The sequence below is a fragment of the Pelmatolapia mariae genome, linkage group LG14, assembly GCF_036321145.2.
Source record: "Pelmatolapia mariae isolate MD_Pm_ZW linkage group LG14, Pm_UMD_F_2, whole genome shotgun sequence".
Classification (NCBI taxonomy): Eukaryota; Metazoa; Chordata; class Actinopteri; order Cichliformes; family Cichlidae; genus Pelmatolapia; species Pelmatolapia mariae.
In genome coordinates, this window is record NC_086239.1 from 18,562,207 (window position 1) to 18,817,816 (window position 255,610).

Consider the following 255,610-nt stretch of genomic DNA (forward strand, 5'->3'; position numbering starts at 1 on the left):
GATTTAAGTGTATTTCAGGAACTAAAGATCTGCTGGGATTTTTCCTGCACAAACATCTTTGCAGAAGATGAACTGAAAAATGGAAATATCCAGTGAGCAGCAGGTCTCTAGGTGAAAATCATCTCTGTTTTCTTGAACACAACAGTGAGTTCACTGTAGAACTCCAGATTGCAGTCCATTAGCCGCTAATGGTTAGCACAAAGAGTTCTGAAGACAAAAAGGGGATCTAGCCCAGTATTAGCCGTATAGAATAGAATAGAATAGAATAGCTCTTTATTGTCACTGTTACAAGAACAATGAAAGGCAGTTTGACATCTCTCCGTGTGAAATACACAATAGCGTAAGTAAGTATTTACATAATAACACAGACAGATTTACACTTACACAAGAAAGATATGTACAACTTATTCATACACCTGCATACATACAGATACACCCATACATACATACATATATGTATATATACATGCATATATGCATGCCATCTGAGGAGCAGGTGCATTGTGAGGTGCAGTGTGTGATCAGTGATATTGCACATTGAGTGGGGGGTGCTGTTGCTACTATAATAAATACGGTTATAACAAATACAGTTTACAGAGGTAGGAATGTTGGTTGCATTATAGTATAAATAGAGATGTGATGTATAAATAAAATGTAATGTCCATGATTGCAGTTATCCTCCAATCAGGGTGAGGTAGGGCATGTTTGACAGCCTGTGGGTAAAAACTTCTATTGAGCCTGTTTGTCTTTGACCTGATGGACCTGTAGCGTTTACCAGAGGGAAGGGGGGGGGGGGGGGGGGGGAGTGAGTGTCCAGGGTGCGAGGGGTGTTTGATGATGATGCTGGCTTTCTTCTGAAGTCTGCCAGTATAAATGTCTCTGAGTGCCAGTTGCCCGCTCTGCTGCCATCACCACCCGCTGCAGTTTCCTCTTCAGTTTCCAAGTTAAAGGAACTCTGATTCGGTGTTCAGTAGTGTAGAGAGAAGGAAAAAATGTGTGAAGAGATGTGAAAAGAGTATCTGAACCAGATCAATGCTGTTTGTATCCAAAAGGACATAAAAATAAATATTAGTGAACCTCATACTTTTACATGCTAAAATAAAAATGTAAATGCAGTGGTTTTGGTGAAAAAACCCCCAAACAAACTTACAGAACAAAAACTCAACACACACTGGTGCTCCACCAGAAAAAAATATTGTATATTTTGAAATACAATTAAAAAAACAAAAAAACTAACAAGTTTGCAAAAGTTTGGAGAACCTTTTAAAAAACAAAAACAAAAAACAAACAAACTTTCTTAAAGCTGATGATCTAATAGAGAATTAGTCTGAATTATTAAGAAATGTTTCAATTCCTGTATCTGTACTGCTTCTTCCTATTTGTTTGAGTGAATTACTAAGGCAGACAGGGATTTCCTGAAAATGTTTCTTGTTGGAATTAAAAAAACGTTAACAAACAAAAACAATCAAACAAACTGCAAAGATCCTTTCAATCCTAAACACATTCGGATCCTGCGAGGTCATTTAAATGCATCATGCCATCACAGATAGATGGGCTGACCTCCTTTGGGTTCTTCCATCAACCTCCACCTTTGACCTGACGTGTTACGAGTGCGCCTGTAGGGGGCGCTGCAGCCAGCGTGTACTTTTCTCACAGCCTGTGAAACAGAATTCCCCTGTTGGAACAAAAGAACCTGTTAACCAGACAGCCACATGGGAAGCACCACAGAGGGGTTATTGTGCACGAGTGAAAACTTTTATCCTCCCTGCCACCACCACACCAACACCACCAGCTCCCCCCGAATGCTGACACACTAATTCACAAACACCATCACACCAAAGTTTGCTGGAGCTGTGCAGTAACTCAAACTCTTTGGCTTCCTTTGTGAATTTTTTTTTTACCCCTGATTTTTAAACGTAACACCTTGAATGCATCTCGGAAATCAGCACCTATGGTTTCATTGACATCCTTTAGGTTTCATAAAGATGTTGCCAGTCCAAATTGTAGGTATTAAATAATAAATAAATATTTTGGAGTGTCTAAAACACTTAGAATTGTGTGTGTGTGTGTGTGTGTGTGTTGGGGGCTTTTTCGCAAGGGAAAGAGCTATAATTACATCTTGTTAGTCCACAGTATATCCCCTCTCCTATCAAAAAGGGAAAAAAAAAAGCTTTTCCTCTCAATCCCCGAGGGGGGCTATGACAGCCCCTATACCCCTGGTCCCGCCCAGCCACCCCCCTCTCTGCCTCTATCTCAGGCATTTACATGCAAAAAACAACATAAGTCACGGAAAAGCAAATCATGCCAAAACAGGGAGTCCATAAACAGTTTGGGAATTATTAGGGAATGATGCGCAGGGCCCGTGCCTGGCGATGGGCACACGTTTAGAAACAGTGAGAGGAAAACAATGGAGAAGTTGTGTTTGTGAAGATTTGGGGCCAAAGAAGAAGAAAAAAAAACTTGTATCGCTTTCCCTCTTGGCACGGATACGGTTTCGGGAATCGACAACATGTAAGTTTTTGATAAGAGGGCAGCACTCACCTACTTTACTCACTGAACACTTTATTTATCACCTAACTAACCTCGTTACAGAGCAATATGAAGCTTTGCCAGCACTCATTTTCCCCCTTTTTCTTCCTGTTAGGTTAAACTGCAGATAGACCACAACTAAGAAAAGGTGCTTGGATGTGTAACAGCTACCCGTGGAGTTGCCAATGCGTGTGTGAGAGCGGTAACAAAAGACATGAACAATGGCAGAAAGCGAGGAGAAGAATGCGGCAGTGTATCGCAGCGTCTCTTTCAGAAAGCTGGGGTCCTGGGGCGCCAACAGGAGGGAAGAGCAGCCACACAAATCAGGGGATTTGGAGGCAGTTGGCGTCGCCCTTCCCCCGGAGCCCAGCAAAGCAGAGCAGCCCTTGACGACGACGACGCGTAATGTCAGTGTGTCAAGAAAAGTTTCCAAAATCTCTGCCACCACCGCCAGCCTCCTAACCGCAGAGCCAAAGAGAGGCTCTCCCACTCTTCTCTCCTTCATTTCTCCATCCATCCGCGAGCTGACTGAGAAGTTCAGCAACAGCAGCAGCAGGAGGAGTAACAGCAGCGGCTCCGCCAGGACGCACACAGCCTCGCCGGGAGACTGTGCAGCGGACAAGCGGGGGAGCAGCACTTTTCCCCGGGCCCGAGGCTCCAGGAGTGACGGGGTTCCACTTGGGAAAACTTTTCATGAGGACAGCGGCGGTGTTGGTGGTGGATATTTCCAGGATAGTGACAGCGCAACAGCAGAGCCTCTTTCAGACAGCAAAGCGCTTAAGTTTCACTCGGGCACCGACTCTGTGTCAGGCTCAGACTCGGACAAGAAAAGCGACAAGCGGATTTTTAGAAGTTTATCAAGCGACAGCGGCGGCAAGTCGGGTAAGAGAGACTATTCCCAGATTAATGCACATCCTTCTGAGCTCACAAAGACTTTGACTCCAGATGAAGAGGAGGATGTTAGCAGTAGAGGGGTTCCTCCACCCTGCAAAGCCCACAGAAGTTATCACGCCACACACTACACTGACTTTCTCCCCCTGCACTCTGACAAGTGGCCCAGTGTTACTAAAATTAGACAGCTGTTTGATGAGAGGCAAAGCAAGCCTTTGCAGCAGGGCAAAACTGTTGAAGCTTGTGAGGATTTAAAGGCAGCTGGCCGAGGCCATCTGCAGGAGCTCACCTGCAGCTCTGAGAGACACAGACTGTGTCCCTGCAGCTCAGCTAATGAAGGCTGTGACCTGCCCTTTCATGACAAGTGCCTAGCTGGAGTACAGAGCAGAGAGAGCGGTGCTGCTAAAGAGACTTTAACGTATGGTTTGTGCTTTTACTCCAAAGCCGACCACTGTCGGCACTCAAATGATGAGGAGGCAGACGTAGAGGCGCTCAGTCAAAGTAACAGAGTGTCTGGAAGAAACACTTCTGTTAGCAGTTGTGGTCGCTACCACGGGGTTAAATCATCTCCATACAGGTCTCATAGTCCCAGCGCCGAGGCGGCGGCTCAGGCCCCCAGATCGACAGGATTGACATCTGACCCTAACCCTGACCTTCAACCCTGTCCCGCTTTGTCTCAGAGTCGATCGGAGAGCTCAGACACCACCTCCTGCTCCTCCTCTCTTCACCAGCCGACAGCGAGGGAGAGAAGGGATAGACAGGGGGTCGGGCTGCCCAGGGATAGTTTACATTCCTTACATAGCTCCTCTAGAGCTCCAGCCCCCTCCGCCTCCTCTCTCTCCTCTGCTCCAGCTCCAGATAAAGCCATTACCGCCTCCTCCTTCTCCTCCTCCTCCACTGTAGCTCCCTCCACTGAGTTAACACACCCAGTGAAAGTTGCTTCTCCCCTCAGCTCCCGCTGGAGGTTTAGCTCTGGAGACGAAGAGGAGGAGCAGACCAGGAGAAAAAGAGGAGGCAGTTGGAGTGCTTCTTATAAGCCCTCTCCGTCTGTCTCCTACCGAGCAGGAGAGAGGGGTGACACAGAGCGAGCAGGCAGCTATTTATCCCGCAATAAAAATGGCTGGTGGGACACAAAGGCCATTGGCAGGTCTTCAGGCAGCGAGGAGGACAGTCCTGGTTCCTTAGGCCCCCACTGCCGAGAGGCAGTCCGCCGGCGCTCGCTGAGAAAGAAGAAGAAAGTCAGCGGGGCTGCTCTAACAACAGGCCGTGATGACTACGACGATCATGATGGCGAATCAGAAGACAGTGACAGTGATGCGGCTGTGACGATGGAGCACCTAGAGAGGCAGCACCAGCAAAACACAGGAGGGGAATTTGGGGGGGCGGTAACCCGGAGCCACTCAGCACGAGAACCCAGCAGTCACAGAGCCAGGGTGCAGCAGTGGGAGCGCATCACCTCACCTGTGACCTCAGTGACGCTCCCGGGTGTGTCCCGAGTGTCAAAGGTCAGCATACCCCCATTTCTGTCCAGCCCCGGTGACTCACGTTGCAGCAGCCGGTACTCGAGCACCGAGACACTGAAAGAGGAGGACTTGGCTGGCTGTGCCAACCGTGCAGCTAATGTGTTGTTTAATACGAGGGGAGCAGAAGGTAGCACTAGTAGAGCGGCGGCGTCTTCCGTGTTGAGTAAAACTTATCATGGGAATTTTACCATGTACCGCTCCCCGAGCTTCGGCCATGGGGACAACTTCTCCCGTGCCCCTGTGCGTGTGCGCCCCAAAATTGTGCCAACTGTAACACCGTTGCCTAGTGCACTTGCCAGAGAAAGTGGGTTATCTTCAGGGAAGAGAGGTGTTGAGAGTGTGGGATTAAGGAAAATAACAGCAGGGGGTAGGGTCATTGATAATGAGAAACACCAGATATCCACATCCAACCCTGATATCACCTCAGAAACTATGACGCTCTTAAGCTTTCTCAAATCTGACCTGCCGGGCCTGAGGGTGCATAAATCAAGTGGAGGGGATAGATCAGGGGTTGGGGAGGGGTCATCATCAGTGTATAGGATGGGTTCAGGGGCTCACGGCGGGACCCTGCTATCTTCGGGGCGTCGCCCGTCTCTCAAAGACCTGACAGCCACTTTGCGGCGTGCGAAATCCTTTACTTACTCAGACAAACCTGCTCCTGCCACCAGGTGTTACTTGACAAGTGGCCCCACAAAGAGGAGCTCCTCTGAGCAGCGGCTTGATTCGGATGGAGAGAGCAGTGGAGGGAGGGTGGTGGTGTCAGACAGGGAAGTAGAAAGTGATGGTGGAGATTTTAGGGTTGGGAGAGGGCGCAGAATGAGGGATTATGGATTTGATGGTGATTTTGATGATGATGAAGCGATGCCAGTGCAGGACATGTATGTGCAGGAAGCCAGACAGGTCATTAGAGATATCTGCCAGATGAGCACGAGGGAAGATGATGACGACGACTGTGTAGCTGTAAGAGAAAGTGACAGTATTTCTAGGGCTGAATGTTTAAAGTTTAAGAAAACAATCGAGGAGATGGAGAAGGCTGGGGAGGGCATAAAGGATGAGGCAAGGAGAGATCAAGGGGCTGAGTTTGAGAACACAAAAGACAAGGATAAACATAAGAGGGAGAGTGAGAACAAGGTGAGGGAGAGGGGTGAGAGAGATAAACAAAGTATGCAGATGGAGAAGCTAAACAGCAGGGGCACAGAGTACTGGGAGAAGTCAAAGAGACAGAGTGGAGAGCTGGAGAGAGTCACGCTGAAGGGTGATTCGGATGAAAGCATGTTCTACGACCGCTCTGTGGATGAACTTTCGGGCCCTGAGTCGAGTTTAACAGATGAAGGGATTGTGACGGAGCCTGAGACGGGACCCGGCGACCCCTCGGATAGGTCATACTTGGGCTCAGAAGGGGTCGATTTGGGGTCAAGAATAGCATGGGATGTGCTAGAGCAGCCGGTCACTGTATGGAAGCAGTCTGCGCTCCATGAGGTGGACGGGTTTAAGCAGGAGGGAGAAAAGATCACAGAGAACAGCTTGAGCTGTGCAAATCATCTGAATGAGGTGAGCGCGCCTCGCACTGTGCCTCTTCCTGCCCGTGTGGCTGAGAATGACAGCCTTGTCACAGAGCAGAACACTGCTGCTGGTATTGCCAACGTCAGTGAGGGGATCCACGGTAACAGTGACGGGGGGTCAGCAGCCACTGTGGGAGGAGGGGGAGGATCTGAAACCCCCGCAACCCCGAACGCTGTCCGTCGAAGGCGCAAATTCTCCCCCTCTGGTAACGCGGGCTCTGATTCCAGTAATGGCAGCAATGCAGAGTCAACAACAGGATCAGCTGTGGGAAATGGGGAGTCTACAGTCTACCGCTCTCTCAGTGACCCCATGCCTCAGCGGCGCTGTTCTGTGGCAGAAGAGGGGAACAGCAACTTTTCTTCTGTGGACAGCAACCTGTTAGGATCCCTGTCTGTCAAAGGTGGAGGGGGAGGTGCTCCAGAAGCCTCTGCTGTGGGCACGCTGTCAGAATATAAGGGCAGCGTGGCCAGTGACCTGTCAGTTTGCAGTGATGGCGGGCTCCGTGATGACGCCATTCGGGATTACAGTGGGGTGATCAGGAACATCGTGGCTGAGCCAGGTGCGATGGACAGACTGATGGCAGATGAGCACAACAATGGCAAAGCCCCCAAGAAGAAGTCATTCAGTGACCCCAGTCGCCGTAGTGATGCCCCTTTTATTTCTCAAAATGACCCTCAGTGCAGAGGTCAGACTGGCAGCACTCAGCCAATCAGTGAGCTGGAGCAGATTCCACCTTCCAGCAGCGAGCCAATCCTGAGCGAGCAGAGAGAGGAACTGTGGGAACCCGAAGTTAAACCTAAACATGCGCATCTGCATCAGCAGCCGAATGGCAGTAATAAAGTCACAAAGGCTCGCTCCCTGTCGGAAAGCACCCCTCCCTCCGAATACCACGATGATGAAGATGGTGATGTCATAGACCAAGGTGAAGAGGACGAGATCCAGAAGTTTAACTTTGACCTTAAACTAGCTGGAGCTCTGTCTCCCAGAATAAATCGTCGGCCCACCAGAAAACGTCCAAACAGGTTGACGTTCTCCCCTCCTGAGGATCCATTTGAGCCCGCGGAGCTGGGCTCAGAGGGGCACGAGGACCGCAGCGACCAAACCAAGCTCGCATCTCCTCTTTCCCCACTGCCACTGCAGTCCAAACCCAAAACCATACCCAAGCATGCCCGCCACACCAGCGAGCCCACCACCTTCATCCCCATCTCCCCACCTCCACAACTCCAGCCCCTCAAGGAGGTAGACTTTGCTGTCCGATCCACTACAGAACCCCCGCCCGGAAGCAGGCCTTCAGGAGATGAGGCCCCTTCGCTGGAGGATGTGACGCAGAAATACATCCTTGATCTGAGCACTTCTGAAAGGGACCCCGAGGGCCCAGGAGGGCTTTCAGCACACTGCGCAGTGTCAGCTTCAGAGGGACCCAGCGAGACCAGCCCCACTGGAGTGGCAGAAGCCGGACCACAGAAGAAGGAGGACGCTCCATCTGCGCCCACGCCACAGAGAGCCAAGCCTAAAGTGGTGAGTTACCTTTTATTCATGGATTTTCTCTTTTTTACCTGACATCTTTGAGTTTGGATGATTTAACCTCAAATGCTCATCTACTTCCTTGAACAATTATATAAATGTGCCATTGTTAGCTGCAAAAAAGAAGCCATGAACACCACACCCAGTATTACACACAGACACACACTTTCAATTTTTATGTTTCAAAATTGGAGGTTCACTGTTTCCCTGTTACTCGAGGTAGCACAGATGTAGCGTGAGAAACGTTTGGTAGAATATTGAACATTTATTTTCTAGTTCCACCAGTCTTGTAAGAGCTGCTCTTGTTGTTTTTGTTAGCATCGCATTGCTGGATTGCTCTCACAGTTGTGCAGCTGCACCCAGTCCCTGTGTGTATCTCTGCTTTTATGAAGCGCTTTCATTCGGGACCCGTATAGCTAGTTTCGGAGCACGTTTGGACGCAGGCCTTACAATACAGAAGCCATTATAGGCCGAGCTGTGTTTAAACAAACATCAGAGGATGTTATTAGTTTGATTAAACGGATTGCAGACAAAAGGCATTAAGGAATGGACTGAAGCCCGCCGAGTCTGTTTTCGTTTATTTGTTTCATCCAGTTTCGATTGTCTCCGTGCCAGAATCATAGAGAGGGGATGTAATAAACAGTTCTCCCAAACACAGACTGGGTTTATGCGTGTGGATGTTTGATGTAATGTTACATTTGCTTATTGCTGTCTAAACACTGGGAGAGACAGTCTGTCTTGTTGTATCATTGGAATATAAAGGTTACTAACTGTCAAGAGAAACTGAAGGGAACATGGGAAAGCCTTAAAGAAAAATGGTACTTATATGGAGCTTTTCAACTCAATTTGAGTAGACAATTTAAAGGTAGCTGTGTGTGTGTGTGTGTGTGTGTGTGTGTGTGTGTGTGTGTGTGTCACTGATTGCCATGCATGGCTGCTCTTGCTTAGAGCACACCTCATGGAGTCTGAGGCCTGGAAGGACAGGGAGGTGCAGACCGAACGTCCAAGACTTCAGTTTTCTTACATCATCAGCTGCTTTTGTTTATCATAGCGACTGTTCTGCAGCCCTGCGCTCGTGTCCCGGTTAGCGAGGCCAGTTGTGGTTACTTGTGATTTGTCGCTGTGTCTGTGTTTCAGGAATCTGAGCCTTGTTGTTTTTATTTGCTCAAAACAAACAATTATGTAGCTTTGCGTGCCGCTCCACAGCTTCAGCATCCAGTCCACAGGGCTGTTTTTGGTTTCACTGATAATAATATTTGCATCAGTTACGTTTGCTCTTCATTTGTTTGCAATTGATTGTCCTTGGTGACAGCAGCAGTAGCTGGCGTGTGACCCTCATCGGGCAGGAAATGGGTTTAGGGAAAAGGGAAGTTGTTGCAGTAACTGAAGGGTTTGATGACTTCCAGCAGTACTGGCTATGTGCATGTAATTGTGTCCGGTGCACTCTTATTTGTGTGTCGCCCGCATGTGTATAAAACTGGTTTCCTGTTTATCCTCTTTAGTGATACTCCTGTGTATGTGTGAGCCCATGCATGTTGTTCGTCTGGACTATATCAGTGCCTCTTTTTTGCTCCAAATCTTCAGAGCATAGACTTTTGCCAGGTGACTGTGTGTGTGTGTGTGTGTGTGTGTGAGAGAGAGAGAGATTTGGACTGAATGTAATAACAACAGTGCCAAGCAAAAATGGATCGCAGGCAAGTTCCTAAAGCGAGGGAGGGATGAAGAACGGGAGGAAGATGTTGCGGGGAGAGGGAGCGTTTTTCTTTCCTTTTCTGGAGACATGGCTTATTTCAGCCATGGTGCAGTTTCCTGACATCAAAATCTCCCATTAATTTCTGTTGTTTTTCCTCTCCTCCTCCTCCTTCCGTGCCCCTTTGCATCATTCCAGTCCCCATTTCTTCTCCCGTCCTCATCCAGATGTTGCCAATCATAGCTGTTTTCTTTTCTCCACGCTGCATTTCTACTTTATACCCTCATCCCATCTCCACTTATCTTTTTTTAATGCCAATTCTTCTATATTTCTACCTCCTGTTATTTCATCCTTCGCTGCTCTGTCTCTCCGTGTCTCTCTCTGGAACATTGCACCGAAGTGAGGTCATAACGTTTTGTCTTGGTGCACGGCAGGCAGGCGAGCCAAGTGTCAGGTAGAGAGAGACGGAGAGAGAAAGGCAGGGAGCAAAAAAAGGAGAGAGTTGGAAGGAAACTTTCTGGTTTTAAAAAAAGTTACAGGATCAAAATAGAACAGGGAGAGGGAGCTGAAATGGAGGGAAGGAAGGGAGGCGGGGGGAGTGAAGGAATGAGAGGTAATGGGAGCAGATGGTAGGAAAAGGCTGGTTTATTGTTGAACCAGAGGTGAGTAAAATGTAAAATCTTAATATAACCATTAGCTTTTTTTTTCTTCACTAAAGCGGAAACCTTTAATCTCTAAAGTTTACATGTTTGACAAACATTTGGATCCTCACACTGAAACTGCCTGGGGAAAAATCTTATTAATATTTATGCAGATGTCCAGATTTTCATGTAAGGCAGTGCTATGAGAGAATTTTGACCAACATGCTTAATATTATGTTGACAGATATTAATTTTATGGCTGAAACTGAACATGTTTGATCATGCATTGGTAAAGTCCTTCATTAAATGTTTGGAAAAAGTAACCACAGCTTACCCAATGTGGGTAAAATTCATATTTCTCTGGTATAGAGTAGCACTTTATAGGTTAGATGAGGCATAAATATTGTCTTTGCCTCCAAGAGATGCGTTGTAAGTCCTCCTGGATGTGTGTGTGTCTCTGTGTGTGTGTGTTTCCCCTACAGCTGCAGTAGTTTTCACTTTAACAGGCAGCAGGAATGTGGCCCATCTTCCCTTTGCTTCATGTTGCATAACCGTCTTTAACTTTCCCAAAAGAGCTGCACACTGGTCATGTGGGCTGGCTATTAGAAGGCTTCTGTAGTATCATTTAGGTTGTAGGTACTCGTCATTATGCGTTAAGCAATTTAAAGCCCCAAAGTCAGTTTTGGCCAGTAATTAAATGCTGTTTGGTGCGTGTAATCAGACAAATTACAGTCTGGACTCAAAAGGATGCCAACCCCAAATCGTTCATGCTTCTGTGTACTTCTTGCACATTGTGGACAGACCTTACTTGTTCAGCGATTCACTGTGGCGTGAAATACATTTCTTAACTCTTATGTTCATTCTTATCCTATTGATGAGGCCAGCCAAGTTTATAGAGGAAGTGGGTTTTTGAGGTAATGGGAGAAGCGAGCGAGGGCAGGATATATAGTAAGAGAGAAGGAAAGAGGCATAGAGATTGGTTTGTGCTCCGCTCTCCATGGATTAGGTCTAAAAGCACAGTGTTTATAACTCCAGATTTATGACCGACTTTGTTTTATCAGGCCACCCACATGGAATCTAATACTCTCCCTCTGACGGATCTTTTTCTTGCACTATTCCCACTTATAGGTTTTACTTCAGACAGCCAAAAAAACAAAACCAAAACATTTTTTTCATCTTTTTTACACCTGGAATATTATTATGAACTCACAAATAAAGGACAGGTGCCTGCATGTTATCACAAATCAGAGATGTTTTCAGTCAGCACTGAATCATAGATAAACTGGAGTAACCCAAGCCTCCTGCTGCTGTTGTCTACTGTTAGTTATCAAGCATAGTCATTGGTGAGAGGAGTGGCACCTGGTGTGGTCTTCTGCTGCTGTAGCCCATCTGTTTCTAGGTTTGATGTGTTGTGCATTCAGAGATGCTCTTCTGCATCACTGGTGGTTGTTTGACTTCATTTCCTATTAGCTCGAAGTAGTCTGGTCATTTTGACTTCCAGCATTAACCAAGCTATTTAACTCAGAGAACTGCTGCTCACAGGATATTTTCTCCTTTCTCTGTAAACTCCAGAGATGACTCTGAGGGAAATGTAGATTAACAGTTTCTTAAATACTCAGACCAACAACCATGCCACATTTAGTTTCTTAAGTTACTCCAGCAGGTCTCTTTGAGCATACTCAGATGTTGCTACGTGATTGGCTGATTAAATATTTGCGCTTACAAGCAGTTGAACAGGTGAGTGTATAATGAAGTGTTTTCTATCAACTACAAAATGTGCAATCAAAATCATTTACACTGTGATCAATGGAGAAAAAGGAGCTTATCCAATGTGCAGCTTTCTTTGAAACCATACTTAAAAGTAAAGGGAAAGGTCAGCTCCATATACACACAGAGGATATTGTGTGGGTGCGAGGGGGTTTGTTTTTTGATATGCAAAGGTCAGCAGAGGTTTAGCGAGGTCCAAAAAGTGCTGGCTGCTGAGAGAGAGGTAAAAAAGTATCAGAGAGATGAAAGGGTGAAGATATGGCGTGTCCTGCCCAAATGACCCAAAGACTCTGGAGATGAGAGGGAAGCGGTGGGATGAATCAAAAGATCAAAAGGTTGTCTGCTGATATCTGTGGCATCAGTGACACATGGGAAGCTTCCAACTTTATGTGGGTGGAGTTGGAAAACAAATCCTGAGAGGTTAAGCCTAAAAAGATAATTATGGAACCATGATAGTGACGCAAGTGTGGTTTGATTAAATAAAGGAAATATACTGGCATGTCTACTGTGTACTTTTTACTTGGTAGGTAGATCAAGTGTCACAAGTATAACCAGTAATTAAAAGGAATGTTGGGCTTGATCCTTAATGGCTCTTCTTCTTAAAGCCTCAAGACCGCAGAGAACATATCCCCAATATCTAACCAGTAATTTTAATCAATAACCAAATAAAACAATATAGATTACATTATCTCTTTGCAGTAATACTTTGGGTGGAAAACATTTAGGTGTGATACTACTTTCACATTTGCATGATAGCATTAGTATAGCGCCAGCAGCTGTTCAGCTTAATAAAAACACCCAAAAGCAATGAAAAATCTAGCCTAGTGCCGTTTGACCTGGTGAGGTTCAAACTGGGCGTCAGAATGGGAAGGTGATTTAAGTAATATTGAATGTGGCATGGTCGCTGGTGCAAAATGGGAAGGTTTGGTTATTTCAGAAACTGCTGATCTACTGGGGTTTTCCCACACAGCCATCTTTGGGGTTTACAGAGAATGGTCCAAAAAAGAGAAAATATCCAGTGAGTGGCAGTTTTCTGGGTGAAAATGCCTTATTGATGCCAGAGGTCAGAGGAGAATGTCCAGACTGTTTTGAGCTGATAGGATGTCAACAATAACCACTTGTTATAATTTTGGTATTGCAGAAGACCATCTCTAAATAGGCTTGTTGCACAACCTCGAAGCAGAAGGGCTACAGCAGCAGATGATCACGTCTGTCAGCTAAGAACGGGAAATTAAGGCTACAGTTCACAAAGGCTCACCAAAATTGGACAACAGAAGATTAAAAAAATGTTGTCTGGTATTACGAGTCTTGATTTTTGCTGGTCATAAAGGAATAAACAAGGCCAACAACAATACTCAGGTATGCTGAGGAGCTTAAACTATGCTCATTTAATAATAAGGAGTCGAAAAATATCCTCCTCACTATTACACAACCAGCAGCTTGAACTTTTGATGCAAGCCAGGATGGGGTGCAAACAACAAGAAAACATGAATCCATCCTGGGTATTGTTGCTGGCCATGTTCATAGCTTTATGACCACAGTGTACCAGTCTTCTAATGGTTGCTTCCAGCAGGATAACTCACTGTGTCACAAAGGTCAGATCATCTCAATAGGATTTCTTGAACATGACAATGGCTTCCACAGGCAACAGAAATCAATCCAACACAGCACCTTTGGGATGTTTGTGGGAGATGCACATCACAGCTGACAAATCTGCAGCAACTGTTTGATGCTGTCCCGTCAGTACGGACCAAAATATCTGCAGGATGATTCCAACACCTTGTTGAATCCATGCCGTGCTAAATTAATGCAGCTCTGAAGGCAAAAAGGGAAAAACCTGGGACTAGCGAGGTGTACCTAACAAAGTGGCGATTAATATGAAAAAACTGAAATTTAATTTGTTAAACTTGGAGCTTTAAAAGTAAGCTTAGAGGCCGATTTGGTTGCCTTTTTGTTACAGAGCTGTGCTGTTTACTGTAGCTTCTAAATGAGCCTGTATTTCCAATTCAGTTGTATTTATATGGCACTAAATCACAACAGCAGACACTTTATACTGTAAGGTAAAGACCTACAGTATTCAACGACCCCCTGTGAGGAAGGACTTTTTGAGAGTGGAAAAGAAAAACTCCCTTTTAACAGGAAGAAACCTCCAGGGAAAGGAAAGAAAAGTCTATATGGGACAAAAACAGACTAAAGGAGAGACACAGGCAAGAATACTCTTTTCTCCTTCTCAGCAAGACCGTAGTTAACTGTCCAAAATACCATTTCCTTTTGTATTTGGTCTTCTCTTGGATTAGTGATTAGTTGTCTTTTTGTTGGCGTTGTTACACAAAAAACTGCCAACATGATGTTGATTAAACTTGGTAAAAAGATGAAGAGAGAAAAAAACCCTGTAAATTTGGTCACTGGCCTCAGATGTTATCTCAGTGGAATCTTTCTTGTTTTAAAATGGATTAAAAAAGTCAGCACACACAGTCCATGCTTTGCTTGGACTGCAGTAACTAATTCTAGGTTAACGTCCATGGACTAGATAGCATGTGACTAATAAAGCTTTTCAAAAGATGCTTGTGAGCAATAAAAAATAAATAAATACATAAACCTCACTGACGTGTAGTGTCACAGCAAAGAAATCCCAACATGAGGCTCCGTCTGGGTTCTCACAGTGGGGAGAAAACATCTGTGGGAAAAATGGTTCAGATGTCTTTGCCCTCGGTTGGTGACGGTTGCAATATGCTTTGAAAATCTTCAACTTTCCCTTTTAAGGAGGGTGGCTGTCTGTTTCTTTTTCACAAAAGTCCACCATTAAAGTTCAAACTTGTGAACGGTGGCTGTCTTTTCTTTCTTATTGTTCCCACTTGCTCTCCTCTTTACTGTCTCTTTCTAACTCGCTCCTCTCTCGGTTGGTGTGGATCCACCCAGTGTAATTACAGAGCAGTTTGCTTATGTAAGGAAAGCCTCTTCTGAAACAGCACTTTCTAACAGAGTTGCTATTTCAGCTTTTTTGTGTGTGCATGGGCAGATTTCGACATACTGAAACGTGCTTTTTGTCTCAACATAAATGTCCAGATTCCAGTTTGACCCGTTTCTTATACCACTCAGAAAATGGGTCAGACTCTTTAAGATAACTGTATGAGCTATGTCTCATATCAGTTAGTCTTCTCTGTGGTTTTCTGTCTGAGTCACATACATCTGCAGACCATGTGGCCTCGAAGCTCTCTAAGATGCAAATTCAGGTTTTCAGCTTGTTGATGATTCACCTAATGTGGGGTTTACTACAGTACTAGCTCCCATGTGCCTGAGTGAAATAGCCTGAGGCTAACAAAGCTAAAAAAGGTCCTGTAAAGAATACCTGGGGGAAAAAATCCATTGTAGCTCAACAGAAATGAGTTAGTGACAACGGAGATTATGTCCTTTAGTTGTGTCTGCTTTAACTTTAGCAGTTTGGGCACCACAGTGCAGGGTGAACATTAAAGCAAGAGCTAAGGCATTAAAAATAAGGCCTCAGTCACACAGGCCTAGCGAACCAATCGGATTCTGGTTGCTGTGGGAAAAATGTATATTCCCTTTGGTTGCGCCTAATGAGAGCTGAATGAAAGCTGTTCTAATGTGACTGTATGTCTTATAACGAGTCTAATTTGCTTTCCATATGACTTTGAAATCCTCTGTGTTTTTTGTTCAGTGGAGAGTAAACCATGAAACTTGCATTGTGAGTGGTTATATTATTAAGTATGTATTCTCAAGCATTGGTTTGTGTGTGTGCATATCTCTCTAAACTTCCAGTGACCTCCTGTGTGTCTTGCCTTGTCACTCGCACAATAGTATGACTGTGCGATGTCTAACATGGCATATTTCGCAGCGTGGTTGGACACAGGCGTACACACACAGTCAGTCGTATACAGCGTCTAGTCCTCGGCCTAACTGTGGGCTGACTTGGCTGTTCATTTCCATTGTCCCACCCTGGGGAAACATGACATTCCCATTCCTCCCTTCTCTGCTTCTGTCCTTATCTTATGGCATCAGTCCGCCGGTTTGGCTCATGCTCTAGCTGTCAGTTAAGAAACACTCGTGAAAATGGGAAAGGGAGACGCTGGAAGTGTCGGAGCGCTGTTCCCGAGTGGCTGGTCGGTTCCCGGATTAAGGCGCAGGGAGAGGAGGAAGATGATTGGAAAAGAGAAAAGGGAGCGGCTACGGCCAAAGACGCCTCAAAGGCAGGTGGAGTGGGTTTTAATTTTGTTTTTTCTGCAGAGTCACATTTGTTTTTGATGTTTTCCCTGAAGCTGGAGTGGATTTAGTTATGACGATTAATGAATGTAATCAGCTAGAAAGCTTTCATGTTTTTGAGTAAAACTTTAAAAAATTAGAGTACTAAAAGTATTCCACAATTAGATTCCACTGTTTGTGGGTGTGGATCGTACACTGCTGAATCACAGGTTTTGTATCTTGTAACTTTAGCTCTGCGCTGCTGTCATTGTATTACCTCATCAGTGAAATCACCCCCTTTGAGGTGGACTCCATCACTGTGGTTCCCTCTGATGTCCCATCATCATCTGCAGCATGGGGATGGCATCGCTGTAGCATTTGTAATATAGGTCGTGTGTTTGAGGCTTTCGTGATCAGATTAATGCCACTTTCATTACAGCATCAGAGCTGATCCAGTCACCATCTGCCTGTTAGTGCACCTTCACTTCACTTCACCTCTCGCGCTGAGGTTAATAAATACTCAGATTGCCTTATTGGAGGAGCTTAAAGCACGGCTTGCAGGGCTTGGAGCCGTTCACAGCATTTTGTTTACAGTCTTTGTAACATAACATATAGTCCTGATGAATTTTTTAGGCCCCTTTCTCCTAATTAAAAGAAAGTCCTGAGGAGGTGACCTGTTTTGTTTCTTCAACCCCCCACATAGGTGAGAGGTTGGTTCTGGCCACCGGCAACCTTTGTACTTAAGTAAAACATTTAGTCCCAAGATGAGTTCTCACCAAGCTGTGAGTCATCCTGAAAATATGTTGACCTTACCTCAGCTGAACTTGTGTGTGGTAGTTTGAATGAGGGAGAGAGAGACAGAAAGAAACATAAGCATGGAGATGATGTGTGTGCATGCTTTCACGCCTGCATGTGTTTATCTCACACACTAAATTGAGTTTAGCACAACAAGCTCAGACGAACACAGAGCTATCAGTGTCCATCGAGACTTGTCAGTGATTTTTACATGTTTGTGCACCTTTTTTCTTTTATAATGAAGTGGAAACAGCAACTCCCTGCTCATGGTTCCCTTTCATAGGGAGTATATCTGTAGGTGGCATGATCCTGACCCAGTGCTGTAAGGAAAGTCTGATGTGTACAAACTCAACAGGAATGGAGACGACACAGTCCCCGGTGGAGCTCGTGTACCGTGCATCACCAAACCAGACAGAGCGCTTCCTGGTCTCGCCTGTCCGTCAGCTAGTCAGTAATCCATGAGGTGGTGGATGTGTTTCCTGTAGCTTCTTCCTCAGTAGCAGCAGCTGGATTGTGCCAAGTGCACTTAAGAAATCAAAGAGGGTGAAGAAATCATAGGAGAGTGGCCATTAAAGTGAGACACAGTCTCAGTTCCCTGCATCTTCCTGCCCCTGCTGTGCATCGTTTCAATGCCGTAAACAGAGAATCACAGTTCTTGCTTGTGCCTTGCATTTCCACCTCCATATCTTTCTTCTTGGCCTCCACTACAGTAGCTTTACATGATGCACAGTTTAAAATCATCCATTTTTATCCAATGGAAGACACCTCCTTCAAAGCCAGTCATCTGATTGGTTGCCTATCACAGACAGAAGATTTCCTGCGTTAACAGGAAAAGTTTCAGACATTGAGGTCAGTGTTTGTTTGATTGGGCCAAGAGCTCTAAATGCTGATTTGTTTTTTACACTTGGCCCTGCATGATGTCGACAGGAGCGGTGATACCTGATCTGGCGTAAAGCAAGACAATAAAGAAAGGAGGAGAGATATCTCTTCTGAGTCAGAGCTTCATTTGGGCGTGAACCCTGTTGTTTATTTAATGCACTTGAATCAAAACAAATACCATCAAATGATTCCAGAAATACCAGACACACTCAGTGCTTGTGGAACCAGCGTCCTAAAACCAAATGTCCAAACTGAAACTGGCATGCTGTTCTTGCCAAACCTTGCTTACAACCCCGCTGAATTATTAAATTTAAGTCCTGTGGTTAAGTGTGCCTGTGTGTGTGTGTGTGTGTGAGTGCTGACCTGCTGTCCCTTGGCTGTCGCTCACATTCATCCAGCCGCGTGGAAATTTTGCCAGATATAACAGCAGCAGTAATCACACGGCAGTGATGAAGGTTAATGATGATGACTGCCATTTATCTGCAGATTGAAGGAATGCGAGTGTGTGTTCGTGCGTGCATCTGTCCCCAAACGTTTGTTTGAAGGACTCACACAAAGCCCCCATCACCCAATGACAGCTAGGGGGTTGTGGGTAATCGGGTCTGTGTGTCCTGAAACAATGTAGTCCTTCTTCGCTCCTCAATAGGCTTCTTATTTCCAGCGAGGCCTCAACATTTCCCCTGTTCAAACATTTTATTCGGCAGTTGGCATTTCGGTTCTGTGGTTCTGAAATGTTATTGTGAAGGGAGGAGAGAAATTAACCATTTTTCTCATGGGGTTTAAAAGAGCTCTTATTAAACATCACTAGTAAACATAAATGTCCGGCCAGGACTAAATCTTGGTGCCTGATTTGCAGTGTGATAAAACAGCAGGATTTTGGCAACGTGGACACATTAAAAACAAGCCTATAGTAAAATTAAGGATTCAAACCCAAAGTTTAATAACCACAGTTCAAATGAGAACCACTTCATTTTACACACTCATTATTGTAGTTGTTCTGATTTTGTTGCACTTTTTCTTTTTTTTTTCTTGATCTGTTACGTCTTTGCTTTCTCATTCATCATTTTACTTCACTAAAAAGTTACAAGGTTGTAACTAAAGGCTGAAGCAGCAAAACCTTTATGATAAGAAGATGACAAGGCCCTAAAATAGCTCATAATCTGACCCTGAATTTAAAAAAAAGAAGAAGAAGAAGAAGGGAGTTATGAATCCATGTCAGCTGCTTTAAAATAAAATATGAATCTTTCAAACGTCAGGTCTGTTCACTTGTTCTGGTTATTTTCATGAAGCAATCCTCCAGCTTTCCCTTCTTTAACAACTGCTCTTTATTCATCATGTGAATTTTACATAATTTTAACAAGCCTCTTTATAGCCTGACCACTGCAGTGAACAAACACTTACCTTTACTTCATGATGACTTCATACAGCTGCTGCTGTAGAGAAGGGTGTTAGGGCTAAGTAATGAATAAATAAATGGTTGCAAAGGCTTGTGGAAGAGCTAGCAATTAGTCTCCCATATTATGCATTTTATGTGCAGGTACAGAAAAATCAGCAGAAGAAACGGGTTTACTCATCAGCAATTTAATTAAGATATAATATTTTTACAATAACTAAAAAAAAAACAAACCAAATATAATAGATAAATATGAGCTAACCCAAATCTAACATGTAGCTTAAACAGGGAAAAACTGCATCTGAAGTTTCGGTCACACAGGCCTAGACATCAGTTGGCAACTTACCAGCAACCTCCTTTCACCAAGTAAAATGTTTGGTTATATGGATGACTCCAACTTGTCTGCAAACCCTCAACAACTACTTGCCTAGTGGAAGTGAAACTGTGAAGCATGTGATCCAAGCTGGAAATGCAGTCTGTTCACCTTTAACCCTTTAAACCCAGGGGTGGGCAACTCCAGGCCTCAAGGGCCGGTGTCCTGCAGGTTTTAGATATCATCCTGGGTCAACACACCTGAATCAAATGATTAGTTCATTACATTCTGCTGGAGAACTTGTTGAGGAGATAATTTAGCCATTTAAATCAGCTGTGTTGGATCAAGGATACATCTAAAACCTGCAGGACACCAGCCCTTGAGGCCTGGAGTTGCCCTCCCCTGATTTAAAGGGTAAATTAGGTTAGGATTTAAAGGGTTAAAAGTAAAAGTTGCACCGTTTGAAACGTGTGTGTGAAGGCGAATATTCTCTGTTTCAGGAGAAGTTTTCCCACGGCTCAAGTACTAATGACGAGTGTTTGTAGACAAGTTGGCGTCTTCCCTTCAAACTGTGGATGACTAAAGCAATCACAAAGAGGTTTTTAGTACAGCACATCTTTGTGACTGGTTTCAGCAACAGCAAGCAGCCTCCAGCAACCACTCACCAACTGGTTGGGATCGCGCAGATTTCTGTAGCAACTGGAGGCTGTGAGTGTGTTGCCAGCCGTTCTCTAGGCCTGTGTGGCTGAGGCCTTAGATACACCTCAAGGTCAGAGAAGTAATGTTAGTGTGGATTAGGACCATAGTGTAGTGGTAAGACTACACACCTCTCGAGTGGGGTTTGCAAGTTCGATTCCCACCCGGGGTCCTGGCTAGATGCTAAAAACCAGCCCTGGAGTGGCGCGGCTACGTCTGCAGCTTGTCCGCAGTTCAGGACAAAAGCATTTCACTGCATGTTCACTATATGTTGTACTGTGTATGTGACAAATAAAATTTGTATTTGTAAAAGATGGAAATAAAAGGCCATCCAATATTGGTATAAGGCCTACAGCACCACCTCAAATCTCTCTGGCCAAGATCTGTGGCCTTTTTTGTGGCCCTTTGTGAAAACACCATTATTGGCTTCTTGGTTTCCCGGTTGAGGTAACCTCTTTAAAGAACACCTTTTGTTCCTTTGGTGTCAAGTACCATTGTTATTAAAAGCCACTGCCACCTGAGAAATGTGCACTAGATGTCCGGGATGCATGGGGTTAGCACAATGAGAATATGAAGCTTACCTCTAGCTGGTCATAAATGACTATTTGTTTAGCTCCAGTTTGATGTCAGTGAGAAATGTGACACGTGACGTTTGTTAAGTATCTGTGCTCTCCTGCTGAGAAACCATTGACCCATGGTGCATATGTAAGGTCGCTGGTTTGTCACTAGATTTCAGTATAAAGCATTTTTAGCTCTCAGTGACACTTGAAAAGTTCAGTGTAATCACAGTCGATGATTTAGAACTGCTCTATCATCATATCTTCATGACTTCAGGACTTACCTTCTGGTATCGAGACATCAATGCCAAAGGATCTTTTTTGTATCTATTTTATTCCAAACTGTAGCAGTTGACCTCCTTGTTCATTTAAGCCACTCTAAACCCTAAAAAGCACTCAATATGTGCTTATAGTAATCAGTTATGTCCAGTAGTGTAATATGCAGTGAAGTCATGCTACCATTTATTTTAATTTAATAGAAGTAAAGCCACTCTCAGTGTTGCAGCTTGTCATTGCGGCCACTTTCCAAAGAAGCAAAAATGCCATAAAGATTATAAATACCTTAACTTTGCTCTCCTTCAGACACAAGAAACTTCTTTTAGTCTTTATATGTCAAAAACATGCGACACTGGCTTTTAATTTGAAAAATTATGTGCAGAGGTGAAAACAACATGGATCCTTCCTTTTAAGGAGCTATTTCTTCTGTTATCCTGCTTGCAGGAGCCATAATTGTCTTCATTGAAAGGGCAGGGCAGGAAGTGGGTTTGGGGGAGGCATTTTTTTGATACACACACACACACACACACACACACACACATCGTTGTGTAGCTATAATGTATTTGTCAGAGGAAAAGCGCAGAAAAGACAGAGGGAGGACTTTTTAAACTGCCAATGCTGAGATTACGAACAGTCATGCATGGAGCTGCGGTCTAATATTTTAGGGTTTGGCAATGATGAGGGTCACCCCTGTGTGTATTCTTGGTCGCCCGTGGCAACTGTGTGTATGGGCCGGGCGTGTTTTGTCATAGGAATGCGGTGACATCAGAGGGGCTAGTGTTTTTGTTTAAGAGGGGAGAAGAAAGAGGAGGGGAGAGAAAGAAGTTGAGGACGATAAGAGGGGTTCTTGCACAGCTTTGTGTCGACGTACGCTCAGATGAGACTTTGTCCATCTTGCTTTCGCTCTGACCCCCGTCTCCGCCTTTCTCTTTCTTCCTCTCTCACCTCTCTCACTCTATTTTTATCCACTCTCCCACTGAGCTCACATCTGGATCTTATTGACGGAGTGAACAGCCCCTCAGCCAGAAAGGACTCTGTGTGCATGTACGAAGCATGGCAGACCTAAATATAAACACGGCTCCATTTAAAGAAGAGTTGCATGGCTTATGAACATTTCTCACCAATCCAATAATGCCGACATTGAACTTTTATCATAATAAACTCTAAATAAATCTCTCTTGATCATTTTACCAACTTAGCACAAACCAAAGTATGGGAGCTAGGTGTTGATGCTATATGTTTGTGCTTGTAACTGTAAATTATACACGATCAGTTGCTCAGGAGTAATTTAGATTAGGCTGAATCTCTGTTGTGGATCAGAGTTGTGGTGCAGTTATATTATCAATGTTCTCACTCTGGCGAACAGCGCCACACATCAAAAATGACGTCACATCCACTGGCGTGAGCCACACTTTGGTTTCAGTCGGTCGTGCACCTCTCAATTTTGTATCCACACCCGGGTGCCACTGATGCTATAGCCGGGTTTAAGAAACTATTCTAGTTTGTTTATGTGACGTCTAAGGAGCTTGGAAAGAAAGCGACTGGGCTTCTTTAAGTTTCCAGAAGACATTTCACCTCTCGTCTGAGAAGCTTCTTCAGTTCTAAAACCAAATGCTGGTGTGTCCCAGGTATTTAAACCCTAGGGGGGGTCATCCCTTAAGAGGGTCATTGATCCACCAATAATCACGTGACTCACCACATGAGCCGAGGTGACAAAAAAGGCGTGGGTCATTATTACCAGAGGTTTTGAGTCAAACCATTGCGAGACCTTGCCTCACCTTATCACTCTCCACTGTTTGGTTTTAGACCTGGAGAAGCTTCTCAGATGAGAGGTAAATAAGCAAGCTCTGGGCAAAAGTGGGAAGGAAAAACTCCCTTTTAACAAGAAGAAATCTCCAATGGAACCAGTCTCGGGGAGGGAAAGCCATCTGCCACAACCGGTGGTGGTGGTGGTGAGGGGGACACACTGTGAAAGAGAGCCAGACAGTACGAATATCTAATGATTAAAAGCAAAGCAGTGTATAAACATATCGTGAGTGAAAAAAGGTGACGAAGAAGGAAGACGAAACACTTAGTGTAACTAAGGGAGGTCTCGGAGTCACCTGATCGTGCCTTAACTATATGCTTTTAAGCCTAATCTTAAAAGTAGAGTTGGTGTCTGTCTCCTGATTCCAAACTGGGAGCTGGTTCTACAGAAGAAAGCTGAAGGCTCTGCCTCCCATTTTACTTTTAATATGTGTGTCAAAGGACGTATTCTGGCCGAATACAATGACCTCAGTTTTATTTTAATTAAGAAGCAGCACTATTGTATAATTGGAACACTTTTCAATGACCGTTTCAATGATGAATCAGTACAGAAGCTCAGAGAGAGGGAGATGTTGGTGTAGTTTGGAAAGATGATATTTTCTGGAAAAAAAGAACTTTGATTCCTATGCTTCTGGTTTCAGCTACTGATGCAAGTATAATGGAAGCCTTAGTGGCAAAACTCATACACAAACAAAATCAAACAAACAAAAGCTCAGGCCATTCCCTTTGGGATCTCTTGGTACGCGGCACATCACAGAGTGACCGGGACACAACACGAACAGTATGTGCATAAGTCAGTGACATCATATTAAACAGCATCATCTCTTGCTGGAGCTGAGCACGAATCCATGTGTAAATTCATTTGCAAAGTTTGACCTCTGTTGTGTAGAGAGTCTCCACAAAACTGGCGCCGAGCTGTAGCCTCCCCCGTCATTCACCTCTGGAGCTGAGCAGCCTCCGGGGTCGACACCAGACCTTTTAACCTCTGCACCACAGAGGCCGAACAGCTACGTACATGACAACCTCTTATCTTGTTTACGGTAGGCTGCTCCTCTGGTAATAAGTAAGACAGTTTTGGGGTATGTGGAGGAGGTGGGTCCTGGTTGAGGCGTGACTGACCCATTGTTTTGTTTTTGTTTTTTTCCCTTTCCTTTTTTTTGTGGTGTCATGTTAACTTTGGATTCCAGCGAGTGTGGAAATAGTTTGAATTCACTGTGTGTAGTTAACAGTATGATATGAGTGAGCCGAATGCACGGAATAAATCAGACGTCAGGCCTGAGGCTGAGTGACAGCTTTATTAGGGAGTACAAGACAAGAACATGGGCGAGGCACAGCGATAAATGATCTTAAACTCCTGTCGGCGCGCTGCCTTCGTCTGTCTCTGTTTCTGTATCACGCCGATGGTGGATCATAAGATAAATGTAACTATATTTGACTACACTGTAACACTACAACATAAAGTAATATTGGATTTTGCTTGTGTTTTCCGCAGTAGCTATAGTGATGTAGGAGCTGGTGTTTAGATAACGTGTGTGTGTGTGTGTGTGTGTGTGTGTGTGTGTGTGTGTGTGTGTGTGTGTGTGTGTGTGTGTGCTCTATTAATAGGAAGAGAAATGGTACAGGCCTGGGAATGTTGTCCTCTTGTGGAAAAACAAACTTCTCTTTCCTCCCTTCTGTCCCTCTCACTATCTCTCCCCCTCCATGCGAGACAGGAGCGATATGATGGGGATGGAAAGAGGAATTACAAGATGAAAGGGAGGAGATGAGAAAAAGGGGGAAAGGGAATCATTGTTCAGTTTCACTGTAGAGCTCCTTTTGATTCCTTTCCTTTCTGCGCTCTCCTCTTGTGTTCAGTGTTGATATTTCACTGATAAGTGATAAACATTTTCCACTTAGAGGCACCGATCACAGAAAAGTCTCACACTGACCTTTCTGCTTCATTCCTTCCAACTTAAAGGTGCTCCTAATATTAGATATTAATATATAGGTATTGTTGTTGCATTGTCACATACATTAAAATACACCGACTTTAATATTAGGTTAAACTGAGGGTTGCAGTGCCTGATTCATTGCTGTAATCTGGCTGACTGATCAGATAGAATCCATGCTGTTGGAAATATACTATACCTTGTTAGTACCAGGTTGGATCCCCCTTTTTTACCTTCAGAACTGCTTTAATTCTTTGTATTGTAGATTCAACAAAGTTGTCGAAGCATTAATCAGAGATTTTAGTCCTTATTGTTATGATAGCATTACACAGTCGTTGCAGATTTGTCGGCTGCACATCAGTGATGAGAATCTGCTGTTCCTCTACACCCCAAAGGTGCTCTTTTGGATTGAGATCTGGTGACAGTGGAGGCCACTGGAGTAGTGAACTCACTGTCATGTTTGAGAAACCCTTATGAGATGATTTGAGCTTTGTGACACGGTGCGTTATTCTTCTGGAAGCAACCATCAGAATATGGGTATGCTGATCATACTGGGATGGTTAGCAACTATACTCAGGTAAACAATGCACTTAAAACAATTACACCACCACCAGCCTGAACCGTTACTAAAAGGCAGGATGGATCCGTCCTTCCATGTTGTTTACACAAAATTATAACCACACCTTGTGGCAGCAGAACTCAAGACTTTTTTTTAGACCAGGCCATGTTTTTCCAGTCTTATCAAATCAAATCAAATCAAATCTATAGCACATTTTAAAAGACCAATGTTCATCAAAGTGCTTCGCAGTCGACCACAAGACAGAGAAAATTCGGGACAGAGCATAACAAGCAAACCGGGAACAAACAACACATTTGCACAGCGCACAGCAAACTGGATGAAAGTCAAACTAGTTGGATTCAAAAACAAGTAAACAAGTGAGTTTTTAGGTGCGATTTGAACGATTGGATAGACTCAGACGTGCGAATATCAGCTGGGAGATTATTCCAGAGTCTAGGTGCAGCAATAGCAAAGACTCGATCACCTCTGGTCTTTAACCGAGACCTTGGTTTGGTTGCACTAAGAGCAACTGACTGGAAGATCTTAGTGCTCTCTTGGGGTTGTACAAGTGGAGGAGATCAGTTAGGTAGCTAGGTGCCAGGTTATTTAAAATTTTAAAAGTAGTCAAAAGAATTTTAAAATCAATGTGGTATTTAACAGTGCAAGTTAGCTAGAACTGGAGTGATGTGGTCAAACCTTCTAGTACCAGTTAAGAGGCATGCAGCCGCATTTTGAACTAACTGCAGATGCTGAAGGAGAGAGTGTTGGAGGCCCAAGTAAAGAGAGTTGCAATAGTCCAGTCTAGAGGTAATGAAAGCATGAATACGTTTTTGAGGTCTTTTAGTGGTATGTAGGGCTTTGCTTTGGAAATTTGGCGTGGCTGACAGTCTTATGTTGTTTGTTGAGCCTGTGTGAATTGTAGCCTTGGTTTCCTGTTCTCGGCTGACAGGAGAGCTGTGGTCTTCTGCTGCTGTAGCCCGTCTGCTTCAAGGTTTAATGTGCTGTATGTTCAGAGATGCTCTTCTGCACGTCTTGGTTGTAACAAGCGGTTATTTGAGTTCCTGTTGTTATCAGCTCGAAATAGGCGACCTTTTACATCAAGGCATTTTTACCCAGAGAATTGCTGCTCACTGGATATTTTCTTTTCTTTTTCTTTTTTTGCCCATTCTCTTTAAAATCTAGAGATGGCTGTGTGGGAAAATCCCAGTAGATCAGCAGCTTCTGAAACACTCAGACCAGCCGACCGTGCCATGTTCAAAGTCACTTAAATCTTTCTTCCCATTTTTGGTGCTCTGTTTGAATTTTGGCAGGCTGTTGGCCATGTTTACATGAGTTGCTTTCATGTCATTGATAGATATTTGCATTAATGAGCACTGAACTTGTATATCTAACAAAGCAGATGATGAATGTATTTACATAAAGTAATGCTGCTGCTTTTGTCTTTTGTCAACATGTTTAAAGCAAACTTCACTAAAGCAGTGTGTTCTTCTCTTTAACAGTTTGAATGCTGTTTTCTGTAATCTCCATACTGGCAGCAAACTGATGAAACCAGACAAAGAGTTAAACCTCTTTTGCTCACGATTGCTCGATTGCTCACCTTCTAGTAGCACTAAACAAGTGCAAATGAGCTTTTCCAGTTAAGTAATTGTGACTGTAAAACGGGATTGTCCTTTTTTGTACATGTGGCTTCCATGACAAAGCGTAGAAGCTTTGGCATCATGTTATGATACTCCTATTTTTTTTATTTGTACTGACGGGGAGATGAAGGAATGTGGCACGAGTTACAAAGTGTACAGCACATTTCCAGCTGTAGGCTCCTGGTTGGTTCCACTTGTGGAACATATTTTAGTCCCAAAAGTTATAAAAGCCATTTTACTGAAGGTTTATTTCTGCGCTGAGGTGTATTTTTACACGTGAAGTGCATTCCTCCTCGTACAGTAGCCAGTGTGCGGATGGATGCATTGTTTGTGTGTCTGTGTGTGTGTTTATGCAGACGTGCTACCTGGATTCCTGCATTCCAGTCTTTTGGGCTCAAGCTAAAACATTCGGGAAGCAGAAAGGAGGGAGGGGAACATGAAATGAAAATAAAAGAGTGGAAAAAGAAAGAATGAGAGGATTGTGGCTTCTTATGATTCCTTCCATTCTGAGGCAGAGATCCCAGGGTTTATTTTTGTGCCTTATGAGGGGGTTGTACCCTTAAACAGGCTGATTGTGATGTAATCTTTTGTCCCCCACCCCCTCTTTTCCCCTTGTCTGCTTTATTTCCTCCAAATTAAACTTCTCCTGTGTTGCTTCACAAGTCGAAACCTAAACTCATTTTGTTGGCTTTTGCCTTGTTTGACCTTTTCAAAGAGTGCGTTTGATCTTTGAGTTGAGTTGAATTTTAATGTAAAAGTTTTTTGGGTTTTTTTTAATCAAGAATTTAGTGCAGTAAAGTGGGTGATGGGGTGAGTACTTTTAGAGAGTGGCAAAACTGGGCGGAAAAGTACGAATGGTTAGGAAAGGAACCTTTACTTGGATTGTAGTCAGCATGCGTTTGCTGATCTAATCGCTCCCTCTCAGAGCAACACTGGGACTGAGCCCGTATCACAAACACACACACACACACACACACACACACACACACACACACACACACACACACACACACACACACACTGACATACACACACGCAGCACTGCCATATAAGGAGAGAGCAAGAGGGAATCAGGCAGGGTTGAAACAGGGGGTCCTCTTTTCTTCTCTGCCCTTTTTTTCTCTCCATTTTTTTTCTTCCTTTCCTGCAAGTTCATTGGCAGCTCTCTCCCCCCTTCTCTATATTTATGCTGTCATTTTCACCCATTCATCCACTTCAAGTCGCTGTCCTATCCCCACTCTTTACAATCTCATACTTTGTCCTCCTTCCAAGTCAGAAAGTCTCTGTCTCTTTCTCTAGGAAGACGGTACACGCCCAGTTTTTTTGGAACTGTATCATTTAAACATTTTCTTTCCTCCTTGGCTTTACTCAGGAGTACACATTAACTAAATGCCCCACTGCTCACAAGCCACTGTTCAAATAGGCCAGTGATATTAGCACTGTTCAAACAGAGTGTAAGACCATTAGGAAATAAGTCAGTTTTCTAAGCAAACAAATGAGAACTACTACCAAAAATAAAATGAGTTTCGTGTTGATATAGCACTGGTGCAAAACTTTGATCTTCATAACATCTTTTCAGCGGCTTGGCTTTTAACAGCTGATATCAATATTTGTCAAGATGAGATATTGTGGAAAATACTTGGGCTGCAAAGTTGGATCCATGTCTTGTTTTCATGTAAACCGCCTCTTACAAAGCCTGTTGTTCTTTGCGTTATTGATCCGTCATGTTGTTTTGTTAGCAGAAACTTGTTCTTATTCAAAATCTTATTTAAAAAAGGAGAGTTTGTACTTTTTGAGCTTCTTTTGGACCTCCTGTGTGTTTTGCAAGGAGCAGCAAAGTCGAGTTTGACACTGATGGCGAATATTTCGACAGAGCAGCGGTTAATGTGTACAGTAAAGATGACATGGAGCACCCCCCGTGGCTTCTGTGTGTGTGTGTGTGTGTGTGTGTGTGCGCGCGCACGCGTGTGCACATTAAGTACTGCAGAGGAATGCGACTGTTTCATGTGAGCAGTTATAAACGGATCTACTTTCCTGGGAGTATCCGGTATCAGAGAGTGTGTGTGTGTGTGTGTGTGTGTGTTTGTGTGCGCGCCTGTAGTTGAGATAAAGAAAATGATTCCCTTTTTTAGCTCTGTCCCACTGGGAGGATAACTCGTGGGAGGGTGGTCCTCTGTCAGGTCCTCCTCTGTTCACACGGACGATGAGCACGAAGCAGCTTTTATGTTTGACATCACTCTTTCAGTGCTGAGGTTTATGTAAACTTATATGATTATTTAACAAGTGACACATTTGTTGCCATGAAAGAAATGGCAGAAAGGGAAGCCATTAGTCTGACACTCATGCTTCTTGGCTGTGTTTGCTTAAAAATCAGGTCATTAACCACCAAATAATTAGAGTCACTAGAAAAACGTACCGTACTGTTAATGGTAGTATTAATAATAATTGGTGGATGAGGATTTGCTGGCTGTCACTAGGTTAAATCGCTGGCAAAGATGTATACGGTGCTAACCAAAAACCAGCTTGAGATTCCATTGGTTGTTAGCAGATTGTCGTGAGCACTTGTAGTTTGATTTTTTTAAAAAGCGGTGAGTTGTCTGCAAACACTCGCCTCATAAAATGTGCTCCGTACCGCTGCTGCCGGTATGTTTCTGGCTTGCATTGAACTTTTTCAAGATTCACTAACACTCCGTGGGTAGTTGGCAAATGTTTGCAGACAAGTTGGCATATTTCATGAAACTTATGGTTGACACCTGCAATCTACAAATGAGCAAAGCAATCCCAACTAAACTTTAGGTGCAGCGCTGTATACCTTGTTACGACTGATTTCACCAAGCGGTTAGCAGCGACCTTCAGCAGCCACTTGCCGTGCAGACTGTAGAAGTCAGGGATCAATCCACTGGCCTTCCGATTAGTAGATGACCTGCTATGTCACCCGTCCCTTTGCTAACTTTATTCGTTCAACTCGCTGCTTACAGAGTACATAACGTGTTCAATGGACATCTTTTGCTGTAACCTTTTATTTATGTACATGTATGTATATATACATACATGTATATATATAATTAGCACCTAGACCCACTAAAATATATATTTTAGTGGGTCACAGCCAGATAACCAGCCTGGCCTCCATGTTGCTGCCAGATGTTGTTGCTAGGTGACTTGTGACGCAACTGCATTGCCTCTGTTGTGTAACACTGCAGTGTTAATGTTTGTGTGTAGGTGCTAATTATGAGGTTCTGTGTGCAGCCTGGTTTTTCATTCATGCTTTCTCTTGCATTCACATGTTTCTGTAGCAACCAGTGTAACATAGCAACTGAGCAGCCAATAGCAGAGCTCGATGTCTCTGCTTTTCTCTTGCTCCATCTTTTTCCCTCTCCCAGGCTCACCTGCCTTCCTGCCCAAACTGAAAGGGTCTCAAAAGAGTTCCTCTGCAGCCTTTTGGTTGTACTGCCAGTTGTCACTGATCCTGAAAGCTCTTTCAGAGGGAAAAGTGGCAACCGCAGCTGCTGATTGTGCGCGACAGTAGCAAGTAACAAAAGTTTCACATGGTCAAACTCCAGCAGCAGCCGAGCAGTGAAAATCTGTGCCTCTGTGGCGCGTTGACATGGGCGGTGACTCTTAAACTGAACTGAAAAGAGGCAGAAACTCGCAACGTTCCTGTCTCCAAAGGCCTTTAGGTGTTCTCAACCATTCAACACTGAGCATTTCCTCCTCTGTTGCTTAAGAATAGCAGTTATACTGAAGTACTGGGTTTGCGGCCTAATCCTGAAGACGTGAGTCCCTTCACTCATTTCACTTTCCCACAAAGTGGGTGAAGCTGTTCAGGGGTGCGTGCTGTGCTGCACAGCTTAAAGGTGTACAGGTTTATCACAGAGTGAGAGTGAAGCACAGAATTGATGAGTGAGCTCCAATTCAGACAGGCTATGGAAACAAGTGATGTGAGGCTCATGAGAGTGTGACAGAAGGAATTTGAAATGGAAATGTAGGTGAAAATGTGGAAAGATTTCAAGCTCATTGCACTCTCTATCCTGCCCACGTGCGTACAAAGACGCCAAAATGTATCCACACTCATCAAATTATTCTAATTTTTTTCTAATGTGTTTGCGTTTTCATGACTCTAACCCTTTTCTCTGAAAGGGTTAGACTACCTATAGATGTAAAAACAATACATTAATTTGAGCAGTTGTTGTACACACACAGAAAAGACACACATGTGAGGATTGTAATCCATGAGGGGTCAGGAATGTTGAGGAAAGACGGATAAGGGCAGAGGAAGAGGGGCTAGAACGGGTGAGAAAGAAAGGGGGGGGGGGGGGGGGGGGAAGTGAAGTGAATAAAGTGGAAAGAGAGACGTACTTAATCCACAGTGTGGCGTTTAGTATGGGATAAGCTGCAGTTTTATAACAGTGCAGAATCTGCTGGAAGCAATGCTCTCTAGCTTATTCCTTGTTCCTCATCCCTTCTTTTCCTCTCCTCTCGGTCTCAACACGATTTTACATACCACCAGGCTTGGGAGTCACTGTGTGAGAACATGTATAAGTGCCAGCATTTTCTCTGCATGCCTTTTGAGAGATGGCTTCCTGGGAAATCCAGCTGACGGTCTCTTCGTCATCCTTATGTTACTGGTAACATTATAAATAACGCAGTTCCTTAACAAAGACGCAGGAGGGACGTTTTATTTTTCATGCTTACTGAGGGAGGCGGCGTGAGACGAAATCTAGAGATTAGCTCAGAGAAAGAGAGGTGGCGCAGGGTGTCAGAAAGGACAAACTGGGTGGGAGACACAGACAAGGTATTTCCGGAGCGGTGTTAGGGTTAAGGCTAGTCTCTGTGGCTGATGGCTATCTGTCACAGCTCAGTGATTTGTGGGGGAGGTTGCTGGACAGGAAGTGGAGGGGATGTCAGATTAAAAGGCTGCAGTGAGACTGGAAATCAAGGACTTGGATGAAGAGTTGATCAAAAGCTGCGTGTGTCACTGTAATGCTGTCTGGTTGAACTCGGGTGTGTCGGCTGATAAAGTTCCTGTGAAGAACGTGCGCTAACTAACACGTGCATGAATCTACATGATTTTTATGACATCTTTGCAAGGTCCCTGTTTTTGTTTTTGTTTTTCTGTTCGGTTCACATTCCACACTTTAACCCTCCTATACAGCAATCACTCCTAAATGGTCAATTTACTGTCATTTAAAATACTTTATTGGGATAGATGATGTAATAAAGTAATTTCTACACTCAAATACAGTGTATTTGATGAAGAGTGAATTCTCATACCAAAATTGGTGGTCGATATAAGCTTTAGGTTTCTTTTGATTTTGATCGTAATATTAAGATGGAGATAGCTGCTGCTCCGAAGGGTCGGTGGCTCATCAATCGATATTTCCTTGGTAGAATTGAACTCTTCCAGTCGGCATTTTGAAGTGTCGTTGAGCAAGGTGCTGAACCCCAAATTCCCCTTGATGCTTCTGCTTGAGTGTGAATGTGTGCATGATAGTTAGACCACGCATAAAGATGTAGAATAAAGTGCTTTGGATGCAGAGTTAAACTACAGGAGCATTATATAACCTATAAGATTCAATATTTGGGTTTAACTGAATCTCTGAATCCATAAGTTTTGATTTTGTTGCTTCATCCAAATACCATGACTATATTATTTATTTAGGTGTTTCCATGATTGTGTCCCTGCGTGCCCTTAGCTACCTTAGCTTTAAATCAGTATGTGCATGTTGTATTGCACACGTGTATTAGCTCAGTCGTCAGTCGTGTCCTTGCCTCAGCCTCACCTCTTGGGGACAAAGGCTCTTTTCACCACACACTCTCTCTCTTTCACTCCTCTTTTTCTGTCTCTCTCTCACACACATGCACGCACACGCACGCAGACTCATAAGTGCGTATTTGGAGAGCAAGTAGATCTTGTTACATGTGATCTCTCTCTCTCCCTCACACACATGCTCACTAAGGCCTCAACAACAACATCCTCGACACGGCTCTGGTGTGATACCAGATGCTGTTTACTTTCCTTATTAAACTTTCAAAGAGTCTCATTTTTGACCCGAAGACAAGTATCAACTACCTCGGGGAAAAACAAGGGGAATTAGAATATTCTTTATTTATAGAGTATTTTGCAGGAGCTTATCTTTGGATAAGTTGGTTACATTAGTTCTGTTGTGTCTTTACAGTGGTTTTTATCTTGTGCCAGTGGCAGGATGAGAGTAAAAAACACTTACACCCTGTAATGATTGGTTTCGTTATTACTACTGCCCCCTTGTGGGTTCTGTTTATGCATGTGTGTACACTAAAATGTGCTCTCCTCTTCTTCAGCCGTTGCTCTGCGTGTGTTTTTGTTTTCATAAATACAGCTGGTTACAGTTATCGGTGTCTGCAGGAGGTTGTGGCCACAGATTCATCCAGCTCAGATATATATATATATATATATATATATATATATATATACACACACACAGATGGAGAGTGGGCGAGATGGAAAGATGTATCTGGAAACAGAAATGTGAAAAGACGACTGAGGAGTCATTAAAGTTTCCTGACTAGAGCTCCCACGTGGTAGCTAGCAAAGCCAGTGTTCTTCTCCCTGGAATAGCTTGCTGTTATCTTGTTACCCAGCATTGACACAGGGAGGTTAACAGAGCTATACTCCCTGCAGCAAGACACACAGAAACACATAAACAGAGGCTCAGATGGCAGGGGGTGTGTCCCTGTACAGGTGTGTGATGACAAATTTGTTTTGATCTGTTTGGGCAGTCATGCGTCCACCTCTCCTAATGTTACTCTCACTCTCTTTGTCTCTCACTCACACACCTGGGGACCTGGGTGACAGGTGTCATCAGCCCTCCTACATGTTTATCTATGGGCTGCCTCCAGGCTGCCTCAGTTTTGTGGGGTGATGTTGGCTCAGAGGTTGCAATACAGATGTCACATCAGCTGTCATTTAGCAGCACTTTGTGTCACTCACTGATGCAGGCAGGCAGACAGGCAGAGCCGCTGAGCAAAGTATTAAACCACACACGCATTTCTTTGCAGGGCGTGGAGGAAGTATGAGGTTTGAACCACAGCTGCAAATGCATCCCACTTATGATTACCCACATGTGTATCTGGGATGGAGCTGTGGTGTGTATTTTTTAATGCAGCTTTTGTTGTTGTTTTATGTATCAGCTGATTACTGCCTGCGTCTGTGAGTTGAAAACGGCAAAAAGGTTGTGAGAGTGAGTCAGAGTCATTTGTTCATTCCACTTATTCATCTTTTCTGACAATCAGTACCTGAATATAGTCACAACTGTGTAATTCTTCCTCTAAAGGACACAGTGATCTTAAGTCTAGTTTGTACGGCTGTGAACGCACACCTGTAGGAAATCTTGGTCAGCCTGCTACGAGCCGCTAACTCATTCAGGAAAACGCTCCTGTGTCAGACGGCCCGCTGATTGTACATGTGCACGCATCCACATATGCACCTAAACCTAGCAAGTGCGTTAGTCCCGAGCTAAACAGGAAGCCAGAGGATGTGAGCACACTGGGGTTGCTATGGAAACAAGATGCCACACAAGATGCTGATGTAACTGGTTCAAGTGAGGATTGTGACATGTGTGCACTCTTGCAGCTCAAAAGAAGAGGTGTTAAACACACATCAGTGAACCACACATCACACCTTTACCGGGACATGCTGTTAGTTCAGTGAAAAATGGTTTTGGTCTTTTAGACTTTAGCTAATTTTACTGCTCATGGCAAATGCCCTCCAACTTCAACTTAAGTATTTTGGTGATCGCCACCTTGATGTTTTGAAGCCAGACTTCGCACCTGGGCTGGGTGGATCAATCACTCCCTCAAAAATATCCAGCTTTGTTTCATGTTTTACGCTAAATGGGACCATAGAAGCAGAAGTAAACTAAAATGCACAGGAGTAAATGACAGTATTGAACCAGCCAGTCACCGTGATAATGGGCCGAGTTAGATCTCTGGGGAGCTGCATATCAGGTTATGGTGTTTTTATGCAGAATCATAAATCCTGCATAACATGTGCCCTAATGTGCTGCAGACCGTATGAATTGTCAGTGTCTTACCCTTCACCCACCATGTCTCTGGATGTCCGTTGTCCACTTCTGGCTCCAGAAAATTGTGCCCGCTATAATTAAAGGTAGTTTGCTGGAAAAGAAACAGAAACCCTGAGGCAAAACATGAATTGAATTGAATATTAAAAAATATCTGCTACACTTCAGACATCCCTGAAATCTGATCCCTGTCACTACACTTTCATAAGTGACTTATTGTTCCTATAGCAACAAGGATTAAAAGACAATTTCCAAGCCATGGGCTTGACCTTTAAATGTCTGTTTGGTGACCTTTTGTCTGATCTCTGTTGGCGAGAAAGAGCCTAAAGTCTGTTTGAGGTTATTTGTGACTAAGAAAAAAGAGACTAAAAGTCACCTCATACTGAAATTCAACAGTGTATGACCCCAGTTTACCTTGTTACGTTACGCTCTGTGTTTACCATTAGCTTCTGTCTATTACCGTCCATTACCATTAATTAGAAATATTAAAATGTGCACTTCATGTTTGTTAAGTTCTTGTAGATATGTTTTATTGTGTTGGATGATTCGAAAGCTTTCCTCACTGATGTTTTCAAGGACATTAAAACTGGACAAATTTAAGAAATATGGGCATTAAACACGCAGTCAAATAACTCTCTGATAGGATTCCAGGTTATACTAATAACCAGGAATGAGGGAGATGGCCTCCTGTACTCCTCACCCTCAAACCATCTGTCTTCTCTGTCCAAAACATGAACATGTCCATCCTCTGGTACAGCTCATTCTTTTTCTGATGAGCTAACTCTCGTGTGTTGCTCTGCGTCTTCACAAACCTAAAGGGAAGTCCAGTACTAGTCTAGTTTGGGGTGATGGGCTAATACACAGAGTCAGACACGCATCACAGTCAAATTCAGACCTATGACCAAGTTAAAATCTCCGCTCAACAAAACATGCATGTCATTGGATTGTTGGAGGACACCAGAGTACGTGGAGGGAAACCCTTTACAAGCATAAGGAGAACATATAAACTCCACACAGAAAAACTTGCTATATTCTTAAATTTTATAGACTTTGCAGTAATGTGATCAATTAATCAAAGACAAATTGGGAGATTTTTGAAAACAGCCTTCATGTTTTTAGATTTAAAACTGAAGTTTGCTTGTACAAAAATGGTAAGCAGTTTAAGTGGTCATAGTTAGAAGGAAAAAACAACAAAACTCAGGTACAGTCATTTTAAAATGACACCTTTGCTCACTGTTGTCATGGTTATGTGTGGGCTGCTATTCACTGCTCTGCTCAGCCTGACCGTGTAGAAACAGAAGAAGCAGAAACGGCTTTCCCTTTTCAAATCTGTGTTTCTCACTGTAATGGCAGGAGGGGAACTTTGTAGTGACTTCTCTTTGACGCTCAAAAGACCTTCCTCATGGCGAAGGCTTTATTTGATAAGTTAGAGAGGAGGTGGGTGGATTTTAAACACCACGCTGCTCATCCTAAGATACTTCAATCGAGTATTTGTGGGGGGGATTGGTCGAGCCTGGCTGGTGTGAAGAGGAGCTAAGCGCTGTGAGCTTCTGCCCTGTCTGCTGTCTCTTATTATACACACCCAGGGGGAGGGCCAGGACACACTCGAACACACCCACACACGCAGACGTGCGCACACACACACTTTCTATCTCTCCCCTGGGCCGCACACAGACACACCACGACATGCTCTCAGATCTTGCTTACATCATCCGTGCAGCAGAAACAGATCAGACACCCATGCATACATGCTGAAGTGCGCTCCCTTGCCTTTCACTTTGACGAGCTGCGCAGCTGAGCCTACCTGCTCTAGAGCGGGCGCGAACCGAAGACACGAGAGGCAGGCTGCAAGAAAACAGCTGCAGGGAACATGCTTTATTTAACGTGGTAAGAGGGAAAGGTGGGGGGAATCCTTCGACCCTCAGGTGTGTCTGCTTTTCTTTATCTGGCAGAGATGAAGACCGAGTTTGTGTGAGTAAACAAACGGGTAGAAACCTTCACGGGCTGCCTTGCGGGAGTGTCTTATGTGCCAAAGTGAGTGTGCGTTCGGGCACACGGACTGTTCCGTATGCTTCAGATGGTTCGAACCCTAGCGCAGTTCAGCATCGCTTTGGAGGAAATGAATGAGAATGGAGAGAATACAGGGGATGAAGGAGGAGGAGAGAGAGATGGAGGAGGAGGAGAAGCTGGCTACAGAGATGCAGTGGATCAGTTCAGAAACAACAACGGCAATAGTAACTCCAGTGGGAATCTGAATGGAAATGGACTTAATGCTGGAAGCCCCAACGGAGAGGTAGATCAGTGGTTTTTGTTTGTTTGTAGCACATAAAGGTGTGTGTTGCCCTTCTCTGCATATTAAAAGTTATCATTGGCCGATCCAACTCGGTTTAGTTTTCCACTCTGTCCAACCTGCTTTTTAAAATTCCCTTTCTTTAACTTCTTCTCCCCTTTTGGCCGCCTCAAATCCTGTTTGTCTTGTCCTAATTTCCCTGCATTTCTTTCATTTTTATAGCTCATTCCTAGTTTTATTATATCTGTCGCCACTGGATAATGTCGTTTTTCAGATCCCCCTCTGTCTCTATGTGTTGCATGTCTATAATACAATTAGAGCTGAGTGAATCACACGATTAGCTCTAACACCTACTGTCAGAGACGCTCGGACCACTCACTGAAGTCTCACTGTCCATCCATCTGTGCCCTTGTATGAATCTCACCATCCACTCTTTTAATGACATTTACTTATAGCTGATTAGGTTATTTTGAAGCATCCTCTGCAAAGTTCTTTTTGCATGCGAATCTCATCCTATTGTAGTCAACTTATGTATGCTTGACTGGGGACAGAACCAACAAACAAACATGTGTGAACACGTAAACTGTAGACATAACCCAGCCTCTGTAGAGCCGCTAACCTTAATACCCAGCCTGTTGATATGAACCAGCTGCTGAAGTGTGTTAGTATGTTATGTATAAACTAAGCCTGCTTGAATCCTACATCCTAATAAATTTTGAACCTTTTTTTCTGATTTGGGAATAAGGACCGTGCTTCTTATGGAAGTTTTTAGAAGATTACAGCTAACCGTTTACAAAGACTCATATCATTTCTAAAAATTACTAAAAATTAGTAAGTAGAGTAGTAACGAAGACCATTTTAATATTTATTAGATCAATTTATTCATCTTTTTGTCTGTAAAATATTACTGAAGAGTAAAATTAATAAATACTAAACCTAGTTAAAGGTACTGAGTCCAAATCCCGGACAAGCCCCCACTTAATGTATGTTACATAATGTGGGCACCAAGTACCTAATATGTCACCTTTCTGTAGAAATTACAGTTTCAAGCAAACAAATCACTGAATTATTTGTGACAATTAGCCACATTTATTTAAAAACTAATCATTAAAAATTCTCTACCAGAATCAGTTTATGTTTTGTGCGTCTTTAGGGTATTTGAAAACTTTCATATGATAGCTCTGATAATGCCATCAGTACAGAAGCTATCCGCACAGTTACGAAAATACAAATAAATAATTTACAAACTCCACAAAATAGACCTAAAGTCATGTTCAGGATGGTGTTTTGTTTCTGTAACTATCAGTATCATTTACATGGGAGATAGATCATGGTTTTAAGTAACAAAACTGCATAAATTTTATGTCTATGAAACATTCTGAAGCATGAAGCATGTTTTATCTATTTATGATAATTCGGCCGTGAGACAGCAATTGGATTTTTGGTTAACCTTTAGATGTCGTCCTCATCATCATTATCATCATGTGGGATCGGTGGCCGATCAAAACAAGCTAGAGCAACTGATATCTTTTAATATAGGACACAAATAAAAGTTAGGGCTCCAAAATTTCTGCAAAATTGAAATTTTATCATCTACAAATTACAAAAATCTCTCAGCCAATTAGTTCATCGACTTAGGAAGACTGTTTTTCACATTATAAATCCCCAAATCAGTAAATACTTGACAACTTAGCACAAAAATCAAAAACGCCAACAAACCAGTTATTCATTGTCTTTAGATTTTATTTTGTGTAAAATGGTGCAAGTACCAAATACACACCTCTGCACTAACTGTTTTATTCACTGTGCGAATGAGAGGTGAGACCAAGGTGAGGAGCTATTTACAGGAAGAGGCACAGAGGAAAAGTTGGGACAGGTGATGAATTTAAAGAGGTGAGGATGGCGAAGCTAGGAAGTGGGATCAATAGTTCATTTGTGTGTGTCTGAGAGAAAATACTATTGATCACTATAGAGTAGGTCAGAGCAGTCTGGGCCTGCAAATGACAATTAGAGAAGCCCATAGAGATGCACATTTATGCTTTTTATCTGCATGCCAGAATTGTACAGAAAGAAAGCTAGAACACTGTAAAAGAAGCGAAGGATGGAGGTCCCTTGCTTTCAGAGCTGCTACTTCAACAATGTGAAAATCCATCTTAATGTTTACCGCTGCGTATAAATAGAGGGAAAATGATAAAAGGAAATGATAGGCGATGAGGATGTTTTCTCTTTGGGCTAAGAGGACGCCTGTTGCTGCTTTTGCCAGGCTGTTGCCAGGGGATACAGTAGTCAGGAGGGGGGAGGTTGGGAGTGGGTGATGAGAAGTGACGAGAGCAACTGGAAGGAGCTGCAATGCTGACTCCGATGCGTTCAATGAGCAAACTTCAGCTCAGAACACATTATGTTAACATATTTTTCAACTAAATTCACTAATGAAGATATCAATGTTGTCCTAATGTTGTTGTTTTTTAAGTACAATTCATTAGAATAAACAAATTAATAAAATAAAAATGCTTATGAACTTTTTTAATTTAGGTCAAAAAGCTAATCTAGCCACCTATGCTTGCTACAAAAGCGAGTTACAAAAGTTAACTTTAGTGGATAAATAATAGAGGCCGACCAGTATGTCAGCCCTGCTGATATTATCTATCTGCTAATATTTATAGATTTATTGGTATTGCATTTATACTGGCCGATATATGAAAATTAAAAAAAGGAGAGATGGGAGAAACCCCCTTCAGCCATGTTATGGGTGTTGATGTTGCATAGTTTATCAACCGGAGGTCATTTTGCACCATTTTTCATCAGCAACACGCATTTGGAACGGGACAAATACAAAAAGTAGCTGATCAAACAATAAAACAAGAATATTTTTAAACCGCATTCTCATTGTATTTTACTAAGGAATCGGTTAACTACACATAACAAATGTTTAGTGAGATATCAGTTTCAAGTCCCCAAATATTGCTATCAGTGTGAGTCTTACAAATCCTGTATCTGCCAGGCTCTAATAAATACAAACTGCTTCACGACAACCATAAAAACCCAACAGCTCACCCATAAAAATATACCAAAGCTAAATGTTATCACTGTTAAGGTCATCCTCACTTTGAATGATAAGTGATGGCTGATATAAGCAGCTCGACTCGCTAGCATTCAACGCAGTTATCAAATTGTTTCGTTAATGCTCGCGCCAACAAGCCTGTGCTCCAGTTTTGGTGTTTTTCTACTACATAACAGCATGATGACTTAGCTGTCCACCCTCTCTTAAAAAAAAACAAAGCAAAAAAGCCCAACAACACAGACTTCAAAACAGGTCCTCAAACATCAGCCGGTAACACCAGTGTGGCTATTTCTATTTTTTTTTTATATATATACATGTTTATAGTCTATGCTTCCACCTAAGCAACTAAGAACCTCTTTTAATCCCTTTGTATGGTTTTGGGCCATTCTGTGTACTAGGAGACAGACAAAAAAGTAAACAGGACCAACACATAACCTTGTAGGGCAGTGTGCAATCTTTTGTGAAAAGCTGTATGCAGCTGCACTCTTTACAGCTGTGTCCCATAATAACATGTGCAAATCTCTTTCTTGTTGGATAAAAAGAGGCCACAGTGAGAAAGAAAAGCGAACTTACAATTTCCCAATAACACAAAACTGAACTCAATTGTGGTACTTAGAGTAATTGGGTACTTCAGTCCTTTCTGGCTAAAAATGACACTTTAAATTAAAGAGATATATTGGGAAATGGGAGTTATGTTCCTAACACCGAAACACCATGTGGCATTCTGTTTTTCTCATTTAGTGCAACACTTTTAAGCAACCGAGAAAAATACTATCTGAAAAAATAAGCAGCACAAGCGGAAACCTGGTTCGTAAATTCGCCTATCGGTAAACTTTATTGTCTAAATGCACTATAGGCTATAAACAAAATATCCATCTTATTGTGATAGTGTTGATATTTGGATCCATAGAAATCCCCCGCAAAATAACTTCAAGTCAAACAGAATGGCATCGGGCAAAGTCGGATGTGTGAGCCGTGGCTTTAATGTTGAGCTGCAGTGTTTGCTTGAGCTGTGAAGAAAAACTTGCTTTACGGACCCCCTGTACCCACACATTATTCAGGCACCAGAGCTCACAGAGGGACACAAGCGAACATATTGTACTCACAAAAACACACACATTCATCCAGACTGTTAACTGAGCATAATGTCTGACACTGAATATGCGTACGAGAGGAGAAAAATTGGGCATTTAACCTGTTAGTGCTGTGAATTTCATCCCAAATGAGCAGACTGTGACGTCTTTCTGAGCAGATCCCATTTTAGGGTGATTAAATTACACAAATTCATACCTTGTAGTTAAAGCTGCATCGTTGTTGAGATCAGTGGAAGCAGGTGACTCAGGTTTATAAAGGATTTGTAATTTAGGAGGTACTATATGTTATATGAGTAATTATTTTAATACTTTAAATTAGATAATTGAGCAGCAGCTTGTACTCCAATTCATGCATGCCAGCTTTATGTGATCACAGGAGTGTGTGTGGCATTTTGAGTCTTACATGATGGAATCTATTTATTATTAACAGTGAAGATGTTTTTCTTTCTAAAATTTTAATTCTTCTCAGATGATCTGATATGTAAGACGAAAGCAGCTTGTGCTTTGCAGGTTTTATGAGATAACAGCAGTGATAGAAGTGGTTTTCTCTTTCCCTGATGAAAAAGCTGAGAACACTGTGGTGGTGACTGTGCCATGTTTGGTCTCTCTGCGCTTAAAAAAAGCCCCCATCTCTGTGCTGACAAGGACATTATTACATATCCAGTATTTATTGCACCTGTGCTTGATGAATTTCAGAGTGGTTCAGGTGTCAGGGCTAGAGTTGTCATCACCGGTCACAAACAGCCAGAGGCTGTGAGTTCAGCGTGTGATGTAGCTAAAGCCCAAATTAGACTGTACAGACTCAGTGTGGCTGCTACAGTCTGACAGCCAGTCTGGGGTTAGTAGAAAAAGAATTGTATGGTTTTTTTTATTGTCCGTACATTTTGATTATATAGACACTCCCTGGCCACTTTTTTAGGTACACCTGTTCAGCTGCAAATTCTAAATCAACCAATCATGTGGTAGCAACTCATTTAGGCATGTAGACATGGTTAAACGTAAGAAAGGTGCTGGTCTGTGTTTAAGAAACTGCTGATCCACTGGGACTTTACCACACAGCTATCTCTAGTGTTTACAGAGGATGAGCTGCAAAAGGGAAAAACCCCCAAAAAACACCAGGTTTCATCTCTGACCTTAATGATGGCTCAAGTCCTGTAGCAGTGATAATAGAGTAGAAAGGAGTCATCCTCACTCATTAGACTGTGGCAGCTTTCCTTCTTCCATCTGCCTCTTTTAAGATTTTTTAAGGTAATTTCAGATTACTACTCCCTGGAGCGTTAATATTACAGAGCCACATTTCACTGAGAAATAATCATAGGGGGGAGAAAAACAACATAATCGGTCAAGATCATACTTACTGCAGTTATTGTCTAGTTGCGCTTTCCTGTAAAAAGATGGGTTATTACCAGCATGTTGGGTTTGCTCGCATTCGCACCTGTAATTTGAACTCAAAGTCCAGTGATTTTGATAATTAGGCTGACTGCTTATTTGATGTCCTATTTGGCTGTTTTGTTCGGATCTCGGAATGATGTCTTGTTCCCAGATCTCGGTGTTTACTTGGCTAGAACTGATAAAAAAATGGAGGTGGATCTTATTTTGGAAGTTCTAAAGTTGTATTAAATAAAAGCGCCTGTGAGGAATGTTCTAATATTCGGCTTGATGAATGAAAACAAGTCGTGTTGCAGTCGTAGGCTGTTAAACATCTCTTCCTTTTCATGTGACTGAAAGCTGTTAATCCTGGATTCAGCTTTCCGTTTTGAAGGTTGACACCGCCTGAGCCCAGAGCGTCTTGACTTCAGCTCTACTGTGCCTGCCCCGTTGACCAATCAGCCTCTCAGCTGGGGTTACTATGGTAACCCTGCTAGCAAAATGAAACTGGCATTCCTAGCATTATTTCACTGTGTTCTGATGTGTCCATGTGTGATCTAATAAAAGCGACCAGTGCCGGACAGAGAAACATTCCTGTCCTCAGGGAAGCTCCCTTCATATTTAACTTGACTGTCGCGCACAAACGCTCGTTGTTTCCCCATCTCTTTCTCGTCGGGGTCAAGTGGTCAGCAGCGTTATTCAATCGACAGCTCTTGTAAGAGTGCAGTTAATTCAGCAGCATTGCACCTGAGTGTGAGGAAATGCGTATATTTACCGGAGTGAAAACAGCCAGTCTCATGAAGAAGCCGTTTCCATGAATCTTTCGTGAGAAAGAAAGAGGATCCGCATTTGTTAAGTTGATTACTGTAAATGAGGTTTCATTTGTGCGAGACAGTCATGCAGGGACAGCTGTGCTCTTGTGTGGAGGAGCTGCAGCTGAAGTTGCTGGGTGGGGGGGAGAAACCAGTTTTTTAGTAAATGCACTGTACGCTGCATAATTTCTGCATGGCGAGTGAGAAAATATGATGCTTCTCAGTGCGTGATGCGCCTGAAGGATTTAAAAGGAAGACTCCAGCTTTTAATATCAGCCATTTAGAACGACTAAAGCTTTAATACAGTGTGTCTGTTCCCAGAGTTAACAGGTGAGCAGTGTAATAGTTCCTAATTTAACCTTTATAGCATCACACTGATATTTATTCGAAACACTGATGTTTTTCTCTCTTGGTAGCACAACAAATACTGAGTAAATGTCTTCAGCCACCTGTAATTTTTTTAAAAGTTTTCTGCTTTTAAAAAGCCCAACTTTCTTGTAATGTTTTAAAGTAGACTTGATCAATAGTCTTTCACTGTTTTTCTTTGGAAATCTTTCAAATATTTTCTGTCCAGTCCTTTTACCCGACTTTTTTTTTTAAAGGTATTTAACACTGGTCAGTCAGTTATTCTAGAATATTGTATCTTTAAACACATAATTTGTTCCCATTTCTTTAATCAAATCTACAAAAATGCCAATAATAACACAGTTCAACAGGAATAATATAGTATTTTTGCACCAACAAGTTGATTCCCAAAGATCCATTATTCAAAATCTTGGCATATCTTGGCATGCTGCCTGTGTCCTTAAAGGAAAATTGAGAAATGTGGCCAAGCAGAGGACGCAAAAAGAATCTGCAGGCTTAAAAATCTAACTACAGTAGATGAACAGTATCTGAAAGACCTGTCCTTAAGAAACAGGAAGTAAATCCAGCAAAGACCTGACGCGGTGCCTTAGAGACACATCTGGGCCTTCAGTCGATCCATCAACATTTTAACATATTCATCAGTGTGTGTTGGTCAACAGCAGGGCTTCTGTGGACCATAACAGGGGACCAAACCACAGCTACTTAGGGGGTAATTAAGGACTATAAATGGATGATTACTATGTTGTTGTTTGCGTCCCTCTTTAGCTTTGTTTAATTCTGTATCTATTCTCCCCAACTCTATTGTGTTTGTGTTTGTTTGTCAGGGGTGAGTAGATTTGGACAGAAGGAGCCGTTGAGCTGATTTACAGAGAAGTGTCACTGGCGGCTAACTTTCACTGCTGTTTCCTTATTTAAGAGGGCAAATCGTTCACTTACGATCACTCTGTTCCTCACACACACACACACACACACACACACACACACACACACACACACACAAACACACACACATTCCTCCATCCATCCACACGCCACCTTTCACTCTCCACTGGTGCCCCACAGCGCCCCTGGGGTCTCCTTAGATGCCAAACGCTAAACATAACCTTTCTGGGAAGTTATTGTTACGGTTATTTATAGGACACAGCGGTGCTGGCAGAGCGGAGCAGGGGAAGAGGGGGAAAAAGCCTCCTCTGTGTATTTTTTGTGGCCATTGTGTGTGTGTGTGTGTGTGTGAAAGAGAGAGAGAAAGAGGGGGAAAGAGCCATTGTGGTTATATATGCACCATAGGGCTATGCCTGTGGCTCTGTATGATATTTATAAGCCATGTTGGTTACCAGAATATTTTGGGAGTGTCCCCCGAGACCCTGGATAAAGCACATACTCCGTGAGCCTTAATCTCCCCGTGTTGTCCCTCCACCTGTCTATCTGTCCTTCTCCTTCACACACGAACAGCTTTTCACAAGTAATAAGAGAAACTTTGGGAATGGTAGCATGAGTCATTATAGCATGAACGAGCCGTGCTTGTGTGGACTTCCTAGCCCCGGTGACGCCTGACCATGCCTCCTGACCATGGAGATATAATATTTCACTGGAAAAGCTTAAAAAATATAGAGCTCCTGCCACTGAGTTTTCTATTTACTTCTTGAGAGTAACAGATAAGTGAAATCAGATAAACCTAGGACAACGACAGTGATTGTGATTTCAGTTTAAGTGTTGCGTCGGCGGTGTTGGAGAGAAGGCGTGCAGAGATAGAAAATGTAGATTTAAAATGCCAGAAAGACAAAAGGTCCATTATCGAAGCACAAAAAGAACCGCTGGTTGTTTTTGTTTGTGGATATTTTTGACGATGGCGCACATCAGCACTGAAAAATGATGATATTTATTACCACATGACTTACAGGCTGAGTGATATTTCTCTTGCTTGGTCATAATCCACCCTGCTGTCTTGGGATCTTTTACTTTACAGACTGCTGGGAGTCTCCTGCTTTAAATGTCAACAACATTAAATTATCATTTCCTATTAAAATGCTGTTTCTTTGCTTGACAAAACAGAGCTCACTTGCTTTCTTTGTGCCTGTGTTGTTCTGCTTTCGAGGATCATTTCGGAGTTTGAGTGCAGCAGCTCTGACCTCGCTGGTTCAGGGACTACTTTTGAAGCATTAACTTTCAGAGGATCAGAAAGAAATAAATGTGAATAAGAGGTTCATAAGAGGTTTCACAGCAGACCATAAATATATGGATTCAAATATTTCTTTAAGCTTTGATAATGTTTCGACAAGCTTAACCAATGTCGCAACAATCTAGATCTGCTCTACTGAAGCAACCCCTCAAGCTCCCCTTGAGGGGTTGCTTCAGTATGGTAGGCACTAGGCACGATGGGTGCCTTATTTCATCCACGTCTTTACTAACCCTAATGAGCCCATCACTCTGGAAGAGGGAAAATCTGAACTAATCAGACCTCATGACCTTTTTCCACTGATCCAAAGTCCAACCTTTCTTCTTCCTAGCGAATTGAAGGCTTGTTTTCCCCCCAATTATCCTCACTGATAAGTGGTTCTCTTAAGGCTGAACAGCTTTTTCAGTGATTTAATTTCACCAATTGGTGAAAGGATCAGGATTTTTTTTCTGACTACATTTCTTCCTTGAACAAGGCTCACAACTATCTGTCCAGGTTTTAATAATGCATTGGAGGGTCTTCAACCTAGTTTTAGCAGTTTCGGCAAACTTGTTGACCAGTCTGAAACTGAGCAACATTATTCCACCACTGCAGGGCATGTTTTCCGGCATGAGAAGCTTCTCACTGCATCAGTTGGGGTTGAATAACTTGTTGCCAGACAAAACATATGAATCACTCTATGATAAGCTTAGTTAAATCTAGGTGGAGTTCTTGTTTTTTTTGGCCCGGCAGTGTATGTGTTCTTTTTGCATTTGACGTTCTTTGTCATTTTCCACCTCTGTATTTACTGATTTAAAATTTAAGCCTTAACTTTCTGAAGAGTAAACATACACTATGCTCAGATTTACCCCATTTCAAATTTTGTATCCTGTGTAGAATTTCCAAGTAAAAAGAAATCATGTGAAACCGAACTTATTCAGTGTTTTTAGGCTTTACACAGCCTTTAAAAGCTCACAGTGCTTTCTGATCCTCCATATCAAGATTCAGTTGTATTTGCTGTACCTGGTACACACTTTTTACTTGACCTTTTGAATTCTAGTTTATTTTTACTTAAAAGGGACCCTGTACAAAAAAATTAGGAGAATGCATTATATTGTATTAGATTTAGCTAATAGCTATTTTCCATCTGCAATCGCATGGGCAGGTGAGCATAAAACACCACCGTGATATTTTTACAGCATTGCATGTGCTTCTGTTTGTATATTTCGTGGTTTGTTCATGACATAAAGGAGCATTAGATATGACCTAGATGACCCTACAAACATTAAGTGACCTTATATTTCTTTCTTATTCTTCTGTCTTCACAGGATATGAGGAAGCATGTCATGATGACCCTCTTAGACACAGAGCAGTCATATGTGGAGTCACTGCGTACTCTTATTCAGGTAATGTAACATACACACACACACACACACACACATAACTTCACATGCTCTCTTACGTATCCCTTGTTATAAATGAGTCGTATTCGCAGGCAGACACGCAGAATAACTAAAAAATACAGATTGCTGAGGACATGAATAACTGTGGATGTTATGTAATCCACTTATTCTCATTCATCCTGTCAGGCTAATCTGTTAACCCCGTCATATCCCACTGTCATCAGCATTATCTGCCACACACACCCACACTTCTGTATCCTACACCTGTCTGTGCTCTAATAGCTGACTAACCTTTACCCCAAATCTTAGCCACATCCCTCTGTCTGGTTAACACATTCCCAAACATGCACACACTCACTTTGGCACCCTGTGATCACCCTGTTGTGTAACCTGTCGCTGTTCGCTGTGTGTGGGTGAACAGCATGCATGTGTCTGCATTTTTACAAAATGTTCGCTCACATGTGCACACACTGACTTTGACTCTGTGTGTGTGTGTGTTTCTGTGCGTATGTGTGGCCACAAAGTGAATAAACCCAGGACGTGTTCCCATGACGACACAGGGAAAGTAAGTGTTGCCACGGTGACTGGTGTGTAAGTGCAGATCCTTGACGGAGGGTGTCAGATTTAGTTCAGCTGAGACGGCTCTTAAGCAGCGCTATCCAAAGTTGAAATCGGACTCTTTTGGGTTTCTCTTGGGGGACTTTTGGTGAAGCGCTCTGTGAATAATACAAGCTTTTGTCATGTAACTAAGACGATTTTGAATCAGAAAGTACTTTGTGTTTAGTAAAGCTGAACTAATAACAGTGGTTTTAACAGTCTAAACAGTTTACACCTAGTCCTTTAAGAGAGGGCCATTATGCTCATTTTCCTGGTTGCAAAAGTATGGGCATGGTCAGTAGCAATACTCATGTAGGCTGTTGCTTTTTAATGATGCTCAGGACACCAAAGTGTGGCAGGAAAATATCCACCACACCATTACACCATCAGCACCAGCCTGAACCTTTACAAGGCAGGACGTAGGCATCCCTTCATGTTGTTTATACCAATTTCTAACCCTACCATTGAGTGAATTCCTGTTCTCAGCTAACATCCAGTGTGGTCTTCTGCTGCTGCCCATCTGCAGATTCAGAGGTGTTATTTCAGTTACTGTGTCCTTCCTGTCATCTTGAAACAGTCTGGCCGATGTCTTCTGACATCAACAAGATTTTCAAAGACACTTTTTTGGTCTTTTTTGGACTGGCCTGTCTGTCTTGTTTCTGTCTTGTTCTTGGTGATTGTCTGCCTCAAATGCAGCTGAGCTGCACATACAATGACACACAGAACAGGTCTGTTGTACCCCAATTCACATTTACCCCAAAAAGACCCAAAACAGATTTATTCTCTGCAGTGCAGTTGTACAGTATATGCATGTGTTACCTATGTGATTAAATAATATTTGGGTTTTTATCTGGCTTCAAGATTTTAGGCCTTATTTAAAGCAAAATATACAAAAACACAGGTTTGAAATGGACATGTTGGACACACAAAGGAGAAATTAAATTAACATGGATATAGTAATGGTGTAATGGTGGCTAATGGTGTAACTGGGCCATGTCACAAAGACAAATGTTGCCGCACAGTTCATTCAAGTTGATTCTGGAGTTTTTCCATCAATGTGCATGTCTGTCTTCCCACTTCACTGCTGCCATACTGTACGTGAGACTATCTAAATACAGAGAGGAAAGAGTTCGTCGAAACTAAAGTGCTTTCCTGTGACATAACGTTCGCAATTCCAGGTAGTTACTGATTTGTTATGTAACACATTTCCAAGAAAAATGGATAAAGGAAGTCGACCAGCTTTCTTTAGTGCAGATGTTTTAACCAGGAGATTGAATTAAAAGTGAAATGTGTCATGCAGTTCGTCAGTGCAGCATTCACAGCTTAGCGGACTTTGCAAATTTGGGAGCAATAGGGTTGAATCTGTCTGAGTTCATTTAAGAGTTAATTAAGTTTCCATATTTCAAAGTTTAACGTGATCACAGTGTGAGCGTCTCTGAGTTTGAGTGCGTCTGAGTCGAGCTTGTCGAAAGCAAAACTGTTTGATCTACACAGAATAAGGACAAAGGACAAAGTGAAGACAACATGTGATGGCAAAACCCAGTTTAATCAGTTTGTTAATGTGGCGTCTGTGTCGACAGTGTTTATTCTGCGTTTACCCCGTACTGGCCACAGTGCTCATGAAATGTGTGCTCATATCAGCCTCGATCCAAGATTGAGATATCAGGGATCAGTAATGCTGTAACCAGGCATACTGTGTAGACATGTGCAGGTTTGACTTGTGTTTATTAACGCGTTTATCTTTTGTCTTCCTCTTGGTGTTTTTGCTTATTTGTGAATGCAGCTTTCATTCATCAGATAATGCGGGTGGCGTGGTGTGAGGAATGAATTGCTTTTAGAGTGCATGATTTCAGCAGCTTTAAGCATACAGCTGCAAAATTCTTGTAAACACATATTTTGTAAAAAATGAAAGAACTCTTTTAGCGCAAATCTTATCTTTTACTCAATTACTTTGGTGTGACATGAATGGCCATGGGGTGGAGATCTTTATCAGCTGTAAAATGTTTGAAAATGCAATTAAAGGTCCAAAATTTATGCCTTACTTCACACTTTCACAAAGCCAACTAGTGGGATGGGTTGTTGTCCCTGCCGGGCTGATTCTGGCCCCCGGGCCTTATGTTTGACATCCCTGACATGAACAGTTTTTGCTCTAAATCTACTGCACCCCTGAAAAATTGCAGACTATGATGAAACAGCCTGCTTGGATAGAGAGCCTGTTTTGATATTGATAGCATTTACATTTGCCACAGTTAAAAAGGGTCCCGGACAGCAGACATGCACTTGTCCCCGGTCGTATTTATGGCATCCACTGCATTTTGATAAACATATATGCAGACTAAAAGTGGAACACAGCAATAAGAAGTTGATTTTTTTAAACAAAATTATTACAAGCAGTAAGACTGCAGTCGTTTTTTATACGTGTGGCTTCTGGGAAACACCGGTCTTGGTGTTTATACTCTGGCAGGGTTCAACTAACAGGTTTACAAGGGTAAATTCTGTCACAGCAAACTTTTGCCTGTTTATAATTCAGACTTTACATATCAAAACAGGCACTCGACAGATGTTGTCTTTCTTGGAAGTTTTATACACTTCTTATTAAAAATAGAAGGGTGCTTGGAGAGTGCAGGCCTCTGTCAATTTTATAAGATCGCTCACCCGAGATTTAATGGGTTCATACGTTTACCCGCTGAGGTGAGAGGAAAGATTTATGTCATGCTTAGGCAACTGTTTAAATTTTTAATTAGTCCACTGATCACGTGTGAAAGCAGTGGCAGGTTGATATAGAACGTGACATCAGTTTGAGAAAACGCACTTACTATTGTTACTGTGCCAGTAACACTAACAGACATAAACTGAGGGATTACCACTGGATTTATTGTTCACTGGTTTTGAGAGGCAAGCTTGATATAAGCTCTCCTAAATGGATTTGATGAGTTAAACTGGCCTCCTTCGCATTGTCTCCTCTTCATTGTTTTTGGCTGATAAAGTAACTAGTGCAATGAAAAAGTCTAAAATCGATTGCAATACTTTCTTAAAAAGACAAAAACAGTTACCCAAACTTATTAGCTTATGTCAAACATATTTATATGACCTGCTTGCTCATCAGCTGGTGATTCTCTCCTCAGGGCTACATGCGTCCTCTCAAACAGCCGGACAGCGGCTCTATAGTGGACCCCCTGCTGGTGGACGAGATGTTCTACCAAATCCCAGAGATCCTGGAGCACCACGAACAGTTCCTGGAGCAGGTCTCCGGCTGCGTGAGCCAGTGGCACGACAGGCAGACCGTTGGACACCTTCTTATCCAGTCGGTAAGCAGATATGGCAATAAGTCAAAGAGCACACATGCAGCTTCTTAACAGATGAGAACATAAGATATTTGGGCCATCATCAACACACACGTGGGTCTTAAGAAAGTGTCAGATCTTTGTGGCATGAACCTCAGATGAGGTCACTTCTTCTGTTTAAAGTTTTAGCTTAAACTGCAAGCAGTGAGGAAATGGCCCTCACACCTTGGTGCACGTTGAGGTGTTGTCCTCCAGGGTTGTCCTGCAGATTAGGCGTTTCCTGCAGTCATTTCGGTGTGCTACCTTTACTTTAATTGTCTGTTGAACAAACAAGTTACTTGTCACTTCCTGTGCATTAGGTGGCATTAGAGGTCCCCACTTATGCTGTATTCCAGAATAAGTCAAAAGTCAGATTTTTGGACTTCTCGGTTGGCATTTGAATCTGGAACACCCCCTCAACTTGGATTTCCCGTTTAGGAAGTTGGAGCAGCTCCGCCTACCCTAAGTTAGCAATCTACAATGGCGTCACTGAACACGAACAGCTTTAAGACTGTAACTTTTATCTAGGAAACTGCCATTAATTAATGAACATGTTGGAGAAGACCCACTTATTATATGTCATGGTGCGTGGTGTATCATGTGTGGAACCCACAGTGAAAATTTCATGTATGTCGGATGATATTTATTGCTTAGTGGAGATGTCCTGTAGCCACTAGGTGGTGCTATGAGCATGACTAAATGCTGACACATTAGCTGTCAGATCTCAAGCATGTGACATGTTGAGACAGACTGAACAATGTACATTTGAGCTCTAACAGTTTCACACCCTGTGATGAATGATCATTCTGCCATGGACATGCCCATTAACGAAAACTTAAAAGCTTCCCAATTTACCATTGGCGAGTTCTTTTTAGTCGACTTCTACTGTTTTGGTCCTGGTACCAATACTGCCTTTGTATTGGAAGATCGTTATATTTTAGCAAATTCAAAAACTTTATCTTGAAGAAATCCCTTCACGTGTTCCAATAAAGCTGTGCATGAGAAAGACATGGAACATCCTACAGTTTTAACCATAACACTATCCCATTGAATTTTGAATTAGTTAGAATTGGTCCTCAATTTTATTCCACAACTTAGACATCCACATTCCTCACACTCTCATAACACACACATATATATAGGGCCTTGAGGGTGACCACGTTAACGGCGTCCAGTGGACGGTCTGTGTATTCAACCCTACCTCTGGCGCCGGTGCCCACCTCTCAATTTTAAATCCATGTAGACATTGAGGGTTCTCGGGAGGGGCCGTGCTAACACCTGCTGCTCTCTGGCAGCAGCACCATGCCCTCCCTTGTTTTAAATGCACTTTAGAACAACACGCAGCAACACTACACATGAGCGGGAGGAGGGAGGTATGGGGTCTTCACACACCCCCGTTCTCTACTAGCCATCGGGGCAGGGGGCTGGGAGGAGGTGTTGGCTGTCCGATGGGCCTCCCTGCTGCCGCGGAGCCTGGGGCGGTCTGCTTGCCTCCAACCCAGGGGAAAGGGTCACATCTCTTGGGTCTGGGTGCCGTTTCCCCCTCTGGGGGTGAGGGTACCTGGACCCGGGGTATAGAGTATGTTTGGGGAGTGTGATTGTGTGTACATGTCCATGTATGTCTGTCCCTACGTTGGGTGAGTGCTGAGTGTTTGTATATGTGTGCATGAGGGTGGGAATGCATGTTTGTGTCTGTGTGTGCCTGTTTGTCTGTGTTTATATGTCAGGTTGGGTCTTAGACTCCACCTCTCTGGGAACACCCAGGCCCTCCAAAGTGTGGAGGTCTATCTCCCCTCACCACACTCCCTGCCAGTGACTGATGCCCTCAGGGGTCGGTGCATTGGTGGTTCTTGGTGTCCGGGGCTGGGCGCTCAGGTATGCACCAGCTCACTCCCGGTGGCTACTTGGCGGGGCCTGGTGCCTGTCGCTCGGTCAGGCCTCTTCCAGGGCAAAGGGGACCCCCCGGGCCTCCGGCCTCGGGGTCTGCGGCTCGGTTCACTCTGGCACAGCTGGCTGCCGGCAGAGCCGGCGGGCACGCCAGTGCAGCCCCCTCTGGCTTCTGCTCCGTGGCTACTGGGTGACCCCTCGTCTGGGGATCTCCTCAGCCCTTCCCAGGAGGGTGGCACGGATGCCCCTCCGGTGGTCCACCTTGGGCTCTCGCACTCTGGGGCCTCTGGATGTCTGAAGCCTGGATCTCCTCCATGCCTGCTTCATGCCCTGGGGGACGGGGCTATGGCCCCCTACACCCTCTAGCAGACCGTTACATGGAGAAACCTTTTGTATACAAGCGCGCTGATCCACACAGGTGTGCACACGGGTGTTCACTGTTCGTAGACATAAACTACACCTTTCTTAGCTGCTACTTCAAAGCACATTGTGCGCTGTCTGTGCTGCACAACAACATTCAATATTTAGTATTTACTGCTGTTCACACTTAGCTAGATTAACGGGATGGTGTTGTGTTTAGTATGTTGCTTTGTTTTTTTTTTGCTTGTTTTCTCTTCTTTTTCTCTCAACAGGTGATCCAGGAGATTTTTCTTTCTTTTTCTCTTTGTCTTTGTAAGTGCCCTTTCTCACTGTCCCTCTTCCCTTCTGTTTTTCTTTTCCTTCCTCTCTTTCCTATCCCCCAGTCATGTCTGTCCCATCTGTAACAACCGAAAATAAAATAAATAATAACAACAAAGGTTGATCAAATGGACCAATACGGCAATGCCATGATGATCCATTTGGCAAAATAAATCCATTTGGTATCCTTGTTGGTCTTCAGACAACAATTCTGACGGCTAAAGAACCAAATGGGACAGACAAAAAAAAAAAAAAAAAAAAAAAAAAAAAAGAATTGGTCCACAACTTAAAAAAAACAAAGAAACCACTAAAAGTTACACCTCTTCATCTGTAAAGTAAAACCTTTATGTTGATGAAAAAGATACCATGTACGGTGTTTCTGTGGACGCTATTATTTGCAAAAGTAGGGGCAGAAGTGAAGCATCTGTGCAGACATGACTCATACGACATTTACTTTCCTGTAGACGTGAGCTTGAATGAATAAACAAACTTCGAGTGAGGGGAAACTGTTTTTATTGAAAGATGGTCTATAGTTGGCAACACTAGTTTCATATTTTGTTTTTCCAGTGACCGCATGTTGACCCATTTAAAACTTCCCATGACCCAAGTGTGGCTCCCAAAGAAAAAAAAAAGTGCTCAGAGTTTCAGTGCTGGGCTAAATGTCAGATTTGAGTTTTCTAAGAATAAAGATAGAGGATTTTAATTCCAGGCTAAGAGATTTTCACTAAACAAATTCATCACCGAAGGTACTCGAATGCCAACATTTGTTCCCTCAGTAGGTCACTGCAGACCATAATCAAAACCCCTAACAACAAAACTGCATGTTTAGTAGTAAAGCAGATTGAGAAATGAATCACAAAATTAAATAAACTCATTAATAAATTTTTCCTGTCTGTTTAGAGTAGATGTTCCTTCAAATGAGGGTGTAAGAAATGCAATAAAATTAATAAAAAGATAACACTGAAAATAACAGTGTGTGCCTTTCTAGCTAAAGCTGTTGCAACGCTCAGAATGAGTATCCCTCCCCCAACCTTTCCCGCCCTCTCTCCCGCTCTTAAAGCGGCAGCGGTCGCTAGTTCCACAGGCCTCGTTGGCGCAGTAGGCAGCGCGTCAGTCTCATAATCTGAAGGTCGTGAGTTCGAGCCTCACACGGGGCATGATATTTTCTGTCTCTTTGTTTGTCCAAGTTGTTTATATGTTTCATAGATTTTAGAAAAAGAGTCTTACATGAAGTGTTTTGTTTATAATATAATGATAAGTTGGGATGAATAGGATTTATTAAACAAAACGCATTAGACTGTCTGGGATAAAGCAATGAAGTGCAGGGCTTACTGCTGTCTGTTACGCAGCCATCTGGGAGCATTTGTTATGACAGACAAACTCAGCAGGGGTTCGAAGTTCATTTTGTCAGTCCATAAAATCCCGGACGTTACATTGATCCCATGCTAATCGCAAACAAACAGCGGAGACGCACAGGAAATAAATACTACAATAATAGTAAACAATGACCTTATCAGGCACAACACTGACACGACAGTTTCATAAAAAGTAGATTCATGTTTTCATAACTTATTTTTTTGTTTTTAGAATATAATATATGCACATTTAGCCAAAGGTTTTACTGAATAGTTTAATCGTCATTACATCATTATGGGTGCAAATATCAGTTGGGGTTTTTGGGGGTGGTCTAATGTTCGAAGGTTAACACATTCAGTGTATTTACAGGGTAAGGAAACAAAGTTTCACCAGATTTTATTTTTAATCTTTCTTCCATTTGTTTCTCCCCGTGTAACTAATCTTGCTCATCCTGCTCAGATTTTATTTGTCAGACTTTTGTTACTGAGAGGCGGATGATAAGGATAGGGAAACCGGAAGTCAGTCCATTTCAACAAAGGGCAGAAAGATGATGACTCAGTGACGCTAAATACAGCACCACATTGTGGTTCTCGCTCTGCTCGTGTCCCCGACTGCTGTGTCTTCTACCCTTTTATTTGTGAAAAGAAAGCAGGTCAGGGTGATTCATCTCAATCTGCGCGTTTCTGTTGTGAGACAAAGAGAGAGAGGACTGCATCCTCAGATTTCTTCTTCTTTTCTTCCTTTTTTTAGTGCCAGTTAAATCGAGTGGAAATCCACTAACGTGAAGGCTTCTTTGTGTGGCTTAGGAATTAAAATAGTAAAATAGTTTGATCTTATATGCTGTTTGTTCTGTTGTTGTCTTCCCTGATTATTTAAACCTCTTAAGTGTAGCTGGTTTATACTGGAATTTTATGTTTTGCTTTGCAAGAAATTGAACAAGACTGTGGTGTCTGTGTTTCACAACAATCACCACAATAGTCGCCTCAAGCTGCTTTATATTGTAAGAAGAAGACCCTTCAATAATAGAGATAAAACCCCAGCAATTATATGAACCTTTATTGAACCAGCAGGGCTCAGTGCATTGTGGGAAGCCCCCAGCAGCTTAGACCTATTGCAGGATTCAGGGTCACCTGATCCAGCCCTAACTATAAGCTTTATTAAAAAAGACATTTTTAAGTCTAATCTTAAAAGTAGAGAAGGTGTCTTTCTCCTGAATCCAAACTAGGAGCTGGAAGCTGAAGGCTCTGCCTCTTATTCCACTTTAAAATACTCTAGGAACCACAAGTAAGCCCTCAGTCTCAGTGCACAAGCTAACTGAAATGTCCTCTTTTTCCTCTCTCTCTAGTTCTCCAAAGAAGCACTAGCTAACATGTACTCTGCATACATTGACAACTTCCTCAATGCTAAAGATGCTGTGAGGATTGCCAAGGAGGCCAAGCCAGCGTTTCACAAGTTTCTGGAGGTGAGTGTTAGATTAGAAAAACTTATTTTATACATAGTAATGATGCAAGCTTGTCCACTACCAGCTTTTTGTTAGTGACAAAAATGTAGCTTTAAGCTTTAAGTTATGTGTTGCTTTCAGTGTTCTCATTTTTTTTTTCTATTTTATAACCATCATCCAGCTTTATGGCAGGCAGAGGCAGAGTCAGAGAGACTTTATTTATCCCCAAGGGGCAATTCAGATAGATGATACCTTGCCGACCATACATACAATAAACAAACATCACATTGGGGAGACAGGTCAGGCTAGGTAGCACTGGCCGGTTGACCGAACGAGCAGCTGCTGTGGAACCACTTCACCATCTTGTGGTAGAGATGTGAATTACAGTATTGAGCCAGCTGTAGAGCCTCTGATACTGGTGGTTCTTATATCATCCACTTTGTCTTCATTGCCCCCCTTCTTTCAATCTCACAGCAAAACATGCGTGAGAACAAGGAGAAGCAGGCTCTGGGTGATCTGATGATCAAGCCGGTGCAGAGGATTCCTCGATACGAGCTGCTAGTTAAGGTGAGTGATTTCAAAATCGAACTATGAGCCTGCTGTGAAAGTTACTCAGACTGTTTAGTGATGGAAAGCCCACTTAAACAGAGATGAATGTGCTGTTGTTTGTTCAAGGATTTGCTCAAGCACACTCCAGAGGATCACCCAGACCACCCGTACTTACTGGACGCCCAGAGGGACATTAAACGACTGGCGGAGAAGATCAATAAAGGAAGACGCTCTGCTGAGGAGGCAGAGAGGGAAGCCAGGGTCATCCAGGAGATTGAGGCACACATAGAAGGAGTTGAGCACGTGAGACATTTGCTTACCTTTGCTGATTTTAGCTTTGTTGTCTGAGCGTTATATTTTTTTCTAAAGCCGCTTTCACCCAGCATAAACAATAAAAACAATAAAATAAAACAATAACCTCCTTATATGTGTGTTTGTCTCAGATTCTAAACCCCCAGAGGAAGTTCTTGAGACAAGAAATAGTCATGGAGGCGGTAAGAAACACTCCTGGAATTATATTATAAAGCTGTATTATATTATAAGGTGTGATCCTCTTGTGAAGGTTACATTTTTCTAACCCTGTACTTGTGTTCCTGTCTCTCTGTAGAAGACAGTGGGTGGAAAGAAGGATCGTTCCCTCTTCCTCTTCAGTGATCTGATCATCTGCACCACTCTCAAGAGGAAGTCTGGCTCATTAAGACGCAGCTCCATGAGCCTGTATGTAATGCACACAGGCCATCAGAGCACAGTTTCTAAACCATACTGCCCCCTGGTGTTAAACAATATGTACATCACTCCTCAGATACTCTGCTGCCAGCGTGATTGATACTTCAAGTAAATACAAGTTTTTGTGGAAACTTCCCCTGGAGGATGTGGAGGTGGTGAAAAGTAAGACTCTGCTGCAGTTTGTGTAGAACATGGATCTTTAAGTCATATCTACCACCGAAACACACACAGAACCAAAATAATTATGTTGTTTGGTACTTTCTTATATAAAATCACCTGGAGAAGTAATGTGGAATTAGATTTTTGCTGTTTATTTTTCACCCTTCTCCAGGCTCCACGCAGGCAACAAATAAGGACAGTATCCAGAAGATGATTGGCCGGTTAGATGAGGATCTCAGCACGCTGGGTCAGATCAGCAAACTGGCTGAGACCCTCAGCCTCCCACACCAGGTGCTGTGAAAGATGCAGTGACAAAAAAACTCCATCGTTCTCTCACTTTGCCCATCTACTTTTCTTGGACACATGGAAACTTGTTTATTTTTGATCTTTCTAGTCTCTTCTTTGAAATATTCAATTATATACAGGTTGTTACAGAGACATAAAGAAAAAACTTTATTGAGCGTTTCATCTTTCACTATTTTGTCCTCTTTTGTGCGTTTGCGTTGTGTTTACAGCTGAGTGTGTGTGGACCTTTGAAACTCAATTCTACCCTTTTTTCCTTTTCTTTCAGCCCCTAGACGAGGTAATAAAGGACCTGATGGCCTCAGTGCACAGGGAGCTGTCGGATAAACAGTCGTTGGCCTTCAGTATGACCTTCCTGCCCACGAAGCTGGAGTTGACCACTGCTTCTGCAGAGACAAGCTTCATTTTTGAGTTTGCTACACCCGACGCTCGCTCCAGCTTCGAGCAGGCCTTCGAGGAGGCCAAGAAAAAATTAGGTAAGTGGAAAAAAGTTTTAGAGTGAGATACAGTATTATTTTCTCCACGAGTTCAGGAGCTGAAGCATGTGGGTGATTTCATGTCTTGCTTGACTTTCTTTAAAAAAATAATTCTTCCTACTTCGATTCATATATGGCTAATTCTTTTTGTGTCATGTGTGTTTAGCGATGAATAAGGACCAGTGGGACCCAGAGTTCCTGAAGGCCATTCCCATTATGAAGACCCGCAGTGGAATGCAGGTGAGTGCAGCGGGAAGCATTTTCTGTGAAGCCGCCCTTTTTTTTATTCCCAGAACAGAGAAACTCATTACTCTGCTGTTTGTCTCCAGTTTTCATGCGCCTCTCCCAGCCACAGCTGTCCAGACAGCGGATGTGAAGTGTGGGTGTGTAACAGTGACGGATACGTTGGACAGGTGAGAAGAGATTGGATGCAATTATTCCATGTTCTCCAATCAAAGAGGAAGAAACAAAAAAAAAACCCCAACATAATTTGGATTCTGTAGACTGATGCTGATGTTTCCTTTGCAGGTTTGTCTGCTGAACATCAAAGATGAGCCCACAGTGGAGGCGTGTATCGCTGTCTGCTCAGCCAGGATTATCTGTATTGCTGCAGTACCGGGACTTAAGGGAAGGTCAGTACACACACACACACACACACACACACACACACACGCACGCACGGATGTGACTGAGTGCACAGATAGACAGGTTGTTTCTGATTTACCGAAGGTTAAATCTGATGATGCTATGTTGAAGATCTTTAATGAAAAGTTTTTTCTGTTATCACTGATCTGTTTTTCTACAAAAAAGAAAGTTATTTTTGTTTCTTTTTAACCGTATAAACTGGGCTAAAAGTCAGCCATATAGTATTACCTTTTAATGATCATTAATAAAGTTGATCCATCCACTGTTCACTGAAGCATCATCAGAAATAGTCTCAGGGGAAGGGTGGCTGTCAAGAAACCATCCTTAAGAAAGGGAAACACGGAGGAAAGGCTGAGGTATTCTTCATGTAATTACACAAGACCTGGTCTGAAAATCAGTGGCAACAGGTCTTAAGACTTCAAATCAAGAGGGGAGACGTGCAACATTCAGTGTCTACGGCAATCTGTGAATTATGAACACAAAAGTACTGTCAAATTTGATCCACCATGCAGTACCATCTGGAAAGCTTCTCATTGGTAACAGGTTCATTTTTCTGCATGACAATGATCCCAAACACATTGCCAATATAGTATAAGCATACCTGAATAGAAAGTACACACAATGCAACACATTCGTGGGGAGGCCAGTCCACACAGTCGTGGATTGGCCTCCCCAGCACCTGGACCTTTGCATTATTGAGGCACAGAGACATAGAACAGAACAAAAAGGCAACCAACATCCAAAGAAGAGCTTTGAATGTCCTTCAAGATGCCTGGAGAAATATTCCTGAAGACTACTCAAAGACATTACAAAAAACCTTACTTGGGAGAGTTCAGGCTGTGTTAAAGAATAAATGCGGTTTAAATATGATCAAATACTGACTTTCAAGCTTATTGTACAAACTCTGTTTTTGCCTGCTATGCTGTGTTTCCATCTATCCCTTCAAGTACCTTCTATTTCCCAGGACTTTTGCACAGTAGCCTATATACTGCTCCATTAAATCTGTTGAAGAATTTAAATACCAGTCAATATTAGACCCCACAAAATCTTTAATCTCAGTAAAAACACCCCCAAACAAACAAGATCAAGTGTGCATCTAACGACAGCTACTGTCTGTTCCTGACTTTATCCAAACTAATCGCTCTTGACTTCCCAGGGAGCGTGGATCAGAGCCTCCTCTTGCACCTACCTCTGTGGCAGCTGGTCACACCCAGCAGCAGCTCCTCATATCCATTTCTCAGTCAACTCCAGAATTAACAGAGCAACCCACAGGTGAGTTAGTGGCTTTCTAAATTATATGACTTCATGTTCTTCTTGCGTAAGGTCTTTTGTGAAATTTATGAAAATGCATTAATTGTATTCAGGACCAGGGGCGGAGCTTGTTCCATTTGACAGTGACGACACAGATGACGAAGATTCCCCCAGTCCCTCTTCAACCCTACAGAGTCAGGCCAGTCACTCCACCATATCGTCCAGCTACGGCAGTGAGTAAACACTTTGGTCACACACACTTTATTTACACCCTCACGGTCTCTACCAGTCCTTCAAATCTCATCTTCACCCCAAAGATGACGAGGGTCCAGGCTCCAAGGACATGGCTACAGAGACCACCAGCAGTGAGGAGGAGCAGGAGTTCCCAGTGCCGAGCTCATATGGCTCTCAAGGGATGCTGGGGGTCGGTGGCGTAAGCCGCGTCCACGCAGAGAGTCCGATGGATGGCCGTGCCATGCGCCGATCGTCTCGAGGATCTTTTACCCGGGCGAGTCTGGAGGATCTGCTCAGTATCGACCCAGAGGCCTACCAGAGCTCTGTGTGGCTGGGAACGGAGGACGGATGGTGTGTGGAATTACTGGACCTGTGTACTCAAGCGATTTTGATAAGCTATCTTTGTTTGTTTGTTGGTGTACTGCTTTCACCTAATGTTGCTGCCTTTTGTTAGCATCCACGTGTACCAGTCCTCAGACAACATCCGAAACCGTAAAAACAGCATGAAGATGCAGCACTCGGCTTCCATCCTCTGTATACTGTGAGTCTGCCTAGCTAACTTTAAAGTAATAGAGAATTATTCAAAAACAAATTTCAAAGGTCAGGAATGCCAGATCTTATTGGATAATATCTAAATCCTGCTTTTACTTTACCTGCTTTCATTTTTCCTTTTCACACCCTTCCTTTTTTCTTACTTCAGGTATTTGGACAACAAAGTGTTTGTGTCCTTAGCAAATGGAGAGGTGATTGTTTACCAGAGAGAAGCAGGTAAGCTCAACTGTGCACGTGATTGGAGTAAGCAATGGCTGAAAAAGAAAATGCTGTAGCGTTACTTCTGGCATGCAGCACTTTTATTTGTCCCCGATCACAGCATCATTCCACTTCTGTCTTGCATCCTCACTTGACTGTCCTGGCCTGCATCGTTAGTAAACTCTGTTACTGTTGATCTGGATTTGCAGGTAGTTTCTGGGACCCTCAGTCTTCTCAAACGTTAGTTCTGGGTACACCTACAAGTCCTGTCACCAAAATGGTTCCCGTAGGAGGGAAGCTGTGGTGTGGCTCACAGAACAGAGTCCTTATCATCAACACAACTACACTAGTACAAGAGGTAGGTGGAAAGAATAGATGAGAGGGAAGCAGAGAAAGATTGACTTTGTAGGTCAGAATCTGGAGGCTTTAGATTCACATCGGAATAAAAGGCCAGGCTGACGAGACTGACAAGCAGGAGCACTGGCGCGGAAGAAAGTTTACCCCCGTCTCTTTCTTTGTTCCTCCCAGCACTGGTTCCAGGTGGGCACTGACAGCAGTCGGTGCGTGACATGCATGGTGGTGTACGGTCAGGGTGTGTGGCTGGCGTTGCAGGGCAGTGCGCAGGTCAAACTATACCACGCTCAGACCTGGGAGAGCCTGACAGAGGTCGACGTGGCACCAGCTGTGCACAAGATGCTTGCAGGTATGCTGAAAGACTTGTGCTTTAGTTGTTTGTAGTATTATAGTTCTTTTTATAACATTTTCCTTTTTCAAACTAGTGGAAAGAAAAAGTGTGTTTTTTTTAATGCAAATTGTTTGTCATTTTTAAACAGTGTCTGACCACTGTCTGTTATTAATCTGACTTTGTTTGGTCCCTGTTCAGGTGCAGATGCGATCATCAGACAGCACAAGGCTGCCTGTCTGAGAATCACAGCCCTGCTAGCATGTAAGGATCTGCTATGGATCGGCACCAGTGCAGGTAAGAAAACATGTTTAAATGGTTTAACCAGATTTTTAACTTGAATTTGCTATTAAATCAAAATTAGAGTGCGATTTGACATTGTTTTTTTATATGTTTGGTTCAAATAGCTCACTACGAACTTATGTTTTGTTCCAGGGGTGGTTCTTACGCTGGTGATCCCAGCAGTGAGCTCAGGAACTGTGGCCGGGACTTTGAAATTTCCCCTGGTGCCAATGGGCTCAGCTCACGGACACACGGGCCACGTCCGGTTCCTGACGTCAGTCGAACTACCAGAAGGGTTTGACATGAACTTCCCTCCTAATACAAGTGACCCCACAGGTTGGTGCTGCTTTTATTTGACATTTATTATTATAACTAGGTGTATATATCACAATCAATTCCTCATAGTAGGTCCAGTGTCTCTCTTCATTTGTCAGAATTTGTCTGTTTTATCTCGTAATTTCATAAGAAGCTTTTAGTTGAAGTTGCTGGTATGACATATTTTACTGTTAGGGAATTGTAAGAGAGGAAAAAAAGAATTATTAAATGGCAAACTGTAATTTTATGAGTACAAAATGACTTAGATGGGATTTAATGCCCCTGAGGTTTAATGCCATTTTGTAAAAAGCATGAAAATTTCATGAAAATTGTCACTGGTTTTACCTTCTTTATGGGTTTGTAACAGTAGACCGTTACTTACGGACCATTACTTACTTAATGACTCTTGCATGCATCTTTAAGTAAATGTATAAAAAAGATTTTTTTTAAAAACCATTATGCTATCATTTTTGTGAGCACATGAAGTCAACAAGTTACGTGATAATTTAGTTTAAATGTCTTTGTTAAATGTCTGAGTTTAAATAAGCATAAATTTTTATCTTAAGAGATCAATTTTAAGACATCTTGCAGACCCAAAATTGAACATTTGTGTAGAATGACTTTTAGGTTTGTACATAACTTTTAAATTTTGCTCCAGAAATATTCCAACTGGTTTTCAACTCCCATTTTCATTCATTCATCTTTATCTTTTAGGCAATCAGTCCCAAAACAGCAGCACAGTTGACGGAAGTCTCCAGAGGCGCGACTCCACACGCCGCCGAGCTTCTGCGCACATCCCTCCGAAAACCAACCATCTAGTCATTTCCGGTGGCGATGGTTACGAGGACTTCAGACTGACTAATAGCAGTGAAACAGTGGGACGGGATGACAGTACCAACCACCTTTTGCTTTGGAGGGTTTGAGACAATCGAACTGTTAGTTTACCGACCTGACCCAGCCTCCCTCTGGCTGAAATCAGCGCACAAGCTCCTCGTCCTTTAACCCCATCAGACTCCTCACTTTTCGGTGTTGCTGTTGCGTTCTTCTGCTCGGTCCGCTGGTCTCTATGTGCGTAACGTGGCTGTCGACTTCCTAATGAGTACGATCACTTCAAATCCAGTTTTCTTGTGTTAATGTTTCTGATGATGTGCATGTCTGTGTGTGCTTTTTCGGTTTGTGGCATCGGCCGAGTATTGTCGGCAAAAAAAGGGTGTTTAGACTGAAGGAGCCAGAAGGAGAAAGAGAAAGGGGACTTGAACTATCACAGATGGACATATGTTCAAAATGAGAATGAGAAACAAGAAAAGTCGACTTGGATTCTGCAGAGTCTCTGCACACGAGGCTGAAAGCGGAAGTTTATGAAAAACTCTGGCATGAATCAGGCGAAGCATGAGCTTGTCCTTTGAAATTGTTTTTTGGAACGAAACACTTCATCTTAACTTGAGCTTCACATAAAACGCCTCCCAGTGATCTATAAATGATTATAAAAAAAAATCAACAAAAGTGAAAGATACAGACTGTAGTTTGATGGATATTTGGAATAATGAATATGCCCTTGTTTTTTCAGCTAGATTTTAAGCATATCGGAGTTTTAAATGTCTGATCTTAGAAGGAAGTGAAGGACAAACATCAATTCCACTGCCATCGATAATACATGTTACTGCTAACATCATCTTTCCTCCTGTTTAGGGAGAGTAAGCATCATTTAAGTGCAATATGTGGCAGTAGAGGTATGTAACAAGACTGAACACATATACTCCCATACATTCATGCACGGCCTTCACTCAGTGAGTCAAGAGATTTGTGAAAAGCACGTGTGTTCTCTGTAGAAAGTCACATCAACATTTATCTTCTTTTTTTTTTCACATATTGAATTTTTGTTTAAGATGACAGAAGTGTAGATGAAGCAGTGTCCCACTACTGGTAGAGGAAAAAAAAGTAGATTGAAGACATTCCTTCTTAATGCGACTATGCCAAAGCCTTTTGTGTGTTAATGTGTTGACACTAAGGGATCTGAAAAGGTTTCTTTTGCCGTGAAATTTTCAGTGTTTGGAGCGTTCTGTCACGAGGAGAGACAGGTGATCTTTAAAAATGACGATAGGCTGTGGTAGCAGATGAAGATAGTTATGTACAGTATTTATGGTTTTGATTTTTAGCGCCGCCTTTTACAGCACTTAATTTATAGAAGATGTAGCTTCCACTTTTCTTTTCGAGTTTAATAACGAGGATGCTCGGTTAACAAAATTGATTACCAGGAGACAGATCTGCACACAAGGGGTGTAGGGATACAGTCCGGTCATGGTTCGGTACGATTCACAAGACTGGGTTCTTGCACTGTTTTGCATTATTTCCCTTTGCGCTGCATCTCAGAGCAGCTTTTAGGCAGACTGAAAACACAGCCACTCAACCTCGTGATTGTATGGAAGCTTGTTTCCGCAGCCATCTTTAAGAAAAATTTTGAGTTAGCACGTCGAAATTTTGATTTATTACCTTGAAATTTCAAGTTGCGTGGCTTGAAATTTTGACTTACTCAGAAATAACTTGAAATTTCAAAATGTATTACCTAATAATAACTAAATACCTCAAAATTTCGACGTAGCTCTGCCTGTGTCACAAACAAGCTTCCATACAATTGAGTGCCAACTTCTAGAATATGCCTACATTCTTTTCCAGCTCCACTGTGTGTATTGTGGCACTTTCTTTACAGGACATGTAGCGCTAAAATGTATGGATACACCTCAAACACACCACATCACACAGACAGGTAGCTGTAGCTGCCGGAGAACCAGATGCTTGTAATAAGGGGGATAAGGACAAATGCTGAGCAACTGCACGTGCCTTCAGAGAGATAAAGGTTAAGCCATTTCACTTACACATGCACAGTGACGGTGAAAAGTCAGCTCTGCCTCATCTTATAGCAGATGTCAGTGGAAACAAATCATGACTACAGCTTGTCCATGCACACACACACTCGCCAGCCAGGCTTTGGGGTTAATCTGAGATTGTCTTTGATCCCTCCAAACCTAGCAAACCTAACTGCATTGCACCTTACCAGCCATCTGGGCACTTCTCAGCTTTTCCCCCATCCATACATGAGGATCCACTGTGAGAGAGAGGCTAACAGCTAAGAGGATTAGCTGGCCTTTATGATAGCTGCTAACTAGCAAGTGAGCCTCTGTTAAAGTGTAAAAAAGTGCTACTTAAGCGCTCTGTTATCCAGTTGGAAAGTATTTTCAAAAAATAGCTTTTTTCTGGTTCCTCTGTTAAAGAAAAATTCCCGTAGCCTGTTAGCAAAAATTAAACAAATAGCTAAACATTTTGGGACGTATACTTATTCGGTTTCTTGTCAAGAATTAACTAAAAAAGATTTATATAAATCTTGTGTGTTTATGAGAACAAAAGTTAGGAAAAAGCTAGCTTAAAAAAACCCATCTACCAGTGTTTTTGTGGAAAGCTAATACCAAACAAAGTGTGTCGGGGTTTATGTCAGTTTATAAAAAATAAAAAATAAAGCAGCGAGCTTAGAGGTTAACTAGCTAACAGTTTTTTGTTTTTTCAGCTCATAGCTGCTTCATTATTTCCTATGATTGTGGTTTTAACTTCTCATTTACCATATAATGTGATAGTTTATGGTACACTTAAGTAACTCTCACAAGAAAAATAAAAGGTAACGGTTTAAATTTTCAGTTTCCGCTAACTTTGAGGTAGCAGACATTTATTATTTTTTTAATGTTCAACAGAACTGATTAATGTCAGTGTGTCTGTGTGAAGAACTGCCCGAGATAAAATTTTGTGTATTTTTGCTGGCTTTAGAGCGCGCCAGTGCTCCTGCAGAAAAAGGGTTAGTCAACAGTGAAAAAACGTCTGTGCGCTGTCTCTGCTGTATTTTCATGGTGTGGGGTCTAACGTAATTACTTATTTTCCTAAGCTTTAAAGTATGGAAGCCTGTTTCTGCCACTGGGAAAAACAAAAACAGACAAACAGTTACTCAAAAGTTGAAATTTCGAGATATGGAGTCTGTAAGTCAAAATTTTGAGATGCGTAATTTCGAAAGTTTGAGATAACCTGAAATTTTGATACAATAGCTTAAACTTTTAAATTTGATCTACCTGGCTTTTAGTTTTGTGTGACAGAAACAAGCCTCCGAAGAAAAGAGTTTGGTCATGGTCAGCAAGTTTGAATACAGCTTTTTCATAAACTTAGGTTTTCTTTCGCCTTAACAGTATACTTTTACACTGCCTCAGTAGTCACACATGTATAAATGATTGAATAATCACATTTTCAGCAGGAATATTTTAACCCAGTGAAAATGAAACTGAACTGCTTCACACACAACCTTTCTTAACGTCTTGAATATGAAGTAAAAATAATTAAAATCCCGCCATCACTGTAACTGTCAGCAACATGTATGTAAACCTCCTCATGCCCATTTGTGAACCGAGTCTTTATTGTTGTAAATATTGGTACATACTGCCTTTTTTCTGTAAATAGTGCACCCATGGTCCTCAAGTGTTGATATGAATCTAATGGCATATTTTTATATATTTGTGTAAGGTTTGTTTTTCCTGTTTGTATTTTTCTCCCCTTTCCCTCTGGCATGCGCCGTCAGTCATGTTTAAGTTATAACTGTCATAGATCTTACAAAAAAAGAAGGCAAGACGACCTCTGACAGATATTCTTGTTTTCACTCCAGAACATGCTGATGTTTGCCTTGTTACAGATGTGACCAGGAAGGTAAAAATAAAAGTAAATAAATAAGAAGCTGCAGTTTTGCACTGCCGCCTGGTCGTAACTCTGTTGGACATGTTGCAGCTGTGATGATGAGTCTATCAGAGTTGCTTCCTGTACGTAGCTGTCCTTGTTTTGTCACTGTGGTTTCCTCTTTGTAATTAAATCAGTTCACTGGCTCCAGTTTGTGCTCGTTTTCAGAAAGTTTGCACTTTACAACAAAGCATGTGTAGTCATGTGTGCACATTGCTCAAGAGTTGTGCGGTGCATTGGACATCATACAAGAGCTGGTTGGAAGGAAAAATGTGTATTTCCCGACTGGTTTTGGATGCTGCTGGCTGGTGGTGGATGAAATCAGCTGCAAAGAAGGTGCTTCACTAAATCTTCCTAGCGATTGCTTTGGTTGCTAGCGAATTGACACAGATGCCTGTAGTTTTTCACGTTTCTCTGCAAGTACTAATTGCCTATTTAATAAGTACAACTTTTCAAATGATGCAACTTTTACTTGGAATGCAAATTTCCAGTTTCTGTCGCACTTTTCCCAGATAGCAACTGGATAGTCTTTGCAGACAAGTCTGTCAGTTCCATTTAAATTACTGCAGGAATATGCTAGTGACCAAAGCAACCACAAGGTGTTTTTTGCCAACTGACTGGGGAATACACATTTTTTGCCTAGCGACAGGTAGCTGTCAGGGGCTCACTGATTGGTCTGTAAGCCTCTGTGACTGGGACTTGATCAATTTTTGTCCCAGCAGCTGCCATCAACCTCCACCAACAACCCGCAAGTAGTTGAGGATACTCATTTTTCCCTCAGGATCGGTGGCTGTTAGATGGTTGCGGACCAGTCTACACCTTTGTGACTTGAGATTTATTCACTTTATCCTACATTGTCACCATGATTATCACACCCCGAAAATGTTGGACAAATTAAGTGATCAGATGTTTAGAGCCTCATTATGAGGCTCTGTCCATACGTACACGGGTATTTCGGTAGCTTTATTTTAATGTAGTTTGCCATTTTGTCAACAACTTAAATGTTTAAGTAAACGCAAATGTATATTTAAAAAAAAAAAAAAACCTTTGTTTGCGCTGTTATTGTTTCGCGGTTTCTCATTTTCCAAATCTCCACCTGTTTTTTCAGCATGCTCTTGATAAGCTTTGAATTTAGCATTTTTATGTGGACTGAGGTGTTTTTCAATAAGGTGGTTTTTGACTAACATGGTGATGTGATTCTTGGACGTTTATCCAAATTGCACTTTTTGAAGTTTTCTCCTATGTTTGATAGGAAAGTAGATAAAATGAGCAGAATACCAGTGTTTGTTTCTTTTGCTCACAGACATTAAATTAGTGGAGTTTTTCTATTGAAACTATGATATAGTACAAATTGGTGAAAAAAATAATTCTGGCCAATATTCTTCAACAGTACAGAACACAAGTTACTGTGTTCAGTACTGTACAGTTGCTACAAAAACACTCACTATGTCCAATTATATTGATTGAAAAACAGGCTAATTTCCTTAATTTTCATAGACTGCCCATAGCACGATGTTAAAAAGTAAGTCACAAAGTTCATATACACAACAAAATAATTGTACATACGTACACGTTAATAAGATGACAAATTCGAATATCCCTTTGTTTCTTCTTTGTTTCTCACATTCATGAATGATACTGAGCTAACCCTCACTGCCTCATGACGAAAAACAAAGTAACCCCTGTGATTTTTCAGCAGGCTATTGCTACTCAACTGCCTTTTAACCCACTGACCTACAATGATGTGTATTGTGATATGATAGTCCTGCAGTATAATTGAATGCGGGACATTTAGAGCACACACAAATCCACTTGTCCCTCCCTACTTAATGACGACTTGCACACGTTGCAGCGTCTCCACACAGTATTCAAATGTACTAAACAGTGAGGATCTGTATGATGACTGAAGGAGTCAGCACAGAGATTTGTCTGTGCTTCCCCAGCATCACTGAGAAATATTGTGAGTCATTGCCTGACACCAACTCAATAGTCCAAGCAGTCAGAAGATGAAAATCTACTTCATCGCTAATATCAGATGAAACAATACTATATTACAGTATTTGGAAAAAGCAAGAAGCGTGTACGTGTACACCCAAGAGTGCCTGGAATTATACATATTGTGATCAGTGTTAATCACTTCACCTAGAAGTGTTTTTAATGTTGTGGCTGATTGGTGTAGAGAAACCCTTGAACAAAATAAATAAACATTACCTTTATTAAGATTTTCCTTTATTTCTGTCATATACAGTTGCGATCAGACGTTTACACCCACTGATCATTTTGGGCTTTTAATGATTGCTTGAATTTATTTTTGGATTTTCTCTAAGCAGCACAGAGTCAAAATTATATGTACAAGCTCAAATATATACAAAACACCCCCACTAATATTTAGTTAAATGTCCTTTACTAAGTTGTATCTCGACTGAACACTTTTAGTAGCCATCAACAAGCTTCTGGCATAATGCTGGTTGGATATTTCACCACTCTTTTTGGCAGAATTTATTTGAATTGTTTCAATACCTGGCAAAGACACGGCTTTTATGTGTGGTCCACAAACTTTCAATAGGGTTGAGGTCAATGAGGTCACTCCAAAAGCTTAATCTTAGCCTGCTTTAACCGCTCCAAAACCTGTTTTGATGTGTGTTTCGGGTCATTGTCCTGTTGGAACACCCAACTGTGTCCAACTTTCAAATGAGAAGTTGAAGAATTTGGAGTTAGTACTCCTTTTGGAGCAGTAGCTTCTTTCTTGGTTGACACCCTCTCGATCCATGGCGAGGTAAAACAGGGTTCTCTGTGGACAGAGATGTGGTGTCAGCTTCCTGGGTTGTTTCTTGAAAGTCCTAACCAACTTCCTCTCATCTGACAGTGACAGTTTGGGTCTTCTTCCAGATTCTGGCAAAGAGGTGACACATCCAAATAACTTGTTCTTATATACGATTATTCGGAATAATAATCTTGGAATCTGCAGGTGTTTAGAAATGGCTCCAAGAGACCTTCTGAACTTGTAAATCTACAATTCTGTTTCTTAGATCTTCAGAGTTTCTTGGACTGTCCCATTATTCTGAGAGTTTGTCAGGCCAATAACTGCTGTCAAACAAATTACTTTCATGACAGAAAAGAGAAACTACCAGCTGCAGTCAATCATGATCACTAACATGTCCTTGTCATGTTAAAACACATTATACACTTATGTATGCTGAGGGCCTGCACTGCACTGAAGCCCTCACTTCATAAAACTAGAAAGATATATGCACATCCACACCAAGGGGTGGGTGGAAGGGCCAGTTGCTGGGAAGAAAACATGCAGACAGTAAAAAAAGAAAGAACACTTGGTCACTGCTGGGCTCCAGTTTTATGTATTTAATGCACCACAAAAATGAAGGTTTCAAGCATATTTGCTTTTCATAAGACACTTTTACACTTAGTGGCTCTGCTACTATTTTGAACCGTGAATCATTCAAAACGACTCCAGCAGAATCCAAGAAAATCTGAAAATGAGCATAATAGGTCCCTTTTAATATTACTTAGCCTGAATTTATTTAGAGAACCAGAGGATTACAATAATAATATGGTATTAAAATATTTTCCTGGGCTAGCTCTGTTGTCTAGGAAATGAAACCTTGTTGGCTTTACGGTGTAATATGGACTAGATTTAAAGTATTTAAAAAAAGTCTTGGCAAAAATGTCACAAGATAAACTTCTAAAATGAGTTAAATATAAAATAATGAAACATTACGCTTATTCTTTTCATTGTCTGATTATATTAAATTTAGTTTTTAATATGGAACGTTTTTTATTCATCTGTAGTTTAGTGTTTATTTAGCTTTAAACACTCTGGGCCTCCATATCATTGCGAACTGAATCTGCCAGGCTGTGAGCCACAGGTGGCTGTTGCCTATACTACCGGCAACAGAGGGGGTTTACATGCACACACACACACTGACGGGGGTTTCAGCTTGCAGCAGTGACGCACTGTGAGCTCAGAGTTAGCCAGCTCCGTGTTTATGTGCCACACACATACACACACACACACACACACACGCACAGAGGAGCCGGAGAGAGAGAGAGAGAGAGGGGGGAACCTCAACACCGGCTTTGTGGTTTTTATCCATTGTCAAGCTTTTTAATTACACCTGTTAATCTAGTCGCCTGTAACCGATGATGCTCGTCTCTGAACACTGATTTTCACTCCGTTTATTCACCAAACCGGTAAGTCAAACAACTTTTTTTTCTCTTTAGAACAAGAGGGGATAACCTGCATGGCTGCTGAAGCCGGTAGTTAAGTTGTGGCAGAATCGTTTGGAGCTTCACTCGCCACTAAGCCGGTGTTGCCGACCAGACCGCTTTTACGCACAGCGGTAACGTTTTCGTATGACTTAACCGGCACACGGCACATACTGGAAGGTTAGAGCCAGGCGTTTGGGCGAAAAATCCCGTGCTGTTTGGCTATGAAGGTTTAAAGAAGTACGTTTTTTGTTTGTGGGTTTTTTTGTTTTTTTTTTTAAATAAAACAGTGCTCTTATATGCGTGTGTGTCTGCACAGACTGGGTTTGTATTCATTTTATTTAACATACACATGAACTTCCATAGCGTGTAGCATCTGTAGTGCGTTCATTTAACTTGGCTACTGACTTAAAATTTAGCCTAGCCGCCTTTATCGAAAGCTAAATAGTTTGAATATTCATCTGAAAAGTAAAGCAGTCATTAATACTTGATTAAACTAAATGGAATGAAAGCGGTTGTGATACCGCATGTGTAGCGCTTTGTAACGGCAGGATGAGCGCATGCTTCACGTACTGTAATGGGTGCGTGATGACCTCACTGATGGTGTGATCCACCTACTCGCTTTTTAATGAAGTTCTTGCTCTGATTTATTCGTATATGTTTTTCCTATTAGGTTTAAAGTCTTATAGCAGCCAATGAAGTCAATTAAATCTCGCACAAAATATTCTGCCGAGAAGCTGAGAAGCTGCAAACACGTCAAGTTGGTTCAATTACCGCGTTCAGACAGTTTCACTTTTGCAGTGTGTGCTCCAGTAACTGCTCATTTCAAACCGTGTCTTAGCGCCATCACATACAACACCATACTTGAGTGGTTTTGGCAGGATATACTGCTGCGTAAGGAGCACACCGCAATGAGAGCCAGCTCCCCTGATTACACACTCACAAATGCGCAAGCCCCGAGATGAGACTGTCATCTTTGGCAGAGGGCTTCCATTGTCTGAATCCCAAATTCCAGCACGCTTGTATCAATAAGAGGGTTTGAACTTTACTCACTCACATGCGCTTTTCACCAGAAGAGGGCCACGTTCGGCTTCCCCAGTCCCGGTGTTTTTACAGCGCAGTCGTTTTAGGGAGTTTTTTCTTAACTGAATGTGTGCAAAGTTTATTCATCTGTGCCTTTTTGCCACTGCTCAACTCAGCAAATACGTGATGTTTCGGGAAGACAGACTTCCTGCTTCCTGTCATGTACTTTCACAGCTCATTGTGAAAGACCATGCAGCAGAGTGGGGTGATGAAATCCGTCCAGTGGTTTACTGGTTTGGGTTAAACAGCCTTTTAATGAGTGCGGTGGTATTAAATATTTAAGTATATTTCCCATACAGTGGCTCAGCCACTAATAAAATATGTATGTAGATAAAATGAAGCTGATTGGAAGTAGAAAGTAGAAGGTTTAAAAATGGAAGTAAATCTTTCTGCCTGAACTCGTCTGAACTGCGTAACCAACTGTTGGACCATGTTTCAGTGAATGCTGCTTTTTGGGAGACTGCAGTGTATGTGGATCATTAGGTGTATTTTTTTTTGAGTGAGAGTTCAGGGAGTGATGTAATGTGTTAAAAGTCTTTTTTTTTAACATTTGAGAATTTACATTAAAAAATATTATTATTTTCTCTTTGTAGCTTGGCTTGTCTGGCGGCTTTTGTAGTCAGAATTGTGACTGCAAAGAGGAGCATCTACAGGCAGTTTCTTTTAACTGTTTATTTATTCATTTTATTATGATTATTTATGCCATTACATCTTAGTAATGTACAGTTTCTTTTTTTCTGTCGTTTTTGACAGCTAAGGCGTTCCTCAAAACTGTTTACACAGGCTTAAACTTTTGGGTGTTACCCTGGTTTAAACAAACCTGCATGTCTCTCACATATGTTCCTTCTTTGGCTTGATTATTGTAAGTTTAAGCAATCTGATGCATTGCAACTTTTTGTCATGTTTTGCGCTCAGCTGGTGTTCCAGTTAAATGCATGTGTGTAATTAATTACACACATGCTCTCCTTAATTAGGAGTTGGTGCAGTTATCCTGAACCAAGTGTAACTCCCATTTTACCTCTCCACCCCACCCAGCATTTACTGTGTGCTGTACTCATGAGAATGAGAAAGAGGCGAATGGAAAAGGCGAGATTGATTGAAAACAGGCAGATAAAAGTATATGTTCACTGCAGCCTGGAGCAGATAAGAAGCCTGAGATTTACTTGTATTGCAGTGATGTACTGCTTCACCTCTGAGCGTGTGTGAGTGCATGTGGGAGTCAAAGACTCGCCTAAGCTTCAATTAACCTGTCAATCCCATCATCTGTCTGTCCATCTGTCCAACCAGAGTGGTTGGGAGTGCCGCCCGGCGCTCTTCCGCCCTCGTGCCACAGCTGCCTGCATGCCTCCCCAATGTCAGCCAGGAAACTCACTGCCAGTGAAATTCCCACTGCACAAACCGCAGATCCCAATCCAAGCCGGTTCAGCACACACACACACACACACACACACACACACACACACACACACACACACACACACACACACACACGCGCACACACACACACACACACGCGCACACACACACACACACACACACACACACACACAAGTGGAGGATTGCATAATTACAGACAGAAAGACCTGGAAAGATGCTGGCATGAGCAAAAGTGCTCGCCTCCTCACACATATACGCCCTTCATTTGTTTTAGATTAAGACAGCAAACTGCAAGTCACGCTGCACAGAGTTTCCGTCTGTCAGGCTCATTCATTTGACAGTCTGGTTGTGGGAGAGTGTCACTTCCCGGATGTCTTGTTTCTTTGTTATCTCAAGTTTACAAAAGTCTGCTGTGGTTTCAGCTGCAGTCTCGCCCTGCTTACCCCGATGACCTCTCCCCTCTCTGTCTTCTGTATCCCCTGTCGCTGCCTACTGTATGCTGTTTAATGACACAGTTTTAAAAATAAGCTCTAAGAAAACAGGAAGAAAGGGACTGCAGATTTTTTTGCTACTCCACAGACGCTGCGAGAGGAAAGATAAATCTAAAAGCGACCACAATCTGCTAGCTGAACTCGCCAGTAACCAGTCGCTGGCTTTGCGCTGCCAGAGCAAATCACACATCAACATGTCCGGGTCGATGTCTTTGTGACGAGACACGAGCTAGTGGCTGTGTGAGTGTTGTTCGCGTGTGTCTTATGTGAGAAGTGCTACAAGCATGCCCAATTTAAATACAACCACTGAGTAATGACAAAGTAGTATTCAAAGCTGGAATTTTATGGTCTGCTGCAGCACTTTTACAGAGGTATTAATACAGCTCGGTACACAGGATATTGTGAAATTATGCTATAATTCAGATCTGCTGCAACATAGAAATTTATAAGACACTGTTTCTAAATATGTGCACAAATATGTGCGAGTTATTCATGTCATTGTAAGAGAAGGGCTGGTGAAAATTCACTGCTCTTACTCTGTCTCAGAGTCCCTGCACTGCAGTAGACATACATCAAACTCAGAGCCAGAATAATTCTGCCAGAACTGCTTTTTGTGAACTGAATAAATTCTGACATCGCTATAACGATGAGTATATTATTATTAGCATACATTAATAATACAAGATGATGATGAGATCATTGTTAATTAGCTTTCCAGTATTTTACAAAGTTACCATGAAAACATCTGTTGACTCTGCATCACCATCGGCTCAGTTGTGATGCGACTTTGATGTACATTACATAGACAGGGCTGAAAATACTGTAATCAATAGAGGTAGAAACGAGAGTACACTCACTGTAAACTTCATTAGTTACTTAGTATCTTGCTATTACCAGGCTGGACCTATTTTTGCCTTCAGAGCAGTCTAAATGTTTTGTGGCATAGATTCAAGAAGGTGCTGGAAACATTTCTCAGAGCTTTTGGTCCATGTTGACGTGATAGCATCACGTAGTTGGTGCAGATTTGTCAGCTGCACGTCCAAGATATGAATCCTCTGCTCCACCACATCCCAAAGTTGCTCTATTGGATTGAGATCTGGTGACTGTGGAGCCAGTTTGAGTACAGTGAACTGACTGTCATGTACAAGAAAGCACTTTGAGATGATTTGAGCTTTGTGACATGGTGTGTTAGCCTGTTGGAAGCAGCCAGCAGATGATGGGTACGCAGTAAAGGTCACCATCAGCAACTTGAATTGCTGATATAAGGCAGGATGGATCCATGCTTTTCATTTCCCCGCAAAAATCAAGACTCATCCGACCAGGCAGCTTTTTTCCAAATTTTGTCCAGTGTTGGTGAGCCCATGTGAGCTGTTGCTTCAGATTTGTGTTCTCAGCTTACAGGAGTGGCACTCGGTGTCTTCTGCTGTAGCCCATCTGCTTCAAGGTGTGATGTATTGTGTGTTCAGGGATTCTCTTCTGCATACCTTGGTTGTAACAACCATCCATCAACAATGGGGTTTCACCCTCTCTCTTTTTCGGACCATACTTGGTAAACTTTCAGTTTCATTATTTATATGGCCCCAAACCACAACAACCACGCCCAACAGTCGTCTCAAGGCAGTTTGTACTGTAAGAGAAAGACCCTACAATAACAGAGAGAAACCCCAACAATTAAGAGAGATGGTTGTTGGGAAAATCCCAATAGGTTCTGTATTGGGACCAACAACTTTGCCACATTCAGAGTCACTTAAATCACCTTTCTTTCCATTTCTGATGCTTGCTTTAAACTTCAGCAGGTCCTCTTTTGCTCAATCACTCAAGCACCTTTTATGTGCTTTTTCTATGTAAGTGTTTTCTGTCTAAGATTCTCACTCTGTTGCATGATAAGAGCAACTTGAGGTTAGTATCTTGCCCAGGTATTTTTGGCATGCAGACTGCAGCAGCCAGGGATCGACCTGCTCTACCTCCTGAGTTAGAGCCCCATGTCTTCATGCCTGAATGCACTAAGTTGCTGCCAACTGGCTGGCTGATTCATTTTTAATTGATTCTGTTTTTATTTATTTATTAACAAGCGAAAAGATTATTAAAGATGAATTTTGTTTATGTTAATTTATGTGTGTGTTGTGTCCCTTCCTGAAACATGATGAGGGGATACTCTTCTCATATTCTAGATTTTATTTCCACTGATCAGAGCCAGACTGTCTTTTATCCTAAGATTAGCTAACTTAGCTAACTGGCTAAAGTATATACAGTTACAGATATTTACTGTGCAGACTTGTTTACTTATCTAACAGCTGGTAAAAGCAACCTTTTATTATAAGCTCACTCATCTTTTCATGACTCTAGATCACATGTATGAATAGTGCAGGTATCCAAATAAAAATCCTGTTTTCCTTACCTGAGCTCATCCTCTGAGGCAGTTTGTTTTTTTACCTCGCAGCGACTAAAACAGTAATTAAGTGAATCCTTTGTATTTGGTGGACAAATTGAGATAACATGTTAGAAGGGTTGTTTTCATATTGCTTTCACATGTTTGCGTGTGTGAAAATGTGTTTTATGATAGCACGTGTGTGTCTGTGTATAAGCAGTGAATCATTATTTAAAACGCTTGAACACGAGGAGGTGATTTACATCCACTGTTAATGACGGCGGTGATGTAAGGGAAAACCGCAAGCGCTGAAAAACAAGTCCGCAGGTTCCACTTTTTCGCAACTCGAGACCATCCTGTGAAAACCCAGAAAACAGAAGAGCGTGGAAGTTTTACGGCTGTTTTGCAGTCTGAATTGGTTTGTGGTCGGCGTGGTGGCTTAAACAACAGCAAAGTGTTGTCTCCTCTGTGAAAAACACTTTTTTTTCTTGACAATTTGGGCGAAATCTAAATTAATGGGAAACTCTTCAAAAACATCTCTATCTCCAAGACTTCCATCTTTCGTGTGGCCATTTATGCAAAATGCAAAGCATTCCTGAATTTACGACTTCCCGCACTATGCTGCATCTGCTTGCAACAACTAAGAGGTTGAAAAGAAAGTAATGATTTGTTTCTTATTTGTGTTTGTGCACATGGTTCATCTGTGGTAGCTGCAGGAAAATGACGTTGTAGTGTTCTCCTGCTCTCTGGTTCCCTCTCTGGTGCCCTCTTTTTCTCTGCTCTGGTCAGTTCACCTTCTCTCGTTCCAACTCGGTGATGTCTACGTGACACAAGAGAAGCCCGGTAAGTTTCAGCCGGTGTTCAATTCCACTGGAAAACATGACCAAAGGACACAGATGAGGCCCAACAGACGCAAATGGAGAGTGAGGGAAAACGCATCCGTCTGCAGACGTATGCGAAGGGGCGACAATTGCCCAGTTATCGCACACGTTCCCCATAATGAGACATTGCCTGAGCACTAACGTAGAAAGCGTTGGCGTAAATCAGCTTTTCATTTGCCAATAATGGGCACCTCTGTGAAGTCAAACAGAGGGTATGGTTGTTCTGATCACGTCGCTGACATGCACGTGCACATTATCTCTCAGGACACGAAATGTCTGATGAAGAATGGAGTATAATTACCTTAAACCTTTTTTGCCACCTCAGTTCTTTTTTATTGTATTTGACTTCTTGGCCCGTAAGATAATAGCTGCTTACGTGCGTCACAGCTAGGTATCCCCCATCATGACTACAATAGGTAGCCATTATCACCATATGAAGTCGTGGTTGACCTTTTATTGTGCCAGGCCTGTGACGGAGAGGGAAATCCAAGACTTTTTTTTGCATGCATTGACATGAGCATTAGTTTTTACTTGAGCGAAGGGTGAAATTGGATGTGCATTTCCGAAATGGTGTATCATTGAGCTCCAAGAGGTTAAAACGGTTAAGGAATTAGGGCAAACAACCCTCTTTCAAGCTTAGCTGACCTCACGTTTCTGAGATAATCTGATGGACTTCATTGGATTTGAACCTAAGACAATGCAGAGGTTTCCAACCTGTAGAACAGCACGTGTTTACCTCTCCATCTTTGATGATGCAGGATCGCACCTGCAGAGCAAAGGAAGGATATCTGGAAATATTTTGAACCAATAGCTGATTAATAAAAAAGACACAATTCTTTAACTGCCAACCTTCATTCAGTTCACACGTTTTTTTTTTGTTTGTTTTTTTAGCACAAAGCAAGTCAGTGGTGGTGAAAAGCTAAACCTGACCTGGTCAATGACAATGCCTAACCTGGTCAACAGCAAGCAATTTGAGGTTATTGTCTAACTCAGTGTTAATAATTCCTAAATCCATTATTTAAAACTAATAGGTTTATTATTGTTAACTAATGTGTTATTTTAGGCCAACTATGCCTGTTGCCACAGTAAATAATAAATACGTCAGTCCACTGAGATTGATTTTTGGTGGGGAATACTGCATGAAACCTCAATAAACCACACTGGTCCATGTGTTCAGTTACTCGCTGCCCGGTATTCACATTGGTGAGTAAGTTTTCGAGGATATATGACCTTTAAATTTGAAAAAAGTGCACTTGCTTAACAGGATTATGTAATAATATACAACTGGGACAGAGTGTAGAGTCATTTCTGTTATGGTGCCCTTGGAACAGAGAGGGTTAAAGACACCAAACAAATTCTGGCTTGATTTATTCATTTGATAACTAACCAGAGTGAGTTTGATGTTTTAGTGTGACCTGCAAAGGTTCACAGATCTAGAATCAGTGTGAAATGTTAGCTTCCTACAACAGCTGCAACTAAAACATGATTGATCTAAACCCTCTACGGATGGGATTCCCCAAATCCTTATTTTGAGAAGTTCACATTTAAATTCATTTATGCTAGTATTTTAATGCTCCACTGTGTGATTGGGTTTATGTGACTATACCACGGGATCTTGTGAATATTTATATTTGCATGTTTTGCATTTGGGTGTTCGGTTACCTATTTGTAAAAGCAGATTTTGGGGAGTTCCATTTCACAAATTTGTAATTATGTCTGAAACTGTATTTTAACGCATTGGTAAATAAAATAAAGTTTAATCAAAGAAAAAATAAAATAAAATGAAATTTATATATAAAACACGAATATAATAAGTTACTTTGTAACTTTGGTACACGCGTTTTTGAGACCTCGACATCATCAGTGTGATTTTTTTTCCCCTCTTAAATAATTTGCATGATACATTTGATGGTAATGAATTGCACAAAAATGTGCAAATATGATCCAAATTAAAACTCATATATATAAATTTGTTGTCAGAAGGTTCAATAATACTTATAGTACTTATACTAATTTTCTTGCAGTTATTTCATGGTTCAGGCATTACAGGGATAGCATATTAAATAAACTGAGTCTTCAATTTAAGCTAATTAAGCTTATTTAACAGAATACTATTATTTTAGCAAATCAATGCAACCATCCATCCATTCTCTTCCACTTAGCTTTTTTCAGGGTTGCAGATGGGATGGAGCCTATCCTACCTGTCTTAGCGCGAGAGGCGGGGTACACCCTGGACAGGTTGCCAGTCTGTTGCAGGGGTAACACATAGACACAGACAACCATTCGCACTCACATTCACTCCTGCATTCACACCTATGGGCAGTTTAGAGTTACCACTTAACCTATTCCCACTAACTGCATGTCTTTGGACCGTGGGAGGAAGCCAGAGTACCCGGGGAGAACCCATGCAAACTCCACACAGAAAGACCCCGGCCTGATGGTGGAATTGAACTCAGGACCTTCTTGCTGTGAGGCAGCAATGCTAGCCACCGTTTGCATCCATTATGGCAAAAACGAATTGTTATTGGTATCTATCGTTACACAAAATTTGAAAACGATATCTTGAAACTGTGGATGCTAGACTGCTAAAAAACAGAAAAACAAAGTGGTGGAGAACTTTAAATCTAGAAAAAAAAAGCCTACAAACTAAAGCGAAGTATCAGTTTGGACAGCTGTTTACTGCTTTTTTTTTTCATTCCAAGAGCTATTGCTGGAATGGCATTTCGTGTAACACCCAATTGATAAAGCTTCAGCAATTACTCATCGTTGCCAGGGAACACCACTGTTAAATAACTCAAACGTGCCAGATCTGTCAGCATGACTGAGACGTTCTTGTGTGTCTAGACTTTGCACTGAAAAATGAAATAGAGTCCCATGCCTGACCAAAATCCTGGCTCATTGTTTGGAAGCCAATAACATGGTGGCTTCGCCTCGGTTTACCTGTGATCTCAGGCGCTGCTCAGTCACCTCTGCCTGAAAGGCGAGGAGTTCCACTCATTCTTGTGTTTCCTCTTTTGTGGTTTTTTCCTTCCTTCACAGCTTCATCCTGAAGGATTTCTCAGCTGAGCTGCAGCATGACATCAAGGAGCCAGAAAAAGCTCTCCAACACATTTAACTGGTCCTCGCCTCCAAAACCACCACAGAAGAGAATAACAGCCATGTTTTTGTCATGCCTTCGCCATTACTTCTTTATTATTGCTATTTTCAGAACCAAGCAGAGCATGTGACTGGTCATCTGACGTTTTCGTAACTTGTTATTTGTATGTGTGAAACAACAGCGTGTAGGCTTTTGGGTAATTACTGTTTTACAAAGTTTAGAAAAAGTCATCGCTCTCCTCTCCCTTTCCTTTGAGGTGTTTTTCTTTTTTAATTGTTATCCTGTTTTGTTGTTTTCGCCCGCTCACATAAAATGACGAAAGCACTCCGGGTGTTGGCGTCGCGTTGGCGTCTTTGTTGTGTTTGCAGGGATATTCTTAGAGGTGTTAATGTCCTGTTATATCCTCCCTCTCTTCCTACGCTCTTGTCCCCTCTCCCTCTTTTTTTTTTTTTGTCATTACAATATCCATCTGACTGCAGCCTCCAAACCCGAGCACATGGCTGTCACATGCGTGCAAGCCGGGTTATCATATGGGAGCGATATAACCAAGAAACTGCAATTACAGACCAGAAAGCAACTAGAAGTTAGCTATGACATAACTGTGAGTGTTTACTGGTGTGTTGACCAGTAGCTACAGACTAATTACATATCAACTGCAAACACAAAGGCTAATGGGATCTTTAAGTGCTCCAGGTGACTCTTTTAAACAGCCACCCAATTAACACAATACTTAATGATGAGGTAGATAAAGATGAATGTTTGAGTCAGATACCTGACTTGCTCAAAAAGGACTGTTTTGTGTTTTTTCTGTGAAATAAATAAATAATAATAATAATAATAATAATGTTGTTATTGCACTGGTAAGATTTGTTTTTGTAATTCATAGTTTTATAAATCTTTTTTTTTTTTTTTTTTTTAACAAAATATAGAACGCTGGCACAGGAATCAGCATACATAAGTCAACTACATAGTCCCTCTTCTCCGTCACCATGCAACAATTATCCTGGGCTACAACTAAGCAACTTCCACCACTTGTGAAAAAGATCTGAAAATTAAAAACAGATTAAAAAAAATGAAAACTGAATCAAAGATTTGGGGTGGATTTAATGAATATGATATAATAAACTCATAAGTATAAAAGGTGTGGCTACTATGATGTGATCCAGTAGTTTCTGAAGACTCGTTCGGGATCCTCTAGATGAGCGTTTTCGTAGCCGCCATCATGATGTGATATGGAGGTTGAAACCGCTTGCTCATTGGCTAATGAATTGCCTCTCAGCAAGAAGGTCCTGAGTTCAATTCCACCATCAGGGCGGGGTCTTTCTGTGCGGAGTTTGCATGTTCTCCCCGTGTTTGCGTGGGTTCTCCCTGGGTCCTCCGGCTTCCTCCCACAGTCCAAAGACATGCAGTTAGTGGGGATAGGTTGATTGAAAACACTAAATTGCCCATAGGTGTGAATGCAGGACTGAATGTGAGCGTGAATGGTTGTCTGTGTCTATGTGTTAGCCCTGTGACAGACTGGCGACTTGTCCAGGCTGTACCCCGCCTCTCGCCCTAAGACAGCTGGGATAGGCTCCAGCGCCCCCCGCGACCCTGAAAAGGATATGCGGAAGCGAATGAATGGATGAATGTGTATTATTTTTAGCTAGTTTCTCGTAGACTGCAGTCTATCTACAGCCATCACCTCCAGATAGACTGCATGTTTAAGATGCTTCTGGATTGGTCTCATTTTCCCAGCGTTGAACTATGTTCAAGTTTTACATTGTCTATGAATAAACTTCTAGTGAGTTATGATGACAGCTGGCCGCTGCTTTTCTTATCATGGGGTCTTCAGTTTAGGGAGTTAGCGAATGTTAGGGTTTGTTAAGAAGCTGTCAGTTTACATTGGTATTTGTCATTTTATTTCCTTTTATAGTTTTTTTTATTAATAAAATGGTATTTTATAACACTAGCTGTGCAAATCAAAGGTAAGACTGTGTATTCTGGTAAGGCTGAAACAGAAGAATTCAAAATGAAGAGGAATACCCCGTTGCTCTTATTCTGGTCTTCTTGTAAGTTTTTTCCCTTGTCTCTGATCCTGTTTTGATATTGCCAGACAGGATCTAAAAACATAGACAGGTTGAGGAGAGTGTGTGTTTGAGCCTTGTTTGTGCCTTGAAATAGCATCCATGCTTTTTGGAGATGGAGTGTTTCTGCTGGCTTTGTCGGAGCATGACCTTCAGCGAACACTGGAATGATTTGCAGCTGAGTGTGAAATGTTTGGAAAGACATTCAGCACCTCCAAGTCTGAGACTACGGTTCCCAACTAAAAAATAGTAGAGTGCTCCCTCTGGGTTGGCAGAAAGATGTTTTCTGAAATGCGGATGTTCAAGCATCTGAGGATGTGACTTATGTGACTTCAATAGATCACATGATGGAGTGGGGCAAGGTCTCACAGTGGTTCCACTCAAAACCTCTGGCAGTAATGACCCACGCCTATTTTCACACCCTGACTCATGTGATGAGGTACATGATTAATAGTGGGTCAAAGGTACAAGGTACACCTTCAAAGGTACAACCCTCACTAGGTTTTCAATACTGGCAACTCTCCACTTTTTGGTTTTAGAATTGAAGAAATCTCTTGTATGAGAGCCGAAACATCTTCAAAGCACTTAAATAAGTCCAGAACACTTAAACCAAACACTTAAACTGCCCTTTTTTCAAGCTATTTAGACTAACATGACCTGGATGACTGAGAACCTTACACAGACATGTCTTAGGATCGTATTCAAGCGGAGAAACTGGTTCAGCTGGTGGATTAATATGCAAGTATTGTACTGGACAAGAAACAAGAGAACTGAGCTGGAAAGCAAAGCTTTCGTTTTACCAGTCAACGTACATTTTAACCCATCTATGGTCATGAGATCAGGGTTACAATTCAGTAAAGTAAGGTTGCAAATACAAACAACCAAAATGAGTCATCGCCATAGTTCAGCTGGACTCAGCCATAGGGATAGGGTGAGAAACTTGGATATCCGGAGGGATCCCAGAGTAAAGCCACTGCTATGATGTCTCCTGGGTACCTCACTTTGAGGTTTTTCAGACACACCCAGCTGGGAGGGGACCCCAGAACCTGCTGACAAGATTATATGTTTCATCTGGCCTGGAAACGCCTCAATGCCCCAAGGAGTAACGTGTTGCTGGGGAGAAGGATGGCTGAAACACCCTGCTTAGGCTGCTGCCACCAAGATGACGGATGGATTTATGGATGGATTCATGGATGGCATTGTTCTCTGCTGCTTTGCTGAAAATCAGTGAAATGAAATGTAAAGTTCTTCACGAGAACAAGTTTCTTTAAAATACACTGAAAAGTTCTCCAATGCCATGAGCCTGAGAAGTACCAGCTAACAAGAAAATGGTTATTTGAAGGCACTCGTGCATGTAGCTCCAGTGGAAGTCCCACGTGTTGGCGGTCCCTACTGTAGTGGTTTTGAGAAGAAATCCAGAGTCAAAGAGGATTTAAATGCAAAAGCATCACATGCAGACATTGCAAGCTTGGATTGTCTGGCTGTGAACGGTTGACTTCTAAAGGCAGCGGTTAGGCTCATTTTGAACATCCTTTTTGGACATCATTTTGTATTTTAATTACAGTTTCCGTGCACATGGCCCTGCTGCACACACTCAGCACATGCAGTGACACTGTAGCTTAAGTATTATTGCACTAACCCGAATAGTGAGAAACAATTAAATGTTACTTAACAGAAAAATAACTTTTAGGAAATGCTTGATCTCTCATCAAAGCTTTTTTTTAAGAAGTTTTATTTAAAGTTGAAACCCTATGGAGCCATCATTCAGCTTCACCTTTCCCTGCTGCACTTTAAGCACATTTGCTTCATTTCTGGAGGTCAAGTGAGGTTCTCTGTGGAAGTCCTCACATTCCTCTACCCCTCCAGCTCGGTCCAGTTTGTTACTTGACACTTTCCAAAAAAAGGAGGTACTTAATTGCAGGTCCCGTTTTTGTTTTGCTCTCTCTATCATTGTCGTTTTATTGATCATTTTTTCCCCTTGTTCAGCTATGTGTGTGCACAAGCACATGTTTGCATGTGTGTCTGAGTGCACATATACAGTATGTGTGCATGTGTGACTTGTAATTAGCCTCTTGCTCTGGTCTGTATGGTATTTTAACAAATGCTTCTATATATATCATGCTATCAGGCTGAGGTTTTAGCAGTGTCACTCCCTGCCACTTTCTCCTCTTTCCATCCCTCTCTCTTTCGCTCTTCTCTTCCTGTTCGACCGGATCGGCCCTTGCCCTTCAGCCCCGTCGTGTTTTTTTATAAGCTAGTGGTTTCTCTGTCCTCGCTTTATCTCTCTCTTCCCCCCTAAAATTATGCCTCGGAAGCCTGTCATTGCCATGAGGCACCTCGCCGGACCAAAATCATAAACTCATTACATGTTTTATTTTCTTGTTTGTATAAGGCACGGCTATTATGGCTTTCCATATGTGTATGTGTGTGTTTGTGTGTGTTATCTGCATATGTGGTTTTAACATATATGGTAATACATGGTTCTTATGTGCATACATCAGGTGTACAAAACCCTGTTAAAGGATGCCTTCAGCACACACTTACTGATACGTGTGTGTGTGTTGTGTATACACATGTGTGTCCTGACCAGTGAGTGGGTTTAAGCGGTGAACTTATTTTCCAATTAATGTTTGAAATGTTTTCATGTGTGGTCGAAGGTGAAGTGGTGCCTTGGAGCGGTCACCCACACACACACACACACACACACACACATGCACCTACACACTCAGACACACACACACACATGCAGGAGGGGCATGTCCTGAGGCTGTCAGGGGTGTGTCTGTGGTCAGAGTGGCACTATAAGACACAGGCAGGTACACTGGACTTTTCATTCAGCTTCACAGAGTTGTGTGTGTGTGTTGTGTCTGCGTGTGTCTGTGTGTGTATGCAGCTGAGTTTTCTGTTACTTCTCTAACTTGTTTAACTATCTAAGTGTTTAACAGCTTTTCAAAGTCTTAAACTTTCTAGTTTTTCCTTTTTAAGCGACTTTTCAAAGTTCCACCGAGCTCAGGGTGTTTAATCGAGCGTTTTTGCAGCGACTTTTGCACAGTTAAAAGAAAGTTAGGCAGTTTGACTTTGGCCCTGACTCAGCATTTGTAGCAGCACACACAGCATCCCTACTGAGTTGCCACGGCAACTGTGTCAGTCCACTGGAAGTCTGGGGTAAGTATTCAGCTTTGCTTTTCTCCTCTCCCTCCCATTACCCTTTTTACTTTTACAGCCTCCATCTTTCCCCAGTATCTCTTTCTCCTGCACTTATTTCTCGTCCTTTCCACTGTGTGTCCTTTTCCCTTTTATTTTTTTGATTTGCACATTCAAAACGCTTCTTATGTTTTTGCTTTTGTCAGTGGCTGTTTTACAAGCCCATTCAGAGACATTCTGTCTGCAAGTTACACCTTCTGATATTTAGATTTACAAGAAAATGGTCTGACATATACAAAGAATCTGCTGCATGTAACAGGCTATGGATCCTCACCTAATCCTAGCCCGGTGTGAATTCACAGCCCCCGCAGTTGTGGCAACAAATCCTTTTTTTGTCACTTGCATAGTAACACCTCACCACATAATATTTCAGTATATTCTTATGGTGAGTTTTGAAAAGTTAGTCTTAAAAATGCATTTATTTCTATAATATGTATTCAGTGGAACTCATTCAATTTGTCACAGTCAGTCAAGCAGATCAGAAAGACTAGAGAGCAAGAGTTTGGCCTCTCAGCAGTATTTAAAAGTTGACAATACAGCAGACTTTGGCCGGAGTGTCAGAATACTATAATTGCAGCTGACAAACCAATAAGTTTGCATATAAGAGTTGATAAATGGGCTCAGGTCAAAGTTTTCCTCAGTCTGCACTGTAAGGTTTTATATAAATTTAGGTGGACTATATTGATGTAGTTTCAAATGAGCTGTTGTCAGATGTTTTTCAGGTACAGATACTGCAGAGGGGATGACACTGACTTGCTACAATGCAACAGTCACCTGTGGCACAAAGACCTTTTCATTTATTCCTAATCTTCTTAAAAATATCTGCTGAATAAAGCAGTGCAGTCATCCTCATTTTACCCTCTACTGTCACGATGCGTCACTTAGCTGTGATTGCATGGTTGTATGAAAACTCTTCTGAATAAAGGGAAATGCCGATCGCAGGGGCAGCTAATGTTAAGTTTTGAGAAAGTCAGCACGTGTTATCTAATGAATGCGTTGCAGAGTTAATCAGTGCTAAAAGTGTGCACGTGAGTACCTACGGCTCAGAAATAGCAACAGAAAATCCTCGGTTTGTACCCTGCTGTGCATAAAGAGGACATGATTCATGATAAATGATATTTACAGGATTCACACCTGCTCCTTACCTCCCGATCGCAGGAGCCACGCTTTTGCTCCGGATAAGTGACTCAGGTGTTTTCACGCCGTGTGAACTCTCGCGGTTTTGTGTGAGTGTGCATGCCTGCGCGGTGTGTGACATAATGGAAAGTGCTGTAAGGTCGTCGGTTTTGATGTGTCGTATTTTTCCATATCAGGCTGGGAAAAGTGCTGGCACCTTTTTTTTTGTTTTTGTTTACAGCATTTAAAATCTCATAAATCCTCTTGAACTGATCATGTTTTATTATTAACCCCTCACCTGTTCTTTCTTTAGATCATATGTACATAGACGAATACATTGAAGAAGATGAGGAACCACCTTTGCTGCTCAGCTCTTGTCCTTCTCGCGGTAAATATGTGCATGCTTTGTGAGCTCTGTTGCGTAAGAAGAAAAGTGTATCCACACGTGTGTGCACTTCTTCTGATTCACGAGTGTGTTTCTGTGTCTTCCAGCTGTTTGGCTGTGGAGGGACTGCAGCGGTGCAGTCTCGGTGGGGGAAAGGGTGTGCGTGTCTGCAATGCCCGGCAGGCCAGGAGCCTTCCAAGGTGAGACAACAAACTGTAAATTTTTTTTAATAACATTTGTATTGTGTATTATATATTTTAAATGCTTTCACCTCCCTAACTGCTATAAATATGCTTGTTTCAGTAGGCAACATTTGTCTTTAATTTCTGTAGTGTAGAGCAGGCGTGTCAAACATAAGGCCAGCCCCAACTAGACAGCTATGCAAAATATGAAGGAAGGCATCGATTTTTGGACTTTTAGCTCGGTTATTTAAAGTTTTGCAGCTTTTCCTGCTAATAAAGACTTCCCTCACAGCCATTCATACTAAACCAAAGTAGTTAAGTAATAGATAAAAATTAAATAACAGAAAAGTTCCCGCTTTTCACTGTCTACTATAAAGAACATTTTCATCACTCAACCAGTACTTTATGTCTTAGAAATATGGGACAACCTTTCCTGTAATTTTACACACATTATACATCTTTATCTTATATTAATATATCTCAGGGATTAAATGTGTAGTTAAACTTCTTTACTCTGACAGAAAGTGGAGTTTCACTCGATGTGAAATGGTGTAGAGCTTTAAAACATATTGGACCCAATACATTTCCACAACTCCCTCCGCCTGAGCAGCCACCTACAGTTTATGTTCAAATCACATGTTCATCTCCCCTATTACATTATAGTCTGTGTACTGCAGTTCTTTGGTCTTTGGTCACTGCAGTTGTCAAAAATGAAGTTGTTCTTCTCATGAATCCATAAATATTGGTTGAGTCTTAAAAGTGCTGCAATATCTTTATTTTATTTCCAGTTAACACAGAAGCAGGATTTAAAATTAAAACGGTTAGCTCTTTGCTACCCATCAACTCTACAACGCCACAGGGATGCTACATTTTCTCTTTAAGCCTCTTTTGCCTGACTTTGGACTTTTTCTTTTCTTTTCTTCTCAGGCTTGTGGGCAGATCCAGAGTCCAGCTGAAGAAGTGCATTGCCAGGTGTGCCCAGCTGGAACCTTTTCAGACGCACTGGACTCTGAGGTTTGCCGTCCACACACCTCCTGTAAGATCCTCGGCCGAAAGCTTGCATCCTCTGGCAACGGGACCTCTGACGCCGTCTGTGGTCACTGTCTGACTGGGTGAGAACTCATGGCCTGAGTCTGTGGTGGTCTACCTGTATGCTTGCTAGTCCACAAAGAGGTCTATCCAACCGCAGGGTGGACAATAACGCGGCTTTCTTTCAATATTGTAACTCATAAACTTTTATGTGTTCTAAATTAAGTCCTGCAATTTTCTCTGTCTCAAAAAAGCAAGAATACAGCCGCACACACACAAGCGCAGGGACAAACACAGTGTGTCATTCACCACAATGGGCGGGTAACATCAAGAACAGGCACCACTGGACATAACATGCCACAAGCTAAAACCGCTGATTCATTCTTTCACTGTTACACAGCCCCTCGTGTTTTTCTCTTCATCCATCTCTCTAATTAGGCTCTTTTTGGTTCTTTTCATCCGTTCACAGGTTTCACTCCTCTGCCGCTGGGCAAGTTTCCACCCAAAGTCCCTGCGTGAAAAGTAAGCACGCTTCTGCAGATTACCGTGTCTTAACTTGCTTTTAGTGAACTGATTTCTGCTATCACCCTGCCTCCTTCTCTGATCTTTTTCGCTCTTCTTCCCCTCTTTCCTCTCAGAAGGGTTGCATGTCAGAGTGGTCCGTAATGTGGGTAACGGTCAGTCTGGTGGAGCAGGAGGACCGGCCAACAGCACAGTGGTGCGCAGCGCTGAGGAAAAGACAGCAGAGTACGCCGTGTTTGCCCTGGTGCCCGTCTTCTGTGTGATGGGCCTGCTGGGTATCCTCATCTGCAACATCCTAAAGAAAAAGGGATACCGCTGCACCGGTGAGAAGGAGGGAGGAGATGAAGAGACTGCCACACCGCAGAAAGAAGGTGAGAGATGGGAAGGCTGCAGAGAGAAAATCCCAATAATGGGAGCAAAATAGGAAAGTAGCATTTAAAATCAGGTTGTTGTCGCGTTTGACCATAAAAATGCCAAATTAGCACACTTAGCATGCACACGATGTGGTCAAGTTTCCTTGTCAGGAGTGAAGCCGGCCCAGCCCAAAGGGCAGCGCCTTTGCATGTACACTCAGTCCCCATATGTTTTTTATGTAACTGCACGCGAGTCCATGTGGGAGGCTGTTTTATTTCTTTTTCTCATCTTAGCTGCTTTGAACTTTGACCTCACAGGGGTCATTACATGCTGTAATTAGCTAAGCAGGTACTGTTTTAATGTAATGCTCCTATTTGAAAAGGTAAAGTGGGGCATTCCCGTCAACCCCTTCGCCTGCCAACGTCAGAGAAACGGACTTGCGTCAACGCAGAAAGCATAAAAAGAGTCAGGGAGGACAGGAGAAGAAAGAGATACAGAGGGGAGGGGCGTTAATTGAAAGAGACGTAGAAATTAATCCAAGAGAAAGATTGTATGAGTTACCATACCCATTCTCTATTGTTTGCATAATCTTGTTTCTTACAGTGTACAGTGTACTGTTGTATCCTGAAGTGCTTAAACGTATTTTTTTTCACCCTGTGAGCCAAATTAGCCCTTTAAGAGAGCACTCACTTAGGCGACGTCTTTCTTCCTCTTTCTCTGTGCACGCAACTGAGAAATGCACTCATTTCTTTCCTTTATGCTTCTATTATACTGGATGTACTGTACCTACTAGGTTTCTAGTTTTCTGTAAAAGGTCACATGGGAGGCACACACCTCCAGGCAGCTTTTATTTTATTCAATTGTGTCACAAAATGCATAAAAAGTGTTTTGTTTAGGGTTTTTTGGGGGTGGTAAAAAGATGCTGCGAAGAACGTGGAGTAATAATCAGTTCTACTTTTACAGACTGCTAACCTACATTTATGAAACAAACCACACACACTTATAAGTTGGAGTGAGCTTGCCACACTCTACAGTAACCTACTTTGTGTTTTAATTTATTAGAATCCACTGTTGCACAAGTTCTGCAGCAGCCAGACAGCATACACGACGGGCAGTTTGTTACAGTCATTTGGTGTACATAAATAAGCAGACTTAAAGGCTAAGCTGGCTTTTCCTTCGCTCACCTGATGGTGCAAGGCTCTTAGGAAACCTGCACGGAATCGGGAGCGTCAGAGCACAGCTGCACCCTCGACAGATCAGACTGTGTGACAGCATGCCTCACGTCAAGTGTTTGTGCAACACCTGTTGTTTCATTTACAGCGTTTTCCATAACTGCAAACATGCAAACAAATGGTTATTTTTCGCTCACTTACTCCTTCTACTAGTGGGTCTTTTTGCATTTTTATGTGCCCTCGTAGAAGGATGAGAAGTTTACAGCTGTAGCAGCCTATGTAGCTACGCCTGTGTAGTGGAGGCCAGGGTGATCTATGGAGGAATGTCTGTGCTCTCTGTGCTCTCTACCTATTTGTTTTAGCATCACCTTGGTTTCTTTCTCTCTTTGCATCTTGTTATGAAATTTAAGTCCTTCTTGCACCTGAAGGGAAACTCCCTGAACTCCATCCCTCTTCTGCTATTTCATCATTCCTTCTGCTCTCCATTGATCCAGTTTCCTGGCTCTCTAACATGCCCCTCTCTTCTCATCTGAACACGATACTATCAATTCATCTCTCCTTTCCCAGCTAGATCAATAATTCAATCGGGTACCTCGACTCACTGTTTATGTCGGTCTCTTCATTTCTCCTGTCCTTCCTTCTCCTCTGCCCTCTCTCCTTGATTCTCTCTGGGTTATTCTCTTTCCTTTTTTCTTCCTCTATCCATTTTTCTATAGATTGCAGTGTTGACATGAAAATCTGTATGCTGGGATAGTGGATAGTGATTTGCTTTTTAATTTTGCATTTTGCACTGCAGAATAGAAGAGAAAGCATGCCAGTGAACAATCTCGTTAGGACATAAAGCAGATAACAGTGGTTCATGTATGAGGTCCTCAGTGATGATAAGCAGAAGACCTCATGCATGAGGAAGAATTCCAACTTCAATATAAGACCTCTAATCACCATCACTGCCACATTCGAGTCATGCTTTAAGGGCTGATGATGCAGAGGAAGTTAGGTACCGTAAGAGGCTACACCTGCAGAAGTGCATATAAAGCAATGACAGCTCTCTTCTTGTTATGTAACAATCATTGTCGCAGTGCACTTACTTGTCTGCACACTGTAGTCCTGACTGGCCTAAGGTTAGAGGAACTTCTTACTCCAGCACTTTTTCCCATCATTCCATCTGAGAGGAAATACCCATGGGGGTAGCAAGGCCAAGCTTAGCTCGGCAGGGCTAAAATCAGATGCTGCGGTGGTAACTCTGACTATGCAGGACTGAGCGCAGTTTGCTTCACTGGAGAATGCATCGACCTTAAAATCTGAAGGGGGAACAGAAAGGGCAAATGCAGGGTTGATGCTACAGTAGATGCAACTCTGCAGCTGCTCAAGCATGAGTGCACACAGGAAAAGGTAGAAGTGAGCTGTTGACCGTTAACACAAAACTGCTGCATTTACAGTAAACTTGGATGCAACCATACATTTTTTTTAATCATAAGCCTAAACTTAGCAAATTGAGACTCGTGTGCTGCAGTGATGTACTGTAATTTATGTATTGAAGGCTTGTTATCCGTTAGATCTGCCCCTGGTCAGCAGTTAGACTGTAATGCTATTCATTGTTCTAAAGAAAAAAAAGACCAAAATGCTGACATGGGGAAAAGTTTTAAACAGATAACTAATCAAAAAAAGAAACAAGAAAAAAAAAGAAACATTAAAAAAAATACAAAAACTAAAGTAAATACCAACCAGGACTACATAATGGACTAAAATGTGGAATACGGGTAAGGAAGCAGGGCACAGCCATATGGAAAAGAAATAGTAAAAACTTATAGAAGACTTGCATAAGATGTGGCCTACTTCATATAGTGAATCATATAAGGCTTATATGATTTACTCATGAAAGTGGCCACTTTCTCATTACTTTCATATATTGTTTTAGTAAGTATCCAAAACATACAAGTTTCATTTATATAATTTTTCAAGGGATCTTATAGCTGTTTTAACTCTTGTATGCTTTTCATACAAGTTTCACACAAGACAGATACAAACTTTAAAAGATTTATATATATCTTTTCCATATGGGCAGATGGAAGACAATCAGTGAATTTTAGACGTGGTGGGACAAAGACAAGAAGTAGAACAACCAATAAAGGCATAAGTAGAGGTAGAAGGTATTTCCACTATTAAACTTGAAACTTGATATCAGGCTGTGACTTTGTTGGAGTATTAAAGAAACGAGAACAACTGCCACCCTGTGAAACTGATGCTGTTATGCTCGCGTAGCAACAGGCACTGTGGAGACAGAGCTATTGTTACGGTCCAACAGCAGCCTAATGCTGCTTATGCAAGAAAGACAGAAATACGCATGCACAGTCGCATTTGGCATCTATATTGTCACATTGTGCTCTTTAAAACGCACACATACGCATTGTCACCTGGCACTGTGGGCCTGGTACATCACACACACACACACACACACACACACAGCTCAGCAGTGCTGAACAACTGCTGAGTGAGCGAATCTCCCTCTCTCCCCTTTATCATCATTGCTCTCCACTCAGCTGCCTCACTATGCTGTACTATTATGGGATGGAGAGTGGCGGGGGGCCATCTACATCCACCCGTATCAATCAGAGTGTCCCTTGAACAGTGTTAAAAGTTACAAGCAGTGCAATAAAAGCAGTACATACATACACAATACTGGAAAATCTCTGTTTATTAACATTGCTTCTGCCTTACTTTAGGTAACACCTGTCCCTACATATCCGATGACCTGAATGAAGACACCATCAGTGTTCTGGTTCGCCTCATTACCGAGAAGAAAGGTAAATACTAACATTGATGTCGCATATAGTTTGTGCATTTATTTAACAAATGGCAGGTAGCCTAAAAATTATAATAAATAGCAAATGAGAGTTTCAGCTTTGTCCACAGCTTATTACTACTGAAGTGATAAATGGCCCAATTGGCCCAAGATATACACAGTAGCTTGGCTTTCCTCTCCAAGTTTCCTGCATCAATTACATCCACCCTATTTATACACTTCTAATATACTCCTGAATTACATTTTCACAGGCAGGAGGTGTTTAATTACTCTGATCTATAGTTTGACTATCTGGCATTATAGCTAAACGTTTATATGTGTGCTTGCTTCAGAAAATGCTGCTGCGCTGGAGGAACTGCTGCTGGAGTACGAGACCAAAGAGATGGCTATGAGCAAGGGCTCGTCAATCAAGTACGAGACCGCACGCGCGCACTTGCACAACCACAAATCATCAGATGCATTTGCTCAGTCATGCTGCCCAAGGTCACACTTAACGAGATGGCAAAGGGGAAGTCTGGGAGAGAGAAAGAGAGGCGCTCATCAAGAGAAAAGTGCGTGTGGGAGGATGTATAGGCAGAAATGGGAGCAGTGCAAATACATTTTCATACGCTTGCACTGAGGATGGAGACCTAAACTTGATGATAAAATGCAAAAAACTGAGTTTATAGGGCTATACGTCCATATGCTACTCTCACGTTAATATTCCAGTTGTTCAGTCTGGAGGTTATTAGTTTCATTTAAGCTCTTTAACTAAAACAAATGCTAAAACATTCACTTAGGAGCGCACATTATTGTGACTGTGTCGGCTACATTTCCTCAGGAGCCTGATAACTGGGAGTGACTCACTCACTCGCAGAGGCTTGAAACCAGCTGCTAACAGTTTACAGCCATCTAGTCATGAGTCTGTCACACAGCTTAAAGCCACACATTTGATATGACTGAGTGCATTTTATGGTAAGAACCTGAGGTTGTAACATAAGCCAAAATTGCTCAAGTTCCCAGAGTTTAATCGATGAGGCTCGAGAGAACGCCACTTTATAACAGTCTGCACTGCAGGGCTTTGATTATTGCTTCGATAGTGATGCCACGTTTACCCCAATTATAATAATTTGTCACCTGTAAACTCCGAAAGACTAACTTAATGATGTGATGACATGATGAGCATTAGATCTAATTTATTTCAGTACAGACGTTTCTGGGGCCTGTGGCTGTGCACTGCTGCTCAGTGGTTCTGTCACATGTGATCTTTAGATGCCAGAACATTCTGACACACACGCACACACGCACACACACACACACACACACACACACACACACACACACACACACACACACACACACACACACACATACACAGATATATACAGACTGTTCTGGAAAGCTTTCAGATCGGTATCTGGATGTGTGTGGTGGGAGGTTTTGCACAGGTTATTTGGGTTCACTGTAGCTCACCCATACAGCACTCGTCTCTTTTGCTCTGCCTTCCTCTGCAAAAAATAAAAAGTGAACAATGGAAAGACACACAAACCAACGAGCTCTCTGCCAACAGATGAAAACTTTAGATTTGAGTTGCTAAATGATTTTATATTGACACAGAGCAGTGATCGCTGCTGTGATTGGACATATTTATATATTTTGTGCCATATTCTAGCAGTGACTGTGTCCAGGACCAATATTAGGGATGTGCCAGTGCCATGCTAGGATATTCTGGAAAGCTTAGTACAGTTTAGTATTATAACCAACACTTTTCTTACCATCACTAGTCTAAATGGCCTTTTTACAATCCTTCTGTAGGTTATTTTGTGGTATTTGGATGTAACCTCCACTTACGATTTGTCTAAACTGAATATGTCAACATTAGTTTTTATTTTTTAATAAATCTAATTTTCCTCCCCCAGGTTCCCGATGCTGTCTCCCTTATCCCAATTCCGCTCCCTTCCCAGGCTCTGCCCTCATCAGTCTCACCACCACACCATCTCCGGCCTCTCTGGCCTGGCCCCCAGACACGGTTACCGCTGCACCCGTTGCGCCCAGAAAAAATGGCCCCCTGTTCTCATTCCACCCCTGGATTCTCTCAAAGATCCTTTGAAGCCCCCCCAGAGTCTCATCCTGCCCTCCCTGGACACATCCTCCGACCAGCAGAAGAGCCCCCTGCTGGGTGGAGAGTGCGTGAATACACACCATACACAAGCCGCTGTGCCAAAAACTGTACAGGAAAAGATGGAAGGAAGTGAAGTGAAGGAGAAAAAGGAAGGAGAGCTCACAGTATTGTCTGTAGGAAGGTACGTCTACTTTATAACACTTTACTAAATACATGTAGCTGGGTGTTGTTCACAGGCTTCATTTTGACATAGTTAAACTTTCCTGTAGCATTTACATTTTTGTTTGCTGTTACTGAAAGTACCCAGAATCACTGACAGTGATAGTATTGCTGGTTTTTACTGAGGCCATGGATTTGAATTGTATACCACCATTAATACAGTTGCACCAGCAAAAATAAATGAGCTCTCACTGGTTACATCACAGCGGTGATTTTCCAGGGTCGGTGTAATCGAGTGGCGTGAAGGTGGTGGAGAGGACTCAGAGGCAGGCAGGGTTGTGAAAGAGGAGCCTTTATTGTCAGAAAACAAAGTTCAAAGAACAGGACAAGTCAACACGGCAGATATCTTGACTGAGGACACAGGAAAAGGCAGGACAATAGGTGCACACAGGGACTGATTACACAACAGGACACAGAGCACAGGGGATTCAATCAGCAGTGGATGAAAAGACTGAAGGTGGGCTGGAAAATCACAGAAAGTAACTATGACGATGCACAAGAGAAACACACTTAAATACACTTAAATAGGCACGAAGACTAATTATGCAGTTGATTAGTCCAAAAAATTAACCCCTACCTCCTTTTTCTAACTACTTTTCTTTTACCTGCATGGAACGCATCAAGAGGTGAAGGGAAGGTATCAAGGAGAATTTATGAGGACTGAGGAGAAGAGAAGGGCAGTGCTCAGAAAATCCAACTGCACTTGCATTAGACTCCTTAACAATGGGATGTCTGTGGTTTTTTGAATTACAATGGACTAAAAAGAAGGCACCTTTGAATTCATCCCAAAATGTTCTCACTGTGTTATTCCATTTTTTGCTGGAGAGATGTTCCGGTGTAACTTCCTTTCTCCTCTTAGCAGAGGCTTTCCTACAGTCATCAATTATCCAGTTCTGGGTGGTTGTGGTTTGGGTTGAGGAAGGTGAGGGAGAGCCTATCTCAGTTGATCCCAAGTAAAAATTTAATTAACTGGAGACAAAGTCAGAGAGTCAAGGCTAAGATGGTTTGAACATGTGCACAGGAGTGATAGTGGATATATGGCAGGAGGAAAAGAGGAAGACCACAGAGAAGAATCAGGGATTTAGTAAAGGAGGAGATGGTGTGACAAAAGAAGATTCTGCTGTTTAAATTTGAGAACACCTGTGTGCACCTGTGTACTGTGTTGACTAACATTTACATAACACACAGGAGGACACAGGTACTAACACGCAGAAAAGACAATGTCACTTTATCAGTCATAATAGGGTTGTTTTCTGAATGTAATAATGGTTATGTTACCTGTTGATTCACAGATTTCAAGTTGCTCAGATCCCGGAGCAGAAGCCATGCATGGTGGAGACCAAGAGAGCATCCCAGGAGCAAAGAAACTCCTTCTTCGGCGGGAAGTCCTTCTCCTTGTCTTCCTCATCTGGCATCCAGAGGTAGGAACTCCAAACACAGCAAGAAGTTTTGGCCTCTCTTTCTATCCATGCTGTTTCTTTCTATTTCATCTCCTCTGTGCACTGCCAGCACTTGAAGACTGTACTGACCAGCGACTGATGTAGTCTTGACAATTGGTTAGATTTAGTCAAATGAAATTGAGATTTATTTAAAATGACAAAAATATCATAATTAATTTTGTTTTTCATTCATGTTTGCAGGTGAAGGGACGATATTGCTACCTCGCTGAAGATGACCTCATTCACCGGCGACGGCTTGACCCGCTGACACCAAGGGTGTTTTATTTAGTTGACTGACACCGATAAACCACAACCACCTGCTGCTGGAAGTAGTTGTTTCTAATAATGCAATAATAGGAATATAACTGTATTTATTATTACATAGGCAGATTATTGTATTATAGACGTATCGGATGCAGCATCAGAGGCATCACGGCTACATCCGAACAGAAATGGGTTGCGAGACGTCCAAGGACAGAGCGGTTAACAATAACTGACACTAGAAAGAGGGAAGTGTGTATTACACACAAATGCACTCCCGGACTTTTTTTTTAAAAAAAGAGTGCTTCCATTTAAAAAAAGAAAAAACAAAACAAAACAACAAAAACAAAAATAATAATAATTTATAAGAATGCACCATAAAAAACAGAAAATCTCCGCCTATCAGCCTGTGGTTTGCAACATCAATGAGCATATGAGTTTTTTAGCACCACAGTTGGCTAATAAGCCAAATAAAAATAAGAAATCTGGATCATTTGACACTTCGTTATTTAAAAAAAGGTACGTTTTAACATTTTTTTTAATGTTATATATTTAAAGAATTAAATATAAGTAATTTTGCTGACACCAAAACTGAGGAGATTTCAGACCTCACTTGCTCACTCAGTTAAAACCTTTTACAGTAAAAAATAAAACCAAATAAAAATGGCGAGATTTACATTTTTGGGATGTACTGATTTTTCTTTAAGAGGGGCACCTCAGGCTATATCAGAGCATTTTTAATGACGCCGCAGCCCATTGGCTCATTCCCAGCTGCTGTCGTCATTAGAGTGAAAGAGTAGTTACAGGGGTGGGTCTCGCTTTTGTAGAAGAAAACATGTAAATGTAAATATAAACATGTACATATGTAAATATGGGTGGGTTTAGAGAAACATGGCGTTTTGTAATTTTAAAGTATGCATGAGGTGATACGTTAGATCCCTTATAATGGGAAAGACAACTGCACTGCACCAGTGAGTGACATTTGTGGTTTATCATTTTAAAAAAAGGAAAAAGTTAGAAAAAAACCCAGCAAATGCTACCACACTACCATGCATAGGCCTGAAGGCTGAAGTGCAGCATAAGTTTAACATGATATTTGTTATTTTTCTATCATTTGGGTGCAGCATCTTCAGCTGTTACAGTTTCCTATTCTATTCATGAAAACACTCACAGTATGCATAGCCAGACTGTAGCTATGCAATCTTCAAAATTCAAAGAAACCACTTATATAAACACACACACACAGACACACACGCACATATTTATTTTATTTTTTTTATAGTTTAATTCAATAAACCCACCAGTGGCTGCAGAGAATTAGCGGTTTAAATGCCTCAGTCATGTGAGCTCAGTTGGCTTTAGTTTACATCCTCATGGGTTTTCAAGCGTGTACTATAATGATAGAGGCTTTTTTAACTGCTCATTTTCATATTTTCTTATTATGTTGTGACAAGGAATATGACAGCATGTCTGGAGGGAAGGGTATTTATTGACTGCGTTACATGTTTTCTTTTGATCCGTTTTTAGTAACATTCTCACTCAGACTACAGTTATCATGAAATGTATTCAAGCTGAAGTGTTGCTGAAAAGAGGGAAGGATTTAAATATTCATCTCAACAGCTTTGTAGCATGCATTTACATAATATTGCAGTTTTTTCCCTGTATGATGTTTTTACTTTTAAAATAAAGAGGTATTTTAAATGCTATCTGGTTTGGTGTCGCGCTGCTGTGTGGCTTTGTGGTGTCTGGAGTTGGTGAGTATGTGAGACTTGAGATTTGTGTGAGGCTAGATTATAAAATAGCAAAAAATTTGATGGGATTGCTTGAACCATGATGAACTTGTTGGGGGCTGTCACCCCCTAGTGGTTCACTGTAGATTAAAGGAATACTTGAGTCTGTACTGTTGTACGTTACTATAAATATCCTTCTTTTCCTATGGCTCCTTGATTTAAAAAATGATGGACACACATGGATTTAAATTAGAAGAAAAACATCTATCCATCCATCCATCCATCCATCCATCCATCCATCCATCCATCCATCCATCCATCTTGCCCTATCCCAGCTGCCATAGGCCGAAAGGTGGGGTTAATCCTCGATAGGTTGCCAGTTACCACATTTTAAAAATGTCTTCTTCTTTACTACATGATTTTTACATCCTTCACATTTGTGACATGTGTTTTTCTCCGGGACATCGAGAGAATTTGCAGTGAGGTTGACCCTTGCGGGGAACACACGCATTCCTGTCTTTCATGTCAGAACAATGCTCACAGTAGAAAACCTATAAGTTCTTACACAAACATCAGGTGCTGGAAATGACTCATAAAATCAATTCTCTAAGCACACAGCTGTGATACGCCACGTAGTTTTCTATTTTCATAAATACACAATCCCTTATTCCCTATACATCCAAAGGCATTTAATGCATTAAGTCAGAAATCAAATACAATTTAGACATTTATTTCTAATCTTCAGTCATCATAAATCTCCTTTGTCCTGATTTGCAGTATTTTAACAATAAAACTAAACTTCAGGTTTTTCCCTTTAATTTGCTTTCACTAGGATTCTTAGCAAAAAGAAAACAAAAAATAGTATCTAATAACAAAATATCTGTCTTGAAGTAAAATTAACATCTCAGAAGTGTCGCACCTGCTAAACTAACGACTGGTGCATATTTAAGATTGAAAAGTGCTCTCTTAAACAGATCTCATCTGTCATACAATACTGTGTGTCTATGTAGGTTTTGAACCATCCAGGTGGCAGTAGCTTTGAGTACTTGAGTTGAAGGGAACTGAACTTCTTTTTAGGTTCTTCTGTTCAAAAAACTAATGGGAAGTCCCAAGTATTTAACCCCCACTGGTGCTGTCACTTTGGAGGTGGTCCTGAGAGTCATTAACCTTCCTGTAATCATGTTTAATTCAATTCAACTGAATATTATTTATATTGAACTAAAACAACAGTTGCCTCAAAGTGCTTTATATTTTAAGGTAAAAACTCTACATTAAAACACACAAAAAAACAACAACAATGAAATGACCCACTATAAGCAAACACTTGGTAACAGTGGGAAGAAAAAACTTCCTTTTAACAGGAAGAAAACCTCAGAGCAGCACCAGGCTCCGGGAGAGGCGGCTATCTGCCTCGACCAGTTGGGGGTGAGGGGAGGGAGACAGGACAAAAAACACAGTGTGGAAGAGAGTGGTAGATAAACATGCAAGTCTTTAACAGTCTGTTACTGTTACACAAGCCCAGGTGGCAAACAGTCACATGACGTTTAATGACTCTTAATGACAACGGGGTGGGTCAACAACCCAAGGTGACAATTCCTCTATGGATTAAACAATTACCAGGGACTCCCCAGTTACAAAAACCTCTTGGATGAAGAGTGAAATGTCCCCCCCCCCCCCCCCAAATCCAGCAGCCTTCACTTCACACTCAAGACTGCGTTCATCGCTTGTCTCTCAGCATTTTCACCAAAGCAGTTTCAGGTGTTAGTGTTGTGCTGTCAAGTTTTGGATTCCACTGTTTGCTTTTGGTGGCGGCAGTTTGCGCTTCTTAGTGAGATTGCTGCGGGCATCCTGCCCTGCCAGGAAGTAAAGGATGGGGTCCACGCAGCTGTTGGCACTGGCCAAAGGTCGTGTAATCTTGTAGGCCACACTGGAGGCTTCTGTCAAGAGGAGAAATATTTTACTGCTATTATTTGTTGTTATTTTTATAATCATCATTACCATTTCATTATTAATAGTGATGTTGCATTTAGATGCATTCAGATGTTCAAATATATTGGTATTATATAAGTCTTTATTCTAGGTCCAAGAAGAACCACTTTAAATTGTTGAGTTGAATCTATAATTTAAAGGTTTTTGAATGTTTTTATATTCTTACACATAGTCTTCAGTGGGTGACAGGCGGAGTTGCAGGCTGACAGGAAACACGTCTGCAGGGCATGCTTCTGCAGAAGCGAAACTGAAACCAGAGTCTAAGTGCAAGTTAAGAGTAGGGTGTTTTTTATGCATTTATCGCTGATTAAGCTTTAAGTAGTTGTATTGGATTGGAACATTTGTTTTATACATTTTACATATAAGTCAAGATCGGCACACACATAGTTTTAGTTGTGCTGGCCTTCTGTCTAGTGGAAAGGTTAAGGTCTAGCTGGGGAGCTGAGAGGTGAAACAAAGTGCAAGCAGAGGCTGACACATACACACACACACATCGTAGATAGACTCAGTTATATAGGTAAAAGTTAATCTTATGTTTTGCTTGCAACTGCAAAAATTGTGCGTGCATATGTGACTGTTTGATGAAGAAGCAGGTGCAGGATGTTCTAGAGACAAGCGACGGCGAAGGCGAGCGTCCGGGGACAACAGGAAGGCACCTGGATGGAGACGAGACGATGTTCTTTTTAAACTATGTTAAAAGTCATTGTGGTTTTGAGTTGACGTATGCTTTGTTTGGTTTCTGCCTGGCAACAGAAGGGGGGCTGTACTATTTCCCCCTATAAAGCCTTTGACTTCTTGTTGTAAGGGAGTTCAACACTGAATCTGTACAGTGTTGGCTCCACGCTGCGTGTATTCATTAAAATGCCGTCTAATTGCACCCGGCCGGATCAGTGGTCATTATTTTGGTCTACCTCCTCAATTCCTGAACCCAACATTTGGGGGCTTCGTCCGGTGAAAAAGGGGGATTTTGGAGGTGTAGACGGAGAGATCCGGGGTCCGTGGTGATTAGACGGGCAGACGCTAGTCAGTGGTGAAAGTGAGGAGGCATTCCCCGGGGCATTTAAAGGTAAGACACTGCCTGTTGAAATATATTTCCAAAAGGTGTCACATTGGGCATATCAAATTAAAGCCTAATCACTGAAATTACTGGTGAATGTCTGTTTCGATTTTGGTGAAAATCTCATGAGAATTGAAATTGAAATAAGGATAATGAAAGTGATAAAGTACAGTACTGAGGTTTTAAAGCAGTTGGACTGCTAATTTAGTGTGGTAGGGAATTTGGTCATTTTGTGGGTTAGAATCCCCATTGGTCAGACACGTTGGACGTGCTTCAGTTATACCCTTTTCTGGGGGGTTAACGGGTGTTTCAAAGTATTATAAATTTTCTAGAACGGCAGCTGGGCTGCTAAGAAGCGCATAGCCCGGACGTTGCGATCCCTCCTCGATGTGGACGCGCATTGTTGACCTATCGGCGAATAGGATTAGCTCGGTTTGGCTTGACCGTGGGGTACAGGGCATCCTGAGATAAGCTAGTGGTTGGACCACTTTACCGTTTGGAACGGTATTTGCGCTTTGTTGGCCAGCAGAAGTTGGACTTCGGGCATGTAACTTTAACTTAAAACTTCGGGGAAGCCTGGGATGTGAAATGCCCAAAAATAGAGCTTCAGGCAGAGTTTGGGTTGGTTCACGCTTTTAAATTGAGTTAGGGATCTTAGAAATTGGGCCAGAAACTGTTGGACAGATACTGGTTAATTGATTACAAAAAAGTTGGACTTTATCGGTTGGACCGTTAACTTAAATTTGTCAAAATTATATAGGTTTTTAAAAGGCCTAAAATCTGTGCAGTTGTATTTATAAGATCTGTGTAAAATTATGTATAAACAGTGGTGTGTGATGAGTCTGACTGAGTGACAGGATGCTACAGTCCTGTGAGTTATTTTTAGAGAGCCTGTGAGAATGCAAATGAGGAGCGGTGACGCGCATGGAGAGTGTTGCTTTCAGTTTAGAGTGTGATTGAGCTTTATAAATATTGTCTGTAAATTTTCCTAAATGCCTGTGACTGAGATGCTGGTTTTGCTCACTAGAATTGTATAAATAGAGTGTGGATTGATTACTGTAGATGTATAGGAGTTGACTGACTTTTGATTGATATATATATAGATTGAGTGCATTGTACAGTACCTAAGACCAATATATTATTTTAAAGTAGTAACCTATCTTGAGCCACAAATGCTGGTGTGTTTTATTTTTTCAGTTATGTGTGTGCTGTGAGAATGATTAGAGGTTTAAATTGTTTTTGTTTGACTTGCTTTTATGATTATGAAAAGGATGTCTAAAATACTCCTAGGAGAGGGTATTTTGAGTGATTTTAACTGTGTGAATGATGTAAGTATTTGAGTGACTGTGCGTGATTTGTATAAAATAAGTAAATAGGTAATAATAACACTCAGGAGGCTGATAGTAGAGTGAGTGAAAAAGTGGAAGTTTAAGAGAAAAGGCAATGTGTGAGACGATTACTGAATGACAAAAGAGCTCTATTTAAAAGTGTGAGTGAACTAAAGCTGTATTGTTTTTAGATTAAGATTTAGTAGAATTAAAGAGGGTCTGTAGACTATAAATACGATGAAAAACAAAAGAGTTAGATTAGTCTGAAGAAACAGGAAATATGGCTCTGTGTGCCTGTGTGTGTGTAACCGGGGCTGCATGCCCATAAAAGGAACGGAGTGTGTGAAGAGAGAACCCAGAGAGAGAGACGAGTTAAACTCTGGGTGGAGAAAGCACAGATGAGAAAAGAAATGAAAAGGATATTAATTGTATGGTTTAGTGTGTTAATACAGGTGGAGGTCTTTAAACCTGGAACCGTGAGTTCAGCAGCAAAAGCATAGATCAACACAATTGGGAAAACAGGCCAGTTTTTTGGCTAAAAGTTGATAGCTTCACCTGTCACTTTGTCCGGACTCTGAGAAGAAGCTTAAAGGACAGTTAATCTCCTGAGGAAGACCGACAGAACATCATGGAAGAATTGACTGCAGCCAAAAGGCAGTGCAAGTGAAAGCATTAACACTGACGACAACTGATGAGTCCAGCAGTATGAATGAAAGCACGTGATGCAATATGCCCAGTTGCTGGTGAAGAACAGTGGGATATGTCTGCTTGAAGGCACTGACTCTCATATTTGCCATGCGTGAGGTAATCTTGAGAGAGAAGACTGAAAAGATGGATGGAGAAGTAAAAAAAAAAAAAAAAAGTGCAAATAAAATATGACTGTATGACAACTCCAGAAGCAGAATGAAGGAAACCACGTGACAAAACATGCACGGGGAAACTGGAGGCTGGTAATGAAAAGTGTCACATGACTGGGGGGCACTGAGTCGAAGGCACTGAACGTGATATTTTGCCAGACTGGAACTCAACTTAAGAGAAGAATACTGAAACATCAAAACAGAGAAGAAACAGACTGTGTTTGTTGGAGCTTTGAAGGCCGGACAGGACACTGTGAAGAGAGGGACCGGTGTCAGGTGAAGCAGGACAAGTTTGACTGCGAGTATATAGGATATGATTGGGTTGAAATTTGAAGGCTGGACTTTTGGTGGTTTAGGGAGGTCCACCACGTCACAACAAACAGGTAAATAATAGAGAAGGTAAAAATAATGAAGGTAAATAACTGACAACTACATTAATGAATAGAAAACACACATGCACAAATTGTTACATGTGAAATTATTTTTGGAGAGAAGCAGAAGTGAGATAGTTTGAATCCAGAACTCAGAGGAAAGACGCATTAAGTAAAGCTGATTACAATTTAAAATGCAATGAAGAAACAGCTTACACTGCATTTACATGACCCCATAATGCAAGGAAGAACACGCTTACATACATGACATAAGTTGGTATTTCTGACCAGAGAAAGAGAAATGGGTCGTTTAGGTACCCGTGATAATAATGAAAATGTCTCAGTTTTGTTATTTTCAGGAGCAAAGCAGACCTGGACCAATTCTCCACAGCCGCGGTCAGAAGAAATTATAGGTTAACATCAATGGATATGTTAAGGCAAGTTTCTGGTTGAATTGTTCACAGCATGATGTGTCCAGGAACCTGAAAGCAAGCCCTAACTCCTGGCTGAAGACTAGGAGGGCTGTTATTTAAGGTGGGAAATCGAAAAGTTTGGGCTAGTAATTCGGGAAGGAGAAAACTGACTGTTTAACTGGAGAATTGTGAAGGAGTCTGAAATACTGCAAAGCAACATATGCAAAACCATACATACAAACAGAAAATGCACTAACCTTAAGAAGATAGAGACAAGCTTGTGAAGAGTAATGCAAAGATAGTGATTAAACTTGGCTAAAGGACACAAACACATGCAATTAAATCAGCTTGCTAATTGTATGAGTGATAGAATGGTGTGAATGTTTAATAAGATAGATTAAAGCTTGAAGTTGACTCAAAAGAAGCTGTATGACAAGGGAGTGAGTTATGGAAAAAACAAACAGAACAGTGATTAAAGTAGTTTTTATAAGAGTGAGTCAGGAGTGCTCTTGCACTGAATGATCAAAGCAAGGGATTAGTATAGAAAGAAAATGAAAATAATTCAATAATGTGATAAGGTTTAAACATGCATTTTTCTTGTGAAGTTGGCTGTTGAGCTGTGAGTCACTATGCAAATTAGCTGGAGTGAGTGAGTGACAAAGACACTTCCTGTGTCTGTGTCTCGGAGGCTTTCAGTTCGAGAGAGAGCAGTGGCGGTTGAGGATTATTGGGCGAAATATATAAGGGAAAAGTAACAGGATAATTGATTACGGTGGTCAGGTCTGTTCAGAGATGCAGATTTGGACAGGAAATTTATAATGTAGTGATGATACGTTGTTGTAATGGGTGTATATCTTATGCTGAATGTAAGTATGGTGAAGTGTCTAGGGAGACGTGTGGAAAACGGTGCAGCTTTTGACGGGGTTTTCGGTGTGTTGAACGGGTGACAGTTGGGATTGGTTAAGATTTGTGAGGTTGCTGTTTTTATTTTAATAGAAGGAGTTTTAATAAACATGGACATGTCGAAGAGGGCCCATAGTTTTTGTAGTAGTGCACTTAGAAAAAACCTGTCAGGTGATTTTGTTTTGTAATTTGATGAGCCAATAAGCAGCTCTCTTTTTCTCATTTTTGTTCTGAAGCAGGCCTGGAAGAGGGTGAGCAGCGCTGACAAAATTCTCGGGAGAACAAAAGGTAAGGTGGGCTTTTCAGATTGTAATTGGCTGAAGAGGAGTCCATCGTGGGGACCTGATTGGCTGTGAGTCTCTGTCTAAAAGGATTGTAGCGATTCAATCCAGACAAAAGCCTAAAGGACTATTTTCCTAAAAAGGACAACGAAATAAAACAAATGATTGAGCTCATTTTGCTGATGTGGAGTATCTGATTATTTGGAGGCTCGATATCAGCAAACATCATGTGTGAATGCGTGTGAGTGAATGTGAGTGACTGGACCAAAGAGGGGATGAATGAATGTGGACAAACAGTTTACAATGCCAGGAAGAGAAATGGGATGCTTTGTTTTGTTTTTGTCATAAGCAGGACAAGGGGGAGACTTAATTCGGGGACTGCTGATTTTTGAGTTGCTTTGAGGGAATTTCTGTTTTGCTGACTGGGGTTAGATTCGTATTATGCTGATATTTCTGCTGCTATTTTTTATAACCCATGTTACCATTAACGGAAGAAACACATGATTTATATTTTGCTGCTATTTGTGCTGCTATTTTTATAATGTATTTGTTTGATGATTGTGCTGTTTTGGGGTTTCTTTCTTATAACACAGATTGGATCATAAAGGGGGAGAGTTGGTTATGAAATGTAAAGTACAGGTTTTTGTTTCCAGGAAGTTCCAAGGATCCAGACTTTGCATGGAGCAAGGAGTTTGAGAAGATTTGACATAATGATTAGATTGATTTTATTCCTTAAACACAGGTTTTTAGGGCAAAATACCTGGGAGGAGGATGGCTGTAGTGTTTGAGTGTTTAGAGAGATGATATGACTAACCTTTTTTCCCTTTAATTTCTTAAGCTTGGGTGATGCATTTTGAGTTTTATTTGGACACACATGTGAAGTCCAAATAAAAAGGGGGATTTACTTTGAAATGGGATGAGTTTATAATTATGGGGTTTTTTGTGATAATTTAGATATGGTAAAACTGAGGCAGGAATTGTTATTTTTATGTCTAAGTTAAAGGAGTAAAATGTTCAGAAGATAAAGGGTGTCCATAAGAAGTTGTACACCAAACTTAATGGGAAACTGTGGGAATAACAATAATAACGGGGAAGATTAGTGAAATTTTGAAGAGCAGAAAAATGAAATAAAATGTTATACCAAGAATCGAAATAACACAGGAAACGTGGGTTTTAAAAAAAAATTAAGTTAGGGTTAACACATAGTAATTGATTATATGCTTACACTTAGCTGATTGAAGTCTTTTGATTATGTAGAAGAATAAGTTTAAATGATGATATTTCTTGTGAAAGGTGACTTACATGCAGCTGCAACAGCACAGGATGTTGATGATCAGATAAGGGAGAAGAGAGCGAGCAACAGGAAGTGGATGTGAAAGCAGCACTTTGAGAGTTTTATACATGATGAGTGATGTTGAATAATATATAGAAATGAACGTTAAGTTGAATCAGGTTTAAATGAAGAGAGCAATTGAGGGACATAAGGTAGGGAAGTCGTAGTAGGGAGAAAGTGTTTTCTATCGCTTAGAGGAGAAGATGTCCACTAGAGAGGGACCCAGAAAAGGAGCAGAGACCACTTAAGCATGAAGTGTTTTCAAGTAGGAGCTGGCATTTTATTATTAAGACCACCTAGATGACATGGGGTTGTCTGGTCCGCTAAGTCACAGAATGCCAAGAGAGGGTCAGAGTGGGAAAAGTGATCCTAATGTACATGACGTCATGGGTGGATAGGGAAGCAGATGAATGGGCCAAGGAGTGACCCAACATAATGTATGGCGACCTCTGGTGGTCCAGAGGTCGAGAGAGGGAGTGTCAAGAGGAGAAATATTTTACTGCTATTATTTGTTGTTATTTTTATAATCATCATTACCATTTCATTATTAATAGTGATGTTGCATTTAGATGCATTCAGATGTTCAAATATATTGGTATTATATAAGTCTTTATTCTAGGTCCAAGAAGAACCACTTTAAATTGTTGAGTTGAATCTATAATTTAAAGGTTTTTGAATGTTTTTATATTCTTACACATAGTCTTCAGTGGGTGACAGGCGGAGTTGCAGGCTGACAGGAAACACGTCTGCAGGGCATGCTTCTGCAGAAGCGAAACTGAAACCAGAGTCTAAGTGCAAGTTAAGAGTAGGGTGTTTTTTATGCATTTATCGCTGATTAAGCTTTAAGTAGTTGTATTGGATTGGAACATTTGTTTTATACATTTTACATATAAGTCAAGATCGGCACACACATAGTTTTAGTTGTGCTGGCCTTCTGTCTAGTGGAAAGGTTAAGGTCTAGCTGGGGAGCTGAGAGGTGAAACAAAGTGCAAGCAGAGGCTGACACATACACACACACACATCGTAGATAGACTCAGTTATATAGGTAAAAGTTAATCTTATGTTTTGCTTGCAACTGCAAAAATTGTGCGTGCATATGTGACTGTTTGATGAAGAAGCAGGTGCAGGATGTTCTAGAGACAAGCGACGGCGAAGGCGAGCGTCCGGGGACAACAGGAAGGCACCTGGATGGAGACGAGACGATGTTCTTTTTAAACTATGTTAAAAGTCATTGTGGTTTTGAGTTGACGTATGCTTTGTTTGGTTTCTGCCTGGCAACAGAAGGGGGGCTGTACTATTTCCCCCTATAAAGCCTTTGACTTCTTGTTGTAAGGGAGTTCAACACTGAATCTGTACAGTGTTGGCTCCACGCTGCGTGTATTCATTAAAATGCCGTCTAATTGCACCCGGCCGGATCAGTGGTCATTATTTTGGTCTACCTCCTCAATTCCTGAACCCAACACTTCCACCAAGCTGCAGCTGATCTGGTGAATGGATGCAAATGTCATTCAGCGATCTTTTAGAGTCATCATAACATGTTTATTATTAAAGAAGTGCTTGTCCTCACCTGTGCTGGATTGACCTGCCTCAGGTATCTAAAAAAGTAGTAAAGACTCCTGGTGAGGTGGAAAGGGAGGAAACACAGCATGAATGCTGCCAGCACGATGATGATCATCTTTACTGACTTCTGTTTGGACCTCTGGGCTGTTAAGCCTCCTCTTTCCTCTTCAGTTCTTGCTCCAGACCCCCAGCCAGTATCTAGAAGCTTTCTCACCATCAGGCCGTAGCAAACCATCACCACCATGAAGGGTAAGACGAACATGAGCACTGATACGACTGAGCTGTACACCAGGAAGTCATCGAAAAGCTCTGGACTGGTGGTGTCGTGGCAGATTCGCTCGGTGTTCACATCCCTTACAGAGCAGATAACAGATTGCATTTGTTTCAGATCTTTAAACGGCACTCCCCCTGTCTGGCACTCAACCTGAATAAAAGCTTGGCTGTTCTTTTAAGTGTGTCCCATTAGGGTCACCTAAGCACAGTACAAAACTGGTGTGCCACAAAAGTCAATAGTCCACACTTAAATGCAATTAGAGACACTTTCACAAAATAAACAAAGACAGAGAAATAAAGTTACAAACATTTAATCACCTAGTTCTTGAAAAGTAGAGAATAGGAGCCTGGCAGAATAACACACAGGCCCACACTGCCGCAGACACCAGCCGGGCCTGGCGGGCGCTGACCCAGTTGAGGGAGCGGACCGGATAGCAGATACCAACGAACCGATGCAGGCTGATGCAGGACAGGAACAGGATGGAACCTGTCAGAGAGGAAAAAAAGAATGTTTAGCATGCTTTTTTCATAGACTAATAATTATTAGTATTACTGTGTAATTCTTTGTATTAACTAATAGAACATAAAAACAAAAAAAACAAAAAACAGTGTAATCAGTGGTTTGCACCTTGTTTGTAAACCCCCCCAGTGTTTATGTTCATGAAAGCGTCTCTTGCGTGTATAATGATATTCCTACCACTTGAGGCATTTTTTTGACTTGGTTAGATGATGTGAAGTTGATTTTCTTAACAATGGAAATAATTCTGTGATCATCCACTCAGTTATTCATTTGGCTTCGCTGAGCTGCATTTAGGCCCCTCCTAAAGCTCTGGTCTTCTCTCTTATTTATTTCGGGTTTATTTGGGTTTTTCAGCCCAATATTGGCCTACTGAATTGCACTGACATCTAAGATTATGATGTAAACCTATAAAATACATCAAGGGAACGGCCCTCCCTCAGCCATGAGACTGCTCATCTGAATTAAAGCTGAAAGTCTGCACTTCAACAACAGATGAAGTGCAGATTCATGTTGCTAATGTTCACACACACACACACACACACACACACACACACACACACACACACACACACACACACACACACACACACACACACTGTATTTCACACCTTATTGCATCATACTGCACTGACAAATAATGCATACTGTATTGCAGCATATTATCTTGCAAAGCTGTTGCTCTACAATAAGTCAAGCTCAGCTTTTGTACTGTGCTGTGTGAGTTTGTAGCTTTCCACAACTGTACCGTATAAATTGGCATAAAACAGGAAGCGTATAAGCTTGCAGAAGGGTTCGCTGAACGGCCAGTCGTTCTTGTCGGCGTAGTAGTAGATGAGGAATGGCAGCGTGAAGATGTACAGGGTGTCACACACTGTCAGGTTGAACATATAAATGGTCGAGGGCTTCCAGCGCTTGGTGCGGAACACAATCACATACAACGCCGTGGCGTTCAGCGCTAGGCCAATCACAAACACCAGGGTGTAGCTGACAGGGAGGAGGATATATTTAAAATCATCATTGAAATGACAGTAGTTGGCACTGAAATTGGTTTGGTTGGTCTTGTTGTTGTCAACGCTGGCCATCTTGATGCTGAGAAGACCTGAGGGGAAAATTGTAGAAAGGAATAAATTATATATATATATATATATATATATATATATATATATATATATATATAAAACCATGAAAAACTATTACGCACAAAGGACAAAGAAAATGGTTGTGATTAGAAGGATATGACATCAGTTAAAGAGGCCCTGAATCATCAGCACAGTCCAGCATATCATGCCATACTAAGTACAGGCAAATAGCCAATTGTGATTGCACAATCAAATTAATATAATCCAGCTTGACTCACTTCATTTCTGTAAAATGCACAAGGACATTTCACAGACATTAGTTGTTGCTTTCTTTAATTGTGGGTGAAAGAAGAGAAGGAGCTACTTAAAACCATAACTGATAATTAGACTCTCCTGAAGCTTTTTTTCCATCCGAAAATATGAATCTCTGTGTAAGCGGTGGCTCTTGAACAGACAGTACAGTTCCTCCACCTGGCCTAAACAACACCGGGACACCTCTGAATAACATATCGGCAATGCAGAGTTTCAAAGTTTGTTTCAGACACTGATTCACCAACTTATGTACCAACAACTTTTTTAGAAAATATCTGGTGCAGCTGTGGCCCACAGCGGATTAAAAAAAAAGCATGTCTTGTTTGGGCATGACAAAGTTGTCTAAAAAACCCTCCAGCTGCAAGCGGCAGAAACAGAGGAATAACTTTTTAACTCAAACCAGATTCAGCTTGGAGAGTTTCAGTGGCGTGAGCTGAACATTGCTGGCTCACACAAACTCAGGCCATTTTTCTGTTTATTTGACAAGCTCAAGTTCAGCCATGCAATAAAATGGACAGAAAGAGCCTGAAGAAACAACATGCAACCTTACTAGTTTCTCAGCTCACCGGGGAGTTAACCTGCAGCAGACCTTCCACCCCCTTCCTCTTTCTGATGTTGTTTTGCTCTCTCTGAACCTTTCGTTCTTCTCTCCTTTACTCTTCTAAACAGCCCTGTGTTAAATTTAATCGATAACAGACCTGAGCGTCCATATTTGTAGTTCCTAAGTTTTTGTGCATGCCATACCAAGTTGAGAAGAACTTACCTCTTCGGCAATAAATTCCTTTCTGCTATTTTCTGGTAAAACAGCCGTTCACAAATACCCCCCCCCCCCCCCCCCCCGAAAAAACCCCCAAACCCTAAAAAACATATAGCTTATGAAGTAACTCACACTGTATGGGTGCTATTATCCTGACTGTCCTGTCCAAAGTATCCTCACATTGTTGTTTGTGGTTGAATGCGTTCCTGGGAGACTGGAGGCAGTGAATAAGTTGTGAAGACGTATGACTGTTTGACGAGTTGCGGCGTGTCCACAGTGAGTAAGCATCTGGGGCCTGAGGCTAATATGTTAAATATATTCAGTAAAACCAACAGACACCTCAAACTGGTTAAATATTTATGTTTCTCGCTTTGGTAAACCTAGAAAGCTATATATTTGAATTAGTCTTAGTATTATTAAAATAAGAAGACAGATTTTTTTACCATAAAAAAAGGCCTTAAATGATCTTGTATTATTAGAGCAAGAAATTTGTAAAAATGTAAGCCTGTAAACTGATGACAACAGTAATAATAATCATCTTTATTTATAGGTATAAGCTGCACTAGTAAAAGTATTTAGTTCACCAACAACTAAATGGGCATTTTGCTTAACATGCCACCGCCACCCCCCCGCCCCCCCACCCCAAATTCCTTAGGAGGAGACATCAGGGGTGTGTCCAGAGGGGGGGTATGGGGTGGCACAAGCCTCAATCAGATTTGCCCTCACACCTATGGCCTGATTTAGACTCCTGTGTGGAATCTTTGCAGAGACCACAACATAACCTACTTAAATGGCAGACATTGTTGCTGGCGTACATGCTTGTACTGGTCCACTACGTGTTAAGTACCTTTTGGTCATGCCCCAGTGTTTTATATACAGTCCCAGCCAATAGAAACAAATCATTTGAACTTATTTGAAAATTCCCTCAGGTCAGTTTTGATAGTTTCAGCAATCTCCCTCCACGAGTTTGATGATAATTGTGGGTCCTTGATAATGTGACTGTTATTCTTTTACTGGTAAATTCAAAAACTGTGGAGGAAAAGTAGCCAGAAATGCACATGGGAAATTGGCCATACTGAGGCTCAGTACAATAGTTCTGGGTTACGTTGATCTGACGTGTAGTTGAAGTTATTCACTCGAAATTATTGCTTTTTTCTTTCCCGTGCTATTGTTTTCTGAAGTTTTGGTTAGGCTACTTGTTAGTGGCTCCATAGTGTCCGGGTTTACACATTTGCCTAACAAGTGAACGATCACTGTCTCAGTACCAGGAGGAGGAAAAAAAAGCACTTCAGGGTTGTGTCAGGACATTTATCTGGTGTGAAAATCTGCCAAATCAAATATATAGAGCTGCTTCAGTTAGTTGGGCTGTGCACTTAAAAAAGGTGTGTATGCATATATTTCTTCAATCATTTTCAATGAAGCTGCCAGTGTGCAAACAAAAGTGCCCACTAGAAGCGGCACAATGTCTTCCTTTGTCATTTTACTGAAATAATTATTATAAATATGTAACAATTAACTAATAATGATCATGTAGCAAAGGGCATAAAACTTATTTCTCTCACATGCCACAATAATGGTTGTTAACCTGTGAAACTACAACATTTTTTGGATTTTGCATTAACAACAAGGGCTGTGGGCTGTGATGAAATGCATGCTGCTGAGCTTTGTTCTAATCTTAACTTTAGTTTAAGATTTAGGCGGTACACCACAGGGGGGCCAGCACACTGTATGCACACTTAAACACCAGTGGGAGCCACTCAGTAGAATAAAATTCCCCTGTTACCACACCGATTTCTTGTTTTCTTGTTTTATGGGCACAGACACATAACAATCTCTTACCTCGGTAAGGCCAAAGGAATGTATGTGCAGAAGCCAAATTATAAAAGAAATCATAGATGAAAACAATCCTTGCAGGATCCTAACGCAAAAAATACGATCCATAAGTGGGTGGCAGCCATTTTCCCTCTGTTCCGCTGTTAAAATTTAGGTGTGAACATGAATGTGATTCCTCCGAGTGCGCGAATGTGCGTGAGAGTGTGTTGAAATATACGAGTGTGATAGGTGAGGAAGTGTGCTTAATGTCTCACCTGCTCCAGAAACTTTGTAAATTAATGATTACCTGTACCTTAACCTTGAACATAACACGTAGGAGGCAAGAAGTAAAATGCTCGCTTCCTCTGAGCTAGTTTGTCTTTTCCTCTGTCTTCCAAGCCAGTGGGATGTTCTCGTGCTTCACTCAAGCTTAATTCATAACAGCAAAGGGAACCCAAAAGTTCAGAGACGCCATTTATCCTGTTTCTCCTGCTTGAAGAGTGTGAAAACTTTCCTTCTTTCTTGGTTAATAAGATCCATCATATCAGAGCAAATATGACCCGTCCTTTGGGCTGATGTCTTTGATATGATCTCGTCAGCAAACCCTCTTCTTGCCCACTTGACATTTTACCAACCTCACATGGTGAAGCTGTTCAAAAAGGTCATTCACACCTCTGGGCTGTGTTGTTCTCGGGATAGTTAACAACTCTTTAACCTCTGGCTGTGTCCCCTTCACAATTTAAACATGCTGTTATCCACCCTCTTTTTCAAAAGCCCAATGCTGGCCCCTCAAAAAGGGCCTTTAGCACTACACTTCTAGGAAAAAGTGGTGGCTCGGAGGTTGTAACTTCTCATAAACAATTTGGATAAATTCAGTTTGATTCACTCTACTGAAACAGCTGTTTGTAGAGTTGCAAATCATATTTTAAAACATGGAGATGGAGGTGAAGTTCTGATAGGTCTGTCTGCTGCCTCTGACATGGTTGATCAGGGTATCCTGACTGAGAGACTTTGAATGTAGGTCTCTGGATTGGGTCTCTTCCTATTTTGTGTCCTCTTCTGCCACCTTATCTTGTGGCGTTACCTAAAGCTTGGGTAACGCCTTTATATTTTATTCTACTTGCACACATCCTCAATAACTTTGAAGACATCTCATAAATGCCATTCAAACCCCAGAATGTAAACAAATAAAACCATCTGTTCTTCAGAACAGTCAGTTATCACACACACAAAAACCCCTGACACTCTTATGTGTGCCCCTGACAACATTAACTCTATTAATCTTCAGTACTCCATACCATGAGAGATCCTGGTATTCCTTTTAAAGGAGGGTTCAGTTTTGATAAGCATGTCTTGTTAAAACTGAACATTGCTCTTTAAAAATATACTGTGTCTCAGTGTGAAATGGAAATGATTATACGCGCTTTTGTGTCATCGCGCCTCGATCACTCATTATTCATTATTCATTCGCCTGAGTAAATCATCTCTGTGTTGCTTTCAGCAGGTCCAGAATACAAAGTTTCTCACCAGGTCCTCTAAAAGGCCCCATGTGACGCTGGTTTTATCCCATTTAGACTTGTTCCACATAAACTTTAAGGTTCAATTTAAGATTTCGGTGATCCTTGGCTATATGCTTCCTGGTGAATTAATACATCTATACATGACTACTGGGTCTCTGAGGTCAGCTGATTAGTGGTTGTTGGTGGTATCTACAGTAGGTCCAGGTACAAAAGTACAAAAGGAGACTTTGCTTCAAAGTTGTGGCTCCCAAGTTGTGGAACTGGCTTCCAGTGGACTAAGATCTGTGGACACTGTTGATGGCATTAAAAAGGAAGCTTAAGACCGACCTGCGTAGACTTGCTTTTATTTAGTTTTACCTATTTATTCCATTAATCACTGTATCTTTTTTTTTTTATGGGAAAGCTTACTTACTTTCCCAAAAGCTGGACAACTACACAGTTTGACAGGGGTGTGAGCAGAGTGACATGCAATATTGCTTCATGGTGAAGATGTTTGGGTGATTTCCAGTCTCATGTTGCAGAGGCCACCCTGAAAAATAAAGCTAACACAGCTGGCTGGAAGAAGTGATTCAAATTTGTGTCCAACTACTTACAACCTTTTACAACCTGAAATTATTTTCTGAATTAATTGATTAAAAATGGTGGAAAAAAAGTTCCCCACGATCTTAAAATGACGTCTTGTTCTGTATGAAAAGCGGTCCATGACCCGAGATATAAACTATGTTATAACGGAAGACCCAGAAATGCAGCAGATTCCTGCATTTGGCCGATTTTTAACCACGTGCAATGACGCCTAATAAAAGCATATAGGCTACGGGCTGCATGCATGCATGCATTCATACTTGCGGGTGCTGTGGTACCAGCTGCAGCTGATGCCAACCCTTGACAAGACTTTTATCACCTTTTCCCAGGAGCAATGAACCCAGTGACCCTATTTTAGACCCTGTCTGCCCCCTGATTTTCTATAGATTTTTTTGACGTGCGCCATAATCTACATAATAATAGTGAGTAATCGTGTGGATTAGACGCTTTTTTGGACTCCCTATCTAAGAAATAATAGGTCATATGCAAAAATGTTTTTAAATAACTTGTATATGTAATTTCTCTATTTATTTATTTAAAACAAAATCCCGTTTTTATTCCTGCTCCACCATTGATTGAATGCGGTTTCTTGTTGCTATGCAGGTCTGCGGGACTCTGCCTCCTGCGCTTCCCCCTATGAGCAAGCTGGAGCGGCTGTAAAAAAAACAATGAATAAATAAATAAAACATTTAAAAATCTTTTTGTCCCACTTATATGCTTTAAAACATCTTTACTTATATTTTACCGCCAGCACAGAGCGAGAACGAGCAAACAAAAAGATTATCTCTTCCCGTCCTGAAGGCCGTTTTTCATTGAGGCACGGGGCGCTGTCCCGCTCTTCCCCGCACGGTGGAGCCCTTGAGCTGAGTTGCTGATGGGGTTCCCCGTTAATATCTTCCTCATCCCTTCCCTCTGCTTTTTCTTCTCCGCCTGTTTGCCTCCCCCTCTCCTGCTCACAAGAGTACAGTAACACACCAGTCCTGTCGTAGTGGCAGCAGCCGACACAAGCGTGTCCGGTCTCTCCTCGTAGCTCCAGTTTCTGCTCTGCATATAAACTAGCCATTTATCATCAGTCATGGCCGCCGGAGTACAAATTTAAGTCCCGTCTTTCCTCCCTGTGGTTCGGAGGGGAGGCTTTTTTTCTTTCTTTTTGTTGGTGTTTGTTTCAGGAAGCAAGAGGGGGAAAAACATAGAAATATTAGTGCCACACACTGATTTGGATATCCTCTCGGAATTACAATACATCTCACAAGGGAAATACCATTCATGTCAATACTTCAACATGCAGCCGCCGCCGAGGAAGGTGAGTCCGTTATGTTTTTAGTAGGGCTGTGCAGACAATGACAGGCAGATAACAGTGTTGTAAGCTCACGGTTGGACAGCCACGACAAAAAGCTTCCGGTAAAAATAAATAAATAAATACAAAAAAATAAATAAATAAAGGCTAAATTAAAGGGGAGGTCGGAAAGACCCTCGCTAGCCAACATTAGCAAGGACGGCTAGCTGGGTTGTGAACGTTATTAATGTGCATCTGTCCAGCCGCTGCAGCAGCGTGACCCTCACACGTCAAATAACGTTAGCTAGAAAGCGCTAGGTGGGCTACCGTGAGGCACAAAGCACGAGTAAACGGGATTCAGGGGGAGAGACGTGCAGCAGGAATAGGAATAACTTCAAATATGAGCAGTGCTTTTAGCGTTGTGGCCAGTGAGGTGGTTGTTTTTGTTAAAATGTGGACGCTGTGGAAATATGACAACAACCCGCAACCCCCCCACTCCACTCTACTCTACTCCACTCCATTCTCCTGCCCCAGACAGCACAACAAAAGATTTCGTCGTTTGTGATGATGTCTCAGAGAAAGACCTTCATCAGTCCGTGCAGGGGTCACCGAAGGCAGAGCTCACAAAAAGCCGAGCATACCGAGAAAGGCGTGCAGCTAGAGCCACGCTGACTTACTGATTCTGTATGGGCTGAGAAAGGACGCCTAAAGCGTGCTGTGTAGCGTGTGTGTGCGTGTATGTGTGTATACACATGAGGGTGTGATGAAGTTTCTGGTCCACTGCTTTCTGTCTCTCTCTGTGTGTGTGTCCTCCTGAAATAGATGCACAAGAGCCAATTTCCCCACTGTGAAGCTCCGCATCAGATTTCTCTTAATTACCACGTATTCCCTCTGTGCCACTTACACCCTGCGTTTACACACACACACACACACACACACACACACACACACACACACACACACACATACATACTGTGGCCTCGGACATGCCATATCATGCCTTTAAACCACACACTTGTGCAGGTCTTCTCCTGACTGAGGCTGTACACACCGCTTTCCTGAACCTCCTGTTAAAAATTTTCCTGAATAAAAGCACAATTTACAAATAAATAAATAAAAAATACTCATGAGTTACCCACTGGCAATAGCGCCGCTACCCTCAATGTGGACTCAGCCCACAGCATCTCTGCTAGACTGTTGGATACTAATAATTTCTCTCCCAGTGCAGCACATACAGCCCCTTAAGTGTTCTGTCTGTGTCTCAGCACATCTGCTAACAAACATGGAGTCATTTCGGCTCTCTTTTATTCGCCTTATGTGGCTTAAATTAAAGAGGCCTGACAAAGGCAATGCAGTGTTTGCCTATCTAGCTTTAAATCCATAGGTTCGAGAGTGGGTGTGGACGCTGAGGAAGTGTCTCTGTTTTGTGGATTTAAAGAATTGGTTAGAACTGGGCAAATTTAGCCAAGCTTGTGAAATTTCAGGCTACACAAGTGTTTTGCAGATGCTTGATTTTGGGGTGAACTTGAACTCTTTAAATGGACATTAACTGCATCAACGGATGGCATTGAATCTTAAGTTTAATCAGTGAAAGCATCTTTGCATCTTTAGACTGGATACATATCAGACTGGGAGGGAGTATATGTGTATTGGTATACATGCTTCATTAACTGGGGTGAATCTGACATCCTCACATGTGCTTGAAGGTATGTTTGATTTGGCGGAGATCCTATACCGGATGCCCTTCCTGACACAACCCTCCCCTTTTATCTTCTGCCTTATTTTAAGGCAGAAGGAAATAGGAAGACCACCAAGAAGGTTAATGGTTGTAGTGGAGGAGGATGCAGCCAAAAGACGAAGAATTTTTAAACTCCTCTTGATATTGTTATCTCACAGCCGGGGATGTTTACGCCATATCTCTTCCTCTTTCCATTTTTGTTATTCATAATTTTCACATTTGCCCTTATTTGACATTTTCTTTTTCCTTTTGTAACCCCCGCCCCATCTCTCTATCTCTCTGTCACCATTCCCCTCCTCTCGCCATCCTCTGGGGTTGCCACTGAGTGATAGAAGGTGAAATCAAGTGAAGAAATTTTGCCCTGATAATGTAATGAACCACTCCCTCCTTATCTTCAAAGGCACAGCACATGAAAGAAAGGAGCTGTGCTGTGTTTGTGTGTTGGTGTGTGTGCCAGTGTAGTGTGTGTGGTATGTTGTTGATTGTTTTGTCTAGAACAGTCGTGAATTTGCCCACTGTTACTCTGGTGAATAGCCGATGGAATTCACCCGACAATGCACAATGACCTTCACAGCGACTCTGTTGGCAGGAGATGTGTGTGTTTGTGTCTGTGTGTCTGTGTGTTTGTGTCTGTTTTAGCATAAGATGTGTGAAGGAGCCTGGTCACTACACTGAATTTGATGCACACAGCATCTTTACTAAACACTGCAGTTATGGAGGATGTTAAGAGTATCCTCAGTCACCTCTAACTGCAAAAAATCCCCATACCTGCCTCACTGAAGGTCTCACAAAACCCTGACGCCGACTTTTACATTGATGGGTCATGAGTGGGAGTGTATACAGTATATGTATGCGCTACTTTCAGGTGACTTTAGAGGAGGAGAGCTGATGGGCAGCTAGAGAATATAGTGTTTTTCAGTATACGTCATTTTGAAATCAGTGTCATTCATTTTTATTTTTGGCTAATGAAGTCTTCATGGCTTAGATTCAACAAGGTGCTGGAAACATTCCTCAGACATTTTGGTCCACATGACATGACAGTGTCACACAGTTGCTGCAGATTTGTCAGCTGCACATCCACCACATCCCAAAGGTTCTCTATTGGATTGAATCTGGCGACTATGGACGGCATTTGAGTACAGTGAACTCATTGTTATGTTCAAGAAGGCAGATTGAGATGATTTGAGCTTTGTGACATGGTGTGTTAGCCTACTTGAAACAGCTATTAGACGATTGGTACACTGGTCGGAAAGGGATGGACTTGGTCAGCAACAGTACTCAGGTTTGCCGTGCTTCTTTAAACAATTCTCATTTTGTACTAAGGGGCCGAAAATGTGCAAAGAAAATATCCTCCACACCGTTAGACCACCAGCCTGAACTCCTTATACAAGGCAAGATGGATATACGCTTTCATGTTGTTTGTGAGGCAACAGTTTTTCCAACCTTCTGTTGTCGAACTTTGGTGAGCCTGTGCAAAATGTATCCCCAGTTTTCTGTTCATAGCTGACAGGAGTGGCACCTGCTGTGGTCAAGGTTGTTGCTTGTTCACAGATGCTCTTCTGCAGACCTTGGTTTTAACGAGCGGTTATTTGAGTTACAGCTGGAAGCCGTCTGGTCATTCTCCTCTGACCTCTGCCATCAACAAGGCAGACTGTTCTCTGTAAACCATAGAGAGGGTTGTGTGGGAAAATCCCAGCAGGTCAGCAGTTTCTGAAACACTTAGACTAACCCGTCCAGCACCAAAAGGATCTTTATTCCCCATTCTGGTGCTTGGTTTGAACTTCAGCAGGTCGTCTTGACCATGTATGCTTGTCTAAATGCACTGAGTTGCTGATATGTGATCGACTAGATATTTGCAGTAACAAGCAACTGACCAGGTTTACCCAATGAGGCGGCTGGTGAGGGCATATTTGTCCAGTTGTCCAAATAGTTCTTATTTTTTTGATTGAAACAAGTTATGTTAAAATATCACAAATTTTTAAAAGCAAATCTTTCTTTCTTTAAACAGTTTAATAGATCAGCAGATTATCTGATAAACACAAAATGAAATGCGCTCATGTTAAAAGATGTTACTGTATTCAGTCTGTGACTTTTGGTAATTTCATGCAGCATTTAATCTAACGAAGGGGCGATGAGATGGAAATATTATGGATTGATATGGATCATTTATTGTTAACGTGCATTTATAACTTACAGCCAGGTAGAAGCTTTCGTCATTCAATGAACCCTTTTACAACCAGGAAAAGACGGCCATTTATGTCCTCTGCATTGGCCAAAATCACATCTAGATTAATATGTAGTTACTGTTTTAATATATTGATATGTGGAGGACTGATGATTTGTTGAAAGTTGGGCTTCCTAGAGATCAATAACATGCCTGTGGAGCTGATGGATGAATAAATAACACATTTAATAACATGTCTTTTTGTTTCATCCAGGTCAAAGTGACACAGGAGCTGAAAAACACTCACACAGAGCAGATGACAAGACTGCACTTTAAACACCAGACCGAATGTGACCTGCTTGAAGACATGAGGTATGAACACGTTTCCGAGTCACATAGTTGTCTGTAGCACCAAGCAAGTGCGCTTAACAAATGGCAGATGACTTGAAATCTAGTCGTCGCTGCACAGCACGCTCACACGGACACAGCCGGAGAAAAGGAAAAAGGAGTGAGGGAGAAGAAAAAGAGGACGTGGACTGTCATATTCCAGTTTTTTGACAAGCGCAGAGGGTCAGGAGGATGACAAAGGAATTTCCTGCAGCCCGCTTTCCTGCTTTCCAAGTGTTTCTTTCTTTCTTTTTTCTTTCTCACTTTCACCTTTTCCAAATTTAACTCTCTGCAGTCTCTTCCCTCACTTTAATTTCTCTCTTTCGCTTTTCCTCCGATTATCATTTTGTCTGTCTCCATATATCCTCCTCAACTTAGCTCAGCTCTGTTTACTCGTGACATATGTGAGCTGGCAGTTTTCCCTTTTTGGATTAGGGAATAGGAGGAAGCCCTGGCACCTTCACGTGCTCTCGTTTTCTGTGTTGACTAAGCATTGATTATTTATGACAGTGAACTCTCATACTCTCTGCGTCTATGCTCCCATCCCGGTCTTTTGCTCTGTTTCTCATTTTCACACTTTCTCTGCCTGTTTTCTCTCTGAGACCTCCCTCCCCCCCTCTTTCCTCCCTTTTTTCTCCCTCTTTCACTCTTGGGGGCATCTCCAGCTGTTTGAGAACAGATTGGCTTGTTGCTGCTGGGTTTTGGAAAGCGAACAAGGCTCTGGTCTCACTTGTGGGAGCGTGGGAGAGCCAGTTAAGCATATGCAACCACGATGTGTTAGTTCTTTCAGTCGGTGAGGGATGAAGGTATGTGCCACTGGGTAAAAGGTTCCCAAATTGGCTTTGTCATCCTCGTCACTGAAAGACGCTGCCTGCAGTGTTTTCTCTCCATGTTGCTCTAGCCTTTAATGTTTTGTAATTATTTTTGATGACACATTCTCATGGTGGCAAAATCAGGAGCAGTGGGGTGGTGTAGTGATTAGGGAAATTGGCTTGCGATTGGGAGTCCTGGGCTTAAGCCCCTGCAGCCACATGCATCTGCTTAGTTGATGTGTCCTTGAGCAAACCACTGTGGTCCCAGTCTTTTGGCTTTAGCCGATTTTGAAAGATTATTATAAAAGAGCAGAAGGGCTATCTGAATTTCACACCAGCAGCACAGTGTGATGAACATATCCATTTCGTCAACCGACTTCAGCTCCCATTATGTTTGTCCGAACTAGCAGCCTAGTACCACAGGTGCTGAAAGGACAGCAGTTGGCTAAATTGCGAGTTGTCTTCTGACAGGACTGAATCGCTCTATAGAGAAAATGTTTTTCAAGAAATAGTTTATGTGAAAGCGGAAATTGTTTATTTCTGTTATGCTTTTGCACCTGCTGGGTTGAAACCAACCATTAGAGCTGACATGTTCTGTCTGATATTGTTTGTTTCACGTTGGATGACGACACTGCACGCACACCACCTCTTGTTGAGTAAATTAACAAAAACTTAATATAAACTCATTTGAAAAATAAAATAAATACATCCAAGTACCTTAATGAAGCATTTAGACAAACAACTCCATACAGCCTGTAAATGAACAAAAAAGTTAGGAATAACATATGCAGGGTGGCTAATATTACCTAGTATGGGGTCTGGGTCCAAATGCTATCCTGTAATTGAAGAGTTGGCATCCTTTACTATCAAAAGAGACATTTTCAAGCAATTTTTAATCTGAAAATTTGTGGTGGGGCTGCAAAACGTATTTGAGCCTTACAATGAAGGTAACACAGCCTATTAAATATGAATTAGCCTGTCAACATTACTAATAGGGTGTAAATAATTAATCCTTTAACACAAGTAATGGCTTTTTAGTGGGCTGCAGTTGCATTTTTGTTACAATATCATGTTTTTGTTACAAAACTCTGGAATGAAGTTTGTTTAAATTGTTTACTTTTTTAAATCAGTTTTTTATTACAAAGAAAAAGGATTAGTTGTGAAGCAGAGGAAGAGTATATCTTTTTGTATTTACTTTGCAAAGAGTAGTTATGAAGCTTTGCAGGCCACTGTGTTCCTGTGCAGATTAAATTAAAAGTAGCCTACTTTGAAAAGAACTGTAACATCCAAAGCCTAATAGCTTTAAAGATATTAAAAAAATAGATCTGGTTCAATTTTATTTTGTCTAAAGTCCAGTTGCAGATTAAGTAGTACCAGTAAGCCAGCAGTGTTGGTGGTAAATGCAAATAGGTTCCTCCATGGACCGTTTATGTGTATATATCCATCCTAAGGTTCAGCAAAGTAAGCTATGATGCAGGTTATTTAAGCATAAAAAGGACTATATAGGCAGCACATTTATACAAATGGAAAAAGGAGCTGCGTGTCTCTCTGGAGCTGCAGTTTGAGACTGCTGCACTAGTTAATACTAGTTAATAGAGAAAAAAGAAAAAGACTTAATGCAATAAATTAAAAACAGCTTCTTTTCCTTAACTTTACGAAATTTTAATTGAGGTGTTTTGTTGCATTTCAAGAAAGTGTATGAACAGTCTCATCCTATGAAGCCTTAGAAAACCAGAGAATAACATCTGTGCTTATCCTTTTTGACTCTTTAACCTCTTTGACTTGCTTTCAATCTCATCAACATGGTTTCATTAATCTCCACTGTTTCTTTAAGCAATGACCCAGCCTTTAAGCATCACTGTAACAGAGAATAGTGTTATAATCTTTTTTCCTGTTCACGTTTTACCTGAGAGATCTGTAAACATTACAGCTCTCACCAGGCTTCCAGGCAAAGCTCCATATGGCTCATCAGCATAAGCAACGCTGGGCACATGGCTCATTAACATATTATTACATATGCATATTACCAAAGATATTCTTCAGCCTATATTAACACACATCCGTGTGACAATAAATGTGCTTTTAGCAAATGATCTAGCAGAACAGACCCTCAGTTAGACTGTATTTCAAGGCAAATGTGCTTTTCTGTTGTTGCTTAAATCTGACATCTTTTCTTTGGTTGTAGCTATGAACCATTGACTGATTTTCACATGCTAGTTTTTCCTTTTCATTTATTTGATTCTTTATCTAAGATTAATAATATTTCTCCCTAATTGTGTGTATTTGAGAGACAAGAGTTCATTCTGATGTCAGCATGTCAAGTGGGTGCAGGGAGGACCATCGCACTGGGCTTTTGTGCTAGTTGTGGTGACCGCTAAAGGGTTGTTTGCGATGCCCAACTCTAACACGCCAACCATTGTACTATAATAAACAAAGTCTCACTCTGTTTGTTTTCCTGGAAACTCCTCCTAGATGATCACGAGTTGTGGTGTACTCGTACAGGCCCCTGATGGTTCTTATATCAGGTGTTATGAGATCATCGTGTTGCCTAGCCAGTGAGTTTATGCACACCTATAACACCTTGTAAAAGGAGTGCCATTTTAATATCACAACAGTAACTTCTCATTTAAAGTCACAAAACTTTTTCATGATGTTTTGTGATGCTTTTATGTTGCCTAGCAACCACCTAACAATGACACGAAAAAAGTCAGTGCAGTTTCATACTTTAGACATCTGTTTCTCCAATTAATAGATCAGTATTATAACTGTCAACACATTTGCTAAATACGTTCTCGATATAATTTCTGCAGTTATTATTTTCTGCTTAGCTCTATTTTTTACTTTAAAAAAACAAATCAAATACAGCTGTTTGCAGCTTTCAGGACTACAGATTCTTTTTTTGGGCGGTGGCAGGACATCCCACACTCAGAGCAATCCTTGGGATGCACTCAAAGATCTTGAGTGATTCCTAAGGGAAGAAGCAGGTAGGAACATCCCCCATATCCACACTGGGTCAGAATGCAGACTTAATATCTACAGTTGATGCTTGCAAACAGTCACTAGACTACAGTAGAAAGCTAATCAATTGACGAACATGCTTTGTGCTGTCCTTGTAAAAGTGCATGCGTGACCTCTGGAAACTGACTCTGATTCAGCTAGTCCTTTCCTGAGATGGTGTCACCATGACTAGTTATGACTAAATAGTTTCCAAATACAGTATTTTTAATAGATGGACCCTACAGGAGAGCAATGACAAAAACATTCATGGTTGACAGACACATTTCTAGTATGAAGCACACATTAGATTTTAACACTTAAATCCCAAAAGCAGCTCTGAGGTTATTTACCCTAATTAATCCACAGACTGGCTTTAATCAAAGCGCTCAGTCACACACACACGCACACGCATATACAAGTTTATATCTACTGTGTCTCCTGTCTGTGTGTCAGCTGTACAAGGTATGAGAGGAATGATAACGGGAAAAAATGGAGGAAAGATGAAAGAGAAAGGACCGTGTATTTCATCCTCTGGGAGTGCATTTCAGCTAGTCTAGTCTTAGGAAGGATAAGAGAACGGGAGAGAGGAGAAAATGATGACGAGTTGGTGGATTCAGGGAGTCAACTTGGTGTCCTCAATCCAGCTAAATCCCCTATACCCTTATGTCTGCCTTAATAGCTACAAACGCATCATCCTGCGCTGACCATAGAAATACTCTCATACAGTGTGCTGTGCTCATAATCATTTGTTCACGCATTAGCTATTGTCTGTTAGTTTAGATCAGTGAACAATGTGCTATATGTACTTCACTGTGCAGCTTCATTTTGCTGTCAGGTAACTCTTCAACAGGCTGTGATGTTGTTTAGAATAAATGCAGAATGGTGCAGACAGAGTGCCCTGTGGAGACTCTATAAAGAGCAGTATTAATTGTGGAGATGTTGCAACATTAATGATAAAATAAATGATAAAAATAGCAGCCTGGAAGCTGATGCTCGGACTAGATTGCTGGACTGGATGTGATTTACCCCCCATGTCTGTCCTTTGCATGATTCACTGGGATAAATGAAATTTGTGTTTCATGCAAATTAATTGACCAAATCCTAGGAATTATCTGCAAATATCATTAAAACCTAATGGCTCTCCTTGCTGAGTAGCTAGATGAAACTGTCTGATTTGAACCCAAAAGTGCCACCAAGAGTTCTCATTAATGCTTTTCATTGCAGCCTCCATAATGAAGGAAGATGGGGAACAGAATATCAAGGCCTTGTTGGATTAAAAAACAAAAAACCCCCGACTCACACACAAATGAATGCAAGGCTGATTCACACCCTGATAATGTAATTAGGTGTAGGTACGTCTGTACTCGACAAATTAACACTGCAGACTGAATCATAAGAGGACCCTGCATAATACTTGGGGTTGAAATGACAAAATATTGGTTGCAAGGTTTTTTTCTGTATTAAAATAAGGTGATCCTGCAACAGTGGCTCAACCTTACCATTATGTTTTTATGTAATAATATAATAAAGTTCAGTGTCACAGCCTAAGCAGCTAAAGCAACCATTTGTGCTGTGGTGGAGATGCAGAGGCTTTTCTAAGATTTGCAATATTTTGTCCTTTGGAAAAATAACCCGATGAACAATAAAGTTCTCAGCAGCTAAATATAATCCATTCCATCTCTGTTGTAGACCTATGTCTTTCAACTTGTGGCCTTCATTCGTGTAAGTGTTTCTGGCATTTTGAATTGTTCAGGGTTTTTTTTTCTCTACCCCTGAAGTAGGTGAAGATTTTTTTATGAATATCTACTCTTTATCTTTATTTTCTTCTTTTTATTATTTTTTCATTCTTCTTCTTTTAAGGTCGTAGTTCTTTTGTACTTTTTGAAACTTTAGAATTTTTAGAATTAAATCAAAGTGCAACTGTGAATTACTCTAGGGCCCTCTCTTTTCCAAAGGGCATTATTAATGGGAGAGGATCAAATTGCCTCTGAATGGAGCTGAATAGACTTGTAACCTGTCAGTGCAAGGGAGCATATGAAATACCACTGAGTAATAGAAAAATGTAAATAGACATTTTGACAGAGCAAATGAACAACGAGCTTTCAGATTCCTCTGGTTTACAGCTGCACTTTCAATCATAAACCAAATCTGACCTCTTAGTACACTCACTAACAATATTAGAATCAATATCCATTCTTACTGACGAGCAGTAGCTTTAACAATTATGTTTAATTAATTAAAAAAAAATCAGGAACAGTAACTCTAAACAAAGGGTTCACCAATGGTCCCGGGTCAGTTCTTGGGCAAGTTGATTGGCCATTTGTTGGCCTGTTGGGACCATTGACAGTGTTCTTAGATATCAAGTACAGCTGAAGCAAAGTGGCTAAAATGAACACTAAATAACAAGTAGTCTTTTCACATTAAAATGCCAATAAAAGTCCTTCATCAGTCCAGTTGTTGCGACAATTTAAATGTCAAGAAAGGTGTGTAGATTTTCAGTCATCTACCTCATGGTGATTTAAGGAGCTTGGAAAGAAAAGCAACAGGACATCTGTAAGTTGCTTGAAGACGTTTCAGATCACATCCAAGAACCTTCTTTACAAGTTGTTAGCCAAATAGTGTCTGGTTACATCCAATGGTAATGATCCATTTTGTAACATGGTGTGACCAAAAGGACCCAAAACGAGTGACTGAGCGCATAAACTCATCAGGAAAGATGTTAAGAGAGGTCAAGACCAAAAGCTGTTTTCTCATATACAGTGGAACCCCGACTTACGAAATTAATTCGTTCCCGAGGGTCTTTCGTAAGTCGAAAATTTTCGTAAGTCGAAGCACCTATCACGCTTTTTGAGTGAACGATAGGCTATAGGCTAATTGCTAACTGCAGCAACAATACGTCGTTCAAGTGGAACAGCGAAGCGCAAGTACAAAAGCCAAGAGGTTGTCACATGATTCGGAAGGCATTGTGGGCATTCTGGGCATTCTGGGCTCAGCCAATCAGAGCCAGCGGATTTCGTTACAGGGGCATTTTGCCGTAACACGGGCAGAAATATTGCCGTTAAGTGCCTTCGTAACTTGAATTTTTCGTTAAATGGGGTATTTGTAAGTCAGGGTTCCACTGTACTTGTATAGGATTAGAAGTCTTTTTGCAGCCACAGCTTTTGCTGTTTGGCACACTTCAGATGGGGTGGAAGATTAAGATTTTAACTCTATTTTTCCACCCTGGAAGTTATATCTATGTCTTATATTGCGTATATGCTGACATTCTCTCTCTTTCTCTTTCCAGCAGCGATATCTGTAGCATGCAGCTGTGAGTCTAAAGTCCAGTACTTATTTTAACCAACAATTTGTAACATTTTCAACCAAACAACAATTGTTTGACAGATTTAAGTTACTAATACAAAAATTACAAATGGGATATAAAGATGAATGACTTAAAATACTTTTTGTCATTCAGTAAAAATGTGGCATTAAAACTACAGTGGGAGAAATGATTTTTTAGTTTTAACTTGCCTCAACACATCTAAGGAATAAATTAACTGCAGTATGCGCTGATTTCATAGGTAACTTCACAACGTCAAATGCACCCATTTTAACGAGACTGTTCATCTTCATAAAGTTGATTCATCTGAAGACATAGACAAAAAATTATATATCACAAACAATACGAGGTCATAATAAAAGAGCATTCCAGCTGATGTTGGAAATTATTTGGCCACCGACTCACACCCCAGTGCGGCCTCAAATGCTTTGCCATGATATCTTTAGAAAACAATATATCATTGAGTAATGGTAAAAGTTTCACTGTGATTTTTTTAACCTGGTCATAATATATTAATAAAACTCAGAAAAACAGTAATATCTGTCTTTATTGAGCAGCAGCTGCCTTCACAGTCACAGAAAGTGTCTTAGTCTTTGAGGACAGAGATAACAGTAACTTTAAACACATGATCAGAGATTTACTTTTTGCCTGTCAGTGTTTTGTGGGGTTATAGCAAAGGTGTGTGTGGGAAGAGAACTGGTGGGATGAGTTTTTATTCTAATACTGAGTACTGCTGTCTTTAATACTAGCACACACCCTGTGTAGAATTAATTTATTGTAAAGGGAACTCAGATTTCATCTCAATTTATCAACTGTTATCTTTTCTGAGATGAAGTAAACATGTTTCGAGCTGAATGCCAGCTTGGTCTTGGAGAGGAAAGACTGCTGCAAATCTGCTGTATTATGCCTCATGTCGATCACCAGTGTGAAAACATGGCCAGTCTCCTCGGCCTCTGTCTCACTCTGTGACTCATGTTGCTTATCCTTTTGTCACTGATCTCAGTCTGTGTCCCGTTAACCATTGATCTCAGCTGTTTTCTCATGTTTGATCATTTCCTCTCTGCTTTTCAGCCTCTTGCTCCTCTTGCCCTCAGCACTCACGCACAGACATACAAACACACACATCCACTGTGTCCACTCTCAGGCTCTTAAGTATTTCCTGTCGGACACACACTCATCTGCAAGCCTGCACATTTTCTCCCTCCCTTTCTTCTTCACACACAGCTGATGCTGACATGCTGGCTTTTCGACTTGTACACCATTCAGTTACGCACACGCGCCCGTGGTGGGCGGACAAAAGGAGCAGGGTAGAGAAAAAGTAGTTAAGAAGCAGAGTGCATCAAGCCAGAGAGAAAGGGTCAGAGCAGGGGAGAGAGGCACGAAATAGAGGTGCAGTGAAGGTATGGAGAGGTTTTCAAGGGATAGATGTGAATTGTTAGCTGAATAAATGTAGGGGGTGAAGAAGGCAAATGCAGATAGACACAAACATGAAGTACAGTATAATCTTCAAATAGACAACTACTTAAATCTATATAACTTTTTAGACCTCACTCTGAAATGCCTATTGTGCTTATTTTCACTATTTTAGGAACACAGTTTCTCATGAATGTGCAAAATGGGTGTGAATGACATTTCAAGCTGATAATTGGGTGTCGATGTTTACATATGCTGGCTCCACTGGATTGTAACCATGGCAGCATGAAAAGCCCAGACATGTCCAAAGATCCCAGCGAGGATGAGTGTTTGTCAGCATTTCTGTGTTTGTACTTTCTGACTTGTATGTTTCAGGGTTGCCTTTCTGATACACAGGTATGCTGAAATCGATTGTGTGTGAATAGAGCCAGCAGTCATGTTTCCATATGTGCTGTGATATGTTCAGGTGACAGATCCAGAAACTAGACATTACAGCCATTTGGAGCTATTGAAAGTTACAATTTCTTTTCAAGAAATTGTAAAGGTTTTCTTAAGCTGAAAACTGCACCTAGCTTCTTTGCCTTAAAAACAGCAATGATTCTCTTATACCAACAAGGTATACCAACTGCTTTTTTCACAGTATGAGATTAGGTCATTCCAACGCAGTTACAGGAGAGCTTGCAGGAGCAGGACCATAACATCTAGTGCAGTAATCTTGTGCATCTTGAGATTAGTTCATACACAGGCAGTTGATTTTCTAATGCTTTATCTTGAGTTGCTCTTTTGCAGGGCAGGCTCCATGCAGATGAACTTATTTAACAGCTGAAAGTGAGCCAGGTTCAGTTAAATTCTTGTAAATGGGAGATTCTGGTTTGAATCCCGCCAGTCGAATCCTCTAGTGCACTTGTCGCACTGTTACTGCACAATCAGAAAATGCGGTTCTACTTTAACTTCTACCTTTTTTTTTCGGACCACAAGGCGCACTGCATTGTCGATGAACGGGTCTGTTTTCATATATAAGGTGCACCGGATTAAAAGGCGAAACAAAACAGTCAGATAAGTCAAACTTTACTCAACTCATTCTTCTTGCTTCCTCCACTTCCGTACCATTGATTCATTAATGTTGAGTTCTCTCGCAGCTGCTCTATTCCCATGTTTTTGCAGTACATTAATGACTAACCTTGTATTGTGGATGGATTACCTCGCGAAATTGATATCCTGTTATCTTTTTGTGTAGGCGCTGTGGCTTAGTTGGTTAAAGTGCCTGTCTAGTAAACAGGAGATCCTGGGTTCGAATCCCAGCAGTGCCTTTTGTTCCAACTCGGCTACACTTGTTTAATAATATTTGTTCCCTTTCCTTTGCTATTTAGTACCAAGTAATTTAAGACACTTGCACACTCTTGGACAATTTAAGACACTTAATTAAAGACACCAGCAGATACTGTGTCTGTTTTGGTCAAAGAAGGAAATCCTGCACTCATTGTCAGCACAGATACTCCTCACATCCTTACCAACAATTTCAGCAGTGCAGTGTTGTGGCAGCGCATATGCATCATGATAAAGTACAACCAGTTATACTTGTTTGTGCTTGTACTGTTGTTTGCCCGTAAGCTTAGCCCCTGCTATGGAAAAAACAGAGGAACACGCATGAGGTCCACATACATCTCATGGGTACTGATAGATGATTCTTAAAATGTATTTATTTTTTTACTCTATGATGACTCTCCCATTCCTTTTCATCAGAACATTTGAGCCATTGCCTTAAGGCTGATGCATGAAGCATGCAAGAATGTCACTCAATGTGTGTAACCATAGACCTATGCAATGTGATACAAACACCCTGAATACCATTAATTCCACCTATGTTAAACTTGGCTATCAATTGAGATTATATACTAATATATTTAATTATCACAGAAGCCCTAGAGCCCAAAACATGGCCATTAGGACAGCCTTCTAAGGAGTGGCCCTGTTGTTTAAAAAGGACATCTTTGATATGAATCCAGCAGTGCTTCTTTTTATATTTGTATTTATGAGAACTATACTTTTTCCTTCTTTAACATGTAGCATGAAATGATTGTAGTTTAGTTTAGACAGTTGTTTTTATGAGTGAAGTGAAAGCACTGTGGTTTCTTGAGTGTGCTTTGCCTTAAAGGCAGGAAAGATTTTTCAAGGTATAATTAACAAGTTTGTCAAGGTATTCAAACGTGGTTGTTGAGCAACTAGCAGGAGCATGCCTCTGTGACCTCTGTAACATCTAATGCAAGAAATCTGTCTGATGTTTCACTTGAAAGCACATGTGCTTTGCTATTTCGTTGATTTGCTTAGTTGACAATTTTAAAACATGTGCCCCGTGTGAGGCTCGAACTCACGACCTTCAGATTATGAGACTGACGCGCTGCCTACTGCGCCAACGAGGCCTGTGTGCTGCAAAAGCGTGTGTCCCTTTCAGAGAGCGGACACTAAACCCACATGTGGCCTGTTTGGGGGAGTGTGCGTGTCGTATTTCAGGGACAAGCACGGGACGGGGTTAAACAGTAAACACATGCTCCAGCCTCTTGCAGCAGATCAGTGATAAATGGCAGTGGTGCAGGTTTACTACAGTCTCTTATTTAAAAGAAATTTGCTAAGCAGCCTGTGCTTGGAAACCAGACTGGATATAGCAGCTTTAACACAGAAATGATGCCTGGGGAAAGGTTTGACATGAAACACTACCCTATTTGTTTGGGCTGTAATTATCATACAGGCCATTGGTGGTAATTATGCTGTCTACTCTTACAGTGTTGTCTTCCCCTCTGTGTCTTCTTCCACCGTTCCTCTTTCCTGGTGGTATTTACTTTAGCTGTTAACAGTCTGTTGTCTTGATCGGATTTAAGACAGCATTGGTTTGGTGACTTGAAGTTAAAATATATTGTACAATAATAAGAAGTGTGGTTGTAATTATTCCAGCAATGTCAACATGGGATACATACTGGGACTGAATGTACCCTGCCCTGCTTTATCTGATGATACAAAGCAAAAAGCCTCGAGCCATTGCGTTTTCAAAACTAGGGTATAATGGTGCTCATTTCTCAAAGCCATGTTAAATTAACATTGAGCTACAGCAGTGCTGCTCCGAAGGTATCTTGAGTGGGTGTGAGCACCAGCTTGTAATGCCTATAATGGAGTCAGTATACGTCTTCTTCCAGATACAGATTATTTCTGGTAGTAGTTTATATTGTGTCATGTTTTCATGCCCCCCTCGTCCCACCCCACCCCCCAACTTTAACTGAGGCTCATATTTCTGCCAATCTGCTATTTGTTGTTTCACACAAAGAATAATTTGTGCAAAAGTCCTTGTCCAATAAAGCCTGAGCAAGTTACCCAAGTGTGATCAAGTGTGCTTCTGCATGGGCCACAGAGCTCTGAATATCTGCATGTGAATGAACTAAAGGTTAATGCTAATGATTAGGTTATTCTTGACACCTAAACACAATACCCTCATTAACATGTGAGAATAACTCTTATCCACACTAGTGTTTTTTTCCAAAGAGTCTCCATCCACATTAGCAACCCAGAGCAGGAGGAAAATGCCTGCAGTCTTTTCTCTTAGGTGGCTTACATCAAAATTAAAGTTATTTATTTCTGCTAATACAAGTCTTTAATAGCAAAATAAAATTCATGTGATCATCATTTCAGTCATAACCTTTGGAATAGCTAAAAATGTGTGCTAGTAGAATTGATTCATGGCTTTTTTCTGGTCTGACCTGAACTTCTTTTGAAAAAAACGTTGAATGGCATTCCTGCTTAGCCTCCATGCCTCTCTTGAGCTCTCTCAGGGTTGGGTGGCATTGGCAGCAACTGACCAATCATAATCATTAATAAGTGTACGGGAAGCAGAGTGCCTGATTTAGAAAAGATCATCCTACGATGTTAAGGTTAAACTAACTTTGGCATTGTGGCGCTGAGGCTTAGTTGGTTAAAGCGCCTGTCTAGTAAACAGGAGATCCTGGGTTCGAATCCCAGCAGTGCCTTTTGATGCACTTTTTGGTTTAATAATATTTTTTTGACTCTGCTAGACCTTTTTGCTATTAGCGCCAACTAATATAAGACACTTTTTTCCAATATGGAGCTATTGTGCGGTAATAACTGTTTTTTAACAGCTCCAGTAACCATCCACAGAAACCCCCTTGCAAGTTTCTAAGAAGTAAATCACAGTGAAAAATGTGATGAGATTTGTAAAAAGCTTTAAAAGTGGTATTGAGTTAGTTAGCTGGGCTCACATCTGATGAACTATGCATTTAACTCGAGAATGCATGTTACGCACGCATAGTGAGATATATATAAAAATATTTAGATACAATCAACTGTACGTGATGCTTTGTCCATTCACATTCATGGCCAAAATATGTATCTGTTTGTGTAATCACATATGTAATGTTATGTTTTTAGTTCTGCATAATATTGGGCTGTGATAAGAGCTTTCACTGTATCTTCACTTCCAGGATGTTGTTGACTCACATCAACAGGGCGAGGGGAAAGGTCATACGAGTTTTTGCTTTGTGTGGGTCATAAATTCAGAAGGTATTTTTAGAAAGAACTGTTGAGAAATAAAGAGAGAGTGGTAATTCCATCCTTGCATAATGTTGTGGTCACCAAGCTCTCCCCTGGCATACTCAGTGGGATTGCAGCATTTGTGCTTTCTCATCATAATGAACACACAGTACACAAACTGTCACTGAAAATAAACATCAGGTCTGTCTTTTCTGCCTCCTGTGTAACAAAGCAATAGGTCTTGGTGCTTTTGATGATGATTTATTTGCTATCTGTATTCCTACATGTTATCTGTTGTGATATATACATTATGAATCTATCTGTTGTTTCATTTATCATTTCAGTAAATTTCTTTTTTTCATTTTTTCTTTTTGCAGGAGCTATAGTCTGAAGAAAGGACAACTGGAGCGGGACTATGCACAGGTAGGTCTGGCTGGACTGTCGCTAAATATGGGAACTCATACATTAAAACAAGAACTATATACTGTTTAAATATCTTCAGCTTCTCCATCTTCTCAATCACCTCTGGACCAAATTCATTGTTCACAGCGCGTCATCCTTTACTATATCCTTTAATATAAAAATGCTATGATATTCAAAGAGGATGTCCTTACTTCTCAGTCACAGAGGGTTTGAGACTGGTTGGCAACCCCCTCCCAAACTCCAGTTACTCTGGAAAAATGTGTATTACCTGATCAATTGTTGATTGGTTTTTGGAAGTTTGCTAGCTGTCGTTGGGTAAACTTGATCACAAAGGGGGTGCTACACCAAAAAACAGCTTGTGATTGCTTTAATTGCTAGCAGATTCTCAAAAGCACCTTTAGAAAATGGAAAGTGTCCACTTGAAACTTGAAAGAACTGCGACAAAGCAGAATCCCAGAGTGTTTCCCTGCTACAGCTCACAACTGGCGCAGCTTGGTAGCAACCAAAGTAAAAGCAGGGAGGTTTTAAGTGCACCACTTTAAAACATATAAGTGTACGTATCCCAGAATAAGGTACATACAAGTTTACGGTCTTACATTAGTTTGTTATTTACATATTTCCATACACAATTTTGGTTTGTACAGAAACCCAAAATCATTTTATCATCCTAAGTTTAAAGCAAACCACTGATTCAGCCAAAACTGATGGGCTGGGGAAGGCTGTTCCAAAGTGTAGGTGCTACAGAAGCCTCTAGATTTAAAATAGGAGCAGGGAGCAGTCTCTAGAGACCAGCCAGGCTGACTGCTGGAATAAGGTGTCAGCATTGTTGCTGTATATGCAGGAGACTTGCAATGTAGGGCTTTATATGTAACAAATAGTTTTAAAATGAATTCCAAGTTTCCCTGGATGGCAATAAGGGCAAGATGTTTGTTAGATAAAAGAAACAAGACTGTAAGCCCAAAGATGGAGAAAAATAACACCAAGACTCTGAACATATGATGTGATGTTGCTAGTGAGAGGGCTAAAGTAAAGACCAGTCCCCATAGAGAAGCAGAACTGGAACACAAGAGCCTCAGTTTTACTAGGACAGAGGAATTTTGAAGACATCCAATCACTGATAGCAGTGAAACATTCACTGAGGTAGCAGAGCCTTTTGTTGGATTAACAGAAAAATACAGGTAAGCAATGCTCTCAAGATGATTCAGGATTAATATAGTATGCAATGAAAACATAATTCGTCCAAGGATTGAGCTTTGAGGGATCCCGCAGAACAGAGGAGCTGATGAAGACTTTTAGTTATTGTTATGGATTCTGAAGTGTCTCTCAGATAAGCGTGATGAAATCCTTTTCAATAATTTGTCAACTAGAAAGGCACGATGTGTGGAGTCAAAGGCTGCAGATCAGTTGAGCAGAACTAAAATAGTCCCATTTATCTGAGCACATAGAACGTCTCTAGTAATAATAACGCAGTTCCAGGGGCTGTGAGTCAAATATTGCACCTCAACCAGCTGACGGAGTGGATGAGTGACAGCTTTGTCAAGAATTATTGTTACTTCGATCTTTTATCTTGCTCTCACTTCAGTTGCATCTTGATTTTCTAATTTTGACCTCTTTGGTAGTAGAAGTACTGTGCTGTCTGTGTTGAGGCCTTGCATGTGTAATTTAATTTTCGTCCAGGGCTTTATCTCTAATAAATTGAGATAATAAAATGTAATTTAATATATTATATATTGTAGTTTAATTAATACTCTAATAAGCATTGACTAACCTTAAGTAAATGACATCTATGCCACTGTTTGCAGAGGGTCTGTGCTAGTGAAAACTATAGATTTATACTTAAAAGATTTCCCAGTTAAAAAACAAAATAATATAAAAAGAAGTGAAAGGATGTGCATACTGCATTGGCAGCCTGCTTAAGTTAAGAGCTTTCCAAAGTGAGCCTTTCAGATTTCTTTTTGATTCATTCTTCAGATGATTAAAAACTCACACATGTGCTGCAGGCCACATTTGGTTTCACTTCCCTTGTTCCTGTGTAGTTATTGGCAAGCGTTTCGCTGTTTATTTCCCCAATTTCTTTTGTATATTCTTTCTCTTCTGTTTCCTGTTTGATAAAAAGCTGCAGTTCTTATAAGACGGAAAAAGGTTGCTACACGTAATTAAGCATGGCATCCACTCAGTAACATACGTGATCTCCACTTGCAGCTTGCAGTGAATTCACCGAAAGCAGTTGTTTGCATGATTTTCACATGGGTGCAGTCACCCGTCACAGAGTGCTTTGTACTATAAAACTGGCAGTTTAAAGACCCCCTGAAGTCCAATCTGATGGTGATTTGCTGTCTCGCTTGCACCTCTGTTCATGAAAATGGCTTCAATTGCCTTCTTTAATAGGTTGGCTTTCAATATGAGAACTCCTTTATCCAAACTGAGACATGCCCGGTCTTTTAGATTATACACAAATGTCTTTTCAAAGCTCTTTTTCTTACTGAAGCCAGTTTGACTAAAGTACTCATTCAGTAACACTTGATGAATAGTTTGATTATAATAGACAATTTTATAAGAAACCTGGCACATTTTGAAGTGCTATTTAAAGGTACTATTAGGTGCGGCATTGAGACTGATTCTCATTGTGAAGGAATAGACATTTTAAGCAAAAGCACCATTCAGATTCATTGGGAATCATTCTTTGATGATCCCACCCTCCCGCAACCACTCTCACATAACAGTGGTTAGGTGCAGGAGAGTTTGCATTGGTCCTCATTTTCATTTCTTGTGTTCCACACTGGACTTTTGTACGACTGTAGTAGTTTTTGGCTCAGCATTTTTCTCCTTTTCACGTCACAACACATTTTACCAACATCTGGTAGTCAGTGAGGCTTTCTTCTTCTATTTTTGTACTTTAATTGTGGCCTGCAAACAGCTGATAGGTGCATTACCTCAACTTCTGACAGTAGTAGTAATATTGAAACACTCCAGAGCTGCTTTTTTTCACACCACTGTCATTTTAAACGTGGCTGAGCTGCTTACATACCATGAAATTATTTTCATCCACGAGACAGCCACTTTGTAGTGTACTGCTGATTTGTTGGGACACATGAAAAAAACAAAATACATTTCCCAGTAGAAGGCTGAGTCAGCATACTTGTGATACTGAGCGTTAGTTAAGTTGTGTCTAAGAAGAAGCCAAGCAGCGCTTCCAGCCAAGACTGTGAGACTGTCTGATTTCCATTGTATTTGATGTTGCTCTGCATAAGCTCCCATGACATTTACACACACACATCCATACAGTCACTGAGAAATGTTCTCAGCTAAAAAAAAATCCTCCTAGAGCTTATTAAAAACCATTCTAGTACATAACCCGGCTTGCTCTTAAGCACATATTAACATACAGATACGCCTCCTCGCAGCTGTCCATACAACCAACCCTTGTTTTGCAGCACCAGTATCCTCACCATGCATATACATGGACTGAGGATGGCAGGAGAGAGAAGGAAAAGAGGAAAGTGCTTGTTTGTGTGTGTTAGAGGATGAGTGTCTTTATTTGCATGCGGTTTGAATGATTAAGTGAGCGTTTCCTGTGGTCAACCCCTCCTCCCCCTGCTTTCAGACGCTCATTACATCCCTCCCTCTATCTAGCTTTCCCTGTCTCTCACTATTCTCCCTCAGCGCTGTCTTTTTCACCTTAGAAATAGAGGTTGCCTAGCAACAGCCCCCTGACTTAGTAGGACAATAGATTCCCTCCTAATTGTAGGTGTGTGTTTGTGGAGGAATGTCAGAGTGTCCTGTTTCTTTTTTCTTTTTCTTTTTTTAATATAAATGTATGATGAATGGCAAATAGATGTTGTTTCAAGATCAAATAAGCAAACAGGACACCCCCCACCCCACACAGCCACCCCCTTTTTTCCTCTCACAATAGGATTTTACTACGCACGTAAGGTTTGGCTCTCGTCTGTCTCTCTGCCAGACACTCAGGTAGCCGACCCCTGGTGGTGAGTCAGGAAAATAAAGCCAATCAGCCTGAGGAATAACGGACATGACCCCTTAACAGAATAGCTAAAGAAAAAAGTTGAGAGCTGGGAGATGTAGGAGGACAACAGAGCGAGAAGGAAAGTGAAAATGCTGTCGTTTAACCTTTGTCCTTTCAATGTGTCAAACCAGACATCCCCCCGCCCTCTGCGCAGGAGTCAGCCACAATTACCAGCCGTCCATCAAAAGCTCCATGTTTTCTGAGTGTGCGGGTTAGCATGTAAGGGTTAGCTGTTTGTCCCTTATTCTCCCTCCCACGATCAGCATTACTGGAATAGTTTTAGGCTGGGGTCATACTTCACTGTACTGCCCAAAAAGGCATGGCTTCTGTGCTGCTCTGTATCTGCTGTGCTTTACTGTTACTTGTGCTAAATCAGCATTAATGTTATTGGTTATTATTGATTTATGTTGTGTTCTCTGACAAAAAAAAATATAATTAAAAAATAAAAAATAAAAAATTAAAAAGCATACATGAGTTCTTAGGTTCAATTCAGTTTTATTCATACAGCGTCAAATCACAACAACAGTCGCCTCAAGGCACTTTATATTGTAAGATAAAAACCCTACAATAATACAGAAAAAACCCTAATAATCAGATGACCCCCTATGAGCAAGCACCTGCAGCAGAACCAGATTCAGTGTAAACATCAGATCTGAATATTGTAAATAAACTGAAACTAGTGCTTTTGCATTTTATTTTCCACCTTTTTTCTTTTTCCTTCTTCACTGTTTCACCTCTATATAGTGCTCTCACAAAGTCTTCGAACTGTATGTAACAGGATCTCATGCACACATCCATTATACTGTAGCTGTCTTGTTAATCATGCATTTATTTCTAATGTGTCTGATATTAGATATTGTTATACTATTTCATTTGCATTGATTTCAAGGTTAATAGAAGTCTAAGGAAAAAGGAGAGACTGCGATGAAGAAAGTGACAGCTTCTCTTTTATCTCCCTGTTCTCTCACATTCTTACACTGTCCTGTTTGGTGCTTCTATTCAATTTAGCCTCCACTCACTGTTCCCTTACTTTACTGTAGCTAACCCTGCACACACATAAACAAGAAACAGAGAGCTTCGGGGGCAGATGAGTGAAGACTGGATGAGACGAGAGAGGAAATCAAGTATATTGATCTTGGAAGTAGTTAAGAAAGTGAGGGCGGGCTGAAAAGGCAGAGATGCAAAGACAGGCAGAAATCAGATAGAGACAGAGGGAGAGAAGGCAGCTAGAGAATGGGCAAAAGTGAGAGAGACGCAAACAGGAGAAAACAAGTGAGAGGAACAGAGGGAGTAAACACAGGGCAGAAGTATCAAGGTCAATTGTGTTTAGCAGGACTGCAGCCGACAGAAGAGTAATAAACTAAACAAAGAAATTGTGAAGGGATGAGTGAAGCATAGAAACTGGTAGTCACTTATAGATTATAACTTTAACATCTGCTCTTACTGGGTGACATCACTTCCTCTTTCCGCAGTCGCTCAAGCGTAATCATGAGTTATTTCTGAGAGTTTAAAGCCCTCCGGACAAATTTTGGGTGCGACCGTGAATATTTCAGATAAAGTACAGTCATCATTCCTACCAGTGAGTAACGGTTGTGTCATCACACTTTGTCCTGTAATCAGTACCTCTTTCACACAGCCACTCTGGACATTGTTGGGAGGGAGGGTGTGGTGGTTCGGGGGGAATTCACGCTATTATGAGTCAGCTAAATATGTCAGAGTATGGGGTGCATGCTACCTGCTAGCATTATTATTAGACAAACATCATAAAAAGCTAGTTTGTGATGCTTGTTTTTGCAGCATATGGAATCATTTTAACATCCTCATTTTACTCTGAAATGATAACAGCAGACTCAGAGCTCATATTCATCTGATTTCCAGACACTCTTCACCAAATAAAACTTTAACAATCAGTCATTCACCACAAGAGCTATTGAGTGATAAAGATAATGGGATTGAGGAAGAAAAAAAGACCAGTTATCATCATGATATCATTTTTCTCTAGAGATGAGAGAGAGATGTAGCAGGATGTGCATTGTTTAATAAAATGATTACTAGCCCAAACATATTGAAATATGCTAATTCGTATGTGTTTGCATTCAAAGCCTTGTGTTTTAAGCTGTGATTTACAAACTCATGCAGAGTTTAAACTCAGCAATACTGGTACAGTATTTACTTGGTATCAGATCGATACTAAGTAAATAAATATAGCACAGCACTAGTCTACAGCTCTAAAAACAGGAGTGTTCTCAAAACACACTTATCAAAAATAATTGATCAGTCCTGCAAGGCTATTGGTGTATTGTCTTACTTCTTGTCAAAGTAACACAGGCGACTGTCAAACTTCAAACAGTTGCAAATAATCTGACCCTAACAATACAGCCTGTGTGGTAGTTCTGTGTAGCCCAGGGCAGGTGATCATGCGTCAGCTGCATTCTGGGTACAGGAAGAGCTGTGTTTGATTTAGGTGCTGGATGAGTAGAGCTTTCAGGATACGTATCGCAGGGCGACCTCTCGCTAGCTGTGGCTGTTATCTGCTCTTTTCTCACACCGGCACAAATCGCTGCACCTGAACATCACACGAGCTGGCTGGTTAAATAGAGTTTAATGTCCAGTTGGGTGAGTCCTTCACCTTTTCACATGCCCTACATGGGGTTTATAATAAAAAGTGTAATTACTGGATGTTAGCGAGGCCTAATCATATGCCTAAAATACGCAGAACTTAGCCTTTCTCCTTCTTCCTTCAATTTTCCTTTGTTTCTCAACGATTTGTTACTCTCTCTCAGACACACACACACACACACACACACACACACACACACACACACACACACACACATACACTCACACACACAGGATATCCTCCAGTCTGGGTACCCTGTTTTGCCACTCTGATCACAAAAACAGGATATATGTATGTTTATGTGTGTGTGTGTGTGTGTGTGTGTGTGTGTGTGTGTGTGTGTGTGTGTGTGTGTGTGTGTGAATAAGGCACACACACATAAAGACACACTACTAAAAGGAGCAGTTCTACCTCACCAAGACCACACAGGGAGGGCAGAGGAGTTGCTATGGCAACATGCTGTTCAGGTGGTTGTCAGGTGATGACAGCAGAGAAAAGAGGATGGAGGGATGAGATGTCCTGTAGAAAATGAATATAAGGAAGCTGGAGAGAGTGAGAGAGAGAGAATGAGAAAAAATGGAAAGGAACAAAGCATACTGCATGAAAATAGAGAGGAAGGGGGGGGGGGAAGAGAGGCTGTAGCAAGAGCAGTTGGAATAAAAAGATGAGCCAGGAGTAACTGAAGAGCATCCTCCTAATAGGCCAAGAGCACCTTAGGTAAAATGTATCAGTCAGTGTCCTTCTCACCATTCAGTCATTGCTCTTACTCTGATAACAGCTCTGTAGGCCGATCTAAGAGGCTCCAAGTTGTGTGCTGGCATAAAAAAAAAGGTTTGGAGCAAGGATGTGCAGGTGGTCAATGTCTAATAGTGAAATGGCTACTCCTGCTACTTTATGTTTTGGCTTGCTTTCAAAGGCACTCTCACCTTTAAATAAAGGGTAAGTTCAGATTAGTTTAAGTGTGAATTTGCTCACAGGTTCATATTGAATGTAAGAATGTCCTGTTCTTACCTAAGTGATGGGTTGTCTTCATTCTGAAGACAGCTGGAGGTCAAAATGTAGTTTAATAGCTTTATTGAGGGTTCTATGGCATAACATCCTCTATCTCCTAGCTGTTACAGTGCAGTGCAAAGAATTTCTTCACTAGGAACAGACCACAGATCAAGTCAGAAATCAGGAGCTCTTAAAGTTGTTATGAATGCACATATGGAAAAGAAATACAAACAATTTTTTTAAAAAAATATTTAGAATCCCATCTGGTAGTACAATGTTTCTCTCTGTTACTTTTCCATATGGGTGGCCTCAGTGTGGAGTGGATTAAGAGCTAGCTGCAGTAGCAGAGAGATGTGATACTGTAACAAGAGATCATACAAGAATGAAAAAGGAAGTGTTACAAGAATGAAAAAGGAAGAGAGGTTCAAATGCAGCCTGTCTTCACTGCGCTGGACAGATGGATAATCCTCATGTGAAGTGGGCGTGAATGCTAGTTTGTTGGTATTGGAAAGTTCTGCAGATGAGTGTCTAATCAGACTGTTTGAGCAGTTTAGTGTTCAGAGGGATTTCTTTGAGGCCTCAGGCAGCAGTCGGTGACCACCGGTTGCTATGTGAAAATGAATATTACCTGACCAGCTGTGAAGGGTTCTGGTAATCGTCGGTGTGAAATCAATTGCTAAAGCCTTAACCACGAAGGCCTAGAGACTGGTAAGTGACTTCCTGGTAACCAGTTGGGGACTGGTTTCTGGAGGTTGCCGTCACTAGTGTGAAATCTGTTGCAAAAGGCAATTAGGCTGAACCAAAAACCTAATTGCAATTAGTAGTTAGCAGATTCCCAAGCTTGTCCATAGTTTGCATGAAGGTGTTGACTTATCTGCAAATACTTGCAAACTACTTGCCACAGTGAAACTGTGAAAAGTGCAACACAAACCAGAAATGGAGAATGTTGGCTTCAAAGTAAAAGTGCCATCCAGATCCACTCCAGCCTGTTGGTAAGAGTGAGAAAAAGAGAGCGAGGATGACTGTTCTTGATCTTTATGTGTTCATGACACGAGGTTGCTGATGCCAGTAATCTTGCCCATTTGTTTATTTTGTTTTTGCTGTTTCTTTATCCTTCCTTTATTTGTGCAAAATAAAGGCACAAATAGATAATAAAACTAAACCTGGACTCTCTTTATTAATCTACTCACTGCAGGTCATGTAAAATACTACAAAACATGCTTAGTTCACTCCAGTTGAGACATTTAGGAGATAATGCTGTTTTTTTCTTTTGTCTTCATAAAAGAGTTATTCTCCCTTTCTTTATGAGGTTTTTAGACAGTGGATGCCAGGGGTCACTAGGCCACAGTCTCCCCCAGGACACAAGCTTGTGTGTCAGCTGGAGGGAAACAAATATCTGGTCCAGGGAACTAGAGAAAGAACTGTTCTTTGATGGCCTCAGTCACCATCTGTGAAAGGTGAAAAAAAAGCAAGATGAGAAAGAGAGATACAAGGTAATTCTGTTGAGTATGTTATAATGGGAGAGACAAAAGTAAAAGAGAGCTCAATAGCATGGTATTAGAAAAAAAGAGCACAGAAGGGATGTGTATATGTGTAAATGCAATTGGGTGTAAGGGGAGGCATGGAGGGGGGGCAATAGTTAGATTTAAAAATAGGCCTTTGAGAATCATAATGTAAGTGATGAAGGTTGAAGCATGGAGAGAGAGGGAAGTGTTGGTGATTTAGGATAACAAGGAGGAGATTTGTAAAGAGGAATGATATCAGATTTACATGCAGATCTGAAAGCTTGATAAAAAAGATAAAGGGAAGAAGGTGGCTTTGAGGAATGGAGTATTTACCTTGAAACTCAAACTGTCTTGACTGGATTTTAGTAGGGATTCTTTTATTAAGGCTACCCATCCCTACGTACGTAAACACAGGGACACGAGGACAGAGCGTTTGTGAGTCACTGCTACTGACACAGTGACCCAGTCTGGAAGATGTAGGTTACCCTTTCTTGCAGCCCTCGGGTTTCTCGGGAACTGACTCGGATTTACTGACACAAAGCTGGTCTATTGTTTTGTGCACTGATACCCAAAATAAACTGTGAAACATCCACTGTACAGAAATTAAAATCCAACCGCCCATCTTCACCATACGTTCCTTTTTCTTGCATAATGATAACAGTGAATGCATTTTCTGTCAAGCTGCAGATTTGAATGTATTTTTTTCGCTATGAATTCCAAATATTAGACACTTTCTCTCATCTGAATGACTGGGTGCAAGTGAGCTGACTCAGTGCAGTTCACAAACTTGCTCCGATTGTAATTCATTTTATTCTAACAGTCTGCATGTTTCCAATAACATCAAAAGCATCTTCTCCGGGGATTTGGCAGGGATTCATTAATCAGACAATAGGAGCTAGATGGTCCTTAATTGTTCCCAGCTCCTCATTTTTGTGCTCTTGTGCTTTCAGGCTCTGCAGAAGTTAGCGAGTCAGTACCTAAAGAGAGACTGGCCTGGAATCAACCCTGATGACCAGAGAACAGACTATAGGTAGGTTTGTGTGTGTGCATATGACACAGAAAAATGCACATATTACATAAAATTAGGAGCTGGAAGCTACTTTGTCTTCTTGCATCATCTACAAATTTATTTCAGCTGCAGTGCTCACATGAAGGCTGAAATTATACTGTGCTGGAGTCGTTCAATATTCTAGAAAAAAATCGTCATGGTCTACAGCACAGTTATGAGTCATTATTTACTGTAACAGAGGCACTGAAATAGAAGACTTCAAGTTGGATCTAAGTTAGTGTGACAAACAGAAATAATGCATCGCGACACAAATTTTCTCCCCTTGTGGTTCCCTGCTCACACAGTTTTTTTAAAACCCACATTTTAAAAAACGTGTCCAATATCCAAGCAAATGGATATTGGATTAAATAAATAATCCAGCTGCAGAAACTTTCCAGCATTCAGTGCTTTTTCTCTCCTACTAGGAATGTGTATGCAGTGTGGAGGTCCTATTTAGAAGGTACAGTCCAGGTGAGCCAGTCCAGGCTCAATGTATGTGACAATTACAAGAGTCAAGTATCAGAGCCCGCTAAGACTGTTAGACTGTACAAGGAGCAGCAGCTTAAAAAGGTGAGTTGGTCATTTTTTTCCTGAAGCAGTATTTGTTCTCTGTCGCTGCTGCATCTTTCCAATGTGCTTGCTCAGAGTTAACTTCATGTTGTTCTGCTTGTTCTTCAAACATATGCCTGTTGTCTTTTTCCCTTTTCACAGACAATAGATCAGCTGAGCGGCATTCAAGCAGAGCTGCAGGAGTCAGTGAAGGAGTTGGCCAAAGCTAAGAAAAAATACTACGACTGCGAGCAGGTTGCCCACGCTATACGAGAGAAGGCCGACATCGAGGCAAAGTAAGTCTGCCGCAGCACTGTGCATGTGTGTGTGTGTAGGGCTTTTCAGGTAGTTGCCAAGTCAGTTTTAGTGAGGGGATCTGGTGTCCCTGTTATGCTGTGGAGGGCACATACTTGCCTGGCACAAGTTGGGTCCACTTGCAAATCAATACAAAGCTGTTCTAATTTTTTATTGTCTTTGATTTTGAGCGGTGCAGTTACCAGATTTAGATGAAATCGGTTGCAAAGAGGATGCTGCACCAAAAACCTCTTTGTGATTGCTTTGATTGCTTGAGGGTTGTGTTTTGTTTGTATTGAAGACACTGATTTGTCAATTCATCTTATTGATGTGAACAACAGATTTCAACCGACTATTACTTTGATGGTTACCATTCAGTTCAATTCAGTTGTATTTATCTAGCACCAAATCACAGCAACAGTTGCCTCAAGGTGCTTTATATTGTAAGGTAAAGACCCTACAATTATATAAAGAAAACATTCATACAGTATATTGCCAAAAGTATTCACTCCTCTGCCTTCATATGCATATGAACTGGAGTGACATCCCATTCTTAACCCATAGGGTTTAATATGATGTCGGCCCACCCTCTGCATTTATAACAGCTTCAGCTCTTCTGGGAAGGCTTTCCACAAGGTTTAAGAGTGTGTTTATGGGAACCTTTATCCAATCTTCCAGAAGCACATTTATGAGGTCAGAAACTGATGTTGGATGAGAAGGGCTGGCCCGCAGTCTCCACTCATAATTCATCCTAAAGTTGTTCTGGCGAGTTGAGATGAGGACTCTGTGCAGGCCATTCAAGTTCTTCCACACCAAACTCACTCATCCATGTCTTTATGGACCTTGCTTTGTGCACTGGTGCGCAGTCATGTTGGAACAGGAAGGGTTCATCACTTCATGGCTCAGTTGCTGTCATTTCCAGTCGCTTCCACTTTGTTATAATACCACTAACAGTTTACTGTGGAATATGTAGTAGCGAGGAAATTTCAGTGCTAGGCTTACTGCACAGGTTGTGTCCTATCACGGTACCACTCTGGAATTCACTGAGCTCCTGAGAGCGACTCATTCGTTCACAAATATTAGTAGAAGCAGTCTGCATGCCTAGATGCTTGATATTATACACCTGTGGCCATGGAAGTAACTGGAACACCTGAATTCATTGATTTGGGTGAGTGAGGGAATACTTTTAGCAATATAGCGTAGATTGTGCCACACTTTTTAGCTTTAGTTCATTTCTGTGCAACCTACAGGTGACTGCAGCAAACTGATGGCAACCAAAGACATTGCAAGATTTTCGGTGTAGCACTGTATACCTCTTTGAGACCCATTTCACCTATTTACTGCCTGTGGGTCACTGAATGATGTTTAGGCCTGTGTGAATAAAGCTCAAGAGAACGCTTTACACAACCGTGTATCACAACACCAAAATGAGAGAAGAGTCCTCCTAAATATCAAGTCACACCCAAAGTCTACTGGTGGTAAATCCTGTCTCCCTACACTTGTCTTACTTAGAAACTTTATGTTGGATTTTTCTTTAATTTACCACACTTCTTGGTAAATATATAAAAATGGTGTGACTGAACAGATGGTCTCCATGGTGAGGGAGAATGCAATCAAGAGAGTGAAGCTGGTTAACCTCATAAGGAGAATGTGTGTGTTTCTGTTTGGAGAGAGAGAGAGATAAAGAAAGGGAAAAACATTGTCATCGAGGATGAAAGAAGCAATCAGTCATAAACATACACAGGTGTTTGAAAGAGAGAGAAGAAATACAGATGAAAAGACATGAAAACAACAAGAGAGGAACAGTAAAGAATAGTGTGGAAACATTGACTGACTTTAGTTTTGATGAATCAGCTAACCACATCTGAATGATGTTAATTTGATATTATTAATTAATTTGAAGCATAGTTCCAGCAGATATATAGAGGGTAATGTTGATGTTGATTGAAAGCACTTTTTTTCCTGTAACCCTGGTGTCTGTCCTTTACTTTTTTATTACCTTCCAAGCTTAAGAGGCTTTCTGATTGAACAGCCACCTGACCTGTTTCTGCTCTAAGAATTCAACTCTTGAAGCTTTGCAGTCTCACAATTAGTTCCAGAGTTTGATCTGGAGCTGATGAGTGTTGTTTTCCTCCCATCCCTTGGTAGCAGTAGCTATGGTGACATTTTCACTTCATTGAATTCTCAGCCCTTGGTTTGCGCTCACATCGATTGGCCAATCTACTCTTTTCTGTTCTCTATCGCTCAGTAGAAAGTAGCAGCGACGGAAATAACTGTATCGCCTGTGTGCCATTGTTGGAGAGTATGCACATGCGTGTGTGTTTGAGAGGATAAAAATGGCGAGGCACAAGGAACACACAGGAAGAAATTGGTGTGAATGTTATTTTTAACAGCACTCGGGGTGTAAAGTAGGACTTAAGTAGAAGCATTTTACAGGTACTCTCGCGCGCGGGGAACTGGCAGAGAAAATTACACACTGAAGCATTTGCATCGGCGAGTGTTAGATTTAATCGAAATAAACATGCTTTTTTTAATGTTTTTGTGCTCATGCGCACGGATACACATGCCGGGAGGAGACAGGCTCTCTCTGTCATTGATATAAATGAGTGTCTGGATCAGGCTCACATTCATCACTGTCAAGTCTCGCTCTGCTCAGGCCAGGGTTCGTCTATGAAGTCTGGTCCGAATCAGAGGATGGAGATGTGGTAGAAATCCTTGGATCTTCCCTTCTGTCGTCTTTTACTTGACATGTTAAATTTAAAAATGTAAACACAAAAAAATGTGCAAGTTTGCACTGTTTAAAAAAAATAAAATAAAATTAGATACTTATTAATGTTTTGTTTTTTGTCTTTTTCAGGTCTAAACTGGGTCTTTTTCAGTCAAGAATTAGTTTACAGAAAGCAAGTGTAAAGGTAAGAACCTGAAACATAACAGCGGCTTGTTTAGGCAGGGCTTTCAGATGTATTACTTTGAACAATTATTTAAAAACAAGTAGTAACACTATATACATTTTTTCCGTCTGTTTTTTGAAGTTGAAAGCAAAAAGAAGTGACTGTAACTCAAAGGCGACACAGGCCAGGAATGACTACTTGTTAACGCTAGCTGCTGCCAATGCTCACCACGATCGCTACTACCATACAGATCTGCTGCACTGCATACAGGTAAATATAGAAAGATGAAAGAAAGGAAATGAATGAGGTAAGTGGTGTGAAAGTGAAAACACAAAGCCAACATTAAATTTGTAAAAACAAAAAAGCATAAGACTCGAGATTTTAATGCTATTGCAATATTTTGCTTTACTAGATCAAGTACTGACTTAAGAGCCTCCCTTGGATAATATCCGGAGGGATTTTTTTTTTTTTTTTTTTTGTACGGGAATGAGGAGGCATTTTTCTGGTTTCCCAATATAAATTGGGGAGCTTTGAATTTAAGTTCCGTTTTGGGAAAATGTGTTCCTTTCATGAGTCCACAAAGTCAGACTCTCATTCACTGTCAGTGAAATAGCTGGTAGGGAAATATCACACACGAAAAAGTGTTGATTTCACAGTTTTGAGTCTTCAAAGAAAGTCGCAGCGTTGTGCGGATTTACGATTTGAAAGGGGCTTATGTGAAGAAAAGTGAGCCATGCTAATGTCAACTTTAACCAAATCATTGGTGGGCAGGAAATTATCATTTTCAGCTAGTGGAATAACAAAAAAGGCATTCTTTTGTCTTTGGTCTTTTATTTTAAACTGCTAAGATGATTGAATACAAAAGGTGGTTAGTCCAGTCTTAATTGGACACAATATTATCTTGCTGAGCTGTTTCAATTGTGATACTGCTTTAATTATGATCTGTATGAAAGTACACACACAAAAATCCCAGTCTGTAATTCACTTACAGCCTAGCTACTCTGTTGTACAAACATGGGCTAACATGCTCACAGATACGACACATAAAGTAAAAATCTCGAAACATCATATGTTTCCTTATATTTTACTTCCAAAGAGCCAGAATTTCTTGGAATTTTTAAAGTGGTCTCGAGCAGTAGTTCTCCAGGATGTCTGAAGGTCTTTTTCAAGTTTCTCTGGCTGCTTTTTCACTCATTTTCAGTCCATTACTTTTACTTGACCATTTTCATGAAACATTCAAGCATAAAACAGCACCTAACTCAAGGGATGAAAAGAAACCAATTTTTACAATTTTTAAGCAATTTGTTACTAGTAGTGTGTTACAAAACATCATTTGTTCATTTTTGCTCTAACAAGTGATTTCCAGAGATCTATTAGATGAAAACTTGGCATATCTCAGCATGGTGTGCAGTGTGCATTGAAACAGTTTGAGGAAACTGAACAAGTGGAGGACAAAAGAAAAAGTGGCCGGCCTAAAAACTGCCTATAGCAGATGAACAGTATCTGAAAGTTATGTCTTAAAGAAATGTGAAAAAATCCAAACACAGGACCTGAGAGATGCATCTGACACTTCAATTGGTCTATTCTCTACTGTTCACTAAAGCCTCAAAAGAAGTGTCTCAGTAGAAAGGTTGGCTGTCAACAAACATTGTTTAGGAAGGGAGAAAAAGCTGAGATGTACCAAATTTCACAACAACTGGACTGAGAATCAGTGGTCCAGAGTGGAAAATGCACGACAGTGAGTGTCTACAGCCATCGGTAACACTGTCATGGTTTGAAGCTGCATTTCAGCCAGTGGTGTTGGGTGTCTTGTTAAAATTTGTGGAATTATGAAAATAGAAAAGCATAATGAGATTTTGACCCACTGTACAGTACTATCTGGAAAACGTCTGATTGACAATTGCTTAATTCTTCAGCATGAAAAATCCTCAGGCGTGACTGATTATGGTAGTTCTGTTATAGACACACATGTTGGTCTGTTTTACATCTGCAGCTTTATTGCTCTTGTTTTTCTCATTTGTCTGACCATCAGTTAAATGGTATGTACTCAGGATTTCAATAGTATTAAATAAAATTTAAGTTTATTTGTTTTTTCTTCTGTTTCTTGGCTTTTGAGTCCTTGTTTATTTCTTCTCCCATCTTCTTTTCTGTCTTCTCTCCTCACTCTCGCATGCTCTGCCTTAGGCATGCATGAGCATCTATACTACGAGGCCATTCTGAATAATAGATCCTTAGCTTCTTGTGACAGAAGGACAGGACTGCAGGGAAATATGCACATACACAAATATGCGCATGAAAACACACACAGAGAATGAGGGACATTGCTAGAAGGAAGCAAGCTGTCTGTCCTCCCTCTCCTTCCTGTGCTGATTCATTTGTGGTGTTTACCTGAAAATATCAGCACTCGTGAATGTATGAGTTCTCTCTGCAGTTCAAGGAAGGCGTGAAATCTTTTCCATGAACGCTGTATGCTTTTGGGGCCTTTTCATCTCCATGTTCCACAGATATTGTAGTTATCCCATGAAATGTTTGAGATTAAATGAGTTATAGTGGTAAGAATCGGCTTTCTTCCTTCGTAGGTCATCTGAGAAAAGAAAATGATTAAGTGTGAAATAGATGACTGAAGGATAATAGAATAGTTTCTCTGGGGATGATAGGTGAGGAGACTTGTAATTGATAGCCTTGTTTAGATCAAATCTTCCCTTCATAAATACTGACTGTACTGAGAGTTGTAGTGAGGCTGCGGTAATAACTTAAATCTTATAGGTGAGCGCTGCCGTCCTTGTCAATGCGACAGCTGTAGTGAAAGGGCAGAGGAAGAACCGACTGCTCAACGTCTCCCTCTGCTGTCAGCAGTATATGCTGTTATTAATGTCCGTCTTTAAAGTTGCCGGCTAGACATTGACACGCACAACCACACACCCTCACACTTGCACCTCTGCTGCCCCGTCTGCTCCCCTGTGCTGCCCTTATTGTTCCAACTGATGCAGTCATTCAACCCAAACACAGACACACACACATAAACACACATCCACTGGCCATGGTATAGGGACGGACGGGGCTTTTTCTGGAAGCTGACTCACTTCATTTCAACACTACCGTAAATGGATGAAAAAAGGAGGGGAGGAAGAGAAGAAAGGGGGAGGAGGAAATGACCAGAATGATGAGGGAACATTTAGAGAGAAGTCAGCCAGCAACCCACCCTTAATGACATAATGTCCTTGTCAATATCCCATTGTTTTTGAGGCTGTGTTGTGTGTGAATGCTGTGGGTTGTGGGTTTTATGTTGTTTTTTTAAATGTGTTTGTCTGTATAAGAAGGAGACAGACGTAGGTGTTAGCTGGAGGCTGCAGACTTGGCCTAAATGATCCGCTGGTTAGAATAGTGTGTGCACGTTTCTGAGACTTTGGCACTTTGGCCAGAGGAGTGCGTGTATGTGTGTGTCTCTGAGCATTTGATCACTGATGTCTGTGTGTGTGTGTGTGTGTGTGTGTGTGTGTGTCTGCCTTCTCTGTGTTTTGTTGAATTGGAATCTGAACCCCTTCACCTTCCTCTGCAGCTGTGAGAACACCATCCAAAGAACACACTCACATACTCACTCACACACACACACACTCGTGTCCCATAAACACATTTTTTTCAGTTAGTCTCTCTTTTTTGCTCTCACCCACTAATACCTTTTATACCTTTTCAAAATGCTCTCCCTTCCCCTCTTCTTCCTCTCCTCCTCCCCTCCGTTAGCCCCGCTCTCTGTCTGTTTGGCAGCGTTGCCTACAGCTTGGCAGCAGTATCCCGGCTGCCCATAGAAAGGCTGTTCACTTGGACTGCATACTTCATTAAAATGTCTTTATATCCGTGCATCAGAAACGCTAATGTTAACAGCTGTTAAATAAAAACATCTGCGTGGTTTTGGGCCTTCCTGTGACTTCGTTCCCTCCCTCTCACCTCTTTATATTTTTCTCACCATCTTTCTCTTCACTTTTTCACCTCTTCCTTTTTTAGTTTAGTGTTATTCATAAAATCATTTTTAATGGCCCATGGAAACATGCCATATACTGCATTTAAAGTTCTAATATACAGTACGTCATGGGAGGCGGCGATGTGAGTGAGGCGTGTTTGTTTGTAACAGAAGTGTGCTTTGCTATGCTGAACTCTATTTCTGTTCAATTTGACTTTATTTCCTGTATGTATTTTGCATGTTTTGGGGTGTGTTCTAGTGACATTTAACATAAAATAAAGCTTGAAATTACCTTCCACACAAGAAGTTTCAGTTGATTTAGTCCTGCTACATAGTAGCTTATGCAATAACAGAAACAATCATTAACAGAGGAAATTGTCCCACCCAACAAATGCAACAAAAATAACACAAAAGCAAGGGAGCTGTCAATCAGTTATAGTGTAATCGCTGGACTATGGACCTCAAATATGATTTTTTAAACATAGACGTGCATTAGTAGATTATGTAACAAAATCACAGTACATTTATGGATATCTAAACACAAGATTTAATTTGAGTTTACGACAAACTAGCGACGCTTATTCACATTCTGTTCTTTTTGTCTATTTCTTAGTGTCTCCTCCTGATTCCCTTGTCCTCTCTGCTTTATTATTAAGGATTGTGGAATTACATTGAATTCATCCATGCTTCAGTGTAACCCCTGGTTCCTCTCTTTCTCTGTCTGTCTTCTAGGCCTTGGACGGCAGAATCTATGAGCACGTCAAAGACTACCTGGTGGCACTTTGTCGCACTGAGCTTGAGGCCTCCCAGGCTACACACAACACTTACCAGTTCCTTTTGGACAAATCCACCAGGGTGAGTCAGACAATACAAAAATATGCTGTGACCCTGAAACCAAGCTATCAGGGTTTATTTGTGAAATGATCAGAGCAACTTTTTCATTTCATCTGTAATTATGAAGTTCTATTTTTTCTTTGAATCTGTGGTAAGATATTTCTATGGAACCCACTGAAAGTGTTTTGACATTCAGCAGTTTTTTTCTTTCCGTGTGCATATTTTTTTATTTTACTTCTTTAATTTCTTTGTGTCTGTCTATAGTTTAGTGGTTTACACAGCCACCTCACAAGCAGATCTTCAGTTCTGTTGCAGAAGTAGGCACGAATCCCTTTGGGGTTGTGTCAGGAAGGAAATCTGGTGTAAAAATCTGTCAAATTAAAGATAGAGCTACCTTCTGTTGTGACCCTGTGTGAATAAGGGAGCAGCTGTGTGTACCTTTTGTGTGGCATGATGAGGTTTCTATTCTACTTTAACAGTGCAAGAAAGACACAACACGGTGACTGTTTTTGATTAACGCAGCATGTACTCACAGGCAAATTAAAGTGGCCTGTATATTGTCAATATACTGTCACTTAAACCTTGTCACATGTTTCAGCAACAGTGTGCTTATCTCACCTGTGCATGATAGCTTCTGGACCTCTTACTTGTTATTTCAGAGCCCACATGAGCAGGTTAGAGCAGTTACTCATGCACTATTCATCCATGGCTTTAGTGGCACCAAATTTAGCCATTCGGCCTGTTTTTAGTAAACATAGCCAGCGAAGCTTCATGTTTTCTGCATTCTCGCAGCAGATACCTGGTTAAGTTCACAAAATGACAGGTGGAAGGCAGCATCATTCTGTTTGGCTCACTACATGGGTGCTAGCTGTTCACCGAGCTAGCTAACAAGCACAGATAAAGGTTGTTTGTGAACCCCAGGCCTTAAGGGGGATCCACACAGGAAGCATTTTGCTCATTGCACCTTCACTTTGTTGGTTGTCTGCAGGTTTTGGTGTCCTTGGTAAGTAGTTCTTGGTATTTACTATCCTTATCTTTGTCAGTCAACGGTATCCTGTGCTCTCACTTTTAGCCGGTTTAGTTGAGAAAGGTTAACTTCAGGACCTGAACGCATTATCTGGGGTTATTTTGCATGTTGCCATTTTACTGAATGTCACTGTATTTCAGGACTGTTTGCTCACCACATCGCTTCTAGCTGCTTCCTGTGTGGGACAGTTTCTCACTGGTTTCGGGTCTCATCCTAAGCTACACTCACACTGGCTTTGGTTTGAATGTTATGTCTTCAAAAACTCGACTTAACTTCTGAACCATATTCCTCTTGGACTGAAAAATTAATCCCTCTAAAGTCAAAATATGAACCCACAAATGTATGCATGAATATGAAACACTCACCCACTGTGGGCTTCAGATGTGGCAGTGGAAAAAAAATTGTCGTTTGCATCCTCGAAGGGAGCAGAAGCCTCGTCACACATGAGGTTCGGCAGACTCTTGTATTGTCGGGTTTACACAGCACCAAACTTGCATGCAAAATGTACTGGATTAAAGATCTCCTTCTCTCTTTCTTTCAGATAATGCAGGAGTACAACCAGCAGTTGTTCATGCAAGAGAATCCGGTGTTTCACAAAGCGCACGACTTCCAGTTCCAGCCCAGTGAATGTGACACGGTGAGGCTCACACAGCTACACACAGATCTCCTGGATTAATACTCAAATATCACTAGTACTTAGATTGTTTGTACATAAACCTGTTCACAGCAGGACTGTCACTCCACTTCACTTGCTGACTCACACACACACATACATACACACATACGCACAAACTCCCACACACAGACAGCAGCCAGCCATGTGGGCTTTTCTTTCATCCTGTGTTTTCTGTCCTCTCTAATATCTTATGTGTATAAAATGTTGCTTAAATCCTTAAGTTGAGTGATGAAACAGAATTCATTTACCGCAATTCTTATGATTTAGAGAGTCACATTAAAACATCTGGGGCTGAGAGACCTGCCAAGTTAAAAATCCGTGAGCCAAAGCTGTGATCGCCTTTTTTTCTCTTGAGATATCTTTGGGCCTTTTGTTCCCAGACTTTGGGGATTTCTTTATGTTAACAGTTTCAGATGGAGTTGCCCAGTTAACTAATGTCTGCTGACAACGTGAAAGATGCATGAATCGGCTCTGTGTTCAGATGTTGCGTGTCCGTTGGGAGCGTATCTTTCTAGCCTGGGATTTTTTTTTGTCATTTACACAAGCTAATTTAATCATTTAAATTCAATTGGTTGCTGAATGCTACAAATATTTAAAATTGTTGTCAAATGATCACGGTCTGTGTGATCGGAATGGAGCAGTGGGAATCATGCTGTCTCCTCTCCTCTCCGAAGACTTGTTAAGTCTTTCTGGCTAAAAAAAGAAATTGCTCTCACTGGACACTGTTTCTAATACCTTTTTAGAGTAGTATCCTTTTCTCCTGTGTCTGAGTCATATTGTGCACTCTCCTTTCTCTACATTTCTCTTTCTCTCTCTCTGGGTTCTGCCAGTTTCTCCTTGCCTCTGATCTTTTGCCTTGTTTCAAGTGTTCTAACAGTTTTCTCTGTAACAATGTTCTCTTCCTTCTTTGTGTCTTCCTGTTCCTGTTCAAGCTTTGCTAACAATTTTTCCCTAAACTTTTTTTCCACTAATCGCTCCTTGTGTTTGTCTGTCTGTGTGCTTGCACTGCTGCTCTTTGGGTGTGTGGGTCTGCGGATGCCTGGATGTCTATGTGTGTGTGTGTGTGTGTGTGCGTGTGTGCCAGACTCTGAGCTCGGTGCAGCAGTTGGTGGACATTGAGCCGTCGCCCGTCAGTGCCATGAGAATGACCCTGGCACAGGTAGTCTTAACTGTTGTCAGCATTCCTATCATACTTCTCAGACCATGGCTTATCGGCTTCATTCATACATTCTGTTTATACTGCCTGCATCATTTACTGTAAGAAGCTTTTAGTCGGCCATGAGCAAAACAAAGCGTAATAATGCAGTTTAACTCTTAACGCCTCAGGCTGTGATTGATGTTTCAGCATGGCACTGGAAAAATCTGAAACCTCATACACTCACAGGCTACTTTATTAGTTATACCTTGCTAGTACTGGATAATGAATCTCCTGTTTCACCACATCAAGTGCTCTATTGGATTGCGATCTGGTGACTGTGGAGTCCATTTGAGTACAGAGAACTCACCAGTTCTGTTCAAGAAACAAGTTTGATATTATTTGAGCTTTGTGACATGGTGCATTATCCTGCTGGAAGCAACAATACACAGTTAGACTGAGGAATTCAAACAATGATCAGCTGGTACTGAGTGTGCCAAGAAAATATTGCCCACACTAACAGTTCATATAAGACAGAATGGATCCATGCTGTCATGTTGTTTGCACCAAATTCTGCAATCTGACTGTTGCAGCAGAAATCGCGACCATACCAAGTTTTTCCAGACTTCTATTGTCCAATTTTGGTGAGTCTGAGCCTCAGTTTTCTGTTTATAATGAACAGGAGTGGCACCTGTTATGGCCTTCTGCTGGTACAGCCCATCTGCTTTGAGGTTCACACGTTGGTTGTAAAAAGTGGTTATTTGAGTTACTGTTGCCTTCCTATCTGGTTAAAGCAGTCTAGCCATTCTCCCCTGACCTCTGGCATCAAAAGGCATTTTCTCCCAGAGAACCGCAGCTCAGTGGATATTTTCTCTTTTTTGGACAATTCTCTGTAAACCTTAGAGATGGTGGTGTGGGAAAATCCCAGCAGATCAGCAGTTTCTGAAACACTCAGACGAGCCAGTCAGGGACCAACAACCACGCTATGCTCAAATCAGCTTCAGCCGGTCATTTTTGACTATGTCTTCATGGCTAAATGACTTAGCTGTTGCCATGTGATTGATTAATTAGATATTTATGTTAATAAACATTTAAATAGGTGTACCTAATAAAGTGGCTGGTGAGTGTGTGTTCATAGGCACCCAACAGAGAAACCTTTTTAACTCACAAAAAAGACTTTGCCCTCACTGGTAGCAATCTTTCAGTTTAAGTTATATTTCCTAGATTTGTAGCGCATGCTCGGAAACAGAATGAATGAATAAAAATACTTGATTTTCCATAGTTATGTACACTATTTACGAATGTTGTCACTATGGATCTCCTTGCCTGTGATTATGATGCTTTTGATGATACTTTAAATGATAATTTTCTTTAAAAACAACTGTAGTGTCAGTGAGTTGACACTTTTTCGACTCAGTGACATGACAAATCAATGTTAACACACATTAAATTAAACTTTGCTGAACTAGACGCCCAAGTATGACATGCTCTGTTTGGCAGGGACTTCTTCTGTGATCTAACTCTGATTGACAGGCAGACAGTTAGTCAGCTAGAATAACCTTTATATTCCAAGTATCTTGGAGAGCAGTGTGGGCCTATCCCTCTTTTAAACAGAAATTGTGCTCTAACCAGTTGGAGCACCAAGACTTAATACAGCACGGTGGTGAGGGTGAGCAAAATATTATTGTGTGTTGGGAGTAACTGAGAAAAGCAGCTGAGGATGGGCTCAAATCTGACAGCACACTATGTAGTGATAAAACCCAGAGCTCTTTTGTTATTACTGGAAAAGAATCATGTCTTGTTAATAGTCATTAACACATCATTGTGCTTTATAAATTATCTGTTTTTATATGGCTCTCAGCTTTGTGGCTTAGGGAGGAGGTTGTTGATCTTGGCCTACAGCAGTCAGCACTTTAACCACAGACAATAAAACGATAGTGTATGTTTTGTTTTGTTTTTTAGGTTAGATTTTCTCCTTTTACTGAAATACAGCAGAGGTTAAAGAACTTTCATTGCCCAACTTTTTATGTCCATCTGTCACCGTAACAAGACCGTGAGACACTCTGGGATAACCACACCAGTGGCTGCAGATAGGATTATGACATCATCCACTTAGTTGGCGTGAGAACTAAAAATAAACATGACAAATATGTGGGAGTTTCTGAATTACATGTTAAGATTTTATCTGCTCAATGCGACTTTGCTTTTGTGCACCAATAGAATAATCAAACCAGAGTATAGAGCAGCAGCTGATGAATTTTACTTATTTAATATCTAAAAAGGCCACAATTCACCTGATTGTTACAACTGTTCCACCTGACATAAACCTCGTAACGACAGCTGACTACACCGAGGCGGTTCAGCCATTACAGGTCTATTTAAGGAAGTTCTTTATGTTTCCTGCATTTTCTAGTTGCTTCATCATAATCAAGCAATGAAGGCACAGTTGCACGATAGCTGAATACCTTTCGTGGCTTTAGCTTCTCATGACCATTGTCATGACTCATCTGATGCCGTAACCTTATGTCATCTTTTAAAATATCACCATACTGTCATCAACATCCTGAAAGCTGATGTGTCATAGTTTAGTGTAATTTTCCTTTACAAATTTGTTATGGGTTCAAGATGTAATCACTGGAAACTGAATGAGCACCTCTGTAATTGCTTTGTTTTTCTTTTTGTTGTTTGTGTGTCCTGATTTCCATTCAAAATCATGCTACATATATCTTACATGTTGATTATTGAATTCTTTGTGTCTGCATGTTTAAGATAAGCCCATAAAACATAAAATATGAAATAATACTAAAACTAACACTGCATTAAATTTACATGTTGTGAATGTAGACATCATATTGTGGCTTACAAGCAACTCTGTAGTTGTACACATACATTTTCTCTGTGCTATTTTAGGAGAACTCATTTTATTCTTTTCACATGCATAAAAAAGCGTAATCATAGGCAGGTATTTGCTGCAGTCTGAATGCACCGCTGCTGCTCTAATGCAAGTTGTGTAGAAACACTGGAGTCTTAGGCACCCACTGGTTTAAAACTCCATTAAAACACTTCACATAGAAATACTGCTGCCTTGGCTAATTTGTGATACATGTGCTGTTCAGCATGATGAATTTTATTAGTTAAGACAGCGATATGTCTCTAAAAACTGTAGAACAAGAGCGAGAGCCTTATTCAGAGAATAACTTGTGCAAATGCATTAAATCATAACAAGTCCTAGACCTTTTCTGACATTTTGTTCTTATAATAATATGTGTCTAAGACAAGAAATGTGTTCAGAATGAGTGAATAACCTGCAAGTAGACTGTATCTAAATGATGTGTCTGCCTCTTTAAGTCTGAAAAAGGTTTAGATTTTGATGACGACACCATTTTCCCTTATATGTCAGGTCAGTTGTTTATAGTTGTGCCTATTATGGCACCTACAGTCATTGCTAATGTTGTTATTTTCCAATTTATTAAATGATTTAATAAAATAATATTTCATCTTTGTCCATAAAGACATTTAGAGTGCAGGTTGATTGAGCTATTTGGGTGTAACGAGATAATCAGTGTGCATCAGGAAGATACAAAAGTGATGCAGAAAGTCACATGACTCACATGAGCACTAGAATTTATTTGCAGTATGAACAGTCATGTGAAAGGGAGTGGATCTTTTTTTATTTCAAAGATTTTATGTATTATGACATCATAATAAATAATCTGATCCTTACCAGGTTCTAAAATTATTTAAATACAATACCTCAGATGAGTACTCGCCCTCATTCATCAGCTTGTAGATCCACCTTTTTCAGCAATAACTTGAAGTAGTCATTTTCTGCATGACATTTATCAGTCTCTCCTGTCACTGTGGAGGAACTTTGAGGTTTGCAGGTATTTGCACATATCTCTTTCATCATTGTCCTGTTGTATGGCCCCATTTCAGCCAAATGTAGTAAGCTACTAGACAGATGGGCTCAGATTTGACTCTAGAGCACTTTGGTATACAGAGGAATTCATTATCGACTAAGTGCCTGCAAGGTGCCCAGGTCCTGTGGCTACAACACAAGCCCAAATCTTCACTCCTTCACCACCGTGGTGGACAGTGGGTATGAGGTTTGTGCTGTTATGCTGTGTTTGGTTTCATGCTTGGTGTGCATTATGGCCAAACATCACCACTTTGGTCTTTGTCGCAGAAGTCTTGTGGGTTGTTCAGATGCAGCTTTACAAACCCAAGCTGTGCTAACATGTTGTTTTTAGAGAGAAGAGACTTTTTCCTGGCAACCCTTCCAAAGTTATATTTGTTCAGTTTTATTATTGTACTGTCATGGACTTTAACATTTAACATGCTAACAGAGGCCTGTAGTATCTGAGATGTAGCTCTTAGGGTTTTTTTCCAGTTACTTTGAGCATTGCACGGTCCGACCTCGGTGTGAATTTGCTAGGACATTCTAGCTGATTGAACTATCTTGAATCTTTTCCAGTTGTGAATAATCCTTTTCTCTGTAGAATAATGGAATTGAAATTGTTAGAAAGTGACCATGTACACGTTCTCAAAGAGATGGGGAGCAAGAATTGCTTCTTGAGGATCATTGCTGATGTTTTCCTCCTTGGCATCGTGTTACACACACCGACAGAGTGACAAAACTTCTGCGCTTATAGATGTGCTTACATTTGCTGATGATCGGATAATAATTTGCATTTAATTAGGAACTCCTGGCTGTTACTTACCCTCGTAACTCCTGTGGAAGCAGTAGGGGTGTACTTAGGTTTTCCATACTGTTTCTGCGTTTTCGGTTTAGCTTTTGTTTGTCTTTCGAGATGTTTTGTGTTTCATCTGAGGTTGTATTTAAGACCTGGTAAGGATCAGATGATTTTTTTTACTATGTCCTGATACATAAAACCTTAAAGGGTGTCCTTTCTAGTTCACATAACTGTAGATGCTGGCAGACTATCTGAAATTCTAATTTAAGGAAAGTATTGAGATGCAGGTTCGTGACATTTCATATTAGAGCCACTGTTCTAATCGAGTTTCCTGCCCTCTCCCTTAACTTGCTGCAATTCTCCTGTGCCTGAATGTAATTAAGCTGCAAATCTCCCATGTAATACACTTGGTTTCACACCTATACTTAGCCAGATTTATGCCCTGTTGTTACAGAATCAGCACATAATTAATAGAGATGATGTGCATGAAAAGGTATAATTAGAATATTGTGTACTTTAGCTGAGGCTAACAGACTTTTATTATCAGATTATGGGAACTCAAACCTCTCAGGTCTGTGCAAACACAGCACTGACGACGAATGTCTATACATGGAAGTCTTTGCAAGATATTTTGCATTGATTTCGATCTGAGTTATCACGAGGGAAGCTGGAGTGGGTCATTGTTAAATTACTAGAAAGTATCCTTTTTGTTTTTCAGCCCCTGCTATGACGCATTTTTATAATAGATAGAAATGAAAAGATCAAATCTGAGTCATATTTGTAAACAAGTAACCAAAAACAGTCGTTTTTTCAGGGTTTCTTTGGACCATGGCAGACAGCTGTATAATTTGATTACTGAGTCATGTTTTTTTGGACAGCAATAGCAAATAATTATGATTAAACTGAAAAATCTGGCTTTAAAAATGCAAATATGTTTCTATGAAATCAGCATCAGTTGTTTAGAGAAGACTGAATCAAATTAAATGTTTTTTTTTCTTTATTAAAATATTAAGAAATATTTCATCCAACATAGTTAATCTGGATATTGTGGGTGTGTTATTATCAGAATTTGATAGAGTGGCCAAAGAACTCCCAGCTGTCACCAGATTTTCATTCACATACTGCTAAATGATGCATGATGGGCAGAAGTATGCAACATGACCTTTTCCCAGCGAATCCCCGCCCACTTCAAAGCAGTGACAAAGAACAGAAAGAGAGAAAAAAAATAGAAATCTTTCATGTGAAATAAGAAAAGCTCTTTGTTAAGTGCATGAGCTCAGGATTCACTTTGGCTGCGTGGTTATAATTGATGTCATATGTTTAATTGGAAGGCCATGCAGATTCCTTGACTGACCCCGCGTGTTTTCTGTAGTATATTTTTTTAAAAAGCAACAAAATAAAGTCACATGCAAAAAGTGCTGTCACCACGCACCTCCTCTTCTCTCACTTTGTAGTACACAGAAAACACACACACATGGTGTTTCACATGTGGTTTTAATAGCAGCTTTTTGTTTCATAAGGGTAACAATAGAGCATCGCAACACACACTGTATTAATTACTTGCTATGGAAACAATGTTGCTTTCTTTAGCTTAATTAACAGCCTCTGCGTATTGCACACCTTGAGCTGTTATTTTTGACACTGTATTTTTGTGTGTTTGCCTGCTGCTGTGGCGTGTCTCTGTGCGGCTGTGTGTGGGATATTAGAGTCGTCAGCTGGAGTCGGAGTCGGGGACAACAGAGGAGCACAGTCTGAACAAGGAGGCCAGGAAATGGGCAACCAGGGTGGCCAGAGAGCACAAGAATATCATTCACTACAAGCGAGTAAGAGGGACACACACACACACATACAGACACACTCACAAACATTTGTTGCACGTTTTAGAAATGCAACATGTGTCTTAATCAGGTAAATTTTTAAGCGCACACACATTCCTGTTCTAATCACGCTCTGTGTTTGTGTGTGTTGTTGTCAGTCTCTGGAGGAGTGTGAGAGCCACGGCTTGCCTCCCACAGAGCAGGGAAGATTAGATCTGGAGATGAAGATCGAAGACACCAAAGAAAACATGCGCAAAGCCGAGGTGTGTGACTCAGATCGTCAACGTTTACTGCTGTCTCAGGGTCTGTGTTTAAATATAACCCTGTGTGTATGGTGTTTGCACTTTGTTCCCATCTTCATGTAGCTCTCTTTCCCAGTGCTTTATTTTCATCTCGTAGTCTAAAGGCACGCAAGGTCAGGTGAAGTGAAAACACCAAAATGTGGGTGAATGCAGCGTGTCAATTGTTCTATCCTGTCAAAACTTGGGCACCGCATGGAGCTACAAGGATACAGAGAACAGATGAATAGATGATCCTTTTCCAACAAATGTTCAGAACACAAACTTTGGAAATACAGCGTGCCTTTTTTTGAGTACTTATTATGGAGCGGCCTGTCACAGAACGTTTTGCAGTATGTGCACTAATGCTGACACATAAAGGAACGAACAGGAAAAAAACGTTTCCAAGAGAGTCTGCCTTGGATAGCAACATGAGATTTATTTTTATAGAAGTAAGAAAAAAGAGAAGGAAAAAATCTGTGATGCGATATTGATATCAAAAATAAACAGATGTTATTTTCTGTGTTATTACTGTGGTGTACGGGAAGCTTATTTTTCATTGTTGTAATAGGTCTCTAATGAATGGCTAATGTTTGTTGTTCTGAAACACCATGAAATCTGTGGTACACATTTACATAGAAGTACTTAATGTTGCATATCGTTGTAAACGAGTTGAAGTGCTGCCCACTCTTTGGGTCGATGTGTTTTGAATTGAATGAAGAGTGAAATTGGCAGTATGCTCTCACTCCGCACAGCCTCTTTGATGTAGCAGGGTATATTTTAACAAGCATGGCTCACGAGTTATCGTCACACTTTTGCCAGCATGAGATGTGACAGATCATTTATGTTATTCACCTACACAAATCTGAAAAAACTAATTAACTCCTCGATGTATGTCATAGCTTGCAGTTACATTTCTCTTAATATCCCACTGTTACTGCATGCAGGTATGATGCATTGTAGGTTAAAAACAGCTGTAATGTTTTAGATTATTTTATTATATTATAATGAAAATGTTGATACAAGGTCAGATGATCACATATTTTTATTGTTTCTCCTCAGGCTTTCAGTCCACATGTACCTCTTACTGTTTCCATCCTCCCACTCTTTTCCCTCTACACACCCTAGCCAGATACTTATTGATTGCGCATCGATTCCCACAGATTGAACCTGTCAACACTGAATGAGATCACTGCACCGTGCGCTATCCTTCTCAGCGTAATCCTCTCTGTTCGCTCCCAGAAGTCTATATTTCTATTCATTCTGCTTTTCAGCTTCATTGCATTTGGCTCATTCTCTATCTAACTTCCTCTTTGGCTCCACACTACCTTTGTTATCAGGCTTTTGCATATTTGGCACCCTCTGCTGTCAAGTTAAGAAACATTTGCTTTGTCGTCATGCATTCGAATAATTTAGCAACTATCAGTAGCTTGTGATCTCACTTCCCTCAAAATAATTAGAGAATCTTTTCATAGCAAAGTGCAAACATGTGACCACGTCACCTTTTTTTTCTGTGCTTCATCCTCTGTCTTTCTCTCGTGCTTCCCTTTAATTTCTCTTCTAGACCAGCATTACCTTGACTAAGATGATGAATATTTTATGAGCTCTTTGATACTAATGGCTTTATCACAGACCTCTTATCACAGATTTATAAAGGGAGTGAAAGCAGGACAAAAGACATTATGTAGGTTTGATGGGAACATTATCTGTATTTTTTGTATTATTGATGGGAGCATTATCTGTATTATCTGTGAATTAGCTCCATCTTCCTTCCATCAAGCCTCTTCCAGTAGCAATATCAATCACAAAGCCAAGCCAGGCCTATACATTAGTTACACTACCCAAAAATATTAAGGGAACACTTGGTCATCATAGTATAACAGGAAGTTGGTTAGACTTCAGACTTCATATCAGTGTGTCAGGATAGGAAGCATAAACTGGTGCAGGTAAGTGACAACAGGTGTGCTAGAGAGGCAACAATAAGACAACCCCTTATGCCCCCTCTACAGCCAACACAACAAACACTAGGCAGACTTTTGCAACAGCAGCTGGACTACTGAGCAGTTAATTCACAAGATACATGGGTTTTGAAAACAACTTCTCAGGGTTACAGGCTGCTGTTTGGCTTCAGGGCCACACCCTTTTCAGCAGCCAGTAGTGCAACCAGGTATACAAATGTCATTCGTCTGTGATTTCTGTGTTTCGCCTTTCGGGGACTGGTGTATCAGTTTACCCCCTTAGACCTCTCCCTCACCTTACAAGCCGCATGAGTTCAGCCCTGAGATTATTAAGCCTGTCAGGTATAATGATAATACCTTACCTTGATCTTTGGCTTATATGTGCATCATCGTTCAACAAGGGTGAACAGGTAACAATCCAGTTAACCACCTCGAGGCCTTGGGGATGTCTGTCATTTGGGACAAAAGCTTCCTACGTCCAACACAGCAGACCAACTTCATCAAGTTGTCTCTAGATTCTGCATCTATGATGGGACGGTCAACTCGAGAGGGACTGGAATTCACGCTCTGCTCGAGTCCTTTCAGCTCAGGGCAAGAGTGGCTGTTCAAACATGGCTGAAGCTGCTAGAGATGCTTACAGCAACCTTTGAAGCCTGGCCATCTGAGAGTTCATCTGGTAGCAGTATGGGTAAACCATGACCATATCAAGAGTTGGTCCCTTGGCACGCATTTTTGGGTAATGCAGTTTCCGCATGGTGCCAGGAGTCTGCTGCCCCCTAGAGGGAAATGGCTTGCAGCATGGGACCTGGCATTGGTCTTGCAGGACCTGGGCAGGTCACCTGTTAACAGGAATATCCATGATGGAGAAGTTATTAAAAAGTGCTTTTCTTTTAGCAGCTGCAACAGTTAGCGAGCTCCATGTACTCTCTTTCAAGCCTGTACTTTATGCTGGAAACTTGATGGCTCTGAAGTAATGCTGTGGCCAGATGTGGCTGTTCTACCCAAGATCTTGACATCCAGCCATACTAATGAAGCCATAGAACTTCAGGCATGCGACCCTCCCCCCTTAGATCAGAGTGGAGGATGCAGTGGGTTTTTTTGTGTCTAGAGATTAGGGAAACACAGAACTTTAGACACTCAGAGCAGTTCTTTATTTGTTATAATAGGAAGAACACGGGAAAAGCTCTGTCCAAGCAGGGATTTTCCCACTGAGTTGTTGACACAGTAAAACGGGTGTATGAAGTAACAGGTGCACCTGTCCCTTCAGATGTTAGTTATCAGTGTACCAGGGGTGTGGCCACATGAGGTGTTCCACTAGGTGAAATCTATGCAGGGGCATCCTGGGCAGCGTCTTGCACATTTGTGAGGCTCTAATGGCTTAATGTGGCCGCGGCTATCTTCAGCTGTAGTGCCGTTGGCTGACAGTAGATAACAGTAAGACTGCTGTGATAAGTCATCCGCACTGTTTACTGCCAATTGAAATGAAACAGTACGGACGTTGCAAAGGTAACTGTGGTTCTGTGAATTTCTGGAGGACTGCCAGTCATTCTGGCCACTCGTAATGTCTCAGTGCGAGATGATTCTTAGAGATCAGATGCTTGACATGCAGGTAGCCTACGCAGCATGCATGTGACTGTTTTTATAAGAACTCCACCTGTGTAGAGCGCGAGGAATCACATCCTCACTGTTCACTGCCATTGGCAGCCATCCAGGAATAGTTTTTAATATTTATTTAATTTTATTTAAAAGGGAGCATTTTGCCATTTGAAGCATTGTACCAGAGTTAGCTTAAAGCTAATTTACATCTGCAGTCCCTTGGCAGGGTTACATGCAGAAGATCACAAAATATCACATTAAAAATAAAAAACAAAACGCCCTCACACCCAAAGAAGCACAAAATGAGAAAAAAACAAAACAAAACATCAGTGTTTACATGTCTTACCGTCTAAATGTCATTAGCTTAGTAACTTCTGTTTTTTTGTGATGATCAGTTGTTCCCTTAAATATTTAAGCGCTGCATTTCTGAGGAATTTGTGTTTTTCTGGCTAAGCAGTCTCTACATCATATCATAACAAGCAGACTATCTGGTATGCCTGCTTAAGCATGCAAGATTACAATTGATCAGTAATCAAGACTGTTATTATTTACTGTAGTTAAAACTGTCGTTTAAAGCCAGTGTTTAGAGTTAAAACAACAACTGTTGAAATGCTTATTGAATGTAAAACTGCAGGTGAAACTGTGTTGAAAATAGAAGTTGTCAATTTGAGATAAAACATTATAGCTGCTTCTAATTTTAATGTAAAGGCTGAAAATGTCAGCAAGTTTCCTGTTTTTTGGTTGTTTTACAGTTTTCTATGAGTATTTTTTTTATCATAAACATGAAGCAAAAACCATATATGTAAATTTGTTGGCCCATGGTTTTAGCCAAATCTTTAATTAAATATGTTAAATATGTTAAAAGCCAAGGGAGGCTGGGAGGTTTATATTGACAGGATTATGCATTTTAGCTGTGTGGACATGATTGGAAAAAGCAAGGCCGAGTTTTTTTGTTTGTTTGTTTTTATGATGGTCACAAAAAAACTGTACAAAATGAAACACCTCACATTTTTTTTATAGCGCTGTATTTATTTTTCAGTGTTTAGTTATAGTCTGCACCCTTCAGTCACAGATATCCAATTTTTCTTTAGTGCAATCAGTAAATACTGACAGAAAGGGAAGAGTTATGTATTCTGTGCTCTACAGATGAGCCTGTTTGTGTCTTTCTCTGAAACTGCTTGACAGTTATTACCATAACAAGACTTAACAGCATAACTAAGTGATATGAGGGATTCTTGCTATGATAAAAGACAAGTGAAGATGGTCATAATATACAAATAAATGCGTTATATGTTCTTTTATAAATGATATATTATGACACTCAGCCCCAGGCTAGCCCGTGATGCGCTACTGAAGCTAATTAATAAAACAACATGTTCCCAAGATCAGATATCAGTAGAAAACACAGCACTGGGATGAAGGGAACACTTTTGATCTCATTAATTTGTCAGAGAGAGGCACATGGCAGTTGTATTGCATACGCTGTAGGAGGTACATGCTGTGTGCAGGTCATTCGGACTGAAGCTAATCAGATTAAGATTTTCTCCAATTTCTCTTAATGGAAAAGCCTAAATTTTAAGACTACCAGGTCTTTAAGTTTTGAAATAGAAGTTTAAACACATGTGAGCACAATTGAATAAATAGGGCATAGACACAGCCATGAGTCTCAGCAAACCAACCCAGACCAGTTGGTTTGCTGAGATGATGACAGAACGCACTGTGAAAACTTACAGTACATATAGGGAGTAATTGCAGTGGTTCCACTGTGCCTTTTACAGTTTAAATAACTCTTCTTTGCTGTTTGTCTATCACAGGGAGCTCACATACCACATGTTATTGCTTTTATCAGCATAGCTGCTGTTATGTGTTTAGATGCTTGTTTGTAGCACCTTTTATATAACACAGTTTGACTTCCATAGAGGTCTTTGTACAAGACGTGAACCCAGAATTCTTAATAATTCAATCATAAATCAATAATTGATTTACAGCTGGACTGCTGATGTTTAGTTCTGCTGGCCAGAGTACTAATGAGCTCATGTCACGGCGAGGTGTCTGTCTGTTCATCCACAATTCACAAAAATCGCTGCTTCTCCTCAGGTATTGATCAGACTTTAGTGCAACTTGCACACAATGATCAGCCGAGTCTCCACCCAAATTGTGCTCAAGGTCAAGGTGACATTTGTCATTTTATGGACTTTTATGGGCTTTTTATTGTGATGGATGGTGATCCGGATGATCTGCTAAGCTACTGATGTCCTGGTTTTCCCTGCGAGTTTTCTACCTATCTATCCTCCATCTATTTTTCTATTTCTTTCAGTTTTGCTTGTATTGATTATAGATGCTCTGTCTGCCTGACTGTGTGCAGTCTATCCACAAGTGATCTGCACTCACACCATTGGCTGTGCTTCATATTGACGTACATTAATGATTTAGTGCTGCAGCTTTCCTTAAGGAACAGTTGCTAGCAGTGTAATGGCCATTATTTGTAACTTTTTTCCCCGTTTTAGTCTGGTATGTTTATGGTTCAGTAGCAACGGCCCAGGCTGGTGTTTGTTAGGTGCTGCTAACGGAAGGGAAAAACTGAGGCCCATGAAATGGCTCAGGCCTTTATTGATCAAAGTGTGGGAGTCTGTCTTGACGCCGTGTCTTTCTGTCTTACTCCGTGCCTCTGTGGGATGGAGCTATCAGCTATCAGTCTGCTCTGTCAGCACTGGTGAGAAAGGAAAGAAGCAGGTAATGAAAGGGGAAATTGATGAAAACAATGAGAGACAGAAGGAAAAGGAGACAGGATTAGAGATGAGAGCGAGCTGATGTGAGAGAGCTTCAATGCAAATCTCAGGGGTTCCCCTACTGGTGGATATAGCATCATCATCTTGTCTCATTAGAGTGCAGCAAGTTTTGATGATTTATTGCTTAGGAGACTGTGTAACCCAGTTTTTAAACATTTTGGGGTGAAAATTCAGTTAGCATTGAACAGAACTCGTGCAGCTGTCAAGATGTCAAAATGAAAGCTGTGACATGAGTAGAAAGAGCTCCTTATGTTTCCTCTAACATACAGCTTCATTTTAATTTCCATCTTTCTCTTTAGGACCCTGCATTTCAGTAATCCCATTGTTTATGTAGGTAGTTGGAGCATATGGAAATGTTTGCTAATAACCAGTCATTTGTATAGTGTTTTATATCATCTTTTCTTTTAAAGATTGATATGGGACTTTGCAGCCTCGGTACATGTGCTTCTTTAACAATCCTAACCTCTTTGCTCTCCAAAGACAATAAAGTTGAAAGCTGAAGCTCGGCTGGACCTTCTACGCCAAGTTGGGGTTGCCGTGGATACCTGGCTAAAGAGCGCCATGAACCAGGTGTGTATTGTCAGTGAGTGTTGGGAAAGCATGCAGGTATGCTGTGTGCTCATGTGCATGTCCCTGACCTGTGTGAAGATTTATTTGATATGCGTATGGTTGTGTTTGCGGTCATATCTTTGAGCACTTTTTTTTGTTGTTGTTTGTATATTTTGTGTGTATGTGTCTGCCTGTTTGCAATATGTGTATAAACCCCTGACTCTCTCCGTGCATGCTGTAGGTGATGGAGGAGCTGGAGAATGAACGTTGGGCCAGCTACACTTCCCACGACCCCTCACTGTCGGTGAGACACAGCCCCTCACTACACCTGCATTGCAGCTATTTTTTGCCAAGCCAGAACAATTAAACTTGTCTACGACTGGACAAAATTAGGACAAAATATTTAAAATTTATATATTTAAAAGTATTTTTAAACAAAACATGGGTCCTAATGTTACTACCAGCCTGCAATATCTGTTCTCACTTGGCTAGAAAATGCAATTCCTACACCTACAGGGTAAATAACAAACTATATAACAAAGATGAATGTGCCCACCTACTGGCTGTTTAGTGCTTTGGCTGTTGGAGTCTAAGGCTTTTTAAAATGGATGTAATCATATGTAGGAGCTGATTAAGTCTAGCGCTAACTAGAGGTCTGGTTTCTGGGGAGATCAGTCCACAACTGATAGCGTTGCATTGTGTGTTTTTCTTTTCATGTATGTAGCTCACTATATTAGCAGTGTGTTTGAGATCATTATCACACTGAAGTATGAAGCCACTGACAATCAGACAGTTTCAAAGTGGTATACATGGTGGATCACTATCTGTCTTTTCTATGTTCACCACTTGCTGAAATGCAAACCATGACAGAGCCTTCAGCATGTTTTACACATGGCTGTAGACACTCACTGTTGAACCTTTTTTTTTGATCTCCATCAACATATGAACAACAATTTGGACCTGAAATTTGAAATTTGGATTCATTACTCCATCAGACCAGTTGCCACTGATTTTCAGTCGAGTTCTCGTGTAATTTGACGTACCTCAGTCTTTTATCCCAGTTTCCTTTCATTAAGAAGTGCTTCTTGACATCCACCCCTTCTACCGAGAGCATTTCTGAATGGATCAGCTAAAGGGTCAGCTGCATCTCTCAGGACTTGGATTTTTTCCTATCTCATAAGGACACGACTTTCAGATGCTGTTCATCTGCTGTAGATAGTTTTTTTTAGGCATGCCACTTCTTTTCTTGTCCTCTACCTGTCCAGTTTGCTCAATTTTTTAAGGACACACTACACACCGTGCTGAGTTATGCCAAGCTTTTAGCTAATAGCTCTTTGGGAATCACTTTATTACTATCTTAAGGTGTTTGAAAGCCTGGGGAACTGTAGCTCAAGACCACTTAAAAACGTTACAAGAATTTCTGGCTCCTTGTAAGCAAAATATAAAGAAATGGCTCAAGACTTTTGCACACTTTTTTGTAACTGTGTTTATTGCATTGACACTGGCCTGCTGTACCCACTAAAATGAACACCATCACATCAGTGAAGTGTATATGATCTTTTGGTTTCCCAACTGTCTCTCAGTAAATTCTTCAAATTCACTACACAAGCACGGCACTCAATGCAGCACATTCAAAAATGAAATGTTAAACTTTTAACACACGGGCTCATGACTGCTCATTCTTTATGGTTTCATTATCCGTGAAAATCTCCCAACCAGAGTAGTACTCCTGACAAATTACTTTCTGAAAGATGTAAATTGATAAATAATTGACCTTGGCCCTGCTGCCTAATCATCTATCACACCAGTTAAAGACTCTTAAAACGCCCCACTTCCTCAGTGGAATACTGATGTAGTTCTCACTTAACTTTATTTCACAGCTCTTAGCTTTAATGACAAAGTAGACAGATATGACGTCTTTTGTGTATCATCTCATCATGTTTGTGAATGTGTGCGCATACTGTATGAATGTGCTAATGGGTCCCAAGTTTTTCATGCTCTGTGCAGAACTCCACCCTAAAAATATTAGACACTTTAGAAATACAGCTTTTATCACAGAGGTATTTTATTATGAAGTATCAAAGTGCCATATATAAACTATACACTGTCTGTAATTCAGCCTTACGTGCTGTGTTCTTTTGTGTAGGGATATTTGTGCGTAATTATGTTTGTGCATTTGTATGTGAGTTGTCTTCTCTGCATTAGCTTTACAGGGAGGCAAATGTGCCAATCACTAGTAGAGTGATCCCACATGGGGCTTTGTGAGGAGACGTGTGTCTGTCTGTCTGTCAACAAGACTAAACATAGCCAGTCTGCTTTATTGGAAGCACTTGACATTCTGCTCATGTGATATTGCAGCTTGCAGCTAACACTAGAGAGAAAAAGAGAGACACTGAACTTAAGAAAGAGAGAAAATGGAGAGAGAGAGAAGAGCTAAATGGAAAAAGAATGAAAGAGGCATTTGTGCAGTTAAAGGGTGAAAGAAGCAGCAGCAGAGAGACAAGTACTGAAGAATGAGAAAAGTTAATTGGCTGTAAAAAAAGAAGAAGAAGAGGAGGGGTATGAGGTGAAGGAGAAGAGCAGAGATGAGGAGAAAGTCGTGTCAGAGCGGAGGCATTGGAGGTGAGAAAGGTGGGGGTGAAAAAAGCCAATAAGTTGCTGTAATGTGACTTTATACTGTAAGAGATATAAGGTGTGGCATGTTTGCTCAGACAAAATGGTCACCCACACCTTGAGTCTCCTCAAGATTTGATCACGGTGCACAAACCTGCAGGTCAAATCCAATTTGTAATGAGCCAATCACATGGCATCAACTGATTTCTGCATGTAGATATGGTTAAGATGACCTGCTCATCAGAATGAGGAAGGAGGCTGATTTAAGTGAATGTGGTGTAAGCATGTCAGAAGCTGCTGATCTACTTTGACACATAACCATCTCTATTTACAGAAAAAAGTCTAAAAATAGAAAATGTCTAGAAGGGTTCAGTTCTGTGAGTGAAAATGAACACAAACTCAGATGATCAGTCATTACAGTCAAGGTATGCAGAAGAGCATCTCTAAACATACATCGTGCTTTAAAGCAGATTGGCTGTAGCAGCAGAAGACCGCATTTCTGCTGCAGCGTTCGGATAGTATTTGGTCAGAATTTGGTGTACACAGCATAAAAGCATGAATCCTTGCTGGCTGCTGGTGATGGTGTGGGAGATATTTTCTTGTCACCTGATCCCTTTAGTACCAACTGAGCATCATTTAAATGCCACAGATATGACGTGGCGGACAAACCTGTGTCAACTGTGTGATGCTATCATGTCAATATGGACCCAAATCTCTGATTAATTCAACAAGGTGCTGGAATCACCTTGATGAATATATGCAATGAAGAATTAAAGCAGTTATGAAGGCAAAAGGGGTCAAACCCACAAGAAAGATGTGCTTAATAGTGTCCAGTGAGTGTATGTCTCAAAATATTTTATACTAAAAATAGTCAGGAGGGTTAAAATTTTGAACAATATTAATCTTCTTTTGACTGCATTTTAAAACTTCTCTTGCCCTATTTACAAGATTTGTCTGTTGTAGGCGCTTGCTGAAAACTCAGTGTGGTTTAGATGTCATTAAAAGAACAGACCAGGAGGCACATTGAGTATTCAGGCATATGACAGCAGTTCATCTGACATAGATTTTATTTGGAGAGCCTGGGGAGACTGACAGCAACAAAGAAAGCTGGGACATTGTTATTAACAGGGTGCAAGAAAAAGAGACAGTAAGAGAAGGGAAGGAAAAATTTAGGCCGGATTGCAAACAGCAGTGTGTTGATTGTGGAAAAGTCAGAAGTGACCGATAACAAAGAAAGAACAAAGGACTGATGTAGTGCGAGTAATAATCTGCACAGGAGGTGACAGAAACACAATGAGAGAAGGGAGCAGGCTCTTTCCTCGGCCGTTTCTTCATCCCACTCAGGTTTATTAATCTGAATGAAATACTGCAAGCCTTAAAAACCTCGGGCCTCTCAGACAGCAACTGCCTTCATTACAATAACACTTTTGCAGTTATTACCTCCAGGAACAGTAAAATCTGTGTCTCCGTTGTATCGGTACATATACTGAGATGTATATTTTGTGGTACTTTATAGTGTTATTACTGGAATACATACTGGCCTTTACTTCAGGGATTAAAAGGAACTGGTCTCTGGGCTAAGCAGCGTATTCTTAAATCAACAAAGAGGATAAGCTTAATGTGAACCAACAAACAAGCAACCACTAAAGAAATGTGGCCCTGAATGAAGCCTCCACGCCGTAGGTTCTACATGGCTGTGCTTGAAATCACTTTCTCTTTACAATGAAATTACCCTTGTCCAGGTAGTAGTGGTAAATGATGTGTTACATCAGGGGTTTATTATTTAACATGGAGACTTATCAATTACTAACAGACCGCAGCAGTGTTTATTTTATGTGGTTCAGACATGTCAGTAACTATTGAAAGGATCACAGGACTGTGTCCTGATGTTTAGGTGAAGCACACTCACACTCACACTCAGTAAACCTTTGGCTTATCCTGTAACACATTTTCCTGAAAATGAAGTCATCTTCATGGCAGCACATCACTTAGGATGGCTTGGTTTTTAGGGAACTGTATCCAAACTGCTGAATGGATGGCCATGAATGTTGGTGTGCACATTTATGTGCCCCTCAAGATTCATTTTAACAACACTGATGTTCTTTGATTTCACTTTTTCATGCATTAGCAGGACAAAACAGCAAAAATTAAAGCCAGTCCTGTCGGTTTAACTATTACTGTGTGTTTACCAAGCTAATTATAGTCAGTACTTATTCATATGGTAAATGCTATTGTTATTCTATTTATTTTAGAAATCATGGCTGAACAATATACAGCATCACGGCAGATGTAACATTTTTATTATGCAGGTAACAGTTTTAAAGAAGCACAAACATAAGTCCATGTTTATATTTCTTCTAGGGAAAAAAGACCAAGTATGCTCACAATCAGGAAAACAAAAAAAGGAGGAAGAGAGGTCTATACATTATTTTTTAACAAAAGCAATGTTTTGATTCATCATCATCTCCCTGAAGTCAGCTCAGGTCAGCAGGTCAACAGGAAAAATGGCCAAAAACACCTCAAGATTGCAGCAGCCATGCATCCTCAGATCCAGGAAAAAAATGTAGGAGTGACATTATCCAAAATACTTAGCAGCCATTTCCTGAAATTAACGGGATGACAATTTTCCAGTACAGATTAATATCAGGTAAATATCAGAGCATTAGATCCAGTCTCTTTGTACAGCAAAAATAAATGACGTGTGTACAAATGTATTTAGGCTCTTGATACAAAATACAAGACTTTAAAGACCAAATTACACTGGATACAAATTAAATACAAGAGCTTTAAAAATAAAAATAAAAAATATTAAAAGCCTTTGGTAACGTGTTACCAAGTGGGTAAAAACAGAAAGCCTTCCTCCTAAAACGAATAGTGTTAATGACACACACCATGTCAAGGTGCAAAAACATGCCACAGTGTGTTTTTCCAACATAGGCTAGCCAACATGGGCAATTCCCTATTTTCTTACCCATTCCCTCAGATAGTTTTGATAACAGTGTCTTTTTTTATTACAGCACCATATGTCAAACTCTGGAGATTAACTGAAGTACAAAAGACATACGTGTTTTGTTGTGCACCGTTATAGAGTTTACTGTGTCAACAGAAATCTGATGACTAAACACAATGAACTGAGAACACACACACACACACACACACACACACACGTAATTTTCTCTCCCCATCTATTGTTACTGGTCAGGTCAGCCTTCTGTGTGTGATAGAGCTTTCTACCAGCTGTATCACATGACTTCCCTGTAAGCCAGTGAAATTCACATGGAACAAAAGAGGGAGTGGCTGGCTCATTTGAAACATTAGTCCTGGTACACCTGTGTCAAAAAAGCTACAGTACACACACTGAGCAGGATAGAGAAACTCAGACAGGAAGGAGCGATAGAAAGGTAAAGAACTATCTGTACAGATGGAAAAATACTACAGGTGGCAAATAGACAAGTCTCGCAGCTGGTTATCGAACGCATAGTAGAAAGTGAGAAGAGAAGCTGGGATCATAACACAGCTGGGGAGCTGCAAGGTTAGTTCGAAGCAGTAGAAATAAACAGATAACAGTATACCTAACTAGGCGTCACTTGGACAGCAGGAGTTGTGAGCACTTTGACTTTTTTTAACTGGTTTAAATGAATAATTTAGCTAAACATCAAAGAAAATATAAATATACTGAGCATTTTACCGTCTGGTATCATGTAAAATATGTTAAATGTTTTGCATTTAAACAGCTGTTGTTGTGTTTTTGCTCTTGAATATAGGCGTGTGTTTTAATCATTAGCTTTAAAGGTGAGTGGAGCTTTTCTTGTTTGTCCTTGTACTTATCAGAGGTTTTCATTGTGGATCTGTTTGTGTGTTAAAGGGCACAGTGGACCTGGAGCGCGAAGAGGGTGAAGAGTGTGAGGAGAATATGGAGGTTTTTGACGACAGCAGCTCCAGCCCTTCGGGGACCCTCCGCAACTACCCGCTAACCTGCAAAGTCCTGTATTCATACAAGGTGTGAAGCAGCATGCACACAGTTACAGGGTGACACACACCTGCATGCGCACAGCATCAAATGTCTGCCTACTAGAAGGGAAACACCTACAGCACACAGTATTATTGTTGACACATGTATGCCTTTTAAATACCTCATTAACTAATCATTGATAGAGAAGTGTTTGGTTTATAAGGTCTGGCTACTCCCTTTTTCTGTCCTTTCACATCTGCTGACCTTTCCTCCTTTCATACTCTCCTACTCTCCTTCCCACTTTCTCTGTTTTTCTTTCTTTAACTCCCGCTGTATCTCTTCAAAGGCCTCCCAACCAGATGAGTTAACTATCGATGAACAGGAGATGTTGGAGGTCATTGAGGACGGAGACATGGAGGACTGGGTTAAGGTAACCAATCGCAGTCAAGTGCTGTAGATGTGTATCGCATTTTTTTTGCCAGTTGAATAATTTGATCAGCTCTGTTGTGCTACTGTCTGTACTGACGTGCTTTTTGGGGCTTCTTTTGTTGTTGTTGTTTATTTGTTTGTTTCTCAGGCACGCAATAAGGCAGGTCAGGTGGGCTATGTCCCAGAGAAATACCTGCAGTTCCCGACCTCCAACAGTCTGCTGAGCATGCTCCAGTCTCTGGCTACGCTCGATGCTCGGTCACACACTTCGTCTAACTCAACAGAGCCAGAGCTGCACTCGGGCTGTATAAATGGAGACACAAATAGTAAGTAACCCTGTAAGCACAGTTGCTGTGAAGGATTAATTAAACTTCATGGCAGTAGTTAAAGGAAAGAGGTTAATTCTAGTTGTACCCGTGTAAATGAGTTTTCACCCATAATGAGGTTATTGTGGGCCACTAACTGAGGCATTTTTCTCTTTACTGCTTCTGTAGAGTACACTGAGTACACTAAGCAGGGTATTATTGGAAAGGGGAAATGTAGGGGTTGCCCACTGAACCTTGCTGGGATGCTCTAAATAAACACCCTTGACCCTAATCATTTCAGTTCATTTACAATACTGTACAAGGGTCTTGAGCAATGCTTCATTTCTTTATATTTTGCATCCAAGGAGATAATTTTTAAAGTGGTCTTGAGAAGTAGTTATTCAGGCTTTCTGGAGGTTTTCCAAAGACCATCAAATATTGTATTTCCATGCATGTTTGCACTTTTAATAAATCACAGTACTGCATATCAATGAACTAGAACTAGTGCCTTCTGTAAAAATGCTGTCTCATATTCAAAGAGAACAAAAAGAGAACAAGAGCGGAGCATTAACCTGACTGTTAACTGTTAACTTTTGCTGTTTTATTTCTGCAGCCCTGTGGGTTGTAATCAACCAGCCAAAGTATTCACAAGTTCATTTAAAAGTAAATTAAACTGGTAGACACAAACTTTGAGCTGAAATTCAAGACAGCCTTAAAAAAGGAGCTGGAGTTACTTGTACAGGCCGTACCTATCTGGTCATCAATGCAAACGATGCGTAACTTAATTATTTCGTACAGCCAGAAACCTACATTAATCGAGCTTGATTGGTCAAGCACCATTTCACTGACAACAAAAACAAGGAGAGGAAACTGGGTGGTTGTAACTTTTGCTATATAAAAATCTTTATTTTATGTTATTTTTTAGTCTTTGCTTGCTTCTTTACCTGCCTTATTTACAACCTTACCTTCTCCTACTGTGCTCTTGCTCTTACTCTTCATCCGTTTTTCTTTTTATTACTTTGTATCCGCTGTACCTGAATAGTTAGACCAGGCTCATGAGCAAATCCACTGCTGTTTGTGTATCTTGTGCTCTCCAGCGGTGTATACCATTTTCTTAATAACAGTAAGGGCCCTGCAGACAAGAAACTGCATTTCCCTGAGAATAATTGTTCAGACGGTATACTTATAATTGTTTTTTCTCCCTCTCTCTCTATCGTCCCTTCTCTGCAGTGGTGTATGTGCGTGCACTTTATGATTACGAGGGTCAGGCGGATGAGGAACTCTCCTTTTCTGAGGGAGCTGTGATCCGCCTGTTGAGCCGTGACACTCAGACAGACGACGGCTTCTGGGAGGGGGAGCTGAACGGGCGGGTGGGCGTTTTCCCCTCCGTGTTGGTAGAAGATCTTACAGAGAATGGAGAGACCAGCGCGGGAGGGGCAGGTGACACACAGGTACAGTAACACCTGTACACACATGAATTAATCTCACAGATAACATACAAGTCATCTTAGGTAACAGGACTTACTCTAGGCCTGAATGAGACATTTGGTCTTATCAGTCTTTTCTCAGGGGAGAAATACCAAAGACTGTGTGTAGTCGACTGTGCCAGTTTATACCCCTATCCCTTCCTCCTTTCCTGCTTGTTGTCCAGTTGATCTATCAGCAAGTCAGAGTTCAAAAACAGTGCATCAGAGCTGCCGTGTTTGTGCAGCATTCTGATAAAAAACCTGCACTTCAATCACAGAAAAGAGGTCTTATCTGTGCCACTGAGTGCTGCCCTATTAGAGGCTCAGCAGCAGGAAGGATATGGCCTCTCCCTTCCTATAAGCCTGTAGACATAACACGCAACCCAACATCTTTTAAGTGCTATGCAGGGAATGTTGGTTAAAAAAAGTATCCTGGTCAAGTTTTGTGTTGTAGCCCACTTTGTCTTTTCTTTATTTCCACCACTCTCTGTAGATCTCTCCTTCTTTGAAACTGCCATCTTCTCTGCCACCTCTTCCGCTGTACGACCAGCCTCCCATCAGCCCCTTCACCAGCCCCGAGACTTCCACCCCACCTCCTCTGCCACGTTCCCCTTCCGCTGCTCTTAATGGGGAGCACAAGCTTCCTCTGCCTGCCTCGTCACACAAAGGACCGCTGTCAGCTCACAGTAAGACAACCAATACAACAACAACCATGTTTAATGAAAAGTGAGATTTCTGAGGAAGGTAATCGGGGCTTTTAATTTGAAATTTTGTCTCTCTCACTCTGTAGATCAAAGCTCTGGCAGGAGTCCAGTGTCTCCAGGATTTGCTAAGACTCAGCCGCCAAGATTCACTCCTGAAGGAGGCCCGGGCAAACTACGACCTGTTAGTATCAGTGTTACTCAAGAAGTGTGTTTTTTTGTGCACAGTGTGTGTGTGTGTGTGTGTGTGTGTGTGTGTGTGTGTGTGTGTGTGTGTGTGTGTGTGTGTGTGTTAGAGTTGTTATGTTTTCGAGCTGTCTTTTTATTTCCTCCCATCTCTGGAAAGCACAGAGGGAATGCATCCAAATTTGCAAATGGATTAGATTTTAGTGGTCAAAGGTCTTTCTGGTTTTTTTATGGCTTTTCCCAGCAACAAAGACCTCTTCATCGTCATTCATACTACGCCACAGTAATTTAGTCATAGATAAACAAAAGACCATGCTTTTTTACTATATATGAAAACATTCATTCAGAGGGTAGGGTCCACAGCATTTCTTTATCACAGACAAAAAATAACATGTACGGCTGTAAACTGCACTTCTTTTTCTTTCATTAAGACATCTCCTGGATTAAAAGTGTAGTTGAACTTCTTTACACTGGTAGAAAGGGGAGTTTCACTGGTCCGGCCCACATCCCCACCCTGCTGCTTAGCCTTTGCAAGTGGCTAACATCATTGCTAGCATTTACACTTGTGATGTTGTGCCTGTGTTACTTTGTAATTTTGTCACTGAAACACTAGTCGGCGGTGAGGTTTCTCTCTTCATCTCGATTCATTGTCTTCTTCTCGATTAAAAAAAGGCATCAGAAAAAGAAGAGAAGCAAGAAATAAACGTTCACTGCGGGCCGCATCAGCGTTATGTGTAGTTAGATCACAGCGTATGTCACGGCACAGGATTTCACAGGGACTTAAAGAAACTGATGAAGAAAATAATCAGCAGATGAATGTATGACATATAAGTAACCGTCAGTTTTTCAAAGACGGTTTGGCACGCTGTGCTCTGATGACATGTGAAGGATACTTAAGTGTTCGTTAAACTGTGTGACCTACAGATCCCAATAATAGGTTGAAAACACCGTTTTTTTGTTAGAGTCTAAAAGCAGACAATTTCCCACTTTCCTGTTCGTTGATAACACATTTGTGTCTCGCAGCAGGAAGTGAACATTTAACTGTTTGTCAAATTAAGAAAAGTAGGTCGTCCCCGTTATCGCCTTGACATCAGTTTTTCTCACTTTGGCTTCTTTCTTTTCCTTACTCTTGTATTTAATGTGTTTTCTTTCTCCGCTGCAGGTGCGAGCCGCTCCTCCTCCACCCAAGCAGCACCCCCGCCGACAGCAGGAGAAGAGCGACAAGACGGAGGAGGTGGAGATCACGCTGGTGTGACAGACAAACAAACTGACAGCCGGTTATAGGCGCACAAACAGAAATGAAAACAGATGAAAGGCAGATGTATTCTACAGGCTTGGGAACTGAAGTGAAGTTAAATAAAGTGATGTGAAGTAAACTGAACTGAACCACGCTGACCCCTCCCCCCGCCCCAATCTCCTGAACTCCTAGCAGCTCTGTATCTTCTCCCTTTGAGCTGAGGAGGAGGAGAGCAGAGAGAGGGGACAAAGGCAGACTATCCGATGTAATAATCTCCGTATTAGCTTCCTAATGAAGTGCAGCAGTAACCCACACACCCCCAATCCCTTCACCCTACCCCGTCCTTTCATTCTTGCCTTAAAACCTCACCTCATTGGGCAGCAAATCACACCACGGTGAAGCAGAGGAAGAATGTCAGGAGAGGAGGAGGATGGGAAAAAGCTATTTGTGACAGATGACGGATTTGGCAAGTTTTCTGTTGTCAAGCTTTCCATAAGACCATTTATCTTTCTGCAGGGGCAGATCAGAGTCAATATTTAGATTTTTTCTCTTCCCAATAAATAATCATGAAACATGAGAAAAGTTTTGAAGCCCCAAGAACTGACAAAATGTAGTAAAAGGTTATCAGACAAACCAAAAATATAACTCAATACACTATAACTATAAAACTGGGGTGGGATGGAGGCAGATGATTGATTGTGGCGACCCCTAAAGGCAGAAGCTGACTTAAATGGCCGCCCACATGAACAGCTGATAACTTGGTATGGATCTAGTTGGCAGATATCATACAGCATAGGTGTCAAACTCTGGCCCGCGGGCCAAATTTGGCCCGCAGCCTAATTACATTTGGCCCGCGAAGCCATACAAAATTACTATTAGAGCTGGCCTGCCAGTATTATACAGTGCATGTACTGCTAATACTACAATTCCCAGAATGCTCTGTTGGTGTTTTGGCCCGTCAGTCACGACAGGACCCATTAGCACCCTGTCCTCTGTTGACCATAGTCATAGCAACCATGCAAATACTGCCATGCTACCTATACCAAAATGGCAAAAAGAAAGGCAGAAAACAGGAGCTTTCTGGACAGGTGGGATATGATGATAAAATGACAAAATTAAATTCAGAAGGCTGCAAATACATTTTTTATTTAAGAAATGAATTCCACTGATGTGTTATTTAATTGGAATTTTGATTTTGCGTGTGTGCAATATCAAGTTATATATACGTTTATATAAGTTATATATACATTCAGGTCCATAAATATTGGGACATCGACACAATTCTAACATTTTTGGCTCCATACACCACCACAATGGATTCCAAATGAAACGAACAAGACATGCTTTAACTGCAGACTGTCAGCTTTTATTTGAGGGTATTTACATCCAAATCAGGTGAACGGTGTAGGAATTACAACAGTTTGCAAATGTGCCTCCCACTTCTTGAGGGACCAAAAGTAATGGGACAGAATAAGAACCATAAATCAAACATTCATTTTTTAATACTTGGTTGCAAATCCTTTACAGTCAATCACAGCCTGAAGTCTGGAACACATAGACATCACCAGACGCCGGGTTTCATCCCTGGTGATGCTCTGCCAGGCCTCTACTGCAACAGTCTTCATGCATTTTCCCTTCAGTTTTGTCTTCAGCAAGTGAAATACATGCTCAATCGGATTCAGGTCAGGTGATTGACTTGGCCATTGCAAAACAGTCCACTTCTTTCCCTTCAAAAACTCTTTGGTTGCTTTTGCAGTATGCTTTGGGTCGTTGTCCACCTGCACTGTGAAGCGCCGTCCAATGAGTTTTGAAGCATTTGTCTGAATATGAGCAGATAATATTGCACGAAACACTTCAGAATTCATCGTGCTGCCTTTGTCAGCAGTCACATCATCAATAAATACAAGAGAACAAGTTCCACTGGCAGCCATACATGCCCACGCCATGACACTTCCACCACAATGCTTCACTGATGAGGTGGTATGCTTAGGATCATGAGCAGTTCCTTTCCTTCTCCATACTCTTCTCTTCCCATCACTCTGGTACAAGTTGATGTTGGTCTCATCTGTCCATAGGATGTTGTTCCAGAACTGCGACGGCTTTTTCAGATGTCGTTTGGCAAACTCTATTCTGGCCTGCCTGTTTTTGGGGCTCACCAAAGGTTTACATCTTGTGGTGAACCCTCTGTATTCACACTGGTGGAGTCTTCTCTTGATTGTTGACTCTGACGCACATACACCTGCCTCCTAGAGAGTGTTCTTGATCTGGCCAACTGTTGTGAAGGGTGTTTTCTTCACCAGGGAAAGGATTCTTTGGTCATCCACCACAGTTGTGTCCCGTGGTCTTCCTAGTTTTTTGGTGTTGCTGAGCTCACCAGTGCATTCCTTCTTTTTGGGAATGTTCTAAACAGTTGTTTTGGCCACGCCTGATGTTTTTGCAATCTCTCTGATGGGTTTGTTTTGTTTTTTTCAGCCTAATGATGGCTTGCTTCACTGGTAGTGACAGCTCTTTGGATCTCATCCTGGCAGTTGACAGCAACAGGTTCAAAAAGCAAACAGCACACTTGAAATGAACTCTGGACCTTTTATTTGTTCATTGTAATTGGGGTAATGAGGGAATAACACACACCTGGCCATGGAACAGCTGAGAAGCCAATTGTCCCATTACTTTTGGTCCCTTAAGAAGTGGGAGGCACATATACAAACTGTCATAATTCCTATACTGTTCACCTGATTTGGATGTAAATACCCTCAAATAAAAGCTGACAGTCTGCAGTTAAAGCATGTCTTGTTCGTTTCATTTGGAATCCATTGTGGTTCTGTATAGAGCCAAAAATGTTAGAATTGTGTCGATGTCCCAATATTTATGGACCTGACTGTATAACTTTGCTTGTTCCATATTCAGTTTTTCAGCAAAACTTATTTGAGTCCATAAAAAAAGATTCCTTGTAATATTTGGAGGAAGATTTTTTTCAATGAATATTAATGTTAGCCCGCGACTTTGATCCAGTTTTGAATTTTGGCCCACTGTGTATTTGAGTTTGACACCCCTGTCATACAGGATGCAATATTTACGTTGCTTTAGCCTGTTTACAGTTATCACACATCTGCAAGCCACTTTGCAACCCAGCTCATGCTTTTCATGCTGTCTGTGTGATTTAATCAATGGTCAGTGTTGCTTGCAGCGTCCTGTACAGATGTTGCTTTGGCCCAAAGAAGAGAGCTCAATCTAAATCAGTGCAGATGGAAATAAACAATCTGCTTTTTGCTACTGTATTCCCGGGGGCATTAGTTTTGCTTTAGTTTTTGTTTTTAAAAAAGTCCGGTTCTTATCTGATACCTTTTCCTTACCTTTTGTGAGTGTTGTGGGCCCATCCAAAGAAAGCTGGCTGAAATGTAAGTAAAAACATGCCAAGTCTGTCACGTTTTTGGAAAGCAGTGGAGAACGAAGTGAACGACTAGAGAAACTGAGCGGTGTGCGTGGACGCAGCGTCCCTCTCCTTAGGCCTTCCCTCGCCATATATAGTCATTATCATCATACGTATTTAATGTGTAATAGTACAGTACATTACTGTCGTCATAGGAATGTTATGCTCAGCATTTCATATAGACTAACTCAGCTGAATGGAATACCATGTCTGATATGTAGTGGAAGTTTTATCTTCATCTTATACTGAAAGGGCATTGTAAATACAGCAGGAAGGAGAGCTCAAAGGAGGGAGAGGATGAAAGAAAACGAGAGATAAAGGAGGCTGGATCCTTCCCTCTGCTCTTAGCATCACCTCTCTTCCCGTCCCTCCTTTACGTCTCTCCCTCTTTCCTCTAAAGACGATTCTGTCCATTGGCAGTCAGTGTGAATCAGTGACTATCATATACATACATACACACATGCAGATACATTATACGACATACGCGTGGCTATATCTTCTCTCATTCTGTGCGCCGTATGTCTGTATCACTGATTGGTTCAGAGATGCGCTGCTGGTGCTTTTAAAGGCACTCAAATTGTTGGTATTCACTATGTGGCAACAAAGAAAAGTTTTATTTCAGATGACGTAGACACAGGAAAGTATTTGTGGCCGGGACTTCTTATTAGCACAGAATGAACTGTATAGCTTTCATCCCTCTCATGCCGATTTGTTCACTGTTCAGTTCAACTAAGACGCACGTTTACTTGACGCTCATTACATTTGCAGGTATAATTTTTCTCTCGTCTCACCAAGCAAAGCCACCACATCTTGTGTCCTAATGCTAGAAACAGAAAACAAAAAGAGGTGTGTAAAGAAAAAAATCAAACTAAATGGACAGAACTAGCAAATGACATTCAAATGGAGCTAAGTACAAATCTTTTGTGTGTGTGTTTTTTTTACTCAAAGTAAATAAATGCCCCCATTTCCCTTTACATGGCCCTAAAGCCTTTGAAACTCCTTGCCTGAAGGGCAGCGTAGCACTTTTATTAATTTCTACCTTACTTGGAAAGTAGCAGTACCCTGATATAGCATCGGCACGGGTGGAAAAGACTCTGATGAATCCTTGTAGTTACAATGATTCAGAGTTGTTCTTTTTAAGCCGATCCTATGGACTTTTTTTGTTTCAGTGTGACTGATGCTTAAAAAACAAAACACAAAAAAAGATCTCCACTCTCCCAGCTCTTCCAAAGAGGTGGCGAGACGACTGTGGACAGTGAAATTCACTGTTCTCCTTTATTTATAAGAACAAAACAAACAAAAATTACAGAAAGCGATGCGTTTGAATGAGTCATTTTCTTTTTTTGGTCTCGAAATAGGCCTGGGTGTTTATGAGTGTGATTGTTTATAAGAGAGAGAGGAGGAATTTTAATCTAATCTGTGTTTGACTCTGAAGATATGTCCCAGTTCCTCACTGCAAATGATCAAGTTTGGAGAGCGTTTGCATGGAATAAATTGCAAAATATAGTTCCAATTGTCAGCAGGAGACAAAACTGAACATTCAGACAGTAATCCTCTTTCTTTGTCTCAGATAACATCCCTACTGCAAAACAAAAACAAAAGAAGAACTGTGGATAATGGAGCTTAATATTAAATTTAAAACTCTAGCATTACTATGTAGTGTTGCACTGGAGCACATCTTCAGGCCTCCTGTAAGAAAAGTCTTAATCTGGAAGCAAATCGATTGTTTTCCCTTTGCACGGTGGAGGTGATTTCCAAAAGGAGAAGTAAGAAGTGAAACCACAACATTTTGTGTAGCATTCATCCTAGCAAACTTAAGCATGCTGGAATTAGTTGCATTTTTAGATACGACCCTCTGCTCTTCTGCTGTTGTACGGACTAGCATTGACTTGTGACAGTGTGGTCAAGGCAACTTGGAACAGCAGCCTGTCCTTGATCTCTCTGAGATCTGATTTTTACTGGTTTTCGAACTTGTTTTGAAGTTTATGGTTTTTCAGCATCCGCAGACATTCCCGTTATACTTACTCAGTCAGTCTGTCATATATAAAATTGATGACATTTCATTGCCAGATGCCACTTTGAAGACGGATCATTTCCCATCTTTAACAGTCCCTTTGGTCCGCGACAGTGTTTAATTATTTGGTATGGTTTTTATGTTTTAAATGACACTTTATTTTTCCTTATGTGGATTCAGAGCAGCACAGCTGCCGTTATTATTAACGATGTGGTGGAACAACTGGCCTCTCTCTTTAATAGACTGTTGCCATGGTGACAATATTGAGAACAGGTGCAAAAGTCTTTCTGCATATTATTATTGGATGTACAAAAAACAACAACAAAAAAACAAAGTTTGTATTTATTGTGTACAAATGTTAATTAATAAAAAATATGGAAAAGTTGCACGCATCGATTTTTTCAGACTGAGGGTGTTTGTGTGGATGTTTGACTAAAAGTGGGTGTGATCATGATAACACGCTCCACAGCACCCGAGGCCAAACTTCCTGAGCGGAGCTGCAGGAACATGAGACACAGCAGCAGAGCCGACACGGAGCTGCTCTCCGTTTGGGACGCGCGATAAGTTCCTGCCAGGAGTTTTCCCTCCTTATGTTTTCTTATTTGAACAGCAGCTGTTTATCAGGCATGCACACCGGAGGAAAATCCCCTTTGGATTCTGGCTTCAGCACATCCTGTGTGAAAATCTACCTGTGCTCCAACCCAGAAGGTAGGCACTGATTCCTAATATGAAAGGCAGCTGTAATTAGGTGTGCTTTTAAAAAATCTGCATGTTAGATTGTATCATGTTTTCTCGTGTCATTTGAGTTCTTGTTAAGGTGCATCCTGTTTGTGTTGTGTACAGACAGCGTGGTGGAGCGTAGAGCTCTGAGGGAGAGTGTGTTCCCCAGATTCAGAGAGCACTGCAGACACTCGCTGGGACTGGATGTCAGGGTGAGCACACACTTTACTTTTTTAAAACCTTCCTGCTGCATCGAAAACATGTCAGTGAAACAGTAGATGTGCTGTGCGTGTGTGTGTGAGTTGTGTTTTTCTTGGGAATTCTTTCTGTTCTTTTAAAGCCATAAACAGGCTAAGGAAGGATGTGGGCACTGTTGCTTTATACATTAAAACGAGATTACTTTAATGGCATAAATGCTCACACTAATGACTTTTAGTGCTGGGAAGAGAACTAGATATGGTCCACTGGAGGACACATTGTAAACTGCTTTGCTTTAAGGTTGTTTGTAATTAAATTAAAGGGTTTTTTTTACTCTTTATAGAAAGATCCTTGAAATGTGCACCTCTTTATTAGAGAAACGAGACAGAAAACACAAAATCTCGAATCTTGAAGCTATAAAAGTAAAGTCTCATTAATATTCCGTGTGGTCCATCACAAAGACACCCATGCGTAATGTTGTTTTAACTGCCAGTGACGGGGGATGACAGCAGTAGCATTTTAGCTGCTTGCAGGTATTTGTACTTTTAGTCTTCCACTCCTGTAAAGATGCAGTCAATAACTTGCCTTAATTATATCTGACAACAAAGAGAATGAGCAGCTGTGAGGCGACTGTCTGTGTTGGTTTTCGTTCATGTGTATTAAATAAACATTGGGACAGTTCAGTCAGCACAGTGTGGTGTGTACAATCAGCAGACAGAATAAAGAACGTGATGCCTCACCCCACCTTAGACGCTTGCTCTCACTGGATCTGGGCTCAGCTTTCTTAATTTTTTATTTCCCCTCCACATTTTTTAACTCTTGAGTGTGTGTCTGTTGGCAGGTGATAGACCCGTTTGAATCCAGTGATCCCAGTCGCTGGCCTGATGAAGACACCAGGAATCAGATGATACATGAATGCAGAGGAAGCTCAGCTGGACCTTTTCTACTGGTAAATAAAGTCCTTGGGTAGAATCTCAAGTGTAAACCAAACAGTAAGACTTTCAGGATCTCAGAGAGAAGTCCACTGACCCTTACTTCACAACACAATGACTGATGAAGTGCTCTAAAGGACATCAGCACCTTGCCATGTTGATGCATGAGTTCTAGTCAAAGTTTTATTGTCGAATTTTATCAGTTTTTGTATTATGAACTTTAAAAATAAAAGCTTTTCACCCTTTCTGGACTATGCTGGACTTTGCAAAGTCATCTACACTGTGCTATGTTTGTTCTCCTTTTTAAATTAAACTTGTCATCATGGCTGCAGAACAGTTCTGTCATTGAGCCGTGTCAACAAATGGACAAAATAATAGAAACGCTTTCCAATATAAGTAAAACGCACAAAATCACACTTGTAGCATTACACAGTTGTCTCTTAAGCAGATGTTCTGTATAGTAATCAAACAAAAAAATAGTAATAAAGACACACATACACACACAGCTTACTTTTCTAACAGATGTGCTTAATACAACAAAACAAGGTCCTTTACCAGCTTAATAAATCCTTAATACTAAACAATGCTTCCCCGTGCTGTTGTTCCTCTTGTGACCACACGGTGGTGCTGCAGGCTCTGGTAGGACATCAGTATGGCACAGCCCGTCTGCACGCTCAGGTGGAGGTGTCAGAGCTGCAGTTGCTGCTCCAGCAGTGTCAGGAGGCCGGTGTCAGTACACAGGAGCTGGAGAAAGTCTATCAGAGGGACGAGAACACCATCCCTACGACCTACTGCCTGAGAGCTCCGCACAGACGCAGCTATTCTCTGGTAATTACAGTCGATGGTATAATTTTATGACTTTATTTTTAATTATGAACTAGAATGTTATATAATAGAAAGTAATGCGATTTCAACTTGTGTTATGCATCATTTAAAATCTTATTGAGGTTTTACAAACATCCCATCGAATCACACATTCTGTCCTTAAATCAAGTAAATTGTGTTTATAGTGTATGTGAGGACATTTTATATTTAATATGCTTTAATAAACTGGATATTTTCCCTCCGCAGCAGGAAAGAAATAAGGTGAAGGAGGAGAGCAAAACCAAGACTAAAGAGGAAGAACTGAGGAAGCTGTTTCAGGCAGCTGTGAGTCTGTGTGTCCAAAGTGGCAGCATGACCCCAGAGAGAGCCAAAAGCTTCTACAGATCAGGTGAAATACCCCACATAGTTGTGTGTGTGTGTGTCAAGTCATTTGTCATAATCCACTGTTGCTAGTATCATGGACAGCCTGCATCTGTGCCTTGGAATATCTCCTGTAGTTGGAAGGAATTTTTGTTGTGTAAGTAAACATTTGCTTTACCACTTGTCTCCAGCCCTCGATGCAGATCTGCGTTATGCTCTGGAAAGCTGTCCTGAGAGAGACATCGCCAGACGCTGCTTGGTCTATGTCCACAAGATTATCAATGCAAAAGCAGAGAGACAAAAGGGACCTGTGAAAATACAACTACAGTCAAAGTTGGAGGTAAAAGCCATGTGTAGTAGATGCACAACAGACCCGACCACGTTTTCATGCTTTTCGCCATCTTTAGTGACGCGGTTGCTGTACACAATTACGCGGCTGGGGCTTTCCAGTCGCCAGTCGAACATACACTCCAACAACAACAACCTTATAGCAGTCAGCACAGACTTTTAGACTTTGTGAAGTTGAGGCACACAACGATGTGTCCCACTGGTAAAGTTTCTGGGCTGCCTTTCCTCATAACAGCCATTTCTCAAGACTTTCTCCATTTGAAGCAATGCATTATCATGGATTATAACATCTAGTCCTCATACTGAATAAGCCAGCGAGGCCTGCAGGTGCATTTGCCTTCCCCGCAGCGGCACCGCAGACCACGCCCTGCCACACCATGTTTAATTATTGGAGACGTCAGGAAAAGGATGAACTAAAACAAAATGTAATCTTTCTGACCACTCTTGGAACTTTATTTTACTAAAGTGATATGTAGAATTCAAAATATATATATATTTTGTACCCTTTTTATTTAAGTCCATTGTGAAAAGTTCCCACTTCTTTATTTCCAGGATGCCACTCTGAGTTCATCACCCACTAACGAAAAATTACTGTCAGAGCTGTGTGAGAGCTACCTCCCTCATCTCGTCACTTCCCGCCGACTTCTAGTCTACACCATCACCACAGAGTGCGACCGCCGCCATGGTTACACATCAGCTAGGAGGCGGGGCTATGCCGATTCTCTGTGCCAGCAGGTGTACTGTGACCTTGTGCAGATGACTGACAGTCTGAACGTTTCTCAAAGCGCAGAACCTTCTCCCCTCGGTGACGCTTTATCCCGAGAGCAGGCTGAACAGGAGCAGCTGTGTGACATCCTCAGTCGGTTTTATGACGTCATTCAGCCCGAGGAGGAAACGGTCAGGATGGTTTTAGCCTTTACAGACTAAAATATACTATTTACAGTCAAAATACAGGCGCTTTTGTTCTGTGTGCAGTTAGAAATATTAAAACATGACATGTTTGTATAATTCATTTTTTCCTGATTTATGCACCTGCAGCATAGCTCTGTTCTTATTGGTTGCAGGTCAGAGCCTATGTGAAGCAGAGGTACCATCAGTTCCCTCTGGTAGTGACCGGAGGCCCGTGTACAGGAAAGACGGTCTTGCTAGCACACTGCACTCAGCAGGCAGGTGGACTAAAGGCAAATTTGAAGCAGGCATATCGTGTATATATATAATTTGTAGTAAGAATTTGTGCCTTTTGTGTGCATATGTTTCACTGACGCTTAACGCTATCTCTCTCTGTCCACAGATGAAGCACTGGCTTGCAGACAGTGATCCTGTGGTGATCAGTTTTTTCTGCAACCTATCAATTAATGCTTCACCAAAGCATCTGCTATCGAGCTTGTGTTATCAGATAGCCTGCAGATATCACAGTGACTCCTCCTCTAAGCAGGATGCTAGCCTCTGCAGTGACCTGGATGATCCTGGCAGTACCGCCGACCCCAGAGAGGTCACATCCAGCTGTAGCCCATCATCTGTTTTGGATTCCCAGCATGAGCGCGGCACCAAAGAGCATGTTTCTGACTGCAAGCAAAGCTGGAGTACCGCTCAACATCCAGGTCAAAGACAGCTGGATTTTGGCAACATAAAACTCGACTCTTGTCTGTCTGAACTTAAAGAACACCTCTCATCCCTCATCAGCCACCTGCCTTCAACTGAAAAGCCTCTTGTCCTTATTCTTGATGGATTAGATCAGCTCAAAAACAACACTGGTCTTCAAATCATTGAGAGCCTTCCCAGGCCCCTTCCTCCCGCTGTCAAACTCATCGTCACGGCTTCCTCCAATCGAACACACTTCCTGCAAGCCATAAAACTACACTATGCATCTCAGAGTGTAACAGAGGACATGTGTACAGGAAGGTTGTGTATACAGCTGGGACTGGTGGACAGGAAACAGAGCGTACAGATGCTGGCATCTCTGCTGAAAGGTTCAGGAAGGAGGGTGACGTCTGGACAACAAGCTCTGGTCAACCAGGCTCTCGCTCGCTGTTGTCTCCCGCTCTATGCTCGCCTCCTTCATGCACACACCTCGCTCTGGCGCTCTGGTATTACTAATAGAGTAAACAAAAATACAGTTTCTCAAAGGAATAAGTCTTGTTTTCAGAGCTACAAATGCCACACAAAGACTAAACCCACATGTGATGTGGGTCACTTACAGTCATGTGAAAAAGAGCGTTATAACTAAGTACACTCTTATTGCTTCACAGGAATAGCCAGGCAGTTTTGGCAGTTTGCTGGTCTGGAGTCTTAACACAATACTACAATCGCAACAGAAGTGAGAAACTGCAAAAACAAACAAACCAAAAAAACAAGATACACGAGATATATCTCAGACTCTCAGGTCTCAGTTAGCATGTTAAATGTACAGTACGGTTAGAAACAGACTGAACAAATATGCTTTGCTTGGAAGGGTTACCAGGAGAAAGCCTGTTCTCTCTACAAAGACAGCAAGACTTAGCTTTGCAAAGTTACATCTGAACAAACCACAAGACTTCTGGAACAAGCACGGTGGTGGAGTTGTGATAATAATTTGGGCTTGTTTAGCAGAAACAGGACCTGTGCACGTTGCAGTTGACTGAGTTGACCATGAATTCCTCTGTATATTAAATGCTTATGTAGCTGAACAATAATCATCATGTAGCACCAAATCTACAACAGAATGACTGAGAAAGAAAAGAATAGAGGTCTTGCAAACAGCCGAGTCAAAGTCCTCAACCTGACTGAAGTGCTGTAGCGTAGTAGAGAGCTGTGCATAAATGAATGCCCACAAACCTCAATGAACGGAAGCACCATTCTCAAGAAAAAGCAGGCAGAAATTCATTCACAACTCCTGCAAGTCATCAAACTACATGATGTATCTCACAGTGCATCAGAGGATATGTGGGCAGGATGCGGTCGACCAGGTTGCCACTGCCATTCTGTGCTTGATTCCTGCATGCACACACCTCGCGACGATAAAGTCACACTTCAAGCTGTTGCTGTTAAAGGTGTTTTTTCAAGCTGCTGAATCATGGGGTGTACTTAGTTTGTCACAAAACTGCATAGAGTCCCATGAAAGTGCTCTTTTCCACATGGCTGTGTGTTTTTCATAGATTTGTTTTTGAATAATAATGAAACTATTTAGATCAGAGCACTTTTGTCTTCACAAGTTACATTTTTTGAAATACCCCCCCAAAAATCGTTACAGGATAGCACCACTTGGCCTTTTAAATAATTCTCCTCTTCTCTCCTTGTCTTCAGATTCCGATGTGACTGAGTCATCTCTCCCCGATGGCGTTCATTCATCCATTTCTGCGCTCCTGGATCACCTCGAGCAAAAATATTTCTCTTCCATTGTGGCTCGCGCCGTCTCTTATCTCACCGTCTCCAGGTCTGGGCTCACAGAGGCTGAGCTCGCCGATCTGCTGTCCATTAAGGAAGATTTGCCGCACATAGGCTCTTCTTTTAAGATGACAGTCCCACAAGTCGATGTGGAGAGACTTCTTTTGGATTTAAAGAGCTTTCTTATCCAATGGAAAGTTGCAGGTTCCCCGGTTTTATTCTGGGTGAGCAGGCATTTCAAGTTGGTCGTGGCGAAAAGGTATTTAGACGCTCCTGATGTAAGGAGAAGGCTACATTCTGAGATGGCCGACTATTTTAGTGGACAGCTGTCAGGCGTAAACAAGGATGCAGCCTTAAAAACACACACAGACACTCGGCAACCCAGCCAGCCGTTTGTCTTCACTTCAATCAAAGGTGGTGGTCGGGTGAATGTGAGAAAAATCGTAGAACTGCCGTATCACCTGCAGCAGAGTGGCAGGTGGAAGGAGTTTGAGTGCGTGCTGTTGCTGTCATTTGGGTTTCACTGGGCTATGGTTCGAGCTGGTCTTCTTGGAGATCTGCTAGCTATGTTGGAGGCTGAAGAGGAGTCATCTCAGGTTAAGTTTGTAAGAGAAAGACTGCTACTAGCAAGCACATTGAAGTCTTCTGCTTGCTTCCTGCAGAGCTCACCTCTGCAGCTGCCCGCAGTGATGGAGACAAACCTCCTCCCCTATTTGGAGGTCTTTCCTGCTCTTGAGGGTTATGTCAGGGAAATCAAGGAAGGGAGAGGAAGTGGATTAGGAATAGTGCTTTGCCCCAGTCCTCCCTGTGTTCCCCACATTCAGTACTTAAAGTACGATGACTTAAATAAGGACATTTGTGTCAGAGAGATCGCCGGTATGAAGTGTGGGGTTGTTGCCGAGATCACGGATGATGGCTCTGCTTGGATTTGGAAAGGGTGTGGATATGATGTAGCAAAACTGTCACTCAGATGCGAGCAGACAGAGTTAAAGTTTGCAGGCGTGAAGAGCAGCGGTCCGTTCCTCCTGCTTTCCACAAGCTGCAGCAAGCTTTTCGCGTGGGATGTGGAAGGCCCAGAAAAGTTTCTCGAGGTCAAAGACCCTTTTAAAAACACGTGCGAGTCGAGCGAAACACCCAGCAACATCGAGGGATTCGTCGCACATCAGAAAACGCTGTCCGTGTGGTGGAAAGATGAGAGTTTTGTGAGCGTGTTTGACATCTCCAGTGAAACCCTAACTCATTTCCAGTGTCAGAGCCCTGTGACCTGTACAGTGTTCTCCTGTGATGGGTTTTTCATGTACTGTGGCCAGGAGGAAGGCACAGTGTCTGTATTTGACATGAAATCCAGCAGTCTGCTTAGCACCTGCTCAAACTCGAACCACAGCGCTGTTACGCTGATCATCCTCTATGAAGACAAGAGGGAAATGGCATGTGTTGATAGGACTGGAAGTGTAGCTTTATGGGATGTGGCAGCCAATACACAACCACCCAGACTTGTGAAAGAAAGTTTCACTCAGGGTTACTCTACTAACATACTCAGTACAGATTATTCCAGTGAAATCAATACTCTTTTGATGTGTCAAGCCCACCAGGCTTCACTGTGGGATACTTGTAACTGGGAGCTGTGGGACCAGTTCTTGGCTCCACAGGGAAGAGCCTTCACTCAAGCTGTGCTCTCCCAGGATGGCCACCTTTTCCTGGCTTTGTTAGACACCTGCACCTTTGTCTTGGTGTGGAGGGTCAGCAGTGGGGAGTGTGTCCTCTCCTTAGAAACAAACAAGCAGCCACACACACTCCTCAAAATGGCCTCAAATGTAATTTGTGTCAGTCACGATGGCTGCCTGACAGTGTGGGACTCCGAGATGATTGATGCTGCAGGAAGTGCACAGAAAATGGGCGGTGGAGTGAAGGAGGTGGTGGTGGAGCAAACAGGTGTGTGGTTCTACACCAGAGATGGGTCAGAGAAGGTGTGGAAGTGGAGTCTAGACACGAGACTTCCACATGTTAACTTCCTGCATACTGGGCCTGTGGAAAAACTGCAGCTTTCTCCAAACGGCATCCACCTGGTGTCACTCTCGGCTGGAGATATTTACGTGTGGCGGACGGAAACAGGTGAAAATATCCTCCGCATCGGTGGCAGCAGAGCTAGAGACATCCTGATCACCCCTAATAACAACTTTGGAGTGAGCATTTCTGAGCGAGGCCTCTCGCGGGTTTTCAAGATTGCACAAGGAAATATCGTGTGCAGCATCCACCCATACCTATCTGATGCTCAGGTTTCACCTGAGAGCACCTACCTGCTCGGCTGTTACCATGGAGACCTGCTGGCTGCCAGTCTATGGTCGGGCTCAATAAGCAAGCGTTTCTCCTGTGTGGAAAGCTCTGAGGAGGTTGTCGCTTTCCAGACTCTTTCACAGCACCCAGAATTTGTGGTTGTGATGGCGGCCTCGGGGACGGTGTACACGTGGAAGGTGGCAGAGGAGACTGTGTGCTGGCACTTTCAGCTGCCACACATGTTTCACTGTCAGCCTGAGAACTTCCAAATGTCCTCCAATGGCAGCTATGCACTGCTGTCCATTGACACCGGTGCAATTAACCTCTTAAATCTGTCTCGAGTCACACTGTGCTCATTCAAAGTCGAGGGTCCTGTCATTAAAGCCTGCCTGGACAAAACTGGACACTATGTTGCTTACATAACCACGCCCTCTGGGCTGGAGGACAGCTGTGAGTGCTACCTGCATGCGAGGCCCATCCTCCAAGTCACGCGACTTTCAGATGGGGAGAGATTAGGAGCTGTGCATCTGTCTAAGAATCCACTAGCTCTGGTTATTTGTGAGCAGCACTGTGTGTTTGTGGGCTTTGGGGACGGGTCTGTAGGTGTGTACTACATTTCAGATGTCACAGTCGATGAGGATGAACCAATCAGGTGCTGGGAAGATCCTAGCGGTCAGCTGAAGCAATGTCCCTTTGACAGGACTCCATTCAGCTGGTTTCCTCAAGACACACCAAATGTTACATGGCCTTAAGATTATTATATGATTCTGGACAAAGAATGTGCAAATTTTAATATTAGACAAAGATAATCTGAGTCAATACAAAACGCAGCTTTTAATTAACAATTTCATTTATTGAGGGAAAACAGCTATCCAAATATACATGACCCTGTGAGAAATAGTAATCCCCCCTTGTTAAATCATGAATTTACCAGCCCTGATTACTACCAGACCTGTTGCATTAAGAAATCACTTAAACAGAACCTGTCTGACAAAGTGAAGAAGGCTAAAAGATCTTAAAAAGCAAAGAAACTTCAGAAAACATAGTCACTGACATCTATCAGTCTAGAAAGGGCATTTGGACTAACACAGAGATACGTCATTCACAGTGGTGAAACGTTGAAGGAGTGGTCAACATACCAATGACTCATCCAGGAAGTCACAAAAAACAAACCTCACCTTTCACAAACTTTTCGTGTGGGATGCAGAAGGCTCAGAAAAGTTTCTTGAGGCCAAAGACCCTTTTAAAAACATGTGCGAGTCGAGCAAAACGCCCAGGAACATCGAGGGATTCATCACACATCAGAAAAAGCTGTCTGTGTGGTGGAAATATGAGATGTCATGACAAAGGATCGTCTCACATTTACCAAAGAACATCTCGACGATCCCCAAGACTTTTTGGAACATGTTCTGTGGACTGATGAGACAAAAGCTGAACTTTTTAAAAGGTTTGATCTGCTGTAAAACTAACACAACACATAAAAAAAGAACATCAAACCTACAGTCAAACCTGGTAGTTTGTGGTAGTGTAATGGTCTGGGGCTGCTTTGCTGCTTCAGGATCTGGACGAGTAACTGATGAAACCATGAATTCTGTTGTTACCAATTAATAGGTTAACCTTTTAACACAGGGCCAGATAGATCACGCAATGAAGAGCGTCATATTATAAATTCTTGTAAGTACATAATACTGTAAACTATATATATATATATATATATATATATATATATATATATATATATATATATATATATATATATATATATATATTGATGTATAAATATTAAACATGTGTTTGGTATATGCTGGCACAGGCAGGAGGTTTGCTGCATTTATCTAAAATCAAACTGTCTGATAAATCTCTTTCTGTGTGTATTTTGTAAACACAACATCACTTTGGCATGACTGCATCATGGTTTGTATTCCCAATAACTGCTGTTCTCTTAAATAAAATAAAATTTAAAAAAAGATAAAAATAGCTGCTCTGTGTTAAAAGAACTGATTGTTACTGAAAGTATACACAGTAGTTTATTTATTTGGTACCATCCTCCTCCACAGTCATTCGTGATGCCTTCAGGTTCAACCTCGTAAAGTGGAGCTCTTATTGGTTTGCATTAGCTGCTTTTGGAAAGAACAAATTGTGTACCCTGTAGCCTAGAAATATTTATTATATTAGTTAATTAATTAAATAATTGCATTAATTACAGTTTTAGACACTTTAGCCCTTATGAAAAAACAAACAAACAATATGCTACTGAATGATCGATTTCTTTACGAGGTGACTGTAATATCTCCGACAACCCTCGAAGGCAGCATCAGCTGAGCTAAATTGCCATCACAGAGCCCTCAACGTCCTCATTTGAGTCCAGGTGAAGACATGCAGCTGTTCTGTTGGGGAGACAGCTCCAGCGGACAGTTCGGGCCACAGGCGGCCCCCAGCCCCGTGTCCTGGACCGTCCCCGGGGTTGTAACTAAGATCTGCTGTGGGGATCGGCACACTTTATTTCTTAATGCAGACGGGGACGTGCTGTCATGTGGGCACAACTCTCAGGGACAACTTGGACGACAGAAGAAAAAAAATGGAAAGATCATAGGTGAGTAGGCTGTTTAGCTGTTTTCCTTTAGAGGAAACAAAATACGTGGAATAAAACAAAATATTATAATTTTATTATTTGATTAATTGTTTTCTTAGTTTCTTTTCACGGGTATTTGGACATATTTATTTAAGGTGGGATTTGACTGTGTGGTGCAGGCGTTTAATCAGTTACTGCGTCCTTAAGAAGCGATAAATCATCTCTTGAACACTTACTGCGTAAAAAAACTAAATGCGTCAAGTTTCAGTTTCGTTTCAGTGCTGTCGGTGCAGACAACGAAAGTTAAAACCTCCTGAGAAATCTCAGTGTTGCTTTCAGAGTTGCTAGATGTAGTGAGAAATATGAAATATGACAGAAGCACGAACACGGACAGTCATATAAATCACGTGCAAAATGTAAGAAACACATAACAGACAGGTTTATGTTATTATCTCATATTATTATATATTTTTTCATACATTAGCATGTATATTGTATGCATGCATGCATGCATGTATGTATTGTGAAGCCTAGAAGCTATAACTGGATTTAACCCAGAGAAAGTGCAGGTAAGTAAGGTAAGCTGTTTGCTGCTTTGCAACACTATAAATGAGCAACTTTGCACAGGTTTTAGCGGATGTCCCAAACTTCCCTGTTTCTTTGTTTATCATTAAGTTCTCATTAGGCTGAGGCTATTGTGGTCAGACATGTAATGTGATCCAGCTGACATGTTTGTGTGCAATTTCTGTCTTTCTTTCTAAGCGCAAGTGGAGGGGCTGGGCCGTGTGGTGGCGATGGCTTGCGGTCAGGACCACTGTCTGGTTGTGAGTGCATCTGGACATGTTTTCTCCTGGGGGGCAGGAGAGGATGGACAGCTAGGGTTACCAACGCCTTCCAACAGTCACAGACCAAGGTAATCACTCATTCAGTGAAACATGAATAAATATGCACACTTATCACTGACTTGTTCAAAGCTTTTTGCCACATTTTTACCAATTGTTGTCCATCATCATGCAGCAAGGTGCCTATCCCACTGCCCATACCGATAATTCAAGTTGCTTGTGGAAACTCCCATTCCCTGGCCCTGACTAAAGGTAAGACACTGAGAACAACTTTGTGTGTTCATATGAAACAAGGGGAATTTCAGTTTTCCCAGTTTCCCCCAGACATTATGTGGCAATGATGAATTTTTCCTTTTTTAAAGTGTCTTTATTCGTATTATAAACCCAGTTTGCCCTAAAAGTGTGAAGTATTCACGTAGCTGACAGTATTTGAAGATATTTCATTGGCCAGAGGCTCATTTGGCAAAGAGAGTCAGTCCATTTAAACTCCAGCACTTTATCCAGCAGTATATCAATTAAAAGGCCATAACTGCGCCTGAATTTCTAATTTGATTTACATAATTCTCACTTATATAACGTATCTATACATCCTATTTATTCTACTTCTAATCTATGTAAAATATTCTGTGGTGACTAAGGAATAATAATTTGATAAACTAAATTAATGATTTGTTTTTCGTTTTTTTTTTTAAAGGTGTTAATTTAACATTTTAAAAACACTTTTTACCTCTCTCCAGGAGGCGATGTCTTCTCATGGGGTTTAAACAGTCATGGTCAGCTGGGCCTGGGGAAGGAGGTGCCGGTGCAGGATACACCCGTCATAATTTGTGCTTTGGCTGGAGTAGCGATAACCCAGATTGCAGCAGGAGGGACCCACAGTCTGTTCCTCACCCTCGCAGACCTGGTGTACTGCTGTGGGGCCAATAAATGTGGTCAGCTTGGGGTTAACAGGGTGGATGAGAAAGGTAGAGCAAGTTAGTGACTCATAAACTTAGTGTATATGTGTGTGGCATGATTTGAAATAAAGCCTTTTATCTGTTTCTACTTTAACAGGCAGGTTCAACATCTGTATGGTGCCTGCGCTCAGACCTCTAAGTGTCTCCTTCATAAGCTGTGGAGAGTCGCACTCTGCTGTGCTGACAAAGGTTTGACTTCACTGGTTCATCCAGGTGACTTCAACCATTGATTAACAATCAAAGTAAAAACTATGGTTTTATCAAGTGATGCTGTGCTTTGCAGGACGGTAAAGTTTACACTTTTGGAGACGGAAGCCAAGGTCAGCTCGGTCACAGCACCTCTGCTAATGAAGTGAAGCCCAAACTGGTTGCAGGTCTGGATGGTCCTGCCTCCCAGATTGCATGTGGCAGGTAAAAACCGGGATGTTTTGTTTTTAATATAAGGACTACCATGGCTACCATCCTGATCATTTATAGCGTTTCACAGTCTGCGTGCTGAAGATCCCCGTTGTGTTGTATTGTCAATGTTAGCTAGGACGCACTTAAGCATAGAGAAAAGTGCCTGGGTGAATGAGGTGTGTTTGATAAAGCAGTTTGAGTGCTATATAATACCCACTCCATGGACTGTTTTTGGTCTGCCAGGCATCACACTCTGGTTTTGGGCTCTTCTGGTCAGCTCTGGGCTTTTGGCAGTGGAGCTAAAGGTCAAACTGGAAATGGGCACAATGGTGGCAGTCTGACTCCCACTCTGGTTCAGTTTCCATGGACCACTGACGATGCAGCAGCCATGCCCAGTGGTATGTATGCGCGTTAGATTTTGCTAGTACGATTAATAGTTCAGAATCTCCAATGTAAATTAAAGTTATGTGCGTTATAAATTTTTAAATATTTAGATGAAATTGTTTGATTTTTGTTTAAGCAGACTTGAAAATAGCTGCTGGGTGGAACACAAACTTTGCTTACTCTTCACCTGCAAAGGTAATCAGACACTTACAGCTTCTGTACTTACAGCTTCTCACAGAAAACTTAAAAAAAGGAAACACGTCATCCTGCCTGCTCACTTCTTCTCTCTTTTATTTTAAGAACTCGGCTCACAAACAGATAACTGGACGTCTTGATGAGACAAAACTCCAAGAATGGCTGACGATGGAGCATGGTAATGTGGAGGCAAAAAGGTAATTCATCATCACTCTGTGATTTTTAGATTTATGTGACTGCAGTTTTAATATTAGTTATATTAAATATATGTTCCAGATCTTCACTGTCTCTTAGTTTCTGCTGATGTTTCTTTCTCTTCGTGACAGAGAGATAGGATCAATGTTTCTGACAAGTTCAAGTCTTGTTGCAAGTTTCACAAAAGCCAAGTAAGTCCTTCACTGGTGGTTTTGTCTGGGTCGGGGTTAATCTAGAAATGTAAGATTTATGGATTGACTGGTTGGTGCTGCCGCTCAACTCTCTGTTTGATATCAGTGGGTTTCCACTGGAAGCAGGCGACTTAACCGTGGACCTGGAAGCCGCTAGCCGAGCTTTCGACCAGCTGTTCATAAGACCGTGGATCAAACAATCAGTTAAGAACATCCTTTAAATAATTTGAGATATGACGATTTTTTTTAAACTTGTGATCTCATACAGTGGGTCTCCTTTCCATGCAGGTAAACTTGGTCCCTGTGTGCGACTTGCTTTACCTGTCAAGAACTGCATTAAAATCTCCAGAGATCATCCTGATTCTTCTGACCTGCCCGCTTCTTCAAGAGGACTCTAATATCATGAATGCAGTTATATCTGTGGCCATCACTATAGCAGAGATGTCGGAGAAGACTCTGGAAACATTAAGTAAATAACTTTTGTCACAAGATTGGAGAACAATCTTGTTAGTCAACCACTTGTTGTCAGGTTTATGCTGTAAATGCTTTAAATCAGTGGTCCCCAACCTTTTTTGTGCCAAGGACCGGTTTAATGTCAGACAATATTTTCATGGACCGGCCTTTAAGGTGTCGTGGATAAATACAAAATAAAATGATACGGTAGCTGTAACTGCAGAAAACCCTGCTTCGCACTGTTCAGTCAGATTAGAAAAAAACAAAAATAAGTAAGTTATTTATTTTTTTCTGTGTGGCCTGCTACCCCCAAAAATAAAATTTATTCATAACACATGGGGAAAGACCCAGGGAAACAGAGTTAACGATAAAAACCATGAAAACCATAAATTTCACACCCGAGCCTCCACTCTCGCGGCCGGGTACCAAACAACTCACGGACTGTTAACGGTCCATGGCCCAGGGGTTGGGGACCGCCGCTTCAAATTAACACTATTGATATTTACAAAAAACATTTTTGTGTTTCTGTAATGGTTAATCTGTCAGGATGTACAAACTCTTTAATTAAAACAATTTTTTAAATGTTAAAATGTAAGTACTGATGTTATCCATGAATTTTCAAATTTAGCATTTAATGAAACAGCATTAGTTGTTGTTGTTGTTTTTTAATGAGATGCCAAATATAGTTATTTACTTTCATTCCTAGACAGAAAAAATGTTTTAGTAGTTAAATGTTAAATTCGGTTTATATGCATAAAAAGTAACAACATATGACAGGCGGTCTAATAAATTGGTGTAGCCCAGTATAATGATCGAGTTTACTGTGATAACTTTAAAAGTATTTATTCAATGTAAGACATTGTTTTGTTTTAAAATCTCTTCAGTTTGTATAATAAGTTATTCTTTTATTGCTAAATAATAGTTTTGGAGATGTTAGCAATCCAATTTATGCAGTGTAAACTTAATATTTCTTTGTATTTTTTTTGTGTGTGTGTTCTGCAGGAAAGTGGTGGAGTTCACTGTCCCCCTCGATACTGATGAAGCACATCATGGTCTTCAAAAAGGCTCTCGCCTTCCTGCTAAAGAATGGCCTCTTACAAACACACAACCCAGGAGTCAAATTCTTCCTGAAAGCCCTCAAGCTGCTATACAAAGTCAGTGCTGTGTGCTTCACTTCTGTTTTTTAAGGACTGTTAGGTTTTGGGTATAATTATGAAATATCGGTTTCAATTAACAGATCAACTGGAATCTCTTGTTAGTAAAATATGATCAGTTCTAATAATTGAAAGTCTTAATCCTGGGATAGAAAAACTGTTAAAAAAAAAAAAAAACGTAGACCAAATGACAATATTGTTTCTGTTTTCTTGATAAAAGTATTTTTTTTCCAGGCAAACAAAGCTGGAAAGTCCTACAAAGTCCCACTGAGCACCTTTTATGTAGAAGAAATCACCAATGCTGTGCAGCTTGACGTTGACATCATGCTTTGGTGGCAATTTTCCAAAGAGGAGGTAAAAACAAACAGTACAGTAAACTCAAGTGCTTCAAATAAACAGTGTGTCCATTTGTCCAGTATGGATTTCAGTTCAGTCAGACTGCTTTTTACTGATATTCATTATTAAATGACTGATTGTCTTAAAGGATGACGTGAAGACACCTGCCATCTTCTGCCGCTACCCATTCCTTTTCACTCTGTTTCACAAAGTGAACATATTTAACTTCTGTGCAGCCACAGTGAAGGTAGAACTTGCATTCAGATTTCACCTTTTTTAACCATCTGCAATTACACAGGAACTGATTTCTATCTTTTAGCAGATTTCCTTGTAATTGGGTTTTTTTTTTTTTTTTTTTGCACTTACAGAATGTGCATCAATTTGCTCATCAAGCAGCTTTGGTGCCCAATCAACCGCACGCCCCAGACTCTCCACCTGCCCCAGTCTTCCAGCTAACCCTGAGACGAACTCACCTGGTCGAGGACACCTTCAGACAGCTCGGTGCAGCCGACCACTGTGCCTTCCAAAGGGAGCTTTTAGTAAATATGAAATTTTACTTTTACTAGATTGCTAGGGTTAGCACTGTTGGCCAGCAGTGTTTCGTTAAAGTGTAAAAGAGGATCCAAGTGTTTAGATGAATGCCCATAAAATTACTTTAGAAATTTGATATCGATAAGCAGAAGAGAACGGATATGCGATTAAATAAACTGCTCTATAAAATCACGAGTTGCAGGAACATGATTTTTTTTCTGTCCTAGGTGCTGTTTGTGGAGGACAGGAAGACAACAAATGTCAACAAAAGGGACTTTTTCCTGCATGTGTTTGATGAGCTGATGGCTCCAGAATCTAAAATGTTCATCTATAACGAGAGCCAGACTGTGGCCTGGTTCCCTCCCAAGGTAAGACCAATTAGGGAGAAACCTAATTTTCTAACTGGAAATATATTTAACAATATGATCAATTTCAGATGTAAAATTGAGTTTTTCTGTATCACAATTTCTTTTTATTCACCAACCAAACAGCCAAAAGTAGAGGAGAAGACATACTTCCTGTTTGGCGTTCTGTGTGGCCTGGCTCTCTACAACCACAACATTATCCACTTGCGCTTCCCACAAGCTCTGTTCAAGAAGCTGCTCAGGGTCAAACCTACGCTGGACGACATGAAGGAGTTTGACCCTGTGCTCGCAGAGTAAGACAGACTTAAAAACGCACAAGTGAAACGTGTTCTTTCTCACATGACATGACAAAAGAAATGTATTGATAAACAGATATTTCCCGTGCATTTAACCTCAAATAGACTGAAAATAGTTTTTACAACAGTATCAAAACATTCATCAGTGCTTTTGTGCCTTTAGGTCTTGGAGGATCATCTTAGAGGACTACACCCCTGATGTTGTTCAAACGCTGGACACTACTTTCACTGTAAGTTTACTAAATCATGTGTTTCGTGTCTGTTTTTCTTTCATACTTTTTTTTCACCTGACAGAGTGATTATCTGTGGTAGGTGTCCTGGGCTGGTGAGACAGTTGAGCTTGATCCAAATGAACCAGGAAAACTTGTCACCGGGTCAAACAGGTGTGTATAAACAGTCTACACAGCACTCCTTTTCTGCCATCTAACAGCTACATCCATACTGTGCTCCCTTCTTTATAGTTGCAACATGCCATTACACGGGCTGCGATGTTGCCAACACTATAAATCAGTACATGTATACTTTTTAATGTTTTTTTCCATCAATAGGAAAGAATACGTAGCTGCCTTTGTTAACTACGTCTTCAACAAATCAGTGGAGAGAGTGTTTGACGAGTTCAAGAGAGGTTTTTTCAAAGTGTGCAACATGGACGTGGTGGACTTCTTCCAGCCAGAGGAGCTGCAAGCAGTGATGGTGGGCCAAGAAAACTACGACTGGGAGGTGTTCAAGAAGGTGAAGAGATATAAACTTGAAGAGATCCAGGAATATTGATGCTAAGATTTTTATTCATGATCTGATTTTTAAAAAATTATTATAATCATTATCTGAATGAGTAATTTTCCTTGCCAATGCAGGATAGTTTAGCACGCTATGCTATGAATTCCCTAAAACACCTGAACATGGCATCCAGATATGTGTCACCATAGTTCAGTTTGACCAAAAGAATAGCTGACTGTGTGCACACTTGCACTGAACATAAAACAGGAATTAAATTTAAAGCTTGCACTCTGCTTATGAAATTAGCAGAGTGACACAACTGACACCTAGTCTGGAGTCGGTGGGATAAAAAAAATGTAAATGACACACATATTTCATATATGTTCTTATTTTTATGTTCCTAAACAGAACACATTTTATGAAGGCGAATACCATGATGAGCATCCAAATATACTGGTCTTCTGGGAGGTGTTTGAGAGCCTGACAGCAGAGGAAAAGAAAAAGTTCCTTTGTAAGTATTTCATCATTAGGCTCACTGTCATTTCCATTTACGTCTATAAGTTTTAGCTTACTTGACATATGTTTCTTGATGTCCTGCCAAAAATTTGTGTAACATTTCAGATTCTGTTTTTCACTTATCCTCTGTTATTTTCTTTCGTCCTCAGTGTTTCTCACAGGCAGTGATCGCGTACCCTTCCTGGGAATGGAGAGCATTAAGATGAGAGTGGCTGTGCTGCCCGATGCTTCTGAACGCCATTTGCCTGAATCGCTTACCTGCCATTTCCTGTTGTTACTGCCCATCTACAGGAGATACCCAGTCGAGAGGACGATGCGCACAAGGCTTCTCCAGGCTATCAATCACAACAGAGGCTTCTGGAAGAAGCGACGCGCCACAGAGTGAAGCAGCAGGGGTTTCGCTGTAAAGAGCCCACCTTAGCATTGGTTATTTTTCGGCTCTTCTTGCTTTACAATCTGTGCGATTAATTTTGAGTGATATTTTTTATTGTTATTACAATTTTTTTTGTGCTTTTAAAATGAACACAAGCTTAAATCTTCAATAAATACAGTGCTTAGCAAATTTCTTACACCGCCCAGTTTATGGATTAAACCACAGTATTGGTAATTAATAAAATGTTTTAATGGTTCTGTAGTGGGTAATCCACCACTGTGGACAAGCTCTCAAAATTATGATTTGTAATGCTACAATATAATCATTGTTATCTGTGAATTTTCAGATTCACAGTTTTGCAAATAAGCGTGTCAAATTTATTTATTTTATTTAGTTTCAGAACACATTTTATTTAGTTTCAGGGGTTGAATTGTATTCTCAGTGTCCTGTGTCCCCGCTCAAATTTGGGTAAAAAAAACATGAACCCGCTTTGTCATCTGCCTAAGAAATAACAGTATAACGTTTAGTTGTAAACACGTTTTTGACAGATTTCTATAATATTTGTGTAAGAAATTTGTTAAACACTGTATGTCATACATACTTAGAACATACTTAAATTAGGAAATCACCTTTTCTTGCATTTGTTTCAATATATATGGTTACAATAATAAAACTGAAAATGATAAATTACTTGACTCCTTAGAAGAAAGAATTATCTACTGGCTCTCCAAATACACAAACTCAATCCTCTTCATTGGTGGAGACTTTAACATTGCTTTAGGTAATATGGTTGATAGATGGCCTCCAGGGCAGCAGTCTTCATACAGTACAAACTTTAAAAATTTCATGGGAAAATGTAATGTTGTGGATATTTGGAGAGAAAAATTTCCAGATGACAGACTCTTTACTTGGAGCAATAAGACAGGATCCAGGCAATCACCTATTGACTTCTGGCTTGTTTCTAATTGTATTGATAAAGATAATATTAGTGTTAATATACTTGCCACCTCTCTCACTGATCATAGAGCAATTCACATTAACATCCAAATGCTTACACTGGATAATATACCTTACAAATTCTCCTATTTGAAGTTAAATAATTCCTTACTAAAGGATTCTTGAGAAGATATGGGAGTCAAATTACTAAATTGAGGAAGAAGTGATCAGCAAACTGGCCTCTCATTACCAGAAGTCCTCAGAAAAAATCTCGGAGGAAGATTTTACTAGACCTTCAAAATAGATTGGACGGTTTATAGCGACGCAAGGCTGAGGGTGCTTTTGTAAGATTCAGGAAGAGATGGCTGGAGGAGGGAGAACAAAATTCTGCTTCCTTTTTCAGGCTTGAAAAATACAGATCAAAAACAAACTCTATTCATCAACTAAATATTAATGGCATTGTCTCCTAGGCAAATTTTTGTGCCGAATTCTATGCTAAACTGTACAACTCAAAATATAATTAGGACGTTTCAACACTTTTTCTCAATAATATTAAAAACCTAAAAACTATTGATGTGGAAGATAGGAGTCATTGTGACAGCCCTCTGATGGTGGAGGAAGTTTCTAATTCCATTTCTGCACTTAAGGCCAATAAATCTCCCGGCACAGAGGGTTTAACTGCAGAGTTTTACAAATCATTTTCTAATCTAATGGCTCCGTTCTTACTACAGGTTTTCATAGAAAGTATAGAGAATAACACCCTCCCTCCTACTCTTACTCAAGGTCTCATAACACTTATTCCAAAACCAAACAAAGACTCACTTTTTATTGATAATTGGAGACCCATCTGTCTGCTCAATAATGACTACATGGCTTTAGTACTTGTTAACAGAATTTAAAGAGTTCTTGAGACACAGTTATCAATGAGACACAGTCAGGCTTTATGAGAAATAAGCACATTTCTAATAACATTACACTAGTTTTGGATTTACTTGATTACTCTGATTTGGTACCAATTCAGATTTCCATGTATGTCAACTGCAAGTGTCCAGAGTGAGGACAGACTGAGGGACCCACTGCTGCACATCATCTGTGAGGCGTTGCACCCCTGATGATCCACCAGGACAAACTCAACAGTGTGTGAGGAAGAGGAGGAGGAAGAGCCAGCAGCAGCTGACTGATGGACAGAATAGACAGACTGTTCCCTGTTTGTGAAGGACTGCTAGGAAAGTTTAAAATAACTAATTGTCTGTCCTGAATCAGTCTTATTAGGTAATGTTCAAATAATGTTATCATTCCAGTTTTTCAGTGTGGGAGAAAGTACTCAGGGCCTTCAAGTTACACACTATGAAAGGCAGAAACAAGTTTAATATTCAGAAACCTAAAGTATGTATCAGCTGCAGAATTTTTGGATTAGTAGTACTGCTGTGTTTGTTGCATGATATTGCTGTAATTGTTTATATGCTTTATATATTTTGAGGTAAGTTGGTCTATAGTGTTACATCATATTCTATAAGGATGTTATGTGTTTGTAGACTTTCTGCCCAGTTTGACCCATTTAGCAGAAGTCAGCCTGTTTAAGGCTCTGATATCTATTCTGTAGGTATGATTTTCTCACCCAATAAAGGAATATGCAATATATCAGTCAACTCTTCATTTTATCAGAAACAGTTATCACATTTTGTACATTTTAATTATTAAATAATGATACAGAAATAAGGCCTCATCTGTATAAGAAAAATTACCAGTACCGGGACGGTACGAGGGAAATTTCTTTTGCAGTTCATCTGATATGATAAAATTACTTATTATATTTTCCAGTGTTATTGTTTGGGTTTTTTGCTAGAGAGAGGAGTATTTGTTTTTGTTATGAGAATCAAAGCGGTTAACATTCATAGGTGTTCTCAATAAGCTGAATACATCTAATTTCTGAAAAATGCAGACAGCCATCATTTGAATGTGATTCTGAAGCGTAATACATGTTTTGCTAGGGAAGTGTGCATTCAGTGACTGTTTGGTGAGTGGTTTCGGGAGGCTAGTGGCACTCTCAAGGTGAAATTAATCGCAAAGACATGTATACTGCTGCACAGAAAACCTTTTTGTGCTTGGTTCCAAGCAGATTACAACTGTTGCCCACGGTTTGTATGACACCTAATGGCTGCAAACAGTAACAAACTACTTGTGGAGTATTAGTGAAAATACTCGCTGGCACGGCTGGCAGCCTTAACCCAGTTTCCCTCGGGATGAATAAAGTATAATCAATCAATCAATCAAAATGTGAAAAGTAGAAAGCAAACCGGAAACACTTTCTTTCAAAGTTAAGTTAGGTTTACTTTGAAAGCAAAAATTATCCGCTTCTTGTTTGTGTTGCACACTTTCAAGTTTTATTGCCTCTCCACTAGTAGAGTTCGCAGGTAAGTCACCATCTTTCATGCAAACTACAGGTAACCATGGAAATCTGCTAGCAACAGAACAGATGTCAAGTTAGACACTGAAATAAAAGGGCTTTAGGTGAATGCCCTACACAACAACCCCTAACCTTTAAACTTAACCACATTTGTTGCCTCTGACCTTCAATCTTTAACTCTTCTCCTGTAGAGACGTCCGAGCAGGTGGCCTGCCATGACGTTTTGCCAGGGGTCAGGTCACCCAGCCTAAGCTTCATCGAGTCTGAGCAGTGCTGAGGGAGGAGGGGGCATCTACATCCCTCCCTCTCCTCCACAGCCTCCCTCCTGTGCTAGCCCTCCTCTCTCCTGCTCCATGGGGACTTCTCACCTGGAACCTCCAGGATGCGCTTATCGGTGGAGGAGCTCAGTGTACACAATGACTCAGTAAGACTGTGCAATCGGCCCCATTGAGCGCTAGATGAGACTGGATACATTAACCGGTGACACGAGAAAGTGAGACACCCCTGAAGCCCAACCCCAGACAAACCCACTGTTCAGCTCCCGTTAACAAGGAGTTGAGCTGCAGGGGGGCAGAGGGAGGGAACAGCACAGACGTCACCGACTCGGCATTCGTTAAGAGTTTCACGACCACTATCGATAGCCGTGTGTCTTTTGGGGGGGGGAGCAGGGTGAATTATACAATATATATTTTCAGAATCAATACAGAGTGTGTGAACAAAGATGAGCACTTTATTGCCCATGGGGGTTAGACATTATATGACATTTCTAGACGAGCTGGGTAACCCTGGTTTCCAGATAGATGTTTTTACTCATGTTGCTGGACAATTACAACCATTAAAAAAAACATTAGGAGAAGGGGAAAAGCTTTCATCATCCAAACGCTCAAGCAGAGCCAGTTGATCATTTTCAAACCCAGATTTGAGTTCTTTTTATTAAGTGGACGGTCTGTCTGAGGTTAGCGCTTTTTCTTGGCTCAGAGATATCACTCATGAAACATCTGCAATAATACTCTTGCTGTACACAAACATACATACATAAATACTCCTAAAAAAACAAACAAACAAAACATAATTAAGCAGTAATTACACAGTAGAAAAAAAACTTAAAGCCACTTGCTCTTGCTACAAAATTGCGAAGACTTAAAAAAGGCAATGCTAATGAAATGGCTGTGCTGTGAAACGGCGGTAACGCCTCGCATCTTCTCTAAATCGTCTTGTAGCGTGTTGTTCAGCTCCACACGTACGTGGAGAGTCTTCATGTCGCTGTGTGTTTCATCCAAGTCCAACTTCTTTGATATGTGTGTTGTGTTTATTTTCTTTTTTCAAATTTTAGTCAGGTGAGATGACGAGTTCTGTGTGCGAGTGCTGGAGTTTTTATCTGACGAGGTGGAAAGTGAGCCAGTACATGAAAATGGGCTGTGCTGCTGCTATAGCCATGGTGAGGTACATCCTCAGTTGGTTTCTGGCTCCTCTCACTAGCTTCCCTTCTGCCGCTGCTTCTGACAACAGCTTCAGACGCAGAGTACGTATCTGAGGAGAGACAAGCAAAAGATATTTGAAAACGTTTTATTTGCAGCTCTAGATTTTTTAACCTGAGCATCCACCAAAGTAGCTTTGCAAAAAGACAAATTTATCTTATACTGTCTTAAACTTGTGGGTTATACAACATCCTCAGTTCAACTGTCGGACACAAAAACTCTTTTAATGCCGCTTTCTTTATCGCCCGTCTCCCTAAATTGTCTTTTTCTTCTGACTGGCTGCTCCTTGCCTCGTCAATGCAAACACAGCACAACACATTAGGAAATTTGTGCTAAACAGATGTCAGGGTGGAACAAGAGTACAGGAAAAACAAACGATACAAAAAAACTTGAAGGCTAAACGTCTGGCTCAAAAGGATTATTGCACAGTCTCTGAAACTTCAACCATGTTTAACAACAGCACCCCCAAGTGGAAAAAAACGTAAGTCTGCAAAGTACCTGACCTGCCTAACTTTTTATCTTTAAACATGACTACTCCAAGTTACAGGCAGTTTATGATAAAAAAAAAAAAAAAATCACAAGGAATTTATTATTATTATTATTATTGTTGTTGCGATTATGTACAGAAGGATCCATTTGCACAGTTTGACATTAGATCTATGAACCTTTAAGGCTTTCTGACATGTGTTCAAGCCTATAAGCATCTTCAATAATTTTTCAAAAATAAAATCTGCACACTAAAACAAACTTACTAAACGTAAGTAAACTTCACTCACCATGAAGATAAAGATGGCAGCACAGCACCACAGCAGAGACAGATAATATGCCGGCTTCCCAAACAAAAGGCCCGCCACTAAGCCTACAATCATCCTACAGAAACAAAAGGAGAGATATACACATTTAAGACATGACACTGACAGATTCAGAGTAATAAAAGGCAAACAATGACACCGATTGGTACATACCCAACATATTTATAGCCAGCAAAGGCCAGCAGGTCTATAGTGGTGAGGTCTGTGTTTACAGTGACAAGGTAGAGCGACAAGAGGACCACCAGGACTTCCATGATTAACCACACCAAAGCTGAGCTTGCCTGAACTCCCAGCAGCTCTGGTGAAAACCTGAGGAAGGCACAAAATAACAGAGTCCATAGAAATATAACAGAGAATACTCTAAATCCTTTATTATGAACCTGTGGTGATGTTCTCCATTTTTGGCTTTAAGGTTTGAAAAGGACAGCCTTTAAGAAAATGAAATGGCTTAAACCAGAAACACATAAAACTACAAGTCTCCAAAAAGTGTTTAAGATGGTCATAACCAGAGCTTAGGGTCATATTCAAATGTGCATCACTCTGATAAAAACATGGATGCAGATGTACCTGCTCTGTGTGCCGAGGGCCAGTCCGGCCACCAGGATGTATGTGATGAAGCCCATGGTAGGAATATAAAGATCGGGAGCGTTCACATCAAAGCGCGGAGCCACAGGAGTGTCCTGCTGGTAGCTCACCTCCCAGTTCTGCAACACACATGATCACACACTTACTTTCAAAGATGTAAGACCCAAAATAAACATGTTTTTAAATATTTGGGTCTATGTGAAGATATTTGAGACACGTTACTTTTCAAGACAGACCTAGAAGCAGGTTTCTTCTTTAATCTTAAATATTTATGGAAAACCACAAGCAATCTCTACACATATCCACCAGAATGATTGACATTTAGCAGGTTTAAAGAGACTCACTTCGTGCATATATGGGAAAACTAGAAGGCCCAGCTTCTTCCCGACGTACACTGTGTCCACAGCAAAGTAGTACTTTAGCTTGGAAATTGGGATGAATCTATCCAGCTGAAACAAGCAAGCATGCGGACATAAATACGAGGCTCTGACTAATAAGGGCAATCACTGGATTTATTCTACCATTATTATGAGATTAAACATGAGCAGGATTTTATTGGACTCATTCCTGTTAAAAATTGGTGAGCTGCTCTTACGTTCTTGTCAACCATTTCTCTCCCCTGGGATGCCAGCGAGCTGCCATATGCCATGGCCAGATTGGACATGGGCTCTGACAGGAGGGTCTGACCAGGAAATCCTGCAGTTTGAGGGCCAGCCTGCTGGTTCCTGCCAATGTGACACAAGACAGGGGATCAGCTCGGTGAACATGATGATCTAATCAGCAAAAGCAATATTTACAACACATGCAAGCAGAAGACAAAAGACATGAGCTCGATAAAGTAAAACATGAGGTGTGGAATGTTGTTGCCCCCTTCTGGCACTGAGAGTATTTGTAAAAACACAGTCAAAGGCTTCTTCTTAAGAAGGAAAAAACAGCTTCCTCCTCATTGGCAGGAGTCCCACCTGTATCCTGCCTGTGGTCCAGGCCCAGCTCTGCTCGTATCCTCAAACAGCTGACTGTCATCTGGACCGTCCCCTGGACTATTCCTTAGACGCATACTGGGCTCTGTGTGAAAAGACAGTTTGGAGAAGGAGAAAACACTCATGATGGATATACTTAGGGATAATCAATCTGTCCAGTTAGGAAACATGAACTATTGTGAACCCATTTCACCTGTTTTGGTGAATACAGGTGCAGTGGAGAGAATGATAAGAGAGCCCCTAAAAAAGGAGTTTTAAAGAAAATTCTGCATTTAACTGGGGCCAGTGAAGTGACTTCAGTGCAGGGGTAATATGTTCAAATTTCCACATTAGTGTAAAGACACTGGTTGCTGTAATTGGCCCAAAATGAATCCGTCTTTCTGATGATTTGGATAATCTTGTAAATAAAGCGTTACAGATGCATGGACTAATTTCTCAGAGCCAGTTTGATATCTGGATTTTCTAACTTTTACTATTCGTTAAGTGGTACAAAAATGATTTAACTGTTCTCAGAAGGGGATTTTAATTATGAGAAAAAAATCTGTCTCTAAGTTTTTGGACTCACAAACAAATATTTCCATCCTGTTTCAGTTCAGTTCTTAAAAGTTTGGAGACATCCAGCAGTTATTATGAAGAGGTGTTAGATCAGAGGAAAAAGACAGGTACAACTTTGTATCATCTGCATAACAACAGTAAAGTATATTATTATTATTATGTATGACAGCAACAAGTGGGATCGTGTAAAGGTTAACGAGTAATTGACTAAGAACACCCAAAGTTTTTAGACCAAAGTGTGTTGTTGAAGAAGCTGGTCTGAACTCGCTATAAAGATAACTGGTAAGGAAAGTACACGTCTATTTACACAAAAATAAATTCACAGTATGAAATCTCAGTACAGAAGACAGTCTTTTAAGTCATTTCACTGAAGTATTATTCATATAATCAGACACTTATCACAAGACCTGATTACTGCATCCTCAGGCGACTACTGCTTGTTTAGACCTTGTTTTCCTCTCCCGTGTAAAGAGCAGCTCGCGGAAAAAAGAAGTCTTAAGAATGAAATAACGAAGCTAAAAAAGTGAAACAAATATGTAAATATTACAAAACTGTTCTACTTTAAGCAAGAAAGCAAGATTATTCAAGAGGGTCCTCTGCAGTAGCTTGATGATGTACATATCTTGGCTCACACATTTTTAAAAGCACAAAAATAACACTATACATTCATGACTAATCATTAAACTGATCAGAGTTCAAATAAGCACTGTTTACTGCAAGCTGTGGGTCCTAAACAAACAAAGCTCAGCACAGAGGGAGCAAAAAAGACTCCGAATAAGTAACGTCATCAGAGGGGACCGTTAGCCAGCCCAGCCCGTGCAACGGGAGACGAATTAGCTAGTTAGCAGTGTCAACACATATTGTCGGCGCCTATTATATAATTAAAGCTCTTTAATTAAAGTTGAAAGTTAAGCTTAAATTCACCGTTTAACTGTCCGTGTTTACACAAGTTGTTTAACGTCAGCAGCTAGCCTCAACCGGCTGATAAGAGCGAGCTAACAGTAGCCAGCATCAAATGTATGCATGCACCCGGCAAACGTATGAACTGAGCTAATGAGAAAATTACGTACGTAACTTACGCTGTCTGAACCCACTTTGAGTTGCAGTATAATCCATTTTAGAGCAAGCAGGCGGTAGCGGCAGCTGTCAAACAAGCAACGCTACTCGGAGGAAGTTGGTACTAGTTAGCGAGCTACACTGGGGAAGCTGTGGTCATTCATGAAATTTTACACGGAAGTGAATACGCTCTTCTTCTTCTTCTCTTGTAAGTGTAACGATGAACGGACATGAGAGGTGATCACCGCCGTCTGCTGTGTCGAAGTTTCTTCACGTCTATGCCCACGATAGCATTTCTATTGGTTTTTGCTTGCTGCATTAATCATGGGCGACTGACTGTGTTAATAACCTTCTACACATAATAGCACATATTTATCCAGTATGTTTATTTTAACAGTTTTAACAGTGAGTAACCAGGTAATTATTTTGACCATAGTCTTATGAAGTAATTATTTTATACATTTTTATTGTGTAGTTTTCTAAAACAACAAAAAAACAAAAAACAAAAAAACAAAATAAAACACAATGTTCCTGTAAGCTGTAGAGATGTATTAGTAATCTGTACAGAAACAGACACCCCCTTTTACATGCACAACACATGGTTATATTTATGGGTTGATAAAATTCGGTTCATATAACAGGGCTGATCTTTAATAGTAACTGGTGATTGTTTTTTTGATCTAGTATGGATAATAAGGATATGACATAAAATATAATATCAGTAGGAGTAATATTATGAAAACTGACACATTCAGATTTCTTCCTGTCTGGAATTACCTCAAGGCGTGCAATTAGATTAAACATTTAGGCCATTACATAACCAGTTATCAGACGATGGGGGCATTTATAGACAGAGCTGGCTGGAAGTTATATTAAGCTAATAAGTTGGCTCATTAATTTAGTATGTGTAGTGAATGTGATGACCTCTCTCTTCTGAGCCGTTTGAACTTCCCTGCATACTGCCCATCTGTAATGTTGCTATAGAAAAGACCGAATGCAGAGACTCACAGTGGCATATATCATTCTCCTCTGAAAGCACCAGGAGGCTACAGAGTTACCAAGATGTGTGGGTATTTATTAAGCACCTTGAGGTGACTGCTGTTGTGATTTGGCGCTATATAAATAAAACTGAATTGAATTGCATTTTGGAGCTTGAACATTTACACACATCTAGTTTGCAAACCAGCTAAAGTCCACTCCATTAACTAACAGCAACAAAACATCAGTGATTTTTCTGAACTCTCTCACTCTGGACAGTACAGTGCTTATCAGCCTGTCAGCCAGTTTAATTGAACTGGAAACATTGACTGTACGTGACTGTAGCAATCGCTGTTTACATCAAAATTGTCTGTAGAAAACTTCAGACACATATCTGACAATAATAAGTCATTTGTCGTGTTGTAATCGGTCACACTGATCTAAAAAAACTTATGGAATTTGGGATCTTAAAAAACCCTTTTCTACTCAATTATTCACACAAGTACACTCTGAACCAGCATTTACTTTTTTAGTTGCTTTTCTGTGTTCTGACTTACTGCAGAATAGAAAAGACTTGGAATGTGATCACACTTGACTGTGTGTACATGTATCTGTACTGGAGTGATATGGTTGGAGTGCTAAAGTACTGACTACACAATGCACACAGTTTCTGGTCAGTTACTCTTCTATGTTTGTCCAACTTAAATGTGTCCCTTCCAAACACCACACAAGCAAACACAGTTTGAATCCAGGAAGCACTCCTCAAAAAAAGTTCAAATCTTTGTTTTGCTTTGTTTGAAATGCTGACATTCTTCCAAACATTGATATCATCATGTCAGTCAGCATCGTTTTCGACCAAAGGTTGGGTTCGTAAAGCCTTCGAAGAATTTTCTATTTTTTGTTTGAATCACTTCCTGGTAGAAGGCCTATTATCCTGTCAAACTTATTGTTTCGCTAACCAGACTTGCTGAAAAATGGGCTAATACTTGGAATATGATCACACTTGACTGCTTGGCTCCCCATGAACTCTGTAAAACCATGGCCTGTAATGCCTTGTTTTTGTACGACAAGACAGAGTATTAGGGTCATATTAAAAAAAATATATATTATTAATCACTCTGAGAATAAAGACAAAATTTCAATATTAAAGTTGCTGTTTCAAGACAAGCTGCCACAGCTGCTACACCGTCTGAGTTAGTGAAAGCAAGCGAAGAAGCATGCGTGAAGTTGTTTAAATCCACAACATTTAGCAACTCGTTGTTTTGACTGAAGACTAGATGGTTAAAAATAATGAGAATCTGGGGCGGTGAGCCTAGTCAGAGCTGTGTCGCTGACTTCTTTCCAAATATAAGCAAGGAAATCAAAAAAAATGTATGAAAGTGTTAATAGTGTGTTACTGTCACTGTCACGTGCATGGTATTGTAATATCTGAAAGGAATAATTTATGAAGTTAACTCGTGTTGCACATTTCATTTACAAATACTTAGCCTCTATGCAGTATTTAACGTGCCTAATAAGAGTGCATCAGAAAAACACCATCCTAAAACAAGACACTTATAAATCTGTTCTCTCTCCGTGCTTAGTGACGTCAGAGTGCGCAAAGGCCAGAGCCGTTTGTGTAAGGTTACACTGATTGACACTAGAGATGGCACGATACCACTTTTTTATGTCCGATACCGATACCGATATCATAAATTTGGATATCTGCCGATACCGATATTAATCCGATATAGTGTGTTTTTTAATCAATAAAACTGTTTTTTTTTTAAATATCTTGCTGCATTTTGTATAAGTTCATACTCAAGTTTAAATAAACAACAACACTAAAGCTATTCTGTTATACCTGTATGTAAAAAATACACTGCACCCAAAATATTTCATAGTTCAGCAATACTGATCAATCTAATAAACTTAAACCTACTCCATCCTTCCTATTCTGGTATTTTAAAGAGTACTTAGCAGAAATATTAAGCAACCTAACTAATAGGGTTGCAAACTCCCAGCAAAAAAAAAAAAAAGGGAACCACCCCCACCCTCCACCTCATGATGCTTAATCGACGTAATCAACTTTAATTTGATGCAGTGTGAAAAAAATGCACAGAAATAAATTATTTTTCAAGAATAATTAAATATATTCAACATCTTTCTTCTACAGAATTGCAGACTGCACAGATGGTACTTTCCCAAAGGAAAAAGTACTATAGCTTACTAGGGTATATTAGACTTAACAGTTACTATATACAGTAATGGACTTCTATACATTTTACATCAGATTAAAACTTTGGGTGTAAGATTCAGATAATTATTTATTAAAAGCTAGACATTTTAAATGAGAATAAGAAAGATAAGTATGTCTTTGTGCCCCCTTTTCCCTGTTAATGCCCTATCGGCCCCCCTGGCTAAACTTTGCTAGATCCGCCCCTGCACAGTTACCAGCCGTCACCTACGTAGAAAAGGATCCTGGTGTAGAAAGTAATATTAAATAAATTCTAACAACAGCTTATCAAGGTTAAACGTGCTGCTGTTGTTCAGCCGCTGGTTTCCTCTTTCTGATGAGAAGTGGGCCAAAAACAAAGAAGAGAGACGGACTCGCGACAGAAAAGCTGATCAGCTGATCATTAAGCAGTTTCACGATTGAAGTAGCAGCAAGAGAGGGAGAGAGAAGAGGCTCCATATATCGGTTGTTAAGCTTAACGTAGGTACGCTTTACAAACATTCAGAGATGCACTTACACACTTGCTTTACTTCTCTCTGGGATAACTTCCTCGGAGATGAAATGCTGGATTGCTAGCGAGGCTACAAATAAACACAGCCGCTCTATCACGTGAGCACTGCTCACTGCTTCGACGTGCTACGGTTACAAGCCGAGTTACGTCGTGTCGCAAGTTTTGTGAGGTGCTTTTTTGATATTTAATGGATCGGATTACATTTTTGAATTTCTCGCCGATATCCGATCCAGTAATTTAGGTCAGTATCGGACCGATACCGATACTTAATATCGGATCGGTCCATCTCTAATTGACACTGCAGGAATTTCTCCAGGAGCAGAGGTTGGTGGAGCTCATGGAGCCTTAGTGGGACTGGTGATACCAGCAGGAGTGAAATAAAGATACTTTATATTTATCTGTACTGGAGTGATATGGTTGGAGTGCTAAAGTACTGACTAAAGAATGCACACAGTCTCTGGTCAGTTACTCTTCTATGTTTATCCAACTTAAATGTGTGCCTTCCAAACAGCAAACAAGCAAACACAGTTTGAATCCAGGAAGCACTCCTCAAAAAATGTTCAAATCTTTGTTTTGCTTTGTTTGAAGTAATTTTCTATTGTTGTTTGAATCACTTCCTGGTAGAAGGCCTGTTATCCCATCAAACATATTGTTTTGCTAACCAGACTTGCTAAAAAATGGACTAAGACTTGGAATGTGATCACACTGACTGCTTACTTTAAAACCAGGTTAAAAGAAAGCTGCCAGTTAAAGATTGGCTGTATATAATGCTTGCCTTCTGCTGAACAAAACAGAGACCCTTTCATGATTTAGAAGAGTACATAAACTTCGCAAGACCATGACCTACTGCGCCTCCAGTGAAAGATGGCAAAGACAGGGAGGTACCTCGCTGAGTACTGCATTAAATGCAGGTAAGATTTACTTTCCTTGTAATGCATTTGGACTGAAATGAAGAAAAGTGTACCACATATATAAATTTTTGATACAATTAATTACCAGCATTTAAACTACATTTCATCAGAACTTTTGACTTTTTTTGCTTTAATTTTTCATATTTATTTGGATAATGAAGAAAACTTAAGTTCCTGTGAATGAATCTGTACAAACTGTATTATTTTGCAGGATTTCATGTCTCTTTGCAGTGGTTGAGGTTATAAAAATTGTTTAATTTCTGATGCCTTCTCATCAGTTCTAATTGTAACCAGAGGTTTAAGGTGGAAGAACAATTAAATACATGAACAGAGATAAATAGCCTGTAACATGACGTGAAGATAAAGAGTTTACATTTTGGCAGAACATGAACTAAAATTCATTTTCTGTTTATTTAAAAAGTAGAATAAGAGTTTTTCGTGTAATCAGTCAGAAGACTACAAGACTATAAATCACGAGAATCTGGTTTGATGAGGTTAGTCAGAGCTGTGCCTCACACTTCTTGCCAAAGATCCAACAAGAAAACAAGAGTTTTGGGTTGTTATCGCTGATTAATTACAAGCATTTGTTATTGTTTAAATCTCATTTTTGGTTTACTATAGGATGTTGGCGGTATACTGAATAAAACATTGCATAAAGGTATGAGGAAATTTGTTGCATCTTTTTTTTTAGGCTTTTATGAAGAAATTCGAATCATCCTGATTGGAAAAACAGGAAATGGGAAGAGTGCATCGGGAAACACCATCCTACGACGTGATGCTTTTAGATCTGAGCCTTCTCCGTGCTCTGTGACGTCAGAGTGCGCAAAGGCCGGAGGAGTGGTGAATGGATGCAGGCTTACGTTGATTGACACTCCAGGAATTTATGATACAATGTACACACAAGCTGAAATGATGAGAAAACTTAAAAAATACATCTCTCTCTCAGCTCCTGGTCCCCATGTGTTCCTGATTGTGTTCAGATTGGGCAGATTTACAAGGGAGGATCGGAAAACTCTTGAACTCCTGCGTCTGGTTTTTGGTAGACAAGCTGTAGCTTGCTGGATGGTTCTCTTCACACATGGTGAGCAGCTGGGGCACACAACAATTGAAGAATATTTTAGCAGATCTGAACAACTGAGCAACTTGATTGCACAATGCAACTGGAGGTACCACGTCCTCAGTAATACAGTTCCTGATAACCGTCAAGTAATTCGGCTGATTGAAAAAGTAAAACGTATGGTGCGTAACAACAGAGGAACATTTTACACAAAAGACATGCTCCAGGAGGAAGAGAGAGCAACCCGAAGACGAATGGAGCAGAATATGAGAGCCAAAGCTGAGCAGAAGCGCAGAGACGAAGAAAAACTGAAGACAAGAATTCAGGGAGAACTGCTGCAGAAAGAGCTTCAGTGGCACGATGAAGAGTATGTGAGAAAACCCAGAGACAAGGCAGAAAAGAAGAACAGATTAGTTAAACCTGGCATCATTGTAAAAGGAGCTGAAATAGGCAGTGCAATTGGTGCTGCTGTAGTTGTTGGAGGCCCTATTTGCATGGGTGTTGGAGCAGCAGTGGGTGGAGCCATTGGGGCTGTAGTGGGACTAGTGATACCAGCGGGAGTGAAAGGAGTAAAAGCTCTGAAAAACAAGTGCTTTTATATATAGTGCCAACTCACACACACATACACTTGTTTTCATATCTTAGTGAGGACATTTAATTGACAAAATGCTTTTCTCTAGCCGCTTATCCTTAGCCCTAACCCTTAGCCTAGACCTAATCATAATCTAATTGTAACCCTGACAATGAAAAAAACACATTTTGAGTCTCAAAAAGACCTTCAAAGTCATGGGGACGATCATTTTACCCCCATAAGGGACTGTGGATCAATACAATAGCATTCCAACTTTTGGTCCTCACAAAGATATTTATCTATACATGGTACACATACACACACGCCTACATATATCTATATGCTTGACTTTTCCGGCATGGCTCGGATTTGTTATATAACTAATAAATACCACAATAATCTTCTAGTTTTGAGATTGTTTTGCACAGATTTCTGAAATATTTGTGCAACCCCCGAGTCTATGAACAAGTTTATTTTAGCTAGTTTCAGATTTTAGTTTTGGTTTTATGACCTGTTACTAAATAGTTTAGCTCTAGTGTGTGTAGCTTGTTCTCATATATACATAATATCCTATCTGCCCAACACCGTATGAGATTTCATCAGCTGTATCAGTAATTTTATGGGTGTTTTTGAACACACCTCTTCTCGCTTGATCGACACTTGATGGACGTGTCACTATGCATTATTACAAAAGATGACTTTCCCTTCTTTCCTTTCCTAGAACACCCAGCTGTGTCTGACTGGAATAATACTTGTTCGTGGGCTAATCAGTGCTTTCTTTTACGTTACATACATCATTCAGCAAGTGTTCTTCAGAATGTTTGACGACAAAAGAAAAATCTGTCTTTTATTCACTTTTATTCAGATAAATACGATTAGTTTAAAAGCATTTGGGGAGTTTCCAGACACAGCATTGGAGATGATTTACATAAAATAGCTTGGCCTTTACAGGAATCAAGAACAGCCAACACCCAGCCCCCAGAATGCGTTCCGTGGCTGCTTACACCGACAGCGAACAAAAGATGCCGGGGTCACAGCATTCAGAGACTGTGCAGCGACTCTACTGCCCCCAAGTGGCAAAAAAAAAAAAAAAAAAAAAAAAAATTGTGACGCACATTTAATGCATCACTCTTAAAGCGCTATACTATTGTCAAATAATTCCCTCATTTTGTGTAGTCTATGAAAAACGATTATGCACATATTAAAAAGATTAAAAGAAATGTAAAGAATTTACTCTCTATATTTGGGGTTTCACAGTGTTTATTATATAGCACTTTTCATTCATTCATTCATCCATTCATACAACAACCTTATTAAAAAAAAGAATATGTGAAAACAATTGTGGCTATGATGTCTTTATTGTATTCGTCGTTTTACAGTGATTGGCAATGGAAGTGTGATAAAGAAATGTACCCAGTAAAACCACATTTCTTCCTGTGGGTTTTAACTGATAAACACGATGTGAGCACACAAACTAATTTTGGCAGCAAACTGATTCAATCAGTGGATCTGCTTCCTCTCTCTCTAATCGTACACATTTCACTTGTCACTCTTTTGTTTAAGATGACTTTGTGTCTCACTCTTTCCACTGACAGCTGGAGTCACTAGCCCTCAGGCACTGTGACAAACTCTGTACTGCACAAAGAGGCTCTGAAACAGCCCAGCCTACACATGGACATGCAGGGCACATAAATGTGGAGTAATTTTCTCACGCTAAATTATGACACACACACACACACACACACACACGGGTTAGAGCAGGGACTATTTTCTCATGCATTTGAAAATTACTGCAAAGGGCACAAAGTACTATAGAGGTCTACAGTCATCAGAGGCAATTTGTATCATCATCAAAAAGTATCTCTTTGTACGGCATACAGAGTCCCAGGTAGTGTAATTATTGTTGTTGCACTCTGGTACATTTGGACGCGATAACATTATTGCTGAAATAATCATGGGGTATATAAAGCAGGAAACAATTAGCTGTTTCTGGATGGTCATCAGTACTTAGTGTTTGAAAATAAGAACTGAATAACAGGGAAGTTATTGCATTTTGTTTTTCAGAAATTCTCAATGATAGATTTAAATTTAATCTTTAAGATATTGTTACCCTACCTAAATAAATATAAAACATAAAGGAGAAATCCTCTAAGAGACTATTTTAAACTTTGTTTTAGGACCTTTCTAAACATGTAAATGCATATTTAAATGTGCGCTGCATTTCAAAAGATACTAAACACAAACCAGAAATGGAAACTTTTGTTTATAGTCAAAGCTTTCCCTCACCCAAAGAGCCAAAGAGCCAAAAATACATTTTTAAGAGACACTATAACACAATAATAACCTATAACACATAGGGGAAATATTTATTATCTACATGATTTAATCACAGCCCGTGACTCCTTTATAATGGGGTTAAAAAAAAACCATGCATGCAATACATTCATAATTCAAGGATCCACCTTTGGGATTATGGGGTTCAATCCAAAGTAAGTTGTAACAGGAAGACGTGGAGTTTAGTGCCAAAGCCATATCAGCATGCTTTATGTGCAACATACACATCCACAAAGGCAGAGAGAGAGAGAGAGAGAGCGAGGGGGGAGAGACATGTATTGAGAGAATAAACTCTTCTGTGAAGCATGAAAAGGATTCAGAAGTACACTGAGTGAAGCACAGCAGTGCCGTTTTAAAACCCTCATACTCGTTCTTCTTCTCCTTTTATTTTCTTTGCTGTCAGCTGTCTGACTTCTACTTTAAAGACCGCCTTCTTTAGACGCTCTAGCTGGCAACCTTTGACCCCGGGATAATGGAATTATCACTGATGTCTGCACAGGTAAGGAAGCAGAAATATGGTTATCCATTTAAGCTCTCACTTTATGACTTTTAGACGGATATTTAAAAAGGTTTTTTTTTTACTAAAGAGGAGATAACGAGATACTGGATCATGGTAGAAATGGATTGAAACGATGTGATTTTAGAAGAGAGCACTCCCATCAGGATAAAAATGTGTCATCATAAGACAAAGAGGTAACACTTTTATAATACTTACTTCCCCTGTAATGAAATGGAATTTCACTGCATTTTGTTTGAAATTAATATGTATTTATATTTACCTAGAAGTACTTAAAGGATGATTTGTTACCCTAGAATAGGGTAGACAAATAATACTGTAAGAAATTTGAATTACTGCATAGATTCTGGGTAATTTTGCTTAAAACAAACAATATTTCCCAGTCTTTCGTCATAAGTACACTGTACTATATGGAGTGGCTTAACCTTGGCTAACTTCCATGTGTTTTACAAGCAAGGAGAAACCTCTGTCTGAAAGTTAAATTTGAACCACGACAGTGGAAGAAAAAAAAAAAAAAACCGAAGTTAGAATCAGCTCCATCATTATAAAGTCACGTAGACCTTTTAATTTTTACAGGTATTTCTTTTCTTGTAAGCTGAAAAACAAGAATAGTCCTTATCACATTTATATTAGTAAAATAAAGTACAGAGACTAATAGAAAAACCCATCATACACAACAACATAATGAATCCAAAGATGTAAAAAGGCAAAGTGAATACACTCCATAGTACAGTGTACTTTTGATGTCAGATGGGGAAATAGTGTTTGTTTTTCTGCAAAATTACCATTAAACTGCACACTATTACTGTAGTAAATTTTAAAATATTTAAATTTCCTTATAGTATTGATTTGTTTAAGGTAAAAACCTGATTTGTGACCCCCATACTCTTAACTTTAAGAATTTGTAGGTAAATATAATGAAATTGTAATTTAAGATTAACATTGGAATTCCATTTAATTACAGGGGACTTATGCCTTTCGATGACCTTTATTAAAAACTGGTTATCATTTAGAACAACATTGCACTAATTTACAGTGACCATGCCACCAACTAATGCTACTGCCACTGGATTCCCTGGCTGTAGTGGTTCATATGTTGTCCAGTATCAAAGCATTAAAAGCCCACAGCCTGATCTCATAGTAATCAAGGTTTTCCAGACATAGTGTATTGTAGCGAAATTATTATAAAAGTAGACAAAGTGCAGATCCCACACTGTCTACTTTTATCAGCCTTTGTTATTACTTGGGAACTGTAGCTACAGTGTGTAGACTGAGTCACTGAATCATTAGAAAACTTTTTGTACACTGAAGAGTACAAAATTGCACATTATTTGTACAATTTTAGACAGAGCACACATACAGATATGAGTCAGAAGCAGTCTGTGCAGTAGCTTCTCCCAAAGTAGACACGCGAGCAAGGACTCACGCTTGATTTAAACAACTGAGTCACATCAGCGCTGCTTTTTTCCCGTCTTTCTGTCAATTCTTAACAAAGTGGAGTGAAGTATCCATGAGCCATACACTCATGTGGACTGAAATACAGTTGAGAACAATTTGGGGTACAGCTTTGTTCACAAAGACATCGTTGTCCATGAGGGTACTGCTCACATGACTCAAACTGAATGCATATTCCTTTGCTGTATGTTGATTTGCCTTCAAGTGTTATAATTGAAAAAAACACATCACTGTCAGATAGAGGGCTTTCCATTTTCATGATGCATGAATGAAGCAGTTTTTGCACATCAGCAACTCAACATTTTACTTTTTTACCAGTGAAGCTTTCCAGTCCACTAAGTTCATTTAAAAGTCTTTTATTAAAATAGCATCCTTGCATCTGCAAAGAACAACATGCTTAAAAAAAATAAGAACTTACTTGGACTTTTTTCTTTAAAGGTTAACAGAGCAGCCTCTGTTCTGTTACTCTGAATCATGAAAGAATATTCTTCTCTCATTTTTTCCCAGCCTCTGAATTATGATCTTGAGCTTTAGCTATAACCTGAGGGCAATGTTTTATGTTGCAGTAGTGACCCGTTTGGGTACTGCAGGGCTATAAAGCCTACAGATGTGTTTTGCAATATATCCATAGGCTTTTAAGTGCAAGCACAGTAAAACTCCTATTTTCACTGAATGTGCTCTTTGAGGAACTGAGTCACTTTTACTGTAGTGCTTTATTTGCAATAGAAAGCATCTATAGTGCATCTCCAAAGATGATTTTTTTTTACTTTTCTCATCAGAAAATATTTTAGTAACTAGGATGTCTATTAGCTTGTCTTTTTTTAAAAAATCATGATTATTTAGTGTCAAGTATAAAATAGATACATCTTTCTTTATGTGGAGAGGATAAATGAACTTACAGATATGACGGATCATTTTTAAAGTTTTTTTCTAAGGACTAAATAGTGTTATTGAGACTTAGAAACCATTTTTTTACATGTCTTTGGACAAAATGTAAAAAATTATAGTGGTTGTGACAGCATTCATTCATAACAGACACAGTTTAATAGACTCCCGATGAAATATGCCACAGAAGTATTTATTTATCACATCTGAAAACCTGCTGTTCGGGGAAATAATTTTTTTTTTCCAATTTGGCAAAAAGAGCTTTCATATATCAAACAGTATGATGCTAAGGCACAAAGAGGAGATGTCATTGTATCACACACAGTAGTTTTGGAGATTGGGTACCTATTTCCTGATGGGTACCCTGTTGTGCAAAGTCTCCTGTTACCATCTGCTTATGGGCACTAAATCAACACACCCTCTGTGCAAAGACATGCTCAAGTAATGGCAACAGAAGCTCAAAGCTTTTCCACACAGCTGGTTAGACTTTCTGCATGTGTGCTGTAGGTTAAAATATAAACTCTTTCAACCAATAATAAACACATTTATGTCCCTCATTTGAGTGGTAGTTCCCTTTAATTCTCTACTCATTGAGCTTCTCTGCTCCAGACGTGAACTCTGTCTGGCTGAAGGAGTTTGATGGAAAGCCTCATCTGATAGCCATCTGTTCTTAGATAGTTCATCAGATGTGCTCAATGTGTGGTCTTTAATCACCCCACACTAACTGTCAGTGTCGCAACATCGTCGCTACCTGAAAACCACGCATCTCCAAAACTTTGTTAAAAAAAAAAACTGGAACAAAGTAAACCAAAGACATATGCTGAACGTCTTTTCAGGTGAAAGGCTCAAGGGTCATAACTGAGCTGATGAGGGATGTAAATATAATGTTTCCACTACATTAAATATGGCACAAAATATAGTGGCAAAGAAATCAGTTTCATAATCCGCCTAATTCAAGGTTGACCTTTCAGAACAGTTAAAGGAAAATGGAAACATGTCTGTTCAATTCAATATGTATTTGTCAAATCCTGTAGATGCTGAGTGTCCTTGAGCAACAAACCTCCAAGACTGCTCCTCTGTTGACCCTTTTCCTCTCTTTCAATCCCAACCCCCTTTTTTCTTTCTGGGAGTGACTGTTAGACTGGTCTTAATTAAGCAATGCCAATCAAAGTGTGTGCGATGTAAATATAGGTCAGATTACCATCTGCTAAAGAGTTTATCAGATGCTTTGGAGCGACATCTGCGTAGCACACACAGCAAATCGGATCCATCATGAGCAGCTCGTTCTTCCAGTTCATCCAAAAGTAGAAACATGGATCACATTTTCGTATTGCTATTTGTTTAACAAATAAGTTACCCACATCCATACAGTGATCTATACAGAACTACAGGGCTGTAAAGTAAAGCATGTATGTAGTGTATGTAATACTGAGAACTAAAACTACTAATACGTTTGCTGTTCTGCCTGAATACACATTTATGACCAAAATATGTGATCATACTTTTTTTTTGTATTTTGTTTTCAGCATTAAGAAGTTCCCTGTTACTGATGTCCAGTTGTCCAGTACTGAGGACAAGTAAAACTACATTAATCTAAGTAGTTTAACTGCAATCATATTTGATATTTTTTTAAAAAAATAATGATCAATTTAGGGCCACAATAGGAAAGGAATTAGTTTGTTTTTTTTAAGTATCACATCTTCTCTCCTGGAATTGAACCCCACTTTCTTTTCAGGCATGATAATGACTGACTGAAGGCATGCCCAGGCAGCACATTAGTCAAACAGCTACCACCCGTTACTTGACCTCCGTGTAAAGCATATGTCATCAGTATTCAGGGCTCACATCATCCCAAACAACATGGCTAAGAATCACAATGGCCTTAACATATACATGACATTGGCAGCATCATCGACTGCTCATGCGACTGCTGGACACAAACTACAAAGCTAAAGCTGAGCTTTAATTTTTGTGTTATACTGAATTTATGTCAAGACATACATGCATATAAATAAAAATATACAATAACTTTAAAATGTACATGTACATTTTACACACACACACACACACACACACACACACACACACACACACACACACACACACACACACACACACACACACACACACACACACACACAATATCTATCTATCTATCTATCTATCTATCTATCTATCTATCTATCTATCTATCTATGTGTATATAAACTAAGTAAAGCTTCTTTTTTTATACATAGCTTAGGTTTACCAAACTACATTTAGCTCCAAGCCATGTTTGGTGTTGTTCATTTCATCCAGTGTGAATTATTTGGTAGTCTGTGCTTTTAAAGTGTTTTCTCAGCCGTGTTTTGTCAGCAAAAATGAGTGAGGAAATTTGAAAGTGAAGCTGTATATAAACAGTTTCTGTAGCAGTTACACTGGCAAGTCATGCATTTCTTTAATACCCAGACTTTCTATTTATCAGACGCTGAACTGCTGACATGAATGGTTGTGTAATATTTTGCTTTTCCACTAACTTTCTGACCAACTTCTACAACTTCTTGACCCCTACTGTGTAAAGGTTGCAAAGCAGAACTCGTAGTACTTCATATATATTATGACAGAGCATGATCATGTACTACAGAGCATGTTCTGTCTTGACATAAAGATGGAAAAAGCATTAAGCGTTAAGGTAGCATGCACTATAAATATGGAGCGAGCTTCCAGAGAAAACTTCGGCAGTGTCTTATTTTTTGTCTTGGTTCTTTATTTTTACATTTCCTTTAAATTGGTTTCCTTGATTTTAATATACTTTACAAAGTTTTTATGTTTTTCACTTTAAAAGTGTTTTGATTTTTTTAAATAAAATTATTATGCAATTATGTAAATCCAAACTAGCCATTGTGTATGAAATGTGCCTACAAAGTTTCTTTTTTTTCTACTTTGTGTGCTTCACATTGTTTGGGAAGTCTTTCTGTTGATTTCAAAAATGCCTGTATGTCGTTTAACATTGCATGAAGCACCTCACGTGTTTGTTCCTTCAGCACAGGGTTGAGATAACCTTGAGAAATAACTGAAGTCATGACAAATAAAGGCACGGAGGGGAGGATACATACATGCCCTGCGGCGTACTATAACCTCTGTGATGCTTTATTCATTCACAATGGTTGACATGACAGATTAGTATCACACGTCATACATAAGACAGGATGGACACAACTGCACATTGCTACATAAATAATTCAACTGTCAACTGATAATTAATTAATTTCTGATGAACAGTTCCTATTTATATATATATATATATATATATATATATATATATATATATAGCTCGCATTGCTGATCATAAAGTAATGCGAGCTCCTGGAGAATTTTCTTTGTGTACAGGCTGTAATCAGCTGACCTGTGCTGTTACTTCAGTATTCACTGCTCTTTGTGGACTCGCCTAACTGACTTTAACAAGATATAAGTAGATGTTTCACAAGATATATGGCTGATTTTCAACCCCTAGACACATGAAATTAATATAAATTTTTTTAAGTTATTTATTATTTATGTAACTTAATATTGACCATGAACACCACAGCCTGCTCTGCACCAATCCAACACAGTGCATTACTGTAAACTGTACAACAATACTGCAAACTAAATAGTTTAGCCTGCATTAAACTGTATCAGACTCCCTAAAACTTTTATGCAGCCTTTGAATAACACAAAATTTAGATAGTTCAATTTGATATAAAAAAATTAATAATCACAATGTAGAATCGAATATCTTATTTAAAAACTATAAATAAATGAGGGCATCATATATAAAATTTAAATTTCCTTACCTTTTGAAAAAAAAAAAATCTTTCTACCATATCCTCAATCTTCATCTCTCAGTGTTGCACTTCTTTGTCTCCCTGGGAAATTCTAACTTTGAACATTTTGTGACAAATTGCAAAAATGGTTTGGATGTTTGGTGATAATTTTTGAGCTGTTCGAAAAGTTTCATTTGAAATTACCGCCCATAAAAATGTTACTCCTTTTATGCTCGCTCCTCTTCTGTAGCACTTGCTATTTATTGATGCAGAGCAACCGAAGCTTCATTTACATCTTCACCTGGAACTTTGGATATGGAAAAACTGATGTATTAAAGGTGTAAGTGGACCATGTTTTGTCATTATTTTCTTATTCCTGGGCAAGTATCAATATGCTGGAAGCAACTCCTGGCTAGAGCACATGGAAAAAAGCAATCATTCGACAGTGTTGTGCATTAGACTGTCTAACAGTGTTCTGTATCATTCTGGTCTGCGTTTATTCACATTACCGAGGCTTTAAAATTTAATGCAGTGACGTGTTTCATTCATTTTCCATGATACCATGGCAGCGTAGTATAATCTCCGGTGAAATTTTTCAGTGTTTCCTTTTATGTACTACATTATAACTTGGCTTCATACAACCGTCAGAAGCATTCCTGATAAGGTCAGATGACCTATGAGGTAACACATTCAGTAACCCATGTACATGTGATTCCATGCTCTTTGTTACATGGCAGCGTGACTTGGTTGTTCAAGTGATAACAAAACCAGGATTCACGATGATGGTTGAGTGCAGAGGAGTTCACATGGCGTGCTCCCTGTGAACTCCTCTGCGCTCAACCATCATCATGAATAGGAGAAAGACTAAAATACGAACATAATCAGATTATATAATCAAAGGGAAATGACTAAGGAACAAATGTTTAGGGTATAAGGTATAATGCATGATACCTCATACATATATTTTTATGTGTTTGTGTACGGAGTTGCTTATGCTTTGTTGTTGCAGATTTACTTGTTCCTTTCTGTAAAAGTTGAATTTCATAACTTATTAATAAGGCAAAACGAAATGTTGTCCATGTTCAAAACTGATGAAAATGGTTATTTATAAATCATTGATTAAAGTCGGGGAAAATTGTTCTACAAGAGGCAGCACAAAAAATTTACTGGCATTTTGTTTTTCTTGCTAAAAAGCAAATGGAAGACATGACATAAAACGCAAGTCCCAAGGATTTTATCCTTCTGCAGTACAGAAATTAAATACAAACCAGCCATTTAAAAAGATTTGTATCTACTGTATGACTGAATTTATTTTGGCTTTTTTATTCATTTTTTATTGCCTTTGATGACTGTATGTTGTCTTGAGTTTTTCCAACCAGTTAGCAGAGAGATATTGCCATTCACTGTATGGTTAGTTCAAGGCACCAAAATACTTGGTTAAGTTATGGTTTGGATTAAACCACTTTGGTAATTACCAGTGATGAGTACATGCATGTGAGGGAAAACAAAAAAATCAGTGCATGGGTGTTACATAGAAGCTGAAAACTAGCAGCTGCCTGTTAAGGTTTACTTGCTGTGTTTGTTGTTGGTTTGTTGACCCATTTGTCAACCCCAACCTCCTCCATACATGGACTTACAGTTGTGGTCAGAAGCTTACAGCCATGTTTCACAGGGATGAGTATCATAGTAACTTTGGAGTTTTAAGGATTTCTTTGCAGTGTTGTTTTTCCAGGGTGGAATGATTTTACAGCATATGTCTGTGAAGGTTCTCAGTCATCCAGGTCATCGTAGTTTAAGGAGCTTAGAAAGAAAAGCGTCTGGACTTTTTTAAGTTGCTTGAAGATGTTTCACCTCTCATCCGAAAAACTTCTTCGTTTCTAGAGTGAAATGAGTCCCAGATTTAAGCCCTGTGGGAGTATCCCCCCTAGAGGGACAAAAGGACCCCCTAAAGATCCTCTACCTAATCACATGAGCCAAGATGTGAAAACGGGTGTAGGTCACAATCAGCCAAGGTTTCGGGTAAACTCATTGTGAAACCTAGCCCCACCCTATCATGTGATTTCCTGCGGTCAGACGGCCCAGGATGTGAGTGGGCGTTAAGGCATAATTCTTTCATGTCAAAATTATACATACAGACACAAATAATCATTGACGAGTGTTTGCAAACCTGTCATCACAACTGTATTTGCTCTAACATTATCATATTTAACTGATAAATTCAGTTAAATCCTTTAAACCTTTTTTGCAATTGAATGCGTAAGTGACATTAAGTTACAATACCTATACTGTATGTGTGTGTGTGTTTGAAGCACACAATAACTGAGTGAATGCTGCTCTTTGTTTGTCAGTCAGGATTTGAAGCCTCCAGCAAAACTAAGCAAAGATTCAACCAGCCATAAGAGCAGGCTCTTCTGCAGAGTACTCGCACTTGCTCATCACCGAGTGCGGTCATCTCTTTTTTTCTTTCGCTCGTCTTCTTGCTCATTTTGTTTCTTTTCCCCCTCTCCTCGCACAATTGCTGCTTCAATTCTTATCATGAATTCATTCAGCTAAAGTTCGCCTTAGACATTTCTTCTCATCACATGGCTCATTAACTTATAAATTATGGAAATTATTTTCAGCTGCATACTACATTTTGATTTAGTTTGCTTGGTGTCATTTATTTCAGGGCAAACCATCATGTCTTGGGTGTGATTTAAAATGAACTCAGTTAAACTAGGTTTGTCTCAAAGGCATTTATTGTACCTTTTTTAGTTTTTATTCTTTTAATCACAGAATTCTGCAGAAAAAACTGTCTGTACATAATAATAACCCAGTACCATGGCCTCAGAACCATAAGCCACTCAAGCTTGCTTTATTACTCCATTTGATTATTTATTTATTTAAATTATCTTGTGTAGTAAAACTGAGACTTGTGATCAGGTAAAGTTGGGTGTGCTCAGGGTGGTAGCTGGTAGTAGGTGTGAGTGTCAGCATGAGTTGATGACCTGTCCAGGTTATACCTCACCTCTTGACCTGTGACAGCTGGGCTAGACTCCAGATCTCCCAAGACACTGAACTAGAATAACATGGATAGATGGCTGGAGAAAGACTGTCAAAGAACTGGTTCATTTTGAATATTATTTTCTTTTCTCTGCATCTCTGACATTTTTTTAAAATAAGCATTTCCATCACTAAACAAATATCAGATTTATTATTAAAGAATAACATCGTGTAGCCAAGAAGTACATTTTTAGGCAGAAATGTTTGCTGGTTCATCAGATATAAATCCTCTATAGATTGCATGTTTTAAATGCTCTGGATTATGCTAACTAACCTGTGCTTATTAGCGAGAGCGTCTTCTGTTACAGAGGTGTTTTGGGGGGAGATTCTACAAACACATAAAGAGAATGTTGCATGATCAGTGTTATTCACTTCAACTGCAGGTGGCTTTAATGTTGTGGTTAACCAGTAATAACATTATAACATTCCTTATATAATAAAACCATGCAGTAAATGCCTAGTGAGGGTACAAAGCAGTCCAGAGCTAACTGTGCAAACTGTATGAATAAAGAATTAGCTAAGCATCATTTTCATCTGTATTTTCTTCCCCTTCCTCTGCTTTCACTGCCTGTAATTTTATGACAGATGTTTCACAAAGAAGATGAACAGCTGGATGCTGTGAGGCTGTTTATTCACCCTTTTATTTTTCTCTCTTCTGTCTCTCCTTCTCTCTTCCCTTTTTCTTCCATCCATGTTTTTCTCTTAAATAAGCACCATATGGACCAAAGATCCCAGTCATGGCAATATCTAACCTGTCAAAGGTGAAATGAAAACATAATCTTCCCAGTCTTTTAAGATATTGCATATAAAGCTGAAACACACTTTAAATATAAAGATACACTACATCTCTGAAGACGAATATCTAACAAAACATATGTGAGTATGGACCTCTTTATTCTCTCCATCTTTTTTCTCTTCACTTCAATCCCCTCTAATTTTAGATAACTGTGCACTTTCAGTGATTGATGAATGCGTGTTTCTGCAGCATATGTGTGTGCATTCATTTGTGTCTTGTGTGTACACGAGTGTGGGATTACAAAAGGCGCTTTCTCTATCTCCGCTCAGTGTAGAAGCACATTACATAACTTTATAAACCATGCCTGTCCTGGACACATATACATTTACACGTGTATGCAACCACACAGTCACACAGAATAAAGGTTTATATCTACATAGGCATGCATTCCCTGCAACTGTTCATTTAGAATAGAGACAGACAAATGAATGCCAACACATATCCTCATGCAGAAACATAAAGGCTACACATGTGCTTCCTCACTCTAAGCAACAACAGGATGCACATGCAGATGGGCACAGAGAGTAGACTCAAATGCCAACTTATTCTAAACAGATGAACAGAAGAAATCTCTAATTCTAAAATATATAGATATATCTCGGCAGTACTACAAGTCCTGCAGCACTGCACGCTACATCATCTAGGGATGGATGATACTATCACGCTATGGATCGAGAGAGTAAAGTGATGCACAGGGAAACAGGGAGAGATGAGAAAATTCATGAAAGGATAGTGGAGGCAAAAATAGCAGGTCAGACGATGTGAGGAGGAAAACAAAACAGCAATGTGTTAATTTTACGGGTGATATCACTACATTTGAAGAGCGAGAAAGATGTAGAGGAGGTCAAAAGCAGGGCATAAAGATTTGTAGAAGCAGAGGTAGAAGTCTCAAGCAAACATCAGGATAGAGTTAGGAGGATAAAAGTTTACATATTACGGCGTGACGGGTGGGAAGTGAAAAGTTAAGAGGCAGAAGATCTGCTCTGATTCTTGTTTCTTTATTTCTCTGCAAACATCTTCTCTTTCCATTCCTTTACTTGTATGTTTCTGTTTTTGCAGCGGTTAGCAGTTTTGCCTCACAGCAGAAGGTCCTGGGTTCAAATCCACTGACCTTTCTGTGTGGAGTGTGCATGTCCTGTCTGTGCCTGCATGACTTCTCTCTGGTTACTCTGGCTTCCTCCCACAGTCCAAAGACATGCATGTTAAGTTAACTGGTGAATCTAAATTGGCCGAGTGTAAATCGTTGTCTGTCTGTCTGTCTGTGTTGGCCCTGCGACAGACTGGTGACCTGACAGCCGTGACATGCTCCAGACCCATCTTAACCCTGAACTGGATGAGCAGGAGGCACTGTTGCTGTGTATGAATGCAAATATTTGACCAATCCTTTGTTCATGTTTTACAAAAAGTATGGTGGTGTTAAACAATGACTGAGACAACTTACACATTGAGACAGTTGTCTTCTGCATGGATTCACAGAGCATGACGCACACAAGCTGCGAGACATGCTATCTTACACACATGTTCTCTAATTTGTGCGTATGGCTTCACTCGTACATGCAGATGAATGCTGTTAATATTTGTACACGAGCTCCCGAAATGCCAACATGCATTTGACTAAGCAAGCTGAGTCGAATGCCGAGTGCTCACAGTGCCACCGGTTCAAATCTGTTAGTGGATGAATCTCAAGTCGTTCATACCTGCGCCCTGTTGTGCTTCTCATTTACCGCTGAACGACATCATTTTTCACTTTTCTCGCCGTCCATCAGGGCTCTCCTTCACTGATACATAAATAGTCTGTCAGAGTGAGGTTAGAAACCTCCAGCTCAGCTGTTTCGGAGATGAAACCACTCCCACCCTTACCCACGCACATTTTTACATCCATACGCTCACAGTGGGATCTCTATAGCTGTCACACACACACACACACACATGCTCTCACAGTGTACACTCATCTCTCACTTTCACTGGAAAGGATACCTCTCTCTCGCTCTCTCTGTCTCTCTCTCTCTCAGTGTATACTGTGTCTCTCTCAGATGCAGTTAGGTCTCTCATTCTCATGAAGCGCAGCTCCTCTCTGTTTCTGGATGCACTCTAAGTCAGAGCGTAGGACCAGACAGACCGCATCCTAAGAACTGGTTTCTTTCTTCGCATACAGCCGGCAGTAGGTACAACTCTCTGTCCTGTTTTCATGCTTTCTTTCTATTTTGTTTGTCATTATATGGTGTGTTTTAGATACATAGATTTTTGTATAAGGATTCCTGGAATCACTTGGAAACTTTTAATTACTCGTATGATGTTAATGGAGATTGCTCTTGGTATCAAAAGCATGACAAAATGTCCCGTGCATCAGATGCAAGACATGTGTAAGGTGCAGTCTCAAATTCAGTATCCCAGCAGCTTTGCACTTGACTTGTTTTGTTACTTTAGAGCATTTGAGAGTAAACAAGAAGGTGATCTGTATTTTCAGGACCAGCAACAGGCTGAATATGATCGTCTATTTCTTGAGAGTTAGATATGCATTAAGATTATGTTTATTTATGTATTTTTAATTTAGGGTTCTATTTAGCTTTTTCCTTGACTGAAGGTGTGTTTCTATCACCGCTAAATCACTTTTTCACTCTGAGTGTGATTGGTGATTGGTATTTCTTCTAAATGTGTGGTCTGTAACTAAATCTCAGTTATCTGGTACTCAGTCCGTGTGGTATCCAGTTAGAAGAGGATTAACCTCACTTATTATATGACTTAATTTGTCACATTTCTATAGCATTTATATCATACTGATCAAGATAAAGATATATATTAGCGTATTTGTGGAACGACTGCAGATGAATATAAAGCTGTTTTTTATACCACGTCTACTATAGTATAGTGGCTAAAAAATGAAAGCAAAACAGTGAGTTAGATAAATCCAATATTTAACAGACAATTAACTGAAACAATTCTGATATGGTTCACGATATACACTCAATGTCTTTCTTTAGATTTCTTTATTTACAGTTTGCAGTACAAGCTTACATTTTTCTAGATCTTATAATGCACAATTCAGAAATAAACACAGTAGTTTTTAGCTGGAGACACATACAGTTCTGAGATTCTGACACAGTGAAAATGTTGAGCTAAACTGTGAAAAAACAGCACTTAAAGCAAAACTATGAAGATGTTGTAGCACTGAAAGAGGTCACTTCCTTATATAACTTTAATGTGACTGAACAGATTGCTGCCTTTTCACACTGCTCAGTGCAGTGACTGTAAGCATGTTGTGTGTGAGAGTAGATGTGTGGTTAAGTGTGTGTGTGTGGCTGGTTGTATGTAAAAACACTGCTGAAAAGTATTGTATTTGTAGTACAATACTGCAGTGGATGTCTTTGGTTCACATCTAAGAGCACAGCATTTGCATTTGCCGTGGTTCATTAATTCATTAATTTGTAACTCATTTGCCAAATCCTTTCTCGTGTCGCCACAGGCTTTTAATATCAGATTTTCCATCCAAAGACTGAGCTTTTTTGCTCAAATAAACAAATAAAGGTAAAATGAACTAACAAAAAATAAACTGAACTAAAATCAGAAATTAGATCTTAATGTGTTAGCATCCATACAGTACGACCCGACTTCCACTTTCAGTTGAACACGCGGAGTCATAGTGTACAGTATATATGAAACTATTTGAATTCAGACTGTGTCATCCTAAAAACAAACTCATTATATCTTTGGATAGTTTGTCCTCCAACCATGTGGTGTAATAACACTTGCTCATGCTCATGCTGCTTTTCTTGATGACCTTTTTCTTTTACTCGCAGAATGAGACACTGCCTCTGGGCACAAACTTTCTAATGAAAAAGTGAGCGATTTCACCACTCCCACTGTTACAGTATGCTTTGCCTTCATTTTATGTATATGTATATATATATATATATGTATATGTATATATATATATATATATATATATATATATATATATATATATATATATATATATATATATATATATATATATATATATACATATATATATGTAGTTAGATTTTCTGTATGATTTGATTACATGTTGCTTGCTTTATGATAAATTTCTCCAAACCTGCATTCACTTGTGAAAAATCCCAGGAGGCAGTTTTAATTAAATATAGATATTAGATGGCGTCTGTGGGCACTCACAAAGTTTTCTCATGAATTATGCTGCCACATCTTAATGGTTGCAATGTTTTAAATTCTTCCTTTTTTTTCAAGGATGGTATGAAAACATGCAGGTGCTTTTGGATAAGATGAGACAGCTGGGAATGAATGATCGTGTATATTGGAAAACATCATCATACTGTACATACACTGGATTTAATATGTACACTACAAGCTCTGCGATCTGCTTGGCTGGGACATGTAGCCTAAGCTCTGCTTTATCCCCATGTGATCAGTGGATTTTTCTGCATTGAAATCAAGGATTAGCTGTTTTGTACATTATTATGTTCAATATTTGTGCCTGAATCTGGATTTGTTTGGCGGTTTTTTGTCTTTGTGCCTAATAGCTGGTCAAAGAGTGATGAGATACAAAGACAGTTCATGCCAAAAACTAAAATAAAACCAAAAAACCATTAAATCTTGTGTCCTTTATCTCGTGTGAAGACAGAAGAAGTCTTACTAGTTAAAACTAGCAGGCATTTGAACCATGTTCTCATGTCATGCTTCAAATGACTCTTTGCTCATTCCTCAAAATTAGCGTTTAAACTTCACAAAGGCAAATATATCTGCTCCCTTGTACAGAAAGCATATTCACTAAACTCAGCTAGAGTTCTCTTGTAAATATTCAGTGATAACAAAGTGAGTTCTTAGAAACAAAAAAACAAAAACATCTGTATGAGTGAAATTTGCCCTGAAGTCACATCTGGAGTTAGGTTGTAGAGAGGGTAGATGGGGACATAAACGCTGCCTGAGAAGCTCTTGGGGTCAAACTGAACCTGATGTTTGAAACATCCCAGAGCCATAGCTGTGTTCACAGTCACAAAGGTCTGACCTCAGCTGCAGTCACAATGACGCAGCGTCAGAAACATTTATTCATCGGCTGAACGTGACATATTCTGCCTGGATTTGAAGAGCTACATTCAAATCATCCGTCCCCTATTCCAGAGGGGGTGATCGCAGTGATCAGAAATAAATAACAAACTAATGAATATAGATAAGAAGTAATGTTTAGTTCTTAAAAATATACTATTGTTCAAATAAATGAACATTTCCAGTCACAGTCAGATCTGACTCACCTTTTTGGACAGTCAATTTTGAACATTATGTTGCTCAGCAATCACAGAACGGCTCCTTAACATGCCTAAATACCTACAAGTCAAAGGGTCAAACTCAGCTGAACTTTTCATCTGTCAGGGTGAAAACTAGAATTATTAATGGTCACTGGGCTGTCTGTTTGTATCGCAGACTGTGCAGTCTCTGCTTTAAGAGTATAAGACACCCTGTGTGGTTGTGTTTGGGTGTTCTGGTGAGTTTGTGAGAAACGTTACAGCGGATTACGCCGACGCCTCCTGAGTTTCAACCTCGTGTGTGTGTGTGTCACACCTCCGGGATGAATAGTGACAGCAACATAACCTAAGCAAGTTGCTAAAACTTGAAGTGGCTTGGACCGCATGTGTGTAAATGTGTGTGTAGGGCAGGAAGAAGAGCGTAAACATACATGAGCGTGTGCTCCTATTTCTATGACTACTGGCTGCATCTCTTTCCTGTCTGTATGATGGGATAATATGAAAACCCACAGAGGACAAACACCTCCACCTGAGGCTAAAAATGGGATTCATTTTGTGTCTTGTTTGCTTTCTGATTTTCTCTTTCATCCTCTTTTAGCTTTTAGTAACGTGAAGCATGTGACGGACTGTTAATCCGTCTGAGAATTAATCCCTTTGAGATGCTGCGTTCTCTTCACTGTACGCTACAGCTCTCCTGAGACCAGGAGCAGCTGTTTGTTTAACCTGAACAGAAAATATCATTTTCCAGTAGTGCCTTTCGTCAGTGTATTATTTATGTTGTACTGAAAATGGTGCTCACTTGCAATATTTTTCATTTTTATAGCACCAATTTTACTACTATGTAGTAGTTATGTAGTAATTATTTTACTAATTACTACATTGTAGGTTAAAGACCTTAAAATATTACGTACCAGATTAAAACCCTATTTAATCGCATATTTCAGCTTGTCATTCGTTTTGTTGCACCTGACTTTATTAATCACCCAATTTTGTTTTTCTTTCTCTACTTGCCTGGCAGCAATTCCCGGCTGTGAGCGGGGCCTTCATGGATTCTCCGTACAACGGCAACACATCCTTGCAGACGTCCACGTCCAACCTCAATGCCGGCTATTCGCGGCCCTCAGAAGCCGAGGATGACGGCAAAGTGTCCAGTGACACCATTTGGCTGTGGATTGCTGTCCTGGCAACAATTGGCAACATAGTGGTGGTGGCTGTGGTTTGTGCCTGTGCCTTCTGACAAAGTAGAGGAGTGGAACAAAAAAATTCTGCTGCTGTCGGACATGGCAACTCTTGTATATTTTGAAAATATATTTTCTCTAGAAATGTTGTAAAATAGCCTTACTTTAAGACTGATCCCATGGATTATTTTTATTTTAAATGTAAGCATCAGTTTGAGTTTTGCAGGGGAATTTGCATGGGAGTCTTTATTCGCACAGACCCGTCACCCCACTCCTTTTTCAAATCAGCGATCATATTGAAATAATTAGCTGAGAGAATCTTTCTGTTCATTTGTACAGTTCAACAACCACAAAAGGAAAGCAACAATTAAGGTTGTGATATATGAGATAAAAATGTGATTTTAGCAGTTGGTACAGAAGTTCACTTTAACGTAAAATGTGACAAAATGGCTCAATGGCCAAACTCAGATGACGTGCATGTACATCGTGTAGTTTTTTTTCACATTTCATCTGACTGAAGACCCAGAAAGTTACACGATGCAGGAACTTTTCCCTTTTTTTAAAAAAATTTCCAAAGTGAAAACTACATATTACAGTTAAAAACAGACCTTTGTTCCCTTATGCAATGCACAGATTTAAAGACATTTCTGCTGTTACCCTTGTACTGCCTGTTTCTAGAATGCTTCATTTGAGAGCACTATCATAATTCATTGGTTTCCTTTGTGTGTAACCTGTTTAATATGCATTAAAACCCATGGCTATGACTCAGTTTTAATCATGTGTACTTCTTTGTAAACAGTTCTGATTGTTAAAGGCCACAGAAACTTGTCCTCCGGCTCGCCCTTTAAAGCTGAAGGACTAAAAGTGTCACAGGGATGTTTATTTTAGCCTCCCTGCAAACAGTGTATTAGCATTTTCTACTAGGCACTGCTACCTGAGCAAAATAGGAAATTTATTATTTATGAGTTATTTATTTTGGACTCTGGACAGAATAAAAGCTATGGTCCTAAAATTGTAGTAATATGCTTGCACAGGTCAGTTATTACGTAAACTGATTTTGAGCTGGTTACTCTGCAGGCTCAGCAGAGGTCAGCGTCACAACCACAAAGGATTAGATAAGATCAAGAGCCCGATCTCTTACGGGGACCAGAAGCCAGAAGGAGGTCAACTGTTTGAAGCTTCACACTGATGAGTTAATGGTCAGAGGTTTGAGCAACCAGTGCACCGATGAGTTTTTATTTTTATTTTTATTATCAGCAAACACACTGCTGGAAACCTGCACAGTAATATGGTTACTGTGATATGACCCATTCCTCTGTGGATTCACATTTTGATGCCTCAAGTTTCACTCTTTACATTTAGGTTTTCTCTTGGCTTTCTGGAGTCAAGAGTGTAAAGAGTGTTATTTCTATCTTTATGGAAGCGCCTTAATGATTCATTCATTCCCCCCCATGGTGCTGGAGCCTATTCCAGCTGTGATAGGTTAAGAGGTGGGACACACCCTGGAGAGGTCACCAGTCTAATATCTACTAATACCTGCTAAAATAGTTCCAGATTGATACAAATGAATTAATTCAGTGACTAAAACTGGAGCACAAATGTCTTACATCATTAAAAATGCTCCAAAAGGCACCAGCATAATATACAAGGTCAAGGCCAGTTTAGTGACTAAAATTAACTGAAATGACCCGTAGCAGGGAGCTAGTGGCAGTTTGGGTAACAGCCTATTGCTTAAGAGAGCCAGACTCCTACTGAATCATATTTAGGGACATTTTAGAACTTAAAGAGATCAGTGAATAAAAACAAAATTCTTCACTCTGCTTCTTGGAAATTAGATGATATATTGTGCATATTAACATTATGTGTTTACACTGTATAAACATTTGTTTTTGGGTCGGAATGTTAACATGTTCAAAATAAGTCTGGGACAACTGGCGTGCCAACTTTACGAGCTACTAATGTGTATATTTTTAGCTTTATAAATATATCTTTCAATCTCTCTCACTACAGCGCCGTGCTTACTGTTTGTCCACACTGAGAAATCCAAAGCATGCTTATACTTACAGCAGAGCTGTAATGAACAATCAATTATGCCAGTTTTGAGCTGCAAGAACAACTATGCCATGACTAAAGTGCTTTTTACATTAGTCAGTGCTCCAGCAAAATCTAGTTGTCCAAGTGTGTTTTCTTTCAAGAAGCTGTGGCACCCTTTAAAAGCCCAGAGGAAAGAAACTCTTTGTAGAAAGAAATGGGGCTCAATGGGATTGAGCAGTGATTTGTTCAAATTTAACAACCAGGAGAGGTCATGCGGAGGCATATCTTTCGGTCAGGGTTACATTTGCCCCATTATGAGGATGGATACATCATTTAAAAAGTGTAGTGCCATTTGCTTTCAGCTTCCTTCCAATCACTGAGGTTGTTAGAGGAGGAATTAGCTTCGATAAAGGCAATAGCAAATAAAGAATGACACAAGAGCAGAGAGAGGACAAAGAGATAAGAAATCAGAAAGATGAGGAAAGATCACAGGAGGTCAGAAGTAATGGAAAGAAACTTGAGACTTGCAAGTTCAGTTAAAAAGAAAAATCTGAGGTTCGCCTGTTTCCAGGATCTGAGGGAAACTCCAGAGTCTGGTGATAAAATGTCACTTAAAGTGAGTCCATTTACATACAAGTGTTAATGCATTACACAATTATATAAAAAGTAATTAAGGGCTGTTTTACCCAAAATATAATTGCAACCCACAATTTCCCTTAACCTTAATAATGACATAATTTCAGCTAAAAACAGGAAACCAAGGCTACAAATGCACAGTTTACCAGAATTGGACAACAGAAGATTGGAAAAACATTTCCTGGTCTAATACGTTTTGAGTGAAACCATGGACCATGAAAGCACGGCTCCATCCTGCTTTGTACCAACAGTTCAGCCAGCTGCTATTGGTGTAATAGTGTGAAGGATAACTGAGCATCATTAAAATGCTCATCATTAAAATGGTACTAAATATTTCTGCTCACCGCGTCCATCCTTCAATTATACTTCAATTCAATACAATTCAATTTGATTTATATAGCGCCAAATCACAACAACAGTCACCTCAAGGCGCTTTATATTGTACAGTAGATCCTACAATAATAGATATAGAGAAAAATCCAACAATCACATGACCCACTGTGAGCAAGCACTTTGGCAACAGTGGGAAGGAAAAACTCCCTTTTAACAGGAAGAACCAGGCTCAGGGAGGGGCGGGGCCATCTGCTGCTGCTTAGGGAGAGAGAAGGAAAACGGGATAAAGGCATGCTGTGGAAGAGAGACAGAGATTAATATCAGGTATGATTCAATGCAGAGAGGTGACTGGAAAGGAAAAACTCGATGCATCATGGGAATCCCCGGCAGCCTAGGTCTATTGCAGCATAACTAAGGGAGGATTCAGGGTCACCTGGTCCAGCCCCAACTATGCTTTAGCAAAAAGGAAAGTTTTAAGCCTAATCTTAAAAGTAGAGATAGTGTCTGTCTCCCGAATCCAAACTGGAAGCTGGTTCCACAGAAGAGGGGCCTGAAAACTGAAGGCTCTCCCTCCCATTCTACTTTTAAATACTCTAGGAACAACAAGTAAGCCTGCAGTGCGATAGCGAAGTGCTCTAATGGGGTGATATGGTACTACAAGGTCATTAAGATAAGATGGGGCCTGATTATTTAAGACCTTGTATGTGAGGAACAGGATTTTGAATTCAGTTCTGGATTTAACAGGAAGCCAATGAAGGGAAGCCAAAACAGGAGAAATATGCACTCTCTTTCTAGTCCCTGTCAGTACTCTTGCTGCAGCATTTTGGATTAGCTGAAGGCTTTTCAGGGAGGTTTTAGGACATCCTGATAATAAAGAATTACAGTAGTCCAGCCTGGAAGTAATAAATGCATGAACTAGTTTTTCAGCGTCACTCTGAGGCAGGATATTTCTAATTTTAGAGATGTTGCGCAAATAGAAGAAAGCAGTTTTACATATTTGTTTAATATGTGCATTGAAGAACATATCCTGGTCAAAAATGACTCCAAGGTTCCTCACAGTGTTACTGGAGGTCAAGGTAATGCCATCCAGAGTAAGAATCTGGTTAGACACCATATTTCTAAGATTTTCAGGGCCGAGTACAATAACCTCAATTTAATCTGAATTAAGAAGCAGAAAGTTAGTGGCCACCCAGGTCTTTATGTCTTTATGACATTCCTGCAGTTTAACTAATTGGTGTGTGTTACCTGAGTACTTAGTTATCAACATGCTGTTGTGCACTGTGTAGTTTTAACCCATCATTTTTTTGTCTTTAATTGCATGTGTGTGTGTTTCTACATACGCATGTGTTTGCATGTGCATCTCAGCATCTCTCTGTTAAAGATTTAGTCTAGAGTGAATTGCGTCATTGTCCTGTCAGTCCTCAGCAGACTAATGAGCTGTAATGTGCCTCTTGAGCTTCCTACTCATTTAAAAAAATAACTTTTTCACTTCCTTGCTTGATTATCCTAGAGGGAAGTGTTTCCCCACAGGCTTTAGATCGGTCACAGCAGATCAGCTCTCTGTGGCTAACTTTATTAGAAGATGATTTTGCAGAGAGAGCTGCCAGAGTCCAGAGAGAACAAAAAGAACAGATATGAGAAAGACTTTGTCATGATAGTCATCAGAGGCAAAAAAGGCGATGAGTGACACAAAAAGTAAAAGAGGAATATGTGGATGGGAAATGAAAGATAATGAAGGTGGAATTGTATCATGCTCATTTCTTGGCATTAATAAACTGACTTCAGACACCTGACAAGGAAAGAGACACTGGATAGGAGTGAGAGAGGAAATGAGAGGATAAGAGCGATGATGGATTAGAGGAGACAAAGGAGGAATGGGAAGAGGTAGTGTGAGGAGGATGATTTTTGAAAGAGTGGTAGTCATTATCAATGTCATGTCGGGTGGGAATGAGAATAAATTAGTAATAATTAAAACTTTAAAGTGAGATTATGGCAAGAAAAAAATCTAGTGGGGTAAAAAAAATGTTATTTTTGTAAAGGAAAGTATCCAATTATATAGCACATAAAGGCCGGCTGGCACATTCATGCTATTCTAATTTTCTTTTTTGTGTATGACTACTTTTCATATAATGGAAACCCACCAGATAGGAAGACTCTTTGTCTATCTTTGTCAACATCTTCATCCTGCTTTCTAATTCCCAGTGCTTAGTAACTCCAATCTCTTAACTACAAGATGAAAATCCTTTAACTACACGTGTTTAATGTAAATGTCAAATATTCTGACGTCACACGTTTTCTCTTGCTGTTATTGTGCTGAGCGATCCCTATACTGTAGATTGCTATCGTTCCTAGAAAAAGAGGTAGCATAAATAGGCTCCCTTGTATTGCTCATTTGCAGCAAGTAAAATTAAATACATCCTCCACACTAGACATGAACCCAAGATGGCAGCATAACAAGCTAAATGATCCATAAAACTGAAGCGCAAGAGGAACCGAGCAGCTGGGGTTCATCTCAGCTCCTTGCAGAGTCTGACCCTGAATATATCAGCTCGAGGGTTTTGCCCTGCGTCAGCAGGGTTAAGTTAGGTTAACTGTCAACCTTTTTCTTACTGTAAGCCTTATTCTTGCCTAGCTTGATTAGTATAGTTTACATATTTCTGTTATCTCCTTTTGAGAGGAGCCTAAAGTGTTATTAACTACTATGATGAGAATCTAAAAAGCTCAATTGGCGTTGCATAATATACACCGTGGTCTATTCCTCCTTTGTGTCACGCTGTACCCTCTGTTCTTCCCCTTTCATCCCTTTCTCTGTCATCTCTCACATCCCTCCTTTCATGCATGCAAGGCACCAGACCGTGAAATCCACATTGTGAAACCCCTCTTTTGTACACACACACACACACACACACACACACACACACACACACACACACACACACACACACACACACACACACACACACTCTCCTGATGAGACCCCTGACTCGTAACATTTTTTTCGTCTCGATTAACTTTTATGTAACTCAGAATTTACTAATTTTGCAACAAAGCTGGTCTCCTAAATAACCTAAATCACACAAACCTTTTGACAAATAAACATAAACACACAAAAACTGTAGGGGCAAATTTCCCTTTAAACTTCAACTTTTAACCTTTGGCTGAATCTCGTTGGCTCCTGCATGTTCCCTGTATACTGGAGAAGTGCTTAATGAAAGAGTTTGGACAGAAAACAAAAGTGCTCTGTTTTCATTTTAAAAATTAAAAAGCTGGGAAACTACAGGGTAGCTTTGATTCCCTTTACTTTCCTGGATCACGTACCATTTCATGGAAATCCATTCATGTCTTGATGACCGACTTCAACATGAAAAAAATGAACACTTTTGCATCATGAATGATTATTACAGTACTATTACTGTTGCAGAGAACACATAATATGCACAATGTGATGGTGTGGGATGCTTAGAGGATGAATGGACAAAAGAATGATGAAGTCTGTCTGATTCCAGATGTTCAACAAAGGTTATCTTTGCTGACATGTAAACACTTCTATTCGCAGCTATGACGAGGACCAACAACTTGAAAATCCATTTCCTTTCTATTACAATACTGACTAACATTTCGCTGTCTGGAAAAGGGTATTAAGACATCTGGCTCAAATGATGAAGCCATTTATTTGTCACTTGCAGTTGCCTGCAGCAAAATTGGACCTCTTCTGACCATACATACAATACACAAACATCACATCAGGTAGATAGGTCAGAACAGGTAGCATAACAATCAAATGTACAACAAATAGGGGGATGGAGGAGAGACAAAGAGAACTCTTGTTAGACTGACCTCCTAGTAGGAAATCAGTATGAGAACAGAAAAACCAAAAATGGCAGTAGAAGCAGTTTTGTGGTGTGTGTGTTTTATTTTAATTAAACATAGTAGTCCAGTAGTCATGCTACTAAGATTTCAGTTTGAAGACCATTGTGAAATGTGTAAAGTTGAACTGGTAAATTTTGTTGTAACTTACAGATGCTTTTTTAAAACATGCCAGAAAACACAAAAGTGCCCAGCCAACACACACATGTGGGGCCCAAATGGGGAGAAGCAGTGCTAATATTTGGGGCCCACTTGGGAAACCCACCTGGGACCCAGCTAATTTTGTCCTCAGTTTCCATGTCCTCAGTCCTCAGTTTGCTGGGTCACACCTCTTAATCTTTCAAGCCAGGTGTTTTCAGTCCCAATGCCACAGGTGTATGAAATTAAGAGCCTAGCTCATGGAGTCTGTTAGACCCACTTTATTTCACAGAAACCTTTGTAAAAGAATGGGTTATTCTAAAGACTGAACTCGAGTATGGTATTGTAACAGGATGGCGCTGAAGCTGTGGGTCAGCTCTTGAAGTTTCTTCCATCATTAATATTCCACGATCAACCGTAAGTGGAATTATGGCAAAGAGGAAGTGTTTCAGAATCACAGCAACTCAGCTACAAAGTGTCAGACCAAATAAAGTTACAGAGAAGGGTCGTTGAGTACTGAGGTATATAGTAAGTTGCCAACGCTGTGCTGATTCAATAACTGCAGAACTCCAAACCTACTCTGGCATTAACATCAGCACAGAAACTGTGTGCAGGGAGCTTCATGGCTGAGCAGCTCCTGTAGGTGTAATGTGTATGTGACCCAGTACTTTTGTCCATATATTATACAAAAATATAGTCCATTATGCAGTAATATAGAGCCTAATGTCCCTTTTTACTGTGCTAACACTGTAGTAGTATATAGTAGCGTGAAAAATGTTTGCCTCCTTCCTGATTTCATATGTTTTGTATGTTTTCTCATACTAGACAATGAAAACACGAGTAAACACAACATGCAGTTTCTAAATGAAGGTGTTTGTTATTAAGGGGTAAAAAATCTGAACCTACATGACCCTGTGTGAAAAAGTGATCATGTATATATTTTATAAGATAAATTTACTTTGGTGTACATCTTTGGCAGTGTTGGGAAGGTTACTTTTAAAATGTATTCCACTACAGATTACAGAATACATGCCCCAAAATGTATTCTGTAACGTATTCTGTTACGTTACTCAATGAGAGTAACGTATTCTAAATACTTTCGATTACTTAATATATTATCAAGCTTTTTACAACATTAATGTACTATTGCTGTGTGATTTATTACTATTACTGAAGGATACTCGCCATACCAATACCAACTAGATTATTAAATCTTAATATAAAATGAGTAACAGTAGGGTGGACATTAGGTAAGGCTGCACTTTTTGCAGCGATCTCGTATAGAAAACTATTCCGCGCGTATATAAAACAGGTCCGCGGCTCCGAGCCGTAGTAACCTCTGGCTAATACGTCGGGTTCTGTGCCAGGGTCGTAACTGAAAACTAGCTTTACTTTGTTGTCTGGGTCAACTGTGCCAGCAAGAGACAGAGAGAGGCGTTGAAAGGCTGCTCCAACAGAACTTATTGTTTCAGAGGAAAACACGAACACAGTGCACAGTCGAGTCTTAGCAGCTTACTTACAACTGGGCCACACTGCCCATGAGGCTACATTCTTTAGGGCTATGCCTGTCACACTCTGCCTATTGCCTTCATATTAAATAATTTTTTGAACAGTAATTTTAAAAACTATTTCATTATGTCATTATGTGGGCCACAAGTAGAAGTGACATGGGCCGCGAGATTGACACACAGGCATTAGAGCCTCTTAATGCATGTTTTGTTTGGGTTTTCACCGGCGTGGAATTACCAAAAATAGAGAGGGGACAGCCTAACATATGAAACAGGAAAAGACCGCCGTGTAATCCCCTTATTTCAACAAAGTAACTGTATTTGGAATACCACCTTTTTAAACGGTAACTGTAACGGAATACAGTTACTCGTATTTTGTATTTTAAATATGTAACGCCGGTACATGTATTCCGTTACTCCCCAACACTGATCTTTGGAAAGTTTTCTCTAACCACACCCAGGCTTGATTATTGTCACACCTGTTCTCAATCAAGAAATCACCTAAATATGACCTGCCTGACAAAGTGGAGTAGACTAAAAGATCCTCAAATGCCGTGATCCAAGAAAAATTCAGGAACAAATTAGAAATAAAGTAATTGAGATCTCTCAGTCTGGAAAAGGTTATAAAATGATTTCTAAAGCTGTGGGACTCCAGCAAACCACAGTGAGAACCATTATCCACAAATGGTAGAAATATGTAACAGTGGAGAAGCTTCCCAGGAGTGGCTGATGAACCAAAATTACCCCAAGAGCACAGTGACGACTCATCCAAAGAGGCCACAAAAGACCCCAGAACAACATCCATAGAACTGCAGGCCTTACTTGCCTCAGTTAAGACAGTTAAGTTACTTTGGAGTGGCCTAGTCAAAGTCTGACTGAGATGTTGTGACATGACCTTAAAAAGGTGGTTCATGCTCAAAACCCCTCCAATGTGGCTTAAGCCATATTCAGGAACGTTCTTTTTGCAGTTTCAGTCGTGTCATGTATTATAGTTCTTCTCTCTTTAATAGGAGTTTTGTAAAGTTTGTCCTTTCCATTGTATGGCTCTTCTAGCACAATCTTTGGTGTGGTATGATCATTAAATAAAGAAGAATTTTAAACTGCCTGCTGTGCCCAAGTTGTTTAAAAAAGGCTTCTCAGGTTCAACTTATAGTAAAATCATGTTTTTGCATTTCTTTAGAGAAGTCATTAAACTTTTACTTTAATTATCAAAACCAATAAATTCATATCATTGTTATGTTCCACTATCTTTTGCTATATGCATAGTATAAAATTCCAATATTATCTCAAAAGATGAACTTAATCTTGCATAATATGCAATAAATTGATGCTAATGTGAAATGATGGTGTTCAAGCTGTGATGGCAACCAATGTAAATGCATGAATGCGTCACAACAATGATGATTTCAAAGACATTTTCTATTACTGCAAAGTAAATATTCACTTTACTGTTTGATGTAAATGAAATGATGAGAACTATTAAAGACAAGCCAACCCAAACTGTGGAATGGGTAACCATTAGTGCTAATAACCAGAGATTGGAGACTCTTGCACAGATAATTAGTGCTTAGCTTTGGTTGAGTGAAACAATGAATTCAAAGTGACCAGTCTTAATATGTACTTATAAATGTGAAATGACAGGAACTTTATCTGCTTAACTGACTAAATGTCAGTTTAGTGCCTGTTCAGAATGGGCCAGCTGCAGCTTTCTCATGAACTGCTTATGCAACAACTTCAAACTTGACTTCTTCTTTGGTCTGATATAGCTGTATGATGTTGCATCCCGCAGGAATAAATACTTCTTTGAACATGTTGCAAATACCTCACGATGATGAATATCTTGGGTGCACCAAAACAACCACATAAAGACCCTTTGGAGGAGGTTGTGTCGGTACGGTTTCAAATGAACTCCAGAGCAGTTAGTTTATGGTGTGAACATGATCCGCACCAACTACCAGGTGTAAGACACAAGTTTGAGCTAAAAAACGTCCCATAGCAACATATGCTTTTCATTTTCAGTGTGGGAAGGTGCTATAGCTGTGTAAAGGTCTTTAGGGGCTGCCAACTAGCCGTGAAATCAACGTAAATTCTCTGTTTTCTCACACAGCACCTTCTTCCTGTATTTACTTTTGATTCTCCTACGAAGGACACATCATCTGATGAGTGGACCAGGCATTCTCGTGTGGTTTGTAGTGACGCATTTTGGTTCATCTTGGCTCGCTTGGATTTTTTCTTTGTAAAAACAAACCAAAACATGGGGAAAAACTACAAGTTTACAGAGTAAATGAATTATGACCTAAGAGGTATACGGTGCTACACAAAAATCATCTCATTGCGAATGGTTTGATAGCGAGTAGATTCCTGCAGTTGCCTGTAATTTGCAAGAAAGATGGCGACTTGTCTGCAAACACTTGGTAGCTGCTCGCTGAGCAGTAGAGAAAGTGTGAAAACTAAAATCAGACAGGAAACGGACATTGCTTTCTTTCAAAGTAAAGGTTGTCCATTTTTTGGGGTTTTAGCAGTAAGACACAACTTTTACTTTGATGGCAAACATTTTCTGTTTGCAGTTTGGACTTTTTAAACGTTCACTACTGCTGGGGTTTGCAATTGGTTAGTGTTTGCTCACAGGTTGGCATCTTCTATGCAAACTTTGGGCAACCACAGCAATTTGCTAGCAACCAAAGCATTTACAACAAGGTTTTTGTAGCAGCACTCCTTTTGTGACTGATTTTACCTAGCGACAGCCAGCAACCATCACCAACTGGTCAGGGAATACACATCTTTCCCTAGCAACGGTTGCCTACTGGTCTCAAGACTTGTGGAACTGAGACCTGTGAAAACCTTTGAACTTCTCACCATGTTACAATCTTTTGGGTCTCCAGAATTACAATTTCAGTATGAAGGACACTGGATGGACTGTTGTCAAACACCTAAAAACTTTCTTTCCTTATAGTTAAAACTGAAACTCTATTATACAGGCATTAGAATTCATCATTCTCCTAAAGTAGCATGCATTATCTAAATCTGACATGAAAAAAATCCTCAAAACTTTGTAATAGTACTCATGTATTTTTTATAAGTTCACTTACTCTTAAACTAACATTAAATAAAATTGCACCGAATGCATGCGAAGAAGTTGGAATAACGTGGCCTTAGAAATGCTGATCATAAAATTTTCATTTTATTTTAATGGACTGTTGCATCTCTTTAACCTGTCTAAGGGTATTACTTTAATGTAGCCTTGACAGGCTTCTCTTCCTCCGATAAGTCATATAGAGAACTGAAGGGATGAATTATTTGTTCTCTGACTGAACGATGGCATAGAGTACTTAAGAGACAGAAGTTGTTGCAGAGGTCTTGCTTTTTATATTTCAAATGAATCAGAAGAGGTATTGTTCTTCTTCTTTTTTTTAAATTAGCCTCCATGTTAAAACATTGTATAAATGTGTTACACTCAGTTTGTGTTTGTATGCATGTATGTGTGTGTGAGTTTGTGCACGTAAGCAACTAAAGCCCTCAAACACAGTCCATCTGTAGTCCTGCCAGGGATGACTATCTTTGAGGTGTCGAGAGATCCTCAAATACACACCAATGAGTTAATTCATATATACACAAAGACAAAACCTTTCTACAAACAAAAGCCTTCCATATAATTTAACATTTAGTCTCTATTTTGACTTTCTATTTTCTTCTATCTAATAATCAGTTTGACCTTTTGACCACAGAATTACCTTGAATCTCAAGAACAACTTCTATAAACAAAAAATGCTGTTTTTGCTGTTGTTTGATTTTGAGGCGAGGATACTTAAGGGAGGACATCTCTTGCCGATAAAATGAAAAACATAACAGTTTGTAGGCTTCATAAGACACAAGGATCGTAAGGAACAAATCTATAAGAAAATTCAAAGCATTTAGTTTCCTGGAAAGAAAACAGAGTCACCACAACAGTCACCACAAGACAGGAAATTCTCATATTACTGTTTTTCCTGCCAAAAACAATGATCACTAGATTTTTGGCGGTACATTTAGTTTACAAGGGAGGATGGGCAGGGAAAGGAGAGGAGAACGGATTAATGACTGATAAACACAGATTTTAAGAGCTAGACAGTCGACAGTGTCATGATGACTGTTTGCACTTAGAGAGCAGGGCTGCCTGACCTAATCCTAACAGAGAGCTATGCAAGATGTCGATTACAGTATTACTGTTTACATTATGTTATCATTCATGTGTCATTTGACTTTTAAACCATGTTTTCATTTAATACTAGTAGATTCATGACAAGGATTGTTTTAAGTGGGTCAGAACTGATTTAAATGAGAAGACACTGTGTCTGTAAAAAAAGGACAAAAAAACAAGTTTTCCAAGCAGATATCTATGACTTTATTTTTTGGGCTCTGACTTGTGCGCACACACAAACACACATGCGCGAACAGATGTACTGGCAACAATGTCTATATTTGGTGTTAGAAGGGCAGAGGAAAACAATGAGGTAAACTTGGTCACAGTTTTCATTGGCAGATTAAAACTCGAAGACCCTTCAGGCATACCCAATGGTGTATAAATATAGATAGGCCCCCTGCACGAGCACACAACCGGATGTAATGATGCAATGATGTAATGAGGGCAATGCATTACAAGCAGTACAGCAGCGACTTGTCATTTAAACCCTAAGCCATACCAGTCTTTACTGTCCTCTTGAACTTTCATGGGAAAGTATGATTTACAAAATGTATATCAAGTTCACCTCAGTATGACCAGTGACCGAGACCACAAACTCACCAGAAACATATTTACTGAGGTTGTTGACCAAAAGAGCTGAAGGACTGAGTTTCCACAGATCAGCAGTTCTAAACAATCTTCTTCTTTTTTTTTTTTTAGCCAGAAGAGTCGCCCCCTTCTGTCCATTAGGAAGAAGACACCCAGAAGCTGTGACCAGGGGAAAAGTGATTGTCTACTAACTGTAAGGTTTGATACCCGGCTTCTCCAGTCCACATGTTGGTTCATTCGCTAGATTGTTAGTGTGTGCATGAGAAAGTGCTTAAAGGAATAGAATAAAGAGCTGTGTACAATGTATGTGTGAGAATCTGTGAAAGTGGCATGTAGTTAAAAGTGCTTTGAGTACTTACGTAGAGTAGAAAAGCACTATATATAAGTTCCAGTCTATATGCAGTCTGTGGTTTAGGGTTAGAGAAACCTTTGACCTTCAGTTTCTCTGGTACATTCAGCAGGTTTATGCCTCAGCTCACCTAATTAAACACTATTGGTAGTTAGCAAAAATGTTTAATGTATATTTTAATTTTTAAGTATCTACAAGCTTGTTAATCAAAATTTACATTTTAATTCTACAACTTCATTATTGGTGTTGTCTATTAATTTTTCTGTAACAAAAAATAGTATAGTATATAAAAAATACCAATATAAATTTTTTCTTTTGAACACGTTTTT

General features: G+C 40.8%; 9 protein-coding genes and 4 non-coding genes across 23 annotated transcripts; 10 read left to right on the plus strand and 3 right to left on the minus strand.

The window, feature by feature from the left end:
• Positions 1 to 2,390: 2,390 nt before the first annotated feature.
• On the plus strand, positions 2,391 to 68,337 carry LOC134641773 (rho guanine nucleotide exchange factor 17-like). The gene is made up of 25 exons (XM_063494327.1): positions 2,391 to 2,511; positions 2,645 to 8,024; positions 47,702 to 47,779; positions 51,499 to 51,681; positions 56,963 to 57,079; positions 57,533 to 57,625; positions 57,734 to 57,910; positions 58,051 to 58,101; positions 58,215 to 58,324; positions 58,410 to 58,495; positions 58,665 to 58,783; positions 59,064 to 59,271; positions 59,438 to 59,511; positions 59,601 to 59,684; positions 59,800 to 59,903; positions 61,073 to 61,188; positions 61,281 to 61,400; positions 61,485 to 61,752; positions 61,856 to 61,942; positions 62,102 to 62,169; positions 62,361 to 62,509; positions 62,680 to 62,854; positions 63,035 to 63,130; positions 63,269 to 63,451; positions 64,145 to 68,337. The coding sequence occupies exons 2-25, from the start codon at positions 2,751 to 2,753 to the stop codon at positions 64,351 to 64,353; spliced, it is 8,229 nt and encodes a 2,742-aa protein (XP_063350397.1). The 5' UTR covers positions 2,391 to 2,511; positions 2,645 to 2,750; the 3' UTR covers positions 64,354 to 68,337.
• On the plus strand, positions 55,346 to 55,418 carry trnam-cau (transfer RNA methionine (anticodon CAU)). Its single transcript has one exon. It is a non-coding gene; the product is annotated as a tRNA-Met (tRNA).
• Positions 68,338 to 72,145: 3,808 nt separating the features above from the next.
• On the plus strand, positions 72,146 to 100,271 carry relt (RELT TNF receptor). 3 transcript variants are annotated; one of them, XM_063493912.1, is made up of 11 exons: positions 72,147 to 72,400; positions 88,412 to 88,486; positions 88,591 to 88,683; positions 89,593 to 89,777; positions 90,164 to 90,216; positions 90,336 to 90,587; positions 94,466 to 94,546; positions 94,878 to 94,956; positions 96,444 to 96,827; positions 98,158 to 98,286; positions 98,506 to 100,271. In XM_063493912.1, the coding sequence occupies exons 2-11, from the start codon at positions 88,445 to 88,447 to the stop codon at positions 98,507 to 98,509; spliced, it is 1,302 nt and encodes a 433-aa protein (XP_063349982.1). In that variant the 5' UTR covers positions 72,147 to 72,400; positions 88,412 to 88,444; the 3' UTR covers positions 98,510 to 100,271. The 3 variants fall into 3 exon arrangements, with proteins under 3 accessions (XP_063349981.1, XP_063349982.1, XP_063349980.1); XM_063493910.1 differs by having other exon boundaries at positions 72,148 to 72,400; positions 90,333 to 90,587; XM_063493911.1 differs by lacking the exon at positions 98,506 to 100,271 and having other exon boundaries at positions 72,146 to 72,400; positions 90,333 to 90,587; positions 98,158 to 98,290.
• Positions 100,272 to 102,056: 1,785 nt separating this feature from the next.
• Positions 102,057 to 112,262, minus strand: LOC134641658 (P2Y purinoceptor 2-like). The gene is made up of 5 exons (XM_063494151.1): positions 111,926 to 112,262; positions 110,979 to 111,147; positions 110,395 to 110,740; positions 110,284 to 110,311; positions 102,057 to 102,232 (listed from the first exon to the last, which is right to left on the minus strand). The coding sequence occupies exons 1-5, from the start codon at positions 112,260 to 112,262 to the stop codon at positions 102,057 to 102,059; spliced, it is 1,056 nt and encodes a 351-aa protein (XP_063350221.1).
• Positions 112,263 to 118,154: 5,892 nt separating this feature from the next.
• On the plus strand, positions 118,155 to 183,720 carry LOC134641000 (F-BAR and double SH3 domains protein 2-like). Of its 2 annotated transcripts, XM_063493155.1 has the most exons (22): positions 118,155 to 118,545; positions 122,695 to 122,792; positions 136,262 to 136,307; positions 146,400 to 146,479; positions 146,923 to 147,067; positions 147,209 to 147,342; positions 150,198 to 150,252; positions 150,373 to 150,501; positions 154,922 to 155,044; positions 156,592 to 156,687; positions 157,811 to 157,885; positions 164,262 to 164,378; positions 164,531 to 164,635; positions 171,474 to 171,563; positions 171,784 to 171,846; positions 178,021 to 178,155; positions 178,454 to 178,537; positions 178,685 to 178,862; positions 180,072 to 180,292; positions 180,801 to 180,993; positions 181,098 to 181,192; positions 182,357 to 183,720. In XM_063493155.1, exons 1-22 carry the CDS (start codon positions 118,525 to 118,527, stop codon positions 182,447 to 182,449), a joined length of 2,376 nt encoding a protein of 791 aa, XP_063349225.1. In that variant the 5' UTR covers positions 118,155 to 118,524; the 3' UTR covers positions 182,450 to 183,720. The 2 variants fall into 2 exon arrangements, with proteins under 2 accessions (XP_063349225.1, XP_063349226.1); XM_063493156.1 differs by lacking the exon at positions 157,811 to 157,885.
• On the plus strand, positions 132,588 to 132,661 carry trnat-agu (transfer RNA threonine (anticodon AGU)). The gene has a single exon. It is a non-coding gene; the product is annotated as a tRNA-Thr (tRNA).
• trnam-cau (transfer RNA methionine (anticodon CAU)) lies at positions 133,699 to 133,771 on the minus strand. Its single transcript has one exon. It is a non-coding gene; the product is annotated as a tRNA-Met (tRNA).
• trnat-agu (transfer RNA threonine (anticodon AGU)) lies at positions 135,291 to 135,364 on the plus strand. Its single transcript has one exon. It is a non-coding gene; the product is annotated as a tRNA-Thr (tRNA).
• A 4,735-nt stretch (positions 183,721 to 188,455) lies between the features above and the next one.
• LOC134641394 (NACHT and WD repeat domain-containing protein 2-like) lies at positions 188,456 to 198,545 on the plus strand. The gene is made up of 11 exons (XM_063493805.1): positions 188,456 to 188,580; positions 188,716 to 188,804; positions 189,632 to 189,739; positions 190,356 to 190,550; positions 190,794 to 190,935; positions 191,099 to 191,258; positions 191,419 to 191,428; positions 191,808 to 192,152; positions 192,320 to 192,421; positions 192,547 to 193,342; positions 194,538 to 198,545. Exons 1-11 carry the CDS (start codon positions 188,463 to 188,465, stop codon positions 197,642 to 197,644), a joined length of 5,172 nt encoding a protein of 1,723 aa, XP_063349875.1. The 5' UTR covers positions 188,456 to 188,462; the 3' UTR covers positions 197,645 to 198,545.
• A 722-nt stretch (positions 198,546 to 199,267) lies between these two features.
• On the plus strand, positions 199,268 to 209,930 carry LOC134641103 (probable E3 ubiquitin-protein ligase HERC6). Of its 3 annotated transcripts, XM_063493316.1 has the most exons (24): positions 199,268 to 199,485; positions 200,227 to 200,377; positions 200,482 to 200,558; positions 201,044 to 201,271; positions 201,360 to 201,451; positions 201,546 to 201,673; positions 201,905 to 202,059; positions 202,182 to 202,240; positions 202,346 to 202,437; positions 202,567 to 202,626; positions 202,733 to 202,829; positions 202,915 to 203,095; positions 204,082 to 204,233; positions 204,468 to 204,587; positions 204,718 to 204,816; positions 204,938 to 205,108; positions 205,328 to 205,468; positions 205,592 to 205,758; positions 205,925 to 205,991; positions 206,074 to 206,144; positions 206,310 to 206,493; positions 206,887 to 206,989; positions 207,144 to 207,397; positions 209,325 to 209,930. In XM_063493316.1, the coding sequence occupies exons 1-23, from the start codon at positions 199,269 to 199,271 to the stop codon at positions 207,377 to 207,379; spliced, it is 3,048 nt and encodes a 1,015-aa protein (XP_063349386.1). In that variant the 5' UTR covers position 199,268; the 3' UTR covers positions 207,380 to 207,397; positions 209,325 to 209,930. The 3 variants fall into 3 exon arrangements, with proteins under 3 accessions (XP_063349386.1, XP_063349385.1, XP_063349387.1); XM_063493315.1 differs by lacking the exon at positions 209,325 to 209,930 and having other exon boundaries at positions 207,144 to 207,911; XM_063493317.1 differs by lacking the exon at positions 209,325 to 209,930 and having other exon boundaries at positions 202,185 to 202,240; positions 207,144 to 207,911.
• A 1,492-nt stretch (positions 209,931 to 211,422) lies between these two features.
• On the minus strand, positions 211,423 to 219,980 carry yif1b (Yip1 interacting factor homolog B (S. cerevisiae)). Of its 4 annotated transcripts, none has more exons than XM_063494185.1 (8): positions 219,887 to 219,980; positions 214,548 to 214,650; positions 214,181 to 214,310; positions 213,930 to 214,034; positions 213,568 to 213,704; positions 213,154 to 213,309; positions 212,965 to 213,058; positions 211,423 to 212,240 (listed from the first exon to the last, which is right to left on the minus strand). In XM_063494185.1, exons 2-8 carry the CDS (start codon positions 214,640 to 214,642, stop codon positions 212,085 to 212,087), a joined length of 873 nt encoding a protein of 290 aa, XP_063350255.1. In that variant the 5' UTR covers positions 214,643 to 214,650; positions 219,887 to 219,980; the 3' UTR covers positions 211,423 to 212,084. The 4 variants fall into 4 exon arrangements, with proteins under 4 accessions (XP_063350255.1, XP_063350253.1, XP_063350252.1 ...); XM_063494183.1 differs by lacking the exon at positions 219,887 to 219,980 and adding an exon at positions 216,215 to 216,342; XM_063494182.1 differs by lacking the exon at positions 219,887 to 219,980 and adding an exon at positions 216,200 to 216,342.
• Positions 219,981 to 220,718: 738 nt separating this feature from the next.
• On the plus strand, positions 220,719 to 222,453 carry LOC134641659 (GTPase IMAP family member 9-like). The gene is made up of 2 exons (XM_063494152.1): positions 220,719 to 220,791; positions 221,483 to 222,453. The coding sequence occupies exons 1-2, from the start codon at positions 220,719 to 220,721 to the stop codon at positions 222,451 to 222,453; spliced, it is 1,044 nt and encodes a 347-aa protein (XP_063350222.1).
• A 2,621-nt stretch (positions 222,454 to 225,074) lies between these two features.
• Positions 225,075 to 242,411, plus strand: LOC134641171 (uncharacterized protein C14orf132). Of its 3 annotated transcripts, none has more exons than XM_063493427.1 (2): positions 225,075 to 225,252; positions 241,489 to 242,411. In XM_063493427.1, exons 1-2 carry the CDS (start codon positions 225,226 to 225,228, stop codon positions 241,705 to 241,707), a joined length of 246 nt encoding a protein of 81 aa, XP_063349497.1. In that variant the 5' UTR covers positions 225,075 to 225,225; the 3' UTR covers positions 241,708 to 242,411. The 3 variants fall into 3 exon arrangements, 1 of the variants encoding a protein (XP_063349497.1); XR_010095507.1 differs by lacking the exon at positions 225,075 to 225,252 and adding an exon at positions 237,135 to 237,394 and having other exon boundaries at positions 241,489 to 241,601; XR_010095506.1 differs by lacking the exon at positions 225,075 to 225,252 and adding an exon at positions 237,135 to 237,398 and having other exon boundaries at positions 241,489 to 241,599.
• The last annotated feature ends 13,199 nt before the right edge of the window (positions 242,412 to 255,610 follow it).

Coding starts and splice junctions, on each gene's coding strand:
- LOC134641658 (XM_063494151.1), bottom strand. CDS start 112,262: ATGGCCAGCGTTGACAACAACAAGACCAACCAAACCAATTTCAGTGCC. Junction 110,741..110,978: donor CTCTACTTTTCAAGAACTAG/GTGATTAAATGT, acceptor CTGCTCTGTAAG/GGATGTGAACACCGAGCGAA. Junction 102,233..110,283: donor CAGCTTGGTGGAAGTGTTGG/GTTCAGGAATTG, acceptor TCCTCTTGACAG/AAGCCTCCAGTGTGGCCTAC.
- LOC134641659 (XM_063494152.1), top strand. CDS start 220,719: ATGACCTACTGCGCCTCCAGTGAAAGATGGCAAAGACAGGGAGGTACC. Junction 220,792..221,482: donor GAGTACTGCATTAAATGCAG/GTAAGATTTACT, acceptor CTTTTTTTTTAG/GCTTTTATGAAGAAATTCGA.
- LOC134641103 (XM_063493316.1), top strand. CDS start 199,269: ATGCAGCTGTTCTGTTGGGGAGACAGCTCCAGCGGACAGTTCGGGCCA. Junction 199,486..200,226: donor AAAAAATGGAAAGATCATAG/GTGAGTAGGCTG, acceptor TTTCTTTCTAAG/CGCAAGTGGAGGGGCTGGGC. Junction 206,494..206,886: donor ACTGGGAGGTGTTCAAGAAG/GTGAAGAGATAT, acceptor GTTCCTAAACAG/AACACATTTTATGAAGGCGA.
- LOC134641171 (XM_063493427.1), top strand. CDS start 225,226: ATGGAATTATCACTGATGTCTGCACAG. Junction 225,253..241,488: donor TATCACTGATGTCTGCACAG/GTAAGGAAGCAG, acceptor CTTGCCTGGCAG/CAATTCCCGGCTGTGAGCGG.
- LOC134641000 (XM_063493155.1), top strand. CDS start 118,525: ATGCAGCCGCCGCCGAGGAAG. Junction 157,886..164,261: donor TGAGAATGACCCTGGCACAG/GTAGTCTTAACT, acceptor GTGGGATATTAG/AGTCGTCAGCTGGAGTCGGA. Junction 171,564..171,783: donor TAAAGAGCGCCATGAACCAG/GTGTGTATTGTC, acceptor TGCATGCTGTAG/GTGATGGAGGAGCTGGAGAA.
- relt (XM_063493911.1), top strand. CDS start 88,445: ATGAGGAACCACCTTTGCTGCTCAGCTCTTGTCCTTCTCGCG. Junction 89,778..90,163: donor TGTGGTCACTGTCTGACTGG/GTGAGAACTCAT, acceptor ATCCGTTCACAG/GTTTCACTCCTCTGCCGCTG. Junction 94,957..96,443: donor AGCAAGGGCTCGTCAATCAA/GTACGAGACCGC, acceptor TTCCTCCCCCAG/GTTCCCGATGCTGTCTCCCT.
- LOC134641394 (XM_063493805.1), top strand. CDS start 188,463: ATGTTTTCTTATTTGAACAGCAGCTGTTTATCAGGCATGCACACCGGA. Junction 192,153..192,319: donor TTCAGCCCGAGGAGGAAACG/GTCAGGATGGTT, acceptor TATTGGTTGCAG/GTCAGAGCCTATGTGAAGCA. Junction 193,343..194,537: donor CACCTCGCTCTGGCGCTCTG/GTATTACTAATA, acceptor CCTTGTCTTCAG/ATTCCGATGTGACTGAGTCA.
- yif1b (XM_063494181.1), bottom strand. CDS start 216,236: ATGGATTATACTGCAACTCAAAGTGGGTTCAGACAGCGTAAGTTAC. Junction 213,705..213,929: donor TTTTCCCATATATGCACGAA/GTGAGTCTCTTT, acceptor TGTGTGTTGCAG/AACTGGGAGGTGAGCTACCA. Junction 212,241..212,964: donor CTGCCATCTTTATCTTCATG/GTGAGTGAAGTT, acceptor GTCTCTCCTCAG/ATACGTACTCTGCGTCTGAA.
- LOC134641773 (XM_063494327.1), top strand. CDS start 2,751: ATGGCAGAAAGCGAGGAGAAGAATGCGGCAGTGTATCGCAGCGTCTCT. Junction 57,080..57,532: donor CGTTTCACAAGTTTCTGGAG/GTGAGTGTTAGA, acceptor TCAATCTCACAG/CAAAACATGCGTGAGAACAA. Junction 57,626..57,733: donor GATACGAGCTGCTAGTTAAG/GTGAGTGATTTC, acceptor TGTTTGTTCAAG/GATTTGCTCAAGCACACTCC.